The 288,358-nt window shown below is 41.8% G+C and overlaps 3 protein-coding genes and 1 long non-coding RNA gene across 14 annotated transcripts; 2 read left to right on the top strand and 2 right to left on the bottom strand.

The window, feature by feature from the left end:
* Positions 1–2,086: 2,086 nt before the first annotated feature.
* On the top strand, positions 2,087–20,530 carry PPP1R36 (protein phosphatase 1 regulatory subunit 36). Of its 4 annotated transcripts, none has more exons than XM_057416116.1 (10): positions 2,087–2,292; positions 6,320–6,378; positions 7,782–7,862; positions 8,542–8,663; positions 8,785–8,851; positions 9,765–9,863; positions 13,621–13,752; positions 18,326–18,365; positions 19,627–19,823; positions 19,911–20,530. In XM_057416116.1, exons 1-10 carry the CDS (start codon positions 2,290–2,292, stop codon positions 20,101–20,103), a joined length of 993 nt encoding a protein of 330 aa, XP_057272099.1. In that variant the 5' UTR covers positions 2,087–2,289; the 3' UTR covers positions 20,104–20,530. The 4 variants fall into 4 exon arrangements, with proteins under 4 accessions (XP_057272099.1, XP_057272100.1, XP_057272098.1 ...); XM_057416117.1 differs by having other exon boundaries at positions 7,782–7,845; XM_057416115.1 differs by lacking the exon at positions 2,087–2,292 and adding an exon at positions 4,953–5,025.
* Positions 20,531–33,295: 12,765 nt separating this feature from the next.
* On the bottom strand, positions 33,296–36,712 carry LOC130602876 (uncharacterized). The gene is made up of 3 exons (XR_008973004.1): positions 36,636–36,712; positions 36,030–36,180; positions 33,296–33,488 (listed from the first exon to the last, which is right to left on the bottom strand). It is a non-coding gene; the product is annotated as an uncharacterized LOC130602876 (long non-coding RNA).
* An 8,119-nt stretch (positions 36,713–44,831) lies between these two features.
* Positions 44,832–218,952, top strand: BRF1 (BRF1 RNA polymerase III transcription initiation factor subunit). 6 transcript variants are annotated; one of them, XM_057416144.1, is made up of 18 exons: positions 44,832–45,044; positions 59,137–59,217; positions 89,143–89,316; positions 115,333–115,364; positions 124,531–124,603; positions 133,023–133,172; positions 134,761–134,854; positions 145,487–145,613; positions 147,184–147,223; positions 147,313–147,405; positions 148,091–148,369; positions 173,121–173,182; positions 175,279–175,360; positions 175,457–175,512; positions 177,349–177,605; positions 212,251–212,302; positions 215,809–215,977; positions 218,203–218,952. In XM_057416144.1, exons 1-18 carry the CDS (start codon positions 44,858–44,860, stop codon positions 218,238–218,240), a joined length of 2,046 nt encoding a protein of 681 aa, XP_057272127.1. In that variant the 5' UTR covers positions 44,832–44,857; the 3' UTR covers positions 218,241–218,952. The 6 variants fall into 6 exon arrangements, with proteins under 6 accessions (XP_057272127.1, XP_057272126.1, XP_057272129.1 ...); XM_057416143.1 differs by lacking the exon at positions 115,333–115,364 and having other exon boundaries at positions 89,143–89,414; XM_057416146.1 differs by lacking the exon at positions 59,137–59,217.
* On the bottom strand, positions 126,488–129,433 carry BTBD6 (BTB domain containing 6). Of its 3 annotated transcripts, XM_057416151.1 has the most exons (5): positions 129,332–129,433; positions 128,788–129,079; positions 128,501–128,591; positions 128,115–128,233; positions 126,488–127,879 (listed from the first exon to the last, which is right to left on the bottom strand). In XM_057416151.1, the coding sequence occupies exons 2-5, from the start codon at positions 128,988–128,990 to the stop codon at positions 126,847–126,849; spliced, it is 1,446 nt and encodes a 481-aa protein (XP_057272134.1). In that variant the 5' UTR covers positions 128,991–129,079; positions 129,332–129,433; the 3' UTR covers positions 126,488–126,846. The 3 variants fall into 3 exon arrangements, with proteins under 3 accessions (XP_057272134.1, XP_057272133.1, XP_057272135.1); XM_057416150.1 differs by lacking the exon at positions 129,332–129,433 and having other exon boundaries at positions 128,788–129,257; XM_057416152.1 differs by lacking the exons at positions 128,501–128,591; positions 129,332–129,433 and having other exon boundaries at positions 128,788–128,937.
* Positions 218,953–288,358: the final 69,406 nt, after the last annotated feature.

A 288,358-nucleotide genomic window follows, 5' to 3' on the forward strand; every position in this document is an offset into this window, starting at 1 on the left:
TGGACCAAGCAGCGTAAAGTCATTCTTGCTTATGCTTAGGTAGCAGTTAGCAGCACCTGTACCCTTTCTGTTGGAGCAGTTCAAAATTTTGCTGCTCCAAATGATTGCAGGTCAGCAGTTAAAAATCTATTTTTAATAAGATTGAAGAACAAAAAGACTTCTAGCAGTGCCAATGCTATCTGTTTCAGGCAGCACTCTAGATAAAAATATGGATTTAGGGTCTTGGTTGTCTTGCTATTCACTGGCAAGCATAATGAAATATTTTTAAGTCAGTCCCTGTACGAGCTGTTGCATGGTTGAACTGACACTCTAGCAATCATATCATAGCTGAACACAGCATTAGTTTTTTTTCCAGGCTGTATCTAAAAATGTAAGCTTATTTCTATCAAAACCACATTTATCTCTCATTTGGCAGAATCCTTTTCCTGCTGCAGATCTCATTCACAACATGTTTGCAAATGTACCAACACAGTCTGGTTAAAGAGAACTGATGATAGTACGTCCTTAGTCCTATCCCCAGCACTGCAGGTGGAGGCTAACTAAACTAAAAATTCTAATAAGCCAATAAGTCCTGTAACAAATTAAAACTAAAACTGAAGAAGTTCCCTGCAAAAGCTACCTTCAAAACTTATAGAGTTGAATAGAGATCTTGCCTATAGTACTTCTATATTAAATTTTCACTTGTTTTCCTAATTCTGTAGCATGTAGATGGTTATTATATCCTACAGCAGAACTAGAAAATAGGCTATGACGCTTTTGTTAAGCTCCATAGATTTCTGAGTGCCTCAGAATACAGAATCAAAATAAAAGTTTTGAAAATACCTACTGAGTATGAGGTACATTTCAATATTTCGGCTTTCCTATTAGAGGCATGTTAATAGCAAAAGGCTGATTACTGGGGGCACAAGGCAAATGCCTAGCTGTATGAAAACAGCTGACAACTGCTAATGTTCAGTAATCTCATTTGATAAAACAATGCAGAGGGAGTAATTGCATGAGGATTTCAGTAAAAGAATGTGCAGCTGGTTTTTCTGGCTTTCCAAAAGCAGCCTGCATTCCCATAAGCAGTGCTAGGCAATCACTGCCTCCTGATTTCTCTTAGACGTGGGCTCAGTAGCTATTGCTGCCTTTGCGTATCAAACACCTTTAGCCAGTTTGTGGCTGTGGATGTAGCCACCACTGAACGCGGCAGATAGCCAGGCCACAGGGCTCTGAATCTGCGGCAAGGCTAGTGCTGGTGCCTCAGGAAGTCAGGATGTGAGAAGGACACAGTATCTCTCCAGGACTTACAGTGTAGCTGTCCAACTACCCTTTGCTGTGTGTGGTCCAAGGAATGGGACTGAAATGCAGCAGTGCTGGCATGTGAAAACAGTGCAAATTGTTGAAACCAAGAAATTTTGAGCTTCAATTTTGCACAAATCTGAAGTGGAAAAACATACCAGTGTTCACAGTATCATGCCTTAGGACATTATTTATTCCATTCATATAGCATGATCCTGTTCCTAATGAGCAGGCAGAAGTACTTGGCAGGTAAATGGCGTAGTCATGGACTAAGAATTAGTTACTGTGAAATTGAATTCTGCACTTGTGTTTCTAATACAAACAGTAGTGTGCACACAGAGTCTAATATGCTGAGAGAAACCAGGCCTGTCATTTAACTGACCCTGGGAAAAGAGGAGGAAATTAATGCGGTGGGTATGGAAGGCAGACCTGACACAGCAAGAAGAAATAAGAGGCAGAAAAGAAGTGAATGGCTGGATGGTGAGTCAGTGATAATTTTGTTGAGTTTATTCATGTGTTTATTTTCTGGGTGTGATATCCAACTGAAACATCAGATATACTTGAAGAATGGATATATTCACATACTGTTGAGTGTTCCCAGCTACTGGGATGCACATGGACACACAAACATGGCAACATGAAAAGAAGCCTATTACAGCTGCAAGGTCAGTTGTTCAGAATTATGACCATCAGAGCAAGCTGATTTCTTGCTTGCTTTGTGCTTGTGCTTTAGAACCCAGTTTTTAATTATGCAGTAACAGTTGCTTTTTATTTTTCTTCTTCTGTAGAAAGAAACAGTGCACACAATGGGCAGCGTGTGCTCAAAGAAAGTAATACTTCCCAGTACAATTTACACTCTCTTTTCTGTGTGCTTTCCAGCCTTGGCTCTGGAGAAGAATTATCGCTTAGGAGGTTGCCTGTGGAGGTCATCACCATTACATCTCAAGTGCTTCACAATATTATCAATTCAGTTTTCAGCCCTGAGATGTGCATAATTCCCACAGAAAGATGGTGATAAAACTAATCAGCAAAAGCCAGATGCCACGTGTCTATTGCATGGTCTTCCCTGGAGACGACAAGGAGCTTTTTTTTTCAGACAGCTTAGTATTAAATGGTTTTTAAGGCTGTTCAAAGCGGAGTTCCCATTGGCTTCTGTCACAGTTATGGATACCGAGTCCTGCATTTCAGAATTCCACAAAGCCAAGCCATTTGCTCAGAAAGAAAAGAGCATTCAAATGATGGTCATTAGGGTTGAATGCAGGTTGGAGTGATTTGCCTGGCATTCTGTGACTGAAGCCCATGTGGAAATCAGTTTCCCATGTAGCCTTCAACTGCTTCAACTTTTATACCTTAATTCCAATTCTAATCTTCTGGCTCACTCCTTTTACAGCTTCCAACTCTTGCAACAGCTGAAGCAGGGATCCAACAGACACTAATCTCCTTTGCCACACAATGCCAAGCTTCTAATTCTTTTTCAAGACTGATAGCCATTTGGGCAGTCAGCATGGGTGGGATGCTTGATGCTTCCCTCTGCAGCCTTAGCTCATGAAATACTTGGGCTGAACTGTTCTCCTCCAGCAGACACTTGGTGAAGGGTAGTACAGTGCTGCTTCTGAGTATCCCAAGTCTCCTGCCCTGGTAATTCAGTCTTGGGTTTCCACCTGAAACTGTGGCCTATCCTGGTCCATGTGCTGGGCCAGAGCCAATTCTGTCCCACTCTCCATAAATCCCTGCTGGATTTATCTTAGTTTTCCCCTAGTTCATCTGTCTTCTGCCCTGATTCCCAGGCCTTCCCTGCCTGCCTAGTCTGCTCTGTCTTTAGCAATCAGCCCCAGCCTTTTCCTTCACAGTTGTTCTCCCTGTAGGTAGTTCTGAGTCTTAGTTTCTCCCTATCTTTAGTCTGGGCTTTTTGTGACAATTTTCTCCCAACATTAGTAGAGGTGGAGGGTTGTCTCCCCTGCCTCCTGTGCTGTGAATGTTAGCAGGTAGCCCAAGTTATCTGCAACTCTGCCTTTACTTTTGCCAGTCCTTTTGGCATGACTTCTGCTGGAGCCAAGATGGGATAATGGTCTCCTGAGGCTGATGACAGCCCTACTCTATGCAAATGAGTCAACAAGCTACCAGTTCCATATCTCCCCATTTACCCTGGTGGGGAGCCTATTTCTATAGTGCTGCCGGCTGCCATGGGTGAGATCTGAGGTCGTTTCTAAACCTGCTTCTCTCATCCTCTTAAATATGTAACTTGGCTGCCAAGTCATGGATACGTACTTGGCAGCCTGTAATAGCAACTGGAAACAAAACATACCCAATACAACTGGCAGAAAAAAAAAAAAGAAAGAAAAGAAAGAGATGAGATGAGATGGCTGTAGAGGACAGAGCCAGAGCTGAATTTTCAGGCTGATCTGAGATTTTTGCTTATCTATCCATGGGCTGACTATATTTGCATGAATAAACCTTTAAAGAGTACCTATAGGAGAATAGTTGCAGTGTTTGGAGGGCTGTGGAAATGGGGGTAAGTTAGGGACAAGTTATTTTAAAACAATGTTCTTTCCCCATTTGTTTTTCCATGTGATCATGAACATCTCAGAAACTATTGCAAAAATTAATGCCAACTTTAAGAGCCAAAAGCACAGGATATGTTCCTTCTGTCTTACTGAACTGATTTATCTGAAAGTCTTAGGTCAGGTATTTTCATCTCTTGAAAGTATATACTGGCCTAGTGCAGCTATACTAACAAAATTTTCTTAGATTATGACTGGTTTTCGCCTTATAGCTGACCACATGTACTGAAAAGTGTGGTCCTCCCCCTGTCCCCTTGTCTTTACCTGTATGTCCGCTGGCCCTTCTTTGACTCCACCATGAACTGATGTAAAATGCTAACTCAGCAGAAAGCTTCTTATTTATTTTTGCTGGATTACTATTTTTGACAGTGTAGGGAGCCGCATTGCTGTGGGGACAGAGAAGATAAAGAGTCAACAAAAGATAAATGTTGTAAAAATTGATGGGAGGGAGCAAAAATGCCTCTTCTGTCAACAACTAGCTATTAGGTGGCTTAGCTGTAATGTGAAGCCTCACCCTTCGTGGGGACTTCTACTGGCAAAAAGTGCTTTTGTTCCTATAACTTGTACCAATTTTGGGTACGATGTAAGCAGTACCAGTTATATTTAACACTGACCCACTGTGAATGACTAGTATGAGAGATTCTCTGCTTGCAAAAGCAAGTGCTTCCCAATGGGCAACTTGAGCTGGTTGCTTGTGTTGGGACCTAGGTCATGTCATAGACTTGAGATGCTGTAGATATACTTTTGAATCTTGTAAAGTCTGAAACTAAAGTATGTTTAACATTCAGAGTGCTGTACAGACACCAATGCCCATAGCAGAGGGGCCAGGCACAGCTGCCTTCACTGCTGCTCGTCCTGGGCCAGTAACCAGGAAAACCTCTGCACCTCCCACCCCTCAAAAACACCGTGAGCCCAGTGAGTGGCTGTGGAGATGCTATTGCATGGAAAGTGCTTAATTTGCCTGTTTGGACTAAAATGTTACCCAAGGAAGCTGCTTAGCAGAGCTGGGAGGGAGCAAAACACGCAGACTGTGAGTCCCAGCCAACAGAGCAGGCTGAAGGGGGACTTGTGTGTTGGGATCTGTGATTCCTAGGGGACAGGAGGCTGTCACCAGGATACCGCCAGAAACAGTGCCTGCCTTGCCCCTTGCTCTGGTGTCTCCCAGCCAAGCACCATGTTACCTGTGAGTCTCCCCACCTTTCCCAGCTCCTTCTTGTTGCTGCCGTTCATGTTTGCCTTTGCAGCAGATCCTGGGGCACATGGGAGGGCTGCATGGGGTGGGCAGGGCACGGACCTGTCCCACTGCTCCAGCCAGGGAGCACAGCAGTTGGGGACAGTCATTCAGCCATTTGTAATAGTGAGAAGCAGCTGAGCTGTATTTTGAAGACACAGGAGTGGTATTTTCTCCTTCCTGTGATGTGCTGGTAGGCCTTGCTATGCTGTGCTACCACCTTTTCTGTTTTTCTTTCGTGGTTCGTAATCCCTTGTGTGTAACATAAAAGTACAGCACCTGCACGCCCCTGTTCATCCAAGAGTTGTAAACCAGTATTTAGAGAGCTGGAACTGAAGGCTAGAACAGACAAGTTGAAATAACCACTTTTTGTCAAAGGATTAGAGCCATAGTTTCCTAATATTCATCTCTGTGGTCTAACCATTACATGGGCTGCTGGCTGCGGAGGTGAAATTATTCTGGTGTCCCATATCCGGCACTCTACTACCAAATTAGATTGAGCAAGAATTGTGAGAGCCTTGTGGCTGGCTGGCTGAATGGTACCTGGCAGAAAGACTTAGAAAGCCTTAAAGCTTCACTAAATTCAAATTTGTGGGCAGGAGGATTTCAGCAATAAGAGTAATTTTGCTTTAAAGGTGACCTGCAAATAGTAGTTAAGGGTTTGCAAGTCTCTCATGTTAATTAAGAAAGGACTAAAACCTCTTATTTATTTCCAGGGGATTTTTTAAATGGATATTTTTAAAAAAACATACGGATACTCTAAAATGCTGTTACAAGTCGTTTTGTCCAGTGTCCCCTGAACCATCTATCTCGTGTTTCTTTAAACTTCTCAGAATATCAGGAAAATGCATAACATATTCCTTTCTCCTGACACTTAGTCTCTACAATTACATAAATGTTATTAAATAAAAGCAACAATTAGTTTTTCAGTGAGTGTCTCCATTTGATTTCTCAGGCTTTATTGATTCACTGGCAATCAAAGGACTGATGTTCGATAGCAAACTGTCAATTATTTATTCATAACTTGAAAGACATAAAAAGGGACAGATACATGTTTTCCTTTCTTTCACTGTCAACCTTTAATCTTAGAGAACTTCTGTGCAGATAACTCTTAAACAACATCTGGGTGAAAAGCAAACTGAAGAAAGACAGAAATTGGCCCATACGCACAGTGCTTGAATGATAAACACCTTGCTGGGCTGAGAACTTGAGCATAGATTTATGACATGTACTGTTTTTCTTGCAGACAGTAAGACCAGGTGTGTGGTACTGGAAAGATGATACTAACACCCTTGAATTTGCAAGGTAAGAAAGATGTTTATTTTCAAATTATGCAGGTTTAGGCCTTGATACAGCAGTTCCAAGTAAGGTAAAATCAGTGTCTAATATTTTTTTTTACTTGAACATTGACTACAGGACAAATTCTTGCTTTTTCTTTTCTTTTCCTTTTCTTTTCTTTTCTTTTCTTTTCTTTTCTTTTCTTTTCTTTTCTTTTCTTTTCTTTTCTTTTCTTTTCTTTTCTTTTCTTTTCTTTTCTTTTCTTTTCTTTTCTTTTCTTTTCTTTTCTTTTCTTTTCTTTTCTTTTCTTTTCTTTTCTTTTCTTCTTTTTTCTTTCTCTTTTCTTTCTCTTTTCTTCTCTTTTTAATTGAGACTGGAGCTCCTTAACTGATGATGCTCTGTGGCATCATCTTAACAGAGAAAACCAGAAATAAACATTTACTTCATACTGCTTTCAAGCCAAGGTCACTACAGGGGAATGGCTAAAAGTATGTGGCAAGTCCTACCATGTGTCAGAATCATGCACAAGACACCGGAATAGCAGTGCTGGATGTGAGGGCCAGATGCCACCCTGGGTGTCTATGTGTGAAGGTCCACAGACTGATGTTTTCTTTTGCCGGTGTTACATTTGACCCTGTGCAATGGTGAGAGCATCAGAGTACTGCAGGCCTTTCGGGAAACCACAGCTCTACAGGGACCAAACTCCATGTAACTGTACTTTGAATGTCTGTGGCAACTGTGCATTAAGACTTTTTCAGGCCATTTAGACCACTGGGGCAGAAAGACCCCAACACTTGAACCATCTCCCTCCTGCTCTCTTCTCAAGTGCAGGGCAGGGAGCATGGTGTATCATGGCTATGGTGGGTCAGTCATGCACTGCCTGCTGCTGCCGCCTGCCCTGCTGGGCATTTTCCAGACCTTTGTCATGGTGGAACCAGGCTGCTCACCTCTCTATTGGTCATACACTACTGCAGGCTCCTCTCATGGTCTGTGTCTCAGCAGCTCTGGCCAGCTTCTCTGTTGGGCTTGGGAACGCTGCTGACTCTGCCCAGTAGCTCTCCAGGGAGAGGTGTGAGCTCCCTGGTGACCTCTGCCTGTCTCTGCCCTCAAAGATCCCAAATAAAAGCCCTGGAATGGAGCAGTTTATGTGTAAAATCTTCCTAAAGCCACTCGGGACATTGCTTGAGGAGTTCTCATGACAGAGTGCATATGGTAGCAGGAGATAGAGCAGGAAGACCCAGGGAAACCCCATTACTCTTGCTTCTGTATTTTTGAAAGCAGTGTCTCATCCTGACCTCACCACAACCCAGATGTTTTCTTAGTGTCAGAGGCCAGAGTAGATATAGCTTTGTATCATAGGATGTTGACCTCTTTGTACTGCTGCTAGTAATTTAAACTCATACTAATCATGCTCATACTCTATATTCCAGCTCCAGTCCAGCAGCTGAGAAAAACCTTAAAGAAGGAAAAAATACTCTCTTTCAGGAAATACGTGTAAGGACGTTAAAGAGGTATTTCAATTTCACTAGCCTGGCTCAAAATGAAACAAGATCATTTGGGTGGGAATATTTTTATTCATTGTCTTAGGATCATGCCTGAACAAAGCACATGAAGCAGGAAACAGCTGTCATTTCAACAGGGTGGATGAGTGGTCTGAACATAAAGACAGAGCCAGACATGCCTGATGTTGAATGCTAGCTCAGGCACTAGCCTGGTATGACTTTGGTAAAGTCATTCAGCATCTTTGTTGCTGTTTCCAGATCACTTAGAATGAGGTAATAATTCTCATCTACTCTAAAGAGTATTGTGAGGTAATTAATTCATCTCTGTGAGGCACTTCAAAGATTATTATTATTAATATTAATTTTATAAATTCACAACACAGTGACTTTCATCCATTGCTTAAAACCTCTTTGATCTAAATAATATAGTTGCAATTTATTATATTAGCAACTAAAAGAGCAACTTCAGAAGCAACCTTAGAGGTGAAATGTCCTATTTTTCTCCACATCCCCAGCCTGTTTTGTGGTAATAATAGCTGAAAGTTAGTTCAGAATACCTGCCAAACACATTTCGCTGCCTGTCCCTTTGAAACTAAGTGCAATGAAGACAGTACATGCCAAGGAGATAATATTCTCAAACTGGAATTAACACTGTGTCCTTAAATGTTATATATTGGTCAACCACCAGCGTCTTCCAAGATGATTGCAGTTCAAAGCTCCCTGAAAGAAAGCTGGCTGACAAAGAAGGAAAATTGCATATGATATCCCAGTGGGTACAACATGAATATGTGACGTTAGATGACGTCAAATGTGAGTAATTGCTGGTATTTTGTATCAGCAAGGCATCGCCCATACAAGTTAGGGTGCTATTTCTACTAACACTAGCAATTTTTTTGAGGAAGTATTGCTTTTCTCCTGTGTATGTTTTCAGATGCTGCTTTGCTTATGAAAGACACACATGAGTCACATCACACGTTGGCACTTGAAGTAGTTATGGGGTATGTTATTTAGAGTTTGTTTTGAGAATCGTTTGTGTGTGGATGGTAGGGGAGGGAGCAGGGTGTATGAGAAGTAGAATGTGAAATATCGGAGGTTTAAAATCTCATCTGGAAGGTTCAGTGGAAAACAATACCAAATGCATGTTGTCCTTGACATGTGCAGAGAAATAATCCTATCACCTGTTTGAAAGTCTTCCACTCTGTTACCTAAGAGAAGCCAAGAACTTGGGCCTAAATATCCCAAGACTATTATCCATTTTACTCTAAGTTAAATTCCATGTTAGCCAGCACATCTGCAATATTGTGTGCACCAGGAGTGCTAACATGACTGGGAGTCTGGGCTTTCTTCCTGTCCTGCTGCTGTTCATGTAAGAGCTTCAGGGCTCATTATTTGCTACTGTCACTTATCAGCATCACTTCTCTACAGGCTATAAGCAAGGAGGCAGCAGGTGGAGCATTATTTCTCAAAGGCATATTCCTGTCATCACCAGGGCCATACAGTGGCTACATTATCATTGACTTAGGAATGCATCTCTAGACCTTGTTGATCCTTAGTCATACTGTCCTTTCAGACGGGGAGAGGAGTCTGAGTTGTATCCCTCTTCCTTTGAAAATGAATGCCACTCTTTCAGTATGTTTAGTGCAGAAAACATTCTTCTTGGAAGTATGTCTGGTAATATCCAATTGAATCCATTCTTTATCATGTTTATTGGACTCTTAGTAATTCTCTAAAAGCCTTCAAAATCTTAGTTTGAGGTGTAGTGCTGGCTACGAATACATCTCAGCCACATAGCTAATATTCGGTATTATGCAGGCCCTTGAGCAGAGACTTTGTTCTTTTTCATAATGGTCTGGTAGTGTCAATATCTGTAAATCTGAAGACTTCACAGTGACCTTTCTACCTCTCATTTAGGAATGAGAAACTAGATGATTTCCTCATGGCCCTGCTCTTCTACATATCTTTTTACCTGGAAAAAATTGCCCTGGAAAAGAAATACAGATCCTTGACTTTGTGAGTACAAGACTTTAGGGGTGTAAGTACACAGAGCTTGCCCCAGCAAATTTGGAATCACAGGGCAGTCTTTCATGTCAGAATCAGTGGGAATGTGTGTGTGAACGAGGACTGCTTGCTGTACTGGCCTAGTATATCAAATAGTACAGAGAAAAAGCCCTTGGTCTCACCGTTTAGGTGTCCCATACTCTCCAAGACATAGGTTCCTCTGACTATGTAGAGGCAGATTTTCTGGAAGGGTTGGAACCCCACTTTGCCCCAGCTTTGCCCTGAGCAGCATGCACTGTTGTTCACATGGCATGGCATCACCGTAATCTCCCTTTCAAGATGGTGGCAGGATCCAGTGCTTGTTGCAACAGGGTCACCAAATAATGTAGCTTCTCAAGGTAATGCTGCAAAAATGAATAAATCATTAATGCTACCACCAACGTTAAATCTGTGTGAGTGCCCTGGATCAAATTACCATCCCTAAATGACATTTCCCAGTATTAACATTAGCATCCAGTCATTTCTTCTTGCAATACAAAGCAGCAAATAGTCACACCTGAGTCTGCTGGGTGTTAATTTGTGCTTTGGGTCACATCACTTTAATACTTCATTTCTAAATACTTTGCAAAGCAGGTTCAGGTGACTCTTGGGTGCTAGAAACATGTTATAACATGAGGAATACATGCTAGGAAAGCAGCTCCCAAGTAAGGGTGTATGACCACACTTGCTACCTTGCAGAATGGAAAGGGAATAGTTTAGGAGCTGCTGTGTTAGAGGGTTATATGCCATGGGAGAAAGCATTACAGAATTACAAACCATGATTGTAAGAAACTTCAGTGAGTTTCTGGAGTCTGTAACAGTCTCTGGGAATTGATTTTCTTAAAACACTTAATGATTGCTTGCTTCACAATTCAGGAAGCTTTGATATAAAGAGTGGCTGATTTATCTGTATTGAAGAAAACACTGTTGGAGGATTGCTGGCCTTAAGGAATTGATTTGCTCTACATCCATAGATGCAGACAGGTGTTTCTTTCATTGTGCAATGAGTAATTCATAAATAAAACCATCAGCATAGTTTCACACACAAACATCATAGATTCAGTTGAAGTGCTCTGGGGTGCAATTTGCAAAATGATACCCTTGCTCTTAGCTGGTAGAAGACAAGGAGGCCACTCCATGGGTCATGACTCCTCAATATGGATTGTATCATCTACTGGTGTGGCAAATACAAAACCAGGCTGAAACAAAGAGAAGTTTGGACCTGTTGCAATGTTTCTTGGATCAAGAGGGCTCTGGTTAGTAGGTATCAGCTATAAGCAGTGCCAGGAGAGACTTTTCAGTGTGTTCTGCCATGCAGTGCTCCCAGAGTGAGTCTGCCTTTTGGTGGGAAACATGTACTTACTCTCCACTTCTACAATACTGTTTCATTTAAATTCATTACCTCCCCTGGAGGGAAGTGGCTTTCTTGTCAGGATTACCTGCATACTGTACTATGCTAACATCAGAAAAGCTTAAAGAAAAATACCATGCAGCAACAGGAATTCAGGATATTGATATACTGAAGTATAAATACAAGGAAGGAAAATAAAATGACAGAAGGCAGTTTCAGGTCCTATTTAATGTTGAAGTTCATCCTTAATTGTTTTAGCACCTTCACTGATTTGGTGTGAAGAGCTTTCTGGTACTTCCTCTCTTTTCCTGTTCAAGCAGGAAAAGAGATGCAATAACTTCCCATTTCCTCTGTAATCCACCTGGTCCAATTCTGCACTTGGTATGTGATATACTTCAAATCAAATGTAGCAAGGACTTTCACCTCCTGTGGAGTAAACATCTGGAATGATCTTCCACTAGAAGCAGTGGGGGCAGACAAGAAAACTACTTTGTTTCTGAAGGTGGAGCTCCGTGAGCTTGTGAAAGGGATTTTATAATTACATAATAGAATCATAATGACATAAAATTACACTGGTGATAAGAATCCTTGGGTTTGTGATATGCTGATGTACTTGTGAGCATGTGAAAAAAATCGCATAGCCATTTGGTTTCCTGTAACTATCCCACATAAATCCCATGTTCAGGGCTGTTGTGAGTGGCCTACTCTAGAGGAAAACTCCCTCCCCCTTCCTTCAAGATATAATTTATATTTATAAATTTTATAGAAGCTTTCTTGCTTTCCTATATAGAATAGCCTGTGTGCCAGAAGTAGAGACAGACTGCAGGCAAGACCTGCTGGTACCATTTCATGTTTCTCATTAGTGATACCTATAATTTGCTCCTAGTTAACTGACAGACAGATTACTTGGAGACAGGCTTGGTGACCCACCTAGTCTTTTATCAGCCTCATGTTCCTGTATGACAGACACATCCAATGGCTTTGCAGTTCTCGAGCTACTCTTCTTGTAGACCCTGTGCAATACAGAAAACAGCACTGGTTATTCTTGCTCCTAGTTGGTGTGTTTTGGGATTCCTGCCATTTGGGCTTCCTGACTCAGCTGTTGGGTCTACTTTTGTCCACAGAGAGCCAGGCCTGTTAGCCTGAGTTAGCCTGAGTTCCTCAACTGTCTTGATCCTAGCCCACATTGCCTCAAGACAACATCTAAGACCATCCTAGCTTCAGAAGTCATTGCTTCTGTGTGTTGAACTTTCTTTGGAAGAGAAAGTATTGAAAGGGGCTCCTATCAGGATGAATCTGGACATCTTTGACTTCTTGTGACTTTGTCTTTCGTTGATGCCATGTTGATTCTTTGTAAATCCAAGCCTGAGACTTTCCTGGCTTTTTCTAGATTCAGGAAGATCTTGTAACTAACTTCAAAAATAACCAACCAGTTTTCCAAAGCAGTGGGCATGAGGCATTCTCACACTGCAGACAGCTTGGGAGTATTCACCTCTGAAATAGTGACTCTAAGAACAAAAACTTGCCAGCGGTGGATGAGACATGAACGGAACAAGGGCTATTATTTCTGTCCTGCATTTTTTTTCCCTTTTATTTTCTGTTTCTGCTTCCAACCCTTTCATGTATTTTGGGGAAAATCTGTTGAAGTTTATTAGCAATTATCCTTCAGAAGCCCAGAGTAATTGTCCTAATTTATTAAAGATGGATTGTGTAGGAAGTTTTACAGCTGGAGGCCATCAGTGATAGGACAGATAAAACCAACTCTCCTGAGTGTGAAAGGAGGCTGGTAAGTTTTAGGCTAGCAGCACTCCCAGGCACCACCAGACACTCAGGTGGATTACAGGGGAAGCAGAGGAAATAGAAAGCTCTTTCGTTTAGCATTCCTTAGTGTTTGATCTGAATTGGTTTAAAATACAGGCTTGTGGTGGCAGCCGTTCCTGTTTAGAGGCAGTCCCAAAAGCATTTCGTGTGTGTTTTTGAAGAGGAGTGAGTGCAGTCTCTGAATGAGCCAGACCAACTGCTCCAGGCCACCCAGCGGCAGAGCCTGTGCCTGGGGATATCTAAATGCACCTCCAGGACTTTTATGCAGGCTGCAGAAAGGGTTCGTAAGCTATGCAGGATCAAAGATGGTCTGTGGGTATGCAGCTTATAGGTTGTGTGGAGTAAGAGAGACTGTCTTGTGGCCCCACCAGCATTGCCAAGCTGCGCTGGAAGCATCTGAACCCATGCTTGCTACAGTGGGGTCTCTTCACAGTGGTATCATGCAGCATGTTGGTCTATGTGCATGAAAACGAAGGCTCAGAACAGACACTCTTTCTGGCAGCCCTTCTGTCCAGAGCACCTTCTCTGAACACTTTTTTCCCTTTTTGTTTTCAACAGGACTATGATATCTTTTGAGAAGACAGAAATGGACAATGTGTTGGAGAAGTTAGCAATGTCCAGGATTCACCTTGCCAAGGCGTACTGTAACCTTATCCTTGGACGACGCGTGGCACAGCAGTCTAGCAGAAAGTAAGCCAGTCCCTTCTGGGGACTTTGTCAAGGGCCACAGCAGCCCAGAGCCAAGGCCTCTGTTGATTGATACAAGTAAATGCCCAGGGTAATAAATGTCTTGTAAGCCAAGGAGTCACAGAGGACTAAAGGACCATGGGGCAGAGAAGTGTCCTGATCTCCCTGCAGCTCTATCTCATCCTATAACCAACACCAAGAGTGTCCACAATGAGTTGCAGCAGAGCTTTGCATACCAGACTGGAAAGCTCTCCCTGATAGGCAGAAGCCTTGCTAGGTATATAGAGCAGGAAACTTTAATAGGTTCAATGTGAAAGTCAGCAGGGCAAAAATCGGTGCCAGCCCTGGATCTTACCCCTGCCACTTCCTCTTAACTAAATCTTGACAGCAAATTACTATGTTTCTGCTGGTTGCCACTGATCCCTGCCTGAATTCCCTTTTATGCCAAGTGTGAGACTTACTAGGCTGCCAAGACTAGCCTAGTAAGTGATGGAGACCATGTTCCTGAAGAGTAGTAAGTGAAGGAATTAGAGACAAGAAGAGCTTGTGCTTGGGCATTGGAAGTGTAGGTCTTCTTAGTGGGGAAGACAGTGCATGGCTTTTTCAGAATGATGGAGACCAGCTTCTCTTTAGATGCAATGGTTCCAACAGTGAACTGATAAGGGAGAGAAACCCACAGAGAGAATGAAACAGAAACTGAAGAAGGCCAGATTGGATAGGAGGGTGTTTAAAAAGGCAGACAAAACAATGGAATGATGAGCACAAGAAAAGGGGAGTTTTAAAAGGACATGAAAGTGTTATGGTTTAGCCCTGGCTGGCAGCTAAGCACCACAAAAAATGGTTATTGGAAGGAGAATGTAACGACAGAGCGATCACGTGCTGTGCTAGTGTTGTGGAGTCCTTTGTCAGCCATCTATGTTCCTGCACAATGTTTCCTTTCCCTGGCAGTAAAAAGGAGCTGGCAGTCACCACCCAGAACCCCAGTCCCATGGGATCTTCTTAGAGCAGTTTCAGGCAGACTTTTTCTGTTGGTTGGTGTGAAACTGCTGCCAGTCCCCAGAGGAGTCAGAGACACCTTCACCTGCCTTCCTATCACATAGCCCTGGGCAACCTTGCTCCTGGCTGGGATGGGAGAACCTGGGCTTCCTTCTAATCAAGAGGACAAGGTAACCTGTGAAATGATGGAGTCAAAGGGGAGCTGAAATTGCTGTCCCAACAGGGCTTTCATTTTAGTGTGCCCCAGCCCACAAAGTGCTGGGCCCTGAGAATTAAGGATGTGTTCCCTTGCATCCTGGCACATCAGCATTTCACCAGGCACTCCTGGGAGCAGCCTTCTTTGCCAGATCCTTGTTCCCAGGTTCCTGTTGAGCAAAAACATCCTCTCAACTTTCTCACTTGTTGGACTGGGAGGATTTCATTGTTTCTGTTGGGTGGCCCTAATGTCTGCAGTTGGAGGAACTTACTGCAGAAAATAACTTGAATCCAGGAACTGGGAGCAGCTGGATAAAACAGCCTGTTGTATACCCAGCTAGTTAGCTCTGTTGCCTCTTCACTCACTCTTACTGCCTGCTGGGTGGGAATGTGCAGGATTGAGGCAAGCAAGGTGTCCAGTAGCAATAAAAATACCAGCATGGGAGTGAGAGCAGAGAGCTGAAACAATTGTATTCTTTAATATTTCCATCACAGGGGGGTTAGAGGTTGGCAGTGGGTTGGGATGTCGGTGTCCAGGCTGTGAAAACACAAAGGCTATAAAAGAGCTGTGTCTTAAAGCCTTGATGATGTAAGGTGCTGCATAAAGAGAGACCTCACTGAGTTACTCATAACAGGGTGGCGGTAGCTGACTACAGCTGACTTCAGAGTTAGGCTAATGCTGAGTGTGTTATAATATAGGGCACTTCCCATACCATACTGCAATTACATAAATACAATCTTTTCCAGGCTGACTCAGTTTAGCCTTAAATGTTATCTGGATCCTCCCAGACCATTATATGAACTGCCAAATACAAAAGCTAAAGGACAGAACTGATTAGCACTCTCAAAGATGGTTAGGAATTTTTTGAGCACACATGTTTTTGGATGGGAAAGGTCCTTCATCAAAATGGAAACTGTCAGAAAGTTTAGTTTTGATAGTTTTTTTTTTAACCTGAAAAAAGTTTAGATTAAATAGCTGAGAAATTATTGATAATGTGCCATCCCCAGTTTTGCTGTATTTTCTTATAACCCAACTATGGGTTCATGGTCTTGTTCAAGTTTTGCTTTTCGCTTTAATTCACCATGACAACATTTTAATGAAATCTTATGTTATGTTGGTAAACTGCTTTCCTTTCCAGATCTGCCAAATGTCCCTGTGTTCACATGGACAATTTTTAGTGTTCACACTACCAATTTTTCATGTAAGATTTTCTCTGGAATTTTAAAAAGGGAAGCTCAGGTGGAGAACATTTTCATCTTAACCATTTACATGATTTGTAAAATGCAACATTAGAATCCTATCTTCATACTATCCCAGACCTGTTATTTGTGTATGTTAGCATTAGTCCTTTTCTGCCTCCAGTGCTGAGGAAGGAATAGGTGTGTCTGGCTTTCTCCTTTCAAGTTGTTGGGGATTGTGCAACCTTTTCATGGTGCCAGTTTCCTTATGGGCATTTGTTATAATGGGAAAAATACAGAATGTCCCCAAAGCTGCATGTATCGATGGAGCAAACACTGAGCCAGCCCTTACTGATCCTTGAAGCTGGCTTGATCCATGAGCAGCTGGAGTCACAGCAGTGGTGGAGGGAGATGTTCAACGGCACAGGAAGCATTTCTTCCCCGTGTGCCCCTATGCACATCTTGTAGATGTCTGAATCCACTATCACCTTGCATCCAAACACCATCTTACTGCACTGTTTGCTCTTGGCTGTTCTGCCCTCTTCTTTTATGCATGAACTCATCCCACCCCGTTCACAGCTCTGAGAAATCAATATGACCATATCACTAGTAATATGATGCTTTTTGCTCATTCTTTCAAGTCCTGTCCTGAAGCTTGTTGCAAGTTAGATGTTTTCCTGACCCTTTCTGTATTTTCCTAGGTAATAAGCAACTGTGCCCTAGACATGGGATGTGCCTCCTAGTTCTACACTTACTTTAGGAAACTTTGCTTCAAGCAGGTCTCTTAGCTTAATACCTCACCCCAGGGAAGAAAGCACTGGGAGAAAGAAGGGTGGAGACCCCTGGCCTTATTTGACTCTAATTATTAGCATTATTTTCTGTTGCTGACCTCTACATTTAACCCTCTACTAAGCTAAGGACTGGTTGTAAGACAGTGCACAAGCTGTGTAATGTTAAAAGGTGAAGTTGGGTCTCACATTTAGGTGTAAGAAGCTGGAGTCACTTTAGATTTCTCTGCTCTAGTACTCTGAAGACAGAATAATGTGCTTTACCAGAATTCATAAGGAATCAAAAGCATTCCGAGTTGTGGGAGTTGTGCTTTGGAAAACAGCCATTGCAGAGTCAAGCTTCTTTTCCCTTGCACAGTATGTGAAGTGTCAGTGGGATTATGGCTGGTGGGAGCCAGGTAGAGAGATACATGGTCTTCTTTATCAAAAAATCAGTAAGTAAAGCTGAGAAGATGATAAATATTGCTATGGTGCTGAAAGGTAGTATCTTCATTGTCTGCTCTGTATTGGTGTTTCTGGTGTGATGGCAGCTGGGGGTGCCCTGGATGTGTGGAACACTTAACTTTACCAGTAAGATAAGGGACATGACAGGAGTCAAGATCATGAGAGCTGATGTGGAGACAGGCTTTCCTGTGCATCTAGCAGCACCAAGCCAGATCTGTGGGGAATCTGTAGGCTATCAGGGAAAATTTGCTTTCATTTCCTTGTGGGTGAGTTGTGCCATCTCCAAGAGAATGGAGAGGCTGCTGGGATGTGTGTGTCATTCTCTGCTTTAATGGCTGTTACCATAATGAACAGTCATTTGGCTTTGTGTGAGAATCCCTGAGCTCAAGTGAGTGGTGAGAGCATCTCTCAGGCTTCCACTGGGCAAATTGCTGCTTCTATAACAAAGGCCCTTTGTCATTCTTGGGCATGTTTTATATTTCTTCTTGGAGATACATCAGGCATCTCCTTCCTAGTTTTCATGTTTAATGACCAACATTGGCCTGGCTTTGTGCCCTCGGTAACTCTGCTTGTTGCTCTTCCAGTGATGTCAGTAAGAGTTTTTTAATTGACTTCAGTAGGAACTGGATTAGATCAGCACTGACCACTTTAGAGAGGCCCATGAAAAGAGCTCAGTCTAGATAGCATAGAAGTGGGGAGCCTTGCACACTCATCACATCCAGCTTTGTTCTCAGATTTAATTAACTGAGCCATACAACATTTTGCATTTTCTCCTTCTGAGGCAATGCAGAAGTCTTGCCTTTCTCTTGGACAGTGGGTCTCTACACGTTCGTAACAAGGATCTACCAGCAACAACTTTATTGCTCTGGTGAAATGCTAGCTTGGCATAGCCCCATGAGTCATATTCAATGCTCTGTTTAGAGAACTGAAAAGACGATGGCTGCTATTAATTTTGTGCTCGTTCACTGCCTTAGGGAAAAACCATCATTGCAGAAAGATCGGAGCTACTTTGAGGTAAGAAAGACACAAAGATAAACAGCGAGTGTGACTCAGTGTCAGCCCAGAGCATGTCCCTCCCTTGCATATCCAAATGCTCCTTTCCTTTTTGGTACCCCCAGTAGAGGATCTTGTAGGTCAGAAGCCCTTGAATAAAAGTTTACCTCTAGGGCCTACATGCCCCTATAAAATACCATCTTTTTGCCCTTCAGCCCAAGCCTTTTCTCCTTGGAGCCTTCAGCCAGGGAGTTTCATTCCTTTTGTGGCTTTTGTACCCCAGGCAGTTCCCACCATAGCCTGAGGTCCCTCTGGGAAGTCTGGTGTATGGATTTTTTCTCATTGTTGGCCTCATAGTTTTATCTCTGTAGGTAAGAAATTTTACAGCCTTCTTTTATTTCCATTGCCCTTGGTGACATATCTAGATGCCAGTAAGCTATTCTAGCCTGCAAAATACAGCTCCATCAGCCACTTATGAGACTCACAGCAAATTAATACAAAACAGCTGGACCCAAGTTAAACTTTGTACTTCATGAACTTGGAAGCCTTTCTTTGAAAGAGGGGAACTCTGGATTCAATTCCAAGTGTACACAGCAATCCCAGCAATGCCATCTTTTCAAGAGCAGACTTAGTAGAGATACTGAGAGTTGAACCAGCTTATGCCAGGGATCACAAATGTTAAATAGGAGGGAAAAGATAGATTCTGTTTTTTTTTTAATCAGTAAGCAGACATGTGAAGGTGAGATGCGATGAGTTCATATTTGCTAGTAATATTTTCTGTGATCACAATGCTGTCATTCAGGGTGGGGATCATCTTGTCTACCTGCAGCTGCCCAAACAAGTCCAGTCAGACAGTTGCCTTGACAGCCATTGCAGAAAAGAGAAGCTCAGCCAGCAGGTGAATTATTGCCTCTAGAGACAGATGTGTGTGATAGGAGTCCACACAGAATGACTCATCCCATCAGTGTCTTTCCATTGATTGTTGAGGGAACTGGGTGGTGATCTCAGGTTATTGCCTTAGTCTTCTAGCAGCAAAACTAAGCCAAATTGGTCAGAGTTGGGCAAGACTAAATCCATTTGAACTAACTCTGTTTCTAGCCTCATCTGTCTGCATACCCTTAAAAAAAACAGTCCTTTCAAATCTTCACTGATGCAAGCATGGTAAAGGTTGATGTCAAATGGTTGCTGGAATTTTAGTGGAGTCATGCCCAGCTGTACTCTGGGATGCAGTGGGACTCTGGGCCATTTCCCAGTGACAAAGGGGTCTGTGTTTTCTGCTTAGGGCTTGCACAACTTCAGCAGCTATGTGACTTGGCTTGTGTTCAGATGTAAGCACTTCCAAGTGATTCGGGAAGAAATTGGCAGGCTTCTTTTCTCTGATGTGTTCAATCCTGCCTTAAGAGGCAAGAAGAATATTGAGCTGCAGAAACGAGGAGATGGAACTGCTGATGCAAATACTGCACAATTGCTGTATCCAAGGTACACATCTGGCAATGTGGTGAGTCCTTAGGGAACCTGACCTGTCAGAATACACTGAACTAACACCTGCATTTGTTTTCTTTCAAGAAAAGACCGTGACAAGCATCCTTCCATAAGCACCATGATACAGCAGTGCTCACCAGTGCTGAGCACGCTGCTGCCCTTACCAAAGGACAGTGCTCAATACTTCTTCCCAAACCAGGACTGTAAGGGTAGGGACTCTCAACCTCACACGTGTGGTGACCTGCCAGACTTCTCTGAAGTGTTTGCTAACAAGTAAGGGGCTACTTCTCTGCATAAACAGATTTGGTAGTGCTATGAGGAAGGATGTCAAACAGCTAGCTCTTCCTCACCAGGAGAGGGGCCATTGGTCTGAGGACTTGGTCTATACAGGAGTTACAGAGGAACAGGAGTGTGAGTCCTGAGAGACCTGAGCAAGCCTGAAACTTGCAGAGGTAGCACATTGCTTAGCTGATGGCAAAGCAGCTACCATCCATTGTAGTGCTTTGTTAAAACTCAGAAGTTTCATGGGGAAAGGAAACAGGCCTTAACATAAATTTGATCAGAAATTAATCAAAGCCTCACAAAATCAAAATAGGATGTTTATTTTTTTCCTTCTTATGATATTCCCATTTTATATTTCTTCTTGACTTTTAGTTTTTAATAGTGTTCTGATCAGACATTACTGATGCACTTTATTAAAAAAAAGTGATTTTACTACATTGTATTTTTCAAATATAATTTGGATTGTAATAGATAACCTTTTATTCTGATATAATCTAAAAAATAACCTTTTATTCTGATATAATCTAAACCTTTCAAGCCTGGGCAGGCTATCTGAGAGGAAATCCATTACCCATCCAGCTATGGTTAACAATAATATCACTACAGGGCTTTTTAATGTAATAACTAATGTAAACAGGACCACTGTAAATCAGTTTTGCTCCATTGTAGTGTATGTAAAGCTTCGTGTAAGACTTTCCCTCATAAGTCTTCTTTCTCTGCCTGGAAATTAGAATTTGAGAATTGCCTTAATTTGCCTGGATCTTCAGAGTTCTGGCAATCTAATGAATGCTACAGCTCTGTGCATGCAAAACCTTTGGATGTATCTACAACACACAACCAGCGAGTCTGGTACTTCTTGAGAGTGTGAAATTTGCTACAATTCACATGTCATTGTTCTATGCATGCTTTGGAAGCTAGGTGCATCCTGAGCATCTTGGCTTTATAATTTACGCACAGAGTCATGTAATCTGTATGCAACGGGGCCAAACTTCTCTTGGATGTATGCAATTTGTATTGTGCACATGTAAACTCCAGACAGAAACATGATATAAGGTACTGAGGGTATAAGCATGGTGATCTGTTTTTAACCTGTGGCAGAGGAGATATTCTCTGCTAAAGGAAGCAAGGTTCCTTGCTGGTTTACCTAAGGAACATGGCAGATCTGTTCCCCTTTCTCCTATTTTCTTTTCCTTCAATGTGTCAAGCAGATTAACATGATGTTTTCTCACAGGGTGGGCATCATTGGAGCTCATTGTAGTGAGTTAAAATCTCTCCTAAGCACATCTGAGGAGAAAAAGGAAGAAGAGGAGGTTGAGCAGGAGGAAACACAAGGAAGAAAAAGCAGTGACCTCAGTCTGCCACCTCTGGGAAGCCCCCAAAACAGGCTCAGTACTCAGAGCACTGTGCTCTGAAGAGCAGTGGCAGAAGGTGACTGTAATCAGAGCAACCAGCAGACGTGATATTTGTGTTGAGTGACATGGTTTAAAGTTGCTAAATAAATCACTTGGAAATTGCAGATTAAGAAGCCTAACACATTTGTCAGAGGTGGGATAGTTCAGCACACAAGGGTGACTGGAAACCTGGACTGTAATTCCTGGTTCTGTCACTAACAATTCCACCTTCATCTTAATGCCTTCATTGCACCATTTCAGAGATTATTTTACTGACTTATTTTGGGAAGTGCTTTAACACCTGCAAATGGATATGATTATTGATTTTAATGTCAACTCTCTATTTCTAAAGGGTTAGCAAAGCAACCAGGAGATGTGACTTACTGCTGTGTAAAAGTTCCTGAAATTTTGCTTTTGAAGGAAGTTACTTTCTTGAATAAGAATTCTTATTCTATTATTCTTATCTATTCTATTATTCTAGCTATCTTACCTTCTTAATCTATTTCTATCATCTCTCATTTTGTTCTTGGATATATGACTCATTGTGAAATAAGTATAGCAAAAGGAAATTCTGTTACTTAAAGTATCTACCAACTTTTCATTTAAGTTTGTATTTTAAATTATGTATATTTTTTTTATTATTGATTTCACATTATTGGGAAAGCAGATTTTAGATGTTCAAACTTAAAATACGCAGTTGGGATGTTAGTATCTTGAAACAAAATTAATTCATGGCAAGAAATGGTATCATTTTACCTGTAAGACTATCTGTACATGATGATCATTAGCATCAGGAGGAAAATTTAGGATGAAATCCTGATTTTGTCATAGTTAATAAGAATCAATGAAAAAATAATGGATGATTAAACAGTGAAAGAAAACCAGAGAGGAAATATTTCCAGCATTGTTAAGGGAAGAAATTTGACACGTCAGTGATGGTTTGGAAGTTTTTCAGCCAAATATATCTATGCTGGATAAAAATAATACAGTTTTCCCCTGCAATGTATGGTTCAGTTTTTAAAAGGATGGAATTTTGCAGCACAATTGTGATGAGAAATTTACTTCTGGAGTAACCAGTGGTCCAGGGACTAGATCACTTATATAGCAGGGCCCTGCACTGCCTTGTTGAGATAGACACTTGAACTGCAGATTCACAGCTGTTATTTAGTCTCTTCACTTAGACTGGCACGTTATATTAATGCTCAGTAGCACTGTGGCCTAGGCTTATTTTCCATGTGTTGGGTGAGTCCTTTTACCATTTGATGAGGCTGTTGTGGCCTACAGTTTCTCTCTCAAGCTTTTCACTAGAAATGTTCTGGTAAAGAGAAAAATATTTAAAATAACCTCTTGGACATTTTTGGGGACGGAAAACACATATTCTCTCCCAAAGGGGAGACATGGTGCTTTCATTGCAGGTTTTCTGAGAGCTGCGCCAAAACCTGCACAACTGTTTTTACCAGCTTAGCCAAACTTGCGTGTTTGGCCAAGTATGGATAGTGCATACTTGGCCAAACATGCAAGAGGCAGTTGTGGTATCATTGCCCTGCAACAGCATAGTTTCCCTACTGAATGATGCAGCAAGATGTTGGTTAATACCTGGAGCTGAGGGAGGGTGCAGCACAGCTTCCTTCTCTTGGTCTCGGGAGAAACATTTTAGTTCCTACCTGAGGAGACTTCTATATGCTAAAGGATGGCTACAGCTTTGTCTCTCTAGCTGTGACACTGGGCCCTCTCTGATCTGTGTATTGACATCCCAGTACACCAGTCCTTGCAAAAGCACCTTGCTTTCTCATGGCAAGCAAGCAGGCATTGTATGGGGCTTTAGAAAGAGTATGTGGGAATGTGTCCTTTGCCACACCAGTCCTGCAGGGAAATGGAGGCTGTGGTATGTGCTAATAACTGGGATTTGTGAACAGTCCCTGCGGCCTGGGGCAGAGTTTTCACAGAGTTGCACACTTGGCCTGTGGTGGGCCCAGGATAACAGGAAAGACCAAAGGGGAGTGCATGCACTCACGTAGGCAGCAAAGCTCTTGGGTGCAAAGAAGTTTTCTGTTCACTGTCAGTTGCCTACAAGGTCTGTGTCACTGCAGAGAGGAGGAAGCGTTGAGCAGCCACTGGCATTGCTCAGAAGCAGTCAATGAGCTACTCAGACCGAGAGATGATGTTTTCCCCTCTCCAGATTCAGGGCAGGTTCCTCAGGTTCCTCAAGGGAAGCAGCCCAATGGAGCTACTTTCTCATCATGAAACAGTGAGCAATAAGTGCTTTTGGCATGCTGTTTTCCTTGGATAAAAGGCAGCTCTGGACCAGGCATGGTCTCAGTTACTTCTGTCTGCACCCAGAACACTCTGTATGTCTCACTCTGCAGCAGTTACCTAGTAAAATCTGATGGCCCTAGCAAGCCATAGTTTAAAATACTGTTATTGTCAGCCAAGCCCTCAGCCATGGCTTCGGGTCTAAGTTTTCTGTGGTAATCTAACAACAACCTTGAACTTTCCAGAAAGGATTGAGAAATATCTGGAAGTTCAGATCTTTTAGTCAGCAGAGTCCTTTGCCGGGCTGCCTTCTCAGCATTGAGTGTCTACTTCTGAGGCAATGTACGTCTAACACAGAGAACCCATGCTTGTTTAAGCATGTAAGAAAGACCTGGCAGCCTCTCACACATGACAGTGAGTCACCCTTCCAGCAGGAGAGAGTGAGTCAGAAAGGGCAGTTAACAAGCTTTATTTATCAGTCTCCTGTTATTTGGCCCAGGAGAATTTTACCCTGAAAAACCCACCCTTGATAATGACAGGCAGAGCTCAGACTTGTGTCATACCACTGCTGGCTTTTTTCCCATAGGCTTTGCGTACCATTTTGTATCAGGAAATTACGGCAGGCTGGCCATTTCCATGAATTTTTATTTTTAAAGGGATTCTGAACATGCCAGCTATATTGGAATAGCTCGCCTGAGCTAGGATTACCATAATGCCTCTCAGTGATGGAAAGAACCTGGAGTGTTCTATGCAGCAGCTTTTATGGAGTTCCCATTTGGTTTCTTCTAGGGTTGCTTTGCTCAGAGCCTTAATTGAACACTGCTAGCATGGCCTAGTGTCTTGGCTGGCTTTTGATTGTGTTTCTGCCACTCATAAGCTCCACATAGGGTGTGTCAGGCTTTCCACTGTAAGTGTCTATTTTCAGAAGTTCTGTTGCTCCTGTAGAAATCCATGCCAGGCAGAAAGCTGGCAGGAACCATCGCAACTCAGAAATGGAAAAAGAAACTGAGAAAACAATGATCTGCCTGATGATTAAGGAAAATCTGCCCTTGGAAATTTCAGGCTTTGTAGTTGGGAGAGAGATGGCAGTGCAACAAGAGAAGCCATCTAGATGTGGGGTGGCCATAATGTGTAGTTGGGTGTCTTGAGGTATGGAAAGAAGCAAAGTACGCTCAAGCCCATTCTACTCATGTTGCAGACAGCTTTGGAGCAGTGACCTATAAAGGCAGCACCCATGTAGTAGCAGGACTACAGGGCTCAGCAAGTTCTCTGTGAGCCAGCATGGCAGGACCTGGAGGTCTTGCAGGTTCTTTGTCTCTGATGCCTTCAGTTCAAGACCTGTTCTTCTTGTCCCGTTAGGGGCCAGTGCCTGATATACATGGAAAACCAAGGCAGTCTGAGCCTGCCCATTTTTCTGGTCAAGACAGGCTAAAAGCAGCATTTGACCAGCAAAAACTAGGTTTTGTCCATTTCTGCTTGGACTCACACAGTCACCTTAGTAGTGTTAAGCTCCAGGGGACTAACACTCCTATATGTATTCAGGAATGTAGTGATAGGACAAGGGGTAACGGGTTAAAACTTGAACAGGGGAAATTTAGATTAGATATAAGGAGAAAATTCTTTCCTGTTAGGGTGGTGAGGCACTAGAATAGGTTGCCCAGGGAGGTTGTGAATGCTCCATCCCTGTCAGTGTTCAAGACCAGGTTGGACAAGGCCTTGGGTGATATGGTTTAGTGTGAGGTGTCCCTGCCCATGGCAGGGGGGTTGAAACTAGACGATCTTAAGGTCCTTTCCAACCTTAACTGTTCTAGGATTCTGTGATTCTATGAATGTGGCTCTTTGTACTAATAGCCAAATGGGGACTCACTGGGTGCTGCTGTGGTGAAAAAGATGTCACCATGTATCCTGATCCTGCTAATGTCCCCTCTCTGCCTGGGGGGATATAGTTTTTAGTCTGTTTTCTTTCCCCTCTCAGACAAAACCTTGACAGAGTTCTGAAGATGCTCCTTATTGCTCCTGTTTGTTCTGTGGCTTGTCTCCTTTGCTTTGTCAAAGCCAAATCTGCAACTAATGACCAACCATCCCTCCAGCCAGGAAGGACCAACAGCAGCTCCTTTGCACAGACAGCTGCCACCATCTCCTCACTTGCTCCACACCTGGCCACGGGTGTGTTGCTTGTGATGCTTTTTTACCTGCAGGTGTGCTGGGAGAAAGCAAGCTGCAGTCAAACTGGAAATGGGACCAGGCAGTGATTTGCAGCAGGAAGAGGCTGTCAGTCTGGATTTCCTTAAGCAAGGCTTCAGATGTCGATGGTATGTGCTCCTGCTCTGGCTGGGACTAAGGCCTTCTTCATCTTGTAAACAAACTGCACTGGAAGCACCGTGTACCAGTTATAGCTGCTGTGGCTCAGACTAAGTTGTAAATGTTTGCAGTGAGATTTTTACAGCCTGAAGCAAATAAACCGAACCACAGTTCACAGAAATAAAGATTTTCTTACCCTGCTTCTTCCTCCATGTGAGAGAGAGGATTTAAAGGTTCAAAGAACAGGCTGTAAGTGTACTGCCACCTGTTACAGCCTTTCTGTTTGGAAAAGACTGATTTTATAAATGTAGTGTATTTCTCCCTGTGATCTTGTTTATTTACAGAAGGGAAGATGAGCCTTTTTCCCTTTCCTTTAATACAGTAGAAACAAAGACAAACTAGTTTCTGGACACACATTCCCAAGTCTGCTCAAAAGGGTCCCGCTTTATGTGGCTCCTTGCTTTTCACTCTCCTGTACCAATGCAGCACAAGCACATAAACCATGACCATGTCTGGGCAAGCAGGAAAGTCCCTTACTTTGTAAAGTCTTGCCATGGAAGCTAGGTCTTTGAAAGAGGGATTCCACTGTTCATCTGTCTTTCCTATATTAGAAAAGGACAGTTTTTCTTTCTACTGAGTCTGGAAGAGTATGCACATGTTTCTGAGTATGATGGGATGTGTGGGGATTGTGGATTAAAGGCTTGCCCCAAGGCTGTTATTAGCATTTTTCCAGTGTAATAATCAAGAGAACAAGGTGCATCATCTAATTTAGGTCTTCACAAAAAGTCATCTCAAGACAGTGCCCAGATCTCTATATTGATTGGATCGGGAGACACAGTATTGCAGACCTGGCTAGGCAGGGGTTTGACCCACCCATTGCTCCTTTGTACTTCGAAGCTGTAAGAGCTCTAACAGCTGAAGTGCTGTGATGGATGAATACATGTTTTTTAGAAGGAGGAAGGTGAGATGTGCAAGAGATGTTATGCTCTGCACAGAGAGAAACAGCCCAGATGCCTGGAGTTCTGGTCAGGAGCTGGTCAGAGGGAAGGCCAACACAGTTGTGGTAGGCGTCTGCTACAGGTCATCTGGTCAAGAGGACAAAATAGATGAAACCTTCTCTAGAAAAGTAGAAGAAGTGTCAGTGTCTCAAGCCCTCACATTTACAGGACATACGAACTGACCTGAAATCTGCTGGGCAGGAAACACAGTAGGGCACAAGCAACCCAGGCTTCTGGAGCGCATCAGGGACAATTTCTTGACACAGGTGCTGTACAGACTGAGTAGGGAGATGCTCTGGTTGATTTGCTACTTGCAAACAAAAAGTGGTTTGGATTGTGATGGTCAGTGGCAGCCTTGGAGAGATCAAGAGGTGGTAGAATTTAAGATCATGAGAAAGCAGAAAGAGGTGAGTAGAACAGTGACCTTGGATTCAGGAGAGCAGACTTTGGCTTGTTCAGGGAACTGGGAAGCAGCTTCCCTTGGGATATTGCTGTGAAGAGTAAAAGGACATGGAGTTAGATGATTCTCAAGGACCATTTCCCCAAAGCCCAAGAATGGTCCATACTGTTTTGCAGGAGGCTAAGCAGGCAGTGCATGAGGCCAGCTTTGGTGTACAGAGAACTTCTGACTGAACTCAAAACCTAAGCAGAAAACATGTAATAGGGGGAAGCAGGGACAGCCAATCAAGGAGCACTGTAGAACTACACAGGCATGCAGGAATGTGATTAAGAAAGCTAAAGCTGGGCTTAATCTGCTAATTGGTGATAATGTCAAGAGCTATAGGAAGGGCTTCTACAGGTACATTAGTAGCAAAAGGAAGACCACGAAAATACAGGTGCACTGCTGAACAGGGCAGATGATCTAATGATGAAGGACACACAAAAGTCTGAGGTTCTCAGCATTTTATTCGCCTCAGTCTTTCCTGGTAGAATCTGTTCCCAGGCATCCATGTGTAATAGCAGAGTTTGGAAGAGAGATGTACTACCCACAGCTGAAGAGGGTGATGCTGGGATCACTTAAGTAAACTGGACATATACAACCCATGGGACCAGATGGGATGCAGTCCAGCTAGGCAAAAGAAGAAAAGTCTTCATAGTGAGGGCTGTCAGGCATTAGAACAAGTCTCCCCCAAAGTGCGTGCAATTTCTATTCTTGAAGGCATTCAAACCCCAGTTAGGTGAGGCCTTGATACACCTTCTGTTCCATTAAGCATAAGACTGGATGAGAGTCCTGCAGAAGTCCTTTCCAACCTAATTATTTTTCTATGATTCTCAGTAAGCATCTGAATACAAACAAGATCCCCTGGAAATATGTGCCTTATATTGTGCAACATGGAATGTAGCATGGCCTAAATGCCACACAGAACCCAACTGGCCTGTGAGACATAGAAATCTAAAGAAGAGGGTAATAATGGTGGTACAGGGATTGCAGCTGCCCGAAAGGTCTCTAACCTGTGATTGTGAGGATTAGCTGGGTTAAAACAATGCTTTCTGCTACTTTATTCTAATCTGTCACCCTTTAGGTATGTTGTAGGTGCTCCAGGGCTTCCCGTCCTGAACCTCCTAGTGCTCAAGGTGTTGGTGTCACACTCTCCAAAGACTTCATGAGTCCCTATCAGATAGCTCTCCAAGAGTCCTGGGTAGGCTGAGGCCTCTCTGAGACTGTGTTAACATCAATGTGAGCAGCTGTGGCAGCTGATAGCGATGGATCTGTTCTTGTTTCACCCAGGTGGCAGAGGTTACAATAGCAGTAGAGTGCAGTGAAGGTCTTACCTTCACAGATTAGTGACCAGCAGACAAGGTCTGCGAGATCTCTGCGCACATATTCAGGTTGCTAGGATGGGCCAGCACCTATGATACTGCATCTTCACAGCTCTTGGTACCTAACCTAGGAGCTTGTACCATACATACCCTCAGTGCACAGTGCAAACGTACCCCAAGAAGATCTTGGTGTTCTTATTATGCTTTTACTTTGTGTCTGAATGGCTGCTGCTTCAGATGTTGCAAAGCTGCTCATTCAGCAGGTTCACACCCACAGAAAGGCTACCATAAGTACTTCAGGTTTAATTTAGGTTTAATCAGTGTTTTGGACATTCTTAAATTCACCACTGCTTCAGAAGGCCTGTCTTGGAGACTGCTTAATCCTCTGGAGACTTCCGGTTGGAAGCACGCACAGATATTCACATTAAAATAATAGGTTTCTGTGCAATTCTGAGTGTTCATTTCCAAACAGGGCTTGATTGCTGTGTTACTGTCCACTTGTCATGGGTAGAACTCTATTCTTTTTTAGTTTTAGACCTTTTCAACACAGTCTTCCTGCCTGACTATTGTGACTAGAATACCACTCAGGAGGGGACGTTCTCTTCAAAGAAAGGAAAACTGATATAGAACACTGAGGAGAAGGATGGTAGCAAAGCAGAGAAGTCAGGTAAAAATGCAGGAATATACCCTTAATAGTAAGAGTTATCTACTGCTTAAATGGGCTTACATGTAATGCAGCTAGCACTGCAAGACAAGAATGGTGTCTGGACTTTTTATTTATTTTATTTTTTTTTTTAGCAAAGATCACTGAAAGATTCCTTTCAAAATACACATCACTGTACCCAGCAGAGCAAAACAAATTGGCTCTGAGTTTTGGATTTCTCCATAATTTAAAACAGAATAAGCAAAGAAAAAAGGAAGCAGTGGAACAGTAACTCTGTAGTGTAAAAGAACAGAATTCAAAAGTGGTAAGAGGACATTTACAAACACCGTTATCAATGCCCAAACATTGCTCTACCTTTCCAATGAGTCCTGGATGCGAGTCTGTCAGTTACACTGAAGATCAGAAACTTATCCCCATATTGTATTTTGACGGATATTTTTCTGTGGTTTCATATTCTCATTTGAGGTATTGTCCAAGCCAAGCTCATCCCTGATGAATTAATATCAATGGAGTCACATGCCAGAAGTGTGTCTCCGTCAGCATCCATTAATCTAGGATCAAATTAGTATTTAATTGGTCCAATTTACAGAACTGACCCCTGGCTCTCACACAAGCAACCCAATGCAACAAAATATGGGCATTTCAGAGCTGTCACATCCTTCTCTCCCCTCGCCTTCCCAAGCACCCACAGGCCTTCTCACCCAAATCAGTGAGATACATTCAGGTAAAATATGCCATTTGGCTCAACCTAAATCTTTCCATCATGCTTCTGCTTTTCAGTGAGATCAGCCATCTGTATGTTTTTGTTCGTTTACATCATCCATAAACCTCATCTGGGGGCACAGAGTATGGCTGAAACCCCCAGATTGGGCCCTGCATTAGGGAGCTGTTGCAGAGGCCCTGTGGCTGCAAGGGAGGGGGAGAGAGAGAAGAGTCCATATAGGTGCTGGTATTTTGCCTGAGATCTTCATAGCTCTGAGAACACCAGCAGATTTTGGAGACACAGTGTGCTTACAAGTAGGTCCCAGTTTCTCAGTGTCACCATCTTGGAGGGACAAAGAGGAGCCCCATTGCTTTTGAAGACATATGGGGAAGCCTTTGAAGTCTTCAAGGGAAGACAAGGACCCTGGCTGGGAACGGCAGGTAGATGGCAGCCAGTGGAAGGTACTTTCAGTGCACAGCATGAAGTTATTTTGGTCTCATGAAATGCAGTACCTTTGCTATTTATCCTTGAGTGTCTTTTACTAGCACTGTGTTTTTTTTTATACTCACACAACTATAGCACCCACTGTAGCAACATCAATAATACTCAATGCAATTGCATTTGTAGTGGTGAGCAGGAGCTGGCCCCCATCAGTGGTAGACTGTTCAGTGATGACGGCAGTGTATCACAGAAAACTCAGTGATTCTTCATTGCTCTCACATGGAAAAGGAGCAGAAAGAGTAAAATGGAGCTCAAAAAGGCAATTTGAAAAGGCATCCCCATAAAGGCTTAGTGGTTTTGTCAAGGCAATTAAAAATATTTTACAAGTAATGCAGTAGGTTTATAGGAAATATGGAGATCTATGAATGTCAAGAGCTTCTCATCCTTATGAGGCAAAGCTGTTAGTACTGTACTTCTTAGAGTTGCTTCCTGAGGTATCCTGTGCTTAGCAAATTCTTCAGATGGTATTCTAGTTTGGCAAAAGGGAAATTGTGTCCAACAACATGCCATCTTACTCTTTTCAGGAAAGAGGTGATACAGGGAGAGAGCAGATGCAACATACTCAGTTAATATCTACATAAAAGAAATGAGCTGGGCTTTTGGCTGATCTCTGAAAAAGGAAGTTCAATTTGTTCGAGCAGGGCATTTTAATGGTTTTTAAAAATCCTACTTGATAATATTATGCAATAAACAAGGCACACATAGCATCTGGACTTGCATTCTCTGTTAGTAATTGTGCCTGCCTATTCAGAGAGAAACAAATTCTCTGGCACCAACAAGAGTGATACTTCAGGACTTTGTGAGGATTAGGCCTTGGTTCCCTGTGCTGACATTCTTTCTAAAGGTCAGTTAGCCTTTCCCGTGTCGCCTGTCAAACTCACTGACACTGAGCCCCTTTCCTTTGCTAAAGATGATTCAAGTCTTGGAATATGCTCTTGACTAATGAGCTATTTTGGTTTCAGAGCCAGCTGTTTCTCTGGTGCAAATCGGTGTAGCTCTGACTTGAAGTAAAAGGAGATGACTTCGGCTTTGACAACCCCAGCTGCTTTGCCAGCGTATCTGTTTTGGCAAACCCTCCTAACAGAAACACAGCTTATATCCAAAAGAGAGTGCTTTGAGCAGTAGGTCTGATTCCAGGTCCCTGCACGAAGGGATGCTGTGTGGCAGAAGTTGCTTGGCTGATGGTATGAGGCTTTAGCTGTCATTGCTATGAACATGATTCTTTCGCAATCACAATGGAAAAAGCTAGTCGGACAAATCCATTGAGTGTGTGCCAGGCATGAAGACCTGGCTGTATATTTAAATGCCCCCTACTGTCATTTTTAGTCTGCTTGCTGAAAGATCTGTGGGCTTCTCTGTTCATCAGTAACTCCCTGATGTGAGGTCTCTTGAAAACTTCCCCTTCTCTCGATCTGCCTTCCTCCCAGGCAGGTCTTTCCTCCCTACAGTGCTGATGTCTTTGACAGCTCAACAGCCATGCCTGTCCCACCAGATCACCACCATGCCATCTGCATGGAAGAAGCCTCTCCTTCTGCCCCAAGCTTGCCAAACCTGTGCTTTGCTTGTTTCTTGAATCCAGTCACATTCATCTTTGAGTGGATTCTTCCACCTCATCCTTCCCTTCCTTCATGGTCAAAGAAATGTTTCTCTCAGTCTATGTCTGTGTGTAACAACATGTGAGAGGTGGCCAAAAAAGGGTTACTGTATCTCCATTATATAGCTAGATAACTTGGGGCCAGCAATATCTCATGGGTAGCCCAAGGTCATAAAGAAAGTTTGTGTTAGAGCCTGCAATTCAATCCAGTTTTCCTGAATCCCAGACCCTTATCTTAGTCATTAGAGCACTCACAACAGCTCTTTTCTATACTTCTCCTTGCATGTACTAATCAATGTTTTTCCTTCTGTATTTAACAACTTCTGACATGAACTCTTTTTTGTGTACTCATATGCAGTCTGACAAAAACATGTTTTCCCTCTACTGAAGCAATGGAAGCATGTACTTCTGATGACATCTTGGCTTCTTCAGCTAACAGATCCTTAATTATTGAAATCAGCATTGAAACAAGTCCATTCCCATGACATCTGCTGATAAACTGGGATCATGAATATAAAATCCAGGCTTTTTACATCAGTCTGAACATACCAGACATTCTCTAGGTTAGTATTTGGATAAAGCTATCACAGGCAGTTTATGGGGCAAGAGTAGATTTTATACATATGACATATCCTAGTTTTAGCATAGGAATATCTGAAGCATCTATTGGTGACTCATTTGGTGAAATACTGTATCTTGAAGCAAGGAAACCATCTTGCTGATTGTGTTTCTGTGCTTTCTAGTATGTGTCATGGAAAAAATTGGCTGCCATGCCAGACTTTGCCTCTGAGGAAGGTCATATTCCTTTAGCATCTGTTGATTAACACAATACCTGAAACTCCCTTCCTTACTTTTAATTATTAAGCATGATTGAAATCTCTGTGGGTATTTCTAATAGTTGCTGGAATGCTGAGATAGTAGGTATTTACCTGTTCTGGCCTGCTGGGCTGGAAGAACCCAGCAGTAATCATTCTTTTACATTAAGATTCCCATTCTGATGAAGCTTACCCCAGAAGACTCCACAGTTGGAGGGTGCTATATCTGCTAACAGCCTGATGAATGCTGTGCTGCTCTTCCAGACCTCCTTCAGGGTTGGCTAGTTCTTGTCATTTGGGTCTCTCAGGCACCTTTTCTAGCACAAGTAGGATTATGTGACAGTGAAGGGCCAAAGTGACAGTGTTGTGGACAGTGGGAGAGTCTGATGGATCATGGTCCTGTGGTAAATAGCAGGTTGAAAACAATGTATGAGATACTTAGTGGAATTGGATGAGTGAATGGTACCTCCCTAGCCTGGCTTTCTCTCTGGGACTCGCAGGATTTCAGCAATGCTGTTCAAGGTTCATCTGGATTTTAAGAGAATTGGAACCCAGGCCAATGCTGTTTGTGTTACCACTGACTGAAAAATGGCTTAGAGGGAACCTAAATCAGCAAGTTAGAATTTTATTTCTGGACTGGAAAAAGAACATTTGCCTTGTGATTTCCCAGATCAAACTTTGTGTGGACATCGCTCAATTTTTCTTCATTATTCCTATAATATAGCTGTGGGATTTACTCTTTGAAAAAAACTCACAAAACCAAACCCAAACAAAAACCTTTCAGCTCTGTTATTCAGAGGAAAATTTGTTAGCAGGATATATGCACTTTTTACATTAGAATGTTTATTAGTTGCTCATTCATTCCTTAAACTATGACAGGAAGTTTTCTCTTTCTCATCTTTCCTAACCTTGTTCTGCCTGGGAAAGCTGATAAAAATCTCACTTTTAATCTGCAATTTCTCATCCTGTTTTCAGCAGACATGATGGTTGCAAATGAAAGGTGACCACAGAGGGAGTGTCTAAATTGTCATTGCTGTACAGGCTGATGATTCTTAGTCATAGTATATATTGGGAAAGGCTCTTCATAATTTTATATGCCATAAAAATAGTTTGGTTTTGCTCTGAGCCCACTAAACTGCTGTTTCAGCTGGATATTTGTTGCAGCTTGTTTCATTACAAAATGTTTGGTCATCTGGATAGTATTTCTGTAGCACGGATGAGAAGTCACAGTAGTAGCTCTAAAGCTTTATTAGGAAAAAAGTTCTACTGTTACTGCTTAGCATGGGATAGACTGTGAAGGAAGGACAGGATATTTGTTAGAAATGCCAACACTATGATTTTATTATCTTTTGGACATAATTTCTATTCAATGGAATTTCACCTTTCAGTAGGGGCTCTATATATGTAAAATATCATAGGCAAACCATGAACACCCTCTTCTAGCTTTTTCTTCCAAAGGAAATCATATGGTAGTTAAGCTTAACATTTTCTGAAATGCTGAATGCATGTGGGTGTGGAATTGAACATGCTTAGAGGCCTCTGAAATACTTCTACTAACAACCTGCAGTGTTGACAACATTGTTGTTTACTGTACTCATTTCAAAAACAATGGTTTTGTGTCATTCTCAGCAATATGCTACAAGCATAACTAACTCATGTAATGAAAACTGGTTCAAAAAGGGACTGAAGACCTCATTGTTCAGTGGAATACATAACCTGCTGACTGTTCTGTTCAATTTGGGCTTCAGACTGTAAACTCCTGGGTCAGGTTTTTTATAATCTTGGTGTGAGCTGACTGATTGAAGCACAGACAATGGAAGGGCAAGCCAAAGGCTCCAGATCTTACTGGCATATTGTTATATCAGACTTCCAATTTTAATTTACTGAAAAAAATACATGTTTATCTCATGAGATAGGGAAGAACAGCTAAAAATTGTGATTTTAATGGTGACAGGTGACAGGGGACAGGTGACAGTCTGAATCTGCAGTGCCTTGAAACAGAGGGCTAATAGATGTGAACCGACTTACCCTCTCAGGGTGGTGCTGATTTCCAGACCTGTCCTTCACTCAGACCATCAGTGGTGCAGCTCCTGGTTTCCATTTAAGAGGGTGCACTGTAAAATACAGAAGAGAGAAAAAGCAGAGATTGACATGGCCAAGGTGACAGCATTCCCCCTTTGCACTAATGATGTGGCCTTTTTTTATGAAGAGATGTTGGCAAGCTTTAGTCCTTTAGGGACGGATGCTAGTTTCCTTCAGGAGGTGTGAAAGAGACTTTCTATCTTGAGGTGAGAGCAGGGAAGGAAAGGCGTGGCATGCACAGCACTAGAATTTTTCTCCTGAACTTTTTTTTAAATAAAATAAAAATAAATGAATGATGCACTCACTGATACCTAAACTGATTATAAATGTCTCATGTTGAAAACTGTGGCAGATTCACCCTTTTGAAAACTTCACATTTAAACAAAATATTTAAATTGTTTGAGTGATTTTCTTTTCTTTTGTAATTTAGGCTAACTCAAATTACTGGCATGAAACAGCTTGATTTACTCCAAGCATTTTTTATGGCTGCCCTCAAAAAAATGTTAGTCATCTAATTTATTCCAACTAATTCAAACTAGGAAATCTGCCAAATTCTTGAAAATTCTCCAGGGACAGGAAAGGATTATACTGTGACTTTGCTAGTGTTGTTTCTATTTAACCTGTTTCTATTTAGCTTTGAGAAGTGAACAAAAACTTGCAGTACTAACTGATGGTTTCTTTAGCACTGGGTTAACTTGGGCATACTTGTACTGGGACTCCCTCAGAAGAAAAGCTGGCAATGACACACAGCTCATTGAAAGGACAATTCTTTGATGTCTTTTACGAGACGAACAGGAGGGAACTAGCCTCACCCACAGGCCAGCCCTTACTTACTCAAGCTGCTTTGCTCTACCATACCTTTTCCTGGTGTTAAGGGGTTGTATAAGGAGGACACTGTGTTCCTTTCTCTGCTTCCAGCCTTTCTTCTGTCCTGGCAAAGGCAGAGGGTTATGTCTGGCTGCAGCAATGTTCCCTTTTATCTCCACGGCTTTCAGTTTGAAAGGGGTCCCTGATGGCCAAAGGAGTTGTGACATTATCATACATGAATACCCACTTCTGAGTCTATGTTGACACACAGACGTTTCGTGGTCTTAAATAACACTTGACTGGCATATTCTTCTTTGATGCTAGCGCAGTCATTCTGATTATGGCAGACTTCTGCCTATGAAATGCCATTAAAGAGTATGGGACCATTAATACCACCTGGTGACAGCAGGATTTTAAATATCTTGTTCTAATGTAGCTAGGGAACTCTTGTTTAAGAGACTATCTTTTCTCCTAATCCTCTTTATGACATGTTAGGTATAATTTGTAAATGGCCAACACTATCTTAAGTACTTTACATACTATACAGCATTATTTTTTAACTGCAATGAATTTAGCTTGATGCTAAGTGGATAATCCACCATTGTGCAACTGCTTTTCAAAACTTATTATTCCAAAGTAAAGGAGACTCATACTTACTTTTTTGAATGGCTTCTACAGCTTCCCACTCACTGGTCTGAATTTCTGGCTTACAGTTCCAAATTTTGAAAAAAAAAAGTGGGAACTGTCAGCAAGATGTGTGTTCTGCATTTAAGCGTGCAGATCCATACAGTGTAATGTCCCTGTTTTCTTCCTTTGCATGTGAACATTAACATTTACTGAAAGCCTCATCTTCAGTCTATATAGAAAATGTGTTTGTTCCTAAGTATCCACACATCAAGCATGCACATAAAAATGGCACTTGTAATGAGGCATTTTCTCATTTCAGTTCAATTCTAGGTACACAGACTGTTGCCTAAATAGGCAGCTAGCTGACTGTTTTTCTGATGGTGACTAGTTCGTTAATGTTTGAACCAACCAGAGAGGTGCAGACAAAAGGAGTTGTGTTTTCACAGGAATATTGTCCTCTGCTTACATCCCCAAGTGATGGAAGGCTTTAGTTATTTGGTGCAGAATATAACCAATGCTTAATTAAAAAAGGTTTCCTCTTAAATGACTTTCCTGAACAGATTATTTTTGTGTCCATTGCATTACTTATCTGGAGGAAGAATTGCTCTTGTGAAGTGATTTCGATTGAGAGAAGCTGTAAAGCAGGCGTAAAAAATCCTAACTGACATGAAAGAAGTGTGAAGGGAACAACTATTCACCACTCCTTATAGCCCAAGAACTCAGAATTGCCAACTGAAATGTTCAGGCCATTTTAAATCTTTTTCACTTGCTACCCAACTGAATTGTGATATACCCCAAACCACTGGGTGTTGTGGATCTTGAAAGCATACACAGATCAAAAACTAGACAAAAAGTCTGCTAGTGTGTATGAGCCTTCAGCTTATGAAATCCTTAAGTTGCAGATTTCTAGAAACTAGGAAGGCATATCTATTTTTACCTTGCTTACGTCCTTCCTAAAAGCACTCGCTGATCAGCCACGCATCTTCAAGTGGTGTGCTGGCTGGGGGAGGTGCTCAGAACAGAATAGCTGTTCAGAGGTCCCAGGGATTTGCTGATGAGAGACTTCCCCGACTGGCGGTGGTTTCTGCATCTTTGTATTCGATATCCTTGGACTTTCTTGGTGGATTTTCTAACCTACAGTGTGTGTGCTTGCTGCTGTCCTCACATTAAGAATCGTACCAGGCACAGATCCTGGCAAGGTATGTGGGAAGGCCATGGGGTCTCTGCCACTTACTCAGAAATCGAGGCTCAGCTGCCAAGTGCTGTCTCTGAACAGCAAGGATAAGGTCGTTTGCTAAGCAGGTTTACTACATGGTTTAATAGATGCCAAGACCTTTTCTTCTAAGAATGTTCCTCCCAAAGCTTTTTAAGTGACCATTTATTGATGAACGTCATGAAAGTAATGCCAGGAAATAATTAGCCTAATCTGCGGGAACATTGCAGCTCCTGTACGATTTCCTTTTCCTTGGGTGCCCCCTCGTGTTCATCACTAGTGTTGCCAAATTCATTTGGACTGGCGCAGAAAGAAAAAGCAGTATCCACTTGCTATTACCTTATAGGGCTAATCCATTTCGAAATCCTTCGTTTCTCCCTCTATCTAGTATCCCTACGACTTCATCTCCAAAGGATCCGTGTGCAAATTTTCAGGTTGAATGCATAGTTTATGCCTTTTCTTGGACAGTGCAAAACCAAAGGCGGCTTCCCCTGCTTGTGTTTTGTCCCAAGCTATGTGCATTTTCAAACTTCTTGAGAGATTTTATCAATGCTCTTAAGACTTGATTTTAAGAGGAGCAATTCCAGCTGAAATGCTAGAGAGCTGAGGATGCTCTCAGCAGTTGATCAAACCAAGGGATTAAACTTTAGGCCTCTAGCTGAAAATATTTCCCACATGGGCTGGAGCATTGGGAGGCTCTGTAACCAGATGCTTTTGATATGACCAAAAAGCCAGAGAGTCTCTGGCTTTTCTGTCACATGACACTTAAGCATCTGCTTCAAAACATTATATTTATAGAAGAGGATCATCTCTTGTGAAAGTAAGGTAATGTGTCATCAGCTTGCTCTAGTACATTCCCTGCTGTGATGTTCAGCATTTGTGGGAGCAGAGTGGGATTCCCTCACATGCCAGAATGGGATTTGTACAAGCCATCTGCATTCTTCTGAATGTTGTATAAGCAGTGGAAAAAAGAAAAAAAAAAAAATCTAGTTTTGAAGCAAATGAGAACAGTTCCTCTCTTTGAAACCTCAACAACTGGATGTCAAACATGCACACACACGGGTGGCTTATATTTGGGGTTTCTGCAGGCACAGCAGGAAGGAAATTGGTTGGTGTGGGCTAACAGACATCCTGATTCATCACTTTTTGTCACAGTAATGAGAATAGAAGGTATAAAATATGAGAACAGGTGAAATGGCAAACAGATCCTTTCCTCCCTTTAATAAAAAAAGGCAAATTACTGCAGGGAATGGGGTTTAGTCAATACAATTTTTTAATTGATCAGCTCTTACTCTCAGGCTTCAGACAATTTATGAACGATTATTATTTTGTTAACCTTAGTGAACTGAGTTGCACCTTATTCATTCAGAACACTGAATATTATTGGTGAAAAAAAGTTTAAACCCTCTTGCAAACAGAAAGAACAAAGATCTCACAGAGGCAGAAAATGACTTAACGTTTTGGCTGGTAGAAAATGATCCTACAGAATGTTTGAAATATTTAAAGGGTATTGTAGAAGAAAGCTTGCATGAGTGGGAGGCAAAAGACTTCAGTCTTCAGGACTGGAAACCCATTTTTTGTCATCAGCACTAATCTCACCTTATACGAAGATAAAAATTAAAACACACTCCCTTCTTCAGTACGGCATTAAATGAGCTTTTTGGCACAACAGCTGTGTCAAACTCTCACTAGGGCCCTCTGCTGCTCACAGAGTGAAAAACTCCAAACTTGTTTGGGACTCCCAGAAAAGACTTAGAATGCTTAAAACAAGCAAAACACCAATAATCTTGCAAGGGACGTAAAACTTAAGTCCTCAAGGATCAGGACTACATTAGTCTTTACCGATGTGGGCTAAGAAGAGGCTTTTTAATGAGCAGGTATTTTCAAACTGATTGCTGCAGGATATCTTACATTCATGCTGGCTGCTGGCAGGGGCATGGTATGCAAGGCTGCAGCTTATCTGCGTTGACAGTTGTTAATTAAAAACTTCTGATATTCAAGGGACTTTGCTGAGAAAGAAAATGTATTTATTTCATGAGTTTTCTCCTCTTATTGCTAAAAATATTTTTATCAGGGATATAATTTTCCTCTGGTATTATCCACACAGTGTCTAATTTTGTGAGATCACTTGGCTGCTGTGGCACTCAGTACCTTACCAGCAGCAAGCGAAACTTTAGGAAGGAAACAAACTCCAGAAGCAGAATGAATCTGAGAAACCAAAAGTTCCTATTTTTCACAAATACATCTCTGAGAACAGAAGAGAAAGGACAGTTAAGAAAGCAGCCCAACAGGGTATATAGTGACACGATCTCCATTATGATGTTATTTTCCTTTTGCAGAATCCCAGAACCTGAACATTTTTAGGCATGTGACATAATTTCATGGCTAGGAGATGCTCAGCTTTCTGGATGGACCAATACAGCTTTAGTATGTACCCCAACATGCCTCTAAATGTGCTACAGCAAATGAATTTTATGATATGATAGGCATCACAGAAACATGGTGGGATGGCTCCTATGGCTGGAGTGTTGGAATGGAAGGTCACAGGCTCTTTAGAAAAGACAGGCCTGGCAGGCGGGGAGGGGGAGTTGCTATTTATGTTAGGGATAGGCTGGAGAGTATGGAACTCTGTCTGGGGACAGTTGAGCAGTTAACAGAGAGTTTGTGGGTCAGGGTTAAAGGGAGAACAGCGATGAGAGACATTACTGTGGGGATCTGTTACAGACCGCCTGATCAAGGAGAACCTGCGGATGAAGCACTCTATAGACAGATAGGAACAGCCTCATGGTCACAGGCCCTTGTTCTCATGGGGGACTTCAGCTACCCTGATATATGTTGGAGGGACGGTACGGCCCGGCACAAGCAATCCAGGAGGTTCCTCGATTGTGTGGAAGACAACTTCCTTCTGCAAGTGATAGAGGAGCTGACAAGGAGAGGTGCCATGCTTGACCTCATGCTCGCCAACACGGAAGGGCTCGTTGGAAATGTGACACTCCAGGGCAGCCTTGGATGCAGCAATCATGAGATGGTCGAGTTCGAGATCCTCAGGACAGTGAGAAGAGCGTGCAGCAAGCTCACTGCCCTGGGCTTCAAGAGAGCAGACTCTGGCCTCTTCAGGAACCTGCTTCGGAAGGTTCCATGGGATATAGCCCTAGAGGGCAGGGGGGGCCCAAGATTCTTGGCTGATATTCAAGCATCACCTGCTACAAGCTCAGGAGTGTCGCATCCCAACCAGAAGGAAGTGCATCAGGAGGGCCAGGAGACCTCCTTGGATGGATAAGGAGCTGCTGAGGAAAATTTGAAGGAAAAAAGAGGCTTATAAAAAGTGGAAGCAGGGACAGGCAGCCTGGGAAGAATACAGAGATGTTGTCTGGGAAGCTAGGGACCAGGTTAGGAAAGCTAAGGCCCAGTTAGAATTAAACTTGGCCAGGAATGTGAAAGATAGCAGGAAGGGATTCTATAGCTAAATTGCAAATAAAAGACAGACTAGGGACAACGTGGGCCCCCTCAGGAAGCTATCAGGAGAACTGGCTACCCTGTATTTGGAGAAGGCTGAGGTTCTTAATGACTTCTTTGCCTCAGTCTTCACTGGCAAAGGCTCTGACCACACCATCCAAGACTTGGAAGGCAGATGCAGGGACTGTGAAAATGAAGACCTTGGGCCCACTGTAGGAGAGGATCTGGTTCGAGACCGTCTTAAGAACCTGAACATGCACAAGTCCATGGGACCTGATGAAATCCATGGGACCTGATGAAATCCATTTGCGGGTCCTGAAGGAGCTGGTGAATGAAGTTGCTAAGCCGCTGGCCATCATATTTGAAAAATCATGGCAGTCAGGTGAAGTTCCCGATGACTGGAAAAAGGGAAATATAACCCCCATTTTCAAGAAGGGGAAAATGGATGACCCAGGGAATTACAGACCAGTCAGTCTCACCCCTGTGCCTGGCAAAATCTTGGAGCAGATTCTCCTGGAAGGCATGCTAAGGCACATGAAAATCAACAAGGTGCTTGGTGACAGCCAGCATGGCTTCACTAAGGGGAAATCCTGCCTGACCAATTTGGTGGCCTTCTATGATGGGGCTACAGAACTGATGGACAGGGGTAGAGCAGTTGACGTCATCTACCTGGACTTGTGTAAAGCGTTCAACACTGTCCCACACGACATCCTTGTCTCTAAATTGGAGAGACATCAATTTGATGGATGGACCACTCGGTGGATAAAGAACTGGCTGGATGGCCGCACACAAAGAGTTGTGGTCAATGGCTCAATGTCCGGCTGGAGACCAGTAACGAGTGGTGTCCCTCAGGGATCGGTGTTGGGACGGGTCTTGTTCAACATCTTTGTCGCTGACATGGACAGTGGGATTGAGTGTGCCCTCAGCAAGTTTGCTGATGACACCAAGCTGTGTGGTTCGGTTGATAATGCTGGAAGAAAGGAATGCCATCCAGAGGGACCTTGACACGCTTGTGAGGTGGGCTGATGCCAACCCCATGAAGTTTAACCATGCCAAGTGTAAGTCCTATACCTGGGTCGGAGCAATCCCAGGAACAGCTACAGCCTGGGCAGAGAAGAAATTCAGAGCAGCCCTGCAGAGGACTTGGGGGTGTTGGTTGATGAGAAAATGAACATGAGCCAGCTTCAGTGTGCGCTCGCAGCCCAGAAAGCCAACCATATCCTGGGCTGCATCAAAAGGAGCGTGACCAGTAGGTCGAAGGAGGTGATCCTGCCCCTCTACTCTGCTCTCATGAGACCTCACCTGGAGTATTGTGTGCAGTTCTGGTGTCCTCAACATAAAAAGGACATGGAACTGTTGGAACAAGTCCAGAGGAGGGCCACGAGGATGATCAGGGGACTGGAGCACCTCCTGTATGAAGACAGGCTTAGAAAGTTGCGGCTCTTCAGCCTGGAGAAGAGAAGGCTGCGTGGAGACCTCATAGCAGCCTTCCAGTATCTGAAGGGAGCTATAGGGGTGCTGGGGATGGACTATTCATTAGGGACAGTAGTGATAGGACAAGGTATAATGGGTTAAAACTTAAACAGGGGAAGTTTAGATTGGATATAAGGAGGGAGTTCTTTACTGTAAGGGTGGTGAGGCACTGGAATAGGTTGCCCAAGGAAGTTGTGAGTGCTCCATCCCTGGTGGAGTTGAAGGCCTGGTTGGACAGACCCTTGGGTGACACGGTTTAGTGTGAGGTGTCCCTGCCCATGGCAGGGGGGTTGGAACTGGATGATCTTAAGGTCCTTTCCAACCCTAACTATTGTATGATTCTATGATTTTGTACCATGTATCTGGTCAGTTGTAGAGGTCTGTATGTGCTGCTTGGCTGCATCTGAGTTATTTGGTGGGAGACAGATGCTGACAGTGGTGAGTTTCAGAGACTCACAAAATGGTTTGTATGAAAGTTTTTGTTTCTGCATTAATTAACTTGTGTATTTCGAACACCAACAGATGAAAGTCTATGCAAACATCCAGCTACAACACTTTTTCTGCTCAGTTTCCTTCCTATCTGCGGCATGGCGTGCTAATTTATTACATATGGGTTAAGTGCTAAAGTGAGCAGTAACCTTGGATGAAAATTTCAGTTTTTTGATTCAGGAACAAATAACTCAAAAGGTTACAAAGCATCAGACTAATACTACAACATCGGCATGCAGATCTAGAAGTGCTTTACTGAAAGAGATTCATTATGCCTCACAAAACCTCTCACCCATGTATTACAGAATGATTGATGAAAGTTGATGAATTAATCATTTTTTGAAGCATAACAAATGTTATACTTTTGAAATGCAAGTTCAGAGCGCTATAGCCCCAACTTTACTTTCAGGGAACAAAGGAACTGGCATACGGAAGATGAGAACACGAAGCCCACATTTTTCACCGTATGCCATGCATTTTTGCACAACTTTTAATCACTATAGGCTTTACAGGGTGTCAAAAATAATGTACCACTCAGCCACAGTGCAAGTTTCATTTGTTAGCAATACTCTTTTCCCCCACAGATCAAATCCACCTATACTGGGAGGAACGACAAAGATTGGTAGAAAAGGAAGTGTTATCACCCTTGGTTTAGCATATAGAAACCATGGCATGAATTTAATAACGTACATAACGTTAGGCAAGAAGCTGATAGTTTAATGAACGAATTCTGGTAAAAAAATTGGAGTATCATGTTCTGTCATAAGCACAAGACACATCACTTAGCCTGAAACACCGTGGGCCCCATTTTCCATTTTGCCGAGCTGTGAAGACCGAATTGTGTGCCCTGGTGCCAGTAGATACTCACCACTGGCAGCACAGCCGTTTAGAACGAAGAATACAAATACAACGATCCTCCTGAGAGCGGGGCCGCAGCGGCTCCTCAGGAAGAACCTCCAGAGCCATCCATGGTTTCTTTCCCCAAGATCTGACTCGCAGAGCGCCTTCCCTCCCCCTCAGCCAGTCCTCAAGAGCTCAGCGATGCCCTTACAGGCCCCAGCGCCCGGGCCGCAGGAGGCGGTTCGGTAACAGCCATGCCTGCCCCAAGGGGAAAGGAAGGGCCTAACGGGCCGGACCTCCCCGTGAGTCCTCTAATCGCTCCGAGCCTTTTGACTCCCGGTGCGGTGCCGAGTCTCGCCTCGTTCACCGGACTGCTCCCATCAGTTACGTTCAGACTGCGGGAACGCAGACACAGTCTGCAGTCGTTCAGCGGGAGATGGAGAAGGGAACTCCAAAGCCCACGGAGAAGCCGCCCTCCACACGCTAGAAGCATTACCCCCCCCCCCCCCAAACACACACAACCAGCCAACCCACCCACCTCTCCCCCACCGGAGGTGAAGGCGGGGCTGCTCAGACGGGTGGGGAGCGGCAGACGAAGTCTCGCGAGAGCGGGCGACGGCTGCCGCCGCCGCGCTCCTCCCCCTGCCGGTCCCGGAGTGTGAGGCCTTCGCCGGGGCCGGGTTACCGCGCGTCGTGCCGGCCGGGCGGTGGTAGCGGCGGGGAGGCGCCGCTCGTAGCGGCGCGGCCGGGGTCCGGCCTCGGCCTAGAGGCGCTGGGCAATATGCCGGGCGGCCGGGTGTGCGCCGCCTGCGGCTGCTCAGAGATCGAGGTGGACGCGGCGCGCGGGGATGCTGTGTGCACGGGCTGCGGCTCGGTGCTGGAGGACAACATCATCGTCTCCGAGGTGCAGTTCGTGGAGAACAGCGGCGGCGGCTCCTCCGCCGTGGGACAGTTCGTGTCGCTGGACGGTGAGAGCCGGGGGGGCGGGGTGGGGCGCACGTGCACCGGGCAGGGGGGTGTGAGGCTTGCGCGTGGGGAGAGGCTGCTGGGAGAGGGTAGAGGGCAGTGTATGTAGGGAGGATGTTGGGGATAGGGGAGAGAGTGGTGGGGGACGGGACAGTGCATGAGGGAGACGGATGCTGTAAGGGGTATGAAGGACAGGGACAGTGCATGAGGGAGAGTGATGCTGTAAGGGGTATGAAGGACAGGGACAGTGCATGAGGGAGAGTGATGCTGTAAGGGGTATGAAGGACAGGGACAGTGCAGCGGGGTGAGGGTGCTGTCGGCTATTGGGGGCAGGGACAAGGCACGAGGGTGCTGAGCCGGAGGGTGAGGCTATGGGGATGGTGCATGGGGTAAGGTGCTGAGGGGTAAGGATAGTGCATAGAGAAAAAGGTGCTGTGTAAAGGGATTGGTGCATGGGGGATAGAGTGTTGTGCAAAAGTGTGGGGGGGACAAGAGTATTGTGCAAAGGAGTGTCAAGGATGGTGGAACTAAGTTCCTTTAAGGGACCCTTTCCCTTCTGTGCATGTGGGATAGTGCTGCACGAAGTGGAAATAGGACAGTCAGTGCATGGGGAGGACAGTGTGCTGTGCAAGATGAGGCAGGAACTGGGTTGGGAGGAGTCTGGGATGACTGAGGAAAAAGATGGGAGAGATGCTTTAGGTGATGGGAGGAGGTGCATGAGGGACTGGAGCTCTGCCTGCTTTGGGGGGGGGGGGGGGTATATGAGAGAAGGCTTTGGGCTCTGTATGGAGAGACTGGGGAGATACATGAAATTATTTGGAGTAGAGGCCAGGAGAGTTGGGTAGAGGGAGTATGTGGAAGCACAGGGGTGGGGTGGTGGAGAAGGAGGCTGGAAGGGTCAAGAGGCATCTTCTGTAAATAGGTAGGTAGGGGTGTTTGTGTGAATGCCCTGGAGGATAAGGCCTGTGTGCCTGGAAGAAGGCCATGTGAAGTGGGCATTGGGTTTGGAAGGGGAGAGAAGGAAAACTGATGTGGGCACTGTATATAAGGAGAAAGAAGCATAAAGAAGAAACGGGAAGGAACTTAGCAGTGAAACAAGGGGGACTGATGGATTGTATGGCTGTGGTGAAGACAGAAGAGTTGTGATGGGGAGGGCAGCACTAGATTTTGGAGTTCAGGAGTTTATTGTAGACTAGGCTTTGTCTGATGCTATTTGTGTCTTCCAACTCAAGGTGCTGGTATTATTTTATTTTATTTTTATAGCTTATGAGCAGCTCTTGTAGCCTCCACATCACCACAGGAAAAGTGAAGGGTACTTTTTTAAGGGCTTGTACTGCTTTTTACCTCCCACCCAAAACTACGCAGGACAGATGGCGTGCAAGCTAGAGTACATTTTGGGATGCCTTTACCCTACAAAAAAAAAAAAATAAAAGGAAAAGAGAGAGCTGCACCATACTCTGGCTTTTTCTTCTTCTAGATGAATTGCATGGTACTTTCCTAAGTTCCTTTAAGGAACCCTTTCCCTTCTGTGCAAGTCCTGAGATGCTGCTGTTGGCTAATATTTTTTTTTATGGATAGTGCAGTAATTCTTGGATTTTGTATAGCTAGATAGTTGCCTTACTATACAAAAAAAACAATTCTAGCACCCACGGAGACAGATAAGCTCAGTGGGGATAGGTGGGTGAGTAAAAGTGGAAATGGGAGCACACTCTAGCATGCTTATACTGGCTTTATCTGGCTGCACAAGGTGTGGTTGCAGGGACTTCACCATGTGTGAAAATCTTCCTACTCTGATTTTCTAGCAAGTCCCCATTTGCATTAATGTATGTATTTTGGTGAAGTGTTGTTTGTGGAAACAATAGAGCAGGACTTTCGAAACAACACTTTGTAAATTTACTAAGTTACTGCAAGGGCTAGTGCAGGTACTGTTTCACAGTAAACATTTTAAGGAAGTTTGGATATGGGTTGTTTGTGGTGGTATAATTCTTTATGTTTGAAAACAGATGCTTCTGTTGTGAATATTTTTTTTTTGCTTGACTTGAACTGAGTGATGCAAGCCAGTTTGAAAAGATGTATTTGTGCTGTGATAACAGTGTCTTCATGATCTGTGCTTGTCCATTATGCTTGTATGACACTGATTTAAGTCCTTGGGAATGGGGAGAAAAGTCTTTTCTTGTGTAAGCAAGGTAGAGTTTGTATCTCTGAATGTTGTGCTGGGTAGAGAATTTCTGACAGAATTTATATTGTCAAAAAACATGTACTCGCTGAAAGCATTTTCTGGTAAGCCATAGTTTTCAGTGACTTCTGATTGTGTAAGCAGGTTCCCATCAAAGTTAACTCTTTTTAACATCTTTTCCTGTCCTCTGTTAGCTCTTCAGGTCTATGGCTCTGAGGGATCCCCTGTGTATGAAATACCTTGGGCTCAGGTTCCTCAGACTGCAGTCTGGTGATCACAGGCAGCCCTAATGTGTGGAGCGTTTGCAGTGTCAGAGGTGCTCAGGCTACTGTTTCTGAGACCATGGCTGTTGGTCAGTAGGGCTGTGTGACTTGGAGACTTTTGTCTAGGTTTTGCAAAGTATGAGGGCTGTCAGGTTCTCTGTTGCACAGGTGGGAGTTGAATAGGAGTCTTGGTGTTTGTGGAGTTCAGAGCCCCTGGATGTGCAACAAGATTCCCAAACCCTCCCAAGATACACGAGGGCTTCTGTTTGTGTGTTTATATATGTCAAATAGTTATAGATCCCTTTCTTCATAATTTAATCTTCATAAAGAAGCAAAAGAGAATGGAAAGCACTGAAGTCAACTGTTACTGACTTCTCTTTGGTACATCTAGCGAAATATTTTATTTTCCCAAGCAGCTTGTTAAGGATGCAGAATCTTGCATTTGTTTGCTGAAGGAGGAAGAAAGTCCTGCGCTTTTCTATTTTAATACAAAGTTGCCTGTCTAGGGCATGCCAAGTCCTTGCTAGTAAGCCCAGCAACCCCACTATAAACCATGGGAAATCCCTTCTTTTGTTCCTTCAGGGCTGGAGGAAGGTGTAAGGTCACAGTTAAGTGTTCCCAGGCAGTATTTACATTTAGTTGTCAATGTATCTAGCGTAGGGAGCCACAGTCTCACCACTGATGCCTTTCATTCAGAAGTTTGGTATAGCCAGTGTTTTCCAGAGCAGGTGTGTGAGTCTGTTTCTTTCCATTGTTTTGACAGGTCTAACAGCTGAGCATTGGTGTGCTGAGAAAGCATGGCTTGTGCTTGAAACTGAGTGAGAGGCTTAGCTTTGCTGATGCATGAAAGTCTGAGGAAATGCAGGCTAGTTCAGTCTGTTGGGCAGAGGGTAGAAGCAGTGAAGGACGGAACAGGAGGCTGTAGAGGTAAATTTGGGTGAAGTATTTTTTTGGCAAAGTGGCATGCCTTGCAGATCTGTTGGAGCCTTCTAAAGAAGTCAGTAAGTGGACAAAGCAGACTGTTGGATTTGTGAAGGGAGGTCAGCAAGATCCTTCACAAGAAGCTTGTGAAGAATCTGGGCTGTTGTGGATAAGGGAAAGTCCTTACAGAGCAGAGTAACTACTCAAATTATAAGAAAATAGAATAGGAATAAATAATAAGCCTTCTTCAGGAGTAGCCAGTGAAAGCTCCATATAGTCAGGGCTGATGATCTGCAAAACAGGTGAATGGTGAGTTAATGAGGTTTGCTGGTAGTATGATTTGGGGTAGTGAATCATAGAATAGGTAGGGTTGGAAAGGACCTTAAGATCATCTGTAGATGTAGAAGGACCTGTTGCTTTTAGTATCTGAGTAGTAGGGTAGCAGATGAGATTAAGTGTGGCAGTGAGAGTTAGGATTGTTCCTTTCTTCCACATGTGGGATGGCAGCATCTGGTCTGGCTAGTACAGTTAGGGAAGGAGGTCACTAGGTCTTAATGGCTAGCTCTGTAAAAATGTTTAGCTCAATGTTCATTCACAGTACAAAAATGCAGAGCAGGAAAGAGAATATTAGAAGTTATCAGAAAAAGAATATGACAGCATATGCATACACTATTACATATCCACAGCACTATCTGCAACTTTAATACTGTGTGCAGTTCTGATGTGTTTTTGTCTTGTGTCTCCTCAAGAAAACCTCTAACACAACTGGAAAAGACACACCAAGGAAGATGGGGTGATTAAGAGGAGGGCTTTGTGAATAGCTTGTGTTAGAATGAATGAATAGATTCAGATGATTGAATGGGAACATAGTAGAGGTCTGTAAATACCGCAGAATAACATGGTAAGGATGAGCTATTGTTCAGTATCACATAATGAAAAAACTAGGGAGTGCTGAGAAATCTAGCAGGTAGCTTATTTTGAAAGTAGCAAGTAGGAGGTTCAGAAGTGTTAGGTTCTTGTGTGTTTGTTCGTTTTTTTTTTTCATAAAAGACATTTTATGAAATGTCACCACAATCTTAAGCTGTAGGTGTTAAAAGTTTGTACCAGTCAGAAGATGGTTGGACAAGCAGAATAAAAATGTGTCATGGCCCCTAAAAATAAAAAAAAAAGCTGGTATTTCTGGGTCAGGAAATTCTTGAGCCACAGATCTCTAGGCTCTAGGAGATAATGAGAGAACTGTTGTAACAAGCTTTCCTCCTGTGTGTAGTGTTCACTTGTAGTCATATATGTTAATGGACTTTACTGTTCAGAGGTAGCACACTGGACTAGACAGCTTTCTGATCTGACCTGGCACAGCTGTTCTTGAGTCTTTGGGGGTGATCATGTTAATTGAGCTCTGCAAAGATGCTTTTGAGGGTTTTGACCCTTCTTTTAAAACTGGTCCAAGACTCAGGGAGCTATGGTTTTACAGCATAAACTGTAGGTGTCCTTAGGTATTAATACTGCTTTTTTGGTGGTTTGTTTGTTTGAGGGTTTGTTGTTTTGTGGTTTTTTGTTTGCCTTCTTTTTCTTTTTTTTTTTTTAATTTTGTTTGTGTTTTGGAAAGTTGTGACCAGAACAGTCCTCTGACTTTGACAGTTATGTAGATACATTCTCTCTTGAAAATGCTTGGTTAATTCTTCTGTTCTTGTGAGAAGTAGATGGTAGAGATGTTTACAATTTTGAGAGTCTGTGATAATTCGTCCATAAATCCAGACTGCAAGGCAAAGATTTATTTAGAGTAAGGTTTATGAAGTTGCATATGCAGTACTTTGTAATAAGGACCATGAAATCTTTCTTGGTGGTACTTGGGGCATAAAAAAGGAGATGGTGTACTTTATATAAGTACACAAAATGAGAGCTAAGCCATCCCAGGCCTCATGAGACCCTCTTTAGACATGGGCATAATCTGTTTGTCTCAGCGTAGTAACACCAGTGCTTTTCATTGTCATGGTCTTGATGGAAATGGAGGGATACATTTGCAAGATACCCTAATCCCACAATTCCCTTTAATGCTGTCTGTCTCCGGGAGTGGCAAGTAATCTCTTGTGAGGTACCTGTCACTTTGCTGGGTCATAAGATGGTAAATTCACTAGCCAGGGAATACACTCTTCATGCTCTAGAAGGGGGCTACTGTTTATCTTTCTGTTGATTTTCTGAGAGGGAAGTTCTCACAAAGCACAAGTTAGCAGATGCTTTGATAGGCCTTATTACAGTTAGTTGTAATTGTTAATTCTGTTGCAAGTGGTTGCAGTCCGGTAAGAATCCAGTCTCAAGACTTAACTCTAGCTGTGTTTTCTTGAAGCTTGTGAAGGCCAGATGTTGAAATTGAGTTTCTTTCTGAGCTTGGCTGATTTGATGCCGGGTAAATCGGGTCCTAGTGGAAAAGGGTTGCTGTGCACATTTGAGCTCCAAGGACCTCTGTTAATTGCACAGAAAGTGTTCGAGGTATGTGCTTTTCCTAGTTGAGTCTTGTTTTAAAGAATAACTGGCCACCTTGTAATTGATAGCCTGTTCAGAGTGTCTCAAACTGGCCAAAACAGGTTGTTCTCTGTGATTTGTTGTCAAATTTGGAGAGAGTTTGAATTAAAATTCCTCTTTCTGCAATTGGAATGAATGCATCTTTCTTTTTTTCTTCATACCAAAGTTCTTAACAGACTCCTCTATTGGTCATAAGATTTAAATGCATACCAGCATGAAATACAGCAGTGCAGAGTTTAAGAGTGAGCTAGGTTTCTCCCTCTCCATTATACTGTAATTGCATCCTGGAAGACAGAGCTCCGCAGAGCCCCTCACCGGCCTGCACTGTTTTGATGGCTGGTGCTTTTGTAGAATGTCAAGTTGTGTGGCATGTTTGAAGGTGGCGAGTTCTCTGATCACTCTTCCAGTGTGTCTAGGAGGGAGTCCCCTGTCTTGTGGTAGTTAGTGGGAGAAAATGTTTTCAGAGTTTTTTTCCCTAAGGCTGACAGGAGTAAAAAAACAAGTACAAACAGAGACTGAAAGGAAGAAAGCTGAACATTGATAGTCCAGATCTCTCTTTGGGGTTAAAGAAGCTTTGAAAGTGGAGTCCAGGGCTTCTGTCACTCATCAAAGGAGAAGAGAACAGTCCTGCCTGAGAAAGCTGATGTGCAGGTAGTGCAGCAGCAAGCTGGAAGACAAAACTGAGAAACTGCAGAATGAGAAAAGGGCACTGCAAAGCAGACTGAGCTTGTGATCCTGAAACACTCAGTATCTGGGGAAACTTGGCCTCTTTTGTTCCAGAAATTGCCTTTAAATGCTTGGTAGTAAGTAGAGAAAACCAGCATCCAATGAGTTTCTTGGGCATAAACCATGAATCAGCCCAAAAACCTGTCCTTTAGAAGTGTTTGTGATCTTTGTCTGCAGTTGGGTGGCAGGAGGACTGCCTGCTTTGCCAGCCATTGCTGGCCCTTGCTGTCCACAACCTGCTTCCCCCCTGCCCAGGAAGCCCCTGTGGACATCCACCCTTGCCCCAGTGACTCCACAGCAGGGCTGGTCTCCAGCTTCCCACAGCCCTGCTTAGCCAGGTCCTTGTCCTGCCTGGCTTCAGCCCATGCCTGTGACCTTGCCTGGCCATCCCAGTGCTGTGTCTTGTTTCCCGTTGCTGGGCCTGATCCTGATCCCCACATGTAAGCTGATGTCCTGCTTGGCCTCAGGCCATCTCTGGACTCAGAGGTGCCTGGTGCCCTGGGCTGTGGCTGCCCCGGGCTGTGGCTGCCCCTGCCCTCCTACAGAGTTCAGAGTCACATCTCTAGTGAGAATTTAGATCAGAATTGTTTTTCAGAAGTTTTTAGCTAGCTCTTACTTAGTGGATGTCTTCCCCAACAAGCTGCCTGCTTCCACAAAATAGAAAGAAACCTTGTAGTTTTGAGACCTCTGTCTCCCTCGAGTTTTTCTCAAAGTGGGCAGAGTGAGGAGAGGGGCAGGCACTGCTGCAGTGTGTGCACTTGTCCCAGGGAAAACAGCATAAAAAGGAGGTTAGCATAGTGAAATGCAGCCTCCATCGTCTGAGGCAACAGGACTGTGGGATGGAAAAGATGAGTTCTTGGAGCTAGGGGCATTATCAGCTCCAAATAAGACTTACAGGACACTTCATCCTCAAATACACATCACAGCTTCAGTAGGAGTGTTACGGAGTGCTTATAGCCTGGTCACTGAAGTAGGATTCTTGCACTGCAGGACATACCCTGCCTTTGGGGTCTGAGGTCAGTGAACATCATTGATATCTCTGTGTGAGACAGGTTTAATGTTTTGTGGTTGATTGCTTGGAATTTCTATTTCTTTTGGGGGCTTTTTGATTAAAAAAAAAGGTAATGTAACAAACTAAGTTAAAAATGTATAATCTTTTCGTTAAATTCTAAGCTGGCATTTACAAGAACAGGTGTGAATTAGTCTTTTAACTTATGCTTACTTAGTGTCTAAGCCAGGATGGTGACAAATAGAAGTGGGAGGCTGCAGTGGACTTTGACAGCATTAGTGCAATTTCAGCACCAAGTCAGGATCATGTATAGCTCTTGAACAGCATAAGTACATTAAGACTCTCCATCTCCAAATGTACATGAGTTTGCAGGATACTGATTTGAGATTGGTAGGAAGAATGTTGCCTGTGAAAAGAGATCTGCTTACTTTTGTTCATAGGGAGAATGGAAAGTTATGAACTAGTAGCCCTTAACACACCAATGAGTGTTAGAACTTCTAGTGAGAAGGCTGCACAACATTTGTCAGTAGGCTGTTTCAGATATTAGAATATTAAGGAAGTTTCTTCCTGCTGATATGATTTTTTTGTTGCAAGTGAATTATAAGCAACTTACTACAGTGACCTATTTGCACTGCTATAAACAATGAATGTGTACTCCTGCTCTGAAGTGTCCCTTGATAAATCTAATGTATCTTATTAGTGAAGCTGTGGTATGCTCAGTTTTCCAGGTATGCTTATGGAAGCTTGCCAGAATATTTTGTATATGCTGTGTAAATCTTGAAAGCTTTTTTTTGCTTGTTTTTACATTGAGTGTGAGTTACATGACCTCAAGTGTGGAACTTGACTGAGTTTGCCTTGATCTAAGTATTTCAGTCTTACTGGGGTTTGTGGAAATGGGAAGTTATGGTCTGCAAACTGGAAAGAGGAGGACCAGATACAGGGAGGAAAAAGCTTAGTAAAATTTAAGCTAAGATTACTAGCTTTTCATCTCCAATGTCTGTTTCCCTCTAGAGCTTTGTACAATGTACCTTTCACAGTCAGTGCTAGCGAAACAGTTGGTGAAGATGAACTCTGTGTTTGTATCTCTTTCTGTGGTTCTTGTGTAGCCAGTTGTTATGTACAATAAAGGATTCTCCTGTATTTTTGAATATTAAAGTGGAAGGAGTAGGGTTTTTGTTTTTAATTGGTAGTTGGTAATTGCCTTCCATTACCTTCAAAGGGGGCTACAAGAAATCTTGTGAGGGACTTTTTACAAGGCCAGGTTAGATGGGGCTTTGAGCAACCTGGTCTAGTGGAAGGTGTCCTTTCCCATGGCAGAGGGGTTGGAGCTAGATCATCTTTTAAGGTCAGTTCCAATCCTAACTACATTATGCTCTATGAATTGGTTTCCATGTATAATATGTTAATAGACCAAATCCTGATATCAAATATTTTTTTATAGTGCAGCTTTGAACAATCCTGAAGTGTGTTCCACCAGTAATACATACACTAAACTTGAAATTAAAACGCTGGGTAGTGAAAAATGAAAATAATGGTAATATTGGCAAATTTCTTCTTACTTGTGGTTCAGATTTCTAGAATGACACTAATTCATGTTAATTTTTAGTTATGTAGAGTGGTCATGATATAATTTGTAACAGTGAAGGAAGTATGGATATGCTGGATTTACAGACCTTTTGTGGGAAATCCTGGACTGTTTACTTGTTTTACTTTGTGCTAGTTTTTCTCCTTACAAAACTAATTTATAATCGTATTGTGTTGGGAAGGAAGAGGGGAAATTTGCATCTATTTCATGCAAAAAAAAAAAAAATGTTTTAGTGAAATAAACGGAATCGATTTTTGCTTCTTTTCTGTGATCCTCCAGGTGGCAATCTTGCATCAGAGTTAAGTGCATAGCGTTTTTTTCTGGCCTTGAGTCTTACATGCTGTCCTTGTGGTGTCAACAAATTCCTGCTTGAAGTGCTGCAGTATGCTGCTGTCAGTTGTGAAAATGCAGAATTGTGTGCGTAACTTGGATGTGAACGGTTGGATGTCACTTTCATAGACTTGTGCAGTCCTAAACTCAGGCATGGTGGATGCAACAGTATATTTATCTCTTTGATTGGTAGTTATGAAAATAAGCCCATAGGTAGCTAGCTATGATGGAGTAGATTAAAAGTTTGCCTATGTAAATTTATTCAGCAGTACAATTTCAGCAGGCTGTAGTGTGTGCAGATCTGTTAGTGTCCCTGTAAAAATGGCTGAGAATTATTTCAGTTGCAGACTTTGGTAGTTTTGTGTGTTAAAAAAACTTTAATTACATCATTTTGCTATTGTAGGCATGAGTTGAAATGGCACATTAACTTATTCTCCTTTTGACTTTTATGATCTAACTTAAGTAGGAAGCTCATTCGTGTTTTATATTAGATTATTTAGTCTACCCTGATTATGAAACCGTTGATGTGATGCAAGTGTGCAGTATCAGACCCAGATTTTATGCTGGAACTGTAAATATGTGGGTTTTAAATTGAAGGGTTTTCTCCTGCCTTCTCCTGAAGAAAGAGCTGGTGTTTTTTGGTTTTAATTTCATAGGGAAGGATTGTGTTAGAACTGGTCCTATCAAATAGCAGATATGCTTCATTTCAGGTTACAAGCTGCTTCATTCCCTGTCTTCACTTGTTCATTTATCTAGAGGAAACGAAATCCATAATGCTGGGACTGAATCTGTTTCTTTTCCAGGTGTTGAATCTGAAACTCAGCATGTCACTAGCTCTCAGGAAAGTGCCCTTTAAGCTGCAGATGCCCGAGTGGCTGCTCTTTGCCCCCTCATTATGGAGGGATAAGTGTTGTTCCTGCTATCTGTTGTCTTCTTGTTGCTGTTGAAGGTTGTCACAGACTTCAAGTTTTGCTTGCTCCTTTTACTGCTTGAGGAACATTTTTGTAGAGAAGCAGGTGATGTGACTTCTTACTTCATTAGTGAGTCAGTGGAGCACCAGGTACAGCTGAGGTGCCTCGGTCTGACCCAGACTGTGCTGCAAGGAGCAGATGTGGGGATGCTTGAAGGGACAGTTACAGTAGTTTAGCACTTGAGTAATGTGTGGTTATGGGCTGGCTCTGGACCCGTGTAAGCTTTGACTGAGTATCACCAAGTTTCCACGTACATGATCTGATCTCTTATTTTGGTGTGTTGGGGCACACTGGGAGGACCACAGAATATTCAGTAGCTGTGTGTTTGTGCTGTTAACACATCTCTCCGCACGTTCTGTTGTCCAAAATTTCATGTAATTATCCAAAGCTAACTTAGAAGCCAAGACTTCAGTTTTGTAAAGCTGAGAGTCTTGAGTTAGTTTCTAAAAATAGTCAGCAGATGACAGTGTACCTTGGGAGGCACCACCTCATGAAGGAGGATATTTGGGTTGGCTTAGGGAAATGTTAGTGTAAGTGTTGAGGATTTGGCAGGCAGCACTTGAAGACACCAAACACTTCTCGGATATATTTTTGTAGATCTTGAAAGCTGAATGTGAAAAACCCAAAGCCTGTTTATTTCACATTTGAAGTTGTAGAGGGAAAAACGGAAAAGGTCAAGAAATGTAAAAATTTCACTTAAGCTGGGATGTTAATTTGGTTGTGCCTAGCGATTGCTGTTCCTTTCCTTTGTACTTTTAAATTATGGGCTTTGTAGGGATTTTTGTTTTTATATGAAATTGATGACTTCACAGGGTTTTGGAATAGTTTTTTTTTTTTTTTTATTACCCAGCTGAACAGTTACATTAATGAGTTTGGTTTGCGTTCTGCCTCTGAAGATTAATGCTGGTGGTAGGACTTCATAGTCAGTGGCAGCAGTAGTTTGCAGTTCTGAGCGTAAGAGCTCAACATACCAGTTTTCTGTCAGTTTTCAAAGCCAAATGCTAATTAAAGAGAGAGTTTTTCCAGTTAACTCACTGAGAAATGGGTATGTCAATTCTGATAGCAAAATTTGCCTTTTGGATAGCTCCACTGTATCTGCTGCAGACTCCGTAGCTTGGAGAGAAATCACTTTTATGTAACTTTTGTGTACAATGTTGTATCTTGATGTCTAATGAAAAGAATCTTAATAAAAACGCTGAAATGTCAGCTTAATTTTATGTTGTTTGTATTCAGTCTGGATTTTTGCTTCTGAGTATGTTAAATTATTTTGTTAATAGTATTGTTTTCCGCCACTGCAGGATTGTTTTTGCAAGCTTTTTAGTAATAACAGGGAAACTTGTGAAAGAGTATCAGGGCTTTTGGCAATGATAGTCCAACAGAGTTCCATATTTTTGTGTTTTCAAAGATAGATGGGGCTGAAAAGTGGAGCCTTTGTGCAAAGGAGGGGGCAACGGTGCTTTTGACTCCAGTGCTGGATGAGCCTGCTACCTCCAGCCTGCCCTGCTGTGTGTTTCTGCTCTTGTCCTGCAGTTTATGGCCTCCTCTGCTGTACTGATGCTTGAGTGTGTGCTCTCCGGCTGCAACTCAGATAAGTGAGGTAGCCTGTGATAAAGCAGATCTTAATGAAAAAATGAAGGTAGGAGGCAGAGTTTCAGGAAGTTAGATTTGCTACTGAAGAAAAGCAGCATAAAACTATTGCCGCTATTGATATATATATATATATATATATTCCCTCCCTCCTCGCCTCTCCCAGGTAAACCATTCTTATTAAATTTATACCAAAAATGTAATGTATGCTAGGGTAGTTTGGTAACCTCTCTCTGTTTTGCATCATTGCTTGGTTTGTTTTGGAGCATTTGTGGAAATAAGAGATGTACCTATAAGAATGGCAAGGAGACATTGCTGTCTGTAAATGCTGTATCTAAGTAACCAGTGAGTAGGTTGCTATTGAGTGTTCTTCATTTCTAACTGGAATGTTGAGCTGAAGTACTTAAGCTGTGGGGAATTTATGGGAGAGTTTTTCATGATTGTTTATTGAAAGGATATGTTAATGAAATGAAGTTGGTTTCTGTTGTGGATAGCGCTAGAAACCCAATTTAAAAGTTGTATGGAAAATTACGCTTTGAAGGCTGATAGACACTAATACTGCAGGAATACTAGCTTTTCTGTTTGTGTTTTTTTCTGTTAATTTGTTTTTTTTTCCCCTCAACATGGGTGTGCATTAAATGCAGCTGAGAGGAGACTAAGAGAGTCCAGTAGGAGTGAACAATTTAGGTCACAGTTTCTCATCACTTGTACCTGTGTCCTGGTCTTCACTGGGATGGGCTTAATTTTCTTCCTAGTAGCTGGTGCAGTGCTGTGTTTTCAGCTTTAATCTGAGAACAGTGCTGATAACACGCCGATGTTTTAGTTGTTGCTAAGTAATGCTTACCCTGGTCAAGGACTTCTCAATCCTCTCATGCTCTGCAGTGAGGAGAGAGGCACAAGCAGCCGTAAGGGAGCAGAGACAGGAAACCTGACCCAAATTAGCCAAAGGGACACTTTCCTGCGTGATTCTATCCCAACGACATTCTAGTGTGTTTTAGAGAACTGGTAAAAGGTAAGAAAACATAGCTACAAGAAACTGAGAAAAACTGTAGATAGGCATCATAGGCAACAAGATGACTTTTCTCCTGATTCTGAAGAGCAGACTACTTGAATTAAGTAGAAGTCTAACTACGAACAAATTGCTTTTTTTCAGTCCTTTGCAATTTAGCATTTTAGTCTCACTTGCTGTTAAGCCGATACATTCAGATATCCTGCCTGAGGTAGCCTGACTGTTTTTTAAAAAAACCCTTTCTGCTTTAGTGTGAGACTGTTTCTGTCCTTGGTAGTTTAATTCCCTGTTCTATGGGCTTGGTTTGTATGAGTAGTTCCATTGACTCTTAGCAAACTCTGCATTCAGGCTTCTCAGCATTGGCAGGGATGCAAAAGCCATCATCTAGTTGATGCTGATTTGCAACCTGGATTTATTTAATTTCCGACCTCTCAAGATGTAGAAGTAGCAGTTCCATACTTGTGTTTTATGTAGCCTAAGTATTGCTGTGGGTGTGCCTAATGTTGGTCTGAAGTGTTATGCCTGTAGTATCCAGCACAGTCGTCATTGAATGCTAAATGCTTATGTTCCATAGTGCCAGTAATGTTAATTTTAATATTAAAATTATGTATTGAACAGTCTTCAGACAAAAAAATATGAACTAAGCAATTGTTTCATCATTTATTTCGAGAAGTATTTTACAATATTGATTTTCATGTTCTGGCTACAACAGAGATTGTGACATTTTTGTACTTTATTTTGGAGCTGAGATTGGGAGGGTTTGTGGAGCCATGTAAATCTTAAGGTATCCCAAGGAAGAAATAAATTGCACAGGATTATTGTATTCATTGTTGTAAGCCCTTCAAGCACTTCTGTTGCCCTTATTAATGTAATTTGGCATGTTGTAAATTACACAGGTACTGGCTGTAGTGGCACAGTAAGTTTTCTTTTAATATTTTAATTCAGTTATCGCATTTGACATATCTGGGTTGTTTTGGTGTCTTTTTTTTCCTAATAGGTGCAGGCAAAACACCAACTTTAGGAGGAGGATTCCATGCCAATCTGGGGAAGGAGTCACGAGCACAAACTCTACAGAATGGTATGTGCAAGCTTAGTTGTGTTGGTATGATTTGTTTTTATTAATATGGTTCATTACAATAATTTTTTCGGTTTGAATGTGACCTCAAAACCTTGGCAGGTCACTTTTTACTCATTAGACAAGTGTGCCTTGTGCTGATTTTACAGTGTGCTCTCATTTGGTTGTTATGCCTGATTTATGAGGTCAGGTAGCTGGCTGACAAAGGGTAATGGCACCTGATAATACTATTGTAGTTTAAAAGGGCTTTTTCAAGGTTGGCATGCCCATTGCAACTTTTTATTTTAAGTGATTGTAGCTTTGTATTTTATCAGAGTTCTGGTAAAGCTTTATGCATGTTTATTTTTAAGTATACTTGTTCAAATGCTTTTGTTTATATGCGGTATAAGTGTGAGATAATGCATATATTATGTATATGTGCACAGTTGGTGGTAATTGTGCTTAGTATGTGACTGTTGAACAGAGCAGGGGAAAAAATGGAAAAAAGATTGTAGTGTTCATAAGATATTTAAACATTCTCATTATATTTTAATTGCTATCTACAGAATCTACACTCTTAAAGTGAGTGAATAAAACCAGCTTTTACTCCAGAAAGAGAATGTTCTTTGAGTTGCTGTTACTCATATTAATGGACAAGAGTTGTCTTTTTTTTTGCTAATTAATACTCTTGTCTCATGACTCTTGGGTATGACAGCTGATGGACTATCATATCAAACACTTGGAAGCTGACATAGTTAACCAAGGGACATAGATGGATTTTATTAATATGGTACTCTTTTTGGGGGTGGGTTATTTTAGGTAAAGGTATTTTCCTAAATTAAAATCTTATACTTGGAACTCAAACACCGCCTGCATAGGTATGCAAAAGATAAGACTGATCTGATCCTGTATCTCCATAGGTATAGAAAGGTTAAGATTGATCCATGTTGTTGAAATGTATCCAGACTGCTTTACTCAGCATTATTCACTGGATTTATATGCAGAATGTTATTCAGCTGTTTGTACTGAACAGTGTTGAGCTCTGCTTGCTTGGCAGAGTAAAGCTTGCACTTTCTGTGAGCTAGTTTCAGTGTCAGGTCCAAAGTTGCTAACTTCCAAGTTTTAAAAATGCCTATATAAAGTGTAACCTGTATAAGGTATTCTAGTGGGTTTATTCCACTTCTTGTCTTTGGATGAAGGCATTTTAATAAAAATTTTTTTAATCAATAATTTTATGTGGGCATTTAAGAAGTAAATTGGCCTGTGGTACGTATGGACTGCTCAGTTCCTTGTCTTTAATTGTAGAAAAGTAAAATGTTGAGGGGAGAAAATGCTATCCCATTGCTTCTTGGAGTGCTTGAATCCTTCTAAAGCCCTTTCATTTATGCTGAAAGGTAATCACAAAGATATTGCAGGTGTTTTTCCGGAATCTGAACATGACTTCTTTCTTGGGTGAGTGTTTGCTGGCAAATATGTCTGAGCATCTTCCTTCCCCACAGCTTTTCTGAGTGGGACCCCCAGTCATACACAGTAATTCTGACTTGGCTAAAGTCTGTCAGCATCAAATACAAGAAATGATGGTTGCTTAAAATCAAATTTAAATGAAATTAGCTCCCAAATAGTTTTGAGAAACAGGAAAACAATTTGGTTTTCACATATACCTGTCTGAGGCTCTCCACCTGTTTTTTTGTGGCTGTCCTTTATAGATGAAAAAAAAATTTGGTCTTTGATTTTGTAGCCAACTTTGTAGCCAATTTGTCATGCTGCCGGTCTGTCTCTGGGAAAATTATTTCCAATAAGCTAAGTGATGTTCTTGCTCAGTCCCAGGCATTGAAAGCAGCAGATGGTATTTCAGGTAGAGCAATTGGTGTTTGAATGTCTTTTCTTTCTGCTGCTATATAATGAGATAGTTGTCTGCTGCATTTAATCACAGTTTTGGTTTTACATTGTTTTAATTGTAAATTGAGCTATGGCAGTGAACTTAGAAAATCTCACCTGTCACTGTGGGCCAGTGATCATGGCCTGTTTTTTTTCGTGAAATTATGTTAATATCCGTTGTGTTTAGACATGAAAGTGTGGCAAAGTAAATGAACTTACAGTATATATTTTAAAGAGAAAGTATGGGTTGTTCATTGAGTGAAACTGAGGTGCATTGATAGTTGATTGTTTTAAAAATGAAGTTATCCTCGGAGCACCATGCTATCTGATCAGAAAAAATGCTGAGCTGCTTATTTATTTATTTGCTGATACTACTACGTTTGCATTTCTGAAGTTAACTGAGTTGCAAATGAACTGCTGAAATTAGCATCCCGTTGGGATGCCAGTGCAGCACAGCTTGCTAGAACTGTTCAGGAGACCTGTTCCTGCAGCTTGCTGGTGGCTCTTGCATCAAGGCTGCATGCTACCTTCACTTCTGTAAGGGCATGATTTTCCCCCATGTAGTGCTCTGTATGGGCTGTTGCTGCAGGGAAGAGCCAGGCTCTGGAAAGCAGGAATGGGTGGTAGATACACTTCATCCCCAGTGTATTCAAAAGCAGCTGAGAGCGTGTGTGTGGTCTGGGAATGCTGGCAGGTCTTGCACTGTGCCTGATCTGCTTGCCAGCAACCTGCAGGCTTGACATGATGTGAGGAAAAGTCCAGCAACGGAGCAGGGACTTCCTGGGTTTATTTTAAAGAAAAAAAACCCTCTCCCCCTGCTTTCCCTTTCCTCCCCCGTGTAGTTTGGGCCAAATTCTTCCTTGCTGTAATGCCTTTTTCAGGGGAGGTGAAAAGGAGGTGATCTGGGCTCACTGTCTTATTTAATCACTAGCAAAGCAGCTGGGGTTGGCTGAATGCATGATGGTGCTATTTTTGGGGGCTTTTAATGAAAGGATGTTCAGATTTAGATGAAAACCAGTTTTTCATTAGAATTCCTAAGGTAATTGTACCTTTTTTTTTTCCTTCCATTCTAAAGTGAAGAAATGCAGAAATGAAATCTCTCAACAACTGCTCAACAGTTCTGGACTCTTCTACAAAATCATTATTTTGTGCATCAGTGTGCGTGTATTTTCTGTGTGTGCATGTATGCTCTAAACAAATCCATGGACAAACCCTCAAGGTTTTATAGCTTCCAGCTTTGTGTAAGAATGTCCAATACACAGAACTAGTCTCCCTTAGCGCACATGCCTTTGCTGTGTTTTTCCTTGCTGTTTGTAATATGGTGTTGCATGGCAGTTCATAGTCTTGGTCTTCGTTTGCTTAACCAGCTGATGTTCATGGGTGTTCACTTGGGAACTGGCTGCTTATAAAAGCTTGAATCTTGTTTACACTTGCTAAAATATTCATGCAGGAAAGACTAATTCTGTTGTATTTGTTCATAATCGGTTTGATTTTCAGCATGCAGTACTGTGCTAATTGAGAGTGCTAAGCTTCAGAAGTTCAACAAGCTCAGGTCCACAAGATGCATTGTATTTGTTCACATAGAGCTCATTTTTGTAGCAGAAATCTGTGCACCATCTTGATGTGCAACCACTGGAGGTTGAAACATCTCTGAGATGAAGAGGTGTTTCAACTTTGTTTTAAAGGGTTTGACAAAATAGCCAAATGGTACTGGTTTTGTGAGAATTATGAATAAGATACTACCTCAGAGAGAGAATGCTTTGGCAAGACTTCTTCCTCTATTTGTCTCTTCAAATTGTTACAGTATTGCTCAACTTCTATGGTTACTTACAGGGCTGAAATGCAGAGTTCTGTCTCTTTAAATCTCATTTTACAGCTCTGGGATGCATTACATAATCTCTCTAAATAGCTGGTTTATTCTTGTTTCCTTGCAGGCAATCTGCTCTCACTATATCCATGTCAGAGTCATCGTTACAAGGGAGTTGTTCTTGACTTGGAGCTATTGAAAGCGTCAGAGTCTTCAGTGGCCAAAAACAAAAGGGAGCGGGGAAGGAAGGTCAATGGCATGATTATAACTTGAAAGCTACAGTTGCAGATACTCAGATTTGGTTTAAACTAAGTTTGAAGATTGCAGCTGCATCTGGCTTAATCCTATTTCTGAACTCTTGTGCTGTGTTTTCAATAATTTCTTTAAATGAATGTGTTTTCCCTTAGTCCTTCTAAATACCAAAACATAGCTAACAGTATTTTAATGCTAAATGAGAAGACATTTCTGAAGGTGTTCTCTAAAGCATTTTTGACTGCTTACATTTAAACTGCTTGCTTAATTCTTTAACCTTCATGGTCATCACTGATTTCATAGCTGGTTTATTACAGGTGATCATAGTGGCAGAACTATACAGCATGAGTTAGACTAGGAAAGCATATTATACATGTGAAGAACAGGAATATACAAAGAAGAGGAACAGAGGAACTGTTTTACAAAACAATAAGGAACTACTTTACAAAACTAAAACAAGGGAGGAGAGTATAGTAGAATCCTAGAATAATGTAGATTGGAAGGGAGCTCTGGACGTCCACAAAATGGTGGCTTTGAAGTTGCATTAAGCTGCTCAGGGCCTAGTGCACCTGAGCTTTGTGTGTCCCTAAGGAAGAATATGACACAATCTCCCTGGACAACCTGTTCTGTAATGCTTGACCACCCTCATTGTGAAGAATTTTTTCCTTATATCTAGTCAGAACTTATGAAATGTGACTCTTGCTTCTTGTCCATTTGCTGTGCATCTCTGACGATTTTGGCTTGATCTTCCTTCTAACCTTCCACTGAGTAGCTGAAGACACCAGTGAGATCTCCCCTGTTGCTTTCTCATCTTAAGACTGAGCAAATTCAGCTCTCAGCCTCACGCCATGTGCTTCAGTCTCCAGTCTCCTAATCATTTTAGCATCTCTCTGCTGGACTTGCTCCAGTATGTCAGTGTCTTGTCTTGTGCAGAGGAGACCTGCACTGGACAAAGTATAGCCTCACAAATGCTGAAAAGGGGGTAATAAGCGCTTCCCTCAACCTGCTGGCTACATTCTTAATAATGCTGGCTACATTCCTAATAATGCAACTCCAGGATGTGGTTAGCCTTCATCACTGCAGTTGGGTGCTGCTGTGTCATGTCCATCTTTCTTTCCATGAGATATCTAGATCCTTTTCTGCAAAGCTACTCCCTAGCCAAACAGTCCCCTGCTGCAGTTCTTCCATCCCAGGTGCAAAAAAAAAAAAAGTTGCATTTGCCTTGTTGAACTTCATGAGGCCTCTGCCAGCTCATTTCTACAGTATCTTAAAATACCTCTGAATAGTGGCTTTGCCCATTAATGTATTGACCAGTGTCCTGATGTAATGTTGTCTGCAGGCTGGGAAAGGGAACCTCCTGTCCCATTGTCCACGTTGTTAATAGAAGCATTGGACGTTATTAACTTCGGTTTCAGTCCCACTTGTAAATCTGATTGAAGTGCTGACCACTACCCTTGGAATCTAGCCAGTTTTTAACTGAACTAGCAGTTCACTTATCTAGTCTATATCTCCTCAATTTGGCTGCCAGGGAGAATGATGAAATGGAATGAGGGGAAGAGCACAAGTTACTGTTTACCTTGACTGCAGTGTGGCTTTTATTGCAGTCAGGCATGATCTGCCCTTATTAAATCTGCGCTGGTAGTTCCCAGTAACCTTCTTTCTTTTTTGTGTCTGGAAAATGATTTCCGGGTAGATTTGTTCTGTAGCTTTCCAACAGGGTAAGCCAGCTCACCTCCAGTGTCCTACTTTCCCCCTGAAAGACAAGCCTGATGCTTCCTGTCTTCTAGTCAAAGAGAACATTCACAACCTGCCTGGATATGTTCCTGTGTAACCTGCTCAAGGTGGCCCTGCCTTGGCAGGGGATGTTGGACTTACACTATCTCCAGAGGTCCGTTCCAACCGTAATGATTCTGTGATCTGTCCTTCCTACAACTTTTTAAAGATGGCAAAGATGCCTCTTACCTTACTCCCAGCTCTCTTAGCATGCTCAGATGTACCCCAGCCAGTCCAATTGACTTGTGGATGTAGATTCTGAAGTGTTTGGTCTTTCTCTACCATAGGTAATGCTTCATTTCTTCAAAACTCACATAGAGCGAGCTGTGAGACCTGAAAACAGACATTGCAATGGAAGACCAAGAGGATTCATGAGCTGCTGTAAAGCCAAGCTGCCACACTTCCTGCCTGCTCAACTTCCTGCACATCCTGCACAGTATGGAGTGCTCTTTTGCTTTGGGGAGACTGTACTTGAAGACTGACTGGTCTTCGTGGCCCCTTTGGCCTTCATGGCAGTACCTCAAGGGGTCCTGTTTACCTCTTCTCTGAGCAAACTGAAGCCTGCCCTCTGAAATCCAGGCTTGTAATTATGCTACCCATTTTCCTTGCACTCCTCAAGATCTGAAGCTTTATTATCTCAGGGTTTTTTGTAACTAAGCCTGCCATCAAACTGTAAATTATCCACCACTTCTTCCTTTCTAGAGAATGGTGGATGTATTACAGTGCTGCTCCTACTTGAACTGTTCTGAATGTGCTCTAGAAGTCCATTGCTTGTGCCCCACTATGATTCCCTTGCAGCAGATGCCAGTGTGCTTACAGCTCACCATGAGTACCAGGACATCTTCCATTTGTTTAAAGAAGGCTTTATCTTCAAGATCAGGTGGTCTGTAGCAGATGCTCTAGACAGTGTTTCCTTTGGCTTCACATCTCATCCAGACTCATTAACTCTTTATTGGCCCATCATTTATTTTTCAGCAGAGCTTCACACATTCAGACTGTTCCTGTGTGTAAAACGAGTCCTCTGTCACCTTCCCTGTCTTTTTTGTGGACCTGTAAAGCATCCATCTCATGACTCCAGCCATGTGAGCTGTTTCACCGTATCTGTCATCCCACCCTGAATTTGTAGTTTTGCAGCTGTGCATAGACTTTGAATTATTCCACGTTGTTTCCTTTGCTGGATGTAGTCTTTTCTTTGATTCTTTATTCTGGATCAGCTCCTATCTCTGGCTTCAGTTTCAATAATGAAATTTCTAGTCTCATCATTTTTGCTTTCATTTCTGTTGGGGTAAAAGCTAGTCCTTATCTCCACCTTCAGTGGAGTGCAAAACCCATGGGATTTTCTCTTGTCTTTGAACCATTGCTTGAAGTTCTCTTTTTCTGGTTTTGTCTTGTATTCTCCTAAATTTCTTTACTCACTGAAGCTTTGAAAGACTTCCTCTTCTAGCTAGACCACTGCTTCAGTTTTATTCTCTTTGATCTGCCTAGTGTCTTCTCCTTTGAGTCCTTTGTTATCATTAACAACTTCTGTCTCATTTGTTTCCTTGATCTTTCCGTTTCTTGTATTAACTTTATCTCTCTTTGAAGGAGGATAAAGGGCATCTTCCACTTTATATTTAGGATAATTTTACATGGTTTTTACCTGAGGGTGTGTTTTGTTGGAGGTCGTTTGTTGTTTCAGGTGTATCTTTTTCTTCATCAACATGCCTCTTCCATCTAGTCCCATGACATGGCTTGAGCTTGGGTGGCTCATCATCCTGAAGTCCTTTCAGGGTCTCTGCATAGAGGCAGACAGATTTAGGGTGTGATTCATTTAATCCGAAAGGAAGTTAAATGACTCATTCTCTAAAGTCTATGTTTCTCTTCACTCACTGAAGGGAAGTCTAGATTGACTAAACTCAGATGCTTGTCTCTGAAGGTAAGTGACAAATTACTGAATTAGCTTGGCCAGAACTGAACTACTGAATTGCATCTTACTGCTCTGTCCTTTTTCATGTTAACAAGTTCAAGCTTCCTCCAGTTGTGGTCACTCACAGCTTACCTTCCTTCCTCTTGTCTTACAGCACAGCATCTCTCCTGGTTGGAGTACTTGAGCTTTGCTGGTCTTCCTTATTCTGTTCCTGCTTTTGCTTAGCCAGAAAAGGGAAAAACTAGAAAAGACATTTCTAAATTTTCTTAGACCTGTTGGTTCAGTCTGTATGTGGACTCTCAGTTGTTACTTTTAATTTTGAAGATTGTCCTTGAAGTTGATTGAATAAAAAAAAAAAAAAATTAAAGTCTTTATCAAATGAGTTAGGAGAACTTCTGTTGTCTTAACTAATAACAGACAATATTTGTGTGTTCAGCTGCTTTGTTGACAGTCAGGCCTGTTTGTGACTCTGGAGCTGAGGGTGTCTTTCATGATGCCTTTGCTCTGTCTCTTAGTTTATTAGTTGAATGTAGGCAAGAAACCTGTTGTGTCAGGAAAGCATAAAACTCTGCTTCATTTTGACAAACCAGAAGAAATGCCTTCTAAAGTTCTGCATGCTTGTGAAATCTGTTGCTTGGATACTGAAGTTTTGCCCTCTGGTATCTTGAAATTTCTCCCTGTTAACTTTGACAATTTCTGTGTGATGGAGTACGATTTTATATATATATATTTCTATATATATATATCTATCTGTCTCACGTTTGCGGAATTCACTGATGGAGATTTATCTCCCTACAGCCTTGTCTAGGTAATTGGAACCTGTCATTTCTCTTGAGAGCAATCCTTTACTTAACGACAGTTTACCTAGTGGGCTAATGTTTTTTAAAACATTCACTTTTTATAGTACCATTCACAAGGAGATGAAGTTGGATATTAATAGATCTATTTTCCTTCTTGTACAGTGTGGCAGAAAATAGGTAACTGCCTTTCTCCCCCCCCCCCCCCCCCTTTCTAGTAATGTCTATAAAATCTGTTCTGGTAATCTGACTCTTCTAACAAGCTGCTGAATTAAACCGTTTTAGCTTTGGAACGTTGTTAGACAAGCTTAAAATACACTCCAGGTAACATAGCTCTGGTTTAAGTTCCATGTAGCTGCTGCTGTCTTTTTGATCATGCCACTTCTATGGCATAAGACTGATTTTTTTAAACATCCAGACATGAGTTTTGAAGTGTTTGTGTCATTTCATAGGCACTGTGGTTCAAAACCTGAGAGGGAGAATGTTGTTGCTTTTTAATGCTCTGTTCTCTGATAGTGCCTAGTTCCTTTTTCATGTGTTGAAAGTGCCTTCTTGTCTTGCTCTATGAAATAAATTGGAGAGCTGATGATGTGACAGTGCAGGGAAGCATTCCCTAAGCCTGAGGTTTTGCAAGTGTGATTTGCTGGTGGAGCTATCGCAGTTTTTTTTGAAGACAGCTTTTCTTAAGTAATGGCCACAGCATTAAACTTCTGGACCTTCTGTAGGACTGACAAATGACAAAGAAATCCGTGCCTGTCTATGCTGGTTTTTGTAAGGAAGACTGATTCAGTTGCTTGTGTTTTTGCAGACACACGTGTACTCATTTTACCTGCACTTCGCAGCTGGATACGAGTTAGCTATGATCCCAAGCTACTTTCATCTAGTTGTGGCTGATGGTCTTGGAGGAGCCGACATGTATGTGTTGGTGTGGGATACAGGTGGCATCAGCTTAAGTGTGTCTGTGGAAGGATGTGCAAGCGTGTTATATTCCTGTTGTAGGGCTGTAACAGCACCTGCTCGGTCACATCTGGCACAGTGTCTGTCATAGGCATCTAGTGATGGCTGAGGGAGCAATATCAGAACAGCACAAGCAGTGATGCTTCTCCACCACATTACCTCTCATTCGTTATGCAGAAGTGAAGTGTATGTGTAGCTTTGATTTTTCCTTATTGCCTTCCCAGTTGTGTCATGTGTCCTCCCAGGTGGACAGCCACTGCTGTTGTATATGGTATTCAAAAGTCAGTTGGGCAAAGACTTTGGCTTCTGCTCAGTGCCATTGCAACACCAGCCTTTCTCAAGCAAATACAGTACACTGGTGTAAGACTCAAATGTAAATGTAGGTATTAAATACAACTTAATAGAAACTACAGGGTTCTGTACCAAGTATGAAATGTGTGTTCAGTGGGAGGGTCCTTTGTCCAGTTCAGGAACACCAGCAATTTTATCAGCAGACTAACGTATGTAAACTCTCTGCTCAAAGAAAGAAACTAACAAAAAACTTAAACCCAAACCTTAGTCCTAGCCTGAACCAGAACAACTCTTTGCACACATGTAAGTTATTTTTAACCTGGATGATTGCTGTACTGGGGCTTGCTGCAAGTGCAGTAGATAGTTGTGTTTGCCCAGAGAGCTGATGTGCTGTAGTGTACAAGGAGGAATGAGCTGTTGTGTAAAAAGTTAGCAGCTCCTTCCAGTGATATTGCCATCAGAGGCCTTCATCTTGTAGAGCCGCAGCTCTGGAGTGCAGTTCATGATAAGCATCTCTGACAGCAAAGTCAGTTTTATCCTGGCTTGCCCATCTCTCATCTGCCCTTTCCCATTCCCTTCATTCAAATACGGCTTTTCCTTGGCTTGGGCTATGTGTTTGTTTCCTGGGACAGTGAAAACATCTGGGTTTCACAAGCAGTATTAAAAAAAAAAAAAAATGAACCAACCCTTTTTAAAATTTTCCTATTTCCTTTTGATCATTTCACTCCTCCACATGCCACCACCGAGTGGAGGAGGGAATGGATGACGCAGAGATGAGCAGGAGCCTCTCAAACTGGCTTTGCAGCAGGAGAGACTGAACACAGGACTGCCTTGTGAGCTTCTCTCTCACTTTTTAGTTTTTTTTTTTTAAATGTGTATTTATAGCCCACTGTCCTGTTATGTTCAGTCCTGCACAGTTAGAGAGAAGGAAGGTGTTTTCTGTTCTTTTGGCTTGACTTAATATGAGTGGGAAGCTTTTTAGAAATGTTCTGTTCATTGACTGCTGCTAGCAGATGGATGCTCTCTGCTTGAAGTGCTTCAGGCCGTTATATCTTCCGTTTTCTCCCCCTTCCTCCTCCCAGCACACAGCCTGGGGTGTGCAGGCTGTGCTAATTTAGTCACAACTTAAAAAGGAGTGATGAAAAAGAAATGCTCAACTCTAATAGAATTCATGTTGCTCCTGATGTCTTTAGGGAGTACTTTTTCATTTCAGGATCCCTTAGGATTTTTCCAGCGATGTGTGTTAGATGTTCTGTGATTCTTTGCTGGAACAGCAGTAAAATTCTTGATGCATTAGGACTAAAATGCTTATTCTGTTTATATATAACTCCATTCAGAATATACAGCATACATGACATCCAGTTTGAATTTTCCAGTGATTTTAATTACCTAGGCTTGGCTGTTTCTGAGGTGGTCTTTCTATCTGTATGAGCTTTAAACCAAACCTTTAAGCATACAGTTCATCAACCTAGGATGTTAAAACATTTGAACCAGTTACTGAATTTTACTAAACTAGCTGTTGCTATCTTGAGCTTTCACCACTTACTGATGGACGTTGGCTGATGCTAGCTCTGAGGAGTTTGATTTGTTTTTTAACAGAATCACATGTTGCTATTTATTGGTAAGAATCACATGTATTTTTAACGGGGAAAAATTGCCAAATTATACACAACCAGAATTAAAATCTGTTCTTGTTCTTCTATGCTGATTACTGTGCGTTAACTTGGTGGGTGTCTTAACAATGTTTTAAAGCTAAGATCACCAGGTGGTGCTGTTACACACTGCTTAAAACACTTTGAAAATAAGTTTAAATTCTGCCATTGTCATAGTTACTCAACTGTAATTTCATGGGAGGAGCAGTGAGGAAGAGAATTTCTTTCTCTAATCATGTCTTTAAAGTAGAGATTTTTCTGAAGATTTTGGGTTGCTGTTCTGCTAGCTGCTCAGAGTGAAATTTGCCACACATAGTTTATGACCACCTCTGTAAAAATGGTGTACAGGATAATTTAAGAGGTTGGATAGTGGGTTTGTGGGACCATGTCTGGGCCATAGCCTGTGTGATTCTTTCTTGGGTGATGAGGTTACAAAGGTTTGCATTAAGTAATGAAAGAAGATAACGTTCAGGTATGGCGTGTTTTATCAAATGTGGAAGGTTGAAGAGCGATCTCTCTTCATAAGCTGAACATAACCTACTTCATGAATGATATTTAATTTAACCTTCTGAGTTTTGAAGGGCAAGGACTCCAGCCTGCTCTGGAAGAAGGCTCTTTACAAAAACAATCTGGGTTCCTAATACACAGTTTTCTTTAAATGTCTTCAGTAAACGTAGTGCTCTTCCTCTTATTTAGAACAAACTTCAGGTCTTGCATACAAAGTAATCTTTTTCCTCAACATTTGTACAGTAATTGGAGTTGTAAAGAAAAGCTACTTTTTTAATAAGGCTTTGCAGAACTGGCTATTTATGGATAAATTGTGGAATCGGAAATCAAGAGTTTAAAGTTGTGAATTATTTAGATGAAGATATTCCTCCCCTTATCCTCCCTTGTGTACTCAAAATAATTGAATCATGTTGGATAACGAAGACATCTAAGTACCAGTCTGCTTAGACCAAACCTAAGTACCATCAACCATGTAGATAGAAAAGAAGGAAGTTTAAGTAATAGCTGGAGGAGGGAAGACTTGTCAAATGCATACCTCTCCTGAAGGCATTATTGTTACTTCCTACATTGAAAATGTAATACTTGAAAAATTGATTGAATTGTTTCCTACTTTGTTTTCTAATAGAAATTAAAAGTAAATTATTCTAAGTAGAGACAGAAGTACAGTGCGGTCTCCTCAAACCCAGGCTGCAGTGTGGGTGAGGACTACTAGCAATGTGGCAAAGAGTTGCTTTCAGCATGCTTAAGCCCTTTTTTGAGCTATGCTGTTTAGACCTACTCTGGATGTCAGTAGGAGCTGTGTTTGCTTGGCATTATTGTTTGTGATCCCAAGTATGTACCTAGAAGTCTGGCTTTACTCGCGTAGATTTAAAGCCTTCATGCTGTTACAACAAAGCTGTTCCAAACAAACACAGTATAAATCAAGTGAAAAGGTAATTTATTGCTTAGGTGTTTAAAGTCAGTTCAGAGGATTCCTGCATTTTCAACCAACAGAGGCTTAAGTTTTAACCATAGAAAAATCAAGCAACATACATCTTGCTTCAAAGAAAGGTCATTAGCACTGAATGCAAAAAGCAAGTGGCTGATTATATTCAAATGTGTGACTTCCTAAGAAGTTACATTATGCTAATGAGCATATAAATGATTGTTTAATAAAATCAATTAGGAATGGGATTTTTAGAAGAAAGCTGTATATTCTTCCTTTTTGTGCTCTGAAATGACACAGTTGATAAGTAGTGCTTTTGAGCAGTGTATTATGAAATGTCTAATATCAAGAAAGCAGTTTAGGATCATAGTTCCAGTTTCTGGGGGGTTATACTCAGAGCTGGGTTCATGTATAAGAATTAGACATGCATGTTCTCCTGTATTATTGTCATTCATTAGAGAGAATATATATGAATAGTACTTACATTGTACCTTAGAAGATGCTATTTCTTTTATAAATCAGTATTCAGGGAAAGCATTCCATGCATTTTTATGGCAGGAATCATAAACTTACTATTGCTACAAATTGAGCTGTATAATGCTCAGTAATTTGCACTTTGCTTTGTAGTCTGTTTAGGATGGATTTGTAAGAATGGATTGCTCTCCAGACACTGATTGTTAGGTTTGGTCTGAGGGTATTGTGTGTTTTTTTTTTTTCTAGCAGTATAGGACATACTGAATCTGAAGGTTGCTTGTTTCCTGCCCTTGCTATAAGACACAGCCATCTTTAATGTTCTTCCTTTTGAGAAAGTATCACATTACCTTGCCTGAAAGGAAGATACAAACATTGCAGTTTCCAGCCCACACTATAATGGGGTGGCATGGGTGCTAAAGCATGGGTGGTTATCCTTAGTAGTCATCCTGGTACTTATTTTCAGGGTATTGCAAAGCCATTTGATGCTGAAAGACATTTCTGGTTCCTTCGGGCCTGTGTGTATACATGGAAACTTAGATGCATAGAAATTCTTTCACATGAAAAAAAGATAACTGTCTTAATTCAGGTTAGGTTATTAATGTCTTTGCTCTTGGCATATGTATACTGCATGCTTTGAGGGACTGCATGGACAGTGGTAAACTTCTGGTTCCAAACTCTTTGTAGCATCTTAGACAAATAGAGGAGTTGCATGTTACTGATGAACTGCTTTTAAGGCTTGCTGCTGTACTTCTTGCCAGTATGTGTGTCACTTCTCCTTGCTCTGGCTGATGCCTGTAGAAAGGAGTCTGCTTTTTTTTCTTTTCCTGGGATTGTGTCTCAGCACAAAATCTGAAGAGCACTGGGGGCTGGTGCAAGGGATTAGTACAGGGATGGGTAGGATAGGTTGGATTTCCCCTTCCAACTCTGGTAACTCCATCTGCTGATATTTTACCTGATTTGTTACGAAGAAGTAAATTTGTTCTAATCACTAAAAAATTATTAAAAATACTCTCACAAAATAAAAATAGGTACAGTTGCTGCTGTACAGCTGCTCCAGTTGTATCTCGTCTTCAGGGTGAGGGCTTTGTGTCTTCTCTCCTGCTTCTTACCCTAGGTTTGCTGTGGAGTGAAGAGAGGAAAGCAGACTTTATCTGAAAAAGCCCCAAATCAGTAATAGTTCTCAGTTACAGAGGAGTGAATGATAAACTACCAGCCTCCGTTTTAGATGTAAGATGAATCTTCAGTATTTGCTAATCCAAATTCATCCTCATTTCTGAAGGTGAGCATAGCTATCTTCTTGTTAGCAAATCAGCATCTGTAAATAAGCTAGACTATCGGGGTTGGCTTATTATTGAGCCCCATGCAGCTTGCCAAATCCAAGCAGGTGTTATGTTTGCTTACTTCCCTGGCTGTGAAAGCTCTATGAGTTCAGGGAAATAGCTAGAAATAAAATTATTGAATGTCAGCTGGAATCTTGTGATTTCATAGTAGTACTAATGTGGGTGAATAGCTTTGCAAACACAGTCGCTTTCTACCTAATAAAAATATATTTCTGTATCTAAAGGGTTTTTTCTTTTGGAAGGTAGGAGATGGGGAATTAATCCAACATTTTTTAGCTGCATGACATTTGTGGCTTTAAGCCTAAACACAAGGAGAATAATTTACAAGAATGCTTAGTGATGCTATGGAAAAATGTGTATCTTGAGATTATTCAAAATCATCTCAGAGTAGATTTAGAAACTATGGTTCCTAACATGCAGTGGAAGGGGGAAAAAAATACTGCTTCTGGTGCAAGCTGAATTGGTCCTTGAGCATGTCAAGAAAGAATACCACTTCTGAAGTGATTTTTGGAACAAGTCCAGGGTACTTGTGAGGTGATGTTTGTTGTCTGAGTGGTCTCTGTTATTCCAGCTGGCCCTATAGTAAAGATTAACTCTTGCTTGCTGCCAGCTTCTTTCTTGTGAGCAAATGGGTATCTGTAGCTTTGGTAAAAATAAAGTTGTTAAACATCCTGTGGATCATAAATGTATTTGTCTCTTTCCGTTCTTGGTCCATCATGAGTCTACCATGCTTTGATGGCAGATGGTCTCCTCAGAGGTCTTTTGCACCTTATTTCACATCCTGGAGAACTGGGAATAGAAAGAATGTCCTTTTTGAAGGATTACGTTGGCACTCACATGCTCTTTTTTCCATTAACTAGACAATATTCCTACTGTAAGTGTGGATAGTTTTGTTTCCCTTTAACTCTGTTCTTTACATTTTGATCTGACATGTACAAAAAATTTCATTCTGAGATGATTGCTGTGTTTGATACCAGCTTTAAGAAGAAAAGGTGTTGATCAAGGTCTTTGAGACAGAGAAAAAAAGCTTTGAGGTTGCTTTGGATCCCTGAGAAACATTGATTTGTCATGCCAGGAAAGTCAAGTTGTGGTATTACAGTGACACTGAATGTTGAATACCAAATATAATCCTAAGAAAATTTAGATAAAGATGAGCATAAAGGAGTGTAAATGATGACATGGAAACAAAAAATCAAGTTCTTCAAAGAGTATGTTCGGAGTGCTTTGTCTCCTCTGCATCTCGCAGCAGAAGTAAAAGACTGCCACCTGTCTCTGTGGTTCAGTAGGGAGAATTGTGTGTGGTTTTCAGTCTCCTCCAGACACACTCACTCACTGTTAAGAAGAAGGATCCTTATGTTAGATACCCATTCCTGATTTAGCCTGTAGAAAGCATAAGAGGGAGACAATAACAGCCACTTGGAGGAAAATGTTGTTGGAGTGCTATGATTTCAAAACGATTAGAGGTGCAGTTTCCAGAAGCTAAAACCACACTTTATTTGGGGCCCTCAGAAATGTTTGGTTTTGCCGAGTTCAGTTTCTCATCTGTAGAAGCATGGCTTTCAATAGGAGTAAAATTCTTATGGTAATTAAAACTGGATTAAATGAAGTGGCACCTATGGTTCTTGATAATGTAATAGAATGATGTTTGACTATACAGAAATCATAATTACAATGTGTCCTGTTGCTGGTGTAGCTGCCAGGGTCATGGATATGTAGATGTAAGGTTATCTTGCACAAAACTATGTAGAACTTCACCTGCCTGTCTGCTTTTCCTAACACTCTAGAGTAAAGTACAAAAGGTAGGAAGAAGGGGGGGAGGGAAGGCCAGATTATAATTGTTTTGCAGAGAAAAAGTGTGGTCCTTGAAGTTGATTAATGTTGCAGTAGAACTTCAGGGGCCTTCAGTGAGGAACTGCTTGTAGCATAAACAGGTCTGAGGCAGGCAGTTGATTGAAATGTTTGTTTATTCTTGTGGGATCTTAAAAGAGGTCAGTAAATAGAATTTATTCTGTCAACTCTACTGAAGTGATTTGTTAGTTAGGTTTGAGATCATGCTGATGTGAAGCGATTCCTTAGGACAGCTTCCTTGATTGCAGGTCCAGAGACAAATTGAGTAACAGTGAAAACTCATATTAATGTTTACATCACCTTCCTAATTGAAACTTTGAGGCAGGTAGTGTTTTATAGCCAATTTATTTAAAAACAGTTTTTTCCAAACACTGGCACTACTCAGAAAAATGCTGTATAGTTGGGACCTGTCTGTAGTCAAACTTGAGCAATGTTAAATTCGGATAGCTCATTCTCAAACTGGTGTAAGAACTATTCCTGGGTATGTTGCAGTCAATACTTTTCCTTGTGGTGAAAATCAGCATCTACCCTGTAGGAGCAGTGACTGCATCAGAGGAGAAGAATGCATGTCTCCTTGAATGAGATCTGTTAGGTTGCTGCACAGCTATCATCACATAAATCCACTGATTTCTGTTTAAGTCTTTAGTCAGTATCTTCTCTGCTAGCTATTTCTCACCATGCCGTATTACCTAGGGGAAAATGAATTAAGTCTTGCATCTAGTCTTGGATATGTATGTTTAATGGATGATCTCGCATCCTATCTTGGAGCCAAACTGCACAGGAAAAAACCTGTTGTAATTGATCTTTTAGGTTTAGCGCATAAAGAACAGAAAAATGTAATTGTGCTTACCCAGAGTTTTCTTTAGCTAAGCAGTGGCATACCGGGGGCAAGTAGTGGATGATCTAGAAGAGCAAAGGAAGTTGGTATCTAAAGATTTGATTATGAAAAAAAATCTCAGACTTTGTTACATGAAAAAGTATTGAGGGGTTTTTGTGGTGTGTGTTGTTAATACAGTGTGTAATTTGGAAAAATGAGAGTGGTGACTCTACTGAGAGGCAGGAGCTTGTGTAGGTAGATCTTGGCTGTACTGGTCAGGCTGGTCTGTCTGATTGACATTGGGTCTGTATTGTTCTGCTGCCAAACTGTGAGCAGGCTGAAGGCTGTTGTACTGAGTCAGCAGGGATGGCTATTTAGGGAGGAAAAGGTGGGGGATTTTTTCCCCTGTTCTGTAAACTCAGAATACAGAACGATTCTGTCATGCAAAAATGGCCTCTCTCTTAAGCTTACAGTTTTGCAAAAGGACAAGAACTTACTTTAAACTAGTAAATCATTTTAGCCCATTTTACTCATATGGGATCACTCCATGTCATGCATTTTTCTTGTGTTTTGACCTCCCTGGACTCATATGTTCCAAGCAGTGGGAGTTTCCACCAGTTCCCCTGGGAAAGTATTTCTAGCTCCACTGACTTTTGTTGTAAATTCCCATTAACATCATGCTTACATTTTCCTTTAATGTCATGTTATTAGTCCTCAGGCATGGATTCACACATATCTATTTATGGCTTAAACTTCTATTATCGTCCAGAAATCTTGTGATCTTCTGCTCTTCTAACAGATCATGCTTTGTAATTTGGTGAGGGCTATAAATTAAATCTCAGGGTCTTTAAACACCCACCACCTATCTCTCCACAGTACTTCCATCCTTAATTCTACGGTGATCATGGTTCCTGAGGTTCTGTTCAAAGTCTAGTGGGAATTTCCTCTTCCCAGAACAGTGGCTGATGATGTCCCATACGTAAAGGGTAGTTTTATATAAATGGATCACAAACATACAAATAGAAAATATTTGACATATTTGAATAGTATCTGAGAGCCACACTGACTCTGTAGAAATGCATAAATGGCATTGTAATTTTAATTCTTTACTGGAACAGTCTGTACGTCTGACTTACATAAATGTTATTGTTTAAAAGAAATATAAGGCTGTTCCTGAAATATGTGCAGTCTCTCTTTAAACATAAATCTCCTTTCAACTCCAAGCAAAAGTAGATAGCACAAGAGTATGGCTTGATAAATAGCATCACTGATTCACTATGTTGTTTAGCTGAGATTTGTGGCAACCTTCACTTACGTTTAGTTTAAAAAAAGAAGGGAATGTAAAGGTGAGGCTGAAGTGCTGTCCGTAACTTCTTCCGTCATCTATGGGCAGTGCACAGATAAAATTATCAGGGGCAGTTGTAATCTGATCTGATCTAAATAGGCCTTTTGTAGTGGTAAAGAAGAGCAGCCCCCTCAGATTCATATTCCCTACTTGTTATTTGTAGGTGACAGACTCGGCTGTCAGGGACAAACTAAGGACAAAATTTCATTCTTTAGCTGCAGCCTGGATAAAGATTGATGCTTTCTTACCTAACTGCCAGGATTCTTAACCCTTCTGTATAAAGGAAGAAGTATTTGGCTGCTCTTGTGAGCTTCATATAAAAATACCTTAAATAAGTATTAACCTAATACAATCTTTCTTGCTTTTGTAAAGGCTCTGTGCCTTTCCCAGCTTGATTTCACTTCTCTCGTTCTGCTTCCACTTTTAGATCATGTTTTATCTCTTATCCCTTTGATATCTATAATAACTACTTCTTCTTCACCCACCCTCAACTACTTCTTTCTACATCCTTTTTCCCTTGATGCCTTCTCCCCATATTTCCATTTTTTGAGATTTAAGAAGTTTGCCAATTAGTTGATATTCATGAAATTTTTACTTCAGGAATGACTGTGCCATACATCATCTTTGACTGCCAGTCGGGGAAGGTCTGGATGGTCAGAGAGAGCCCTTTGTTAGGTTTGCACACAGAATTGGGGGAGAAGAAAAGAACTGCCACACCCACCACCCCCCAGAATGCCCCCAAACCAACTAGCCACCAAAACCAAAAACTAAACCTCCTGAAACCCCACACACAATAAAAAGAAAAAAAGAAGAAAAAAATCATAAAACCCCAAAGCCCCCCAGAAGGCCCCCAAAACCCCACCCAAAACCAAACCACACAACAGAAAAAAAAAAACCATCCAGAGCCCTAAAGCAGCTTGAGGCTCACAGGCTTTTTTAATCCTGAGGACGCAGCAGCAACCTAAGAAGAGGTTGGGAACAGAGTGTGTGGTAGTCTCTGTCAGTAAGGTCTTTCCTGCCTACACAGCTGGATAATGGAGAGTGGAAATAACTTGTATTAACAGTTGTATTTTGACAGAACAACTGGTGTGCAGAGGAGCAGGGCTGAGCTCTAGGGGAGGAAAATTGTTCTGCGTGTGTGTGAGGAAGAGTAAATTCTCAGACATGTTCTAAAAGGTAGGTATTAAGAGTATAAAGGTGGACAAGGAAAGGAGGGAAGGTTCATTGAAATATGCAGGAGCCTTTTGTCAGGAAGAGAGGCTAGACTGGCTTTTATAGCAGGGAAGGTGGATTAAACATGAAGATTTATTGTTTATTATTATTATTACTGCTATTATTATTAGTAGTAGTATTTAAACAATCTGTGTATGTGTGACCTTAGCTAAGAGTTGCGGCAGTGCAGCTGGGAAGTGGTAATTGTTCAGCTGTGGTGACTCAGTTACTCCTGTTCTTGTTCCTGCCCCATCTGCCTCAGTGGCAGTTCTAGCGGCCGGATACCTTCAGCTCCTGAGTATTTCTTGTCGGTGCAAAGCACCTTGATTCCCAGGGCTCCTCTCTGCTTCCGTAGTGTCTGCAGGACTCTGAAAAATGGTTCCTGTCAGTTTTCACTCTTCTTTGCCTTGCAGAAGCCCAGATCTGCAGGGAAGGCACTAGAACTTGCTGTCAGCGAGCAGATAACACTGCACTGATTTATATGCTGTTCACATCTGTAAAGTTTTCCATTGCAGCAATGGATCCTTTTGTGTTTAGTCTTCATTTTTGTATTATGTTAAAGATTTTGATAACTTTTACCAATAGGCAGCAATTTATTTTCTCTTATATTTTGCTGTATTCTTGAATTTTTCTAGCTGTGTAGATTGATGACAGTTGCTTATTAGTTAAATGCTTTTTGCTTTGTAGATACGAAACAACTTCTGATCTCTCTCATAATGGTAGAATTATGGGGTTTTAAAACGAAATGATTTTTTTCAAAACTGTCAGATTATGTCATGAGCAAATTTTTGGTTTTTATATATTGCAGCAATGTAGAAATGGTTTTGGATGTTTGAAGGTAGTGCTTGGATCAGCAGTAATGCTGTGTGACAGGAGTAACAATTGGTAATTGATAAGTGTGAGGAAGAAGCTTTACATGTATATAGATATAGAAAACCTCTCAGAATAACTGTCACTTAAAATGTAATTTAAAAAAAAATAATCATTGTCCAAACAAATCAGGGGAAGATTAAAGGAAAGCCTAACTGACGGTGCTTTCAGAAGGAAGTCTTGCATGCTCAAAAGCTACCACTACCTGAAAGTTCTTGTCTTAAGTTTTTCTTTCTAATTCCCCTAATGTCATATAGGTAAGGGTTATGTTACGTTTATCATACATGTGCTCACAGTTCTTGCCAGTAGTGCAGTCTTCCAGCTGTTTTGACTTTGAAACAGCTGCAAATCTTCTGTGAGTATAAAATTCAATTGACGAAACTTTTGGATATAATAAACTCCGTAGCTGTTGCTTCCAAAATTAATCTTAAATGATGTGAAGCATTCTAATATGCAAACAACTAATGAACATGTTATCGCAAATAAAATATAAACAAATGCTGAGTCAGACTGTGGTGTAAGCTCACTTACATGAGATGAGTGGTGAAGGCTGAAAGCAGTACCAGAGAGGCAGGGGGAAGCATAGGGGTAGTGTGTACTTTTCTCTTTGACCCATTTAGGCTGCACTCTCACATTTGCTTTAAGTCAATCCACGTGTAAGTTGCTGCTGACAGCATTTCTCCTCACATTCAGCTGCTGTTAGGGCTTGGGAGGATGCTTGTTGAGTTATATGAGTGGACTGGTTCTAATGAAAACTTAACTTTTTGTTGTTTGGGCTGATATTCTGCAGAGCAAGTTCCCTCATCTGTTTCAGCATGTGGCCACGTAAATATTGTGCTGGAGGTGGGAACGCTGTCTGCAGCAACGGCTGGGCTTTAACTTGACTTGAACTAGTCATGATCCAGTACTTTCAGGTGCTGGTGAATCAATAGACTGGTGTTTTGGTATGAGTGTTTTTTGGTGGTAGTTTTCAGTTTTGTTTTTTTTTTTTTTTAATGTTAGCTTTGGCTATGATTTTCCAGCTTGACATCAGAAGTGAAGTTCAGTGAGGTCTTTATGAGCAAGAAGTTCTTTATCTGTGTTAAAAAAAACCAAAAACATTAAGTGGGGGTAAGAAACAAACAAACAACTGTCTTAAGGATAGTGGGGCAAGATAAGATTAGCAGCAGGTTAGGTGCAGCCCTGCCTCACGCTTCTAGGCTAATGTTGCTGAAGTTGAGGTAGCAGTTAGATTGATAATGGGAATGAAATGGCAGCCGTAGAAGTGCCACCTGTGAGAGAAACAGAATTCCAGGTACTGAAGGCACAGAAAGTCAGAGGAACTGCTTATGATGACAGATTTTTCAGCATGGGTAAGGCAAATTAATTCAAATGGCCAGCTGCTGTATATGCAGAGAGGCTGTCCATGTGGGAATGGTATCCTATAATCGAGGAACGGGAAAAGTGTTTGAGGAGGACGGTTGGGGAAGTTACATGGTTGCTCTGCAGGCCAGCTTTGGCATTAATGGAATACAAGGGCCAATTTTGAGGGAATTAATACTTAAAGAAGTACAGTTAAGTGCTGGGAAGAGAAGTTAGAAGTAGGTTTTCTAGGTGAAAATAGCTTAGTATCAAAAGTGGTTGGAGTAGTGTCCACTATCTGAATTTTTAAGCTATTACTCCTAAAGATGTGTGCTAGTTCTCTTTAGCTGACTGAATGAACATTTGACATGCAACAGAAGGGCTTTACTGGGAGGGATGGGGAGCTGCACCTGGTAGTTGGGGTCCTCTCAGGAGAGGCAAAATGGAGATGGCTTGGCTGCTTGTCAGCAGGCAGAGAAATAGAATACAGGTCTCTTCACTGAGACAGGCTGGTTCTGGCCCTAAGAAGATAAAGTGGGGACATCAATCCTTCAGTAAACAGGTTCAGATTAAGTCTTTTTATTTCATGAGGTTATTTTTAACAAGGTTCAGTATATTGGTTTGGTTTTCTGTGCATCCCTACCAACAGTTGTGCTGGCACAGCTGGTGGAATATCACAGGGAAAGCGCCAAGAACTGTTCTACTCTGGTGAGATAACAGGATCAGAGCGTACCCTTAGGCAGTCCAGGTGACAGAGGCATGGGGATGCATCACTTCAGAGGGTGGCTGAGCTCACACGGACTTGAGATTCCGCAACCCTGGGACCGACACTGGTGGGTTCTCCTGGGCATAAATGTGGGTCTGGGGACATGGGGTGCAACCACAGTAACATGGTGACAAAGTGCGCATCTGGGCCTAGGCTGAAGTCAGGCAGAGCATGGGAGTGAGGCCAGCATGTTCATCACTTGGCTCATCGGCAATTAGGTGTTCCTGGGAATAACTCTTAGCTATCCTTAATAAAACTGAAGTTGTTGTTGTGCTGGGTCAGCGCTGCTGTAATGTCCTACTGTGCTGCTACATTTACTGTTCATTGGCCTTTTTCATTACAGGCTCAGAGAGATAAAGCTGCTTCTCACTCATGGTATTGTGCACGTTACTGGAAATGCTCAGTGTGATCGCTGCAGCCATTGCCTCCGTTTCCTCGCTGCCTCTGCCATTGTTTGGGCTTTAAATGTTTTCTTGTTTTTGATCATGGGACTCTACCCTTGATTAGGTTTCTGGGACCAGCCTTCCTAAGAGTACCCTACTGATACTCTTGAACTTTCACTGTTGTGGCTTTGTTTGTTTGTTTTACTTATTTGTAATACAAATAGCATGGAAGCCTGGCATGAAGCAAAGAGCAGGAAGTTCATTCAGGCTTTGAGATGGACTTGCTGAAATTGAAAGATATGACAAAACATGCAGGGGATGCCCACACATAAAAACTGCTCTTTTTTTCCCTTTTTCAGGAGCTCTTTTGGGGAACCTTTTCAAAGAAGGAATAGGCGTGAAAACCCAAATGCAGAATAAAATCTGCACATACAATTCAGTTGGTAAAGTAATTCAAATTCTGGAAATGAGTACCCAAGCAAAACCCATTCAAAAGCTTCTTTAATAGAAGCTGGTGTTTGTTACCATAAGTCTTTTTTTGAAAAAAAAAAAAAAGAAAAAAGAGGATTAGTGCTGTTAACATGACTCCACTGCCAGGTCCAAGTCGTACTAGTTTCCAGGGCCCCTAGAGGAAATTGCAGAAAAGGGGAGGGGGAATCTATATGCCTGAATTTTGTTGATGTGGTTTGATATCATAGTAACAATTAATTTAAGTTCTGGCTGTATATTGCCTGTTATTTCCCGGGAAACTGATGCTTCATATGGAAAAGTACTACTTTGAAATAGCAGTGTTACAGTCTCTGTCAGTCTGAGGGGAAGGATGCAGATGAGCAAGCAACAGCCAGAGAAGAGTAATATATAGCTGTAGCTGCTTGACATTACTGACTTTTAAGGGATCCAAAAAAAGGTGTGATTCCTCTTGAATAGAGGAAGAGAACAAGATGTTTCTGTAGTACTGAGATCATAAAAGAAAGAAAATTGCTTGTAAAGAATGGGTCTGATTTTTTCCCCTTATCTGTATTTTGCTGCTATTATAACTTTAGCTGCAGTTTTGCTATTAACTGGCTCTTGTGTAAGCATTTAATATTTCCAAGATTTCTTGCAAATCTATTTTTATGGTGGTGATTTTTTACCATACAAAACGAATTTTGTTTTGTAATAACCACTGTTTCCTCCACCAAAAGAATAGAGATTTTCTGTAGTAGAATTCAGTGGTCCTATCTGAACTTGTCAGTTCAGGTCTAATATGCCAGCTCAAAGCACTGAGGTTGGCGTTGGTTGAGAAGATGATGTTATTTCTTTCAGTGTGCTGGAAGTAAATGAGTAAAACCACTTTTTAGTAGGCTTGGAACTAAAATGTGAAAAGGACCTTTTGTTTTTACATGCAGATTCAGGAGCGTGATAAACTTTACTACTTGGTAGCCTGGGAACTTGATTTTTGTCTTTCTTAAAGTGCAACCTTTTTTTTTTTTTTACCTCTCTTCCCCTGTATCCCCCTGCCTTGCCCTCCACCCTGCTGGCATTATAAGCCTTTGGGAAATAAATGGGAACTGTCTGGTATGTGTCCTCTATGTCATAAAATTTCTGTAGTTTCTGGACTTATTTTGCTCTTTAAAGAAGAATTGTTCTATTCTTTTGCTGGTGAGGGAAGGTTTTTTGTAACCTTGTTTATGAGTTCGTGCTGCTTTTTTTAGAAAGACGCTGTTCCTTGTCCATTTCCCTAAGATACCTAGACACTGCTTTAATGCCATCACTAAATTTCAAGGGCAACATGAAGTGTAAACATTGACCTTAAAGGCTGTATTGCCTTTGGTTTAAAAAAAGAATCCTAGGATCTGTCAAAAAACCTGTAGGGCCCAAAAGAGGCAACTCCTATTGCAAGTTACTAATAAAGGATGTGCCTACTAAGAGACTTGTTTTTACCCCTGTGTATTTTGTCTTATATCTTGTACTCTTGCCTAGCAGTTTAGAAAACAATACATACTTATTTCTGACTGTTCCGTAGGATGGTATTTCTTTACTGAGATAATAGCTGCAAGTTTTTAGAATAGTGTTCCACTCAAACTTTTTTTAAATAACTAAACATTTTACTGGATAAAATGGGTGAGAAAGTCAGGAAGCTGTTGTCTTGAGTTTTGTTTTATAATGCAGAGTGCAGCAGGGTTTAAAGGTGTGGCAGTTCTTCTCTATCCACTGGAGCAGTTCAATTAGCTCGAGTTTGTAGCACTGCAATGTAACCTGGTGAATACAGAGCTGAGCAGATTGCTAATAAATTGCATTGTAATGTTGGATATTCCCACTGTTTTGGCTGAGATCAGAAGGTATCCTTGCAGATAGCTGGACCAGCTCACTGCCCACTGGGACCGTATGGTAAGACTGGCATAAAGGGCATTAGCCAGCCAGTAGGGCTAATTGAAGCCACACTGGCAGTCTTGAGCAAATGATAGAAGCTGTCAGGAGATGAACAGCAAATGGAAGGTTATAAAATGCCACCCAGTTAGCGAGGAGCAGTGGGAGTATGTTCAAGGGCTGATAGGCATAATGCAGTACTGTAGATTTGCTGGAGCGAATTGCTCATCTTCCTAGCCCTGTGCTTGCAGCTCCTCCACAGCTCCTCCCTGCACTGACCACATCACTGGAGGAGCAGTAACTCATGTAAGAAGGTGTCTGAATGCTTAGCAAGTTTTGCGGCTACGACTGCACAGTCATGAGGGCTTTTCATGTTGAGGACTGGCAATATGAATAGGTATTTGGTCTCTACTCATATTTATCTTTGTCAACAGTGTCTGGAACGTTGGATAGAGAATTTTTATTTTGATCAGTTATTTTCTTATGCCCAGTTTCTCTAGGTATGAGCATCTGCTCTTAAGATATCAACAGATTAAATTGCTGTATTTATAGTTAAAATATTACGAAGATGTAGTTTTCATCTCTGTAAATGTCATTGGTGAGATTGGCAGAAAAGATTGGAAGTCACAAAATTAAGTTTGGCTCTTATCTGACTGTGATGAAGGCACTGTACAGCAGTTTGGTACTGTACTGCAGAACTGGGGCAAGAGCCATTTAGCTGATACCTGTCTTTTCTTGGAGTTACTTTTTTGAATGGAGATGCTTCTTGAATCTGTGAAGGGACTACATGGTATTTTGTATTCCTGCAGAAAAATCTAGAAGCACGATTGCTGGTACTAACTTTTCCAGTTTTTTTTTTGTGTTGCCTAAGATACCAGAAAAATAGAATTTTGCATTTGTGTTAAATCAAGGGGTGTTGGGGAGCAACAAAGCTTTTGATCTATCTTTGGTAAATGGGAGACTGGTTACAGAATATAAATATTTATCTCAGATGATGCTATAAGCAGTACATTTCTTTTTCACATGTAACAGATAAGGACAAACCCAAGTTAGTCATCAAGATGCACATAATTTCTAAGGCACTTCTTGTCCTGTGTAAAGCTGTTCATTTTGGGGATCAATGGCAGTGTAACAGTGGTCTAATTTTTCCACAAGCTGCATGACTGACATAATGCTACAAAGCAGCTTGAGGGAGTACTAGCACACAGAATTAAAGCCTTCTCTGGTCTGCTGGAGGTAGAGTAAGACCATCAAAGAAATACGTTTACTAAGTGGACAAGTACCCAATGACTGGCTACGCCTAAAGTAATTGCATTTTAAGAATATTGATGCTGGATGGAGAGCTCACCCCTCCTTCTTCTAGTATGTTCTTTGTTTCTCAAGTGCCTTCTGAGGTTTGGAGTCCTGAATGAGAGTGGTGTTCCTGGGAGAAGGATTACCTCGTAACAGGAATGGGCCAGGGGAGTGCTGGGAGAGAAGTCTCATGGTTGCTTGTCCTGTTCTTGCTCTGCATCTCCATTCATATGGGCTGTACTCTGGTGTGTGCCCTGGACCACATCAGCTGCTGTCATGGCATGGGAGGCTTCCTCATTGCCTTTTCTTTCTTGGTGTCCTGCACAATGCTGGTCCTGCAGAGCCAGGTGGGCCCTGCATACCACCATTCCACCATTAGCACAAGAAGCATTCAGGAGTGAATGTGGCTCTTCCTTGGCATTGCAGCCCCTGTCGCCTTCATGATTTTACAAAAGTTTTACTTAAAAGCAAAATTCAGCTGACACTTAAAGCCACTGAAATTGTTACCAGCTGCCTTTGTGACTTTGAGGACACTGAACTGCAACAACTTACCTAAAGGGAATGCTGTGCCGTTGCTGCTGCAGTGATTCCAGTCTGGATCTCCCTGCAGCTGAGGGAGGTTCACAGCCATGGGCATGTCTATCTCTCTTTTTTTTTTTTTTTTTTAATTATTTTTCAATGGTTTTATGTCTGCATGTAGTGCCCAAAATCTCTACAGATGATGGTTCTTTGTGTCTTCATCTCAGCAGCCACACATGGCAAATGCAACCAGATAAAAAAGAAAGCTCAGGTGATAAGAAGAGGCAGATTTCCATAGCCTTGCTGATCCATGCTGGCCTCTAGAGTGGACTTGTTTTGGGAGGGGTTGATCAGGGAAGCTGCTTTGCTGCCACTGCAGAAATGAGTTGTAATACTCAATTCCAAGTACATTTATGTTTTTTTTCCCCACAGATGAGTACAAATCCATTCTTTCTCGGGGACATAAAATTGTGATCCCCCTTCAGTGCACAGGTTGTAGAGTGTTGTCGTGGTTTAAACCCAGTCAGGTAACTTGTTCACTCACTCCCCCCCTTCTTTCCCTCCCCCTACTCCCGGCGGGACAGAGAGGAGAATAGAAAAGAATGCAACTCCCACGGGTTGAGATAAGAACAGTTTAGTAACTAAGGTATAACACAAATCACTGCTGCTACCACCAATAATAACAATGATAAAGGAAATAACAAGGGAAGAGAATACATCATCTCACCACCAGCCAACTGATAACTTGCCCCCCCCCCCAAGCCCGACCAAACTCCGACCCATACCTCCTCCAACCCTGCAGTCTCCCAGCCCTTCCGGCTAACTCCCAGTTACCTCCTGGGCATGACGTGCTGTGGTATGGAATACCTCTTTGGTCAGTTTGGGTCAGGTGTCCTGTCTCTGCTTCCTCCCGCCTTCCCCTCCTCCCTGGCAGAGCATGAGGCTCACAAAGTCCTTGGCCAAACCAAAACATCCTTGTTATTAGCTCTGTTCCCGAGCCAAAAGTCAAAACACTGCACTGCACCAGCTACCATGAAGGATTAAAATGACTGCTACTGCTCAACCCAGGACAAGTGTGAAATAAAAATCAGGAGAGGGCAAGTGCTAGTTAGTAGCTTAGTTTTGGGAAGGTGTGGTAATTGTATTTGAGGCTGGTGTGTACCAGCCCAGGACCTGTTGATAGCAGTGGAAAAACCATTCACATAACAGGCTTTGAATTCCTCTTAAGTAGCTTATTGTATGTACACCTCCTGTGGAAGGTGATGTATCCTTCCTCTGTGGTTACTTCTTCATCCGAATGTGTTATACCTGGTTGACCACTGTGCCTTAAAGGAGATCTCATTGATGAGGACACTAATTGCCACATAGGCAGGAAGAGGAAGCTGTTGCTTTGTGGCAGCTTCTGTTTGGCTGGAGTCTTGCTGACCCTGGCTGAATGTCTGAAATCACTTTTTATTAAAGCTGAATTGAAACAGCATCTTTGGCAGAAAGCTGCTCAGAGGTGAAGCATTTTTACTGTGGTGTTAGTGATGATGATGTAGGGATTTGCGTAAATTAAGATGTCTGTGCAGGTGCCAATGTTGATCTGGTAAGCATTGTGTGGTCACCATCACTTTCTGTGAGTGGTGGTGGCTGAGGTGCAGGGCAGGTATTGTGCGTCCTTCAGTAAAGCTACTCAAGACATCTCTGAAGGGAACAGATGAACGCTTCCTGTAAATACACGTACTGGAAACATCTGCCCAGCACATTGAATTAAAGGATTTTTCTTGATGTGCCATCTGACCCCGTATGCTGACGAGCTCCAGCACTCTGTTTTCCTCATGACTTCCCCCAGCTTTTTCTTAAGCTGTCTTTTCGGTGCACTCTGCTGAAGCTGTGAGGATGCACTGGACCTCATTTCCCGCATCTGTCCCAGCAGCTGTACCACTTCCTGCCATGAATCATCCAAAACACACTCTTTTTATTGTTTCATTTAAGGGTGAAGGCACATTTGTTTTTTTGAAGCCGCAGTCTAATCTCGGCAGTCTGGCAGCCAAGCCTGAAATGAAGGCCTGGGTGCGATAGGCTTCAGAGGAAGTACCTTCCATCAGTGGTGATAACGGGCAAACTGCAGGCAGATCTCCTTTCCTTGTGGGCTTTGGTTGTGCCTAGAAGAACTGCAGACTTCATATCTTCTTGGAGAGCTGCAGCAAAATGTTTCCTCTGCATGTCAGTGTCAAGCACGCCATGAGCTCCTGCTTTCAGTTCGGTCTTGTTTTCAGCTATACTGATGTACTGCTAACCAGTGCGAATTGTCAATTGATGTTAAGGGAAGGGGGCATCATCTTTTGTCTAGATCCTTTCTGGGGCTGGTGTTTGTAACCTTGTTTTCCAGGGCTCATTGATTGCACGTATTTCAATTCTAGCAGTCTAAAACGAGGCATTTATTTGTCCTCAGTAGTTGAGGACTATAGTATCTGAAGCTTGACAGCTTATTGTATTTCACACAGAGATGAAATCCAAAATATGCCCCTTCAATTTTGTCTTTAAAAAAATCTCAAAAAAATCCACCTTACAAAAAAACCCCAAACAAACAAAACAACCCTAAAGCACATTAAGTTGTTAAGCCTCTTGTTTGTTTGTTTTGTTTCCTTATTAATTTTTCTAGGGAAACGTCAAATTCACCACTTGGGAAACCAGCTTCAACTCAATCAACATTGTCTGGATACAGCTTTTAATTTTTTCAAGATGGCTGTGAGCAAACACCTAACCCGGGGGAGGAAGATGACCCATGTAATTGCTGCATGTCTCTACCTGGTGTGTAGGACAGAAGGAACTCCTCGTATCCTTTCACATTTAAAAAATAAAAATAAATTTAATAAAGACATACTTTCAGCAAGTCGACTCTCCCAGTTAAACCTGGTTTCAGAATTTGAAAAGGTAAGTGATTAGGAGGGAACTTTTTCACTGTTGGCTTTATATGATGAATTAAGTAGGAGTTCAAGTAAAATTTGTTCCTCTCTAAATATACAATATTGATATTTACAAGGAGCTATAAATGTCACTGTACTTCCCATCAGTAACTCTGAAGTTCTTTTTTTTCTCAACGTTTTTATCTCGTATAAAGTTGTACTTTTCCTGTGCTTTGCTTGGGATTACTTGTTTGTGGTGTAAATTTATTTTGTTTTTCTCATTTAAAAACAAATGAATATTAACCCCAAGCCTCTTGCAGTATCAGCATTAAAGAACAGGTTGAAATTCCAGTAGGTTTTTCCATCAAGATACTTGGATTTCCTTCTTTTAATGTTTATGGGAAGGTCAGTATCACTCCCATTTTAGTTTTGGGGGAAAGGCATTTGATAAATTCTGAAGTTTGCTCAGAGATCATTCACGAAATCACGTGGCTGGAGGTGGGATTGTACACAAGCCAGAATTGCAAGTGAGTACTTCTTGCTCTACGTCATCCCTAATTTTGTTTTGTAGAACTTATTTTAAAGTATTTAAAGTATTTTTAAATATTTAAAGCTTACATGGGTTGTAATGACCATGCAAATTTATTTGTTTTACATATTTATAATTCTTTTATGTTGTGTTTCAGTTGCTGGAATTTAGAGTTTGTTATCAAATAATTACTTATGTGTTTACTTATTTTCTACTTTAAAGCGATATGTGCGTATCATCAGTATTCTGTTTGATTTGTTGCTTTCTCTTGATTGCTCTTTTCACTTTTTTAGCCGTTTGAGCTTAGCTTCCCTTTTAAGACTGAAATTTATTTTTTTTATTTCCAGAAACTACACTCAGTATTCTAAAACTAGTGCTTTCTGGTAGTGTTGTGGTCATTGCATTTGCCTGACTAGAAAAATAGTTTTGCAGGAATAATGGAATTAAAAGGAAGGCCTGACTATTACACTGGTCTTTTCTAATGTAAAGTTTCTGTGTCAACAGTAGAACTCTCATTGCCATAAATACAGTGTTGATTTAAAAGCATTACCAGTATTTTTTTATACCCATGTAAAAGTTTAAAAGTAATACATTTACAGTCATTATTTGATACTACTGAATGATAGCTCAGTCATAATATGCAGACCCATTTTTCCCCCCTGGTAGTGATGATAAAACATTCGAAGCACTATCAGCTGTAAGAGACAATCAGGTGCATTGCAGTATAGCAGCCATCAGTAACCAAAGGGGGCTAAACTTTTCTAGCCAACAAATGGAAAGTTGTTTGCTTGTTTTCCAACCTTCTTTAAAGTACTTCAGCATCTGTCTCACTTATGTGCGAGATGTACTGGTCTGGTTGACACTTCATAAATACCTAAATTATTTTCCCAACTTCTTTTGTTAAGTGGAGATAATATTGCATGTGATACTTTACTGCTATTGTTTCATGTGGAGTATGAGTCATACTGCTGTTGTCTTTCTATATCAGTATCACAAAATACTCCTGCTTCATTTGCATTGTTACTGTGCTGCCTGGGAATCAAGAAGTAGTACTGAAGTGAATGACTGTGTCTCAGTTTTCTTAGTGTTGACTTTTATTTTTTAATCCATTAGATAAGAATTTAATTGTTACCTTTTGGAGAGTGAGTTCAGCTGCTTGTTGTGTTCTGCTGGTTGGTGTGTTTTTTGCTTTGGTAGCGTGGCTTTTTTTTTCCTTGTTTTTTTCTGGTTTGGGTTTTCTTAGTATTTAAAGTCTAGTGTAGTTTAAAGAACAAACCCCAAATAAATTATGGATTATGAACATTGAAATACAAGTTCCTTTTCTGGAATCTTTTCATTAAAAACTTGGGAACCTGAGGTGCATATTGATGACCTTTGAAATTGAAATATGTTCAAGCCTCCATAGATTATGATCACCATTATTGGTGTGTTATGTTTGTGTCCAGCCTAGAGCTGGCAATATGGAATTGTGCTACAGGAAGCAGGGATGTTCCCAGGGCCTTTGGTCCAGAGCATGTGTAGAAGACACCCATGTGACAAGATGCTTTAGCAAGAATGAAGATGCACATTCCGGGTAATGAGCTTGTAGTTGGTTTTGATCTTCTGGAGAAGCCAGCAGAGTATGGCATGCAGTGAAGAGAAACACACTATATAATGTACTGTACAAAGGACATACAGTATTTGTAACACTTCAAGATTTATATACAGTGCTTAAGTAGATTTACTCAGTTCAAAGCGTTCATTGCCGTTGTGTTGCTTATAGAACTCTTTCATGAAGCAATTTGTGAGAAATTTAGAACGGGAAGTTAAAGACTGAAGACTGGTGAATATATTTTAGATATATTGGAAGTAGTGAAGGACAGCATCCTCCTTGGAGGCAGACAGAATCTTGGTTTTGGGTGGCCCAAATGAACAGTGGAGTGTTTTGGGAGCCATAGAGGTCACAAACATTATCTAGGAACAGGTTGTCTCTGAAGTTGTTTCTTAAAGAATATGTTAGAATATGTTAGAAGGAGCAAAGTATGTATGTGGCTTGTGGAGGTATAGTAGGATGCAATCAGGGGCTGAAGTCGCAAGAAGTGTTGTGTTCTCTCCAGTGGCAGAACCAAAGGAGTGGGAAGCGTTTGGAGAGAGAAGACAGGATTTAGTTGTCTGCAAGTTCAGTCTGAGGGAGTAGAATGTATTTATCTGACATGGATATCTGCTTATTCTTCTTTTCTTTTCATAATGTATGTGTCACCAGCCAGCCTTTGTGCAAATGTTGAGGAAAACTGTAGCCAAGTCTACTGGTGCAGTCTGAATTATGCCTGAATAAACCTTAGCTTGAAATAGGAAAGCACTGAGTTCTCCTTATGCGTTGTTTAATTAATGCAAAAATGCAAAGTATTTCAGTAACACACATTTTTTAATCTGAAGAAAAAAGTTCTAGAACTGAAAGAGAACGTAAAAGTTTACTTGACTAAAATACAAGCTTTTATTTATAGTTCTTTAGAAAGTTTAATATGTTGTTTGAGATCTGAATTGATTTTACACCAGATTATGGTTTTTATTAGCTTATTTGACACAAAACCCTACAATGCACTAACTTTGACATAACTTTTAATTTGACCTGCTTATATTACTTGCCAGTGTTAATGTTTTAGAGGGAAGATGGCTCGCTAGCTATTAGCTGAATTTGGGAGGTGTTTCATCCTTTTAATGAGCTAGCTATGAAAACTTTAATTTATTATTCTCTTTATAAAATGTGTCTATATTATCAGTGTCAGAAGTAAAGGTATAATGCCAAAAATACATCTGAAGGAGATGGTGATTTTTAAATCCTCAGGTTTGATGGAACCAGTTGTCCCCCTCCCAGGGGCTGAGCGATGCTGTGTTGCCAGTGACATCTGCCTTCAGCTGGCACTGCCAGCGCTCTGGGCATTTTAGACTCTGGCTCTTAATTTGTTTCTTGGAACAGTAACAGTCTTCAGTTGTTTCTCTTTAATGTTTTGAACAGCTTTTCCACCCCTACATATGTTTGAATGGAAACAAAGGGCTCTTTAGCTGGTCCTGCCGTTCCTGGGAGTGAGAACTTGGGAAGAGCTGGGCAGGGTGTTTGAGTGACTTACAGGCTTGGCTGTAGCCCATGCCTGCCCTGGGGTCACTCAGGAACAATTTGAGCCTGGCTGTTATTTTGCAGGTGGGCTATCAGTTTGTTTTAATTAAAGCACATTTCAGTCTGTTTATCTTTTTATTGTATACAACTGTTAAAAAAACCTGTACAGCTCTCCACTATTTTGTTTGTAATATTTTCCAGTGCTATCACCTGGAGGGTTTTTTTAATGGCAACATTTTCCATGGTAGATGTCTCTTATCCCACATACATGCACCTTTTTTATTTTATTTATTTATTCTTTTCCTTTGAAGCTCTCTGGAAAATGCACCCTTAGTTGTAAATCAAATCCTGTCTTGTTAAAGCATAGTAAATAAAACCTTTTCCACATGAGAAGAGTCCTCACAAAGTTCTCTCAGTGTAAATATCCCACTGTTTGCCTCTGGAGGTAAATTCAGGGCAGGTTTTTCCCCTTCAAGTACTGCTGATCAGTCTCAGTGCCAGGGAGCTCACAGAGTCCTTCCCACTGCCCAGGGATGGGGCAGCCTCCTGAGTTTGTGGATGCCCAAGTTATTCAGGTGGTCTTCAGTGGTTTTGTGTGTAGTGAGAGGAAACAGATGAGGCCTCCTTGGGTCAATCCAAGGCAGCTGAGTGAGGTCTCTCTTCTCAGTTGTTTGCAGAAGAGCCTTTCTGCTAAATGTCTAAGCAAAATAACCTCTTGAATTTGAGTGTTGAGAGCAGTGATGCTTTAGTGTCTTTTATACGTAAGCATAAGGCGCTTTTCCTCCCCTGGTTCCCCTGCCCTGTGAACCTCCCTTTTGTTTGAGGGAAGATCATGGAGGCATTACAGGATCCCAGCAGGCAAGAAGGATTTGAAAAAAAAAAAGGGCATCTCCTCACTGAATGGGGCAGTACTTTGTTATTTCCTATTTGTCTGCAGTACTTGTACTTTATTGCCAAGCTATTTGAATGCCTTCTGGTTTAATGTGTTTATTTTCATGTCACAGTAAAGGAAGTTGAGAGTATTTATCTTCATTTCCAGGTGCAGAACTGAAGCTAAGTTTGACACATTCAAAGTTACCCGGAAAATCTGTGATGGAGTAAGAAACTGCGCTCTTTAATGCTAGATTAGGCAGCAGCGACCCAGCCTTTCTGCCTTGCTGGGCTTTGCAAGAAAAGTTCAGCTAATTTCCTCTTGCACATTAACAGGCTCTGTCAGCTTCCATACTGTCCTGGGAAGCTTTGTATAACTACGCCATGAGAGCCTTTGATGGATACCTTCTTTGTTTCCCTACTAACACTTCAAAGTCTATCTTTGCAAGGAAAAAGGCAAGGCTTCCTTTTTTATTATAAATGAAAAATTAGGTCTCCAGCAATCTTCTGACCTCTACTAGAACTTCCTGGAGCCAGCAGGCCCTAGTGTTCCCAATGAAAAAGTTAACTTTTGAAATCAGGCTTAATTAGAGCTCTAGTTAGGGAAGTTAAGAATACCAGTTTCTATTTCTCTTTGGTTAAGGACTTTTTTTATAGTAACTGACCTTTTGCTTAAATATATGCATTCAAATTGTGGTTTGTTCAAGTGTTGAGTGTGACCAGAACATAAGACATTAAAAAAGGATTTTAAATTGCTCAGTTAAAGTATGTATATCTACAAAAGAAAATAACTTCATTTCACTTCTTTGTTTTGTTTTGGATTTGTGTGTGTAGTAAATTTTACCAAGCTTTTACATGTTACTTCATAAAAAGTTTAATCCAATCAAATATCTTTAATTGGAAAGGACCTATAGCGATCATCTAGTCCAACTGCCTGAACACTTCGGGGCTGGCCAAAAGTCAAAGAAAGCATGCTATTAAGGGCATTGTCCAAACACTGACAGGCTTGGGGCATCAACCACCTCTCTATGAAGCCTGTTCAGTGTTTAACCACCCTCTCAGTAGAAATGCTTCCTAAGAAAGCATTTGCTTGGACTCGAAGTCTTGCAAAAGCCTGTCCGCTTCATTGCAAAATGAAGTTTTAAAATTGGTGTGCTTTTGCATGGATGTATTTTAGCTGGAAGAGTTTCAACCTGTTAATGAAAACTTGCTGTCTTAAATAGGGTGTGGCTGTTGTTGCCCTCTTTCCAAATAGCTCACGTGTTTGGTAATAATACTTGGCTTGTGTGATTCTTCTCCTGTAGTACCAAATAGGAATAATGTTGCAAATGGAGGGAGGAGGGCAGCCAGACACAGCAATAGAAATTTAATTTCTCACCTTAATTTCTCCCTGTCACCCTCTCCTCCAGTCAGGGTTGAGACTGTTGAATTTCAGCAGCAGGGCTCATGACCTGAAGCCTGCATATCCAGTCCTCTTTTCCACAGGGTGAAGACGAATCACATGATTTTTTCCTTTGCAGTACTACCTCATGCTTTTTTTTCCATAGAAAGAGATATGTATAAAGCAAGTAGGTTGCTGAGGAAATGAGGTGTTTCCACTCCAGCTGTATTGCGGAAGAGCCCTGTGTTTCTCTAGGTCCTGTGTCATATCTGTCAGATCACTGTGGATGCCTTTGAAGTATCTACAGTATAGTGCTGGATACCTGGATTTTTCCACTTGTGTCTGGTGGTTTGCAGGGTCTTTAGAGAGAATTCGTTCTTGAAAACAAAATAACTTGAAGCCTTTCAAACTGGTGTATGATGGCCCAGCACCTGGGGCACAGGGCTAGGGAGATGGTTAATGGCCCTCAGGTTCTCCTCTTGTTCCTTGGGGATGAAAAACATAAACCTTACTTGTTCATGACTCAGATGTGGCAGGAAAATACTGTGTGGCTGCTGACTAGCATTATCCCACAGGGTGCCCTCTTGCTGCAAGTTGTTGAAGCTTTCCCCAGGGAGACCATAATTTTTATGTGGATATTCTGTAGTTGAGTGATTTTCTTTGTTCCTTTAAGATTCTGAAAATATAAAAGGGAAAGGAGCTTTACATTATGGTGTGTGTCAACTCAGCATCTTACTGTTTAAATGCTTGTGCTAAATACCCTTATAGATGCTGCAGGGAGGGAGGGGGAAAGCTGCTGCAAGTGCAGTAGTGATAATTGACCCACTTAAGAGAGCCGCTCTAATTTTGCGTGTTACAGCATCCTGGAAATTCAGATAAGAATGTTGATCTCTCCAGCTAATAGGATTTCTAAATATATCATCCATAAGAAGCAGGAGGACTGTAATTTTGTGCGTGTGTGTTCGGGCTAGTATTTTGTTTAAGAATTGTTCACTCTGAAAATCTGCTTTTCTGTTAACTTGTTACTAACTCAGGATAAAATAGCATTTGACCTCTGGTGCTGGCAAGGAGAGATGTGATCCTGCTCCCTTGAATTTGCTGATGAAATTCTCACCAGCTTTTGAGTAGAGGAGTGACCAGCTTTTTCCTCTTGGGAAGACGCTACCCAGCAGGTGCCTCAAATTGTCAACTCTTTGATAATGTAGCGTTAAACAAAGTATTTGCAGAGACAGAGGGGGACAGGGTCACAGGGTGGCCTATCAAGATTACAGATTTTGGCTGGTTTTGATCGCTCTGCTTGTTTCCTCGTTTAAGGGAAATTTTGAGCAGAAAAGGTCAAGATAATCCTCTTCTGAAATGCGATTTCAGAAATACTTTATCGCTTTACAGAACAGTGTTTCAAGTCTCTTCAGGCAGTTCTTAAAGCACATAGATGTTTACAACTGCTGAAAACCATGGGGTTTGCATTCAATAGAGCTGTTGCACCTAGATCGTTTTTAATTTTGGAGATCCTTTGTCCTTGCCCATCATACCTTTGTGTTGGAACAAAACTGGACATCACGGTCTGGCTTTGAGAGGACGGGATAGGCTTTATAGGCTTCTGGATTAGGTCCACTGAAGCCTTTGTTGCTGCAGGCTTGAATTACATTATGGGCAGGTAGAAGTGTTTACTGTTTGTCAGTTCTGTTCTCCATCACCCTGTTGGGCCTTCTTTAATGCAGAAAGAGCATCTGAGACAGATTTTTAATGCATGTAAGTGTCTGTTATTGCATGCATTAAGTAAAATAATTAATAAAATTAATTGCACAGTCTGTCCTCTTAGTTTCCAGTTTGTGGTTTCTGAACTGATGGGACATTCTCATGGTAAAGGTGAAAAAAAGGAAAGAAACAGGAGAGCTACAATGGCATCAGTGATACTGGATTTAGAAATACGAAGGGCAGCCCTCGCTTACCAGCAGCACTGACAGGAGGCGATGCTCTGAAGAATGGTGGCAGAGACATGAGAACTAATAAGGGGAACAAAGGCACAATAAGTTCTGCGTGATGGATGAGGGGAGGGAAATGTGATGGCAGAGAGGCCTGCTTCCAGTGAAATATAAATACAAAGGAGGGACGATAAGGAAGGGGATCACACCTCTTATGTCTTTGACCTTCAGTGATCCTTGCATGCTTGTGAAAATAAATATTTAACAATCTTCTTAAAGCTCGTTTAAAAGAGGAAATAATTAGGTTGGCTCTCTGCTTAATTCAGAAGTTTATCTTTGCATCTAAATTTTGGTGCTTATGTCAGCAAAACCAGCATTATAACTGAGTGGTGTTTTGACCTGATGGGAGCCAAGATGTTGCGAACACCAGCTAAATGAAAAACAGTGTGGTACAGCTGGTCATTGTGTAGCACAGTCTTGCTTTTGTCAGAGGATATGCTGGATGTGGTGTGGGATGTGGAGGAGACGCTTCCCCTTCCTTCCCTGCATGCCCACCCCTCCCTTAAGAAAAGAGAAAAAAAAAGAAGAAAAAAGGAAAAAGCATTACCTGATGGTTTGTTTAAATAAATCCTGAGAGCAAATATGATCAATTATCGCTGATGTTTTTGATCCAGTCACTAAAAAATATTCCTGCTTGTAGCAGTCGCTAATGTTGTCTGCATTTTAATATTTTAGAAGTCAATTAGAAAATTAAATGCTCTCCTTCATTAAAATAATTTTGAAGATTGTGTATTTGCTTTTTAATGCAGTAAGAATGCTGCCTTAGAAGACAAATTCACATTATTAGTTTAATTAAGATCAGTAATGCAAAATAGGGTGAATAAAAGCCATTGCATTAGACCTATAAGCACTTCCTGTGCTTGCTATCTGCAAATGTTATTTTAGCTTCAGGTCTTCTAAAGCTGTGTCTGCTTTCATCATATTCTGAAGTCTCTTATGCAGCTTTTTTTGTCTTGTAGTTTTTGATGTCATAAGAACAAAGTGAAGGTATATCAGAGGAACAATATTACCTTTCAAATTTATTTTGGAAAAACAGGATTCATTCTCATACCTGGCATGTCCTCATACCTTGGAAGTGGTCTTGATAATGATTTCTTATTTCCTAATAAAGTATAAGGCCTTTAAAAATTGGTGAAAGTACTTCTCAAGAGCTGTCTTGTTTCTTCAGATGTTTGTTTCTAGGATTTTGGCTTCATGATACAGTCTTCATAGGGAATCTTCATACTGGAAATGCTTCTCAGTGAAAGGTCTTCAGTATTTTGTAATCTTGTGCCAAGTAAAATTGTGAGCTGAGCCTCTTCTAACCTTTTCACTGTAAGCCTGTCTTCATGGCAAGTCCATGTCCTTCCTTGAAGGCAAAAGAAAATGTCTTTTAACTCCCAGACTGGCTCAGTGTTGTTGTAAGTACAAATGATATAATAGTCACATGGTGGTATGTCTGCTGTTTTTCCCCTTTGAGAGAGAGAGAAAATAATCTTTCCATCTTACTCAGTTTCAGAAGTCTGGGAAAATAGCAGCCCTAAATAAGACCCAAACCAACCAAAATTTTGATTTCTTCCAGAGCTTTGCTTTTGAAGACAAATGTTCCCTATGCCTTCTTTATTTTGACTTGCTAATTGGAAATAAGATGTTGATGATAACGTGTGCTTTGAAGCTTGTGTATTATGTATTTTATTTAGATTTAATCCTTTAAACATTTGACAATAAAACATAAATTGTGGAGCTCTCATCTTTAGATCAGCTGTAAGTGAAACATTTAAGTTTTCAACATCCTTCAAGTTCAGGAAAAACAGTAGTCTCAGTGATGTTTTGACTACATGTGTTGGTAAAGTGCTATGAGATTTGCTAATTATTATTTTTAAATGGAGATATATAAATGTTTCTTCAATGAAGGAGCAGCTTGTCTGCAAAAAAAAAAAGTCTTAACAGGGAATAGAAATTGTGCTCTTCAGATTCCTTTTCTATTGGTAAGTCGGAAGGAATGGCAAACAATGTATTTTATGTTATATATGAACTACGCATGATGGAAAGCAAATTTTGAAAGGGGTACTATATGGACTGGAAGAAAAAAAAAAGCCTTCTAGTATGAACAAAAAATTTTGTCTCTAATCCTTTTAATATTAAGAGAAAATTGTGCAGTAAAAATGCATATTCAGCAACATGATATGTACTAACTGAAATGTGAAAGTCTTTATTACATAAAAATCAGAACTCCACATACTGCCTTTGTCTTACTGTCAGAAGAAGTTCTCAACTTATCTGTTTTACATTTTTTTTTCTTCTATAATTGATCCTTTTAAGTTTTTACTATGCTTGTAGAGAGACTTCCGGCCTTGCACTTTCCAAGGGGAGATAAAGTTGTTATCATTTCAGGTACTGTAATGTTTGGCACGATTCTAGAGCAAACAAAAAGCTGGTGTTTCAAGTTAGACTGGAGAAAATGTCACAGTTTACCTGACCTTGCTAGTACCTGTGAAAGCACCACTGCATCCTTGCTTTGCAGGGATTTTGTCCTCTTTGAGCCAACTTGATTTAGAACTACACTTGTTTGTTTGTTTCCCCTCCCTAATGAAGCCATGGCTTCAGGGTAATGAAGTTCTGCCTATTCAGCTCCAAAGGTTGTAGGATTATAGATGCTTTCCTGCCACTTTTCCTGTTGGGTGAAAGAGCTGGGTTGTCTGAATTAAGAATACTTATTTTGAAATTTGCCACTGAAATCACTTTTGGGCCATCCTCAGTCTCCAGAGAAAGGAGGAAACAAATGTAAAATAATGTAAGTCATAACTGAAGAAGTCTTCGTTTAAAGAGACATCTGGAGGTTTCAGCTGTTGTGTCTCGGTACCTGAAATCAGAGAATGCTGTATTCTGTGTTTATCTGGAATTGAAAGTTTGGTTTTCCCACATGAGTGCTGCTAATTTGTGCAGAATCTAAGTTGAATTTTCTTTTTTGTATAAAAAGTTCTGGTCCTTAAAGGATCAGTCTTCTAGAGAATGCAACAGATGGACTGCATCTGTGCTCCTGTCTCTGAGGGACTCCCAAATCACTGCATTCTTGTCACATCTGGAGGACTCAGTTCATTGCCAATAATTATTTCCAGCATATTCAGATTCTAGTTTTTAAGTTGGAAAATATTTTTGTCAATGTTCAGTTTAATATTTATTATCTTTCACTTAGACGCTAAGCTCTTACTGTCGCAGAGGAAAGCAACTCAAGCATTGGTTGCTCTTGTACTCATTCCTCAGTCTTTGAACTGGTGGCTTCAAGTGTCTCAGCTGTTTCTCATAGTCATTCAATGATGAAACAAGAGAATGCTTCAGTCCTTGTTTTTTGCTGATAATGTTGGCAGCCCTCCCAGCAGAGCTGTGAACTGGTCACTTTCCTCCTGTTGCAACTGGAAAAGTTGGGAGCACAACTGGGAGCCAGGAATGCTGGCTGAGAGGTAGCATCCAAAATATGAGGACAACATCAAAAAAAAAAAAAGCTGGGGGATGGAAAGGGGAGAAGTATCTTGACAGAAGTGTTTCATCCCAGCAATCAGTCATCCCTACTGACAGGTTCTAGGATCGAAGAGAAGAGAATACAGAGCATTTTCTAGCAGCTCTCTAGCAGTCAAAGAAGATGTCGTACTTACAGGGAAATGTTTATATAGGCAGTGTATCTGAAGGTGCTGAAATACTCGGGAAGCAATCCAGAAAGCCTGTGCCCTATGTAGGATTGTAGAATAAATTAGGTTGGAAGTACTTTGTCCAGTTCCCTGCTGACCTGCTCAGTAGGTTGCTGAAGCCCTACTCTGGTTGAGTGTTGGTTGTCTTTGGCAACAGACACATACTCTCTCTGGGTTTTACTACCTTCAAAGCAAAGATTTTATTGTTTTTTTTTCCCCTAATACTAGGTTTTCTCTTGCTGCAGCTTGCATGTGTTGCCTTTTGTTCTGTTTGTGTTGTGTGTCTGGGAAGGATTTAGCTCCATATTCTCTATACCTGCTCATTAGGTAAAGACAGCATTAGATCTCCCCTAAAGCATCTCTTCTCCAGGCAGAACAAGCCCAGCTCTCTCAGCTTTTCCTTATATATCACATGCTCCAGCCCCTCAACTACCTCAGTGGCCCTCCACTGCAGCCATTCAGAGTGTATACTTAAGTGTACTTAAAAACCTAGACTTGCACACGGCTTTCCAGATGCAGCCTCGCAGGTAGTGAATAGAGGGGAATAACCACTTCTGCTGCTGGCTGCATTTCTGCTAACACAGCTCAGTACATGTTTGCAAGAGCATGCTGCTGACCCCTGCTTGACCTGTCCGTGGGACTTCCAGCTACTTTTGTACAACTGTTCCTTAACTGATCATTCCCACCTGTACTTGTAGCAAGGGGTTACTCTCTCAGGTGTGAGACTTGAGGAAGTTCAAAGACAGATGCAGCTTCTGTTAGCCCGGTTCTCCAACTTCCTGAGATGCCTCTGAGTGGCAGCCTCACCTTCTGATTTATCGACTGCTCCCCTAGCTTAGTGTCATCTACACACTTGCCTAGGGTGGCTTCTGCCTTGCTGTCTCATTTCTGATTGAGACAGCATTGTCCCTGAGGGATTCCTGCAGTAACTGTCTCCTTGTTGAACTTTGTACTGTTAATCACAGCCCTTTAAACTTGGCAGTCTAGCCAATTTTATGCTTACCTCCTAGACAGCAGGCCAGACCATTATGTCTCAACAATTTGGCTTTAAGGACACCATGGCACACCATAGCTTCAGCTTTGCTAAAGTCAAGATAAGCAGCAGTCACCACAGCACCAGTTTCCCCTGATCCTGTGTTAGTTCAGGTGCCATGTAAAGCTCTGATAGGTGAGGTAACACGTTACTCAGAGGTGCAGCTGAACTGCCCATTTGGCAGTTTAACTGTTTAGCCAGTGCCCTGTAAAAATTTCTCTTTGCTCAGAGTCCAGAGCAGTGAGTCTTCTGATGGGTGATACAGTGACAGGTGTTCATTGATTATCTTTTTTCTATATATAGGGTGGTGGGTGGTTTTGTGTGGGTTATTTTGGGTTGGGGTTTGTTTTTTTTTTTTTTATTTTGTTCTGTGGGGTTTTTTCTCTATTTTTCCCCTGTGGCTGGTGACTAAAGCCTCTTCCTGACTTGTGAAAAACCCAGATTCACTTCTGTAAGGGGAGTTAAAAGCAGACAGGGTAATCGGGACTGAACCCCGCCTGTTCTCTTTTTGAAGCTCTTGTTGCTGTGCAGTCTGAAATGCAAGTATTGTAGGGCCGGGAGAAGAGCAAACAAATGGAAGCTTTTGTAGGTGACTTGCCAGGCTTTGGGGGGGATGTATACCTAGTTCAGCTTTTTTCTCAGGTTATTTCTGTTTCTTTTTTTTTTTTTCTTAATATATTTTATATATATCATATATGGTTATATTGTTCTAGTATGTACAGTTCTGGCAGCAGAACTGTAACTCCAGTTTCTTTCCTCCTAGCTGAAAGTCCTGGTGATGGAAGTGTAGAATTTACACCTTTTTATAAGGAAGATCAGTATTACAATGCCCATCTTCTTGTCATAGAAACTGAGGCACTGGAGGGAAGGAAAATAACTCGCTCATGAAGGCAGTAGTATGATGTAGATATGTTTGTGTCCCATGTGCATCTAATGCTGCCTCCCACAGTGCAGGAGTCTTGTTCTACATCCTAGTCTCCTATTTGATTTTGTCAAGGCCCTGGAATATTCCAAGTATATTGGCTAAACCCCTTTGAGTTCTCAGTTACAATTGTGAAGAGGAGCACGTTCTGCAGGCTCACTAGCTCTGGTAGCGTACTGAGCTTGCTATCGGAATCCTAGGCTGAATTTATAAATCTCAGTGGTGGGAACAGAGTTATCATCTTTCTTGACAGCTTTGCAAATACGACACCATCAGTGAGCAGCTGTAAACACAAGACCCACAATAGCATTCTCAGTGGCTGTTCAGAGCAGAGCTGTATTTTAGGAGCTTGCCGTCAGTGCATTGCAGAACGTTACTTGAAATTACGCTGCTAGGTTACAATAGAACTACTGCAAGCCTTGTGTGATATAAGTCTAAAGAGATCTTTCCCAGCATATCACGGGCAGCTTTTATTTTCCCAGAGGCAGATGATATGTATGTCGTTACTGATTTATTTTTTTTTTCTTCTTTCTCTCATGAAGAATTCCAGCAGCTGAGATAAGTTTACAGCTTCTTAAAAACTGATAATGAAGCAGTCTTTGTGCTGTAAGAGAGATGTGAGATTAAGTGCTTGCCATTGCTACAGCATTCAAAAGAAGATAATACAGGGATAAAAGTTTAAAATGACACTTCAGGAAAATATTCCTCATTCTCCATCTTGATTAAATCCGTTTAATGAAGGTTGTTAACTTTTAAGAATGTGAGAAATGCAATTTGCAAGTAAATTAACTTCAGTGATGCCGTGCAACATTGTCTTCAGATGCTTTGGGAGTTCCTACTTAAGTAAAGGAAATACTGACAGTAACGCCAACAGAATTGCAGAATCCCTGACAAGTGAAGAATTGCAGCAGATTGCTTACCAAACACCTGAGTTTTCAGTAAGAGATCAGTGTGTGAATTCTGACCCCTTCCTACCCTCCTTTTCCCTCTCATGCCTCACCCCATTAAAGGGCTTTCCTTTTGCTTCTTAAGAATTCCCTGATAAAGATGAGTAACCAGTAAACAAGTTGATGCTTGCTTTATAATTTTAACAATGAAAAGTGGTAAGTGTATTTACAGCATGCTTTTAGAGCAAATTGATGCAAAATTGAATTAAATATTAAGCCGAATAAAGGATTTTAAAGTTGTTTTAACAGCTTCTTAGCTACGTGTTTTGGATAATAGAAGCATGAAAATTAGGACTGGCATACTTGAAAGGACTCAATCTGTGATATGCATTGCATTCTTTTTATTATAAGGAGCTCAGGATGTAACTTAGCTCTTAAGCCCTTTTGCATATTTTGCATGAGGGGACAAATTTTATGTTGGTTTGCATATAATAAACTCACTAGTTACAGCAGGATGTTGCATTAGGATGGGGTATAGCTTGGGTCTTTCAAAGGCAAGGAAATGGTCTGAAAAACAGTTGTTGACTGTAATGTTAGTTACCTACTGGGACATTACAGCTGAAATACATTTGAAAGCTTGTTTCTCTGACCCTGTGGAGAGACTTGAGACCCCCAGAGTTAGATGTGTATTATGACGATAAGGTAATCGGAAGATTTCACAGCATTTTACCAAGAATGGGGAAACTTTAAAACATTGTGAAGAGTGATTAAATGTTTTTTGTGTGGCACTGGCAAAAATGGAAACAGAAGCCTAGTGTCCTAAGGCACAGCCTGGAGTCCCTCTGGGCTGTGCTTTTCAATTTCTTGGGAAAAACGGATTCTCAAAGGGAAGCATGTATTTCCCAGCCTTTCATATAGATAAAATACAGCCACAGGCATTTGATACACTTTGTGTTTTCCCTGCTCAATAGATCATCTCAAAGATTTATTCTTGTAATGGAACTCTGAAAAGTTAGCTACCTTCAAATCTGAGATATGTCATCTCTCTTTCATAACATTAGACTCCTCCCTCCACCTGCTGTATTATACTTGTTCAAGGACCAAATTTAATCTTTTTCTAAGGGCAATTCTTTCCAAAACATAAATTTGTTTTAAATTGAAAGTACAGTATGTTATGCCCTTGAAAGGGAATGTGTCATGTTGAGAATTGTATCCATTTCAAAGTATGATGCATCACTTGTCTCTAGCCCTGAAAGGTTTTTAAAATTGGTGTTTGATATTTTTAAAGTTTAAAAAGCTATTGCAGTTCTTTTTTCTTTTTATTGTCTTTTTTTTTTTTTTTTAAATTCTTCCTGAGTCTTGTTCACTTGGGCTCTCGGGGATTAAAGGTATTTTCTCGCCCTGCCAGTGACAGCTAAGGGTAATACCTCTTTTGAGCATGGCTGTGAAGTGGAAGTGAAGACATGACTGCATATTGTGTCATGTCCACAGGTTGGTAAATTCAAACATGCTAACTCAGTTGCTTCTCTTACCATATCCCAAGATACCTGGAAAGCTGTCCAAGGAGGTAATGGACCTCCCATACTACTAAATAACTAGTCTCTAGTTATCTAGTCCGTACTGCTAAATAAACCTCCCTTGAACAGTCTTGCAGTGGTACTCTAACGCATAGCCTGTGCAAGATGCATTGTTCTACCTTTCGTAAAATGCTTTATTAACTCATAACAATACAATAATAACTCATTTGGGATAAGTTCCTATTTATGTATCATAAAACAGGCCCAGGTTAGAAAATGCAACTCTTTAATAACAATAAAATTCTGTATACCTTTTTGCTGGTATGATGTATGTAGGTTTCTTCTGCAGTGAACATGTAGACATCCTTTTTTTATGTTTAGAGTAGGCATTTCTTAAAGTAAAAGCATAGGTTTTTTCCTATGCAGGAATTTTCTGTGCAGTGAATGCAGTACAGCAGTTTAGCTCCATGTTTTCCTATTAATTTATTGGGAATGACTAAACTTGGCTGCTTTGAGGAGTTCAACCAGTGTAAAAGTGGTGTGCTGTCCTGACTTCCAAGCACTGCTGATGAACTAGTTCAAAGCACCCACTTTTCAGATCCATGTTGTGCTTAAGCTTGCCAGTTACTGTAGTGCCTTTAATCAAACTTGCTTTGATTACTACAAGACTAGCAATTAACAGTTTGGTAGCATTTGTGGAAGCGTTGCTCACCCCTCGCCCCAGGAGAGAGCCAGCTACATCCATAAATCCATTACACCCAGTATTTTCCTACAGAGTGCTGTAGGTGTGAGGGTGATTGGGAATGTAGAGAACTTTCCCGCCTGCAGAGGTGAGGTTTTCTCATCGACAGGAATTAGGGAACAGATACTCATGTAGTGCCTGCTGTCTGAAGGCAAGGGCTCTCCTGTGCATGGTGGTAACCAGGTCAAGGTAAAAAGAGGTTTCTACAGTTATGTGCCTTAGGCATCTGATACAGAGGGCTTTATTCTGTCATTGTGTAATGTGACATATGCTGATATGAATCTCTTAAAGGCCTTTGAGAAGGTGAAATTTAACACATCTGATTATTGTACTTCCTGCTAAAGGCCTCAGAATAGCAGGGATGAAATTCATTTTCTTTGTTTTTCTCAAAACAAAGGCTCTGGTGTCGAACTTTCTAATGAGTGGCACTGTTTTACATGTAAGATACTAGATAATGCCTGTGCATGGATAAATCAAGTTCACTGATACTGGCAGGAAAGCAGCATCTGAGTTTCTCTGTGAATTCTTGCCATGTCCCAGTGCTGGGTACAGTAGCTGCTGTGCTCCCATCCCAGCAAAGGTCTGTTGAGAGAATTCTCCAAGGAGCACTTAATACCAGTGCATTAGCATCAAAGCAGAGATGTAGAGCTTACCTTCTATCATGGAAAAATGTAAAACATTCTGTATCTACAGAATTTGGTTTTGTTCTGGTTTAGTTGAGCACTATAATGCTACTTTTTGGAAGGATAGCTGGGTGTTTACTGTGGGTAAACCAGAGCTGTACTGTAATGAAGTTTCACACAGGAACCATGTATGTACTTAAAACAAGGAAGGTGTTACCAGTTTTATAAGATTTTGGCTTACTATAAAGCAGTTATTCTGCAGGCTTTGGTCCTTATTTATTTATTTTAAGGTTTCTCTTTCAGATAAGGTAGGTCTTTGTGTTTGGAAATAAACTAGGGAGAACTCTGCAAACAGTGTTACTTTAAAGAGGAATTTGAGAAGGTGGGATGAGTGACAGATTGTCTCAGGCTCTAGTTTTGATGAATGCTTTAAGCCAGTATGAGCTGGCATGGCTTCAGAAAGAAGTTGTCTTGCTTTGTCCTTGCCTGCTCAGTCCTCCCTCAGCCCATCCTTGCCTTCTATCAACCCAGGTGTTTGTGCAGTTGCATGTGAAGTGGGGAGTTAATCCAGTTGAAAATGGGGACATAAAAAAAGAAAAGGAAAAAAAAAAATAGTTTAGAATTTAGACAGTTCCCTAGGCTGGTTTGCTACATTGCTGTATAAATAGCAGCCCAAGAGTGGGGCTAGTAATGGGCAGGAATCAAGCCAATTCAGGGCTGAGGTTATTCTGGTTTATTTGTTTTGTATGGGTTTTTTGTTGTTGTTTTGTTGTTGTTTTGGTTGGTGGTGTGTTTTGTATTCCCTCCCCCCCCCCCCCCTTTGGATTTTTCTGAAAAGCAGAGTGCCAGGCTCATGACAGTGCTGGTTTTCCTTTGCCACCTGTAAGACGGCAGTGATTTTTCTCTGCTTCTGGTTTCTCTCTCTAATCAGCTGCTTCACATTTCCAAATGCGTGTGGTGCTGCCGTGCTGAATACCTAGTTGTCATCTCAGAATAGTTTTTGCAGATTTGTACCTCTGAGTTTTGTGAAACTTTTCTTTCACTGTTGGTACAAGTCAGAACACTTGCAGACTTTATATGTAGGGAAAAGAGAGAACTGAACTACTTCACATTTACTTAAATCTTTACTGTTGGTGTCCTCCTTTACACCTGCACTTTTTTTCATTCCCAGTTTGATATGAAATGGTCATTCTGGGCAAATTTTTGGACTGTGCAATTTCATACCTGTTTGTGTTTGAACTCTTCAGACACGGGATGTTTTCTGCAGTGATTTTACTATTTACTCTGGTTTCTTTTTCCTTTGCAGCTTGAGCTTTGCTCCTTTCCTGGTGCCTCTCTCCCCATTCTTGTCTGCCAGCCCTGCTCTTCTTTTAAGTTCTTCCTTAAACCTTGCTTCTCCTAGCAACCTCTTGTGTTCCCTCACCAGTGCTTGTTCAGGGGAGGGGAGGGGGTCTCTCATTCTTGTTTGGAGACTTTTGTTGTTTGAACATAGCCAACTGTTATTTAGACATGGTCACATCATCCTGGTTGAAGATTAACCTTATGTCTCAAAACTTTTAAATTAATATTTACATTTTCATTCTATGCTTAAATTTTTCTTTTCCCAAAGCAAATATGCTAACTAGATTATTCTTTCAGTAGCTTAGTACAAATATTCTTTGCGTATTTGATCCATCTTGATATACTGAATAATTCGAGTTAAGTGTACAAGCATTTTGGGAAGAAAAAGATGTTGTGTTTTTTTTACTTTTCTTGTGTTCTGCTGTGTTAAATTTACATGCGAGTATGTAAAAACTCTGCAATATCCCATACAGCAGATTATTTACTTGAAGTCAGTAACACTAGGAGTACAGACTAGCCCCAGTCCTTTGAAGATTGTACTCTCTAAGGGCAGCATTTTCAGAAGTGCTGAGCACTTGCTGCGTATTCAGCTATATTCAGCTGGCATGCTTTTGAAAATGTACCTCTAAATGGGAATGCCTCTGAACGCAATTATGAAGAAAAGCTACAGCATTAATTTAGTAAAGGCTGAACTGTATGTGCACTGGGGAGTCTGAAGGCTAATGTAGCTTTCAGGGTTGGATCCATCCTGTCTAACTGGCTATGGCGCCAGTCAACAGCCCAGGTGCCCTAGACTACAGTGTACAATCACTGGAGATAGAGGAGAAGAGAACTCGGATCAAAGGCTAATTCAGACCTTAGGTGAACCAAAACACTGCATTTCTAGCCCTTTCAGTTAATGCCATGAAATCAGGCAGGCTGAATGCAGCCCAGAATGCCTGTCTCATTTTTAACAATCTGCCTAAGTGGTTGTATGATGCTGAATGCCCCATCCCTGGCAGTGTTCAAGGCCAGGCTGGATGAGGTTTGGAGCATCCTGGTCTAGCGGGAGGTGTCCCTGCCCGTGGCAGGGGGGTTGGAACTAGATTATCTTTAAGGTCCCTTCCAACCCAAACCATTCTATGACTCTATGCATTACTGCTGAAAACTCTGTCTTAAGTATGAAGATTGTGACAGTGCACGTGCTGAAAGGGAACTCCAAGAGAAACATCCTGATTTACCTGGGGAAGGAGTGTGGCACTGCCTTTTGTCCCTAGCTGGGGATTTTAGAATACAGAATATAGAAAAATGCAGTTTAAGGAAAAGCTTTAGGCATGCAGCTGTGTGCAAAAGAGGATGGACCAAAATGCGTTTGTTTTTTTTTTTACTTAATCATGCATTAATGTACATATAAATGAAGACAGCTTTTTATAAAATTGACATTTGTGCTTACCAGTTCGGTTTGTTAAATGCTGGGTTTTGTTTATATACACGAGCGTGGCTTGTGCTATGTGGACTGTGTACAGACAAAATTGCAAACTTAAGAGACTTTGGCTCTGTAGGATTTCAGCCTCAAGGCAAAGCTTTTGTTAGAGGTATCAGAAATGAGTTTTCTACAAAAGAGTTGGTTTTGGTTTTTATTTTCTAATCATTTTAGTTCAGTGTTGCTGGGAAGAGATTTACTTTAAACAATTAGTGCTGTCAGTTTTAGTTAATTGCTAATTAAAATGGTTTGTAAGTTTGTAAAGCAGCAGAGAGATAATCGTAATAAGTCATAATCAGAAGTCACTTGGTGTATGAAAATATGGAAAGGGACATTTGTGAATTGCGTGTTGATCTGCAAGGGGAAAAACTGGGTTCAGGGTCAGTCAAATGCTGTCACTAGTTTTTCACCCTGATATCACTCCACTTCTATGTCCACCCTCCCTTTTGTCTTACCTCTGTGTGTTTGTTACTGTAAGTGCTTCTGGGAAATTTCCATCTCTTACGTAGCTTATACAGAACCCTAATGTTGAAATTGCAATTATTTTGTTTCATTTAGGACTTGAAGAACAATTGTTTTAATACACAGAAATTAGTTTTACTTTTCAGTCAGCTTTCCTCTTAAGCTTTGCTTTCTTGTTTGCAGCCAGCTGGTTTGCTGTTGTTGAGTACAGAGTGTGACTTTATGCTTAAATATTTTATATATTTAATTGCTCTGCTTTTTGTGTTAAATCAGAAAGCATTTTTGCTTCAACTGTAAAAAGGTGACGCTTCATTAGTGGACAGCATGGCTCTTAAGAGTGTGCAGTCAAGACTCCTTGTCATTACTCCTCTTTCTGGTGTATGGCTGATTTTGTAGTAAGTTTGTAAAAATAAGTAAAAAGAAAAAAAAACAAACCCAAAACAAATCATACCAAAAACATTTTGAGGCTGAGGAAAACTAACTGATATAAATACTAGACTGTCTTCTCAGTGCTGCTTACATGTGCCTGTATTTCCCAGATAGGGCATGCTATGTGGTGGAAGAATTCTGACACAGTAGCATGAAATAATATTTGAAGGCTTCCTGAGAGTTGTAAATTATCAGACATTTAAATCAGGATTTATATATTTATTTATTAGGAGGGGGAATGACTCTGTTGTAAATGACAGTTGTTATTTTAAAAGCATCTTTCACAATTTACTCCTGCATCTCTATATTTGCAAATATACTGGCAAATATATTTGCAAATGGCAGTTTTGCCTCCTGCTAAATGTTAATACTGAAAACCAAGGGGATTTTGCTTCATATAAGTACTTTAGGGCTGCTGGAATATGTAAAATGTAGGTCTGTGTGAAATACAAATGCACACTTGTTTTGGTATTTTGGGATTTAAGTTTCTGATACTATTCATTTCATCATGAACATTTGTTTCTTCTGTTGCTGAGAATGAGACCATTGTGGTGATTCATGGTGCTCTCACATTATCCACAGATTACCAGATTATAAAGGCAGAAAGGGAGTGTTCTGGCCACTCAGTCTGACCTTTTGCATCACGTTGGTCAAAGGATTGCCTTGAATTAAATCTTTTGAAGTAAAACCTTTAGACTCCTCTCATTTTGATTTAAAAGTTTATAGTGATGGACAGTCATTGCTTGATGGACAGTTGTTGCTTACCTTGGTGAAATCAGCTTAAAGAATGAACAGCAAAGGAAAAGCAGTTGAAACTGCTCATGCCTTTTCTTTTTTTTTTTTTTAATTGGGCACATTTATGTCTCCTTGTGTTTATGTCCTGTTATTTTGTATGTGTATATCTATAATATCAGTAGGTTTCTATCCCTTTGAGAGAACTTTTCCATGTGCTAGCAATCTCTCTACGTGAAGTTATCACTGTTTTCTTTCAGCCTCAAAGAAAACATTTATTTTATGATTGTATAATTTTTGAATACATATTAGGTATTATCTGCTGGTTTCAGCTGTTGTTGTATGTTCTCCTGAACTGTTCCAACTCTGAAAAAGAGTTTGAAAACAACTGCCTGTTTTTAAAACTACTTCCTGCTGATAATTGTGCTCACAATATTCACAGTAAAGGCCAACCCATTGCTACTGCATGACTCAAATTTCCCCTTTGCTTTTGCTTTGCTGTAGCCGCTACATGCCTAATCAGGGGGAGAGATTGCTGGAGGCTATCTTAAATAAAGTCCAGAAATGCCACATTTTTAATGTGACCTTTGCTTACAATTTCAGTGGACACTTGAACTAATTTCTCTAAGAAGCAAAGCAAATGTATGTTAAAACACGTATAGTGTAGCACTAAATTGCCTCAGAGTTGCCTGAACCCTGGCAAGTGAATTTCCCAGCTTCTTAGCTCTAATCTCATGTCATTGTAAATGCATACAATACTCTCTGTTTCTTGTGGCTTGGACAAAGAGGTGCTTTTTCTTACAGTAATAAAGCCTGAGCATTTGTAATGTGTTAAGTTTAGGTCTTCCACTAAAGTATTTTTAATGGTTTGAGGAGGATGGAGAATTCTTTGGTATGCAGATTTTGTGGCTGTAACTGAAATGCCTAGGTTAGAAAAGTAGTTCTCTGGCTCACCTAAGATCTGAGTTAGCATTTGGCAGTGATGTTCTTTCTAACTCATTCTCTGTCTCCAGTGATAGCAGATAGACCTTAGGATGACTCAGCTGCTCAGTCTGGTGCCCCAACAACCTCTGAGCTCCTTCTGGTGTGTGTGGTGGTTTTTCTTTTTTTCCCCCCCCCCCCCCCCCCCCCCCGTGATGAAATCTATCAGATGTGTGTGATCATTTTAGTTTATCTCAGTGGTGAAGGTATCCCAGGGTAGGCATAGATTAACCTGACAATTCAGGTCAGTAGAATCTAGGAACATTTTCAGACCTAGAGTATTTCTGTAGTCCACTCTTGTGAGACCACATCCACAGTACTGTGTTCAGCAAAAGGGACGTGGACCTCATGGAACAAGTCCAGAGTTGACTGCAAAGATGGTCAGAGAGCTGGAGCATTCCTGTTACAGAGACAGGCTGAGAGAGTTGGGCTTGTTCAGCCTGGAGTAGAGAAGGCTCTTGGGAGACCTTAGGGCAGCTTCCAGTACCTAAAGGGACTGACAAGAAAGCTGGTGGGAGACTTTTTACAAATGTAGTGATAGGACAAGGTAGAAGGGCTTTAAGCTGAAAGAGGGGAGATTTAGATCAGAAACTAGGAAGTTCTTTACTGTGAGGATGGTGAGACATTGGAACAGGTTGCCCAGAGAAGCTGTGGATGCTCCATCCCTGGCAGTGTTCAAGGACAGGTTGGATGGGTCTTTGATCAGCCTGGTGTGGTGGAAGGTGTCCCTGCCCATGGCAGGGGGATGGAACAAGATGATCTTTAAGATCCCTCCAAACCCAAGTCATTCTGTTATGTCTCAAGCATAAAATTGGTATGGTAGATGTTTTTTTTCCCTAGCATTTCCCTAGCATTTTTTTTTTTCCTAGCATTTTTTTCCTGGCATAGGAGACTCATAATACTTTATGTTCTTAAATGAAGTTTAATAAGAGTATTCTATCTTGATGCAGTTAATTGTTTGGTGTTTTTTTTTTTTTGTTATCATTGGGTCTTTCTTAGGCTGGTTTGTATCATGAGCATTGTAAGTCACACAAGGTGTTGGCTTGTTCTTTGAGACCATGGTTTCACATGGACAACTTGTGTAGTAAATGCAGTAGGTGCTGGCAGGAGTTTTTGGGGAGCTGAACTGTTAGCTTTGTTTGATGAGCTGACAATTATTATGGTTTCTTGGCAACTGGGTTGTTAAAGTTTTTCCATTTTTCTCTTTTCTAGCTACTTTGACAAAAAAGTTGCATAAAATTCAATATTGCTGTGCGTAAATTTAAGCTGTATATTTTACAGATTGATTTTGTTAACAATTTCCTTACTGCCTTAAAATTTAAGATTAATGTCTTGCATAATACTATCTATAATAGATTTTGGATTTTTTCAGAGACATGTTGAGTTTTCAGCTAAATAAATACCCAGCTATGCTTTGTCTTTGTAATGCTAAAATTGGCTTTCACCAAATAACAACATAAGGTATTGGATATTATAACAAATTTTGAGTTCTAAATTCATACAATTTCAAATGCAAAGTAAGGATAGAAATGCTCAAGGATAAAAATTCTTAACAAGGCAAATGTTTATGTATAAACTGATTACATTATCTGAATTATTCTTCCATGGCTAATAATACTTAGAAGAAAGTGTGCTTTATTACTCTGGCATACTTCAAGAACATCATACGCTAATACTTGCATTACCATGATGTACCAAACTATACTGACGTCCCTGTATTTTTTTAATACTGGATTTCGCAACACAGTGTTACATACACAAATGCACACACACCCCCACATACATATTTTATTTGCCTGTCTCACTCTCCTTCTCTCACACTTTATCTTGACACTCCTTTTATTGGTAAAACCGGAACCATTTACAATATGTAAACCACACCTGAGTAGCTGATAGGAGATCCAGCATGTGTTCCTTACCTTGACTGCAGTGAGAAGACTACCTTTGCACCTTAAGCTTAATGGTTCTTGCTTTTTTTCTTTCTAGATATTGTCAAGATGTTTTTATCAGTGTGCTTGCTTTCAGCAATCTAATGGAAACCTGTAGTGGTTTTGGCTTGGTTTTAGCTATTATGAGTGTCCTGGGTTCAGCAGTAGCAGTCATTTTTCTCCTTCTTGGTAGCTGGTGCAGTGCAGTGTTTTGACTTTCAGCTTGGGAACAGAGCTGATAGCGATGTTTTGGTTTGGCCAAGGACTTTGTGAGCCTCATGCTCTGCCAGGGAGGAGGGGAAGGCGGGAGGAAGCAGAGACAGGACACCTGACCCAAACTGACCAAAGAGGTATTCCATACCACAGCACGTCATGCCCAGGAGGTAACTGGGAGTTAGCCGGAAGGGCTGGGAGACTGCAGGGTTGGAGGAGGTATCGGTCGGTGCTTGGTCGGGCTGAGGGGGGCAAGTTATCGGTCGGCTGGTGCTGAGGTGTTGTATTCTCTTCCCTTGTTATTTCCTTTATCATTATTATCACTGGTGGTAGCAGCAGTGATTTGTGTTATACCTTAGTTACTAAACTGTTCTTATCTCAACCTGTGGGAGTTGCATTCTTTTCGATTCTCCTCTCTGTCCCTCCGGGAGCAGGGGGAGGGCAAGAAAGGGGGGGTAGTGAGCGAACGAATTACCTGACTGGGTTTAAACCACTACAATGAGTTCCAAGGGTGCCTATAACGAGTAGTAGATGGTGACCTAATATTTTTTCAGTAGTGTAGGATATGATGGATGGAGTGAAAACTCATAGGTAACAGCTGATTTGCTTGGTCAGAGAAGTGAGTGGCCAAAGCTGCATTCTTTTCCCAGTTCTTTGACAGGTCCTCTTCTATGAGGACAACAGAAACTTACTGCAGGTTTCTTATGTTGCTCTTCTATCTGTTTTTCTGGGATTCTGTGCTCCTAAGGTGGCATAGGAGACTTATAATACTTTATGTTCTTAAGTGAAGTGCAGTAAGAGTATTCTATCTTGATGCAGGTATTTGGTTTATTGTTATCATTGGGTCTTTCTTGAGCTGCCTTGTGTGGTGAGCATTTTAAGTCGCACAAGGTGTTGGCTTGTTCTTTGAGACCATCACTTCACATGGACAGCTTGTGTAGTAAATGCAGCAGGTGCTGGCAGAATTTTTTTGGGGGCTGAACTGTTAACTGGGTGCTGTCTGTTAGCAGAAGTGGTGCATCAAAGTACCTAGTCCGTATTTGATTTGACAGTTAAGCCTGGGTTTATTGCTTCCTTTTTGGGGTTGCTAATGAAATTAAGAAACAGTGTCACATTCAACAAGCATGTATATTCCTTGACTTCCTCACAGACATGTTACTTGACCTCAGTGACCTTCTTCAGGTAAGTTGTTTTTTTTTTAATTACTATTTGAAACTTTTGAATTGTTAAAGATCGATTGCAAGCCAAGAGCTGTCAGTGTGGGCTGTTGGGGATGTTTTAATTTCTCTCTAAAAATTCTGACTTGGAAAATCACTGGGTTTATAAATCTGAGTAATTGTTCAGTAAAATTAAATGTTAATTTATTTTTTTTTCCCTTGAATGCTACATATAATGCATTGAGAGTTAGTATGATCCTTTCATCAGGATTCAGAGCCACTGCAATGGCAGAGTCAGATGCTACACAATTTTAAAAGAACAGTTGTTGAAAACAGAAATAGCTTTTTTGGTAGGTAATACTGTCTAAATGGATTAGTGCACTACAGAGACGTGGTTTATAAAATTTATTTTGAGAGAAAGGCGTACTTGCTCTGTATGTGGAATTAGAAAGCTCTAATGACATATGCTCTTATGCTCATTCTCCATGTTACAACTGTTTTACATACAATGTGAGTAGGTTAGTTGCATCTATTTTTGTCTTCCCAGCTGTCTTGGTAAATGGCATCCCTGTAAAGACTATTTATTACTTGAAGCAATCTGCTGGAATTGCAATAATCAAATGAATCTTTAATTCCTAAAAAAAAGAGTAACTTTTTTCTCTCTTTTAAACTGTTACTGAATTATTTTGATTACTTATAACCAAATAATGCATGTGTAGAATGGGAGGTTTATTTCCTTCTAAACACTGGTGATTTTTCATGGTGATTGTTACGAAATAGAGTGATGACAGTAATATGAAGAATAGTCACACAATGTGAAGAAGAGTCAGTATTGTATCTGTAAAAGAAAAAAGTATTGTCAGCAAGCACAGACAAGAAAGATTGAACAATTTGTCTTTCCCCCTCAGTATATGCCAGCTGGAAAAGGTGGGGAGTTGGGGATTGTGAGGATCAGAACGTTAAAGAGGGGTAACTGGAGAGATGGGAGAGACAGGAATAGATCAATAGTAGGGAAAGAGGAAAAATGCAAAATTTCAGTATCATTATCTGTATTTATGTATTTAACTGTGTGAAGACTTAAGATGTGCTCTGCTTTATAGCTTCTTTAAGGTGAATCTGAGCAAACAGGAATGTTAAATGTCATTCTTAACTTTAGCTAGCCAGAAATTCACTTTGAAGAACTTAGAAATGAGTTTTCAGGTCCTAGCTTCATTTCTCCTCCACCTGGAGTTTGTTTACTCCTTCCCCACTCCTTATCCCCTCCCTTCTCCCTCCCCCCAACAAAAAAACAAACAACAAATACAACTGGAAAAAAAAAACAACGAACCCACCCCCTCAAATAAAAATTCCCCAAATCAAAACACACCAAAAACCCAAGAAGCCCCACAGCTCCCAAAAACCCCCCAAGCAACCACCCCCCACAAGCCAAACCAAAATGTTCTGCCCTCCTTCTCTCTCCCCCAAAAAACACCAAACAAAAAAACTCAACAAAAACTTGGTGGCAAGATGTTTATGGCCCAGGCAAAAAGCATCAGTAGATTCTGCTTTAGATCAGCCTTTGCCCACAGATTTTGTGCCTAAATAAAGAAAAGCAATTACCTCATTAGATTGTACTGTACTACCTTGAAGTGCCTCTTTTTTTCAAGGGCAGCTTTCCTATCCTGAAGTTGGGATATGCATGGCATTAGAGGAAAACAAGGGTTGTTAGCAGTAGTAGTAGTAATGGCAGTGGTATTATCTTTCCAAAACATTTAACTTGCTCACTCATCTGTACAAAATGGGGCAGAGTGGTCCAGGGAACTGTTGTTCTTGCTGAAGTGAGAGAGTTGTCAATTTTGGAAAAAGTCACATCTGAAAGTCTAAGCAATGAGCTACAGCTGAGCTTCACTCACTAACTCTTGCTTAGATGCTAATAGCAGATTTTGAGATTCTTTCTTTAGCATTTTCTGCTTGATGCAGCTCGGTTGTGTGACAGGTGATGGGACCTGCAGGGCTGCTAATCATCTGACTGCAGGGATTTTTGGAAGAGAGTTACCAAATGAAACATCCTTACCAAGTGTCATTATGGAGTGAGTTACAGAACACCTTGAAATAGGTTTCAGTTCATTTGAGGGTGGAAAAACAAGTGGAACAACCTTTTGTGCATTGCTTCATCTAAAAGCAAAACGAGAAGTAAGTTTTGTAACTCTAGCTACCAGCAAAAAAGATAAATGAAAGCACATGGAAAAGACCGTTCATTGCTTCCTTCTGCCATCTTGCAGCTGGAAGCAGTATTAGCAATGCCATTCTGCATCCCACTTGATGACACCCTCCACATCAGTGACCTTCAAGCAGTGTCTTGCAAGCCCTAGGAGGGTTAACACCCTTTGTGGATCACAACATAAGAAAGGTGGTAGCTAAAAGTAAGAGTGATATGAAGAAGACTTGAATCTGCTGTAACCTGTAACTCATGGTTTGTTTAATGACCTAATATATTTATGTTCTTTATCTCTTGTTGAACTGTTTAGCTTTTTAAAAACAAACAAAAAATCCCAAAACAAAACCGTAAGACTGGCCTCTCAAGCTCTGGTCTCTACTACTTGCCCAGCCTCTCTTTCTGTCTTCACTGAGTTGCTTTGGGATTTGGTCCCCCATTCCCCATAAAAGAATAAAAAAAAGTTGCCCCTTGTAGTTTAATACTTTTAGAATAGTATTATACTGCTAAAACTCAGAACAGAGGAGACTAATTTTCACTGTTTAATGGCAGTCTGTTTAAGAAGTCATGTCAGTTTTTCTCTTATGCTGATGACTGAGATGTGGGAGTTTGTCTTGTTCCACTGAAGAACTGCTACATTTCATAATAGTTTTTGTAGCTTCAAAATTACTGTCATCTTGGAAAAAGCCAAATGTTGTTGCCTTTTTTTAATTGTAAAGGCAGTTTCCTTGGTACTTTTTCTCCCATTTTATCCTCAGGTGAAGTATATCCTATGTCTTGGAAACCTGTTGGAAGTGTTGTCAGATTCAGTATGCTTCTGGTACTTTTAAAGTATTATCTGAAAATGTCCAGATCACTGCTCCAAATCAGGCTCCTTCCTTGTGCAGATCAGCCATGCTGCATGTTGATTGAGTTGGAAGGGTGATCAGTCATCAGTCTCTGACAGGGAAAGTATTTGATTAATATTTTCAGATACTGCATTTTACTTGCAAATATAGTCTTTAGAGAGGTCTGTAATCAGGCCTTTGGTTTGCTTTTTTGTTAGTCCAATCTAAGCAACAGGCCTTGCCTATTTAGGAGACCTGAGAAGCTTGTCTAGTCTTGGCCCAACTTTTGAACAGTTTAGGGTTGGTCATCTGTTTGAGCACCTCATTCCTTGCACCTGGAGAAGTATTTGGCTAAGGTTTTGATCTTGCTGTGGTGAAATGCTGCCCTTCTCATCCTCAGAAATGGCAGGTTTTTTTTAGACTCTTGTCATCTCCAGGGTCATGGTCTTTGCAATGTGGTCACAAAAGACTTTGGGAGAAGTGTTTGCAGTGCTCTGATCTCCAGTTAGCCTAGTAGAATATAATTTTTAGTGTGCCTTTGGTGTGTCCTACTGTTAAATAAGGCTAATACTTAGAAGATGTTAAGCAGAGCCAGGTTTTTTACAGGAGTCTGCAGCAGGAGGATTAGCAGCAACAATAATAATTAATTAAAATGAGATGTTTTGACTTGATACCATGAAAAGGTTTTTCACCATGAGGACGGCCAAGTTTTGAAACAGGTTGCTCAGAGCAGTTCTGAAGTCTCTGTCAATCAAAAGTTTTCAAGATTCTGAGGAACCTCGTCTGTTCTTGTAGCTGACCCTGCTCTGAGCAGGAGGTTGGGGTTGGAGACCTGCTGAGATCCATTCCAGCTTGAACTGTGCTACAGTTCTAGATAAAGGAAGAGACTACACAGGAAGAAAAAATCAGTAACCAATACTTGCTTGGTCTAGTCCTCTGCTGGTCTCTCTTCCACTTCAACACACAGTTCTCATTCCCTATTTCTTTACCTTCAATTTGTTTAGTCAAGTAACAATGGTTTCTTGTCCAGAAGGATTTTTATTGTGAGATTTTGGACACTTTATTTTTTTTTTTCCAAAGGCAGCGTTGGCTTACCTGATTCTTCTATCCTTGTTGTAAATTACTCCAACTTTCTTGCATATGTGTTATGATAATGGTCTATTGTACTGCTGTGGTGGTGGAGGAAGAATTCTAGGACTACCCCGTATGTGATTAGCAAAAGTAGATTGTCCCTGCAGAGTCCTCAGGCTGAAGGCAACACTTTAAAGCATAGCATGAGAGGAAGCTGCTTAATTTTGATTTGTGTCTCTTTGAACTGCAGTCTCACAAGCTGAGTTTGGTACGTGTTTGTAGTCTTGTGTATTGTCTTTTGAGGTTAAAAGAATGTTCTGGTTGCAATATGTATTAAAAAAAAGTTTCAGTTTGTGTGCAGAAGGGTAAAATAGAGTATTTTTTAAGACTACATTCATTTGCTTTAGTTTTTAATACCCTTTGTTAATTTAAAGTTATTATCATGTTGACTTCATTTGCCTTTATTGCCCCTATGCAAATTACTGTGTTGATTGAGTTAATTTAAACAACCTGGTTGGGACCTTCAGGCATTACTATACTAGAAATGTTAATAATGAATCAAATAACCACAGGTGCCTCTTTCCCCAGCAACAGACACTCTCCTTAAAAACTCATTTGCTTTTCATGCTTGCTTAATTATTTAGGCAAGCAGCCATGGATGTTTCACAGTGTGAATTCTCATCGTGTTCCAACTGCCCAGTCTTTGTCTTTCTAAAAGAAAGAATACCTTAACCATCATCACCATTTGTAACATGTTCCCAGAATGCCACACCATGGTCTTGAAAGGCCTTTTTGGAAATTGGTTGTAGTGAAAAGAGTCTTGATTTATAAATTTATGGAACTTAGGGTGAAGCAAAAACTTTCCTTCAATGATGGCAGCTTTATTTTCTGCTACTATCCACAAGATAAAGTGACCTAGGAACTGTATGAATAGGAGATTCCCTGTTTCCCAAAGAGAGTTTAAAATTGTGGAAGGTGTTAGCCTGATGAACAGCTGAAATCCTGTGTTGGTGGAAACAAATAATTTGTTGTTGCTTCTAAAAGTGGAAGTATATTGGAATTTGTGAACACATCAGACATGATGTGAAAGCAAGAAGAAATTATGGAAGGGTAAAAGTCCTTATAAAATTGTCCCTTTGAAATCAGCATCTGATGACTGACAGATGTGAAATGAAAAGACACTGTCTCCAAAAAATACTGTGAAGGGCAAAGGGTATAACAAGTGGAAGAATCTTTCTGTAAAGATGTAACTGAATAATTGGATGCCATTCCTTCTCCAAATGCATGTTTTAACTAATATACAGTCTTCTATAATAAGAGCAGAAACTAACTATTGGTAAAGGATAGCATCTTTGAGAATCTTAAGTTCTCCTGTAAAAACTTCAGAGTAAAAACAGTTGTTTTCTTTTTGCAGTGCCTTGGTGAGCAAAGTTTTGTCAGAAAGATGTCTTCCTGCTGAAGCATCTCAGTTTTTGTTGGGATTTTTTGTTTTGTTCTGAGTTTTGTTTTTCTTAAAAAAAAGAAAATCAGCAATTCAGTGTCAGGTCCATATGTTTATACACTTTGTTAAATGTGAACAGAATGTAAAATAATGCAGTAAAAACTATCAGGGTATGCAGATACTTCAAAATATCCCCTCTGACAGAGGTTGCCGCCACTCTTGTATTAGCTGTTGATGCTTGAACCTAGTGGTTGCATCAAGTTTAGGAAATTTTAATATCTGATTAAAATATTGCAGTCAAAAAGTGCAAGTCTTATGAATGCCTATAAAAAGAATTGTAACACTGACAGTTTTGACTGGGCAGAGTTGGGATACACTGTTTTTCAGCATGATTCTTTTAAATTAAGAGGGCAAACAGGCCGAAGTTGATGTGGTAAGCTTTAAAGCTGCACCAATTCAAGCCTAAGCCAGACACATCTTTTTAGAAGGGCATTTTTGTTTATTCATCATTCTAAGGACTTATATAAAATTAAGGCTTATGAATGCAAAATGTCATATGGTTCTAAATTTGGAGTGTTAAGCTTTTGATGGATTGTAATATATGAATTTTTATAAGAAGTTCTTAATGAAGAAAGAACTAGAAATTAAAGTAGGCCTCTAAATTAATTCTCTCAATTTTCTAAGCTTAATGAAGTGCAAAAAAACCCATACAAATGATGAGAGTAAAGAAAGACTCTGTCTATGAGCCTATTATATATGATATCTCATCTGTCACAGGATGTTCACAGGATGTGTGTGTGCAGAAGTAATAGTTGAAATTAGTGACAGTAGCATAAAATTTTAGTGAAAGGGCCTTCTTCCACTAAACCCAGAAGATCTTAAATATCATGTTTCAGCAGTTCAGTGGCATTACAGATTTCTGGATGAGCTTTATGCCATCTTTAATTTTCCATTTATGAGAAATGCCCCAGAACCTGTGACTACCTGGTAACTTTTTAAGATGAGAAGTGTATTGTTCAAGAGGGCCTTAAGTTTCTTTTCCTACTGATTTATCAGGAAAACTGGAAGCAATTAAATATTCCTGATTCTTTTCGTGACTTTACCTTGGCATCAAAAACACATGTTTCATGAGGAAAACAATACAGAGTATATAATCCACTGTACATTATGCTTTCTTTCTAAACTGGTAGTAATCAGAAACTGCAAAGAAATTCACTTATGATTAAAAGAAAAAAAAATTCCCTGATGTACCATTTCTATTTGAATTTATTACTTTGTGTAAATGTGCTGCCTACACCTTGAAGTTGGTCATAAAACACTGATGATGGGGGTGAAGTGGAAAAGCAGGTTAGATTTAAGTACATCTCAAATAGACCATGGATCCGGAGACTTTTAGTTAGGCCAAGGAGAGGAAGATAAACTGTGATTGAGCAATTTTATTATGCATTTGTCTTTGCTTTACATTTAATTTGGCACCCACTTTGATTGCTAGAACTTAATTTTAAAGCCCTGCTACTTTATGCCTCTTCATATTTATTTGTTCTTTGAAGATCGCATTTATGGAAAGTTTGCTTGGAAGGAGTTTCTTAGAGAGTGGGATGGTTTGATGGGGGGACACATCAAATATTTAGAAGTTGTGACAAAAAGCCATAAAGATAAATACTTGTCTGAATTTCAGGGTGGTTTTTTTCCTAGACTAAAATGAAAGAACTTGATGAGTTTGAAGCCTCTGATGGAAACATCATACGTAGTTGTCTCCACTGAAGTAACTTTATTGATTTGTGCAGAGAAATCATCCTTGCAGAACAAGATCTAAGTGATGAGGTTTAAGATTTACAGTTACTTGGTTGGCAAACTTAGAAGGCTGAAGCTACAGCCAAGCCCCCATTCTTTATGTTAATAATTTTTAGACAAAAGGTCAAAAAAAGCCATTCCAATCTTGCAATGAATCTAGAGCATCTACAGCCAACTGGAACACTGCGGATGCTTTCTTGTAGTAATGTCTGTTCTGTCTCTGTGGCTTATGGAAAGTCACATACTCTCAAACTGCTATGTGAATTGCCGATTCAGTAGGTGCTTTTTTGTCAGTATAAAAATTCCGTGACTTATTTCCAAAGAAATATTATTCTTATGCAGAGGGTATATTTTGTTCACTTCTTTCTCATAGAATAGTATTCCTGTGTGGTCCGGTATTTCAGGGAAAAAGAGGACAGTAAAATTTGAGAATATACTTTTGTATCTTCTAGGCCAGTCCAATCATTGGTCAGACACAGCATGAAAGATAGATATCCAACACCTTCCACTTAATATGAAATGAATTACCATTGCATTGTGTACACTTGAATGCACAGTCACTTTCAGGATACATGATTATTCTGAGGATGTCTTTGAAGTTCTCATTTTTAATTTTTTTTTAAATTCGAGGAAAAATTTACATTAAGAACATTTCAGATTTTGACGTGCTAGGTGAAAATGTGTCAGTATTTTTTGTTTTGTTTATATATATATATATATGCATTTTTGCTATCTTAGTAGAAGCATCTATAAACCTGGAAGGAAAGTTTGGTTTTAAAGAGTTGTTGGTAAAGCTCTTGTGAAACTGAAAGAGAATATACACAGTAACAGGATATTTTTATTTACATAGGCTTCTACCATAATCAGCAACTTAGCTATGTAATTGACTGCTTAGTAAACACCTTCACTATCCTGGCATAGGAAAGAGAGGGACAGTTGTGTCACATAAAAGCAACAGAGTATATAGTAGCCTTAAAATATAAAAATATATGTATTTGGAGTGTAGAAGAATGGAATGTTTTATGCTAACCTTGACCTTTACATATGCCCTGGGGGGAGCAAGGTGATCCCGGAGCTTCGTGGGAACATTTTGGGGCTTATTAGAAACTGAAGTATATCCTGCCTTTCCTGCTGACCACAAAACTAGTGAAAGAAAACTTCCTCAGACTTTTAAAATACAAATGTATTTGCCTATGTTATTAATTGCACATCAGAGTATAAAGAGCAACTCCTCCCCTCTATTTATGTCCTCCTGAGTGCCACAGTGAAGGAGGGATTCAGGGCTCTGTCCCTGGCTCCTCAGCAGGTTTGCTGTGGCTTAGGGTTTTTCTGAATTTATCTTTTTTTAATGTAGGGTAATATGGGGCAATGTCCAGAGAGTGAGAAATGACAAATAACCCCTGGGGCATCTAGCACCACTCCTTGCTTTGCTGGAAAAGTTTGGTGTGTGCTTGTGCAATACTTAATTATCCCATTTCACATGACCACGCAGAGCTGAAATTTGTAATAACTTGTGAGTATTTGCTCAGGTTTTGTTATAAGACAAATGACACTTTATATACACTGATGTTATGTTAAAGTCTGCTCAATGTCACAATGTTAGGTAACAACTGAAAAATTGTCCAAGTACTACAGAGCAACAGAACTCACTGAAGAGCATGAAGAACAGCTTCTTTTCATTTTTTCAATATAAACTTCTGCTTTTATTTACAATGCTAATTTGTGCAGCCTTTGACAAGTACCAAGTGTTATTTTATATCTATGAATATCATTTGTATTACTTCAGTTGAACTTCTTAAAAGAAGGTTTGTTTAAGAATGTGGTTTAATATTTAAATAATGGGGTTTTTTTGTCTTTTAAATAGGTGAATGTCTATGTGCTGGGCAAAACTTTCCTTCTGTTGGCCAGAGAACTCTGCATAAACGCTCCAGCTATAGGTATTTTTTTTGAGTTGACTTTTGAGTATTTGGGTGTGGGTTTTGCATGGTTATGTGACAAGAGTGCGTATGTGTGTGTATAGATAGACATAGTACTGTGTGCCAAATGCAAAAGTGGTACCTTTAAAAGTGAAGCTGGAATCAATCGATGCAGAAGAGCTTTGCTGACTATGGGAGCCTGTTCTCCTTTATGTAAGAGTTTTGGGAGCTAGATGCTGTTTTCTTTTAAAAACAATTTTGTTGCTTTTTCCAAACTATGCTAAGACGGGGCTCATGTATAACAAACTTGTGTATGTTTGCAAGCTCACACAGGCCTGTCACACTTTGGTTCTACAGAGATGCAGTGTTTGATGAATATTTGCCAAACTCACTATTTGTCCATCACCTGTAGCTGAGTTGTTCAGAGCTTGAAATACAGTTGGGTCAATGGAAAAGAAGCAACTTTTTCCAAGCATGTGAATAATTAGTAACTCATCACTGAAATTGTAACAGTGATAGGAAGGTGGGTTCTAACATGTCAAAAGGGCAAAAAAGCTATTGTCTAGGGAGTTAATGTCAATTCCAGTTAAAAGACTGTTTATAGAGAGGTCTTGTGACTGCTACCACCTCTGTGCAGAAATTTTATTTCTGTATCTTTACCCACTCCTACTCCCACACTCCTTAATCTATACTGAGAGCATCAGATGCCTCTGTATACAATACACATACTCCCCCCTTCAGATGTACTCAGCTAGGCACCTAACTGCCTGCCTTTGCAGCAAGAGAACCCGCAGCTCACATACTGAGCACTGTCATAACAGCATCCAGATAGAATGTGGCAGTGCACAGCTATCAGCTGTAGTGGTGTGCTGACTTCATTTGCACAGCTTGATATTTGGTGAAAAGTTGTTATTTTCAATAATTCACTTGCCTTATTTGTTATTACTGTTTTTTTAAGACAGAATGGGCAGAATTTGTGTTGTGGCTTAGTTTCAAGGTCTAAATTAATGCAGCTTAGGAAAAGGCAAACAGAAAACCCTTCTCAGTTAAATGTAGAGGTACTCGTCACACATGGAAAAATGCTGGTTTAGACTGCTGCTTTAATATTCTTTCCAAGGTCCTCATGATGCAAGAAATTTGTAAAAAACCTGTACTTTTAACTGGCTCATCAGTAATGATTGTCAGATACTTGAAAAAAAAACACCTACTTTTATCACTCCTTAAAAAAAATTAAGGGTATTAGCTATAAAATTACCAATAGTGCTTAAGACTGCTTTAAGAAAAATAAAAATGGGAGGGAGGCAAAGATCCAGCAGCTTTTGTTCTTATTAGTAATTTTGAGTGAACTTAAAGGCTGTATTTCAAGTGTTTCTCTAATGTCTGCTCCTAAATGTGAGGATGGGATGTATATTTAGATAAGGGGTGCCAGTATTGCAGCTTTGGGCTAAATCAGTGATAATGCCTGTAACTGAGTTAAGCCTTCTCTTGACTCTGGCCATTCAATTGGGGTGCAGTTGGACAGGTGCAAGTGTCAGTGTTACTGTTTGCTGGACAGGCTGGAGGTTAATGCAGATGGTGCATGTGGATGGGTATTAGAGATCTTAAATATAACCACAGGATGATTTTGATTGATTATATTCAGGGTTTGCCTGGCTTCAGCTTAGGCAACACGAAGGAACCCCTGAGCTTCCACAGATGTCAGCTCCCTTTTACGTGAAGGAAATTAAAGGCTACTGATGGATAGTCTCAGTTACCAGGCAAGGAAACCCTTGTATCTGCAGTGATAGCTAATGCCCTATATAGCTGCACAGAGGGGATACATTACAGTATCATCACCCGTTAGCTGTACTGTAGAGGAATTAACAGACACAAGCTAGAAGATGAGCAGTGATCAAATACACAGGATTTAGGGCAAGTAAAAATGTTTTATATTTCACAGATTCATAAACTGCTCTAGTTTAGAACATTCTATTTAATTACAGCTGCAGTCTGCACATTAGTTATCTATATACAAAATAAATGCACAGTACGTGCAAAATTTAACATTTCTCTGCTTGTTGCAGTCTTAATTATCAAGTCAAATAGCTTATGAATAAATAAAATAAGATTAAATTCAAGAGCATTCCTTCACTTATTTGTATAGGCTGATGTAGCAGATAGGTAAGTAGCATAACATTCCATACTGCTGCAGAGTTTGTAGTAAAACAGAGAAATCCCTTAATGTGCATCATTGCAGTACTGGAATACAATCAAGGTGAAATGCATCATGCATAGAAAATGAGCTCAGGTATTTGTCCTCCTTGTACTCCAGTACCATTAGTACTGTCCGAGGAGCACTGGAACTGGAACGTCACTTTCCCGCACTGCACTTCAGTCATTCCCTCTTGCCCAAAGTAACTGAGTTCATTACCATCCAGAATAGCACTTACGTTATAAAAGGTATCTTGCTCAACCTGCACAGGGTGTTCAAACCACACAGAGAAAGTGTTACTGGAGCCATCAGAGGTAAACTTTGTCAGATTTTGAGCAAGGACAACTCCTAAGCGCTTCAGTTCAATTTTGACACTGTATTCAGCTTTGCCACAGCTCGATCCATACAATCCCAGTCCTGCTATAAATATCCGTTTGTCTACGGCAAACTGAATACTGTCACATCGCCCTCGGTACCTCCACTGATTGCTGCGGTATGCAGAGGACTGAAACCGATGGCATCGCTGAGGTACCAGTCCTTTTCTTTTTGTCAGCGGAAACTCTAGTTTGGGTTTATTTGCAGCTGTGTACCACAGGAATATGTTGTGAGTTTCCTCAAGGGTGAGGATGTCAGACTGGGCAGCTCCATTAGCAAACTCTTCCAAAGTCATGGTTGGGATCCGCACCAGGTACAAAGCTTTCCCTAATACATTCCTCTTGTTACGTGGTGTAACTGGCAGCCCTTGCCTTTTGCATTCAGCCTCTGCCCAGTTGAGAACAGCCTCGAAAACTACTACTTCCTTGGTGTTGAGTGCCTCCCGGGTTACAATGATCTCTAGTGTTTGTTGATCTATCTCACAGAAGCCCTCTGACTTCAGTGCCATTTCTGCTTGAGCATCAATCACTTCCCAGCAGCGCTGGGTCAGCTCCGGCTCCTCAAAGAGCCTGCTCTGAGACAGCAGGACACAAGCGTTCTTTGCTTCTAAACTGGTCTCCAGAAAATTGACGCAAGCCTTTGCTAGGGCTGGCACAATGTACTTCTTGGCAGCATACAACGTAGCCAGAACTGTGTCAGCTTCCAGGTCTATTTCATCACTATACATATATCTAGATGGGAGAAAAAAAAAAGTACTTTCTTAGGGAAAAAATAAATATTTATATAGGCCATTAAAGATTGATCTCTTGTCATCTTTGCTGGCAGTGAATCTGATATACAGTATTTGTCAGCACATTAAGTAAACAGTAATAAGTGCATATTGCACAATGCCAATTAGGAGATGCATATTTTATAAGCTACTTTGATTCTGTCCGTGTAATTAGTAGACTTGTAGTGGCCACTTACTTTAATAGGATTAGAAAGGCTGCAGGTTCCACATCTGGTATATGGATTTCGGATTTGACCTCTGCGAGATCACCATAAAACATAGCGTAGAAGACAGAGCTACCAACTGCCAAAACGTACTGGAAAACAGAGAGAAGCCTCAGTAGTATGTATCAGCAATAGCTGAGCATGCTGGCTTGCAGTTAAGAGCTACACTGAGGGAAAGTTGAAAGCTACAGTGGAGGCAGAAGACTGCCTTAGACTGTGCCTTTTAATTGCAGTGAATTACTTCTAGTATTAGACAAGAACTGCAATTAGGAAAAAAAAAAAAGTGGGACTAGTTGTAAGGCGGGAGAGAAGGCAATATGCACAGCAGTATTAAAAAGCCAAAAATTATCTGCACAAACCTTATGGGCAGGAACTTTCTTGGATGCCCCTGGTGGGCCCACGATGAAGTGAACGTCAGCCATGAGTTCGTTATTAAACATAAGCGCGTTCCTGCAAGCGAGGGGAAGGGGGAGAAGCCCCGTTAGCGGCGGGCAACCCCTGACCTGGTTGCCCCAGCCCCGCTGGCGCGCAGCAGCCCAGCCTCCCGCGGGCCCAGCCCAGCCCTCGCTCCTGGCCTCGGCGCAGGTGCACGGGGCCGGGCCGCACTCCCGCCCGGCCGTCGAGCTCCGGCGGGCCTGGCCCTTACCTCTCCCGCAGTGTGGGGTGGAAGGACTGCCAGTTGGCGCTCTCCAAGTTGTTGTTGTTGAGGTTTTGGAGCTGGGGCGGCGGGGGCGGCTGGGCGCTCTGCTGGAGCTGCAGGGCGTTCTTCTTGCTGTTGGCAGCGGTGGCGGCGGCGTTACTGTTTGCGATATTGGTGTTGGTGCTGGCAGGGTAAAGTTCTGCAGCCATCTTCTTCTTCAGGGACAGGGGCACTATCTCATAGCATCCTGGCACCTTGCCGTTTGACCTCACACTCTTTTTGGACTTCTTTAAGGTCTCTGGAAGCAGAAGAAAAAAAGTCAAACACTTCATGATCCTGCCATTGAGGCAACCATGGGGCAGTGGCATGAGCAAGAGAACTAACAAATCCCAAATACGAGTCCCACTATCTGGATATTTTGTATGCTTCTAGATGCGCGGTGGCTTTTGGTGGTTTTGGTGTTTTGTATGCGCGCTCTGCGATTACAAGCCCGACGCGCTTTTCCGAGGGGAAAGGGATGCCGCTGTGTCGGATCGGTGCCAGCGCTCACCTTAGCTTCCAGAGGAGTCCCAGCCTCCGCGGCTCCGCTGCGCTGGCGGGGGGGGGGGGGCTGGCAGGCACTTCCTTCCACCGGGGAAAGCGGAGATTAAAAACAACAACAGAAAATCCTAAATCCAGCAGCAGCCCAGCTCCACAGATCCAACCGAGAAAGCCGAGGCGGCGGGTCAGTAGCCACAGTCAATCCACAAATTCTCCTAGTGCAGCAGCCCGGCGAGGGTGAAGCGCAACCAGCCGCCCGATCCCCGCTGCCAGCGACCGCGCTCCGCTCCGTCCTTCCCCGCCCGGCGGGGGCACATCCGCGGCGGCTGGGCCGGGCCGAGGCGGCAGCTCTCTGCAGTCCCGCTGCCGGGCGGCCCCAGAGCCGCTCGCACCAACTTTCCTCCTCCTGCTCTGCGGGCGGCAGCCGCCGCCACACGGCGCTGCTCCTCCGCGCTACCCCCGCCTTCGTCGGGGGCGCTGCTGCCCGCGGGGCGCCCCGGCTGCTCCGCGACAGGCGGGCGGCGCTGCCCTCGGCGTTCCCCTCGCAGAAGCAACAGCGGGATGCGGCGGGGCTTGGCTTGGCTCTGCCGGGCCCTGCCTCCGCCTCCCGCCCTAATAGGCATCCTCCGCGGTGCGCGTCATGCGCTGAGGCGCGCGGAGGCTCTCCGGCTGGTCACGGTGGAAGCTCCGCCGCCGGCTGCCCCCGGTCCCGGTCCCGTTACCGCAGGGGGAGCGAGCACTGGGCAGGGGCGCCGGGGACCGGCCCAGGGGCCCCCGCAGCGGGGCTGGTGGAGACGGGCGCGCACAGCCCTTCCTGGCCGGCCCGGGCGGGGGCGCCGCCGCGCCGCTCACCGCCCGGCACCGCTCACCGCCCGGCTCCGCTCCGCCGTGCTGGCCGCCGGGGTCGGCGGGTGCGGGCGCAGGGGGCACGGCCGAGGCGGACTTTTGGAGTCGAGGAAGTTGCAGCATGTTTTTCCTCCCCTTCTCTCGTAGCCCAGGAGCCGCCGTGCCCCGGTTGCGCGGGGTCTCCCGAGCCGGGTTCTCGCTCGCCTGCCTGGGGTCTTCAGTGGGGACCGGCTATCTGTCTGCCTGGTACCGTGGGTTGACCTGCAGCCAGGCACGGCTCCGGCTCCTGTCCCCGGCAGTGCTGTCCTGGCTACCTGTTTGGGGGAGGAAGTAATTCTTTTAAATAGTTTCCGTGGGTTTTTTCTATGTTCCTTTTAACGACTGTGTTATATCTAGGTGCTTCCAAAAGCCTGTTCCTGGTCATGAGTGGGATAGGGAGAAATAGGGAAGTCTTCAGAAAAGTAGATGCTCCTGTCTTAAAAAATATCCTATTTTTCTTGCTGTCTGCTTCACGGCCCCCATAGCCCCCATTCAGGAAAGCAAGATGGTTCTGCCGCATTTGGAGAACTTGCTGGCTCCTGCACAAGGGTTTCAGTCCCAGGAGTCTGCTGGGAGCGTTCCCACTGGACAAGAGGAACGTTTTTCACAGTGAGAACAATCAGCCATTGGAATAATCTCCCCAGGGAAGTGGTGGATTCCCCAGTGTTGGACACTTTAAAGATTCAGCTGGGCAGGGTGCTGGGACATGTAGTTTAGGTCACATTTTGGCTAGAAAGGTTGATCCTTGAAGTTCCTTCCAACCTGGTATTCTGTGATTCTGTGATTCAAAGGAGATTCCCCTGGGATTATTGTGCTGCTTTAGTACCTGTGGGAGGAATCAAGGTGTTAAAGAGTTTTACAACTTCTAAATAATTGGGGTTTTTAATGTTTGCATCCATATGGGACATGCTTATGTTAATCTTGGCCCTGAATTTAGTATATTAATATTAGTTTTTAGTTATCTGTGGCCTCTTTAAGGCTTTTCACTTAAAACCCACCCACGTATTCATTTTCTGACTTTGGTAGCTTCAGAATTTAAATTAATGATGTGCAGTGTTTTGTCAGATGACCTGTGGGCATGAATGCCAGTAGAAACATCTGAGCAGCTACAAAGTGAATGTGTAAATGCTCCCGAAACTCAGCTCGGAAGAGAAAGTTGTGAATTGCCTTGTGCTGGATGAGCTGAAGTTGGGTCTGTTGGGATAAAAGGAAATGGAAAAGCAAAGTAAGCACCACTCTGTAGCATCACATGTGTTTCTGTTGTGTTTTTGCGAAGAGCAAAGTTTAAGTGTTTGTTGAATACCAGGCTATAATTTCTGAAATGTTTTTTGTTGTATTTTGGAGTTGATCATTTCTGTTGAGTACAGTTTTATGAAATCATTCTTGGAAATACAGAGCAACTGCCCGTAATGTCACGGGGATCAGTTAATCTTGTGTAAACCTCTGATTTTTAGGGTCACATTTAGGAGCTGACTGCTCTCTGGCGTTTCTTCAGTTTTGAAGGAGATGTGTTTGGAAGTTCTTGCGTGATAAGTGCTTTCATTTAAATGTTTCTGTGGGGCTGACAGGCATAATCACCTACTGTGTGATCATGGTAATTATGGATAGCAACAGGGCATCATTGTTATAACTTGGTGCTAAATGAAACTGCTTTGATTAATTGTAAATTGTAAGATTGTTCCAGTGTTTCGAGATGAATTTTCATCTTTATCAGTTTAAGTGCTCACATTGGGAATCAGCAAAGGAAATTGAGTTGAGACTAATAGTTAACAATTTACCATACATCATGGATTCTTGGTCAAGTGATAAAAGGCTGTCAGGAAATGAGAAATTGATACCTTAAATAAGAGTAAACGTGTTAAGTGTAGATTTTACAAGATTGTTTGATAAATTCTAAATTGGTTTAGGCAAAGCACAATCACTACTGACATATTTCAGTTAGTTTGAAGCCGATAACACCAACACTTGAAATAAGTTTGTACATCTGGAGGCAGATTCATGACCTATGTAAATTGTTATAGCGCTGTTGTGGTTAATTGGGTTCCAGCAGTTTATGCTGGTGGAGAGTAGTATCTGTAATAAACAGTGTTTTGTATTGTTGCAATATGAATCTTGAGAAGGAGCTGGAATTAACTTTGAAGATGTAAGTAGACTTCTATTAGGGATGTGGGATTTTAAGCAAACATTTTTTTCAAAGCTTAGTTTGTAGTTAGGCATGAGATGGGATGTGCAAGTTACCTGATTTGTTACTTTGCAGGAGATGTTAGAAGTCTGGGGTCTAAGTCATGCCCTTATTGTGCAAAAGCTTTTCTAAATGCTTATCTTTGTGTGTAATTTCACTGACACCAGTAACTGGTCATTGAACCCTGAAAAGGGTGTAAGAAAAACCTCGTGCAGTGCTTTAAAGGTGTCTTGTCTATAAAGCAAGAAAGGATTTTGGTTTAGCTTAACTATAACGGTGCGTCTAAAGCTTAGTGATCGGAGGATCTAGCCCAGCAGCACAGTCTGTGTTGTTGCTGAGACGTGAAGCAAGACAACTACAACAGCCTTGCTTGAATACTGTGTTTCCTAAAGCAAAGGTTAGGATTAGAAATAGAATCATAGAATGGTTTGGGTTGGAAGGAATCTTGAATATCATCCAGTTCCAATCCCCCTGCTATAGGCAGGGACACCTTCCACTAGAGCAGGTTGCTCCTAGCCTCATCCAACCTGGCCTTTAACATTGCCAGGAATGGGGCAGCCACAGCTTCTCTGGGCACCCTGTTCCAGTGCCCCGTCACCTTCACAGTGAAGAATTATATTACTTTCTGTTGCAGATCCATGTTTATATATTCCTCGTTTTGCACACATGCTTGAGTTTGGAGATAAGAACCATGAGGTGTCCATGACGGCTCTCAGGCTGTTGCAGAGAATGAAGAGGGACTGGATGCACACCGGCCGCCGGCCCTCCGGGCTCTGCGGAGCAGGTATGTCAGACACAGTGTATTGCTTCCCTCTCGTGGGTTGAATGGGAGAGCCTGGGGATTGGAAACAGATGAGGACTTTCTCACTTCCTTGGTGATGCTGTGTTCTCTGGAGTTTGTGCTGTCAGGCATCTACAGATTATATATGTCTTTAGTGAAACAGTTTCTGAAACTCAGACTTTATTTTTGCCCTTGCTCTTACATTACTTGCTCAGATCCTTTGTATCTTACATTTTGGAATTTTAGCCTCTTTTCTGGTGCTCTTCTCTACTCTCTAGAAGCTCTAGCTGCTAAAAGTGGGCCCTTTTTTATCAGCTAAAATGACACCCTTAGTGCGAGCCCTTTGATTTGTGTCTTTACACAGAGTCTTATGCAAGAAATGCCCTCTTTGACCTGTTCTGTGAAATTATTTTCCTCTCCTTCTTCATTTTTTTCCAGGATCCATTGCTGTCATGATGCTTACTTAAAACCTACCAGTTTGGGAGGGCTAGGTTAAAAGTTAGTACCAGCCAGCGAGGTCGAAATAATGATGGGTGTAGACAGTCACAGAGTTCACATATAGGCTTTATTTTATTTGAAAGATCTTACGTGTGCATGCTGGAATGAGAAATAGCACTCAAACCTTAGGGAACCCAGGACTATGGCAATCTTCTTGATTTCTAGCCTCTTTTTGTTAATAGCACTTGCTTATTGCACATTGCTAAAAATTTTAGTATAGACCATGGGAGACAGGCCTGGTCTTTAATTCACTGCAGAGACTGTATCTACACAAGCAAGTAATTTGATTCAGTAGATACAGGTCAATAGATTGAAGCAGGTGGTGCCAAGTCCCCTACTGCATATACTCAGTTCACATGGTGTACTGTGGACTGGATGGCTGGGTTTAGTTTGGTCCTCTGTCCTAAATATCTGTGCCACACATTGTTTGGAGGGCCAGTCCTTCAGCCCCTGATGTTCCCATTAAGAACTGCAGCACTTGAAACACCTACCTGTTGTGGAGCTCCGGTTTAGTTTCTTCTGAAAGGAAGCACTTTTGCATGCTTGAAAGTGTTCTGCACACTGAGCCACTGCATGATGAGTGAGGGGGGTGATTCAAAACAGAGCTAGTGCTCTAAACACACTAACATCAGTGCAGCCAGCACTAGTTACCTAGCTCTATGGAGGGTCTTGCAGGAGGACAGTTGAGCCCTAGCAATGTAGTGGCAGTGGTGACAGTGATGAGGATAACAGCTTAAGTAGACTCAGTGTTTTGCTGGAGATCTTGTTATTCAGGAATAGTAAATTCTGCTAAAAAGATGGGAACCTTCAAAATATGGGATCAATGAAATTTTCTTGAGCTGTAATTTAAGTAGGTGACCATTGTTTCCCAAATGTTAAAGCACAGAATTTTTCAGGGAGCAATTTGCAGTCAGCTTAATATTACTGAGTAGGAAGCAAAGTTTGTAAAGTCAAGTCAATCACCTGTATTCAGGGACACAGCTGAGCATAAGCATTTACAGTCAAGGTGAAGTTATAGCTACCTGCCTGTTTTCTGCTTTTCCTCAGGAAATTTTCTGCTTTATGATACTGACTTTCCCTGCTTATTCTCTAGCTCTGCTAGTGGCAGCAAGGATGCATGATTTCCGACGTACTGTTAAAGAGGTCATCAGGGTGGTCAAGGTTTGTGAGTCTACATTAAGAAAAAGGTCAGTGCAGTTTTATTGCTTTTATCTTTCATTTATAGTACTGAAAAGTGTGTAGTCTAAAATGAACATATATCAGAGAAAACCAGGTTCTCTATCTTTTCAGAAGCACCAAGAATATAATAAGTACAACATGATTTTGCTGGTCATTTTTAAGTACTTATATCTGTCTCTTATGTAGGGCCTCAGATACTTAGCAGAGATGGCAAGGAGCACTGTGTCCATTTAACAGGTGAAGAGTTGAAGGCAAAAAAAGTTGGGTCAGAAATGTTAACAGCATTGTCATGTCCTTGGAAGAAATAATTGATTGATTCTCAAAGCTGAGGGAGTACTGTGGGAATTTTTTCTCTTTTTTACTTCATAAAGAAGATTTTACTTCATAAATCCAGAGTCCAGTGCTGGGAAGTCTTGTCCTTTAGGTGTTACTGAACAGAACTTTTCAAAATATTTTGCTGAAGTATTAATTTTTGATAGTTTTGCACTGGTAATAAACAGAAGACATTGCAGTGAGTTTAAGTTCACTGAAGGGGTCTGAAATGGAATTATCAGCAGAATGTGAGCCTGAAAATGGAATTTCCGGGGTATCTTTGGCTGGGTTGTTTGTTTGTTTTCAGAGATGTAGTAGTATTTTCCATATTCTGATGAAGTAAACAGTCACCCAGATTCCCTCATTTTAGCTCTGAAAAGTTGCAATATTTTCTTTCCCCATAGTGTGAGTAGAAACCAACCTAACTGAAATATTCTAAAGTTTGTTCCTCCAAGGCCGGTTTTTAGAAAGCTCCCTTTGTGTCTCTCTTTCTTTCCATGTCATGGAGACTAGCTTAAGCATATCCAGCTGAGTCAGATGCCTGTTAATAATATTCACTTCTTAATTGTGAAAAACATTTTTGCCCCATATCTTCATTTGTGTATTGGGAATGGTGGTATTTCCCTACCATGCGTGGGTGTTACAGGGAAAAATTTTAAGTGTTAGAACTGCCTCAGGATACGACAAGCATAAGGATGGCGCAGTACAAATGCCAGTTTTTTTCTCTGGCCTACAGGTCATGTGTTTCAGTGTACAATTTGTATGATTAATGATTTATGCACCCACAATCTACTTCAAGATGATTTGGTTAAATAGCTGGAGTTTGTTCTTACTAAAACCATAAGCATAATAAATTAGAGTTGGAAGGAAAATTAATTTGAGCAATTGTTTCAAGCGAAGAAATCTTACTTCAAAATTCATGCTTTGAAATATTTACTCAAGTCACACATGTCAACCAAAATGACAGTGTTATTTACTTTGACAGGGTAAACGTGACAGCTGAATTATTTTCAGGCAGCTATAATTGCAACTATTTATCATGAATCTATAAATTTGATTGATGTTTTTCAAATAAGAGCACGTTATATAGTATTTAACGAAGGCAAATAAAAAAAAAATACCTTTGAATAACTCTTCCTGCACTCCAGGTTTTTTCCTCTTCTTTCAAGAATTCCTCTCAAAATGCCATTGAGTAGAAGTGGTTTAAATTAATAAGAGCTTTTTTCACATTTTTAAAGATTTATTTGCTTCTCATTTTGATGTACAGTTTTATTTCCTTTTAATTATTACTACAGTTACTCCTGTTTGGAAAGAGCTACTTGTGCTTTGTGTGTTGTGAAAGTGTTGAGTGTAATTGGGTGAATGCTTATTAATGGATGATGTTGAATGCTGAGTTCACTGCTGATGACTTTGTCCTGACAGCTCTTGAAGTGAAACCAAATTGGAGTCCAGATAATGCTGCAACTTCAGCCCACAGGTTCTGCAGTATGGTTTGATTTAGCTTCCAGCTGGCTACATGGCTCCTGGGGAAGCACAGACCTTTGGAAACTGGATTTGGTTCTGGTGCTAATGGACTTCCATAGAAGGAACCTACAAGGCAAGGGACAGCACTACTGTGATGTGCTCCTTCTGCCCTTTAGAGGCAGCCCAGCAGACTTGGGGACAGGGCTGTGTTTATCCATGGCTTGCCTGAGGATGCAGGAGCGATGCTTTTTAAGAAAGCTCTGTCTGGCTTCCCGTTTTGGGAAGATCCTCAGCAAGGGGTGGCAGCCCATCCCAAGGAAGGGCACTGTTCCTGATCCTGTGCAGTGCCATTGTTTGACTGTGTAAAAAGGGATTATTTCACCCTGTTGCCCATCAGCCGGAGAGTGCCAAGGCCTGCGTGGCTGTAGTGTGTTGCCTCTTCTGCTACTGAGTACCAGAGGAGTAGCTCTTAGGAGGAGGTTCACAAAAATGTGACATACCTTCAGGTCATAAAAATGAGTGACCTGATCATAAAAAGAATCTGTTTTGGAAGGAAAAAGAAACAAAGCATGACCTATGGACCCATCCTGTCACTCATCTTTGAATCATGAGTTCTTAATTTAACCATCTGTTTGATTTTTAAAAAGTGCGTGTTTGTTTATTAAAAACATGTTGTGGGTTTTGGTAGGATCTTGGTAAGAAAACTTTGTACTTGCTTCACAGGGCCTTCTTGCTGTATATTTTGAAGCACACAATTAAAATGTAAAGATTGTTGCTGTTGTTGAAAGTGAATGTATTAAATATTAATAAATGCACTGATAGTTCTATCTCATTTTTCAGTCTAATTGAAATGAGATTAACTTATATATCACTGTATACATTCAAAGTACTGTATAAATATTAACTAATTAGCCAAATTGTTATTTTATGTGTCATCATCTGTGGCTATAGCAGAAATTAACTTTTAATAATCCCAACCCTATTATTTAGTTTAATCTTCACATTTGTGCCTGTGTTCAATGCACCTGTGTTCACTGCTGCCTTTTTAACCTTTACATTCTCTACCCCTTCATCTGTTTATTCACCTGTTGCACACTTTCTCTGCATACAAATTCTGTCTTACCTGCAGTAAGAACAATTTTTGTGATATTTGTCCATTGTGCATTATCTAAGAGTGTTTGATATCTTAGGCGCTTCTTCAATAGAAATAAAAGAAAATTGGCTTATCTTTGTTAACACTTGCATTTTAGTTCTTTTGCTTACTCTCTTTATCTTTAAATTGAGCTGCTTTTTACATTAAAAAAAAATACTTATTTTCAGTTCCATAAAGTACTCTCTGTTAAAAAACCTATTTGTGGTAAACTTCAGACGAAGTGAAGCTTCAATTAGTAGGAATTGGAATGAAAGGCCAGAATGGGTTTAAAGGGTTCATTTTTGAGGTGAATATTTTTTCTCACAGCTAAATAGCATTTTTGGAGCAGGAAGACAAGACTTGTTGCGTAGCAATGCCATTTACCCCTTGGATATGCTGTGGGGACCTTCATAAATGGAGTCCTTTGCTCATATCGTTGGGACTCTTTCAAAGACTGCTTAGGTATTTTTTCTGGAAAAATTAAAGAATCATGCAAAGACGAATGTATTACCTGCAGCTTTTCTTATTTTCTGCAATATATAGCTCACATAAACTTCATGTCCGAGCTCCCAGTGAAATCTCGAGCTGGGTGTGAGTGCAGCCAAAGGAAGGAGCACATCAACACTGAATGACAGGATCAAATGTACCCCGATGAAGTTTGTCATGATACCAAACTGAGTGGGGAAGTAGGTGCTTTGGAAGGGGGAGCCACCCTGCAGGAAGACCTTCTTTTGCTGGAAGAGTGGGCTTACAAGAACCTGATGAAGTTCAACAAGGACAGGCGTAAGGTCTTGCGCCTGGGTAAGCGCAATCCAAGAGTGCAGCACAGGCTGGGGAGCAGCTCTGTGGAAAGGGACCTCGGGGTCATGGTGGATCACAGTGTGAGTGAACAGTGTTTTGCTGTTGCAGAGAAAGTCAACAGAATGCTGGGTTGCATCAACAAGGCATCACCATCAAAGGTAAAGAAGTCATTATCCTGCTCTATTCAGCAGTTGTGAGTCCACACCTGGAATACTGTTTTGGTCCCTGCTGTACAAAAAAGATGTGGACAGGCTGGAGAGTGTCCAGAGAAGGGCCACAGAGATGACCAAAGGACTGGGAATCCATGTGATGAAAAGAGATGAAAAGAAGGCTTGGGAAACCTTATCACCATGTTCCAGTGTTTAAAGGGTGGCTATAAAGAAGATTGAGACTTTTTTTACAAGGGGTCGCATGGAAAGGACCCCAGGGGTAATGGGCACAAAGTACTCCCAGCAAGGTTCCCATTGGATGCAAGAGGAAAATTTTTCACAATGAGAACAATCAGCCATTGGAATCATCTTCCCAGGGAGCGGTAGATTCCCCAGTGTTGGACACTTTCAAGACTCGACAGGGTGCTTGGAAATTTAGGTCACGCTTTGTCAAGAAAAGTTGGACCAGATGATCCTTGAGGTCCCTTCCAACATAGTATTCTATGAGTCAGGGTGGGAAGAGGTGACAGGGGCATGTGTAACTGCCAGGTGGCTGTGAGGTTATGTTTTCCAAAATACGGAAGCCATATCAACGGAAGGGAAGGGTGTGAAGAACTCTTGTGTTCATCTGTGATCCAAGTAAAGCTGTGCTAAAATCCTGTGAAAGGTATATGATGAATAAATGAGAGTTATTTACCTGAGGTATGTGAGCATGGAGAAGGGTGGAGGATGCTCAGTATGTGAGAGCTGTAACTACTCTTGGCTGAAGTGTCATATGAAGCTTTCAGAGAACTGGGAAGGTTACTTCATGTGAAGGAGTTGGTGGTGTGTCTGCTCTGATCTCAGCTTGGCAGCCGTGGAGGTCCCTTGCTGGCTGCTGTTGTGGTAAACTAAGAAAGTAAATAGAGGAATATTTTATCAGTTAAATAATTTCAAGTGGCTTAGGTGACTTCTAGAAATCTTTCTAGTATGGTGATTAAAATACAGCTTGATCCACGCAGGTTGGCATTGCATACCTTTGTAAGTTGGATTGTCTGGTTTAGTGAAAAAGGTTTTATTTTTGAGGAATCCAATTTCATAGGCAATGTTCGTTCTTATAAATCTGGCTTCTATACAACTAGAAAGCTAAGACATTAATTAGATACCTAAAATATTTTCATACTTCATACTTAAAATGTCATTTTAGAATTAGTGTCTTACTTTTGAAACAATAATCAGCACTAACTTAGGCTTAAGATTTTGTAAGCAACTTTCTCTGTGTTTGACTTCCTTCATCTGAGCAGCTGTTAAGAAATTAAGCAGTACGCTATTTCTGTTTTCTGGGAGATCATAAAGTGTTTTTGACAGACCACGGTGGAGGAACCCTGCTAATGAAACAAAATTTTAAGGAATGCTCAAGCATTTTGTTGCATTAGCATGGTGTGAGCACTTGAATTGGGGCAGGGGGGAACCACCAAAAAAAGTCAAGAACAGAAAATTCCAGGGGACTTAGACTGGCGGACTTCTGGGATGGCAGGGAGATCTGTTGGTGGGATCATTGGTGGGCTGAGCATGAGCACAAGCGATAACCTGACTTAACCATGTGTAATCACTTGCAGAATAAGGGCTTAAAATTTATGCTAATTAATTTGTGACAATTTGAAATCTCTGTTTTGGTGTAAGCAAGTAAAACCAACTAATTCTAAAGGGTGCCTTTGCTTAGTACAATAAATCTTCCAGTGTGCCCATTTTTTAGTACTTAGAAGAGTGACTGAGATTTGCCAGCAAATGAGCACCATAGATTATTAGTCACCAAGTTAATTTGCAGCAAATGACTGTGTATGCTCTTAGTCCATTGCAAAAAGAGATGAAACGCATTAATATAGTACACCATGGAAGCTGTTTAAGTGAAAATACTTCTCTTTACAGTTGCATCGGGCCAGGAACACAGGCAGACTAATTTAGCACAGCCCGGGTGATAAGTTGTAAATTGTAAAACCACACTAACTGGCTCACCTCTGATTTTTTTCCTTAGCTTTAGCAGTGAGATACTCATTCATGCAGGCTTTAAAAATACCCTTTATATTGCTGGAAGTACGTCTAAAAGTATATATGTACAATTATTACATATAAGGAGGTTACACTTCTGTTTATTTACATATTAGAAAACATTTTTTATGTCATGTAGGAAGCATTTAATAACAGTTTTTGATACATGTTCTAAGTATCACTTTCAGGGTATGTGCTTACATGCTTCCCTAGGTAGTTCATGAGTAAACATTGTATGGCTTGGAAGAAGGTGGGAGAGGAGGGTGATGCGATAGACTGGTAAATCTGTAGTTTAAGAAACAGCAATGGTCTGCCACATCAGTGCAAGTTCTGAACTTCAGTCCTGTGAGTGAGTGCAAATGTTTAGAGTGATGGGCAGCATTAGACACAGTGGGAATGTACTGCAATATTTTGGTACTTCATTAAGACATAAATCCTGCACTTTTCCAGAGTTTCCAAGTGTTGGAGTTGTCAAATCAGCTGATCTATTACTAGAATATTTGTAATTGATATGGCAGTTAAGATCATGTGCATAACATGTAACTTATTACTTAGGGTTTAGATTATATTCTTAATGTGGGAAAAATCAGGGGAACTTAATTACCACCACCAGCTTATCTTGCAGTTAAGTTTTTTCATGTATTCCTGCTATCAATGTGCCAATATTCAGCTTAATACTTTTTTTAATCCATTAATAAAATATTTTTAATACTTTTAAAAAGACCTCTTTCAGCAGGTAACTTAAAGGCTGACTGCTCAGTCTAAATTTCACGTTCACTCTTTAAAAAAACAGTTGTCTCTGAAGTTATAATTTGTTTGCCCTTCTCTACAGAGGTCCAGCACAAGATACCTCTGCTTTATGCTGCCTGCTTTCTAGAGCTAGATGCTGATTGTGTATACATAGGAGGATGCTGTGGCTTTTCCTAAATGGTCTTCTTAGAAGTCCCTCTTGGACTTTGAACTTGGATTCCAGAAGCGTTTGTGAGTTGGGCTCCAGAAGACCTTGTTCTTCTACGTGCTTTGTCACGTCCCACTGCTGCAGAATTTCAATTAAAACATTAAACCCGAGCAGCTAGCTGCACACAGGAGTCTTTTTTATTCCCTTGGCTGTAGACTGGATTCATAAGTCTTCACTGGATGGTATCCCTGAAACAAAACCAAGTAAAAAAACCATTGCTCGGAACTTCAAAATGACTGACCCATTTTCCCTTATTGGGAGCTAAATTAAGTGTGAACAGAATCCCTTTACTGTTTTGTACACAAAAGTGCTTTATCAGATGGTGAGGTGTGGTTTTGTCCATAAACGGATGAAATAAAAGCCGTGGAAATTTTTCTTTATTAAAAAAATAAAGGGTTGGGGTTAGGGGCAGATGACATCAAGCTCTGGAAAAACTTTTCTCCCAAAGGAATTTGCTTGAAAGAGTTTGCTGTGAGAAACTGTAAGAGGAGGGTTTATACTGGAAGCTGAATTTTAGCCTGAGCTGTAGCAGTTGTTCTGCTTTGACTATAAATAGAAAATACTTGTCTGCCAAATTTCAACTTTTAGAGCCCTTTTGAATTTGTGCCAAGGATGTAATATCTTAATTTGGGTATCTGTTTATTTTCCTCCTTCTGTGCAAAACTTGAAATGGCAACTCTTACTAGATTTTTTTAGATCAACAAAAGTGCAAAGCAAGTATCATTTTGGGGGGGGGGGGGTTGGGGGACGACTTGAAAAATAGCCCATAGCTATTTTTTTCATGAGGGCACTCCCTCGCCTGTGAAATTATTGTGTTTATAATTGAGGTTGCGTCGGTTTTTCTTAGCTGCTGAACTACTACTACCTTGTTTTGTGCGGTGTAGACTGCTGCGTGCATCAGTTTGTTGTCTTGGTGGCATGTGTCCAAACACTGCATAAAGTTAAAGAAATGTTTTAAAATGCATAGACAGAATATCAGCCAATGTAAAATGTTGAGGCAGGCAAGTGGTTGGCAAACACAGGTATTTATTTATATCAAGTTAAAGGAGAAAAAGGAGTGAACAGCTCGTTTTCCCACAGAGCTGTGATCCTGACTCAGGGATGGTCTTTCATTTCTGGAGCATGGTTTGAGCTTTGTGGGTAAGACCAGTGAGAAGTGAATAAATAATGTGCTGCTCTAAATGTGAGCTTGCCACTGGCCTGTGCGTACAGCATTACGCTGGCAGCCCTCACCGTGGGCATGCAGCCCTCACCCCCGTTTGGCTTGGCTGAGGACTGAGGAAGAAGCGGGCATGGGCATGGGCATGGGCACAGGACTGAATACTTGTGGCCAGGGTGGATGGTTGAACTGTGCTGTGCTGTTGGTTTGAGCTCCCTGGAAGCACCACTAGCAAACATGACATAGCTGTGCCTGTCCTGGTGAGGATGCTCTGAAGGCCTTGGGAGAGACTTGTGCTGCTGGTTTAGCTCAGGGCTGAAGCTGGTCCTTGAGTTGCAGATCATACTAGCTACCTGCACGTTGGCTCACATGTGGGATAACGAACGTCTGATGGGTGCAGAGTATGTGACATGAGCCACACGACACAGTGGGCAAGGATAGGGGCAGACAGAGCCTCGGGTCCATCACGTCTTTGAGGAGACGTGCATGGGGTTAGGTGCTGAACCCCAGGCATGGTCATCTTGTCCCCAGCCTTGCTTCATGAGCAACTGGTTTTGCTGCTAGTTCCACATGTCTGGGTTGTGCCATTTTGGCTGGATTCGGAGTCTGGCTGCTCATCTCAGACTCAATAAGCGTGGGATAAACAAACTGGGTGACTTTGCCAAAGTGCATGTTGGCTTTTTACAGTGGGAGGAGAATAATACTGTAACGAGGCGAGGCTGGGTGGGAGGAAAAGTCTTGCTGAGCTACGTGTGATTGCATGATTCATACCAGGGAGAGATGGTTGACCTGTAGTTTAATGATGGTGACTGAGAAGATGCATGCTCCTAAAGTAATACATAGGTTTGGCATTAAGTAAATCCTGAATTAAAATAACAGTGCCCTAGCCAGGTTTTCCTTCTAGACTGATAGATGAGGCTCCCTCCTGGAAGGTGGGTAATGCACGCTGGAAGCCCGTTAACACTGGGAAGAATTTCTAGTCTGTTAGTTAAAAGCTGGGTGCTGCTGCCACGAACAGCATCCTCTTCTCCTTTCCAGTTTGATCTGAAAGAGGAGGAGGGAGCTGGTCCCTGGTACTCTGAGAGAAGGATTTGGGCTGTCAGTCACTCTCAAATGCATGGCTAATTGGGGCTTTGTGGAGATGCCTGAACTCCAAAAGTGAGACTAGGTTTCAGAGGCTTTCTTCTCAGCAGTGCTAATTCTGGTTGGCATAGCCATGAGTGGGCGCAGTGTGCTGTTTGTTGTTGGTTTTACATAGAGGTGCCTGTGTCTCCTTGTGTGTTTTGTGGGCCTGTAGCCTGTGCTCTGGGAACAGGGTGGTTCCAGGAAAAGTGTCCTGAAGTTACAGCATGCCTGCATCCCTTTGCAGGGAGATGTCTTGCCTTACTCCTCAGTTTACAAAAAAGGGAATAAAGGTACTGATGAGGATACAAGGAGAGAGTGTGGCCCTGGGCTCTTGAGTTTGTCCCTAGAGTTGTTTGGAGGCTAGATTTCTGTCCTAGAGAAAGTTTCTTCTTTGGAAGGAGCTTTGTTTGCAATTAGAGGTAGAGGAGAAAACCGTGACCGCATTTTGCAGGGGGAGAAATGCTGGAAGGTCCTGTGATGGAAGTACTGAATCACCCTTTTCAGTTTCCTAGCTTTGCAGATGGAAGCTGTTGTCAGCTTTGCTTCCTCTGGAAGATGGGAATATTTCAGTGAAGCAGCTGCAGACCAATCATTGCTGTTTTCCCATGGAAAATGTTGATATTATTAAAAGGGCACTTTCTGTCAGAACAGCATTCTGCCAGATATTTCCTGATCTGGCTTTGTGCTTAACCTTTTGTTTCACTTTCTCCATCTGTAAAATGGATGTGTTCATTGTTAACCACCTGTATAAAATGCTGGAATTTGTGGATGAAGTTATGACAATGTGACCTCATTTAAGATTCTGTTCCTTTGAAAGACTCAACTGCTTTCATGGCAATTCCCTGTGGAGCTAGTCCTCTCTCTCCCATAGGTAGGAACTTTTAACATGTGAACATTAAATAAATGCAAAGTGTATTATTGTAAACTATACACATTCATCTGTTCTATTTGTGCTATGTGCGAATGATCCCTTTATTTTACTACTGCTTCTGTGTGTCCTGGGAAGGTTAATTCTTGTCCCTCTTCTAGTCTGCTGAAGATACGTTACCTTAACATTTGCTTAGCATAAATTACTCATGCTAACATACAAGCAGTAATTTTTAGCATACTCCTAAACTATGATGGCAGATATTTTAGTTTGTGAATCTGTTTCATTGTTGCTGTTGATAACAAAAGCAGCAAGATAGGAGAAATGAGCTGCATTTCTTGTCTTGGTTTTGTCAGTCTATGCTTAATTGACCATAGGGGTTGCAGTATTTCTGACCAGTCTTAGTCAAAAAAAAAGTGTGTAACATACTGTTAATAAATCAAAAGCTAATTTGTGATATGAAAAGAGACTTTTGTTGCAGCAGATGAAACAAGTAGTATCACTTCAGTTTTAATGTAGTCTGTATTTGAGCCAGAGTTTCTCAGGATGACATGTTTATTCTGTAACTTAGCAGTTTAACAAATTTTATTGCTTTTAAAAGTGTTCATAAAGTTGTCATAGTAATGTGTTGTATGCTTTGGTAGGTTGACAGAGTTTGAAGATACACCAACAAGTCAGTTAACCATAGATGAGTTTATGAAGATTGACTTGGAAGGAGAATGTGATCCTCCTTCATTTACAGCTGGTCAAAAAAAACTGAAGATACAGCAGGTGAATTCTGAACCGGATGCTCTCTCCTCTCTTCTACCTCTCTCCTCTCTTCTACATATGTATATTCCTTTTTGAATCAGTATATTCTAATTCCTAACCGACCAGCCTTTGATAAGGCTTAGTTACATATATTTTGAGGTTCTTGAGAGAAGGGTTAGCGTTAGTGCATATGAGACCTATTAACTAAAAGCTTTTTTTTGTTTTACTGACAAAGGGACAGCTTCCAGTTTATATATATATACGCATATATATATGAAAGTTTTTCTCCTGTATAATTTTTGCTTACTCCTCCAGGGAGGCACGCTCTTTCAGATTTGTAGCTTCAGATGTACCTTTAAATATCCCCTGATGAGGGATCGAAATATGCCTGCTGTCTTAGCCAGCTGCTGTGGGAAGTACAGAGTCACTGCTCTTGTTAGTCAGATCAGGATATCTGGGTGGCCGAGTAAATGAGCGCCAGCTGAGCTTCTGTGTTGTGCAGCTACCAGTGTTTGGTGCTTAGCCCATGACTACTATACTTACTTTAGGTGAGGGCTCAGCACACTGCCCAGATGCTCCCCCATTTGCAAGCTGATGCAGTTACACTAAGCACCGTTGCCTCCTTGTGCTTGCATTCCTGCTGTATGTTTCCCTTCTTGTGCTTTGACCTTCTACCAAACCACCAAATCTTTTCATCCTCACAAAACAGGAGGCTCTCATGTGACAAGTTCAGGTGAGCTAGTGGTGTGGAGGTCTTGAGTAGCTGTCCTAATACTCATTATAATATCCACCTAATACCCTAATGTCCATTTCGCTTTTATATACTGAATGCACCTTCTACCCTGGTTAGCAAGGATTGGGGTTGCAAAAGAATAAGATTTGTAATTGGATCAGAAACTGTGGGAGAAGTGCCATTACATATAACTTCTTTTTTTAAAACACATATGAAGACAATAACCCAATTACTTTAATGAGGCTGCTGGGTTTTTCTGTGGTACAACACCTGCTTCCACAGATAAGTTCTCATGTGGCTTAATTTCTTTACAAAGCATGAACTAACGCTGGCACCAGAGGAGAAGATTTTACTACAATCATACCCTGTTCTTACATTTATTTTTTTTTTTAGGGTTTTTGTTTTTACTTTCCATATATGCCATCATTTAAAGGTCTGTAGGTCTGTTTATGATGTTCTGAAGAGTCTGCTAGTTGCTGTAGGTCTTCACTGTGCCATTGCCTGTGTGCTGTGTCTAGCCTGGGCACTGCGATTTCAGTGCTGTCCTTGCACTTGCTTACATCTATAGGCACAGTCATAGATCTGGCTGCTGAAGAATGGGGCCTTTTATTTCAGTTTGCCAGAGTGAAGGTTCCTTTTGAAGTATAAAGATGGGTGAGATGACATTTGAAATCGGTCGGTATTTTGAAACTTGTCTGTCTTACCTCTTCAATACCACAAAGTAATTTGAGTTGAGGTTCAAAACCTGCATATTGCTTTTAAAATACCCTACCATTCTCTGTCTCTATATAGAGTTTACAAACAGTACAAACGTGTGGGGGCTTATAGTAATTTCATGTTTGTTTATTTTCATTTCAGCTTGAGAAGGCACTATCAAAAAAGCTGGAGGATTTTGAAGGTATAAGTTGTATTTGGTGTAACATATCACTCATTTATTCAAAATTACATCAGTGATTGCTGAGTTTTATTTTTATTTCAACACCACAGGTGAAATATCAAGCTATCAAGATGAAATAGAGATTGAATTAGAAAGCAGTAGACCAAAAGCAAAAGGTGTATTTGCAAATTACACTAGAGATGGTAAGTCCATAAAGTCTTGTGACTGCTAAGTAGTAATGGGTTCAGATCCTGCAGGCAGTCTTAAATGTATGAACTTTATTATGATAAATGTGATCATATATATGCTTGCGTAGTACAAGTTTTCTACTGCATTGGGGTTCTCTCTGCCAGTCAGCTGGTTCATTTATTGGTTTTCAAAGCAGCTTCATTGTTCATTGCAATGACAATTCATTAGTGATTTCAGTCGGTTTTTTTCTTAGTGCAGTATAAGCTTGGCCCTGGCATCTGAAAATGTTCCTTTTCATCACTGAGAGTGCAGTGGACCAATACTGGGACGCTTCTGTCACTGAACCCCCAGTTGACTAAGTGATACGGAAGGGCTTTGTGCGGGTTGAACTGGCTATTGCTCATTTGTAATTATACCAGTAAGTGGCCGGCTTCTCTCCCAAAGCCCTTTTACCTGCCATAATTTGATAACACAGTACTTCTATTTTAAATGATGACTATATTCACAAAAATAATAGCCAAGGTAATGAATCTGAAGAGTATCTGAAAACTCCATGTATTCATACATTGTACAAAAATATTGTGTATTTCTTTTATAGATTTTCTCTAAAAGTTTTTATTCTTTATGTGAGCACTTCCCTTTATTTTCTGTAACAGATGGTATGATCTGTTGATTTGTTTGTTTTTCTTTTCCTTACAGATTCTATAGAAGATAATACCTCTAGTACTCTTGCAGAGGAGGAGGCTGAAGATGAGGAACTAGAAGCAGCTGCTAATCACTTAAACAAGGACTTCTATAATGAACTTCATGAGAATGATAGAGTAAGAAAAAATGAAGATGAGAAATGCACAAATGGAAATGAAATTCTTGTAAGACCACCTGCACTGGAATCCTTGCTTGGCCCACTCCCCACTGCAGCTAGTCTTGGCATAACAGAGTCTATAAAAGAGTGCATATCCACTAAGGACCGAGAACCTGGTGAGTAGAAGATTAGCTCAGAGTGGAAACCGGACACACACAGCCAGTTGTGGGTTTGTTGTGTAACTTCCGTGTATCTTGATGGTTACTGTGGGAGCAATTCTGTGAATCACTGTGACATCGAGGAACGGGAGCTGTGAGAATGGGTGTGACCAGTGTTCTTGATTGTTGGTGTTGGTCATTGACATCTGCTCCTCAGGAAACTGCAGGAACATCTGGAATGCTTAATTATTTTCTGAAGCCTGAGAATGTGTATCTCTTATACAAGTAGATTTGCAGTTATATAATAGCTGGTGGGCATATTTCAAGCTGTGCAGTCTCAATTAAGAAATTGAAGGAAGCAGATTCCTGTAAATATGAATGGAAATTAAAACCCAAGTATAAGAATTTTAGATCAAGGCAGACATTCTCAGAAGACATTTTACTGGAGTCAAACATGATGCAGTCTGTCTCGCTGATTGAGAAACTTTGCAAATGGCAAGTATTTAAAACGCTTGTAAGAGAAGAGAACTGTTTGTATGCTTTTTTGGTGTGTGTTATGCTGGGTTTGCTCCATTTTTCTTAAAAAACCCAGATCTATCTGTATCATTGCTCTGAGTGTTACAGTGGTAGCAGGACTGATCAGCTAAGGAAGACAATTTTGCCAGAGCCATTAAAGCAGACACTACTGCAAACAGCCAGGCAGGTTTGTGTTCTTTTTCTCTTGTGTGCTTGAGCTGTATGGAGATGGCATTTTTTATAATTACTTTTGCATCTTAATGACTTTGAGAATGGAACATACTTAAAAGACATTTTATTCTTTTCTTTATCACAGTTAGTTTTTCCATCATAAGGCACACCTGTGTGTGTCTGTTTTGTCAGCTTACTTGGGGATCAATGCAGCAGAATGTTTTGTTATCCAGACTGTTCTGATGTGAATTTCTGTTCAACAGCACCTACTTCTAATAAGGTACTCCCTGCCTCAGTAAATGAACTGAATGCATTCAGATTCTTATGAAGTTAGTGTTCACATTCCAGAAACTTTGCAGGATGATCTTTGCAGGAGACCTCCTTGGATGGATAAGGAGCTCCTGAGGAATATTCACATGAAAAAAGAGGCTTATAATAAGTGGAAGCAAGGACAGGTGGCATGGGAAGAGTACAGGGATGTTGTCCGGGAAGCTAGGGACCAGGTTAGGAAAGCTAAGGCCCAGTTAGAATTAAACTTAGCTAGAGGTATTAAAGATAACGGGAAGGGATTCTACAGGTAGATAGCAAATAAAAAACAGACTAGGGAGAATGTAGGCCCCCTCAGGAAGCTCTCGGAAGAACTGGCTACCCAGGATTTGGAGAAGGCTGAGGTTCTGAATGACTTCTTTGCCTCGGTCTTCACTGGCAAAGGCTCTGACCAAACAACCCAAGTCTTGGAATGCTGATGTAGGGACTGTGGGAATGAAGACCTTGGACCCACTGTAGGAAAGGATGTAGGGCCATGAGGATGATCAGGGGACTGGAGCACCTCTCGTATGAAGATAGGCTGAGGAAGTTGGGGCTGTTCAGCCTGGAGAAGAGAAGGCTGCGTGGAGACCTCATAGCAGCCTTCCAGTGTCTGAAGGGGGGCTATAGGGATGCTGGAGAGGGACTCTTCATTAGGGACTGTATTGATATGACAAGGGGTAACAGGTTAAAACTTAAACAGGGAAAGTTTAGATTGGATATAAAAAGGAAATTCTTTCCTGTTAGGGTGGTGAGGCACTGGAATGGGTTGCCCAGGGAAGTTGTGAATGCTCCATCCCTGGCAATGTTCAAGACCTGGTTGGACGAGGCCTTGGGTGAGATGGTTTAGTGTGAGGTGTTCCTGCCTGCGGCAGGAGGGGTTGGAGCTAGATGATCTTAAGGTCCTTTCCAACCCTAACCATTCTATGATTCTATGGTTCTCTGATTCTATGATTCTGTGATTCTATGATTGCATGTTTATATTTTGTATGAACGAAATCTTACAGAAACAGATGAATGGTTTTGGTTTTGGATTAATTATGATTAGGAAAGTGGGTAGCTCATGGCTCATCTTTTTCCTGGAAATCAGCAGTTCATGTCAAAGTGAGGTCAGTAATGGCTAGAAGCTCTTGTTGTCTGGCTAACCAATGACCTGTGAAAGTGAGTTTCCAGTGATGGATGTTTCTCAGCTGGCATTGCTATTAACCATTTTAATGGACAGGCTGAGGACCATGTTTAAAGATGAAACTTAGCTGGTATAGCCAGGTATGTTCCTCTGAGTTGGGCTGAAGCAGGTGGGCAGGAGAGTGCATGGCTGCTCACGCTATGGCTTGTCTCTGTTTGCTGTTTGTTTTCTTTCAGAAGTGGAGGGTGTGCCAAATGAACTGAATTTCAAAACCAAATCAGTTTCAGTATGTTCCTTCTCTTTTAATCAGTGCAGGTGTTTGAACAAGTACTTATTTTGTTAACATGTTGTGAAGCTGATATGCTGAGTTAATGTTTTGGTTTTGTTTTGATGGTAGATCCCGCCCCAAACTTTTCCCCTCCCTCTTTTTTTTCCCCCGCCATTGACTCTGCTGATTCCTTCTAATTATATAGGAGTTTCATGTTAAGTCAGATTCACTTTAGTTATGTCTCTACTGTGGGGTAGTCATGCTGGGGTGCAATTTCCAGTGTCCGAGCCCTTGCCTCGTGGTGCCTGTGTGGTGTGGGTGCATCACAGTATGTCTCCACTGAGGACCTGGTTTCCTTTGAGAAGGCATCTGGGTTCGGGAGCAGTAATGGAACCTCAGTGTGTTTTGAATGGTTGGGAACCAGGTCTAGCAGACAGGCTGGGAGTACACCAGGCTCGCAGCTGGTATATTATTACACAGAGTAAAGAAAACCTCTTGTTAAGATGCCTCCGTCACCTTTGGAGTTTAGCTCTGAACCACAATGAAAACCAGTGTAGATCTTTCAGTCACTTCAGGCAACAATGTCTTGAATTCTGCCTCATAGCTCTGGGAAATCTGGGAAAAGCTTGTACCTGGAGATAGTTATCTTCTTCTATCAGGTCAACTTGTGTAGTTGTAAAAATCAGTTTCCAGGTTTCTTCCAAATCTTCTTCAAGTCTAAAAAAGAAATGGCAGTTTTTAAAACTACATACAGGATGAGGGAGGTTGCTCAGAGTTTGAGATGGCACCATTTTAGATCATTTTGAAACATAAGTAGTTGGGACCTGTAGGAGGAGGAAAAGATCATAAAATTTTCTGCATTTATCCTGTGTATTTGAATTTGGTTTAATGCAATTTATATTGTGAATCTCATCTGGCCATAGGTTTGCTAGGGTATTTCTTATTCCAACACCTAAGTCCATTGGAGATGGGAGAGAGTCATCATAACACTGTACACTTAAGGGGATATTTTGGTCCTTCTCCACAGCTGTTTAAGTCATAAACCAGGAGCCTTTCTCTTCCCTCAGCCCTCTCCAGCCCTGAGTCATCCTCCACTGTGTGGACCATCTACGTCAGGTTCGGCTGGAGACTTTGGGCAGGAAGATTTTGTATCTCCTGTTGGGCTTCAAGCAGTGTTGGGTGGATGCATTATGTCCAGTCAGTGCAGTGGTTGCAAGTAGCATGCCTGGTTCTGCGTGGTGAGGATTCCCAGCAAACCCTCATGGCAATACGCCGTGTGTTGAGCAGGTGGCTGTTAAATAGGACCTCTGCAAGCAGGTGCAGTATGTGCAATGTTTGGCCTCCTTAAATGCAAGGTATCTCCTCTCCTCTCTGTAATGATTTCTCTTCCTCAAAACCTCTGCTCTAGGTACCTTATGTAAAGTCTTTTCTTTTGGCTTTTGCATGTGGTAATTCAGTTTATAATAGCTTACATCAGCTACTTTGGAAATCTTGAACCTTTGTGCTGCAGTGGCTGCAGCAGCAGCAGAATGTTTCTCACAAACTGCTTATGCAGATAAGACTGAGATTCAGAGCCCAAGTATTAAGAAAATTTAGTGTATTTTTGGTCCACTTACAATTGGTGTTTGAGCAGTGTGAGCTTGTCTATATGAATGTTTTATGTAAAACATAGTATTTTAGCAAATTTACATTACAAAGAGAGCCTGTAAGGTACCAGATTAATGAGTCTGAGGCAGTAAAGTGCTTAGAATAAACACTACATTTGACTGGTGTTTTTCCTACAAAGTGTCTTAATTTGCAGAGATATTTAAGCTGCAGTCTGTTTCAGTCTTTGCAAACTGCTTCTTTCTTAATGATAAAAGTGCTTTATAGTGAGATCTCAGTTTTAGAGATGGAGACAGGTACATTTGTCTGTCCATTTTCTTGGCCATGCTGTATCCCAACATCTTCTTCATGATCTATGTGCTCTTTCTGATTCTGCAGTTCCTCGAAACAGGCCACTGTTTCCTTTAGGAATTTGCCACAGTCAAATATCATGACTTTGTCCTCAAGAAATAACATTCTTTGGTGTAAAATTTCCCATTTGCAGGTTTTTTTTTAATGTTCCTTTTATGCCACTTCAATTAATTTATCATCTTTCTTGGTGTTTCTGTGCTTCTGATGGTTGCTGGCTTTCACCCTATCCTTCCCATGTCATGCTGCTAAGCTGTACACTGCCAGTTCATCTCTTCTTGAAACATAAAGCAGAAGTCATAAACTTAAACTTTAGAAGTATATTTTGAACAGAGCTAAAAGTGAAAAAGGTCTGATAATAACAGAGATAATCTTGTGAGGCTGCACCTCGAATACTGTGTTCAGTTCTGGGCCACTCACTACAAGAGACATTGAGGTACTGGAGTGGGTCCAGGAAAGGGCAACAGAGCTGGTGAAGGGCCTAAACCCAAGTCTTATGAAGAACGGCTGAGGGAACTGGGGTTTTTTAGTTTGGAGAAGAGAAGGCTTGGGGGGAACCTTATAGCTTTCTACAATTTCCTGAAAAGGATGTTGTAGAGAGGTGGGGGTCAGTCTCTTTTCCCAGGTAACAAGCGATAGGACAAAAGGTAATGGCCTCAAGCTGCACCAAATAGGTTTAGCTTGGATATTGGGAACAATATCTTCACCAAAGGGGTGCTCAGGCATTGGAACTGGCTGCCCAGGAAAGTGGTGGAATCACCATCCTTGAGTGTTCAAAAACCGTGTAGATGAGGCCTTCAGTGACATGGTTTAGTGGTGGTCTTGGCAGTCCTGGGGTAATGGTTGGACTTGATGAGCTTAAAGGTGTTTTCCAACCTAGCTGATTCTATGATTCTGTAAAGGTAGAATATAGGGTGAGAGTTACCGACTTATATAACTTCCCCTTTGTAATCTCTGTAGTATTTGAGACCTGATTTTGGGGTTTGGTTTGCTTGGATTTTTTTTTAGTTTTTGTTTTGAATCAAAATTCACATACAGTCGTTTAGGGCAGTAGTTTCAAATAAAGTATGTGAAGTGGCTGGTAACTTGCTCCTGCCCGTCCTCATGAAAGTAAACAGCTCTTTGCAGTGAGAAATCGCTGTGCATGTACCATCTTGTGCTTGGTTAGGCACCCAGCTAACTGCATTCACTGCTAATTTCATAAAGAATACGTAAGAAAGGTTTTGTGCTTGTTCACAATTAATAGTTTGCTCATTTCTTGCTCCTTGTATTTATGCCTCCATTACTGCTGCAAGTATAATCTGACATTGGCTGAGGTTGAGAGATGCTGCCATTGATTTTTGTGGATGTTAAAGACCCCAGGCAGGCAGTGTTCATTGATTGAATAGTTGTCGTCCCCTTGTAGCAGTGCTTTTCAACTCATTACTGAACGAGAATGTGAAAAGTGTCTGAAGATGAAGTTACATGAGACAGGGATGGGATCATCCTCCAGGGTCTTACTCTTCCTCTGAATTTCATCCCCCACAGCTGCCAGCTTCCACTTTGTACTTCATCCTGGCTTTGAGGCTTGCCTGATCCCTCTGTGACTCATCTCAGCTCCCTCACCCATGGGGGAAAATCTTATGTGTAAATGATACCTCCTTTTTCTTGGCAGCAGCAAGTGACCAGTGCTGGCAAGACTGGGGGCATGGAAGTTTGCAGAAATGTGACATTTCCAGCAAGGTTTGAGCTGCTGTAGAAGGATGTTTAAGGGTCCACAGGCTTAAAATGGTTGGAAAATGCCAGGGAGAGTTGACCACTCCATTCGGTATCCCAGCTCGGATTGCTGCATGGCGGAGGGCAGGCTTACTGCTGTTGCCATCAACAGATGGGTATTGACCCCCTCTGTGTACTGGCTGCTTCTTCTGGCATCCGTCTCTCTTCCTCAGATTTTATCGTAGTACATCCGTGCCAACTGCTTGGAAATATAAAAATATATATGTGCATGTAAAAGTGTACAAAAAGATACAATCCATAATTAGAACATTATGAAGCCCTATTACATCATAATTACTGCATACATGAGAAATAAAGCTGCTAAGTTTAGTGTTAATTGTGTTACATATGCAAAGTACACTTGGTCATCAGTGCAAGCATGTATGTCCCCATTCTGCTTGCTCTTCTTTTGTCTCTGACTTCATTGCTGCTGTTGCTTTGGTAGTTTTAAGCCCCACCTGTGGAAATGACATGCTTGGTGCCACCTTCTTTGTGTGATGCCTTCCAATCAGTGTGAGGGTTTCACCTTTTTCTGTGTGCTGTTTGCTCATTGAGAAATATTTTCCGTGGCAGGACTAGCTGTTTCCCAATTTTGAGATCTAAGCAATAAAAATCTTGGTACAAACTAATCTTTCCAACCTTGCCTCTATGTTTGGCAGTCTTGATAGACTGTACCCCTGATTGAGCCTTCATTATGCTGTTAATGAGATGTGAAGAGCTTGCTGCAGCCAGCATGGTAATAGAGGACCACCAGCTGCTTTGAATGCAGTTTTTTGATATCTGAAGTCTTGGGTATGAATTACAAATGACATGATTTTCTTCCTTGACTATGTATGTTACTCATGAGTATTGTATGTGCATGTGCTACTCCAAAATCTGTGTACACGTTTTTTTATGCAGGATCTTTGCATTTCATTAAAGGATAGGAATGATATAAATTCATTCCATATTCATGCCATGAGTAACTAGGAAGGTTATGGGATGAAAACTAATCATACAGTTGGCTGAAAGATTTCCAAACAGATCTGGAGAGGAGTTTTGGCAAGAAACCTGCAGCTTATTAGAGCCATCAGGGAGATAAACTTGAGTGAAAGCATAAGCTGAATCACATGAATGCATTTTTAGAACATTTGTTTTTCAGAACTTTCCAAAGGATTGGTTTATCAATACAGACACTGCTTATAGGAAAATATGTGTTGTTTCTCTCAGAAGTCTTGGCCAAAAAGAACTGCCCCAGAGTAATGCGTGCGGTAGTCAGGAGAAGGTACTGGAGAGTGGGGTTCGGGTTCCTCAGCCAAATGGAGCAGATCTTTCTTGGCTGTGTCCCCTGTGAATGAATGCCTTTAGCCCCTGGCTGCCCAGTGTGGCTGTCCTGTTACCCTGACTGTTTCAGAGAAGGAAGTCTTTCTGCCCTTCTTCTCCTTCTCCTTTTTGTTCTCCTTCTTCTCCTTTTTGTTCTCCTTCTTCTCCTTTTTGTCCTTCTCCTTCTCTTTTCTTACTTTCAGTTTCATAAAATTCTGGTCTGGACTGGGATATGTTTTGCAATCTTGAAAGCTTTTCTAGGCTTCGATTTTCCTTTTTTGCCTGACTCATGCCTCATTCCAACAGCTGAGTAGGCAGTGTGCAACGTATCTTTTCTGTCTTGAATTCCTCCAATAAAAGTGTATGGAAACTCAGCTTTATTTTCAATTTGAGTAAAAGTCTCACATTGCTCTTTGAGGCTAATCAACCACTTAAGGCCTCATCCTCCTTTGCCTGAGGAGAAAAGGCAAAAAAGCTGCTTTCTCCTCTTTTGATGCTTCAGCTGGCTGTTGGCTCTTTGGAGAAGGAGGTGGCAGTAGGGCTGGGTCTCTGGTTCAGAGAGGTGGCTGAGAGAAGAGGTTGAACATGCGGAACAGGGGCTCTGGTGTGTCATTCTGCATATTGATAATTGAAATGTGTGCTGCAGCATTGATACTGCTTTTTGATGGAGCAAGGAGAAGCAATCAGCTCCAGCATGTTTTTATGCATTATTTTCCCTTGTATTGAGGGGAAATCCAGGTCTGCTGCCTGCTGTACTTAGGCTTAGGCTTAAAGAGGTGGAAATGTCTGGGAGCATGGTGTGGGCAAGCTGGGAGAAGAGGAGAAGTTCAGATTGAGCTTTAGAAGTGGTCCTTTTCCTGTAGGTAAACAGCAGAATTATGAAAACAGTTGTTCCTCAAATACGAAGGGAGGGTTGTATTTCATGGTTGACTTAGACACCTCAGCATTTGTAGGTGCCAGTCTAAGGTTTTCTTTCTGTTTGGGATTCTTTTCAAGGTTTTCTTCTGTGTGCACTCTCTAGCATCTAAAAAAATGGTGGTCCTCTGTGTGGGAGATACACAGGAAACCTGGTTAAAAAACCTGAATGACTCTCTTGTAGTATAAGAAGTATATGATACTTCCTTTTCTGCACCTGCCAGAATTTGAGCCCATTAATCCTCACTGTTATTTGGTTAGGTGGCCAGTTTGCAGAAGAAATGGACATTCCTGCCCTACTCTTCTGCCAAAAAGGAAGGAAGTCTTTCACCAAAAGACTCAACTGAAAGCTGAAATTGTTCATTAGAGAGTTGTGGAAAATTAAATACGTGGAGGCTGCAGAGAGGATGTTAAGTTTGCAATTTGCATGGAAAGCTAACTGCTCAGGAGGATATTATTTGAGCAATTCATCACAGTATCTGAAATGTCAGGAGCGGAGGCCTGGGTTCAGTTCAAGGAGTCTTCATGGTCTCAGTAGTTACTGAGAATAAAGACTTATTAACCTAGGTCAAGGAGCCACATAGCATGCCCTTGGAAAGAGGAAATACAGTGCAGAGAGATTTTGCAAGGCTTAGCTACTTTGGGTTTAATATGATGGATAATAAATCCATGTGCAGTGCTGTAGTGGATTTTGACCACTTCGTATTTGTCTTGCATCTTCTGAAAAATCTAAAATAATCCTCCCTTTAGTACTTTATTCTTTTTATGGCACAGGTTCAGGTGTAAAGGCAGTGCTGCAAACTGAAAATACACCCTTTGAGTGGAGTGCCAATTCTGTAAAGTCTTAATATGTTTGTGTAGCAGTTTGTTGTTTTGTTTTTATTCAGTAGTTTGAATTCAGTTTGAAAAATTAATTCCTGTATCCTCTTAAGGATTAACATCATCACACCCCTACACACTTTATCTGTTTTGTTTGTGGGTCTGAAATCTGCAGGACTGTCATAGTAGTCAAGATGCATGGGCTGCACTGTGCCTTGATAGATGGCCCTTGTAATTAAGGATTTGAGATAAGGCACTACAGACTGTTGATGAAAACAATCATGAGTTTAGCCTTGTATAATTGTAGTGTGGCATTTTTAGTTTGCTGAATGCTTTCCTAACTAAAATGAATGTATTATCCAATAGAGGAATAATGTTGACACTGTTGGCAATTAAAAACAATTTTGGAAACTGAATTTTACTATTTCTGATTGCTTTTGAAATAATTTGTTTTTCAATGTTACTTTAGGATTGGTTAATTTATTAACTCTCTTTTCTGGTGCGACAATGGGATAATTGCTGTTTATCTTTTATCCTGTAAGCAATTACAATCAAAGCAGCCAAATATAGTCTACTTTGACCTGGAATCAGAGTGACCTGTCAACATGAGGCTACTGTAGTCTTCAGCTTTATAATTTAATTTTTTTTCATATGTACTCACTAGAATGCATTCAGTAGGGCTGAAAAAACTGTGTTTAGAGTTTTCAGTGTCATTAATTGCAGTGGTGCAAAGCTGTAGAAACTGGCAGATAAGAACAACTTTGGGTTGGTTATTAATAACAAAAATAGTGATTTTTTTATCTAGGATTGCATGGACTGTGTTGGGTCAGTGTCTCAAGCAGTCAGAGGAGGAGATGCAGGCAAGCTGTGTGTGGGGGTACCTGCAGATTAGTGGGAAATTGCAGTGAGTTGACCCTAGGGATTTTTTGCAGGCAAATTTTACTGAAAGGAAGCAGAAAATACTTTCTTTTTAAAGTCAGAAGTTTAAGGTCGGGCTCAGCTTTCATATAGAAATGTATGTGTACACCTAAGACTGTAGAAGTTGTTTTCTGTGACAAAAGACCTGGACATTTACAACTGTGTAGTAGAAATAAGGGAATGAGTATGAAATGGGAGAGAGTAAATAATGCTGTAAAGTAGTACATGCAAAGAAATCTGGAGCAAGAAACAATCTTGAGATAGGTATAAATGCAGAAACCAGAAGTAAACAGCTGTACAGTGGGTGAAAGGATACCGTTTTTCAGCAAATTTGTTAGTTAAATCCCACATTTGATTTAGTTACAGTGGGGAGACCACCATGTGCTCACAAATGGGAAGGAAGTGAAACAGTTCTCTGTGACCAAATCATTAAGACTTATATAGGAATAAGGCAAATGACTGATTTTTGGAAGTTATGCTTAATGGTCCTTACTAATTTCCTGCTAAAGATTAATTCCTGCAAATCTACATTGAAGTCATGTGTTGAGATGCAGCAACATCCATATCAACATGAAATTGTGTCACTGGTGGTGGTATTGTATGCTGACAGTGTTTTTCATTTAATAAAACATACTTCAGTGAGAAGTTGCTTTTCCATAAAGTCTCTCTTTTGCATGTCAAAGCCATAGTTTTTGGAATGCTCAGTAGGAGCACTGCTTTCCATGCTGATACTGTGTCTCATGGCTTTGTAGCTGCTGTAGAACTAGCATGAAGCTCTTGTTCTTCCTCAAGAGCAAAGGTAAAAGCCCAGGTTTATACTTCACTATGTGAATGTGAATATGCAGGTGTGTTGGGGTGTGATACTGTGGATGCTACTGGTTGAGGTTAAGTGCTTGCCTCACTGTCTCATTCCCCTCCTATCTGCTGGCATTAGTACACATGTAGTTGCCTCCCTCATCTGGGTCTGTCAAAAATGTCACAGGCTCATGCAGCCATTTTTAATAAGAGTCATTTTGGCAGATGCATGCTAAGCAATGATGCCTTGGCTGGTACAGCAGCAGGCAGGAGCAGGGCAGTACATGCTGTGGAGGGAAGGGGCATGGGGCTGAGTCTCGGGGGGCAGAAACCAGCTCCCCCAGTTCAGCTGGGGTTGGAGGAGCACTTTGCACCATGTCTTTGTGGCAGCAAAGAACATGTATTTGGATGCGGAGAGCAGCATTTGCACTTGCACTGAGGTATCAGTGCTGGACAGGTTTAATGATCCATCAGTGAATTGGAGTGGACAATTTCAGAGATGCTGTTGCCCAGAATCATTTTATATGCAGGGTCTTTGTAGAGGGAGTAAGGTTGATGCTTGAGTTCAGCTCCAGAAATGCAACACTTAGAAATCTGGGAGCAATGAAGGAGTTTGATTTAACAAGGTGGAGAGGGAATTCAAAAAGGCATTTTGAATTCTCTCCTCAAAACCCCTTCTTTTAAATTTAAAGTTTACTGCTTTATCTTGATTTTCAGAAAGCTTGCATGAAACTTTCTTGCCTGAGAGCTTGATAGAAACTCTTGAAGTACTTTGACTGAAACAGAAAATTTAATAGTGAGGCATTTTGAACATGGAACGATGTTTGTGGGCGACTAATTTAAACAGGTACTAATATGAAACAGTATTGTACTTGAAAGAATACAGTTGGTGTACACACAAAGTGGGTAGAATATCACTGGGAGCAATAAAATTGAGAGATTCTTCATTGTGCTTTCATTGCAAACAATTTTTGTGGTAAGGCCTGTGAAGCAATTGAAATGCGGAGAGCTGGCACATCACTAGATTGATAATTCCTCCTGCTCCTTACAACTTATTCTCAGTACAGATGTCCCCAATTCTTTTCTTTCTATGACATTAAAGTTTCTTGTTTGCTTCAATTTCATGCCTGCCTCAAACGTAGCATTTTTTTAAATTGTCCCTCCAATTTATTTTTCTTCTTAGAAGTTTAGATCAGATGAAATTTAACTGCTGTTTCTTATCCTAAGGTTTATGCTTAAACTTCTAACGAGCTTGTTTTTAAGAACAGTCTTCCTTGAGAGAGCACTTGGCTGATCCATCAATAATTATGTAGTAATAAAGCAACTGTGTAAAAATGGCACCTACATGCCAAACCGATTGGTTTGCAGAGGCACTGACAAAGATGTGTGTTTATTACATTTTACTACTTTTGGTTCTACAGATGCAATACAGCTCATTTTATTTTTGGCGTAAGCACCACGCAGAGTAATTTCCAATTGTGGAATGTTTATGATAATAAGGATGTATAACTCGGGAGAGCCCAGATGACTTTCAAATACCAGCATGAGTTTGCAGTGCTGGTGGTTTAGGAAAGAAAAAAAAAAAAAATGAGCATTTTTTTATTTTATTTCTTTGCTTAACAAATTTTTTAAGCAATCGCTGGGGCAAAACACACAGGGAACCCTACAGTGTCATGTAGTTACTCTTCTGAATTAATTGCTGTTTTATTAGTTGTTGATTCCCCAAGATTTGGCAAGCTTCCTCATTCTCCTTGCTGCATCCAAAGATTTCTACTTTTAATTTTACTACAATATGGAGGAAAATACAGTGTCTAAAACTAACACAAAAGCCTGAAGTTGTTATTTTTGTTTCCTTCCTTTTTTTTTTTTCTTTAAGTGCCAGTACAGTTAAGGCTGTGATTGAGATGACTTTGTGTTGTTCAAGTCTGTTCTCTTCTTTTGGGCAAAACGTGGCATAACTTAATCAGTAAGTTTTTATGGCCAGTAGATGCACAATCATTTTGGTCAGTCAAACTGGTTGATTGCAGGGTCACCACAGGGATGATATTGTAGCACCTGAAAATCACCTTGAAGATTAAACTTTTGTGGATGCCTCCAGCATGGCCTCCTGGTACTCCTTGTTGGGTTTCCTCAGGGTGATGTTTGTGGGTACGGGTAACTTGGCACAGCCACACTGGCTGCCTGTCAGCAGCGTCCTATCTGTAAGATGCTTTAATTGATGTGCAAAGCTTCTCTTGGCAAAGGCCAAAAGTCATGGATTCTCTGCTGTTGCTGACAGAGTGACTTGGCCTTATCTTGGGTCTGTTGTGCCCAGTTCAGAGTGAGGGGTGCGGTTAGTCCTGCTCCCAGGAGACTCTCGTGGCATAGCTCCATCTTCACCCCCTTCGTCCCTGGAGCAATGGTAAAGTTGAGATCCATGTGCGTGGCTTCTCTCAGCAGGAGGTGAGAAGCTCTTCTGCAGACCGATTTGCTGCCACAGCCTTCAGTTCTTTGTGGCAACTTATAGCTACGTCAGCAACCACTTTCAGCTCAGATCATTCATTTCAGTTGGCAGTCATCGACAATAATGTTCCTTTGCTTGGCTTTATTTTAGCATTTCAAGATTTTTATGTTGGTTTTGATGGCTTGAAGGGAATTGTGTGGGAGTGTTTTGTCTGGACTTTAGTATTGTCTGCCTTATCTTGCTAGTAAGATTCAAAATCTTATTCAGGAGACAAGGTTTTTGTCTGTGAACCTTGCTGGCTCTTCCCTCATCAGTCCCTTCTGTCAGCCCATTATCCCAGGCTTATTTCACTGCACAGTTAATGATGCTTAAGTCTGCTGTGGAAAGGGTTTACCTAGTTAAAGCTAACATAAACAACAAACTATCCTAGTCTTATCAAAAGAAGTAAAAGGAATAAAGAAATAAAATATAAATAAATAAATATCTATTCCATAGGAAAGGACAGTAGGTCTGAATTTGAAATGATGATCTGGTGGGTTGGGTTTCATTTTGTAATGAAATAGGAAAAAGTTATCCAGAGCTTAGTTTCAGAAGCTAACTTTGGTTTAGTTACTTCAAAATAAACTTCACTGATTTCGGAGAAATCAACATTGTATGTAATGCTGAGTATATTTAAATGAATTGGTACATAAAATGCACATCCCTCTCTCCAAATGGGCTGCGGACATGTAGTCGTGTTTTTGAGGACTGGTGTCATAATACAGTATGTTATGATGAACTTAGATTAAGCCTCATGGGAAAGCATCATGATTCAGTTAATTAAAGAACAACAATTTTGATACTATGCCATATGCTGTAAAATAAAATGAGTACATTGCAGAAAGAGCCCTGAATCCTTTTTGTCTGTGTGGAGGCTTAGCCATGATTTATGACTTTCTTCTTGCCTCTGTGTTACTGTGTTAAATAGAGGCCTAATATATTTAAATAAAGAATTAATTACATTTGGATGTGGGACTTCATCTCTTCCAGTGCTCTCTTTGAAACGTGTTACCTATCTGCCTGGTTCTTGAGACTTACTAAAATCTGTCCAAAGTCTTTCTTTGCTCTGCATCTAATCAGCATTTAAACAGGGTCCTTTGTGTGCCTGTAACCTGGAGAAGACTGTCAGGTTAGTGAGAAACTGTAAAGTCAGCAATATGTAACCTATCTAAAATGACATATTAAATATAGTTCTGTTACTGTATAAACTTTATATACAAGTCAGATGTTGAGATTAATCAGAATGACAGGTTGTACAAGCATATGGCTGGCCTTTCTGATAGCCATTAGCTTGAAAGGCCGGCTTTGAAACCGGCTCCATTATTTATAGGTGAATCATGCTGCTGGGTTTTGTCAGGAAAAGGTTATTTCTCCAGCTCCACTGAAACCTCCTGTGCACAGAAGTGCCTTTTTCCACCATTCCTGGAGAATAAGACAAATTATTCTCCAGAAACTTCTCCACAACTTTCTTCTTTTGGAAAGTTGTGGTGTTGGAGGGCATTCCAACACTGTAATGATGGATCTCAAGCATATGGAGTACACATGCTAATTACACTATGCTTACAGTTCAGTTTATCCAAATGCCAAGGCATTGGGGCCTCAGAGCTGCTGCAGGCAAAATGTTAAGATCCTTCACCACTGTCTACTGTGCATCTGGGAAGAGGTTCACTGCAGTCCCTAAAACATCTGGGGAGAGGAGGAGGGAACACATGTACGTTCCCTAGAGGAGTTTATTGTGCTGTCTGCAGCAAGGTTGTGCTGCAGTTTGGGCCAGATGGCCAAGTGAGCTTGCCATACTCCACTGAAACCTCAAGCCTGTATTTTGACTGCAGAGATCTTTAGATGCTTCATGCAGTTGCCTAAATGGACACAAAACTGCCTTGGTCCCTGGGGCAGGGCTCCTATGAGAGCTCTGTTGGTGTCTAGAGCAAGTACTTTGCCGCTTACCTGTTTCTCAGCCATTATGCATGTTCAGAGACAAAAAGGCAGCACTTCATCCAACAAGAAACAGCACAACCTCTGTGATTTCTATTTAAAAGCATGGTCTGTGCTGGCTGTGGCCATCTGTTTTGTAATGGGCTCTTAACACAGATCTGTGTTTCTGTAGCTGCTGCCTTTTAAGAATTCAAACCCATGTCCCCTACTTCCAGGTTTGTAAACCTCTGGTCCAGATCACTGAACTAGAGGCAGGATCTTATGTGTGTGATCTCTCTCTGCTCCATGCCTCTGATAGTCCTGTTGGCATAAAACACTGCTTGATAGGTGCTCTGAATCCAGCCCCCATCCACTACAGAGCCTTTCTCCTTTGGGCTAGGTTCCTACCTAACTGCTTCATTTACAAAGCTTTTGCTTTCTGCAGGGTAGCTTTTGCTCTTGCCTGTTACTCTACTAGAGTAATAATAAATAATAATGATAATAAAGCTCCTTTTTTTCTCCCCATCTCTGTAATTCCCTGCTTGCTATTTCTCATTAGCAGTGAAGGAAGAAAGAAGCTGGGTAACAAAATGAGAAATTTCTTACCTGATAATTTTCTGTCAGTTAACAGCTTCTCACCATTCAGCCCACCTGGACAGTGTGGTAAATGGCCAGGATGCAAATTGATTAATCTTTTTTCCTCCAAATAAAGACTCGGGTTGTGTAGTTTCATACCCTATATTATGGTGTTGTCTTAATGCTAATAATTCCTTGCTGAAGCTTTTCCATAGCCCAGGTGGCTTCTGGTGGGTGGTGCTGAGCTTGTTGCCAGATCTACTGTAGACCAGCTCTGAAGCTCAAGTAGGAGGCAGAAGTTAGCCCACCTTTGCTGAGAGACAGTAAGGGCAATCAGAAGAAAACTGTAACTGAAAAGTTCAATGCATTCCTCTTTCTCACTCATCTGGGTGAGTTACTTTGCTGGGCCATTTTTAACTGGAGCAGCTCTTTGGTCCGGACCACACTACTGGAGCAAGAGGAAGACCGTTTCTTTAATGGGAGAGCTGACATAGGCCAGGTGAGGGTGGAATTGAATCTGTGGCCTTCAGTGCTGGCCTGTGTGCCTGTTCCAGGGGTGGGAGTGCAGGGGAAGTGTGGTGACCGATGTGGCGAGAGATAGGTTGAGTTAGGCTGGGCTGTAGTTTGTACTTCATTATGGTGGTTCAACCACTTGTACTTCTGCTAAAGGAAAATTGCTCTAAGTTTTGGGCAATTTGAACCAACCGTGACTTTTCAGTGATGTCCTAGGAAAATAAGTTAGCTTTGCTTTTGAGTTCCAGTCGCTCAAATTAGCCTTTAAGTGCTGTATTGTGAGTCTCCTTTAATCTTTCCTCTGACTTTGTAGCTTAAGAACTGTGTGTGTATATATGGCTGTATACACTTAAAGATTTTTTCCTGGTAGGACAGAAGTGGATTTTTGATTTGAAAATACATAGATAAAAATAATCCAGGCAAAATTCTATGGTTAACTCTAAAATTGTCTGTAGCGCAGAACTCGCCATCTAGTCTTATCTGGTGCAAGGAGGGCGGCATGTTACAATGTAGATGTACTTCTCATTAAAACATATGTCCTTCTTCTGGGGTTGCTGAGCACTGGCCAGGCAAGGATCCTGGGCTAACAGGGACAGACAGCAGAGCATTTAGCGCCCACAGCAAGACCTGGCTACTTAACCAGTGAGCTGCAGTTGCAGAAATGATGCTTCAGCACTTAAACATGAAACCAGCTGTTCCCTTTATGGCTGGCTCGGGTGTAAAGTGCTCTTGCTGTTTTACATAGTGGTCTGGCACCATGGGAGAGGCGAGCTGGAGACGGATCTGAGCCCAGCTACCTTTGCTGTCGGCTCTCCAGGGCTTTGTACAGCCCTCACCCTTTGCAAGAGATACGGCGGTGCTTTGTGGGGTTTGGAGAGCGGAACTGATTAAGATGCTGGTCAGTTCTTCTCCCTGGCCTCTCCCTTTATATAAACTGTTACTGTTGGATACCTCTGCAGAATCAAAAAAAATGCAGAAAATACAGGCCAGAAGGCACCAAAAAGAAGGAAAGGTGGGGGAAGGGAAATGAGAGAAAAGATGCCAAGCACAACATAAAAAGCAAAGGAGGAAAATGTATCAGGGAATTGGTGATCATAAGGAAAAGAGCAGTAAGTAGGGGAAATCTGTCCTTACAGTGTCCATTTTAAAAACTTGTGTGTCCATAACTTCACAAGCAGTGAAGGGTAAATATGTGGATGAGCACTGAGATGTGTGTTGCACATTTGGCGGGGGTGCTGTGATTGGTTTTGGCCTTATTGATGCAGAAATAACAAGGTGGAGAAGACTTGTGTCTGTGCATGGGAGCTCTTGCCATCTCTGGGCTTTGGAGCCAGAAAATGTCACTTGTGGTTGCTAATTAGTTGTGTTTCTGGGTGAGCATTTGTCAAGTTGATCATTGATGGTTATTGGTTTCATCATAAAAAACATTTTTTTTCATATTGTTTGGGCAGCCGTCCTGTGAGCACTTGGTCACAGCAACAGGGTAGTGAGATTACAAAAGAATGATGAGTTGCGTGAAGTAGGTTATATAAAGGATACTCTTTTTCGCTCTTTTTCACTCTTTTTGAAAGTGCTGCTGGGGACATGAGCGTTATTCCAAAAAAGGAACATCTGCTGCTGGTTTTGAGGACAGTGTCATAATGTTCTTTAGTCCAAACCCTTAACTTCCAGCTGTATTTATTTCAGGAGGTTGAAAGGATTTTTTTCTTAAGGGCTTTTTATATTGCTATATAGTTCCATAAGCATGAACTTACCTTTTCAAAGAAAAATCTTCAGAATCAGAAAGGCATTGTTTATTGCTGCATTATTTTTGCACTGCCTGCTTTAAAAAAGCATATATTGTGTGGAGGATTTCTGGAAAGAATGGAGTGATTGTTTTTCTGACGAACTAGCCTCCAAGTTAACAAGTTTCCATGTCTGTTAGACTAGTGGCTTAACCTTTAACTGGATATAAACTATGTGGATGTGGTTTGGTTAGATCATCCGTGGACTGTGAGGTGAAACAATAGCGTTTCTTTCAGTGTGATATGCTGCCAGAAAAGCAGCAGGGTTGTTGGGTTGGTTTTTTTTCCCCCCTTAAATTGAAATTTAATTTCTAAGAAATGTGTTTAGTATCTAATAAAAGTTCTGTGAGCAATGACTGCAGGAAAAGCTTTTTTCATCATTCATTCCCATATATCATTAAGCACACAAATTTGAAATTCTGTTCCTGTGATGGGATAATTGTTCTGTGACCGCTGTACGAAGGCAGCTTATGTGGGATGTCAGTCAGCTGCTGCAGGACAGATGTTGCACCTGGAGCTTGAATCTCAGTTTGAGCAAATAGAAATGTAAGCACTTAATAAAGATAGGTTTGTAGTTATGCGCCAGGCTAAGGCCAGGACTTGAAGGAAAAGCTCTTTCTGCCTAGAGGGATGTAGATGAGTCCAGTCAGTAAGTGCAAACCAGCTGGGGATGGTCCTAGCTTTTGTGCCTCTTTGCTGTGTGAGAAGATCCTCTTTTCGGCACATAGGAGCAAAAAAAGAGCTAATGAGCTCTTGTACCTGCTTTTGTACAGGCTTCCCTTGCACTGCTGCTCTCTCAGGCTTGTGATAGTAGGTTATGTAGCAGATATGTGAAATTCCTTTGCTTTTATTAGATTGTGTCTTTTCCCTCTTCGCTCATCGGTTGCACCCTTTGGGTTTTGCCTCTACACTCCTTATAGCCCAGCGTGAGGAGCTGGCTGGTGGGCACTTCGCACTGCCTGGAGTGTGTGTCCTGCGGCTTCCAGGCAGCCCAGTGCTGGTGGCGATGCCTCCTGCCATCCCTCCATGTCAGGAACAAATGTTTCTGGGAAGAAGGGGCCTCAGCCTGTGTGGCGCAGTGTGTTTACTTTCTCTGAAAGAGCTAGCAGCCTGGAAACTTGGCTCTGGCTGGAGAGGACCCCTTAACCTTACCTTGGCAGAAGGAAATAATAAAGTGAGAATCCTAATTTATCTTTATGCTGTATGCATGGCCTCGTGTGCTCCGTGTGCTGTCAGACCTGAATCCTGGTGTTGAATTGGCACTATGAAGAAATAGGTTGTAATTTTCAAGGTGGCTTCAGGTACAATAAAACGAAAACTGTTTTCACTTAAATACAAGTGTACATACCATGCATTCTGTGACCTTACCTTGTCAGTAAGTGCAATTAAGTTTGCCTTGTCCTAATGTTTTGTTTTTGTGGCATGCTTCTGTTATGATGGCACATGATGACATTGCCGAAGGTGACTGTGAGGAACTGGAGCCCTTGGCAGCCACAGGGTGCATACTGTGGTATGGGAGCATGGTGGGGAAGGCTGGGATTACACTCAGAGGTGCTTTATCTGGAGCAGGAGATTGGAAAGTTTAAAACTGCCAAGATAACCTCCTAGCCCCTTATGACTAATACTGGCAGCATACTCTGCTCGTCATCGCCATGGACTCTTGCATACACCTTGGTGCATGGCTGGTTCATTCGCACGCCCATCGATCCTTGTATGCCGCACTTCATGCCACACTGCTGCTGCTGCTGCTGCTACTGCAGCATTTTCACATCCATTTCTCTTCTGTACCTGATTGCTACTGCACTTTGTCTGCCCTGTGCTGCTGCCGCTCCCCTCCTGGTTACCTGCATGTAATGACTGTTCTCTTCATGCCCCTCAGTAAATCAGTTATCTTCCCCTCCAGATGGGTTCTTGTCCCCTCTGATCAGCTAATCAATTATATCGTGGCACGGTTGTGCAGTGCCTTTTTGACGCTAAGCTACAGCCTTCGCTTCATGTTCCTTGCAGCTCCCAAAGTGGCAGTGGCACCACTCAACAGATTTAGCTGCAAAAGTGTTTCTTCCCTGTCAGGTTCCTCGATGATCTGTGGGAACTTTCTGTGGCTCCTGTCAGTTTTAATCCCTCCCTGGAGAGCAATAATCAATCCCAGTATTTCTGATGCCCCAGGCTTAGGTCGTTTTTTTTGTTGGTTAAGGATTTTTGTTAGTGAAAAAACCCCTCCCAATTATTTTCATGTTTTGTTGTGATCTCAACCCAAAGTGTTTCTTAAATGCTGTAAGTGCTTAGCATCTGCTGGTGTGCTGAATAGGTGGAAGGGTTCTTTGTTTAAACTCTTCGGCTCTTTGACTGCTACACAACAGTGTGAAGGAGAGTGTATTTGCTCCGTGGGACCAGAGCATCAAGTGCCTTCTATTATATCTGCTCCAGAGAATTTCCTGGGAAGTGTTCAGCCTCCATTTCTGTCTGTAAGGAAATCCTCTTATCTGGGCAGAGCAATAAATAGTGCTGCCTCCTGTAATAGAAACAGAAAAACACATTCTTCATGTTGCTGTTTTTAAAAATGTGGGGTTTAAAATATTATGGCTGGAATGATTCTTCTGTAATAAATTCACATAATAGCGTGCGATGTATACATTTAAGTAGCTGAACAGAGGTAAAGAGAGGGGGAGATGGTGTGTTGAAAGAGGGTTTAGCATGCATTTAGTAATGACAACAGTAAATAATCCTACAGGTTTACAAACCTAATCCCTAGTGTCTGATTGTAGCCCCTGTGTCTACCAGAGTCGGTTGGAAAGACGTTAAAAGGCTGTAAAGAAAGGGCTTTTGGGGGGGGTTTATTTGTAAATATTGGGGGAGCTCACTGGGTGAATGATAGTTTCAAGTGGCATGAACGTAGTTGATTTGAGACCTCGATGGAAAGCTGTGGAAGTGCCTGTCGTGGTGCGCTTTGCCATGGAGATGTTAGGTGAGGATGTAGTAGGCTGCTGTTCGCTGCCTTGCTCTGCACTCTTCCCAATAATACTTCCCTTTAAGAGTTGGCTTGGGGGGGTGTTTTAACACCCAGCTTACTTCTTCCTGTGCCCTGCAGTAAAGCGGTTGTTTTTCTTAGCAGAAGAAATCCATGTCTAAGAGCCATTCCACGTGACGCTGCTGCTTTTATAAATAAGCTTTTAAGAGGTTGGACCAGATGTTGGCCACATCTGTGGTTTTATTTCATCAAACATTTTATTCCGGCTCTTTTATTAAAAGAAAAAATGATCATTTAGAAATTGTTTTGAAAAGTTTAGCAGCTGGGAAGATCTTTCTGGTATACAAAAAAAGCAAGGGGTTTACTTTCTGTGTGCTGGAGTGAGCCGTGTAACATCAAGCAGACAGGTATTTACAGCTGGGAGGTCTACTCCTGTTGGAAATTATTGCCATGGAAATTTTCACATCAAAATGGATGTATTCCGTTTTGAATTGGCATTCTGCAACAAAACACACTTTTTTTTCTCAGTGAAAGCATTAAACTAGGGATTCTGAAAAGCCCCTTGCATTTAATGAATACCTATTGCCTTGGCAGGAAAAAGGACAACTTGCGGGCAGAGGGATATCCTGCAATTACTCCCTCTACTGCTGTTATGGGGTCTAAGAAGTCCTTATTCCATATAACTTGCTTCTGGATTCTTCACTGCAATTTAACAGTTGGAGAATGAGCTTTCCATCCCCATTGCTAATTGATCCAATGAGAAAAACTGGCACCTAATTAAGTAACAACTTATATTTAAAATGACATGTGAAATTGTCCATGGTGCCTGAAATTACATCATTTTCACTCTGGCATATTAGGGCTGTATAAGTGAACAGGCACCTACTGTACCATGACAAACTAAATTTTAAATCTCTGATCCAAAAATATAGCAGGGTGCAGAAGGAGTGAGGTGTTTAATGATGAATAAAAGCAGTTGCAGCTTGATTTCAGTAGGTTTTTTTAATTGTTCTTAAGATGCTGTGGCAGTTTTTACAACAAATAATTTTGGGATGCAATTTTGTGTAAAGTTGAGCGGTGATGTGTATTTCTGTTACCACTTCCAATTTTTGATTTTCTAGCCTAGAATTTTCAGTAGTTACTGGTGATTTTTGAGGATGGCTCCCTTTTTCTGTGTCCACAATTCCAAGTCTGTGTAGATACTCAATATTTAAATTTGTCTGGTGCAGTGAATACGGAAAAAGAAAAGAACCCTTTATTTGCTCAGATAAACCAAATTGAAAATTGGGGGTGTTTTTTTTACCCAAAAACTTTGAGGAAACAAAAGGTAGATAACACAAAGAAGGGGGAGGTTGTCCTCCCTTCTGTCCTACAATTTGGTGGTTAAAGCACTTTACCCAGAATATGGGAAACGCTGTGCAAGACCCATTTCTGCACAAATAGCTTAAGACCTAGGAGACAGGTTATTCTGGCCTGGGCACACTCTTGCACTCTGCTGTTGAGCTATTTTAGTTTGTGTAATGAAGCATTTCTTGGACCCAGGTAGGCAGTCTCCTGGGAAGGTGTGTTGGACATTAGACGACAGCATTTACTCCTTTTCTTGGTGAATATTTAAGCATTTTGCTTACTGGAAGTTTCTATTTCTGTTCCAGCAGAAGATACATTGTAGTGCAGAATACGCTGGTCTTCCAGGGGTGATACAGCATACAGTGATTCCTCTCTATGCTTTGCTAAAAAATTCCAGTGAGTTGTATTAAAGAGGTGGCAAATCGCTGGGACCTATTGTGTCACCTTGCTTTTCCTCTCCAGTCTTGAGCTAGGGTGTGCTTTGCCACGTCCTTGGGTCGCATCCCTGCCTCACTGGCAGGGTGCCTGCAGGAGGAGCTGGTGGTCCTGGTGCAGAAAGTTCTGCCTTTACATCACTGTACAGAGATCAGACCAGAATTAAAGCAAATGTACTGAATATATATAGTAGTTATAAAATCTTTCATACTTTTAAAGTATTTTGGGGGCAGAAAGGTTGTAAAATAGATCTGGTGCCTGGGACTAAAACACAGTTAATTTTTAAACGTGACAGCAATAAGAAATGTTCCTTAAGGCATATTAAGTCATATTAACATCATATTATCTGAACTGGTGGAATTGATATTATGAAACAATATCAGAAAAAAATCAAATCATGGTGTTACACTCTTCCTTGTGACAGGAATGAGTAAAACCCATTTCACATATGACTTAGCATGGAAAGTTCAAAACTTTCTGTTGGTTGTTTAAAGTGGTTTTTGAAAAGACATCTGATACTGATAAAGGTCTGAGTTGAGCAGAACCATCTCAAGAAGCACAGCCTATATTCCTAACCAGGTGTTTTGGTTGGATTCCTGACCCTGTGATTCCATGTACTTTAGGCAACTGGTTTAAATGCCCGAGTTTTGCAAAGAAAAGCATCATTTGTGTCTTCGGGGAATACTCATAATTCCTACCTTTGCTTGTCTTCCGCCGTTTGGTTGCCATAACCTGATGCTGGATCAAAGAGCTGCAGCTGCCTTCCTCTGCCACTGATCCAGAGCTGTACTGCTCAGAACCTCTGCTCCTTGGGAAAGTACCAGACTGGGCAATCAAACCATTCTTGGTTTGTGGAGAGCAGGAACTGTGAAGATGCCATGCTGTTCTGCACCATTTTGGTTTGAATTTGTTATTGCAGATTGTTGAAATGGTATTTGTTTATTTTTTCTGCAAGTAAACTGGTCAGGTCATCTCTTGTCTAGTCATGATTAGACGTAATGGAGGAGACCAAGAAAATTGCTTCATTCCCAAGCATAAATCTGAGTGAATAATTTGTTTTCTTCTCTACCTGGACTACTTTAATACTGTATTACTGTTGTATGTTAAGGTGATGTGGAAAATCAGGTTTTGCTGCTGTATACTGTGCCAGTCCCAAATTAGGCCTAAGTTCTGCATTGTTAATGCTTTTTAATGCACAGAATATTTAAAAAATTGTTTTTAAGATGTCTTAATAAATGCAAAACTAGAAAAAAGACAGTGAAAATGTAATTACAGAAAGTAATTATTGTTTCACATTTATCTAGACCTTTCCGTAGCTTTTAAAAGTTATTTTAAAATTTGGAAATGTTTTAATAATTTCCATTTTACAGATAGAAAAACTAATACACATCTTTTTACAGAACTGGTGTGAGCTAAGTGGTTCAAATGGTGATAGATCAGAATTAAGACAAAAACCATGGTATGACTGTTGGCATGATGTTATTTGCTGGTTCATGCTGCTTCCTTGAAAACAGAAAATACTTTCTAAGTCAGAATTTACAGATAAATTGTTGACTTATAGGCTCAGACAGATGAAAGAAAAACAGTCATCTTTTTAAGATGGTTTCCCCAGCTACCTGCTGAACATTTGTGCCTGTAAATTAAAATGGGGTAAAAAGGCAAGTTGAAGTGTCTGACGGATCTTTAGTACTAAAGAAGAATATGCCGATTCCTGAATTTTAAATGGATTTGTGTGTGCCTGTACCCCAGACTGAAAATACTCATCAGCAAATTAAAACTCCTGAATTAATGCAGAAGGATGCAAATATCTGAAGGGCAACCGTTAAGTGTTACTTCACCACAGAACTTGAATTGTGATAGATTTTGAACAAACATCTGCCTGATTAAAATGTGTTCTTTCCTATAGGTGAGAATACAGGAGATGGTGAATTAGATCTGAGCGGGATCGACGACAATGAAATAGATCGGGTAAGGTGCGCTCTTACTGTAGGTGTCTCTGGAGCTGGATATTCCAGAAAGACAAAATGATTTTTACCTGGTTTATCTTCTACCCTCACTGTCTCTTCACTCTGATCTATGGGGAGGTTCCAGTGATTTCAGTGGTCTGAGATCAAAACTAATGTTCACACAAGCCTGTGATGTTTGTGTTCCTTGCCAAAGTTATGTTTTAGAATATCCTTTATTCTGAAGAAGGACTTTTAGAAGTCTTTGGTGGAGCTCTAAATTAATTATTTAATTAAGATATCTATTCAGTACAGAAGGCTGCTATGGAAACCAAACTGTAAGACCAGGGTGTACAGCTTCTGTGTTCTTTTAAAGATTTCTGTAACATTTTCTGGTTTTATTATTATGTGTGTGGCAGCAAAAGATACCCTTTACCTCATAGCCTGAATATAACAGACAGATGTGTGGGAAATGGCTTGTTGAAGGCCGCAGAACAGGTCACTGCTTGAACATGCGACAAAGTCCGGCTCTCCTGACTCAGCCTATTGCCCTCTCCAGCTGCCACCCTGTTTTTAAAGTGTAATTTGGACAGATAATGCCAAAAAACTCATTTTGGGGTACAAAGTCATTGACAGCGATGATGTTGCATAGGGGTTACTGGTCTGCAGAACATTGTTGGCAGTGGGTGAATGCTCAGCTTGACTTCAGTTGTGAAGCAGGTTTTGCTAGGCTGGGTGTAGGAAGAGTCTTGTAAATTGAGCAGATATGGTATGGAGGAAGTGGGGAGGCTGAAGGTTTTCAGTATTGCTGGTCCCTAATTTAAACAATCATAGGGGAAGAGCAAGCACATGTTTTCCTCCTCCCAGGGTCTGTGATGAGCCGTAACTGATTTTAAGACCTCATGTTCATTTCTGTGGCAATAGACTGTAATATTGTGAACGTGAGATTATAGACTCTAAAAGCTTAAGAAGGATGAATAACTGTGCTAAGAGAAAGTGAGTTTTACTATTGTGGCTTCTAATAGAAGCAGATGAAAGAATGAAAATATCGGTCTGATAAACCAGGACTTTGCATAGCTGTTTACTTGCCTCACTTGTCCTCAGAGGAAAGATTCCTCCCTATATTAGCTTCATTTGACTGGAGATATTTTTCTCATAAAATCCTACATGTACATTTTACTTTGGAGAATATCTCATGTTCAAACCCATAAGATTGAGAAATCTCAAATTGTTTTGCAGGTCTCGGGTCTGCTGCTTAAAAATAAAGTCAGGTTCATGAAGAATGACCCAATTTGTCTTCTCCGTTCTGCAGAAGTTCTTCACTGCCAGACAGCATTGGCTATAGAGAACTTGTTTCACACAGTTGTGCTAAATGCTAGGTTTAGTTTTGCAGTTAAGCAATTGGGAGGAGATCTGTCTGCCAGCCTGCCTGCTACTTACCTGTTTATTTAATTCTGTAATTCATCTGAGTAAGCCTAGATGAGTTTTACAGCTCTGTACATACTAATGAGGTTACCAAGACTAAGTGAAGTTAACTGTAAAAAGCCTAGGTGCAGTTACTGAACCCAACGCTCTAAAATCTAGGGGACTAAATCTACAGCAATCTAAGCAGGTTTCATTCACACAGATGTGCCCATTGCACTAATAACCTCAATAACTGTGCCTAAACCTTCACAGAAACCTATCCAGAAGACACATGTTTCTGTTTTGGTGGCACAGGGCAATGGTTCCCATACTGTTTTGAATTACAGACCACCATCAACACACAGAATTACTTGCAGACGACCACATTGTCATGGTGCCCTCTAAAGTCATCTGAAAAAAATCATAAACTTGGGATCATTTTGGGTTATTACAGATCATGTACAATGACTCCTGGATGGTTTTCAGTCACCCCATCATACTTTGGAAACCAAGAACTGGTTTTTGAACACATGTTGTTTTCGCCAGTTTTAGAATTTACTAGAAATGCTCTGTGATTGTCACATCTCAGCCGTGTTTTATTAATGTATTTTTAAAAACAGAATGTGAATTGACCTTGCCAGTGGTTTTTCAGCTGAGTTTTGCTTTACGGTTTTCAAGTTTATTTCTGAAAGTAGATAAACTTGTTTTGTCTTTTAGTATATACTTAACGAAACAGAAGCTCAGATAAAAGCAGAGCTATGGATGAAAGAAAATGCAGATTATTTGAAGGAACAAAAAGGTAAGTATTAGGACTGAAATTCTCCTTTTGGCTAGTATTACTGAAATACGCAGTCTACATAATCTTCATACTGGTTACCCTTTTGTCATCTTTCAGAAAAGGAAGCAAGAATAGCAAAAGAAAAAGAACTTGGGATTTATAAGGAACACAAGGTATTAAACTGTGTGCTGATTGTGTCTGTTTGGTAATGTCCTGGAAATTCATTACAATTGCTGATCAACTCCATGTAGGATATATGGGCATATTGGTACAGGTCACCACTAAATGAGCAAAAGCTATTGTGTATCTACCTGTAATTGAATTATGAGGCTATAATTTTTCAGGTGGTGAGTAAAACTAATGCCCAAACTCTTATTTTAAATTACTATTATGAGGAAATTCTGTGCATGGCAAAGTCAGAGCTAGCTCTTTGCATTTGTGATTGCTGTCCTAATTGCTTGCTTATTTAAATACAGGTTTTAAGACATGCCTAATTTTTTTTAACATGTGCATGGGGATTTTGTTTGTACTTGCCATAACTTCAGTAGTTTTCTTTGCTCTTACAATAATGATTTCTTTATGAAAAACTGAACAGATCCTTGTTCCAGTCACTTGAAGAAGTATTTTCTTCTACCTTTCATAAAGAATGCGACAGTTATGTTAACAAATGGCATGTCCTGTCTCCATGTTTAGCAGTTTAAAGCAGCCTAATTGGCTGTATATTCACAATTTACAGCATTAGTTTTTTGTGTAACTGAGCAAGTGACAAGTCAAATCTTCCACATGCAACTAAAATCCTTGTTATTTCTTAGTGCATATATCCTCTTCTTTTTTTCCTGACTAATGCAAAAGACAGAGTTTCCTACTTCCCCTAGGTATTTCGACAATAAAAACAAAACCAGACAATGAAACACTGTTTTATGCTTCAGAGTTTCTCATTCATCCTGTGCTGACGCAAACATGGCAGTCTACCAGCAGTTTTCAAAGTTGTATAACTTGTTGACACCACCAAGTAACCCAAACACCCACTTTTTTGTTCGGACAACACAGGAGTTTTTCCTAAACTCTGTATTGTTTCTGACAGCTTGAGTAGAGCTTGATTAATATAGTGCTTTCCAATTGTAAGGTAGCACTTGACCCACGTAGGTAAACAGAGGGGCTATTATCCATTAAAAAATAAATCTCCTGCAGAACTTGGTGTTAAAACCTGCCTTTGAAAAGGAAATGCCAAATGGAAACAGAGGTTCTGGGCTTTTTTTCATAACTACCCAGGGGTAGTAGTTATGGGACGTGGGTAGAAATGTTCTCTTGTGTCATTTCTCTGTTGTCTGGCTCTGCACATCATCAACCTTCACAGCACAAGGCTGGGCTTGGGCTTGTAGCATTTGCCTGGGAAGGGCAGTTGCAGGTTACGTTGCTGCTGTGTGTGTGTGTCTGCAGCCTCCTGCTTTCTGTCCGTCGGTGTTAATGCCAGTCCACACATAGAAAGCTGCTGGTAATATTCTTGTCCTTTTTCAATGTGGAGGGGGAGTTGAGTAGATGCTCTTCCAGGCCATATTCAGACTTGATATAAAAATACTAAGTTTTGCAGTTTTGATACAGAGTTGTCAGTGTTTAGGGGAATCATGACCCAGCTGGACTGTAATGGAAATTTTAGCAAGGCAGTTTCTTTATTTTCACACTGGGTGATGCTACAGGGTCCCTGTTCCTTTTTTTTGTGTGCCTGAGAAATGGCCCATGTTTCTTCTCTGGCAGTGTGACACATACTAAGTAAAGAATTTGTAATAAACTGTGGGCATTTGGCAAAAAGCAAACACTTATCTCTTGGAATAAAAAGACCTCTTGGTGCCATTGAGTGGCTGGAGAGGGAGCACTGGCTTAGCCGGGCTGCATTGCCTGCACCCCCGAATCAGCAGCAGCTGAGCCAGGGCTGCTGAACTGCAGCTTGCCCTTCTGCTTCATGGAAACTTTGTTTGTATTTACATCACTAATTTTATATTTTAATTAAGCCAAAGAAATCTGCAAAGAAGCGGGAGCCAATTCAAGCCAGCACAGCAGGAGAGGCAATTGAAAAGATGTTAGAACAGAAGAAAATCTCAAGTAAAATTAATTATAATGTGCTAAGGGACCTGAACAGCAAAGGAAGTAACGCACCAAAGAAGGAGGATGACAGCACTGATGACAGCACCAACACCAAGAAGCTGTCAAGAAGAAAATCTATTGCCAGTAGGAATATAGCCAACCCTGTAAACAGTGTGGGAAAAAGGTACTGCAATTGTTGATTTATATCTCTGTCTGTGAGACTCTGTGTATCTTTCTGAGACAGACAATGTAGGGACTGAAACATTTGTTTGAGGCTAAAATAATGTCAGGGCTCTGTTTTTATTTATTTTACCTGCAGTGTCGTGGCAGCACTTTATTTATAGTTCATGTATCAAAGGTCTGCTTTGGTGTGAGTTAATCATCCTGAAGCCAACAAAAAAGAATCAATGGAAATTCATAAATGTGAATCTTTCAGCTAGGGACACATTTTCTTCGTGCGGTCCTGACATTTGCTGTCCTTCCTTTCTGAATTGTCTGTATCAGCTGACACAATACTAAATGTTCAAAAGCTTTGGCTTTTTGCTTGATTTGAAAAATACAGTTTCCATCTGTTTTGACAGCTAGCTGCTTTGATTAGCTTTTATTTTAGTTTTATTCCAAACTTTTGTTGTTAATTGATGACACAAATATAAAGCTTTACAGTAAATACTCTTGTCGGTTTTCTGGTCTGCGTTTGCAAATGTTTTATAGTGTGGTGAAAGCTCCTATTTAAATGAGTAAAATTCTTGACTTGCTGGGCTGATTTGTAGCGTGCTATGAAGTGTATAAGGAGATTGATGTGTCCTATCTGCAATATTTATCTATTTTATTTGTCTTCCATTTATGAAATTATGTTGGATGATCATTTAAATTGTGTCTATGTGTAGTAATTTCTTACTTAGATGTTACTTATTTATTTACATGCTGCATAAAAGACATAGTTTTTTGCTTCCAGAAGTATAGGCCAAACAGCACAAGGAAACTTAGGAATTTAATTCTGAAATATAAGACAATGTCTTTGCACTGTAGTTCAGATGTAGGCATGTGTTGCAACTGGCTAAACAGGGAGGGCAGGCAGCCAGCCACAAGGTGCAAGAAATCATCTACTACTGCAAGGACAGGAGTCTTTGAATATTTGAAAACATGAAGCTGGGAGGGATAGTATGTGCCTCCCTCTGAGAAGCTAAGCATAATAAGGATGACTAAGCCTAACCCCTTATTTTGACCTCGTGTGGCAGCGAGGCCAGAGCATGGTCAGCCAAAATTGAAGACCACATCACTTGTCCCAGTGTTGCTGGGATACAGGTTTTTGCAGAGTACCAAACATATTTTCTTTCTTTTCTGTGCCTTCTTTATTCTGTATTTTACCAAGATGGCGTCATCCTTGTTCAACTTCTCACAGCTTTGCCTTCCAGTTCTTCTTTAGAGCTGTGTAAGTTGCTACTTAAGGTGATGTCTAACAACTCAAGCATGTAAATTTTCCACTGGTGAAGGAAAGTGAAGATGCATTGAGGATTAACTAAAAGCTTTTAGCCTGTGCTTTAAGCAGTCATATTTTGGTATTTCTAGTAAAACATGGATGATTTCAGTCCATGGACATGTACTGAAAGCATGGACATTTCAGTTGTCTGAAATGCAGTGCTGCAATGGGCGATTGGGTCTGGTTAGGATCCTGGTTGCGTTTCAGAGCTCACTGGTAAGAGCCACGCTCAAGCTGCTTCGCTACTTCTGAACCCTGTCACTCCTGAGGTTTGCAGAAATGTTGGGAACTCGCAACTCCTGTTGAAGTCAGCATGTTAAACTCTTAACAGGTGTTAAACTCTTTGGAAAATCATGCCGTAAATATTAAATTTAATAGTGGTACAACTTGAAAAGGTTTCTAAATAAACAGAAATCTGTATTTTCCAAAAGCAGCTAATAAAACATGGTTATTTTTCCTCTTGAGAGCCTAAAGTACATCCTTAAGATGCGTAACAGAGTTTCCTGATGCTGATTAGCAGATCTCAGATACAAAGAGTTTTGCATCAGAACACTTCAGAGAGAGGACTGGGGGTACATGCAGATATGTGAGTTAAGGTTTTGCATTCCCCAAGTAGGCAGTGTGCTTGCTTAAATAATATCAAGGACTTGGCAAACCATTACTTGGGGTTTGTTTTTTTTTTCCTTACAATTAGAGATTTATGACATACTTTTGATTTTTTTTTGCTAGTAGTCTAAATGCCATGCCTTTTAAATGGCATGCATAAATTTCTGTGTTCTGCATTATTCTTATATGCCACACATTCATTGCCTTTGTTCAGCATTGTTCCTCTGAGAGGTGAATGGCTAAATACTTTTCCAGTGATACAAAAATCATGGTAATTTATATGCAATTAATAATAATAAAACCCCTGAACATTGCTCATTAGAAAATGAGTGAAGCACATAATGTATCTTTATCCAGGAGGCATTTGCAGAGATCGTACAAACATTTTGGTTTGTAGTGATGTATAGTCCTGTGTGTTTATCTTTTTATGTCTTAAACATTTAGTAAGCTGCATTTGACAGCAGTAGCTCCTTGAATAACCATGCTTTGATCTGGTCCTTTAGTTCATCTGAGTAATAGATTTTAAAGAGCTACTGAGTTAGCCCTAAACTTAATTAGAAGGTACCAGTACCAAGTAACAGGGAACTTCACAGGCTAGGAACAGAATACTCATTCTTGGTGATTAAAGCAGCACTCCTGTAAAGGTATAAAACTAGGAAAGTAAATTTATTTATTTTTTAATAAATTAATATCTTTTATTACCTTCCTTTTGCAAGCCAAAATTTTATATACTTCACCAGGTTTGGACTGACAATGCAGACAAATTTGTTATTTGTTTAGATGTAGCACCCGGGACATAGGAAGTTGATCTTCATCTCCATTTTTCTAATTGCCCCTTGTTATAAAATACACTAGGATGCTATTTACTTATAGAGAGTTTCAGATTATCTCTAAAAAAAATTGCAATCCTCAGTCAGACATGGTATAATCTGTTTTTTCTTTTTTTAACATGGGATAAAATAGCAGTTACAGTGTTAATCAGTTAAATATTGGAAAAGCTTTTGTTTACTGATGTGATAATAATAAGCAAATTTTACAGTCTTGTAAAAAGTTGTTGATTTGCAAAGAGTTGGAATGCTAGGTATGGTCCCAGGAGTGTGCTTAAACTGGATATTCTTTCAGTTGGTGGTCCTTTTAATGTCGCTTTATTGCTACCATAATTTCTTAATGGTTACTTGGATTCCAAGATAATATAGTTTATCATGTTACTTCATGTAATATCCTAATTTTGTAATCTTGGAAATGTTTGGTATTTTCTGAAATTTTGTAAGGAAGGTACTTTCAAAGAATTATTCCAAAGATCATGTGGATTTCTCCTTCTTAGACAGACATTATATGCATCAGTATGTTCAGAAGCAAACTGGATTTTTGAACAGGTTTCTTTACCACGAATGCTGTGCAACTTTTTGAGTTTTAGCAAAAGATGCTTTTCTCAGACCCATCTCCCAGAATTATACTTGGGTTTTACTTATTGTATCTGTCAAGATGGTAGAAGACTAGTAATGACAATGTAAGTCATTTTAGGAACTTTTATATTGTGCAAATGTGTTTTATTACATTTCTTAATGCATTTTTGTTCCAGTGGGTATCATGATTGGTGCTTCATATGCAAAAGCTGTTTCATTCTCTGTGCGTTCAAGATGTTGCATAGTGGATGTTACCATAATAGATGTTGCAACTTTAATTTCAATTACCAGTTGCTGAGTTTATCTTCACTAATGTCTTCTATGCATCTGAAGCATAAGAATAATATGTTGAACTTCTACAAAAGAACGATTACCACTTCAAGCTACTTAAAACCTGAACTCCAGTTAGAGCTCTGCATATGTTGCAGCTCTTCAAGTCCAGTACAGAGGGTTTTTTTTTAGGACTGGAAGCTTTTGGTTAGAAGCTTAATAATTTATTTTATATATTTACTTGAGCTGAAGCTTACAGCATTACTTGTGACGTGAAATGTGTTGAACCAAGAAAATGTGGGAACAAGAAAGCTTTCAAGTCACTACTTTTTAAAAATTTGAAGCCTATTTATTGCTATGTGCTTGAAATTGGTAATGATATCAGAAAAGACAGGATATATTATCAGGGGAGTAAATGTGTCAGGTTAATCTCCTGAAGAATTTGCCTTGTAAGAAATGCAGCAGGACTGCGAAGCACGGCTGAATCCATTGTAATGAAACAGGGTTGTTCTGAATGGAAGCATATGAATATTATAATAGAAAACCAAATCATGCCTGCTATGAAAATGACAAAAGCCCTTGGTAGGCATCTCAGATTTTATTAGATTTGGAAATTCACCTCCAAATTTTATCCACAGTCTCAGTTGTTTTTACTGACTACCCATTTTGCTAGTACACATTGGCACACGGCTCCACCTTTGCTTTGGAGCCATGGGATCCGCAAACAATGTGTTTGCAGTACCAGGGACTTGTTCTGCTGCTCAAGTTCCTGCCCTAAGATGCACACTTTCAATTAGCATCTCTGGCTGCATTTTTGTTGGCTTTTTAGTGGGTGTCATGACCCCAGAAAAATCCCCTTTATTATGACAGAGAACGTATGTAATACTTTTCTACAGTATTCAGTGTATCATTTAACATGATAAATTACTTGGTACTTTCTTGGTTCTAATGGGAATCATGTTCCCCCAGGGGGTAAAATATGGGTAGAAGTATAATTTAGGTACTTTGGATGAGCCTGATGATCCCATGCTGCAGAGGGAGCCTGGGGAGATGGAGTTGGCTCCCCCCTGCAAGGCAGTGGGAGAACTACCCCAGTGCTCCCCAGCTCTGACCCTCATCTACAGCTGGCCCTTTCTGGTGTCCAGGATGGAAATACTGCACTGTATGGTGGAAGTTTGTTTTGAGCTCATTGTCTTTGCCAGATTATTTTTGGTAACACTGTGGGAAGAAGGGGGCATAGGGTTCTGTTTCTCACACCCAGCCTGAAAACTTTCTCTTCACTTGTTGATACTGCAGATGTCCAGCAGAATCTCTATTTCTTTCTCCTAGGGAAGGAGGAGGGAAGAAGCCCCAAACTAGCTTTACCCTCACATGCAGGATCAATGATTGTGATAAGCCCTTTACTTGTAGTTTTAGGGTTTAGGCAGGTGGAAGTGTTTGCTGAGTGCCATGCCACGTCCCGGCTGGGTGTTCCTGACTCAGCTGCAAGTCCATATGTCCTGAGTGCTTACTCTGCATTGGCCATGGCTTATAATTAAGTTTTATAAATCCAAAGCAAACAGGGTTTTTGTCACATACAATATTTTTAGTTTGTTTTACATTGTGAGACTGCTGCTTGTGGACAGGAGGAGTGTGAGCTTATGTGTTCTAGATTACTTAGATCAATCCAGAACAGTGTGAAACAAAGTTCAGCTCGAATAACCCAAGGAATTCCTGGGTATACAAAAAACTTTTATTCAGTTAGACCCAGGTGATTATAAAGGTTAAAACACGCTCAATTCACCGTGTCAGGAAGGGCATTGTTGTTTCAGAACCTTTTTTCACTAGGAAAAATGACATTCTGGTAATGGTTTAGAAATTTGGAAATTGGTATCTTAAAAGTTCATTGACTGTAACTGATGCAGTGCCAGCTGGTCAGTGTCTACAGTCAGTCCTATGTGCTAGCAATTCAAAATGAAGCAGAGTTTCTAAAGAGGGACAGATCCCCATGTTTGGCAGATGCAAAGCTTTTGAGAGAGAGAGTCTTTTCTGTGCTAACTTTGGTGTTATGCATTCTCTGTACAAATTGGCCCTTTGAGATGGGATCTGAAGAGTATTTTAATATCCTTAAATTTTCCACCATATATTTTTATTTTTCAGAATTGCCTTCAGCTCTTTGTCTCCTTTACCTTTGATATCCTGTTTTTCTTTCTTTGCTTTGAAGTCTGTTACATGGTTTGGAGTTTATGTGTATTTATTCAAAGTGAAATACTAAATTTTATTTCTTGTCTTGTGCTGCTTCAGGCCTTCATTTATATGTGACTAAAGTGCTAATACCAATTTCCCAACTGGAATAAAATTCCTTACAGAAGATACTGGGAGTATTTTTGAGGTGGTAGTTAGGAGTTCCTTCTATGCTTAATTACTATTTAGTTGATATTTTTGGTGTTTCCTCTGGAAGAAGTCTCATTTTGGCTATGGGATTAACTAGAATGTATTTCCTGGGTATGAATTTATGTATATGTGGTGGAAGCCTTCCTGTTGGGTGTGTGTAGAGTCAGCTTTTGGTTTGAATGTTATGTATGTGGTAAGTAAACTCTCTAACCACTTTGAATAACTGTTCTCTTATGTGATCTGTTCTTTGAGAATTTTTTTGAGTGTAATTTTATGTATGTTTGTGCTTTGCTGTGTTACATAATCATTTAAATCAAAGGTTAATCAAAATGATTAGTCATTTTGAACAGGAAAACGGTGACATTTGATAAGTACCTCCACTTAAAATAAATCTTACCAGTATTTTCCAGTCTTGTAACTTTCAGAGGGACAAGCTTATACAAATTATGTTTAGTATTTTATTTACAAAAAGCAAAGCCAAGAAAAAATGAATTCAAGACTTCCAAGGTTCTGCTTTTCAAGTCATGCATCTCCTTATTAAAGTTAGCTGCATGGGGGAGAGCTTTACGAATGACCTTGAAAGGAGCTGACACATGCATTTACTTGTTCACAGTTGATTTGAGGAGTTGATCTAGTAAAGCCTGTAGTAATGTTGTAACCTGGCTAATGCTGCGGGTTACTGCTGTTCATATGAGCTAAGAAGCCTTTTGTATTAAGGAGATAAATCAGAAGCAAGAACTGGAAAGAAACATATCTGAGCCAACATGTTTTAAAATGAATGTGTGTTTTTAACTTCTGAATACTAAAATGTGATGACCAGCATCCTTTTCTTTTTCATTAAGTGAGGAAAACTGCATTGCTTGTGTGTGTAGCACCATGCTCCTGAGAAGAGAGAGTTAAGCAAATGCTACCTGGGGCGAGAAACTGGGGAGGCAGGAACCAGAACACTGTCCAGGAATGGTGAGCAGGGTTATCCCTTTAGCCTCAAATTCACTTCTCGTGACACAGAGATAAGACAGAATGGGGGGGCAGGGGGAAGAAAAGAAAAAATGAAGAAAAGAAAAAGCAGTTCCCAACCCATCCTGCTGGAAGCTGGCAGGTGTTTGTCAAGATTTGATGTTTATTCTGATTACTCTTTTTGGTTTTGAAGATCAGTTCCCCCTGATTCCAACGATAGCATATTTCTTTCACATCTGACAGGCTTGGTACCCCTGAAAACATTAAACTCTGAAACATGTATGAATATTGTTTTGTGTGGCTCTGCTCTGCACTGTTAAGAAAGGAGCTCCATTCGGCGTAGCTTGAATCCCCAGCCTGCAGGGTACGCATGCAGTTGTGCTGCTGCTACTGCAGGAACTGCTTCTGCCACTGACACCGAAGTCATTTCAGCAGTTACTCCAGCAGCTCTGTGCTTTTCTGTTGTGCAGCTTTGGTTTGTTAGGGCAAGGTTACAAAAAAGGACATTTTTTCATCCTTCATCCCTCAGTCCTTTCCTTCCTTCCGCAGGACGTGAGTTAAGGAATCATTTTCCCCTTTTATGACTGTTCTGCAAATGAGTTAAGAGAAATGAAGCTAAAGGTTTTCTAGCTTTATATATTTTTAAAATGGAGTATTTTTCATAAGAATCCCAGTTTTGGATTTTTTAGGTTTTTCCTAAGAATCCCAGATTTAAATTTGTTAGGTTTTGAGTACTAGAACTGGGTTTTGAATACTGGAATAAAATGCCAACATTTCAGTATGGCAGTTAACCCATCTGTATTTTCACTCTGTAAAGTATAATTGGAGAAAAATGCCTCTGGAATATCTTAATGATAGGAGAAATACTGTAAAGAAGCCTTCCCTGTGTGAACTGTACCAATTCATGTAAGTTCAGTGATGCTGCAAATCACCTCTAGGTGTGCATCATTCATTAAGGACATTCAGATTTTACAGTGCAGGCATTTAATGTTGTCAAATTTTGGTTTATAGTAAGGGTAAGAGAACATGGTCTGCTGGGACTGCAGAGGAGCATTCCTGAACTGTCATTTATTTGGACTTACGAGAACCTTTGCAAAATATATATAAAAAAACCCCTTCAAGATTGGTTGAGGACACATTCAGGCTTGTGTGACTGTTTCAGCAATAACAAGCCCCTGCCAAATCCAGTACTTGGTTCCATTTACCCCAAATGATTAGAATGCCTTCAATTTAAAACTAAAAAGGCATTGATCTGGCTCAACCTCATGGCCCAGACCCAGGTCAAGTCTCCTTATTTTTACAGCAGCCTTCTTGTTTGTTTAATATAAATTGGATATTGCTTTTCTGCCTCCCACTCAAGAAAATAATCTCCTTGTCGGATTCCAGGGGAGGTCAGCTGGGCAGTGCAAAAATGCAGAGGGTATTTTTGTGACTGTCTGAAATAATTCTGTCTTGCGTTTTAAGACCAAATAGGAACAATTTTAGCCCAGAAGATAATTTTGTGTGACAGTTGGATTGTGAGCGCCTTGTTTATCTATGTTCTCATTTTCAGGTTGGTTACAAGGAAATACTCTGCAAGCTTTTTTGTTCCAAATTACACTCAGTGGGTCTAATGGGAGATTTCATATAAATATGTATGCACGGTCTCTTCAACTTTAATAGTGTGATAGCAAAAATAGTTATATGTGATGTGGAGGGTGAGGGGAGTGGGAAGAAACAAAGAGATTGTGGAAGTGTTATGGCTCTTATTATCAAACCCTAGAGGTGCATGTCCTGCTGTCACAGCTGAGAGTGCTTCAGTGCTGTGAAATACTCGTCCTCAGTTTGTATATTTTTCTGATTTATTTCCTTTGTTTTTTGTTTGTTGTTTTTTTTTTTGTTATGGGTGGAAAATGGTTTGTTTCTGAATTCATTTTCCTTTGGCCCTAGTCCTAGCAGGGTCTGTCTGCTTGTTGATCTTTACAGTATATATCTGCTCATTTTTTTAGTATAAACCAAGGGAAGCGTATGTCTGATGTGTTTTAGAGTTGCAAATGAAGTTGAGTCTGTAGCCAATGTTTGTTAAATGTTGAAGGAAGAGGAACAAAACAAACAAAACGTTTTTCTCACTGCAATATGGCGTACATTATTTTACCAAGACTAATACCCAAACTAGGAGAGCAGTCACGTGAAGCTTCTTGTTTCTAAATGTTTGCACGCATTGCCAGACCAGATAGCTGGTAGTCATTATGTGGTTATGACTGCAGTTCTTTCGCTGTAGCTGGGTAAAGCATCAGAGAGTTATAGCAGTTTGTTGCAAAAATTGAGGTGTTATTTGTTCATGTAATATTTAACAGCATCTACATAATTAGTTTGAAATTGGCCAGTGTGCTGTAACTTAGTCATTTATGTAAGTGCTGTTCCATTAGCCAGTGATGCTTCTGGTGTGTTGACTGAGTTCATTTTTACCTTACTGCGATTGTTACAAAATATAGGATGAAACAAACTGATATAACATCTAAAGGTGGTTTTGGAAGATGCATGCAGCAAACTGAACTTTCTCTTATGTTAGTTTCCAATTTATAGTGAGTCAGAAATTTTTGCCCAGGATTTTCCCTTTCCTCCAGTGCAACACAATGACAGACTGAACAAACCCATTGCTCTGTTTAGGGTATGGGAAACTTAGCCACCTGCTCTAGAGCAGCCCATCTCCTTCTCTTCTCTCATACATTCCCATTTGTTGTGACCCGGAAGGAATGGAGGAAACCACCAACTTTTACATACATTTTCCTTTTCCCCCACATTTTACACTTGAATAGAAACATGTGCTGCTATAGAGGTCATACCGGAAGATACAGAGTAGAGTCTAGACCTCAGTACCTGCAATCCATCACCCAAGTGATGGCAACTCTCACCCTGAGTGCATCGGGGTCTTCAAGGCATCCCTTGGCTCAGCAGCTGTCCAAAACTAAATAATTTGAAATCTTTCCGTGCAAGCAGGACTGTGGTAGCTGGCAGGGGAAGGATAGAGTGAGGCTGTTGCAGCCCACAGCATTACTTCGTGTGGTAGATTTGAAAACTGTATTGATACTCAGGGTTGTGTGTAACCTTGCTGAACTGAAGTGCTGGAAGATGCTTGGACATGGAGATCACTCTCAGGCCCCATACTGAATAGAAGTATTGGGCATGTATTTAATAGTTGGTTGTCTCTTTATTCAGAAACTAGTTTAGATATGGTATTTATGTGAAAGAAATATATAATACTTTACAGCTTAGTGTTCTTTTAATCTGAATGTTTTGAGATCTGAAGTATGAAGGGCATGCATACAGATTTGGAAGTGGAATGGAATGGCTGGCATATTTATTTTGTAAAGTTGTCTTTGCCTGTCTAAAGTGGTGACATGGTAATTTTAATGGAAAAATGGCTTTGCACACTTCTGTACAGATTTTATCATGCAGCAATGAAGAAACAAAATAATTTGTAATCCCAACTGAAACTGTTGTTGCTGAAGTTGAGTAAGACAATCATCAGGTTAAAGGTGTTTTTGAATCAATCAGTCATCTGATGAATTAATAACAGAGAGTCAACAGTGAATCGAATTATTAGACGAAGAGGAGCAAGACAGAAGTCAGGGTGGTTTGAAACATACAACTGATTATTACAAGGCAGCATCGCCTGCTGGCCAGCTCCTGGAGGCAGAAACAGGCTCTTCTAGTTGGGGCTTTAGTAAGTCAATTTAAGGGTTAATTCTGTGCCTAAAGGTGCTACTTAATTGATGGTGGTTTAAGACACTTAAGTTTTTTTTCTGCCAGATGACCTGTGCAATATTGGCTTGAAAAATTGATATGAAAATATAGCACATTTTAAACATGTTTGCACTTTTTCATTCCTTTTGAAATATTACTGAGGACAAAAAAGTATGTGAACAGAGTAGAGGGAAGGTGAACTCCTTTTTGTAGGTTGTTCGTGGAACAAAGTGGGTAGGAGAGGAGCTTGGATTGCTCATATCACTGATGGATGCCTACTGAAGGCTTTCTCTAGATGTTCCTACGTCAGGCTGTACCTTCTGCGGTCTTTACTCCTCCCCCTCTTCCTCTCCTGGACAGTGTCCAGGAGATAAGGATCATCAATGACTTTCAGTGGAAAAAAACTACCTTTTGCTGACGTGTTCATTCTTGATACTGCCTCTGTCACACCTCTTCATATCCTCTAAACTCATTGGTGAAATAAGAGTTTTCTTTGCCTACAGCCTGGTCCAGTCCAAATGTGATTTTGACCTTTGGGCAATCTGGAATATAAAAAATTACTGTCAGATTTTATATAACTTATTTTAGTTTTAACATATACTTAAAAAACATAAGTGAGAAGCTTGCTGAAAAAGCTTCAGTCTCATCATGGGAAAAGTTCCAAGTACATATACCTTATATTTTCTTAAATCCTTGTAGAACTAGAACTACTTTTTATCCATGCATCCATATTTTCATTTTCCTGCTATTTCTTAAAATACCCTTGTTCCTTTTCATCCACAAAACATTGGGGTAATAAAGGAATTTGGTTTAACTAGATTCCATACATTGATCTTATGTGGCTAAGGTAGACTGTATCATGCATTTCATAAAAAATAAACCTAAATACTGCTTCATCAACTCTAAAAGCATGAAATGACGATACATAATTCTGTTCTATTAAAAAATCCCAAACCAACTGAAAGCAAAAGAGGGAGGGGAACCAGGAAAAGAAAAAAGACAAAGAAAGGGCTGATTAAGGATTTAAAGCCACTGAGGTTTGGTTTCGGGTTTTTTTTTGCAACCAGTGAGCTGAGTCCAGTGTAAAGTGTGGTATGTGTAAGCCATAAGAAATCATAAATCCTATATAATGCAAAGTAAGTTACTAGCAAGTGAATGACTTGCTATAGATGTCTTGGTTGGAAGGGAAAAGTTTCCATAAAAATAAACCTCATCCCGCTGACCTTTGCCGACCCTAGCTGTCTCTCTCTTAATCTAACCTGAAGTTATCGGAAAAACCCTTATCATCAAAAGGAACTGTAGACGCCATTGTCTCCAAGAGTCCCATTGTGTTTAGGAGTGATTTATCAGGAAGCAGCAGCCTGCTCCTGCTCCGGAGCCTTCACCCGCTGGCACCAACAATGCAGCTGTGGCTGTGGGTCAGGCTGGCAGCCTCAAACTCTGCCTTGGAAGAACAATGTACAGCTCCCAACCTGATGGATGGGAAACCTGACTCTGGGGTTCATTTGCCCAAACTCGTTTGGAAGATTTGCTGATTTTTCTGAATCAACGTTTTTCAAGTGCTTCCTGTATTTTATACAGGAGCGGATAAGTAACTTATTTTGTTCAATGACAAAAAACATGAATGTAATTAAATCACATCAAAAGTTTGTCTTTCAGCACATTGTAATTTTCAGGTTCTGGATTTTTTTAATATATATATTTTATATATGTGTGTGTATATATATAAATGCAAGTTTTGCAGAAAAAGTTCTTTAAATAGCTGTTGGAGGGAAGTGTGTGTTTTATGCATTGATTTCTCTCAACAGGAGAATTGAAAGAGACCATTTCTAAGATCTGATGATTACTAGGCTGTAGTTTTCTGTTAGTTTTGGGTTGCAATTTAAAACTACTCTTTAAAACATAAGGAGGTCTTGAATTATGAAACAGTAGGAAATCCTGAGATCCAAGGCACTGAGTGGGAATAGTATATATTCCTTATTTTGTTGCTACTTCAGTAGCCCACAGGTATTAAGCACTGCATTATATCAACTTTTTGGTGAAGATGACACTAAAAAATTCAAGTTAATGGTTCAGCATTTGCTGATAGGATTTGCAACTCAGGGAAGTCCACATTTAAGATGTTTTTTGCAGAGTGCTTGTGAGAGGCAGGCCACAGTGACAGATGGATTTTTGTCTGAATTACTTACCATCTCTTTTCAATTTCAGTATCTGCTGATTTCATTTTAAAACCCATTTTAAAGCAAATGAAATAGCTAAGATTTTTCTAGCATAGTAATTGAGACCTTTAATACCCTACCTCCCTACAGACCACAGTTTTAAGAGCTGATGTTTGTGATACTGTTGCCTGTGCTGGTCAGGTTGCTGGGCATACTTTACAGGAGACACAGTGGGCCTAAGGGTACCTGTATTAGACCCTGCTTACATGTAATGTTAAAGGTTGATCAAGATTTTGAGGCTTTTATTGGAAGACTTATATTTTACTAAAGCACTCTGAACAGTGGAGCTCCTCTTGCCTATGAACTGTGCTCCACATCACAGCTCCAGAGATATCTGGCCAGCTTCCAGTTTAAATTCACTTAATAGGGCAAATCTGAAATGATTTAAACTCTCCCAATTTACCAAATTCAGTGACCAAACTCAATAACCAAAAGGTCAAAGCCAGGAGCTGTAGAAGCACTAATATTCAAGAGAGTTTTTAAAGAGGAATTTAAATGCAGCTGCTTTAAAAACGTCATTAAGATGAAATAGGAAATGCTATAGGTAAGTGATTTCAATCACCCATGTCTTTTGTTAATGGATCACCTTGGGATTTTCTGTACTGTAGCGTACCTAGGGCTGGATTTTGACATGGGTGGATTTGGGTTCAGCTGTCAGATGGTGGGGCAATGTGTATTTTGGTATGTATGCAGGCATCACAAGGAATTGTGAGACTCTGTCCCTAACGAGGCAGGTGATTGACTGAATGGATGTTCTCATGCTTTGTGCAGGCTTTTGGAAAGAAATGGTAAAACAATTTACTTAAGAACATCTGAATTTTTGCCACCTTGCACTACAGCCTGATAAGTTACTAAACATGCTGTCTATCACTGCAGGTATTTTCCTTTCTTTTCTTTTGTGAGACATTTTTTAGGATGAACATCACCCTTGTGTTTAATGATCTTGCTTTTCTTCAGCTGTTATCAAGTGTATCTCAGTGTTATTTATTATCTTTCTGTCTCACTTAGGCTTTTAGGTACTGTTTTGACTTCTCAAAATCTAGAAAAAGAACCTTTCATTTTGGATGAAAAGGAAAAATAGCTGTATTGTTCTTTTCCCTAGGGGGAAAAAGAAATAGGAAAATGGAGAAAAAAAAAATCAAAAACATTGAAAGGTGCTCACTGATTCAACTGTAGGGAACATTCGTGTATCTGCCATTTGGTCTCCTGAAGACCAATACTATGAGCCTAATCTATGATGCTGCAGCAGTCTGTAATAATTCTAACGTATTATCTTTCAGAGTGTTATTGCTAGAATAAAAATTGCTGGTTTTAAATTTTGAAGATCTTGGGATACTCATCCTGGCATTCATTATTTCATAAAATGGATCAACAGCATTCTCTGTGTGCACACACAGTTCGATACTCTTTCAAAATGGTATTGAAGGGTTATCATGCTGTTCCAGTGACCCTGTCCATGGTTATGCTAGATGGATGGCAAAAAAAAACCAAGAGAAAACAAGAACAGAGCAAAAAACCAAGCTTCATATCAGATGCTCAGCATTACAAAGGTGTCAAGGTGTCGTCTCTCTTAGTTGGTGATAAAGGGAGGGCAAAGGAGTGTCTGTTTCAGCATGATTTTGCTCAGTGAGAGTTGCAAAAACAGCTTAAAAGTTTTTGCATTGACTTGTGATCTTTACATACTGGGAGGTTGTAATTTGGTGAGGAAGGAGAAGCATCTTCAGTTATGTATTTATTGCTGTACTGAAAGACAAGTTACTGAGTTTGGATTAATTATAATTTCCTGCATCTCCATAAGTGGATTCAAAATGACTTGTTGGCAGTTGTGCTGTAATAACTTTTGTCATTTATTCTTTTTTTTCTTCCAAGCAACTGAAGGCCATATTGCCACTAAATTGGGAAAGTATTAGATTTCCTTAGCCTAATTGTAGAGTCTTGGTTTTGCAATTGTATTGTGAAACAATGGTGGACAACAGTGAAAGCAAAAAGACACAATTCTTACTGAGGCCAAATTTGGAAGCCCCTCTTAAAAACGTGGTTGTAAAGCAACCTTTACCATGCGCAGTGGAAGTAGTGAAGTCTAGTTTTCTACCAGTTGCCATTGTTTTTCCCTTGATTTATGCTTTTCCTCCCCTGGAGCAAGAGCCTCAGCTCTCCTCTGTGAGACTTTGCTGCAAGCAGAGGTGGATTTTCCGGTGTGAGCACATAGCTGTCAGCCAGTTCATAACCAGTGTGGGACATGGTCAACTCTTTTGGGTCTCCTCTTCCTACTTCTAATTTTCACAAAGGGAATAGGAATTTGGTAATTTTGTGACTTTTACCTCATTCGGATTTTGTGGTCCCCACGTTTGGAGGGGTTGGAGTGGAGTGAGAAATAGGTGGACTGTCAGCATGTCGCATAGTTATCCTTTTATAATTACTTTTCCATGCACTCAAGAGTGCACCTTGCGTGTGTAGACAAAGACTCGAAAATAAGGAGTGATTTTCTATTACGTAGTGGCTGATTTAATAAGAATTTTGGAACTTTTGGTGATGGGGTTTTTGGTTTTGGTTTGCTGTTTGTTTGGTTTTGGGGTTTTTCTCTCAACTGAGCCACTATTTAAATGTCTTCTAATATTTAGTGACTGTTGCTCTTTTGAGCAATTTTCAGGGTGAATCCAAAATCACAGTATTGCTAGGTAAAGAAAAATCTTTAACCCTCAAAAATGCCTACTACAGAGTTGCCCAGTATCAGCAATGAGTACATGGGTGTTACCAACTTTGCATGTAGCAAACGAAAGGGAGTTTCTCGTAACACGTGTTGCTTATTGATGACACAGTTGCCTGTGATTGATTAAAAGTGGCAGATTTGTTTTGGCTTCAACTCTTTCTATTAGCATTCCTATTGACCATCTGGCAGTGAAAACCTCACGAGATAGAAGAGGACCTTGTTAAAAAAATCACAAGTTTTCTTGGGGCCTTTTTTCTGCAGGTATCCTGATGAGCCAGGAAGTTGTCACTTTCAGTAACAGTTCTTGTCCCATGAAAGGGTTGAGTCTGATGCTCCATCAGCACGTGACTTACTTTTAATGGGTTTTAATTATTGCCTTGATTGCAGCAAGCAGTTAATGGCTATGCAAGTATCATTTTGTGGTCTTTATAGTTCTTCCATACCATTCAGCTGATGATAAGAATGAGAAGGAGCCTGTTGCTGTTGAAGTGGGAGGAACAGAGCAAATGGCTCTTTTCAAAATGGCGCCTACAGAAAACTAGAAGTTTCCCTCAATTACTTGCTTATTAAAATGTCTTATCGTAATCAAAATTATTTGACTATGCTTAAGATGCCCTAATCAAAATAATTTAAAGATAATGTACCAGGGAGAGATGCTTAAGGGGCAAAAAATGAATTTTAAATGGACTGTGATATTCCAAAGTGTGGAGCTCTTTATATGTCCATTAAGTGGTAAATATATGCACTGCTATGAGATAAATGTGGAGCTAGCATACAATGGGTGATGAATCCTCAGGGCATTTAGTGGAGCTTCTGCAACTGTACAATGCATTACATCACAATCTGAAGTGCAGCAGCTGCTCTGGCCCTTCTGTCCCCTGATGAGTAATAGTGTATCAGGGCTGTCTTTGGTAAACAGCTTTATGGGGCTTTTCTGCTGCAGTGTTTGGCACTTGAAATTATAGTGCTGTCTCTGGCTTCCCACCTGCAGCATCCCCTGCTCCCCGGAAATGCTGTATTTCAAAATAAAGGCATGAAATCTTGTGGTTAGGACCCCTTGCATCTAGATTTTATAGGGGGCATTGTAAAGATTAATGTTATCTATGTATTGCAGAAAAGGTGAATTATGGACAGAGGAAACATAGTCTGTATGCGTTTCCCTACCTCTGCAGAGTTTGCTTAAAACAATGCTTTTAAGTCTTTGTTTAACATACATTTTTGAGGGGGGAAAGTTTGAAAGAAATGTTTCAGAGTGTGATAGATTTCTGCCCAGGATCTCCAGAGCTTGACCTTGGTGTCTGTAAATATTTTAAACTGTTCCATTGATATTTCAAGCTTGTGGCTTGTTGAGGTGTAATGCACAAGGGACTTCTTCCTAAATGGGCTCCTCATTGCACTCAGACTCACACAAACATTGCAGCAAGTGGAGATGTTAAAAAATATGCACAAAGGTCAAAGTAACAGGTTTTACTAGGAGATTACTGGCAGTAGTTCTCTTGAAGAGTAATCTCCTAACAATTTATTCTCAATTTTGTATTCAATTTTGGAAATTGTGTTGAGGCAGCATTAAGATTACATAGATGGTAGTTACTTGTGCAGTATTTAGAAAGGAGATGAATCCCTTCTGGTTTTATTTTGCATCCTTAGTAATGTTTATGCTGGGGGAGTATGCAATTTCTGAAAATGAAATGTTTTTGGACAGTTAGCAGGGATTATCTGGAACACGTACACAATGTATAGTGTAATTAATTTGCAGGTCGCCTATGTTATCCTTTTTCTGATCTGAAGTAAGATAATATTGGAGTAAAAATGGGGAGGAAATTTATTCAGCCACTTGAAGGCATTTTGTGGAGGATTAAGATTTGTTTGGGTTTAAGTGTTTCTCAAAAAGTGCTTCTCTTGTCCGCTGATTTAACTGTGCCATCACATCTGTGAAAGATCATTATCATATTCTTTTATACAGGCACGTGTCAAAGCGTTACTCACATCCAACCATCTGTAGACTATTTGATACAAATGCTTCAAAAAACGGAGCTAATAGACAGGGCACCATCCTTGTATCGGAAAGTTTCTTCAATTTCCTCACCTGTATTTTTTTTTTTTTTGTCCTACTTATTACGTTTTCTTTCAGAAACAATGCCTTTTAGCTGCTCCTGTACCGGGTTTTGGGTAACTGGCCAGACTTACACACAGCACCATCTCAGTGCACTCTTATAGATCCCTGCCCAGTTGTCTGCTTGAACACCATCTGTTCCTGGCAGGAGTTACCTTCAAATACCTAACAAAACAGGTCATGGGAAAAACCAAACTCTTCCAGGAGCTAACGGTGTTAACATACACCGCTCCTCTAACACCGCTAGCATTTTCCTCATAGCACTTCAGGAAACTGTCTGTCCAGGAAGATTCTCTTACCCCAAGAGTTTTCCTTTTGAGTACCATGTCTGCCCAGGCAGACAGCAAGGAGGGTGCTAACTTGCAAGAAGATGTTTTGTGGAAAGCTTGAACAATGTGTAAAATTCAGTCCTACTTCATAATGAGATGGAGAGCAGTGCTAATGAAATCTGCAGGAGACAATAAAGTGAGTCATACAGCAAAGAAGACCAAAAAGGGCCGTGCAAAGCACTGCCACTAAGAAAAAAAATATAACTGAGAGCAGGAAATAAAAAAGAGCATCTTGGAAAAAATCCAGGCTAATGCATCCAAAGAAATATAATCTGAAATGCAGACATACATGGGAGCAGAAGCTGTAAAAGCCATAAGGCTGAAAGAGATAGAGAGATAGTGGACTGCAAATTAGATATGAGGCTCTACAAAAGAACCAATTTGGGCCACGCAGTGGAGAAGCAGCACATGACAGATTAGAGAGGCATTAGGCCTGTCTTGGAGAACCATTTGCTTCTGTGGAGGAGAGAATTGTAGTCATTAGGGTGGTTTCAGCAAGAAACAAAATAGTGATGATCTGGAGGAAACACTGAAATGCTATCTATAGCATAGTAGAGTTGAAGCATTTGGAGCATAGATGAGGGAAACAGCAGCATATGGCATGGCAGAACTGAGGAAAAGGCTAATTTCAGCAGAACAGCAGGAGGGAAGTCTCAGTGGCGGTAAGGGTGAGTGCCATGTTTGGAGACAGCAGTCAAAATACAGGTTGAGGGCCAAATACTGAAGTGACATAAGAAGATCTTTGTCTGGTTTTGGAGCTGTGTCTGATAGATTAAGTCTGAATTTCTTCCTTAAGGCACTCACAGAAGCAGAAAGCAATAAATGGTGATGGTGGAGCATTTACTTACTTCTGTGGGCCCTCTGTAGATGAAGGTGAGCGTAAACTGTGTCAAAGCAGAGGATAATGCATGTCCTGGTCACTAATGGGTGACAGAGGAGGATGTCAGGCTGGCCCGGTTTCATCTCCCTACATAGGATCCTCTGACTTCCCCCCCCAGCTAATAATACAAGTAGAAGTGCAGAAGGGTTTGGAAACATCTTGACCTCTCTGCCTTTGCTTCTGTTGACCCTGCTGAAGTGGGTTTAGTCCTAAAGAAAAAAATCTTCAGTTAATTATTTCCCCACTCAGGTTGCCTTTCTCAGACATTTTACCATTCTAAATCAGAACAATCACGTTGAGGTTTGGGGGTGGGGAGGGGGGTGTTGGGGGGGGAGGGTGTTTTGTTCTATTTTTTTCTCTTTTTTTTTAGTGTAGCAAGCAGAAGGGGAAACTACAGTCTTAATTTTCTGTGATCCTGGATGCAGGTCAGATATCCATGTCGAAAAGGTTATATGAAAGCAGGTTACTTGGTATTTTTGGAAATGGTCCAGCTTGCTGCTTAGTAGGACTGCATTTGGCAGAGCCTGATTATTCACACTCTTTTTTTCTAATATTAGCATTAATTCCCTTATAGCAGTATTACAAAGTTGCTTATTTCTCAGTCCTTTTAAATGTGGGAGCCTGTCTGTAAGCACAGCAGACAGCTTATCAGCTCAGCAGCCACTGCAGCTTGCCAACATCGTATGTTTAATAAATGCTTGCAAGTCAGCCTTGAGAGTTTACGGTCCTTGGCTTGTGTTTCTTCCACTCTGTGTTTCACTGCACTGTTTAAATGAAGAGTATTAAAAGCCCTGCTAGATTTAGAGAGAAGAGAGAACCTGTGAATACGCAAGCCCTGCTTCCTCCCACAAAATATGCATCTCCCAGCTGGCAAGAGCTGGAGCCAGCTGAGGTGTGAGGGGGTCTGTATTTTGGGAGGCTCTGCACACATACCTCTAATACTGGTTCTGTGAGTGCAGAGTGAGCCCAGATTTAATTTATGACTTTGTTAGAGAAATAGGGAGTAAAATAACCTCCAAACCAGCACTTTTAATAGCTCAGGGTGTTGTGTTTTGTTTGGCCTTTTTTTCTCCTTTCAAATGCTTTTGTTTTATTATATCTGACACCAGTCAAGGAGAGAGGAGGCTCTTTAACCTTAATGCAAATAAAACAGTAGCGCTTTAGAAAAAAAAAAAAATGTTCACTGTGTACCTCTAGGCTGCTGGTTCTGACAGACCACAGGATTTAAAAATAAAATTACTCATTAGTTGTGTTTTTTTCTTAATCTGTTCAGATCTCTCAATCAGTTTGAAGCCTGATTTTTGCTTAGGAGGGGTAAAAAATTACCTATAGCAACAAATCCATCTGTCTGTCATGCTGTTTATCTGTCTATCTGTCTATCCCCTAAAGACCTGAAAATGTTGGTTTTTATTTGTGTACTGCTGCTGAAAATCAATTGTGACATTTTCTGTTTAGGCTGCTAAAGGTTTTGGCAGATAGAACATGGATTTTGTCTTTTGATGATGAATTTAATTCAGCACTTATTGCAAAGTCCTCAAGTGTTTAAACGTGTGGTGATAGGCAACTAAAACTCCTGCTGTGCTAAACTCTACCAGGTCTCTTCAGTAGTTCTGCTATTCAGAAAGAATTGGGACTTTTTTCATCTGTTTTTAATAAACGTGAGGCTTGCATGCTATTTATGTCAGAACTGAAGCCAACTTTGTGTTGCAGTTTGACATGTAGAGTCTAACTTTTTAGCTTTTGCTCCTAAAGACACCTACGGAACTTAGGATGTTATTATCCATTAAAAAAGGTGGGGGTCTTGCACATCATCTTATCTAAACTGTGATGTTGAAATGTGTACATGAAAGGAAAACAAAAGCTGGTCTGCAAAAATGCTGGGCATGTGAGAGGGTACACACCTGCACTTGCTTAGTGGCCAAGGTAGATACCAGCATTTGGGAGCAATTGCCTTTGGCTTGGTCTGTCTTGCTGTTGACAAAGCTGGGGAGAGAGTCTGATGGGGTCTCCTTTGAATATTGCAAAATGAGAGGAGGACAGAGCCGCGCTCAGTGGGTCAGGTGTCAGCATCAGGCTGGTATCTCCTGCATCATCTCGGAGAAATTGTTTAGGTGATGTCTTACGGGGAAGGGTTCGGTGGTCCCAACCTCCTAAGCCTGTGCCCTGAGCTTCCTGGGAGATGTAGCACACCGTAGGCGTGATTTTGTTTCTGCATTAAATACTGTCAGCTGTTCATAGGGCCCATGGAGGTATCGCAGGGATCAGTGTATGGCAGATGAGGAAAGGCTGTTCCAATACGATTTTGCTAAACACGCTTGTTGTGCCGCCAGGAGGACTGATGGGCCAGGAGTCCAGGGTGCAACCAGAGGGACAGCACTCTCTCAATGACTTCCCTGTATCTCTTTTGTCGAGAGATGAGAGAAATCTGCTTCAGGGCTCTCTGCATGGTGCTGCCATTTGGTAAAAATGCCACATCACTCGTATGCTGTTTCTGGAGTGTATTTTTCACTTTTGTGAGATGGATGGGGAATTCAAATGTTCAGACAGCTTGCATGGACATCAGAATTCAGTGGGAAGATGCAGAGGCAGTAAATAAGTTCAGCATTGGATGGATCAACTTTTGCCAGTGTTGGCAACTGTTTTTAACACCGTGTGTTTGTGGTAGAAGCATGTGTTTTGTATATGAGGTTTCTGTGTTTTTCTTGTTCATCTTTTAAGATTTTCAAATAAGTATTAACACTCAGAAGCCCAGAGGTAACAAGAACCTTAGAAGAGCTTCAGCTGTAATCTTCCCATTGAAGCCAGTCATAAGACTTCTGAACGAATATATTCTTGTTCTAAAAGAAAGACTGAAAATTCATATCAAAGGGTCATAAATCACTACCAACTTAATTTCCAGATGTAAGTTTGTCATGCATTTGTTTAAATTTGATTCAGTTCCTTTAAGACAGTTTACTCTGAAAAGCTTTTTACATAAAAACATGCACAGTGAAAAGTGTTTACATTACAATATGGCACATTGTATTAAAAAAATACTTTCTACATCTATTTATTTGCTGTAACATTTGCTAACTAACTGAGCAAAGTAACACAGGGATCTGTAGTGTCATGCTAAAACCCCAAGTGTTAGGTTGCCAAGTATTGATGTTCTCACAACACTTTGTAGACAAAAAAAAACTAAGGCAAACTGGAATGATGCTGTGGTGCTGATAAAGGAAATGCTGTGTATGGAGATTTAAACAGCTGAAAGGCAGACATGTATTACAAGTGAGTTTGTGCCGACTGTTGTCTCATGGGACCAAGCACTTCTTAGGCATTTGCTGCATATTTTCACCAAGTACAGAATATAGGAAATCTAAACTTAATGCATTCAAGACTAATGTTTCTTTAAAAAAGGGGGTGTCACTGTTTTTTTTTCAATTAGAGTTTTTTCCTTTAACTGATGCTTCGAAAATGCCTTTACAGAGCAAAATGAGCATGGTGATGAAAAAGAACATAAGCAAACTTGCTTGTTAGACTTAGTGAAAGCTAAGTTGATCATCGATACAAATCTGCATTATTTTCCTAGCGTGGCATTTGGTAACAACTTTCCTTGGTGCGCTTTTGTTTCAGTTGACATTTGCTTGAATGGCCAAGTAAGTTGGCAAATTTTGTGCTACTGGTCTTTGAAGTTGTGACTTCAGCCCAAACAGCCTTCTCTTTGTGTACAGCAGGGAGCCCCTTTGGAGAGGGATGCATGCAGCACAAAGCCTAGAAAGGGTCCGTACATACCAAATCTCACAATAATTCTTAGCACTTAGCTTTAAGTAGCTCAGGTCATGCAGGAATATTGGTTTATTTTCTGTGACTTTTTAATACAAGGAGTTAAAGTTCAAAATTTAAAAAAAAGCATGTTAAACTCAAATTACAGGTTTTTTATTGATCTTCAAACATAGGTTAATATTTAGAAGGATTTAAACTACAGTGGGAATGTACTCTCTCTGTTTGATACAATTGTTATTTCATGGCAGGGTTCAAGTGCAAGGTCTCCTGGATACAGAGGAAGAAGTAGGGATTTACTTGAGATGGGTAGTGTTTGTTTCATGTTTTACTCCTTCTTACTAGAATTGTACTAAAATCTATTGTATGTCAAAAATTGCCTCCAGAACTTCACAGAATACAGTGACAAAATATGAATAATAGGGTGGAAAGGAGGAACTTTGTATAAATAAGGCAGTGTATAAGTATCTGTTTATTGTAGTATTTGCATGTTTCATGGTCAGTTGAACTCTTTTTACTATTCACAGCCCATATCTTAATAACTGTGCTAGGAATGTAGCTTGCCCAGCATGTATATTACTCCTTCTCAGATGGCCTATTTCATCTGTAGCCGTACATGTCCAAGGGAGCAGCACAGTGCTGAAAGGCAACTGCAACTGTTAGAGCATTTTATTATTGCTGTGTACACAAAGTTGAGGTTGTGGATGAGCAGTTTTCAGATGGAGCCTTGTAGCTACAGTAATTTTCTTTTTAATGCATCTTCTGTAGCTGCAGTGAAGAGGAGGAAAGGACATTGTTCAGCTGTAGGAATCACTTTTCGGCTTTTACACTGACCTTTCTCAGATGCTGCATTTTTGATGGCCAAAGACCTAAGCACTGGGGGCCACAATTTCTTGAAAGGGACAGGTAAAAAAAATGAGGTGTAGTAAAGGATTTTTAAGCAGGTTTTGCCACATCATTTTTGCTGTGATTTGCTTTGACAAGAGAGGACAAATGCCCATATATAGAAGTTTAGTCCATCTGAATGTGTAAGATTGGGGTCCACCTTCCATCCATCCAGGTGAAGACTTGGTGAAGAGGAGGCATCAGGAGCCGTCTTCCCAGCTGAACTCAGCTGCTTCTTGCTGTCCCTCAGATCTGCCGGCTAAACCTGCTTTCGCAAGTGCCCTTTAACAAACTTCAGAAACTCCAGCAATTTCAAAAGGTAATAGTCAGCAAAGGTTTCTTTGCTAACTTGTTTTGCTCCTTATTTTGACTGAGCCAAATTAGGGGCTGGTGGCCCAAGCAGAGCTGTCCCGTTCACCAGCCCTGTGCAGCTGACTGCAAGCAGCATGGGCTTCACCTGGAGAGGTTTTCAAATAGATCCAGTTAAACCAGCTTGAGAGGCACCTCCTCTGCAGTTTGAATGAGGTTTCTATTGGCTAACTTGTGTCTGTTAACACTAGTATTAAACTGTACTAAAACAAACCACTATTAAATAAGTCTGCTTTACATGTAGGATCCCCTCCAATAGCTAGCCTAACTTAGTTACAGACGTGTAATGTGGAGCTTACACAAGACATTGGAGAAGATGGTGCTGTCTGCTCCCCACATCAAAAGTAGCGTCCTGCTTTTTTGGAAGGAGTTGAATATATTGTACGCAGATTTTAAACCAGCAATTAATTTTGGTTTTCGTCTTAACATTTCCACTTGGAATTTTCTTTCTGTCAAAAATGTGGCTGAATTTTTACACTCATCTATTTACATGTACCAAATGCATTGTGAAGGAGATAGGCTTTTTATAACATGAAGTGCTTCTGCCGCTCAGTTCAGTGATTCATTAGCACGTAACAGTATGTGCAAGCAAGCAGCTATAGTGTGTAGCAATGCATCTTTTAAACTTGTGTCGTATTTGATGGTAAATAGCCATTTTCCAAATGATTTGTACTGGTTTTGCACTGTATTATCCATGCTTACTGACAAACAAGTAGAGACTGCCATGCAAGCAGCTTCCAAGGTTGGAATAAAAGGGTACAGTTTACTTTCTTATGTCAGTAGAGTTTAAATCCAAAGGTGTGAGAGAGCTTTATGAACTTGCAGTTTTACAGGAACTTTGACTTGGAGAGATATTCTTCCAGTAGAGGATCCTGTTGGATTTTGGGGATGGGATGTGGGATCAACTTCATTTTAACTTTGAGAAAGGCTGTACCAGATGAATGTTCACAGTGTGATGACATCTGGCTGATTAATGCACGGATCCAGTTTGATCTTGCATGTTTCTGAAATGGTGCAGTTTCATCCCTCTACCATGTTCTCTGTTCCCTTTGGTACGGCATCTCCTGGTGAGATGAGGACAGGTATCGACAGCGTACTTGTAAGCAGGAGGGAAGCTAGATGCAGGCACACAGGGCATCACAGTATCAGTGGCAGCAAAGCTCGGCATACGAGCAAGGTATGGCACAGCTGCGGAGGAAGACCTGACAGGCCGGTCCTACAGGCTTCATTAAGGAGCCCAGTTTACACAAGACAGAAAGTACTGGGATGGTTACACAGCAATCATATGCCAGCCTGACTTCAGCCATCAGCAGAGCATCACTATGATTGTTAGCTAAGCATTTCCATAATGTGTGTCTCTACAAGTTGTAATTATAACCAAGCCTGCCCCTAGCTAATTACAACCTTGCTTAGAAGTATAGTTTATGTAAAGGTTTTAAAACTTTATATGGGGAAAATATACATCCACAGGCATAATAAGAATGACGCCTTATTTTCAAAATTAAATTTATAGGCTTTGGTGTCTGTTTCTTCCTCCCTTCGCAGTTTTGCACAGGCCTTTTTGTTGCATCCTCATCCAGAGCTTTTGCCAGAAATATTGCCCAGTTTTCGCCAACATCAAGCTAATGATTTTTGAGTTTCCTTCTTAGTGTTTTGTTCTCATTTCTGAGAGACTAAACCAGATGTTAAGATGTCTTTGCCTTGTGTTTTGAGAACACTGATAAATAATACTTAGATCTCTCACAAAAAGAGGATAAGTCTTGAAAGCAGTGAAGCTTTTTGTTGAACGCTTCGCTACAAGTTCTACAAAAATAGTGATCCATGTTTGGAGACTTGCTGTGTATTTGCTTAGATGGTGCTGCACCTGTACATCTTCAACTTGGAATAAAGTGATACTAGCAGCATAACCTCACACCCTGAAGCAGCAGTACGGGCAAGCCTTGGTGATGGGACAGCTTGTGAATGTGACACACTTTTGCAAGTTGGGCAAGTGTGACTGTGGGTCAAACATGGCATTACCCGCAACTACGTGGCTGTTGTAGCACCATATTCCATGCACCGTGCCAGCCAAGGCCACTCTCTGGGATGGCTTTGGGTAACTATGACAAAGACAAGACCAGATAGTACTGACATGGTTGCCAGTGCCTTTTGAAGGTGTTCTCTTTGGATTTTCTTATTTACTTGTTATCTTCCGTTCCCTGCTTCCAAGTGCTGCTCTCTCAGGAATGAATGGTGTCTTAAAAGGAAAGGGAACACAGTGGAGCCTGCAGTGCTTGTGCATTTGGCTTTTGACACCTTTGGTACAAGGAGATACTCACATAGCCTCCATCACTACTGCTGTTTGGGAATAAAAAAGTGGGGTGTATAACCCTCATGTATGGTTAAGGAAAGAGAAATCATTAGATGACTCCTGCAGCTGATGAATTCCTTCTCCTTGCTTCTGTCTAGCCATTTTTGAGTTTGGTATTTATCTGGATTATTCAGGTCAGATCAGATTTAGGTCAGTTGTGATGGATTTTTTCCAAATCCAGTTCCCTTGATTCCTACTGTAAACGCTTACCAGATGACACAATGTGAAGCTGGAACAGACTAGAGCTGTGTGATGACTGAATAAAATCTCAGTGGGAACCACTTCCATGTTCCTCAGATCAGTTTCTCATGTCGTAAATTCTGTATCCAAAATTGTATCAAATACTTTTCTGACAAGAGTGAGGGTTTTTTCCTAACGGACAAATCCCAGCAGAGCTATTTTTAAGAAGCCTCTCTCTTGTATTTGCACTCACATGCCTGTTACTCAGACCTACACTGAAGAACAAATAGAAGTAAAAACTTCCCAGTGTCCTCACCAGTGCTTTTTGACCCACCCCACCCTGTTTGGTCTCATCTGACGTCCTCCACTGCATTTCTTTAGTATTTTTTCTTGGGAAGAGTTGCTGTAATGTTAACCACCATTAAAGACTTCTCCACAAAGGAATAATCTGGATTTATTTGGTTATATGCTTTTCTTTGCAGACTGTTTCACTGCTTTGTTCTGCTTGATCCTCTCCTGTCCAGGAGGGATGGGGAGGAGTGATCTGAGTGACATCCTCATGCTAAGTGCCATGCTATATGCTGACACCATAAGAAATTCCACCTCAGCATGAGGAAGAAGTGCTTTACGTTGAGGGTTGCAGAGCACAGGCTGCCCAGGAGGGTCATGGAGTCTCCCTCTCTGGAGACTAGATGATCTCCAGAGGTCCCTTCCAACCCTAACAGTTCTGTGATTCTGTGGCAGAGAGATGCTGAGGTAGCAAGCGCCTGGGCAGTGCATTGTGGTGTCCTTTGGCTTGGGAGGAGGAGGCCAGTCTGTTCTTGAACACAAATCCAGGCACAGGAAAAGCTGCTTGAGTTGGTGTTTTTTAGTTTTAGATTTAGAGCTGTGTTCTTACAGTGTTAGTTCGTAATTAGAAAAAGCCCCGAACTTCTTACTAGACCTTCTCCTGTTACAGCCTCTATTCATTTCCTGATAGGGTAAAGGGGAGCCTTGACACTAGACTTCCCTGTCCTGGTTTACGTATTGCTATGTATCAATCTCTTCTGCAGGAAATCAGATGAGACCTGTGCTTTCAGTTTTAAAGTTCTGGTGTACATGGTGCACAGGAGAGAGCCAGTTCTACCACAATTGTCTCCTTGCTGGCTGCAAAAGCCACATTAAATCATTATTCTACCATTCAGCTGCTTGATTAGACGTTCTGTGCATACCTCGAAATATGTGATGTTTTAAAGCTAGATTTGCTATTTAAATAAGAGGTTTGCCTTAATTGGCTGTTACAAATTACAAGCAAGAAGGAATGATTTATTGCTTATAATTAGAAATGAGTTATGAAGGGGAATGTTGGTAATCATAAAATAAAGCTTGGAATACATTGATTTCCAGATGGCTGGCAGTGAAATTGCTCTTTAATGTATCATAGACCAGACACAAGGAAAAATAAAGTGTTATCCATGTTTATTCCTTGATGGATTACTTGTAAGAATCTATAGTTTCCTGAATTTTGGATTATTAGTTTGCCTGCATAAACAGATGAGGGAAGCTTAATTTGCACAGTGATATGTGCTATCCTAGGTGGTGGAAGAGGTGAGTTACTGTTTTGCCTAGCATGATTTTTGTCCTTGTAATGTCAACGGGGAAGATCTAACGATAAATCTGGCATCACCTTTGGGTATAACAATCTCAGTGGATTGTTTTCAGAGACTGCAGGTTACTGAGATGTTTTTCTTTTCATCTTTTTCCTCATTAGCTGTTTTTATGAGGTTGAGATTGATCAAAACACCTGTCCAAAAGCAAATATCTTTAATCTGCCTTGCTTGAGTCTAGAAAAATATATTTGCACCAGAAACAGATGGCGGTGCTACTGCTGAGAACTTTTCAATAGCAGAATCCTTCTGTTGAGATGATAGTGTGTTCATTTAACATTTTAAATTTCATTTCTGTTACTGTAGTTCCAAGCATGATTTAGAAATTATTTAATTTGCCTTATCTGCTAATAATGGTGCTTTCTGCCATAACAGATGCATTCTGCGCTGTTACCATTTGAAAGACTGCCTCCTACAAGATAGACATACTTGGATTGTCGCCACATGAGTTGTCTCACACCTGTGTTTTAAAAGTGACGCTTCTATTAGACTTGCTTAACTGAGACCATCATGATTACTTATTTACCTTCGTTGAAATGATTCATAGCTTCCTTATTTTAAGTAGCTTTTCCCAGCAAGGTGCAGATTTACCTTGCTGCCATTATTTCATCTGGAAAAATTTTCATAGTGAAAGGAATAGCATATTTTCAGCTAATATTTTCCTGACCTGTGGAGAGATGATCTCATCAGTATCTTTATTGACAAACCCAGGAAGAAGGTGTGTCAACCAGAAATATTAGATCAGTCAGCCTTTCTTGTCCTGGAGCAATTGTAATTTCCCATGGTCTGCAGCAATTTCCTTTAGAAGCAGATATGTGCAGAGATTGTTTTGGAGCTGCTGCAGTAGCATAATTTCATTTGGTCCCAATAAGGTGGCCTCAGATGTCATTCTATTAATTTTTGCTGTTGAAAATGTTTTGGTTTAGGCCATAGAAAGAACAGCAAGTTGCTATTTGATAGAATTTGACTGAAGAATGAGTGCTGCAGCTATGCAGAAAAATACTGCCTGCTCTCAGTCTGGATATTGAAGACTGATATCATGGCCTCTGTCCCTCTCTGAAATAGCTGTTTAGTTCACGTTATGATAACAAAGTTCCTGCTTTTCAAAAGCATATCAATGACTGACGTAGATGCTTAGTTCCTCGCTGATAAATATCTCCTTTAGTGAATGATGGAGATTCTTACTTTTTGCCAGTTTATTCCTGTAGTTCTGGTCCCTAGATTCTTAAGCCTGGGCATTTGCTAGAAGAGGCCAATCTCATTAGCACTGAAGATATACTCGGCGCTGTTGTCTGATGCTGCACTGATGAAAGTGAAACTCCTCTGATCCATCATGAAAGAGGACTGAGTGGGAATCAGAAGTGGGACCAATTTCTCATTTCACTGTAGGTTTTGTTGTCATTTCAGCTTTGCTTTTCTTCTGCTTCAAATAGCTCTTTTTGTGGCATTGCTTGCTCAGAAACGGGCAGAAAACGCTGGCTGTGTTGGTGGAGTTTACACTGCTGTGTTGGAGCAGAGTTAGAAGTAGGTGGCTCAAGCACTGCTCAATGCATCCGAGTCTTGCTGGCCAGGAGTCTGGTAGCATCTAGCAGGGTTCGGACCCTGCCTGCTGCTCCATCAGTCACATTTGTGCAGTTGGCAGCACTGGGGTTAGCCAGCTCCAGGAGACCTCTCTGTGTGAGCTGAGCCCATTGCAATGTGGACAGGCCCTTCATCTGGTCTTTTGCCATTGGTTGGGGTCTCTGTGGCCTTGTCACTGGGGAATGTGATTCAGGGAAAAAAGGTGTGATTTGGGGTTTCAAGATGTGAGCATCAGAGATGCTTTGTTTTGCTTTGCAGCTTGAAGTTGTCTGTGGTTGTATCTGGACTTCTTCTGGTGCGCCACAGTGCACTCTTACACCCTAGCCCCTGTCCTCAAGACATCGTGCAGCCATTCGTTGGTGTCACAACCAGCCATGGTCTTGGCCATGAGCCTCAGTTTCCTGGGGAGGGAATGTCTCTTGTGAGCACCCGGCTCTCAGCCAGAAGCAGGTGTAGAAGGCAGTGGGATCCCCAAAAAGCTCTGGGGTCGCGGTCATGACTGCAGTCTCTGTTTTGCTCTGTGGAAAAGAGCAGTGGTCCGAGGCCAGGAGGGTCACCCCTTTGTCCTGACTTTATGGCAGAAAGGTGGGTTGGTATCTCCTGATGTTGCGTTTCCAACAAGAGCATTAAATCCTTGCAGGGAGGTAATTCCCAGCTTTCCGGTAAGGATAACATTGACGGTACCTAATTAAAGGGTACTTTTAGCCTAGATAAACATTTATATTCATTTCCTTCTTACGCAGATGTCTGGTAAACTGACCTCCTGAGGCAAAACCATCTGGCCTCAGGTGGGAGGAGGATCTCAGCCAGCCTGGAGAACCTGACTGGGCTCTGTTCACTCATTTCTCAATAGCTTTTTCTGTCACAGAAGTGACATACGTATGAAAGGCCTGTGGTATGAATGTTCAGGTTTTATGGGCAGTTGTCTTAAACGACCTGCATAATTACACTGCTGGCTTGTGACTATAGGCTCCGTTGTATCTCTGCTTTCCATCACGTATTCTGGGATCATCCATGTATAAAATTAGTATGGGCAGTAAGCAGCAGTAAGATGTTCCCTACTTGGATGGATTAAATTAAAATTCAGTAAGAAACAGAGCTTTGAGCGAGTTTCCAAATTACTTGCAGGATTGCACTGAAGAGATTGTTATGGTATCATAAACCTTTTTGGTGGGTGAGCAGCCTAATGCAAGTGAGATGGTTTTGTTACCTCACAGTGCTCTTTCTATTTTATGTACTATGCTGTGTAATCTTCTGTTATTAAATAATAAGCAAAATAAAAACACTTGTTTGTCACAGCAAGCATGTTCTTCAGAGAATTTGCTTGCCTTGAAAGTTTAGTCTGTGTGATCTGCCCTGTCAGGTGCTATTATATTAAATCTTCTTTTAAATTGTTAAGCTGGAGGACAAACCTAGACGTTATCATGCACACCTCAGCTGAGAGCGGGGCGAATTCAGCAGGGAGCAGCCTCTGATGCCATGTACAATGCCATTAGTTTTTGTCGTGAGCATGTCAAGATTATCTGCTTCCAGTGGTACGTGTGTTGGCTGACATGAGCATTTGTAGAGCTGCATAATTTTTGAAGTAGTTTGAAATGTGGATATAACACTTGGAGCTGTGTGAAATCTTTTCTTTCCCCTTTTACGGATCATATTGCTCTTCAGAATGTTTCTTGTTCTGTTACTGCCTCGCATGAGGTATTGTATTAACCTGCAAAATTAATTTGCAAATGAAAGTGCCCTGAACTAGAAATCATCATAGTGAACAACTGCTGAAACACTTGGGAAGACCATTTGCAACATTGCATTTTCAATAGAGACTGTTGGTGCTTTAGCATATATGGGATCATATCTTAATGCAGGATGTTATTGTTATTTATGGAACTTGGCAACCCCGAGTTAAAACTGGACTGTGATGGGCAGGATTTTTCACTTACAGTGTGTGTGTGTTCATTTGTACTTTCGTAGCCTTTTACAGATGAGGTTTTCATGCACATTGAAAGTTGGACAAGATACTTCAGTTACTTGTTTTTTTCAAGGTGCTTTCTTGATCATTAATACTCAGGCCTACCCCAGCCTCAAAAGCAGTCATGTTCTTCCATGAAGACACTTATTTCCACCCTCTGTGGTGCAGCCAGACAGCAGAAGGAGCCCATATCTGTAGCCATGGCAGCCAGTAATTTATTGCTCCATATGGCTGGTGTGGTAGCAGCTGCTTTGGTTTAAGGAGGTCAGGGCATCTGGGCATTTAAGAAGCAAAACAAAACCCCACTGTTTTGTACATAATAATGGGATTCTCCATAGGTGTAAGGAGAGCCAAAGATGAGAAATTAACTTGTCTTTTTGTACATTTATAACTTTTAGGACATTTTAATCAAAGACATTATTTCAGAGGGAGGGAAGTTTTTGTGTCTCCTTAAGATGGTTTTACCTTTTTTTCCAGTTTTCATTGCTACCATTTGTAGGTAGGACATAGTACCATGAGCACAGCGAGCTGAGACGTTGCGAGTGACTCCTTTGGATCTACCATGCAGCAGATGTTGAACAGCCAGAGAAAGAGGAGAATCCAACCCACTGCTTCAGGATGCATTCGATACTATGCTGAGAGAGAAATTGTATTGCCCAAATGAAATGGCAGCACTATATTTCTAGTGGTAGAGATGTGTGTTTTGTGAGAAATTATCATGGAACAGAAATACAGGTTTAGTTTCAGTTTGGCTGTGAGAGTCAGTTGCTGCTGAAAAATGGTATAGAAAAGCTCTTGGATTTAGCGCTAAGGTGTGCAAATAGGCTTTTCATAAGCATGAATCTTTTTATTTTCATTAGGGCACGGTTTTAATTAAAACAAAACTGGAATGTTTACTCTTTGCTTCCTATAGCTGTGATTGTTTTCTTCACTCTGTGAGCACGTGTATAATTTGCTCTAAAAGAAATGTCAGCAGTTTCTGATTACCTTGTGAGTCTTACTCAACAGCTTGATTTTAATTGGGGGGAGGAAGGATTTCAGGGTGCTCCAGGGAGGTCTAATGTCTTTTGGTAGTAGGAGGAAATAGGTGCTATCTTTGGTACAGTGTTAATTGCAATAATCACTACTACTGGTTTAAAATAAAAGTCCTTCATTACTTACCCCTGGTAGGGTGGATTTTTTTCTGTCAGGTCAATAAAATCCAACCTGTTTGGTAATTAGCATCCCTCAGCTACATAACCTTTTGACATTGCTGCATCTGAGTGCTTGTAAGCATCCGAACAGGGTGACTTTTGGAAAACAATGATTGACTATAGATAGGATGGCTCGAATTTTAGGAAATTTTTATAAGGAAGTATTTTGCATTATGAGGGTGGTGAAACACTGGAACAGGTTGCCCAGAGAGGTGGCAGATATCCTTTATCCTGGGAACATTCAAGATCAGGTTGAACAGGGCTGTGAGCAACCTGATCGAGTTGAATATGTCCCTGCTTATTGCAGCAGGGTTGGAACTAGATGACCTTTAAAGGTTCCTTCCACCCAAGTTGTTTTGTGATTCTGTGAAAACACTACAATGCGGGTTAAGTAAAGGAAAGAGGCCAGGCACATAGGGAGCACTGTGTCCATGCCCTCAGATGCATTCTCTCTTAAGCTCAGAATTCCACCAGGATTTGTAAGTAAGAGATAGTTTATGTGGGTCAAGAGTATTTCTTTCTTTAAATTTTTTATAATTATGAAATATGACAAGAAGTATCTGTAGCAGAAAAATGTGCTCTGTATCATTCAGAGGTACAGCTCCTGAAGCATTCCTGTGGATTCTTTTTGTTTAGATCTACTGTAAGGAGGCATCTTGGACTACTTTGTTTGCTGAAATGCCTTTTGGGTCTTGGCAAAACATTTCAGAGATGACCAGTTTCTGAACTTTTTTGGAGCTTAGACAATATCTTGTGTTTTAATACTGTCTTCTCCATCAGAGATAATGATGTGAGTCTCCCCTGCTTATTCTTTGGGGTTTTGTTTCCTCCTGCTGATTATTTGAAGTAGATAAGAAGGAAGACAACCAGTAACTGTGTGTGAAGAGGGAGGAATGACTAATAGAAAAATGAGAGGAAAGATACTGTTTATCATAAAAGACTCTACCTCTGGAGACATAAATTGATATTCATTAAGTTGTTTGCCTAGACTTAGTTAAAAGACATACTTGAAAAGCTGTCTGAACAGTGTTTCAGTAGAAAGCAAGTCATTCTCTTCATGACTAGATACATATAGATGAAGAGAAAAGACCAGAAAGCAGCACTAAATGATGGATTGAGAGCAGCCTTCATGGCAGTAAGGAGACAACAGGTTATGAAATGTTTTTCAGAAAGAACAATATTTAACACTTAGCTGTAAAGTAATACTGATCTGTCTTTCCTCCCCGTATATGCAGGTTTTTTTCATATGCAACATTTTTCAAAATGTTTATGTTGAGGTTTTGTCATTTCTCATACAAAGTATGCAGGTTGCCCTTCATTTTAATGGTGATTTCTGTAGCCGGAAGTATAATTTTGCCTGTGATTATTTTGATACCCTGGATGTATAATCTTATTGGGTATCCTGTATATATCATCAATCACAGGGAAACAGTTGCAGAGTGGTGCCGGGCATTTCAGAATGTAGTTTGCTTTTACCATGGCTGTGTTCTTCCAAAAAAATCAGTTGTCTTTTGACTTTTGTAACATGACATCTATTTCAAAGACCTTCAGGATGGGCTCAGGCTGCAGTTTGAGATGAGATTTCGCTACTGTGCTTGTTGACTGGCATCTTTTCTTATTATCTGGAACTGGGGCAGATGCTTACAAGGGAATGTGTGTATTAATTATTGTGGAATCTGTGGCTATCCACTCTTTATATCTTTAAAAAAGTAATTGCACAACATAAAACTGGCAAAGTGCTTTCACTGTCTGGAGAGTGAATACTCTGTCAAACTCTTGTGCATGTTATAACTTTTCTGATGTTCACCATTTTGTATTTCCTTGTTTGCAGATTAAGACCCTTGATTTCAACACAGCTCGCTAAAAAGGCTGCCACTGAAGAGGTAAGTAGAGTCCAGCACTTCTAGTATAGCAGTTGGAGTCTGGAAATTCTCACAACCTAGCTCTGGTTATGTGCTACATAAGGGCAAAAGAAGTGAGTCTTGCTTCTCTGATCAGACTGGGAGCTGGTTACTGCAAACACTGCAAGCTAAGGTTGCCTGTTTTCTAACCAAGATACGCCCTTTCTTACCCGTCAGTAACATTAGCACAGCCTCATAATACCTGGTTAGACAGTGAAAAAACCTCACTGCAAGCATCTAAAAAGGTATATATCAAACCGGCGAGTAGGAAAGGGCAGAGCTCGTGCCTGTTTCTCAGCACTTAGATGGTCCCCGCAGAGAAGGGGGATGATGCAAAACATCGCTTCTGTTCAGCCGGCGACGGCCCAAGGGAAGGGCTGGGCTTCTGTAGGAGGCCAGTGAGGAAACACAAAGTGACAGCTTACAGCATGGCTTACTCCTTGGCTGGTTTGTTTGTTTAGTTTGAAAATATAATAGTGCCATAGAAAAGTTAGAGCTAGTAACTGGCCGCCACCAGAAACCCTCTATGGATGGCTTTGTGCACTTGCATTTTCTCCTGAAGAGATCTTGATTATTATCAGTCATAGTGGTAACTGCTTTCTTTCACTATTATTTTGACACTGTACAGAGTAGACATAAGCATTTTGTGTATGATAAAATAACTGTCTACTCTGTATCTAAAATTCTGCTCCTAATAAAACAAAGATATTTCTCCTACTTTTTCCCCATGAACATGTGACACTGACACCCTTTTGAAAGTGAACCAGTTACCTTGGGGAGTTTAACATGCTTTGCCAGTGGTCCATCCATCCGTAAATATATGTGCAAACCTCAAGTCCAGGATGTCTGGAAGTGAATTCAGGAAGTTCTGTTTAAAGGCATTATTTGACTGCCTTATTTTTGAAATTACTAAAACCCATTGATTTTCAGAAGCGGTTTGATATCCTGCCTGGGGAAATACATTTTCACTTCTTATGCTATGCTCATTAGAAAACTCTGCACATTTTCAGAAGTATAGCTGTCTGGAAGTGGACATGATAATTAGAAGAAGGTCACATTTTAATTAGCATGGTGCAATTTTAAAAAATAATGACTCAATTGTAGCTCCTTTATATTCACCCACTTTTTCAGAGCAGATGGATACTTTTAAGCGTATAAATTGATACATATTATGATGCTGATTCGTCTCAAACTGTTGTGTCTATTTTTGTTTATACTGAAAACCTAGATAAGACTCAATTTGATCACTCTAGAGACAAAAGCAGCGGTAGGAAATATAAAATAAACTGGAGGGAAGTGCCTCTAAATAATATGATTAATTTGAGCATTAAAAAATCATGAAAACCTGTCTTTGAGTGGTCTGAATGTCTAAATACTTGATTTTCTATTAAAATTAATGGGTGTCTTTTGCCCTATTAATGAGCTATTGGAACAAACCCTTAGGTGACTTTGAAAAACTTGGGCAGATTCTTTAGGTTGACTGTCATGGTATACGACACATTCAGGTACTGCTTTGATGTTTGAATAATTAGACTATCAAATTTCTGGTACAGGGATTTTCTCTTGTGGTGTGCCTCTGAAGTGCCTGGAGTTACAGGGATTCTGGGAGTTACTGCATCCTGAGTAAATACATTTATTTATAAATAAATAAAAATACATTAAAAACACCAAATCAGAGCTTACTGCTAATGGAACTGCAGAAGATGCAGCAGTACGCAGTTCCATACTGTAATTTAAAGCCTAAAGTACTGTAGGACTATTCTTGTGGTGGGGACCAGAGGAGTTGGGGTTTCCTGATCTCCTTTGGACCACTGATTCTGAGGAGCACCTCACCACTGTTCTTCCCAAGGAAGCAGTCCTGGTCATCTCCTTCCTTCCTAGTAGAGGAGATGACTCTCAGTGCTGGTAACTGCTGAGTAGTGACAGGTATGTTAAGTATTCTCTTCTCAAAATTACGTACATGACGAAACAGTGTTAATGGTTAATCTTCAGTTTCCTTCAAGTTGCCATTAATGGGGTGTTCTTTTGGGTCACAGTCTGTAGTGTAGTGTCCAAGTACAGAACAGTTGTGAAAAGTACAGTGTTACAAAGCTGATGGAGATGAAGAATCACAGAATCATAGAATACCAGCTTGGAAGGGACCTCAAGGATGATCTGGTTCAACTTTTCCTGAAAAAGCATGCCCTAAGCTAAATGTCCCAGCACCCTGTCCAGTTGAGTCTTGAAAGTGTCCAACACTGAGGAATCCAGCACTTCCCGGGGGAGATTATTGCAATGGCTGATGGTTCTCATCGTGAAAAATTTTCCTCGTGTTCAACGGGAATCTTCCTGGGAGTAACCTGTGCCCATTACCCCTCGTCTTTTCTATGTGACTCCTTGTAAAAAGGGAGTCTCCATCTTCTTTGTAGCCACCCTTTAAATACTGGAACATGGTGATAAGGTCTCCCTTGAGCCTTTTCTCAAGGCTGAACAAGCTTAGCTCCTTTATCCTTTCCTGACATGGTTTCCCAGTCCTTTGATCATCTTTGTGGTCCTTCTCTGTCTACAATTTTGTTTGTATAGCAGGGACCAAAGCTCCTGTGGTAATTCTTCCCTGGATGAGAGAGGGAGATACAGCCCTAGAGTGAGCCCACTGTAGAAGTGAGAACTTCAGGGACCAGAGCCTGGGCTGTACTGGGGCAGACTGTGTTGCTGCTTCGTGCCCCATTCCCAGATCTGTCATTAATGAACCAGAGCCAATATTACTTTCTCCTAGTTCACCTCTGATTCCTTGCAGTCTTGCCTCTTTTCACCCTCCCTGCTGTGTCCTGCCTAACCTTGGAACAGCTAACTGGGCAGGTACACATACCAAATGGGTCCCGTTAATAATCAATTCCCAAGTTAGTCTTTGGAGATCATGATTCTGATGAATTTCATAGGTAATGTTCCTGGTGCTGGTGTGTATTATCAATCTAGTGCTCTGCCATGATGTTAAGTGCTGTTTGTTCCATATCTCATTGTGACTTGAAATAAAACCAACCCAAGAGCTGTCAAAACCAATACGTACCGTTTTTTTTTCTCTGATTTGAAGGGTACATTTTTGCTATCATTAAAGTATCAGTAATATTGTTATTGTGTGATAGGCCTGATGTGAGTCAAGCACAATGAGGAAAAGGTTGTAAGTTTTTACCTAGAGCTCTACTGAGGAGCCTTCACTCCCAGATTTCTCCTTACCTTGTGCTTGCAAGAGGATCCTAGTTCTGCTGTTACCGTCTCTGAATATTTCGGTTACCTGGCTATGAATTCTGTGAAAACTGGATTTTTGTGCCTGACTTTCATTTAGGCAACGTTTCTTTGAGCAAGTTCCATGTCTGCTAGAACAGCTAAGCCTCTAGCACTGTACATGGGCTTCCAGGTCTCCTGTCCTATCATTTGGAAGCTGCCAAAGTTTTATACAAATACTGAACAAAAGGAAGGGCTGCTCTACTGTCCCTTTCCCTTTTTTGCAGGTGACTTTTCCAAGTGCACAAGCAGAAGCCCCTGGCTTAGAAAAAGCAGCAGCTGTGCTAGTGGAGAGTGGCCCAGTAGCTTACAACCCTGATGAAGAGGTGGAAGAGGAAGAAATAGAAGATGATGATGATCACTGCATGAGTGCCTTGCAGTTAATGGGAGGAAATGGTAAACTGCTGCCTAAATTATCATCTACTGATGCTGTGGGGTTTGTTGTTTCAGAGCTGAGGACAGACAGGTTTTCCCTGCTTGTCCCTGTTCTCTGGCATCTCATCCTGTGCAGAGCTATGGACACATTTCCAGCATTGCCCATTCCTGTGGGAAAGCCTGGAGTCACCTTTGTCCAAAACCTGACCTTCTTAGAGACTGTTCCTGAGAAAACTTTGCTTCTTGAGCTTTAAGCTAAGAGGATTTCTCAGAAACAAACTGATGTTATACACATTTTTCTGAAGTAGGTTTATTAACATGGATCTGAGGATTTATGGGATCAGTGACCCTTCCATTAGCAGTGCTTGGCGCTCGTTGCCTCCCAAGCGATGCTGTCATGCTCCTGCCTCCTTCCTCAGCTAGGGCTGCAGCAACATCCAGTTGTCCCTGAGCCCTGGGTACATGGCTGTCCAGCTCAAAACAGAATGAATGGTCCCACTCCACTTCTGGGGAAAGTGTTAGGAGGAAGTAGTTCTTCACCAAGTACAGAAGTCACATTGATAGCATATGACGTGCTGTATGGTACACAGATGTGTGCTAATTTCTTTGGGTTACCCAAAAAAGCCACTCATTTAATTTAGGTTTCTTTGGTGGCAGGAAAAAGCAGGGTTTTTTCCTAACCGGACACATCCACATTTATACTTTATTAAAAACTTCCCTATAGGAACTTAAGCTTTGAAAATACACAAAAATATTTTTTTAAGTGAGAGCTGCCAATTATGGGTTGTGAAAAACAAGATGAGAGTAAGTTTCCTACTGAAATGTTATTTATTGCAAAAATCTTTCCAGTGCTATAAATTTTGTGTTCATGGACAATATGTATACATTTCACGAGAGTGTCTGTTGCTTTTAAATTGATTTCTCTACTGGAAAATAGTTGCTGAACTGTAGGAAAAACAGTTTGTTGCCTGCATTTATTATTAGAATAATGTTCCCAAGAAAAGGCACCAGTGTGGGGGAGGGTGGGTCCATGTTTATTAATAACCCCCCCGCAAAAATAGAATAAAGGTCACTGAGCTTTTTTTTCTTTGTAAATGTTACTATCTTTAAACCATTCTGAGAACATTCCACTGCTCCCTGTCTGGTCTGGACAACAGCTGAAAAGTCAGAGTTAAAAAACAATAAAAATGAAAAGAAAAAGAAAGGAATATTCCCAACATTGAGACACAGGTGTGCAGAGCTATCAGCAAAACAAATAGCTCCTTTCTAAGTGCTTTCATCATAGATTTTAGACCTGTCTGCCTGGAATAACTGCAGGATTTACAGACGGTGAACTTCACCCATTCTACTCAAATTATTACAAATTACATTTAACTCTGCTTCTGAGCATTTGCTTCCCTCTTTGGATGAGATGTTGGTTGCACTGTATTGATTTTGGAATATAAAGGTTAACTTTAATGAATACTCATATGTAATGGCTATCCACAGGTTAGACTGTGCAACAGAAAATACCTGATTCGCTGCCTTCAGAATCATAGCACACAGAAGGCAAATTGGTGCGTTAGAAACACACAGTCTTACCTTCTGACACACACATCACACAGTCTCTGCACTCAGCATTGTTTAAGAAAACAAAACTGGATAAAAAAAATCTAGGCAAAATTTTAAGCTGCTCCTCTAGGAGTAAGTAGATACTGGAGATCTGAGTCAGATGCGCTGGTCAGGATTTGTGGCACGCCTCCTTTGGTGTTGATGGGAACTCTGAGCTATCTCTGAACCCTTGCAGTTTCAGCTTATGAATTCATGAATAATGTAAACAAGTCAGCTTTTTTCTTGGTGGCTATGTCTAGTGAGGACCGTGCCTACTTGTAAATGTATGCTGCCGCTTATCAGCCACCGTGTTCCAAATTACTTGTGACAATCAGGCTTGATCAGCTTAACCTCCAAATTAAACCAAATATTTCATTTGTCCATGTGTCAAGTATTCCTAAATGAGGCCCCAGTGACAAGTCAGAAGAGATATTTGTACATACATGCTTACAAATAACTTTATTTCATTGAGGGAAGTACATGCACAAACTTTATTTAGCCCTAAGAAAATAACATGATTTTTTTTAAATGCTTGCTTAAGACAAAACTTACCATCTAGTTAAACAGTGGAAAAACAACCTGAAAGTAGCAATACTTCTGTTGTATCTAGCTGGAATATTGTATCTTTTATATGCCTTTGTCTTTGTATATTTCAGATTATGGCTGTGATGTGGATGATGATGATGGCTATTAGTTCCATTTACTTCCAAAGGACATGGACTATGTCTTGTTCCCAGCAAATCTTCAGTCTTCAAACTGTATGAGTTTAATTAGGTTTCTCTATATGAAAGAAGCTTTCTATGGTCAGCAAATGTAATCGAACAATCCTTACTTTTGTAAGTGAATTTTAGGTTGCCATTGACTCTGGTCAGTTTACCTTGACCTGTAACCCAGCAACAGTGTTTGGGTTTGTACTTGAATTTTTCTTTATGTGGTGGATCATAGTTTCAGAATGAAGGGATTAATGTTTCCAGAGAACAAAAGAAAAAAGCCAAAACAGACTGCGTATAAAGCATGTGTGGCTGAAAGCAACACATCTCTTATTTATGTGACTGTGCTTTTAGGCATGCTGTTGAAGGGGAGCAGATTGAAGGACAGATAGGACGGGTAAAAAGGAGAAGTGTGCCTGTTGATTATTTCAGTACAGTAGCATTAGTTGTTTCATAATGCTGCAACTGAAAGAAAGAAAACATTTCCAGCGTGTATTGTGAACATGACCCTGTTATTGTATACAAGCTTCCTTACCCAAGTCTATCAGAAAGTAATGACAAGTTATATGTTTGCGATGCAGTATTGTTTCTTTGAAATTAAGTAAATACTTCTTTGTACTAATCAAGTAATAGATTTCTTAAAAGGACGACAATAGGAGACAATGTTGGCAGTGAAGAATCATTTTCCACTGTCCCATGTGGGAGGAGGGAGAAGACCTGCGTGAGGCAAGAAGTGTAGAGGGCAGGCAGGCAACAATGCTATGCTCACATGCCTTTGCTGGGCATTCCTAGCAACAGCCAGGTCTTCTTGTGGCTGGTATTGCTGCAGGACAGTCACTCTGACCATTTCTATGTAGCTATTCTTGTCCAACTGAGTTGGAATGGCGGTCTGCTCCCCGGAGCTGCCTGTCTCTAAAACTGGCTGAAGGAAAGAGAAAGCTGATCTTTTTAATAAATAAGCTAGCATCTGCTTTGGCCCAATTTAATTTAATTAATTTATTTCACTTTCTCTGGGTAAATTAAAGGTCACCATGCAGCAATCTGACTTTCATGGCTCAAATCCCACCCTGGAACAGTCGCTGCTACTTGAGTAATGCAGTAATGGAGCAGTAATGCTCCAGCCCTGTGCTCCCCAAAATGGCAACAGGCAGGTCCTTCTCTTTCAGATCCATCAGCTCTCCCAGTGCAGTTAGACTGGGGATCAGGGACGGAGCCCTTATTGTCAGATCCCACCCTGTTGTCTCTGACTTGCCCTTTCCTGGCACTGCTCGGTCCGAGGCTCTTGGCTCGGTGGGGGTTGCACTGCACTCTGGATCACAGTATTGATGACTGCAGCTGCGGTACCCAAAATGTTTTCATCTCTTTCCCTTGTCTAGTGACAGTCATAAAAAACTTTAGCACTGCAGGCTGGTCTTACACCAGGTAAAGATGGATATTTGTCTTACCAATGTGGTTTCTCTTAAGCTGTCTCTCCTGGTCAAGTCGTCTTTCCTACCCTTTTTGAGGAGTGTTCATCACTAAAGCACCATCCATCCTCATGCTGCAGAGGGTGAATCATGGGAGGAAGAGAAGCTGCCTTAGGAAGAAGCTCTGTAGCTATTATCAGCCAGAGTGATGATGCTGCTCATACCTGTGGTCATCAGCAAAGAGGGGGGAAGGGCCAAAAGGCCTTCCATACTTCTCCATCTCAGTAGCATGCATAAGAGGGATCATGTAGATCATGTAAGTAGAGCGAGTGCTCTTTTTAGGAGCGGACTTGATATTATTTGCCTGGTAAATGTAGTTTTTTGGGTAGGTTGTATCTGATAGGTATTTTTGAGCCCTGTATAGGAGTATTTCCAGAATAACTTCTTAAAAGCAGAATTCAGTAACGCAAATGATGTAATGAAGCTAATGGGAAGAAGAGCTTTTCCGAACCAGATGCCAGTTGCTTAGTTTGCAGCACTTCAGTGGAAAGAAGATATTCCATATAACTCTTAGAGGAAAAGCTGGTATTTTCCCAAAAGCCTATAGATTTTTTTCTGATACTTTATAAATACTGCACAAAAAATAATATTGAGGGTATAAACCTTTCTACCTCTCTTTTATCTACACCACAAATTAAAAATCATGCTATAAGCAGATTTTTAAAAGTAGTTTGTTTTATCAAAGTTTGTGCTCTGCAAGTCTTCGGAACAGTTGACTTTGAGCATTTGGGTTTGGATTATTCTGCCAATAGCATTACAACAAATACCCATAGTCTCAGTATATTCTCAAAGCTGGGTTTTATTCCAAGGTACACATTATTCTCTATGCAGGAAATAAACATGCATAAATAAACATGTGTATCACAGTATCACAGTATGTTAGAGATTGGAAGTGACCTTGAGAGATCATCTAGTCTCTTGAACTGAGGGGCCCAGAACTGGACACAATATTCCAGATGGGGTCTCACCAGGGCAGAGTAGAGGGGAAGGAGGACCTCTCTCGACCTACTAACCACCGCCCTTCTAATACACCCCAGGATGCCATTGGCCTTCTTAGCCACAAGGGCACAGTGTTGGCTCATGGTCATCCTGTCGTCCACTAGGACCCCCAGGTCCCTCTCCCCTACACTGCTCTCTAACAGGTCATTCCCCAACCTATACTGGAACCTGGGGTTGTTCCTGCCCAGATGCAGGACTCTACACTTTCCCTTGTTATATTTCATCAAGTTCCTCCCTGCCCAACTCTCCAGCCTGTCCAGGTCTCGCTGGATGGCAGCACAGCCTTCTGGCGTGTCAGCCACTCCTCCCAGCTTAGTGTCATCAGCAAACTTGCTGATAGTACACTCAATTCCCTCATCTAAATCATTGATGAATATATTAAATAATACCGGTCCCAGTACTGACCCTTGAGGCACTCCACTAGTTACAGGCCTCCAACTAGACTCAGCCCCATAGACTACAACTCTCTGGCTTCTCTCCTTCAGCCAGTTCACAGTCCACCTCACTACCTGATCATCCAGTCCACACTTCCTCATTTTAGCCGTGAGGATGCTGTGGGAGACTGTGTCGAATGCTTTGCTGAGGTCAAGGTAGACCACATCCACCGCTCTGAGACCACATCCACCGCTCTGATGTGTATGACTCATGGAGGTCCAGTGCTATTCTCAAATGCAAGATGTTGGCTCTTAAAGGAACCACCACAATAAATTCTTTATTGCTGAGGGTCTTTCCTCCTGTCTTCCGTGTAGATTTTCATCGGTTTGTTCCCTCTAAAGGATGCTAACCCTGCTGCCAGTGTGGTGATGTTATGTGCAGGAGCCCAGAGTCCACCCAAATAGCTGCTGCTAGGAGATTATAATTGCAGTAGCACGCTGCGTTTCTAAGAACATAGTTTCTTGCACTGGAAGTAGAGGATTGCAGGTTTTGAATGGTCTCATCTGATTTGATTAGGAACGGCTATCATATGGTCTGCTAGAAGCCACTTGGAGAGCAGAAAAAAAAAGACCTACAATTCCATAGCATCTCAGTATTGCTGGCATGGTTTCTGTACAGGAGTTCTAAAGGAAAAGCCATGGTAATCACACAGGCAGACTTCACTCCGAGTATTGTAAAGCTTCTTAAGCGATAGTGGTTATGTACATTTTTAATTTATTGGTGACTTACCAGGATTTTTATAATGTTCATTCCTTCTTGATTTAACTAAGCTCAGGAAATGTATACAGATTAGAACACGCTAGTTTCTGTTTTTATAACTAGTCATTAAAATGTAAAAAGATTAACACTGCATTAACTCTGTTTACTACTGTTGAGGTATCTGGACAATTTTGTTGCATATAAGTAAGCCTAAATTCACTTGGAGTAATTTGGACCCTGCTTTTCTCAGGATTCTGATTATAATGAAGAGAGCTTATAAGGCTTCAACATCTGTTGTTCCTAGATCTTTGTATTTGAACTCACACAAGCTATATATCATTGGGTTTGTTGCATAAAGCATGTCTGTTGCTGCAAGTCACTTTGTTTTTGACAGGCAAAGCCCTCCAGCAGTTGCATTCAGCTTGTCTGCCATGCAATCTTTTCACATTCTTGCATGGTGGGAGTCAAAAAAAATGACAAAAATAAGGAAAATAATGGGATTCTTCAGTGTGGTGAGTGCATTTTCAGTGTCTTAATCATCTATGACATTTCCTTAAAATCACTGTGTTCGGTACAGCAACTTTTAAATGTTGCCAGACAGCCTTGTCTTGAGGATTAAACATGTTTGTTGAAAAAGTTCTTGCCATCCTGATGGCTTATTTGTATTCTTTGGATTGCATTGAAACTCCAGCCGCAGATGTGTACAGTTAATGTAGAATTTGCCTAATAAATATTCTGTTTCTTAATTTTACGTTGCATTCTTGCATTTGGTTCAGGTACTGCCAAGGAAATTAAACCTGTTTGATGTAAACATCTGTATTGTCCTTACACAACCACAATATGAGCCATGTTAAGCTTTTTTACTGTAATATATTTGCTGTAAGTAAACAAATAAACCCCTGCAGAATCCATCCTTTATGATGCTCTCCTTCTAAGTTCTGATTTTTCTATCTTCATTGTTATGAACATTTGTTTGTGATTGCTGCATGGTTGGCTTATAGTGGCCAGAATTTATAATTTGGAGGTTTCTTTCATCTGTAAAATGGAAGACATGTCTAATCAGGCAAGTGTTTTTTACAAGATATTGTTCCACTGATAAATGTAGATACCTTCTGTAAACTGCATAACATTAACAAGTCTTTTCCACTGAGCTATATAATTAACTAACTGTGGGAACAATATATAGTGTGTGTGTTTTGTGGAACTCTTCCAGTGCTTGTTTCTGAAAGTTGTGATATCTTGATAAATAAGGTGTGTGCCGAGTTAAAAATCATGTTATTTTATCAGCATCTGGTCGACACAGTTTGGAGGCCAAAATCCGCATCTACCATTTGTGCACATGAGTGTTTGTTCTTTGTACCTGCTTTGATTCCTGCACATGCACTGGGAGCTCACCAGGGGAGAGTCCACACACATACCAGTACAATCGAAGTAGGATTCATGGGTTGACACAGGGTAGAATATAGCTAAAGCAGATGGCTTCAGAACTTTAGCCGTGATTTTCAAGCAAACTAACACCAGGCCACTGGTAAATACTGCTTGATACTGCTGTGTGCTGCATTAAATCAGTAGGGTCTACCGTAAGCTCTGAGGTTTCCAACAGCAAATCAGTGCGATGTGAATCATTGTGTTTTCTTTTTGGACCACCAGGCACTACAAGAAAGACTGAAAAGATTTTGCTGCCTGCAGTAAGATGAAGGATCTTTCCAGTTGTTCATCTTCCCTGTACATTTTATCCTTTTTCAGAGGAGCTGGCTGCACTACATTAATAAAATGCCATCTAAAACACTTTCGGCCAATGTTCTTGGCACTCATGCAAGTGTAGGCTCCCCTAGCCACTTGGCAAGCAAAAGGTCTCTATCAACCCTTGTAGAGCTGCCCAGCTTAGACCCTAAGTGTTGTCACTGCTTGTGGATATAATACCAGTTTGAAAGGGGCTACATCTCAGATGACAGATGATAGTCCATCAATTAGGAGATTACATCTGTCCCAGTCTGCTGCACACATCAGTGGGGACAAGCAGCTATATTGATACCACTGTGCAGAGAGGTAGTTTGGGGGTCCCAAGGGCTGTGTTCAGCCCACGGATCAGTCCCATCCATTAATCCACCTTGACTACTACAGCATGTATGATGCTCAGAAGGAGATAAGCAATTGAGGCCATCTGTGACACCTCAAGTCAAGGTCAGAAATAGGCAGGATAAAGACAAAGCTATTACAGGACTTAGATCAGGTTTGGAAGGAAGGCTATGGCTCTTCCAGTGTCATTGCAAGCCTACTTTCCCAGCCAAGCTTAGCTATCATTAAATTCTTGGGTAGATCTTAGATTGCTTGGAGCATAGGCTACCTTGCCATCCAAGGAAATGTTTTGAGAGACTTGGGATGTGTGTGTCTACTTTTAAGTTACTCCCTCTACTGCAATAAATTGCAAGGACCTTGCTGGTGATTGCAGCTTTCCTTCTGCAAGGAAGTGAGCGCTGAGCTCAGAGTGCAGAGTGCTCAGCGCTCAGCAGGAGTAAGCAATCACTACTGAAGAGCAGAGATGTTAAGTGAGACAAAAAGAGGAGGAAAGCAGCACAGGCAGGGAATTGTGGTGAAACTTGGAGCATGCAAGCATCGGTTGCTCCAGATGTCAGAGACAGGGATGTCCCTCACCAGAGGTGGAGAAGCAAGTAGCAAACACAGTGGAGGAGACCTGGGCTGGTAAGCTGTGATCTGAAATTCCTCCTCATTTCACTGTGAGACAAGTCTCTGTGTTTCCTAATACTGCAAAGTGTGTGTGTTTGTGTGTGTGTGAAACTGTATCACATGGCTCCCCATGACATCCCTTACTCTTCACTCTTAACTGCTCACATGGGCATGGTGCCTGACTTGCTCTCCAGCTAGTGACTATAGCTCACTCACTGCCAGATCCTGCCCAGCAATGACTCAGAAGGCAAAAGGACTGGGACACAGTAGCTCCTGTTCCTGGAAAGAGAGCAAGCAGTTCTGGTACTTGGAGGTTTCACCCATGCCTTTGCTCTGAGTCTGCTTTGCTGTCTCTGATGATCTCACGTCTTGTACAATTTCTTATGGGTAGCTGAAGGAAATGAATATGGAAGCTGAGGGAATCTAGAACCACCAAGGACTTTTGGCAAACTGGCATGGGGCTGCTAAGTCCCCCTTACACGTAGACCCTTACTGCGTATGTTGTCTGCCCTTCTCTGTAACCTGCAATCATTGGTATTTTTGGAAGAGATGGGTGTTGTGAAATAGTTTCTGGAAGTGCTGCTCTCACTTATATCAGGCACTGTTGCAGATACTGTGAGATCAGTGCAGAAAGCACCAATGTCGCAGCCACAGCAGCATCCAGGACCAGCAAGAAGGAAGTAATGAAGAGAGTCCTTGTATCTGAGGGTGCAACATGTGAGAAAGGACCGAGCTGGGAGCATGGCACAGTCTGGTCTAATTGGAAAGTAGGAGTAACAACTACTTCCCAACCGACGCTGGAGGAGAGCTTTAGGGACAGGAGTGGGTTTTGCTTCTGGATGGCAGCTCATCAAAACCTTGGGTTGCATCCTTGGATGGTGCAGCCATCAGTGCTTTGTGAGACTCAGTCCCATGCCAGAGTCACCCTTATGGGTGGGTGGAAGTCAAACTCGTGGTCACCCCATCTGCCAGCAAAACCAGAAAATGTCTCTAGAGGAAGCAAAGTTACCTGCTGGAATCTCTGCAGTCTGTAATGAATATTTAAGGTGTGAAAAGCTAACAAAATGGAATGGAGTCAGACATGAAAGTGAAATCTGCCTTTTTAAACCTGACAGTGATGTGAGCAAGGACACAGTGTCTGGGAGCAGTCTGACGAAAAATGTAGAGGCATTTAGGAATTACGGTATTTGTACGAGAAATATTCAAAGGGCTGAGGTCTTCAGTCTCTTTAGTTAGTCAAGGAAGTGAACATTATTGGCTTTCCATTCAAGAGCAGCAGATTGTTGCTGTTCTGTCTTTTTAAATACATGTCCTGTTTTCCCCTTAGTGTATTTCATTATAAAATACAATATTAAAGCTTTAAAAAGTCTTTATTAGCTAGCAGATGGTTTTGCAAGTCATTTTAATGAGATAAAGAAAACTTTAATGGCAGACATTTAAACTTGTGCTTAGACAGACTATTGCCTTTGAAAAAATCTTGGGAATGTTTTCTCCTTGTTTTTGGTGGAGCTTGGCACCAGATTATGTACTAGGAAATAGAAGAGGGTGATTTATGCCGACTGGTTCCTCTCAAGGGTGGTTTTACATCAGTGTAACATTGTCAAGTTCCACAGTCACGCCGTGATTTACAGAGGTGCAAAGGGAGAGGGAAATGTCATTAACTTGCTGCAGTTCAGGAGAAATACTGCATTTGTCGTGTACTTGCCTCATTCCATTGCTGCAGTAAAATTTTTTGGGAAGCTTACAGGCAGCCCTTGCAGGCAGGACAGCAGTGTGCCAACTCCTTGTGGACATCCTTTATGGATATCGGCATCAGCAGCATGTGAGGATAAGAAAAAGGAGATGGGAGAGACCCTGCCTTATGAATCTTGGCTTCCTTCTTCCACCTTTGCTAAATCTCCTGAGGTACAAAATGCTTGTGTTGAAAGCAGGTACGAACATGATTGTCAAAAAAACCTTTTCAGGTCTCAGTGGTTCTTCCATGCCTTTATTTCTCTCTTGAGCAACCAATGCCATGTTGTTTGGAGGTGTGAGCTGTCTCATAAGGAGTATACTCATATCTGGAACACCCAATCCGTGACAGGGGGTTTCTGTCCCTTTAAAAATGTGAGCTTTTGTTTGTGTTTTTTTTTTATGTGAGTGGTTTGCTGACTTTCAGACCTGCTTCCTCTGAGGGTTTGTTTTGGCTGTGCAGGGTCTTGGCCTCGTGGGAGCAGGGAGTGGGGAGTGTGTAGTGATTCATCTGCACAGCCAGAGGATTGACTGTCCCTGCATATATTAAGAGATGAATCATGCTTCACAAAAGCAATAAAAGATGCTTACTAAATGAGTAATTGCCTGGCTACCTTCTTAGCTGTCCAGCCCTTTGTTCCTCCCGTGGCTGGACTGCTGACCCTGTCACACCTGGCCAAGCTTCAGAGTCAGCTTTTTGCACTGTTGGAGACCTTTGTCCTTCTAGTTTTTCTAGACCTAGCTGATCTAATCTCAGAAGCTATTCTTTCAGATTTGGAAAAGCCTTGCAGCTATGTGTGCTATACAGGTCATTAAGAAAAGCCTTCCCCTTTCTTTCCGGATTGAACACGTAGGATCACCTAAACACCAGTGAGAAGTAACATGCTGTAAGATACCTGGGACCTATAGTGATGGACTTGTTAACAATGACCTCACCGATGTATAGGAGGGAAAATAAGGAATTTTGCTAGGACATTCGCACTCAGCAGAGGAGAATTTCTCTACTTGTGAGCCCTGAGAACCCTAACAGTTGCTTGGAAAAGCTCTGTGAGCTCCCAAGAGTTGACATGGTTTCCTTCTTCTAACAGCAGTGCATTTCCCTGCCCCACTGCTCAGGGGGAGCTTAGGAAGGAGATTGTGATCAACTGCCCTTCAGGATCCCCACAACAAAGGTACCTCTGTATCAAGGGAAGTACCAGCTCTTCATTTTCTCCTCTGCTTTGCAATACTAATATTAATTAGCAAATAGGGGGCATCTGTTGTAATTTTGTCTATGATTCTATGATCTTCACTTGGTGACACACTGGGCTGCCTGTTTCTCTCCGCTGAACATAAAGGAGCTCCTGGTGAGTTGTTGGGACAGTGTCTGCCTTGTAGTCAGCAAGAGTGAGGTGCGGAAATCCCATTCTCACCTCTTTCAGCCTTAGTTTAAGGTCCTGATCCTTCTAAAGAGCAAGATGCTTGAGTACCTCCCGTCTGCTATTAACCAGCTACCACTTGCCACAAAACAAAAGAGCTTTTTTTAAGTTGCACCATAAATATCTTAGATTAATAATTTGTTTATTTGCCACTTTGCAAGAGGCAGGAGGAGCATTTATGAGGCTGCTAAGCAGCGCTTATTGCAGCTAAATTTGGCATTTAAAACATGCTTATGCGACAGGCATCACAAAAACTTCACGGAATGAAGAGAATTCAGAATGTCTGAAGCACGTGTAGGATTAACTGCAGCTGGCCTGTTTGCCCTGCACATTAATTGCTGCTGCTGCTAGCTTCCTTCTCTCATTTCCCACACTGCACTTCTATTACTTAAGTTGTGTCATGTCCTGATGCATGATCATGTTTAATTTGGACTCCATCAATGAAATCTGAAGTTCATGTAGGCCACATCTTAAATGCTATGGACATTCTCCTGTCCCTGGCCCACTGCTGTGGTGCCTGTGTCTGTGTTGTGGCATGGATTCATCAGAACAACCCCAGAGTGCTCTGATCCCTCCAGAAGTGAGTGCTCTATCTGCTTCTGGATCTCTTTTGATCCAGAGTCATGGTGACTGTGAACTTTCTCTACCCCTAAAGCTAAAGTACAAGTCTCTTCGCAGGAAAGCACCTGGGTTACAGTGTCATATGGACCTGGAGATGAAATTCCTGCCCACTACTGTCCCTGAAATCTGTCTGTGCTCTGGCAGCACTGGCATCCACTATAGGGATCACCAGCACTGGTCCCTGATGTTTCACTGAAGGTCAGGACTTGAAGGGTAGAAATGGGAAGGCAGGAGCTCATTAGGGCCCAGGGCTGGCTGCCCTCAAACCCCCACTCAATAGATACACATGGGCATCCATCTAGATGTTTGTGCCAACCACATGTGTTGGAGAAATGCTGCATGGGGAAGGTCATGTGTAAATAAAGTTTCACCTAAAGGATCTCATTGTTTCCAGACACTCCAGTGAGATGGAGAAGGGAAAGGTGAATTTGTGCCCTTCCCTGTGGCAGGGAGTCATTAAGTAGCTAGGCAGATGCATGAAGCTGTAGGAGACACTGGCATCTGAAAATCTCCTTGTTTTAGTAAGCAAAACAAATGTTTTCCTTTAGTAAGGAAACCGAATGAAAGGAATTCAATTTCTCACAAAACAACTCTCTGGAAGAGCTGTATATCTGATGGTGAGTAGTTTGAGCTGCTGTGTCTGCAGACAGCAGAGGTAGGAGTGATGTCCTGGGATGAGGTAGGTGGGTGCACCTGGAGGAGCCCTGGCTGTGGCTGCAGGGATAGCATCCAAGTTAACCAGAGGCATGGAAGTCTGCAGGGATGTATCCCAGACCTTTGATTCATACAGGAGCTATCATCATCTTGTGCTTTGCTTGCACATGTCTGCTGAGGTTTCAGATATTTCCCTGTTGTCTATGACTGCTCAATACTGCTCATTTTTGTAGGGAAAAAACAGGACTGTTTTCTGAGGACAGACAAATGGCCCCATCCAAGTTGTACAGTGTGTTAATATTTAATTTAAAGTTCATATGTGCATTTGTTCATGAACACATGTTACAGCCTTGTCAAGACTGTCATGTGGGTCTCCCTTGACATGCAGCCCTGCACTTTGTGCACACAACCAATGACTACTTCCAGCACCCCGTGTCCTCACTCCTTTTCTCTCCACATCTTCATGTGGGGAACATTTTTGCCTTTGCTTCCCTCTGGCTATTTTAAATACAATATGCAGCATGCCAGGATTGATCCTGGGGCTCACCACTGGTGCTGCAAATTCGGGGCTGTGGATATCCTGCTATGGGAGAAGAGCCCCAATTTGCCAGGAAAGCTGGGCTCGGGAGGTGGCCAGGCAGGGATGCAGGAGTCCAGGAACACTGCCTGCTGCTGGGTATGAGGGTGTGCAGCATGGCAGTGTGGCTAAACTTGGGTTGCTATGGGCTGCATTTCTGAATGGGCAGGTTTTATACGCTTCTTAATACTAAACTCAGGACTGTGGCGAAGCTGTGGTAGAAATTCCCATGAGAATTAGTGCAGCATCAGAATGGGAGTGTCTTAAAGCTCCTTTCACTGTTTTCCAGAGCACTGGAAAAGGTTGATATGTCAGCCTTAAACTGGAATTTCCTGTAATTTGTCAGTTTTCACAATTCTACAATTATTAAAATGAGAAATTTCTCTTTTTTTTTTTTTTTCTTCCCCTCCCTTTCCATTTGCTGGATGTCATGAATCAGAAAGTGGCTGGAACAGTTACCTTCCTCTGATGTAATTTGATTCTCTCTCTTCCCCCACTTAGTATTTGATGAGAGACCTTTGTATTTTCATGCTTTAATACAATCTGGCACGTAATTACAAATGACTCATAGATAATCTTGGTCATGGAGCTCTCTGAAATTAGATGATAATTTAGCCTGGAATTTCTGTAGAAAGAGCAAAGGAAAAGACAATTATAATTATTCTAATCAAGATATCTTTTTCTTTGCCTGGGGTATTGCTCTGTGAACTGCCAGAAGTCTGAAAGTATTTAGACCATTTCTGCTGCTCTCTGTTTCCCAGGCGAACACCACTGATCACTGTGTAGCTTCATCACCGTGAAATTCCCCTAAGCGCTGCTGACAGAGAGGAGAAGAAGAAACGTGTGGGGGAGAACCACAGGGCTGCGTGCTGGTGGGGTGTGAGCGGAGCAGCCACGGACAGGCAGTGAGTTTGGGAGCTTTGTGCAAACCCACAGGGCTTCACAAGAGGTGGGAACCCTGCGCAGCAGCAGCAGGACATTTTGCGGTATCCAGCACCAATTTCCACGCAGCAGATAGAGACGTTGCAGCTGGCAGAAAGGGCTGAGTGTGCTCCTATGTGCACCGCTGTATCTGTGCGTTTTCCTTTCCTTGATGTAGGTTTGGATGCTTCCAGTCATGCACTGGGCTGTGGGGACAGTGCCACCTTGCACCACGGAAATCACATCCTTGTCCTCACATTTACAGAAGGGATGTCTGGCCCCAAGAGAGAGGTCACCATGAGGTACGGCCCTGAAGGGGAAGGAGCTGGTTGTGTGAAGCTGTCCCTGGCTTGGTGCATGTGGCTACCAGATCTCATGTCCTGGTCAATCCTATAATGTGGATGGAAATACGAGCAGATGGGTAGGAAAATAGAGAATTTATCTTGGGAGAGACTTGGAAGTGTGTGGCTTGTCTCACCCAGCAAAGGCAAAGAGGGGATCTGAGTTGAATCTATAAATACCTCAAAGGGGCAAGCACCAGGAAAAGGAAAAAGCAAAGGGAACAAGGTTGTACAAGAATAAATTAACTGTGAAGTAATCTAGGCTAAAAACTCTGAGATTTGTTGGTATTCTGGGGAGGTTTTCCTGGGTTTCTGTTCTGTTTATTTGGGAAAGGGAGATAAAGGCTGCTCCTTTCATCCCAGAGATTGAGTGTGAAATGTAATGACCAACCAGGTCCCCACCAACATTGCTGTCCTGCTGGCAATTGCTTCTGGCAGCAATGTACAATGAATGTGCTTATGAATGTTCCTGAGCCCTGCCCTGTCCCCATGATGGGCAGCATCCTCCTTCCCATCCCACCTCCAGGACTGTCTGTGGCTGGCTTCTGGCAGTGGCTTGAGTAGATTCAAGGACTGGTGATGAAAAATCTCTCCTGGTAAGAAACCAAGAGGCATTAGGCCAATATAAAAGTCAATTAAACTGAACAGGAAAATGTCATGGGAACAGGGATGGGGTTGTGCTGATTTGCATGATCACTCTTGGCATTTAATTGAATAAAATGGTTTTCAATCTCTGGCGGGTGCAGGTTTCTCAGCCAGCTTCCCTCATGTGCAGCAGCATCTGGCCACCATGGGACCTGCCACACCAGGCAAGTGGGACCTGAGATGCCTCCAGCCCTCTGGGAGTGGAAGGTTTCTGGCACACAGATCTCTTACTGCAACTACCCCATAGGTTATACGTTAGCTTTACTTTGGATGCCAGCCTGATGGAGGGGCCAGGGCTGGCGAGGTGATCTCTGAATGCAATAAGCATGTCTCCCTCCCCTGGTTCCATAGGTGCCAACTGCCTCTTGCACACATGAAGCTATGTGTTAACAGCTGAAATCTCACCTCAGGTTTTTTCCCCTGCACCTTTATAGCTCTTGGCTTTTCCCCTGACAGCTCTGTTCCCAGCTACCACTTCTGAGCACACATCATATTGCAGTGTCACACCAATCACCTGGTGAATAGACCCAATGATGGGGTCTGGGCAAAAGTCTCCTTAAAAAGAACTTTGCCGGTTTTGGATTTGTTTGGTTTTGAAGTAAAAGAAATCTCCCTTGCTTACCTACCTATCACTGCATTCCCAGCATGGTTCATGCTGGATGCGGTGGCAGCAGAGCTGGCAAGCAAAGGTAAGAGGAGATGTTGTGGCCAGACAGTCAAGAGTGCTGATGTGCTGCGAAAGCCACTTGGTGGCTGGGGAAGGTGATAACATTTAGTTAATTCTGTTTGCCAAGCCACCATCTGGTTTTGTAGACATGTCCCCAGCTTCAGCTCAAACCCTGCCAGCAGCTATGTCCCAGCCAGTGCTCTCCCACCCCATGCTGCTGCAGGCTCTGTGAGGGACGAGGGCAAAGGCAGTTTGCTACCCTGAAGAAAGCAGGAGTTTCCCAACTTGCACTAAGGGCCTCCACCCTTAGTGGGGTTGTCTGCCTTCCCCAGGAACTCACATCTGCAGGTTCTTGGGGATAAGCCCTCCCATCCCCAGCCTTGAGGCGCTGGGGTAGCATTTTCCCACTGTGCTGGTTCAGTCTGTGCTCACAGAGCTGTTAAGTGTGAACGTTAACTGTTGGTGTAGGATTATGCAGGCAGCGCTGACATCCTGATGCAGCTCATCCCTTCACTCCCCAGGAAAGCAGCCAGCAGAAGCTCAGATAGCCAGGGGATGCCTTTTATCCTTCTTTTGCTATGATGCTGTTCTGCCAGCAAGTGGGACGTACTGACCTCAGGGTGGGCCAGCACAGAAGCTAAAGGAAGCAAAACAGTGGCAGGTTTGATATTTCCCTTCTGTATTAGCTAACTGCATACAGAGGGCAGGCCAGGAGGCTGGGAGTGTGATCAGCTCCACTGTATGGATGAGCTGCAGCTCCAGGGCTGTGAATGAGCTGGGGTCACTGCAGGATACTGCTCTGCTGTGGGGTGGTTTGCAGCACACCTGAGTACAGCGAGGCAAAGTGCTGACAGAGCTGCTGGGCAATGCTTCTGTGTATGTAATGCAAAATAAACACCTTGTGGGAGGAGCAAAACACTACAGGGCTGTGGGGCTCCTTGGGGCTGTAGGTCAAGGTTCCCACAAAGCTCAAGGAGTTGTTTGGGTTTTTTTTGTGCAGTTTTGAACAGAAGCAGGTGAAAGCATCTTGTTCCTCAATGCCCAAGCCCTAGACAGCAGTACAGTAGGGGTACCGTTGATACCACGTCAGCTTTTGAGCATAGGGGGTGCATGGAGGAGCGCTAACTGTGCTGTGGGGAGGAGAAGAACAGGCAAAGCTGGAAACCTTGGTCTCCGTCTTACTCTCCTGGTCTTTGCTGAACTGTGCTGGTGTGGGTATGTGAACAAACCCTCCCTGAGCAATACCATGATAAGCTGCTTTGCTGGAAGGCAGCTCCTGAGAGGAGGCCCTGCTCTGCCAGGGGTTTCTCGGTGCCGCCCTTCTTCCCAAAGCCTGTCAGAGTTGGGGTTTGAAATGCTATACAAGTAGCAGGAGACTAAAGTCTCTGATAGATGTAAAACCAGTAAGATCAGAGAAAAATGAGATTGGATTCAGAGCATCTGCTGGGAAACAGGTTCTTTGCAATAAACCGAAATGCTCTTAGCACTTGATGTTTGTGCACTACAATGAAAACATCTCTGGTACAGTAGGTTTATTTTAACTACATAGGACAGAACCTGTCAAATGCATGCACAGACCCTGATTTGATCTAGTTCATTTTCATGTGTTTTTTTCTTTTCCTTGGCAGCTCTTGTAGGGCTTGTTGAGGCTGATTTACTTGCGCTGTTTGGAAGGTGGGCTTTATGGAAAGCCACTGCCTCTGATCCTCACGTGGAGATGCATTATCTGAGCTCAGACAGGATGGAAGAATAAGCAGGGCAATGATGGATGTTTAGATTTGCCAGCTGAGCTAAAACACTGAAGGGAAAAAAAACGCATCTCTAAACATTTTGCTTGATTTAAATCCAGATATCTAATTTCACTTCAGATAAACTGTATTTTGTAATATTTATTCTTCACATACACTTAAATGTAAGTCACATTTAATGTACATTTGCTCTAACATTTATAGTTAAGGGCTGTATATAAACTTTTAAAATACTGCTTCAAAAGGAAAAGTTAATGTAAAATAAAAGAAAATAATTTTGTAATCAAGCTTCCCCTTGTTAGACAATCCTTTGGGCTCTTTTTGCTTTGACCAGCCTGACATGGATTTGTAAACTCTTTGGGTCCATCTAAATCTGCATTTTCAATTGCATTAGCGCTGAACAAAGAGATCTCCTCGCTGCATTTGAGAAAGCTGCTCTGCTTGCTCTGCCCCCAACACAATCACCTGCCCCTGCTCCTCTCCTGCTCCTTTTCTTGGCTGAGAAGTGTCTGCATCACTCCTCATTGTCCAGTGGCAATTTCAGAGAGTAGAATAAGAAAGCACCATTCTGTATTGATACACTTGGTGTTTTAGGGCCGGGGCCTTATGGAGCTCCCTCTTCCTGGTTGTGTTCCTATCTCTGCAGGGATAGTTTCTGCCTTTCCTCCTGCTGATTTCTAAAGGAGAAAATTAATAGGCATGAAGCCAACAGCTTTATAGAGGTGGGACTTCGTGACAGAAAGGGACTTTCATGGTGCTGTGAAAGGAAAATTATTTCTATACAATTTAACATGAATCAATTTCTCTTGAAGATTTTAAAAACCCCAAAACAACGCAACGCCTCCTGAGGAGCAAAAAGAAAATGTGTTTGCTTTTAGCACTGTGGTGATTGTGCTGCTTGGTAGTGGATGCTAGAGACTGTCGTCATCTTTGCTCAGACATTATTTCCAGCCCAGCAAGGATAGCAGGGCTGGAAATAACTCACACCCTTGTTGGTGGAGGTACCTGAGCAGGAACAAGATTAACAGGACTTCGGCAGACATGGCTGAGGTAGGTGTAAGGCCCACTTGGACCCAGAGAAGCTGCCCTGTACTTGTGTCATTTGGTTTGAGATGCTTTCTAGAGCACTAGGTGCCACAGAAATGTGGTAAGGGGGGACTGGGGGTAGATGGTCATCTGTTTCCTCTTTGTCTGAAATGAAAGAGGAAGAATCAGCTTCTTGGTGCTTGTCCCATGTGTAAACCTTTTCTCTGTGGCACCTCAGAAAAATGTACAGAGAGGTGCATCTGCTCAGCTCACCATTAGGCATGGATCTGGGAGTGAAGTTTAGAGGCTTCTTGGCAGGAGCAACGTTTTGCAACACAATTGGGTCATTATGGACCCAGTTCCATAATGTTCAGTGGGCAAATCCACCAGGTGTCCACCTTGCTCAGCCCTTCTGATGTTACCTTCAGAAGCCTGTGATTTATCAGCTTTTCCTATGAAAAACCTACCCAGAACATTTCAAGCCAGGAATGAGAAAGTGATTGCTCATAGATATGTATCTAAATTGCTGAACTGGTACCAACCAAATAACAAATGTGAATTTGACAAATGTTCCTACCGCAGGCAGAAGCCACAATGCTTTGAGGAGCAGAATAACTCAGCCAGCAGGTATCCAACTGCAAAATTAATGTTTGATTCTTGATTCCATATTTATTTTGAGGCATCACCTTCATTTTGCTTTCACCTTCTAAGGGATGCTTGGGTACAGAGGACCTGACTCTCATTCAGCACACAAAACCGTAACAGCCTCTTGTAGCATCATCTGTGGACCTCAGGAAGCACCACAATGGCACATGGTCCTTGGACCCAGGACCAGCTGCTAAGGGATGAATCTGAGAGAGAAGAGATCACAGCTGGGCAGATACAGTGTGTTCCCAGAACACACAGAAAGATTTTCTTTTAAATTTGATTTATGATAAGTGGAGAAAGGGTGGGACTTCCCAAAGCAGCTAAGGGAATTAGGTGCCTGATTCCCATTGATTTCCCTCTGACAGAGATTAATGTACTGTTTTCCACTTTGCGATGTGCCCAGATGCTTTGGCAGGGGAGGATAATATATCAATCAGTGAGTAATATGTCTGCTTGCTAACTTCAGTGAATGGTAGAAGGGTATTTTACATTAGGCTCTGAATCAGGCTTTTGGCTGCTTATCATATTTTGGGTTGTGTTGTGTTGGTTGTTTTTCTTTCTGGTGATTGCAAGATGTTTTTGCAGGGGTTTATGGGATACTGCACCAACAGCGAGTAAGGCTGAGCTGTGGAGTGGTGGGGTTTTTTCCATAGGGTGAGGTAGAAACAGGTTTTAGAGAGGGGAAAACTCTGTCTCGTTTTCATTCTCTAAAATTCGCAAGCAAATGCAGGAAGAATAATTTGAGTAAATGATCTTTCCAACCACCTTAGGGGTTTTGCTGAGGCTGCATTTGCATGACAGAGCTTTTTATTTTCCACCTTCTGATACTCAGCAGGAGAGGGACATTATTGTCACTAGAATATTCCTGATTCAGTGAAATTCGAGTGGGCTAATTAAACAATGTAAAAACCTTGCCAAAGCCCAACAGTTTTGTGTGAAAGGAAATGGCACAGCATTCTCTCTCTTTATTTAAGTGGGAGGAGAGAAAATATGTGAGTCTAATGAACTCTGTAAGTTCCCGTGGCTTATTCTGAGCAAAGCAACCTTTAGCACTATTTGCATTATTGATATCCCAGATGGGCAAACTGGCTGAAGCTTGACACCACATGGAAAAACTTTATTAACTTCTTCCTCCTGCCTTCTTGGGACTTCTCCTCAATCTTGGGGCGCAAACACCACTCCTTGGAAATGTGCTGGAAATGGTGAGCACTTTCTGTTTGTATTACTGTCATATTCTATTTGTATAAGGACTGGAAGTTTCAGCCTTGGAAGTCAATACCAGGCTCTCATTCATGACAGTTGATTTTGGATGAGGCACATATTGCTCCAAGTCTTTTCAGAGGGGGATGGGAACTTCCCTCTTGGCAGGAGGAAGAGCCAGGCCTCCACTCCCACCAGAGAGCCACCCTTTCACATTTTAGGGAAATTCAAAATGTTTGCGCACTCTTCGGTGCCTCTACTATGCTGCATCCCCTTCCCGTTTACCTCATGGGACCAGTGGTCTAACTGGGGTCCCTGGGGGCTCAACAGCTCTGCTGGGTCACATCTAGATGTGACAGAAACATGGATGTATCAGGGTCAGATCACCATGTCCTTCTCTGCCCTGGCAACAGCTGAGGGTTTTTTGAGTCCCTGAAGTGATCCACGTTAAAAATACCCTCCTTTGTTATATGCCCTTTTAACCACAGGTTAAAACCAAACCAATCCTGGGATTATTTCAGTGGTCCTGTTTGCAACCAGGGCTGTGGGGTCAGCTGGGAAAGAGGAACTTTGGAAACTAGATTTGCCACCAAAACTGGAGGCTCCTGACTCTTTACCCCCAGAGCTGTAGCAGAGCTGCCTCCTCAGCAAAGGAGGCACAGGGGGCCCAAAACACACCTTGTCTTGGGGACACACTTTGGTCTGCAACCTGAGGATGCTGCTATTCTCCTTGCCCATCCTTCATCTATCCATGTTTCCAGTGTGTGGTATCCCACAATGTGCTTATGGACTTGCGTTAAGCATCTAGGAACTCTGTTATGTCCAGGCAGGAGCTACAAGAGAAACCTCAAGTGCAGACTGGCAGATAACTAACAGGGATCCCAAGCTTTCCAGGAGCGGAGCTGTGGGAGGATTCCACCCCCTGGTGTGTGAGGTAGCCCTATGGAGAAATTATGTCTCCTGTTTTCCAGAGCTTTGGATTAAGAGCCCAACAAGGTAGATTTTCACTAGGAAGGTGTCTCATGGTTTGGTGTTTGTTTCTTTTATCTGTGTAACATCTGAGGTGTGGTGAGAGGAGATGCTCAAATTGCTTTGTGCCCAGGTTGCTGTTACAAGTTAGCGCCTAAGGCTGAACGTTTCTGAATGATTTCACCGCCCGGTCAGGACTGTTGATTCTGCTCCTTCAGGCGCTGGCAGCTTGGTGGATGTGTTCAGAATTGCTGGGCTTCCTTTAAAAGGCCTTTAATACATTGTCTGCCCTTGGCAGTGCTCTGAGAAAATTTCCAAATATTCCAAAAATTTCCAAATATTCCAAAATATTTGTCCCAAAATGTTGCTGGAGTAAGGGTTGCCCTTCTGGTTTCACTGTCCTGTGCAAAGCAATGCACCAGCCCAGCAGCTCCTCTGAGGTCCTCAGCTGCGAAGTGCATAGGTGTGTGCTTGTTTTCAAGTGAGCGAATAACATCGTTACAGCAATAAGTACAATCACTCGCTTGGCATTTGGTTTGTTTTATGCTCTGCTTTCAGTTAGGTTCTGATGTTTTATCAGCCTCGCTTTGTGCTTGCAAAGTTGTCTCTGTTCCTATGGCTGCTCCAAGACCCCATCCTCTATGTGGACATCCCTCTGGCCAGCTGGACATCCCTCCCTGTGTCACTCCCTGGTATCATCATGATCCCCTCCACTGGCACTGCTGCAGGAGTGTTTTGTGCAGCACTTGGGAAGGGTGAGCATTACCCCTGTTGTTCCCCAGCTCCAGTCAGAGGCCACATAATTCAGAGGCCGGAAAATGGATGATAGTGCAAATGGAATCAGGCGGGAGGGGATGAACTGAAGAGAAGAGTTACGAAAGCTGCAGCAGCTGCGAATTGAGCTGTGCATAGGAGCTTGCTGCCGTCCTGCTTCTAGCCTCCTGAAACTGGAAACAGCCCTGTGTTTTTGCATGCAAATGCACAGCAGACGGTACCCAGTACCCATTACTGCAGTCCCCTTCTTGGTGCTCAGCAGTGAATTCAGACGAACCTTTTCTGCCCCATGGCTGTGCTGGGAGGGGTGTGAAATCATGATGGCAGCTCTTCCACCTAAAAGGCTTCCACCACTTCTGTGGTGCTGCAAAGATCTACTGAGACACAGCTCCACCATGTCTCTTCCTTTCTTCCTGGGAGAAAGAGCAGAGTGTGGCCTGCACTGTCTCTGCCTTGGATTATGCTTGTCATGCTTGTGCACTGCGGTCTCTCATCAGGATCTCTGTGTAAGCCAAAATCTGCAGACCTCAAGAGCTCCTGGTACTTCCACAGCACCTTATACAGTGCTGTCAGATGGGGGAGAGGCCCCTGTGCTGGGCTGCATGGGGATGCATGTTCCCAGGTGAGCGCAGAGCAGCGGTCACTTGTGTGATGAGGATTCCTGCCAACCTCGGAGCAGGGCATGTGAGCCAGCTGTGTGCTATTTGTGCTTGAAGGATGACACTTCACAGGACTGGGACTGGCTCTTGGACACCACCAAACCATACCAAGGCACATGGGATGCCAGGGACCACCGCAGCTCTGGAGATGAGCTGCTGCAGTCACGAATGAGAGGTTTTATGTTGAGGAGGAATCATGAAATCCATAGGTTATCCTTCCATAGGTTACAGATGCTTCTTGGCATTCTATAGCACTGAAGACCAAAATGCAGGAGGAAAGGTACAGAGGAGGCTGAGAAGATCAGCAATGCCAAGCCACTGCAATAACAGCTTCTTGCATAACTTACCCTGGAAATCTGCCTGTGCTCCCACACCGCAGAGAGGGCAAGAAAGTCCATGCCAGTCTGATCACTTGACTCTGGTGACAGGTTTAAGTCCAACATACTTGGAGGCTAAAGGAAAACTTTATGTCCTAAAGCTGCCTTCTCTGCTGGGCTGGCTCTTGCCCTCCTATTTTGTGTGCTTTCTGCTTTCTATTTTTACCTTGTACACAGGTTTGCTGAGCAAGAGTGCCCTCAGTCACTCCTAATCAGCTGCCTCCCCAACCGTGTCTGGCTAAATAGAAACGTAACATAGGGCCCAAATTGTAGGAGAACTGAAAAACTTTGGTGACTAATCGCTGCAAAAGGGTGCATCACAGTCACCAGAGTCATTTCTGCTAAGCTCAGGCTAAAAAATCCCAGGACAGATGCTATTTATGTTGTAGAGCACTTGAGAGGCAGCACTGCAAGAAAGCAGATAGACAGAAATGAAGGTCAGCCCAGGCCTTTTAAACACTACATTACTTAAATGGCTTTTCCTGCCTCAGCTGTCTTGCTCTGAGATTAGCCCAGCTCCAAATGAGGAGGGTTTTTTTCCCCTGCTGCAGTAAATCACATGCATATTTCCGTGCTAGTTCTGAGGCTGGAAGATACAGAGTGATCCTATACCTTTGCAAACAATTGCTCAAACTGAATGCCTGTCTAGGAGATCCCTTCTAAAGCAGTTAAGTACAGCATATCCCCAAATTGCATCAACCCTTTGATCTGTTTGGTGTATAAAAAAAACCCAGCAGCTCAGTTTATAAATTGCTGTTAAGTCTGTAATTTTTTAGATACATAAAGCTGATGTGAACACACCCATGTCTGTAGCATAACCTTGGCTTCTCTGAATTTATGAGAAGCTTGGCAAAATTTGAATGATTGAGTTACTAAAATAACTTTCATTGTAATTAACATGCACTGCCTTTCCAGGTGCCGGGGAAATTGGATAATTGAAGTTCAGGTGATGGAGGTTGTACAGCTCTTTGTAAAAGCACAGAGTGTCCTCTGTACCTCTTTGAAGTGATCTCATTAAAATCAATAGAGCAGCATACTAAAACACTGTGTGGTTTATGTTTTGGGAATACTTCCGCTCTTCTGTCATGTTGGTTTTTTTTTCTGATAGACTGGCTGGAAAACTGGTCGAGTGCTTGCAAATGAGTGCTGGGTCATGCAGGATGCTGCATTCAGTGAGATCCAGAGATGCTGCAAAGATTCTCTCAAGTGTCTGTGCCTTTTGACACTTTGCAGGGACAAAAGCCAGGCTCTGCATTTTCAAAGCAAGTGTAAATCCAGATTTAGCACCCTATGGGTTACAGATTTAATCCAGTGTAACAGAGAGCAGCATGTGGCCCATACTTCAGAGCTATCAGTGGTTCTTGAGTAATAAAGCAGTGGCGCAGATCTGAATGCCTCAGAAACCATCTTTTCCTGACTATGACCCCACCCTGACAACTGCATGCTTCAAGAATGCCTGTGCCATGGATTAAAATTGCATTTACCAACATAGATGTTAACTCAGCACTTTCGTAGCGTTTGTAATTTGAGTGGCTTGTAAAGGCCTCTGTGTACCAAAATGAGTATGTCCTTGACCTATTGCTATTTAGGTAGGTTACCAGCTTACATATTTAATTATTTTTCCTGTGTTGCATTGAAGTCCTTTAAAACAGTCTGTCTGCCCTGTGAGCCATCGCTTGATCAGCTAAGTGAGGCACCTTAGAGCTCTTTGCTCCAGGCTCTCGGCAAACTCAGGAAAATATCTCTGCATCAGCTGCATTTGTTCCACACTTCGTAGCTTTAATTTGGAAACAAAATTTCTAACTCTTTTTAAAACATTTGAGACACTCCCCTGTGCCCAGCTTCTGCATCTCAGTAGGTTTAGATCAGGCATGAAGAAATTCTTTAGGACTGATGAAGCGCTGGCACTGGTTGCCCAGAGAAGCTGTGACTGTCCCATCCTTGGCAGGTTTCAAGGCCAGGTTGGATGGGTCTTGGAGCAACCTGCTCTAGTGGAAGATCCCTGCCCATGGCAGGAGGTTGGAACTGGATGAGCTTTTAAGGTCACTTCCAACCCAAACCGTTCTGTGATCCTGAGAGGAGCTGAGCAAGGCAGGAAGTACCAGTGTTCCTTTTCACCAGGTATCAGAGGAGTGAAAGATCTTTTTTGGGTCATAATAAAATAGGATGTCCATTTGACCACAAGGGAACCATGCAAATGCTGGATTCCTTTTTTTGTTAATTGACCAAAGTGGAAAGAGAGCTCAGGTTAGGTCAATTCAAACTAGATTATTATTTTTTTTTAAATATTTTTGCAAGGTGAAATACTAAGCAAAATGTTTTGTTTTACTGAGAACATAAGGTCTAACTGCTTGGATACTTAACTTTGTTATTTTTTCATTATGACGTTTGAAACAAAGCCATGTATTTCATGCCTGAATTTCCAAGAATTCCACTTCCCTCTTTTTTCAATTTTTTTTTTTTTTTTTTTAAATTTGGAACATACTCAAGAAGTCCATTCCAAGCTAATAAAATCTGGCCATCTTGAAAATTTCATTTTTAGTAAAATGTTTCACCTTAATACTTCTGGCTGGTTTTCCTACAGGGAGTACCCAATCTGATGACCCCAATCTTGTCTCTGGCACTGTGCCCCATGTGAAAGCTCTGGGTGAACTGACATATGTGTTGTCAAGCGTGACTTTGGCTTGAAGAGCAGCCCGTCCTTCAGGATGGTCTCCAGAGACAACTCAGGGCAGCTTCCCAGAGACCAGCAGTTTTCTGAGCAATAGAAGGACTAAAAACTGTTGTGAGGGACAAACTTTTAGGCTCTGATCTGCATAAGCATCCCAGTGGAAAGCCTGTGTGTTGCAGGCCATCCAAGCTGTAGCAGGGCATTTCATTGTGCCAGCCAAGTGTTGATTCAAGTCCAATTTAAAATAAATAACTAAAAGAACTTAAACCCTGGCTCAGAAAACAGTTATGAAGTTAATTCAACTCAGCCTTAGCTAGGACAGCACTTAAATGTGTTCCCAGCCTTAAGCGTGTACTGAAACTCACTTGAAGTGGACATAAGCATGCCCTTGAAAATGCTTATATGCTGTCCAGAGCTCAATTCATTGTTATCCAAAAGGTCCCTGGAACCTGTTGCCTCCTTGGGTAGAGAGAATGAGCCTAGTACAGTTTCCAGAAATGTAAAAACTATCATTAAATGCAATTGCAATAATTGGATTTATCTCATCTAAATATTCTTTGGTGTGAAATCTCCCGTCTGTATGTGGGTGAAAGGATTTCTTTCATCTTTGCATAAAACCCAAGAAACTAAAAAAGTGAGAAGGTATAAACATATCCTTCAGCTGCGAGTGTTGTACTGAATTGCCAATTCTTCTGCAGCTGAAGTGAAAAGATGTTGAATATTACTGTATTGTAGTGTACGCATTAGTAGAATATTATACAAAAACAGCGTTCACTGTTCTTCATTAAGCAGAGGCATATATGCATTTAAATAGGCACATCATGACTTGGGTTTATTGCACCAATATTTTATTTATTTATCGCAAGCTTATTTTTACTGCTGACAAATATTTTCTGTGTCGTTTGAAATTCAAAAGAAATAGTCACAAACAGTCATTAATGTTTAAAGTCACAGGTTATTATTTAGTGTAGTGCTAGTTATATTATACATTATGCATTAAATACTTTTCAGTGGTACACTTATTAAATACAAATTGAGGCAAACTAATCCCTCAGTGGGAACAGACCTGCCAAATAACTATTTTCTTTTTACTTTCAATCTGACATACAAATGAAGATCTTCTGGATTTCAAAGCTGGTGCTGTTTCTCCCTCCTCTCCCCCTGCTCTGTTTTCAGTGTAGATTTCCAGGACTATGGGGACTTGTTAAGGAAAGATCAAACATAATACATATATATGTATTAATGCAAGAAACAGATACATTTACCTCACTGGGGCATTGAGAATTAATTAGTTGCTGATTAGAAAGCAGTGGGAAATGAAAACCACCATCTAATCACTCAATACTGGTTTTCCTTTGAATCCGCAGCTGAAAATGAAGCCAGTCAGAGATGGTGTTGTGGGATATCTTTGCACTGCTCATGGTCTGGGCTGAGACAGGCAGCAGAAGGTGTCCGCATGGGTGTGCTCTGTACAGTTTGTCTGATTGAATTTGTGAAATAGCTTACTTAGACTGCTTAGATGTGAATACTTTTAGTGAATTCAGTTCATGCCTTGAGCCTCTGGCTGTGTTGCAGGCATCCCCAGATGAGCATGGTGATGGAGTGTCTTCTCCATGATAAGCCCATGGGGTCACTTGGTTTGGCTGAGTATGGGAACAGCCCAAAGACCCCACAGGCTGCTGGTGCACCTGGATCCTGGCCACAAAGGGAAGAGGGTAAGAGCAGAGTAACCATGAGCTAATGTTTCCCTGCAACAACCCCCACTCCATACCAATGTCCATCTCAGGGACCTTACAAGCCTGATGTGGTTTCTGTGTGTTTAACCATCCCCAAAAGATTTATTTCCTGTAGACCTGTTCATGCCTCCTTTGAAGCTGGATAAACCCTCAGTATCCCTGGGTTATGCTGCAAGAAGCTTTCAGAGGGTTTGTTTTTTTGTTTCTGGAAAACCCTCTTTTTTTTTGTTTGTTTTTAACATGCCATCCACTAGTTTCATGACACCTTGGTTTTGTGCTGTGGAAGGCAGTAAGACATCATCCCCTGCTCACCCTCTCCATATTACAGTTTACAGACCTTTATCGCATTTCCCCTGTCATTTCTCTCCCAATGTGAGAAGCAGGGCAAAGCCTGTTTAGCTGTTTCTTGTATGGGTTAATTTTCCTGAATATTCCTCTAAGGACAAGGCCCACTGAGCCAATGCCAAGGGATGGAGATCTTGGTAAAATGAAGTTAAAAACTGTGAATTTTTCTGCAATGCCTCTGGGAAGGGGAAAGCTCTTATCATGCTGGAAAGAGAAGGAGAGGCATCAGGAGATCGGCTTAGAATGGAGACTTTTGTCTCTAGCTCAGTGCGTTGAATTCCTGCTCCTGTGTGAATTTTTGTTTCTGAATGCTGTGGCAGGTATTAGTGTATTTGGACTGTAATTAGGAGGCAGGACAACCAGGGGCTTTATGTAAGTATCTTTTGTTATTTAAATCTTCTATATATAGTCAAAGCAAGTTCCTGAGCTGTGCTGGCTGCCCAGCTCATGTCTAACCTTGGTGAAACCCATTTAAATCATGGAGACTGAGTCGAGTCTCCCAGCTGTCACAGCCCCCTGCTAAAAAAGAAGTGGAAAAGCCCCTCTACCACCCTGGGACTGAGTTCAGAGAATGTGATTTGGGGTTTCCTGTAGATTGGAGGACAGGGTCAAAATGGGGGAGGTGGGTGTCGTGGGTGTCATGGGCGTCATGGGTGTCCAGTGCAGCACCTGCACACCCAGGCAATGAGTCTTAGACCATCTCTGAAGGCCACAGAATGCTGCAAAAGCTGAAAAAAATCAAAGAAATTAAGCAAGACACTTAAAGAAGGAAAAATAATAGTTTGTGATGGTTTTGTGGGATTAGAAACACTTTTTAGGCAGCCTTTAGCCCTTAATTCACTGCCAGTGCTCTCAGACATCAGACTTGAGTGTGAGCCGATAACAGGGCTTTGAGACACAGAGCACAAAGGGGTGCCTTCTGGTCCCTTCCTGCCCATAGGACTGAACTGAAACACAGGAATGTCACCATCAGCCCCTCAGAGCAGCTGTAGCTGAGCACAGTTTTCAGCCATTCCCTGCAGTGGTGGCCAGCCCTGGCCACAGCTTGGTTTCTTCTTGCCCATGCACTGAAAACACAACTCACTAAAAAGAAGTTTTGCAGAGCTGTGTTGAGACATGCTCTGAACTCCATTGGAATTCCTCGACATGACATTTTCCCTTCCCTTGGAGGCCCATAAAAGCATCCATCCACTCCTGCTACTGCAGGGGCTAAGGATCGCTGTGAGAGAGAGTGTACATGTGTGTGGCTCCAGGCACAGGCTGTCAGGGTACCCACATGCATGGGGCTCCATGAATTTTACTCAGGACCCTCTGAATACACATCTTGCAGCACGCAAGCAGCGATTCCCTGTATTGGTCTTTCTGCTTCAGCAGTATACAGATTGAGCGGTGACTAATTCCTTTTTTCTTAAAAGCCACAGTGCCTCAATCTCTCATTAAACAAGCAGAATTACTGCCTTCTACTTTCCTATAGATTTTGCTTTAGCCTCTTATCTGCTGTGCCTCCCACCCTGTCTGCTCCCCATCCGGGTGGCAAATAGCAGCAGACTTAAAGCAGATTACTGGGCACAATGCCGGCTGCTTGGGCTGGTGCACGCGAACCGCTTGCCACCAACTGCTGCCTTTAACAGTAAGTGAGGGACTGAGTCGTAGCAACCATTTTCTCACCGTAAAGGCTTCAGGTCTTAGGCTCATTTTATCCAGATCTTCTAGGGACTTAAGGTCTTGGGCTGCATGTAATTAAAAAGCCACAGGAGAGGACAAGCAAGTAAACAGATAGGCAGCAGCAGAGATCAACAGGGTGACTGCTGAGACAATCAAGATGAAAATAAGAAACAGTACTAAAAATAGCTCCAATTTTAGGATCCACAGGTTCCTCTGCAAGCTCTTGGAAACTGAAGGACATGATACTCCTGCAGGGAAGGTCTTAATCCATTAAAACTACTTCCAACTGTATAAAAACAGAGGCAAAAAGGCACTTCAATGTTTTTACCACCACCTCAGACCCCTGTAAGAGGAAAGGAGCTGGATGGTGAACAGCTTCTGCCAGACAATAGGATGAGATGCTGGGACGGCGTCCAGGAGAGGTAGGTTTGCTGGCCTGGCTCCTGATTAAAACATGACTGCTGATCACTCCATTGTCAGTGGGAGCAGCAGCACACCCGGCTGCCGCCTGTGATGGGCTGGGCAGTGGGGCAGCAAAGGCAGTGTGAGCTGGCACTGGCTCCTTTCCTGGGAGAGATTTCAGCAAGGTATGGATGGGGTGGTGGTTCCTCCCTGCAGGGCTGGCACCTGCCTGCTCTGCCTACAGCCTTGTTTGACCCAGCTGGGAGAGCCAAAATCTGGATGTCCATCTCATGGACAGAAACCATGAGAAAACAGCAACATTGCTAGTCAGAGAAGAGCCTGTTTACATCTTCGGTAGAGTGGATGAAAGCATCCAACTGACTGTTTATTTTAGCAAACATTTTATGGATTGTGAGGAATATCCATGAAAGGGTTATTTTTAATTTTTGTTCTTGTCCCTCTGTATCAGGGGAGAGTGCAAAGTCAGGGAGACCTTCCCAAGACCTGGTGTGGAGTGTCTGACGGGGTAATTATTCCAAGCTCTCTAAGAAACTCTCCTTCAGGTCTCAATCACAACACTTCAAAGAAAATAACCCACGGTACCTCTGGCTGCAGGGTGTCCATGTCTTGCTGTCTGACATTTGATGCAAAGGGGATTAATTCATTTCCATCCCTGGCAGTGTTGAGGACCAGGTTGGACAGAGTCTTGGGCAGCATGGTCTAGGGTGAGTCATCACTCCCCATGGCAGGGGGCCTGGAAATAGATGATCTTAACGTCCTTTCCAACCCTAACTATTCTATGATTCTGTGATTCTCCCACAACCAAGCTGAAATTCCCCAGGTACTAATCAGCAGTTTCACATTTTCAGCTTGAAGTGATTTGTGTGGAAGCCATAAGTTGCTAGGAAGCAGGGTGCATGAGAGATGTTCTCAGTCTTTCCAAAGAGAAAGTCATTTTGTATTTGCATTCCTTGACTGGTGACATTTAAGATGTTTGCTTCCAAATTTTAAGCTGTAGAAGGACTGGACCACCCTGTGCTTCAGCATTGACAGAAACAATATCTGGCTTTTGAGTATTTGTGTGTTGTCTTAAACCTGAACTTCCTTGCTGAGATACCTTCTTTCATGGAAATTAAATAACATACAGTTGCCCCTGTCTAAAAGGCTCATTACTATCTGTCAGTTCTGACCATTATATCCACTTAAAATACCACAGGGAGAGCTTATTGGGATTCTTCTGATATACTATTCCTCCAAAAGTCAATCAAAAACCAATCTAGTGCACTTAAAGCTTTTACTGCTTTGCTGAAGACAATCTCCCACTATCGGTTAATCTGCACCGTCTGCTCCGACAACACAATGATTTTTAAGGGCATGTGAGAAGAGATTGCCTACCTGTTTGTAAATGAGAATAATGGCTCACTTTCAGTGGGTTGTGGGTGTACGATCCGAGGTGACAAATGCAATTACTCTTCCTTCTCCAACTGGAGGGGGCAAAAAAAACAAGTGCGACATGCTTGTTTGGATTGTGTCATAAAACCAGCAGAGAGTTGCTTGGTGGGAGGAAATCATCAGTGGGATCATTGGTTGGGGAGCTGAAAGGCAGGCAATGGAGCTGAGTTATTTCCCTGAGGTGCCCCTCCAGTGTGGAGGGGAAAGGTTTGTTTTCAGAGCAGCTAAAAGTCCCAAAGGGTCCTGAGGCCCTGTGCATCACTTTGCTCTGCAGTACAGGCAGAGCAATGGGAAAACAGAGGCACAGCTGTGCTGCAGGGTTTATGAACAGCTATAGTGTGCAAGAGCAGGGAGGCTCTCCTAGCAGGCTGAGTGTAATGCTTCCTGAAGGTGGAGGGATGGATGGAAAGATGGATAGGCACAGCATGGTCCCGTCAGAATGACAGAGTATTAAAAAAATACTCTGCATCCCTAAAGAGGGGTCTGTGTACTCCTAGAACACTTCTCAGGGCAGAGCAGCATCATCGCCACCACTAAGATTGGGAAACTGAGGCACAAAACACTTCAGCAATTAGCACAAATAGTTTACAGTAAACCAAAGGACAGAGCAGAGGTATTCTTGCTCCCTGTCCTGCTTTAAAAAAGAGTTTCTCATTGCTTCCTCAATTTAAAAGTACATATAATTTCTACATTTTTCAAGGCATGAAGTGTCTCTGAGGGTTGTTGTACTGGAAGTTAGTGTCAGTCTGGCTTCCAGATGACACAGAAAGCCTTCACACATGCTCCCACCATCCATAACCCAGGTACTCACTGCACTGCTGGTGCTCTCAAACACCTTGATAGGCCCACTGCCTTTGAAAAGAGGCAGCCTATGGTCTGTGCCCTTTCCTTTCTTATCCTCTCGTAAAGCCAGGGTCCTGCTTCTGTGCTGAAACTCCCAATTCAAGTGTCAATTTATGCATATTTCATGCATAATTGATGTATCCTTTGCACAGTTGTACCAGGCATCTGAACAGAAGACAGATTTCTCCAAATATAGAGACAGAGGAGTGCAGTGGTGGGGCTTAGGACAACCTAAACTTTGGTCTACTATGGATATAATAGTAGTGTATTTTTTTGGTTGTTAGGAGTAGTGGCCTTCACAAACTCCCTGGGGCTCCTTGGGGTTCAGGTATGCACCTCCCTGCTGTACTCCATGCCAGACAGTTTTCCTGATCAGGCTGGACAATGAAAGACGCTTCTTTCTTTCTGAACACTGTTATGATAATTTTCATGCCATGTTGTTCATTTACCCACTTGTGCTTTCTCCAGAGTTGTTTTCAGTAATATTTCTGTGTCAGTCTGAAAATTAGGCTGCTTGTTTCTCTAATTCCATTCTGGACATACTCTTGTAAAACCTTGTACATCGTATTACCAAAAAATGATATTTATGTGTAATACTTTTGTGATATTTATGTGTAATACAATACTGGAAACTCAAGAAAGAGATCATTGTACCACAGATGGTTAAATGAGAAATGTGGTTCCTACTTTTAATAACATCTTTCAGCCCTTGTAGAAATTTGCACTTACAGGCTTGTTCTCTGGGATGCACCATTGCAGCAGTCCTAACAGCAATTGCAGGTGAACAGATGCAGCTCAGTCTGCACTTGCAGTTCATCGCTGGGGCTCTGTTGCTTTCAGCAGAGAAAATGGAGCTATGGTGTTTCCTCCCTTCCTTCCCAGCCTGGAGGAGTCCATTTCTAAAGCTAGCAAAGGGGGAAATACAGTCACTCTTGTCCTGCTGTTTACTCAAAAGCAGAGGCTTTCTAAGCTTGTGTTTTTTGCATGTCCCTGCACAAACACAGCACCTGACAGCATGGCAGAGCTTGATGTATTTATCCTCAGCTCCCTGGAATACAAAGCAGTGTGTTCCCCTCTTCTCCCTCTGTTTTATACATGAGGAGTGGAGTAGAGATGCTAAAGCTCAACCTGACTGTCTTACCACAGCCATCAAAAAAAGCCAGTACAGGAAGGAAAATGTCACCAAATATTTCCCTTCCATGAAGAGGAGCTGAGTGACATTGGCCAATGGGGCCACCTGGGCACCAGGGAGGCTCCGGCTGGGTCTGGGGAGAGCATCTCCATGCCTGGGCAGCCCCATGCTCCTGAGGCAGGGAGGTTTCCCCCAGCCCAAACCTGGAGTTCATGTCCCCATTGCTCCCATCCCGGTTCCTCCATCTGGGATAGATAATGACCTCATTACCTCATTTCTATCATCTTAAGCACATGCTGCAGAGGAAAGTGATCCCACCGCTCTGTGCATGACATGCTGAAGTACAGATTCTATAAATGCTTAACTAGGCTTAACTGGGTGGTTACATGTTGAGTTTGAACTGCTAAGGCCTGCATTCACAATTGAAAATTCAAATAGTGTAAAAACTGTAAAGTGACTCGTAAAATGACTAACATGACATCTATATAGACTTCAGAAGACATTTTCTACCCTTTTCATACCCAATCATAGATTAATTCATCAGCTTGATAAAATAAAAAGTAACTAATACGTTTCCATCATGTATCTCCTTGCAGTCAGAACGATAAAATATTCAAAGAGAGGTGGCTTGGAAACATGAATTTGATGAAGATGATTTAAAAAGAAAGAAACTTTAATTAAAATCTAGAAAGGTCATTGAGTCCTACCATCAGATAATGGTGAAATTCTAAAACAGATGGCAAATGTCCCTGAGAAGAAGAGGAGCAGTGGTCTGGAAAAAAAGAAAGAAATACTGTTAACAAAGTAAAACCCAACTTAGCACAGGCTTTGCCCTAGCAGCCTGGAGAGCAGGGAGAAGTAGTCAACAATTTGGACTTGCAGAACTAGACTATTTGACTGCTATCAAAAATATATTTATATTTATATTTATATGGAGAATAACATTGTATTTAGGTTTGTCTCAGCCATTTCACTGATTTCTTTTTTCAGGTGCATCGTGCTAGAGGAAGACCCTCTGGGGGGGGTTTCAGAGAGTAAATTTGAGTTGACTTGAATCCTTGAGGCAAGCTAAAGTTGAGGACCAACTGACCCTGCTATTCCTGGGTAATTGTCCAGAGCTGAAACTTGGAGTCAAAAGTCCTGTTGCCAGCAGGCATCTGTGTGTCTTAATCCCACTGGCTGAATGAGCTGTATGTGCTTGGGAAGGGCTGTGAACTACATTACAGTGTGGTCATCCCAGGGTTAGACCCCCATTGCATTAGACCCCAGCTGTAAACATACGGAGAGCATTTCTGTTCTCTTGCTATGACCATTCAATCTAGTTACAACTGGAAATGCCAACAGTAAAGATGCAGTGGCAGAAGTTTTAAATCAAGCTGACAATCTGACTGCATTTTTTGGTGGACCTGCTCTGTTTCCTCGCCTAGCCTGCCATGTTGTTGGCAATAGAGATGAGAATAGAGACCACCAGCACCATTCTGCAGTGGTATCAACACATGCAGCTATGATAGGACGCACCTCAGAAAAGATACACAGACCTAGAAATGCTGCAGAGATAAGGGGAGGTTTGGAGTGGCTTCCTTGTGACATGCCTCTGACTAGAAAGGGGTCTTCAGCCTGAGTGAGGGTTTGAACGACAGAGGCATCAGCTGTTTTCCAAGCATAGAGTACTTAAAACATCAACAGCAGATGAATAAAGAATAATTCATCATTCGGTCACTCTTTTCTCTCTAATTCTGTAGAAAACACTATGGGACTTTACTAGATGAGTGCAGGTTCAAAGTAAAACACGGGAGGTAGTTTGGCACATGGGCTCATAACTTCACTGTAACTCATCACTAGGCATTTTCAAAAAGGATGAATAAAAACTTGGAATTGGAATAGAGTCTACTGCAGTTTCTTAACATCAAAACCTCCAGTTTTGGCTCAGAATGTTTTCAAATTGAAAAACTTGGGAGCTAGGAAAGCTTTCTGATGAGGTTTTACTATACACTTGTCCTATCCTCCTGCTCTTCCCTATATTCTGCTGTTGGTTGGCTGACTTTGGAGACAGGCCATCAGGTGTAATAGACTCATAGTATAACCCAGAAAGTTATTATTATAATCTTGTTATGTTTTCAGCTAGGTTAAAGCTACCCATGTCCCCACTTCTGTGATTCCTCTCTGACCCCAAGGCCTTAATGCTGGCCACAAATCATAGGAGCAGACTAGAAGGAACTGCAGGAGCTCATCTGTCAACTCTCTCGGCCCTTGGCAGTGTCACTTCAGCCTAACTCGTTCCTGGCAGATGTATCTCTCTATCCTGAGAAATCAGGACCATCTCTCCAAGGGCTCTCATTAGTGGTGGCTGTCTTGAGCTTTAGAGTTTCATACTGTTAGGTCTAAACCCATCATTTGATAGCCTTCATCCACTCTCTTAATTATTTCCCTCAGGGGGCATGAAGACCAGGACATGACACTTCCAACTACCTTATAGGCAGAAAACTTTACTTTTTTGGAAAACCATGGTCAGCAACACGAATAGGAAAATGAAGCAGATGAGAAAGCCATGAGGTCACAGTGAATGCGTAATTTTTGTTCCAAGAAGCAGAGATGCCCAGCTTGCCCCATGGCTTAGCTGTTGTCTTCCATGACGTAGGACTATGTGAACTGCTGTAATGCAATATTAGTGTGGAGGGATTGTGTAGCATCTGTGGGAACATGGTGCTATGAAGGTCCTATATCATTTTTGTCTGTTCTTCAGGAAAACAAGATTAAAAAACAAACAAACAAAACCCAACCAAAAACAAACCAAAAAACCTCAGAAACCCTGGAGTATTTTTAGTTGCCTTATCCACGTCATTTTGATTACTGTCCTGTTCAGTGTGGGCTGTTACATGCTGCTTCCCCAGAAATACCGCTGCTGCTCACAGAACATTGTTCAGGTCTCAGTGTTGGAGAAGTCCAGGCTCACGGTTGCTCGTACAACCCTAATTCACCATGATCTTACCTTCACTTACCCTGTCACAGTCTATTTTTTCCACTAAAGCCTGTCTCAGTTAATGCAGTGAAGTGATGGTCCTCACTTACTGAACAGCTATTGGAGACACTTTGCTTCTTATTGTTCAACGCACAGCCCCAGGCATGAGCTATTGTGTTCTCTTTAAGTTCTTTCGGGTTTTCTTTGTGCCCATTGATGACAGGTAAGTGACTGCAGGGCTGAAGTGATATTAAGAACAAAGGTTTGCAAGAAGGCTGAGTACCTGCCTGCAGTGTATCTGATTTGTCAGAGTGCCTCACCTCTTGCAGCGCTGGACAGGTCCTGTGGCACTAAGGAGGGTTCAGCCCTCATCACCAACAGACCTCTGAGAACTGAGCCATGCTGAGCCTGTTGTAAGTGGTGGGAGAGGAAAGTGGGTGGATCACACTGTGATTCACAGGTAAAACTAATGGATTCCTCTTCTCTTCCCAGCCTTTATGCACCTTTCTAATCTTGCAGACAGATAAGGCAGTAAATGCTCTCCTTTGCTGCCTGGCATTGACTCACACCTCATGCACATTCATTATAGTTCCTGTTGTGGAAGAAATGTCAAGTGGCTACGTAATGAAACATGCCAACAAAAAATATATATACCAAGTGACTTTCCAGGGTATCATGCTTCACAAACCAAACAAGAGGGTACTTTGAAGGAATATCATTGATTTCAGCAGAGGATGGGTTTCTCTTACAATCTGAGTCAGCCTTGATGCTGTTGACTCTCAAATGGCATCCTTGGCATCTGTCTCAGGCTCTCAACAGGAATATGTGATTTGATGTGATGGTTTCAGACATTTAAATAACAGATTCTTGTCTTATGGTGTAGATAAAACCAGGTGAAGACAGGCAAAACTAAGCTGTGACACATGCTATCTAGCAGGGTGGGCTGAGGAAGATAAACCAGGTTCTGCCCATAGCAGACATCCACAGCGCTTCTCTGGCTGGTGTAGGGCTGGCGGAACAGCGTGGTGGTAGTCCCTGAGCAGCCACACTTCTCAGGGATTATTTTAATACTTAAACGCATTAACAAAGACAACAAGCAGTTTTCAAGGCTATCATGGAATGGAAACTGACAGATGAGCCCATGCAGGAGTCCTGCTAACTGTGGCTGAATGGACAGCACAAGTAGTTACGCATACCTCCACCACTACAATGAAATTGGTCTGTGATCCTCAGGTGGGGTCTGGTTCATAAAATGGTTTTGAAAGGTCAACAGTCAAGTTCTGACCCAGCACCCACTCTCCTCTTCAGTCATCTCTGTGCTTCAATACTGCCCTTTTATCAAAGACCAAGCTAATTTTAATGTGCAGTGTTTTATTTTCATAGCTCATGTATGAATGATCAAAGGTTGGCTAATAGGGCTGCTCTTTTGCCTAATATCTTCAGCATCACTTCATCGAGTTGAGATATTAAAGGCAGATGACAGCATAGACCAGACTCTCTTGGTTATCTTTCAGGCACACATTGGATGAACTGAGGCATACAGAAACCAGCTCCAACTGCTTCTTTATTTTCTCTTTTTGAAGGAAAATCCTGCACCCAGGGAACAGGGATCTAACACACCACAGTTTGAACATTTTTTCTGTTTGTTTTATATAGCAATTAGTTTCTCTTTGTCTTTTATCATATCTACTGCGTTTTCCAGAAAGTTTCTTTGATTTGCAGTCATTACTTATTCTAAAGGAAATAATTTCCTTTTGCCTATTTAAATCGATTAATGTGTTTAAACATATTCTCCTCCTGCCAAAGGCAGTATAAAAGAAGGGCTTTGGCAGTGGTGTCCTTGGGGCCACTCACTGTTTTCATGTACATACCCAAGTTTACGCAGTTTCCCTCCATCACTTAGAACATTCCATCATCAGATATGGGGTGATTTAGGTATACTTCTTTGCAAAAAAGAAATTTGAGGGCTCTTGCTTAATTGAAGGCAGTAATTTTAACCCATGGATAATGCTCTTAAAGCAAAGCAAAATAGAACTTAAATTATTGAAATCTAAACCCAAACTCTAATTTCAGAATCAGAGCTAAGGAGCATGTGAGCATGTGCGTGAAATGTTGAGATTTCCAGGAATTAAAGTTGTAAATGAACACATTTTTCAAACTGACCCCCTTCATCTGATGGGAGGAACGGAAACATTATAATCTGTGTATTTCTGAGCACTCCAAGTGGTGTTTCAGGTTTTAAAAGTTTAAACCCATTGTTTCACTGTAAATGAACAACAAATGCTGTTTATGGTAGACAGCCAAAGAAATTATAGGTGGAGGCCCTTTGCAGGTGTTCACACCTGCAGCAGGTTTCTCACTGGTGTTCAAGTGATTAATCTCCAGCAGAGCAGAAGAATGACACAGTATTTCTTTCGGATGGGGGTAGGTCACTCCCCACAAAGGTCATTTGCATTCTAAAGTGACTGGTTTCAGCTGGGTCTGGTCTCAGTCGAGAGGCATTTGTGGGCATTAGCATATGTGCAAGATTTGAGACAGAGTTGAGCAGGTAGTTAGCACGCTGAAGTGACTAAGTATGCAGAAACACTTCATGCTGAGAGCTGTATAGCACCTGCCCAGGTAGGAAAGATCAGCTTATCGTTTAGTAGGTGAATGATTTGCTAACGGCTTGAAAGCGCAGGAGCTAATTGCACCTGTGTATTTGCATTTCCAAGGAGAGGAGAGCTCTCCTTAGCCCAGAGGGAAAAAGGGTGAAATTGCCTCCTGTTGGAGGGCCATCAATGTACCCTTGACTCAAAACTGAAGGGAGCCTTGAGTTTAAGGAGGCGAAGCAACAGGCTATACGAATCCCAGTTCCTTCCCACCCCCTTGTGAATGCAAACTGAGAATGCAGAAAGGGCATTCTCTGAGTAATCCCCTGGTGAGGTAAGTATCTCAGACTGTTGATTTGCCACGGGGGAGGAAGTTTCCTATTGGTTTTGACCTTGCAACAACCATATGAAATGCCCTTTTATTTCCTTTCTGTGATGGATGTCCTTATAAGCCTTTGAAATGTTACTGTCCCCTTTGGAATGATTTGGGTTTTTATTGTGTTAGGTCTTAGTTAAACCTGGCTTGTGTTAAGTGTGATTTCAAAGTGATGGCCTAAAAGCTGGGTATTCATTTCTATGGTGTGGTGAGCTCTCATGCTGTGCATGAATCCAGTCTGGCAGTGCTCTGAACTCAACACAGTTTGAGAAGCATGCAGGTGAGATTTTAGGCAGCAGGAGCCTAAGGGGCTCGAAGAAGCCTGTAACAGGGGTACCAGAGCAAAGGGGCTGAGATCAACCGTTGTCACACACACACACACACACACACACACACGCACACACACAAAGTGTATGCCCAATACATATCAAGTAAACATGTTTATGTCCAGAAGCAGTATAGTATATTGCCAAAAGAAGCACTGCATTTATATCTGGCTATATGGGCTGTATAGTTATGTCATTCAATGTATTTATCACCAGCTGGATGTGATAGATAACCATATAAGTACATCTTGTTTATTAACTCATACTTATGGTATAAGGCCATATAATAACAATGTATTCATAGCCACATAAAATCTCTCCTTATCAGCTCATTATCTCACTTCCTATCTCAGCAGAAAATGTCTTCTCTCTTACTGAACCTTGGCTCATGCTTCTTATTTAGACGAGCGATTCTGCTCCTTTAGCTTCCCAGATGTGATGTGGGGATAGAGCTTGTACAAAAATGCTCGGCATAAGATCACAAAAAACAAGTCTGGGAGTATCTTTGTAAAGTTATGTTGTTGATTCCCTGGCTATAAACAAGGACTGGCAACATCTGTGTTGTACTTATGGAGCAGTTGTCAGGGTAGTAATGGAATTTCCACAAGAGGAGGAGAGCAGAGCTAGCCAGGATGCATCCCACCAGCCTGAGGTGGGAGCAGGACAACAGCAAGCCCAGGGCAGCAAGCACATCTGTACCTGCAACTGCAAGACAGCAGGGTTAAAGAGTGGATAGCAATCCGTTTTTATTTTTGCTCTTTATTTTGGTCTCTCCTTGCTTCTGGTAGTGCCCAGGGTGCCTGAAGGGCAACTTGTCTACACCTGTACATGGAGATGTACTGAAGTGTTACTTTTTTCTGTCGCAATAGCAAGTCAAGAAAGTGCAAACACTGAAGACCGTGGGAGAGCAGAATTTATGTATCTCACAGTAACCTTTTAATATCAGTTTCTGTTTTGAAGCCCTTTCTGAAGTTGACGCTAATATCCCTATTTTGTAGTGGGGAAACTGAGGCACGAGAGCTTGCTGAGGTTTTGGGTCAGGTCCAATAACAGGATTAGAATTAAGTTTTCTGAGTCAGTGTGGTACCAAATAAACAGCATACAGAATAGCTTATTCCGATTCTTTGGTCTACATGATTACCTGTAACCCTAGTGCTTTAGGACAGATGATGCTATCACTACCTCATAGTAAAGAGATATTAATTGCAAAGGCTTTCTCAGGTTCATTTTGGTCTGAACCCGTACTTGGGAGCATCCAAGCCAGACATAATCAATAATTTGCTCCTCCTAAACAAATCACCATTAAAATCTTTTCATCTTGTTTTTTTCCCATGAGGAGTTGTGGATGTTCAGTATATCACCTAAAAAAGCTGTTCTAAAGCATTTTCAGGTAATTTAATCCCTTCCCCCCATCTTTAACCTGCTTTCCTAATGGAATGAGGCATATACAGTTGCAGGAGCTATCCACCCTTGACCTTTAATAAGGGTGAGCCCCCCACTTGATTACAAGTGCAGTTGTCAGAGCGATAGAGATCTCAAAGATACTCTGTTCTTGTGAGTGTTGCGAAACTGGAAGCAGGAGGAAGCCTTGGGGGACCATCATCAGAAACTGCAGCATGACCTTCCTGGGTGTGGGAAGAGTTGGATGGTAGATAGGAAAGCACCTGAAGTACTGTGGATGTGGATGTGGATGGGTTATAGGGGGTAAAGAGGTATACGGTGGGATGGCTCCTATGACTGGAGTGCTGGAATGGAAGGTTACAGGCTCTTTAGGAAAGAGGTCCAGCAAACAGCTAGGGGGAGTTGCTCTTTATGTTAGGGATAGGCTGGAGAGTATGGAACTCTGGGGACAGGTGAGCAGTTAACAGAGAGTTTGTGGGTCAGGGTTAAAGGGAGAACAGCGATGGGAGACATTACTGTGGGGATCTGTTACAGACCGCCTGATCAAGGAGAACCTGCGGATGAAGCACTCTATAGACAGATAGAAACAGCTTCATGGTCACAGGCCCTTGTTCTCATGGGGGACTTCAACCACCCTGACATCTGTTGGAAGGAGGGTACGGCCCGGCACAAGCAATCCAGGAGGTTCCTCAATTGTGTGGAAGACAACTTCCTTCTGCAAGTGATAGAGGAGCTGACAAGGAGAGGTGCCATGCTTGACCTCATGCTCACCAACACGGAAGGGCTCGTTGGAAATGTGACACTCCAGGGCAGCCTTGGATGCAGCAATCATGAGATGGTCGAGTTTGAGATCCTCAGGACAGTGAGAAGAGCGTGCAGCAAGCTCACTGCCCTGGGCTTCAAGAGAGCAGACTCTGGCCTCTTCAGGAACCTGCTTAGGAAGGTTCCATGGGATATAGCCCTAGAGGGCAGAGTGGCCCAAGACTCTTGGCTGATATTCAAGGATCACCTGCTACAAGCTCAGGAGTGTTGCATCCCAGCTAGAAGGAAGTGCAGCAGGAGGGCCAGGAGACCTCCTTGGGTGGATAAGGAGCTCCTGAGGAAAATTTGAAGGAAAAAAGAGGCTTGTAAAAGGTGGAAGCAGGGACAGGCGGCCTGGGAAGAATACAGAGATGTTGTCCAGGAAGCTAGGGACCAGGTTAGGAAAGCTAAGGCCCAGTTAGAATTAAACTTGTCCAGGAATGTGAAAGATAGCAGGAAGGGATTCTATAGCTAAATTGCAAATAAAAGACAGATGAGGGGCAACATGGGCCCTCTCAGGAAGCTCTTGGGAGAACTGGCTACCCAGGATTTGGAGAAGGCTGAGGTTCTGAATGACTGCTTTGCCTCAGTCTTCACTGGGAAAGGCTCTGACCACACCACCCAAGTCTTGGAAGGCAGATGCAGGGACTGCGAGAATGAAGACCTTGGGCCCGCTGTAGGAGAGGATCTGGTTCAAGACCATCTGAAGAACCTGAACGTGCACAGGTCCATGGGACCTGATGAGATCCATTTGTGGGTCCTGAAGGAGCTGGTGAATGAAGTTGCTAAGCCGCTGGCCATCATATTTGAGAAATCACGGCAGTCAGGTGAAGTTGCCAATGACTGGAAAAAGGGAAATATAACCCCCATTTTCAAGAAGGGGAAAATGGATGACATGGGGAATTACAGACCAGTCAGTCTCCCCTCTGTACCTGGCAAAATCTTGGAGCAGATTCTCCTGGCAGGCATGCTAAGGCACATGAAAATCAACAGGGTGCTTGGTGACAGCCAGCATGGCTTCACTAAGGGGAAATCCTGCCTGACCAATTTGGTGGCCTTCTATGATGGGGCTACAGAACTGATGGACAGGGGTAGAGCAGTTGATGTCATCTACCTGGACTTGTGCAAGTGTTCGACACTGTCCCACACGACATCCTTGTCTCTAAATTGGAGCGATATCAATTTGATGGATGGACCACTCGGTGGATAAAGAACTGGCTGGATGGCTGCACACAAAGAGTTGTGGTCAATGGCTCAATGTCCGGCTGGAGACCAGTAACGAGTGGTGTCCCTCAGGGATTGGTGTTGGGACGGGTCTTGTTCAACATCTTCATCACTGACATGGACAGTGGGATTGAGTGTGCCCTCAGCAAGTTTGCCGATGACACCAAGCTGTGTGGTTCGGTTGATACGCTGGAGGGAAGGAATGCCATCCAGAGGGACCTTGACACACTTGTGAGGTGGGCTGATGCCAGCCTCATGAGGTTTAACCATGACAAGTGCAAGGTCCTACACCTGGGTCAGAGCAATCCCAGGCACAGCTACAGGTTGGGCAGAGAAGAGATTCAGAGCAGCCCTGCAGAGAAGGACTTGGGGGTGTTGGTTGATGAGAAAATGAACATGAGCCGGCTTCAGTGTGCGCTCGCAGCCTAGAAAGCCAACTGTATCCTGGCCTGTGTCAAAAGGAGCGTGACCAGCAGGTCGAAGGAGGTGATCCTGCCCCTCTACTCTGCTCTTGTGAGACCTCACCTGGAGTATTGTGTACAGTTCTGGTGTCCTTAACATAAAAAGGACTTGGAACAAGTCCAGAGGAGGGCCACGAGGATGATCAGGGGACTGGAGCACCTCCTGTATGAAGACAGGCTGAGGAAGTTGGGGCTGTTCAGGCTGGAGAAGAGAAGGCTGTGTGGAGACCTCATAGCAGCCTTCCAGTATCTGAAGGGGGCCTATAAGAATGCTGGGGAGGGACTCTTCATTAGGGACTGTAGTGGTAGGACAAGGGGTAACGGGTTAAAACTTAAGAAGGGGAAGTTTAGATTGCATATAAGGAAGAAGTTCTTTACTGTGAGGGTGGTGAGGCACTGGAATGGGTTGCCCAAGGAAGCTGTGAATGTTCCATCCCTGGCAGTGGTCAAGGCCAGGCTGGACAAACCCTTGGGTGACATGGTTTAGTGTGAGGTGCCTCTGCCCATGGCAGGGGGCATGGAACTAGGTGATCTTAAGGTCCTTTCCAACCCTAACTATTCTATGATTCTATTCCATACCAAAATCCAGGGCGCATGAGAAAACTAACCACCAGTAGTTCTGTGTTGCAGAATGACTCTAAGAGCAGGACCATAGAGTTCTGGAGGACTGTGCAAGCAAGGCAGGGGGTGGCCCCCACAGGTGGCCGGAGACCGGACCTGGGAGGAGAATGTGGAGGAAGCTGTGGGGGGCTAACCAATGCTGTTGTGCCAAGAAGGAGTGGCTGAATACCACTCCTATATATGTGTGAACTGCGTCACAAATAAAGTAGAAGTTGCTTATCACCCATATTGGGTTGGCCTGTCTGCTTCTCCTCGCCGCTTACAGTTCTGCTCTCTTGCACTACTTTGTTCCCTCTCTAAACTCTCCTGAAAACCTCATTAGGAATCATTTAATCCAGTTGTCTGAGGAAGGGGTTTGGGAATGTGAAAAAAACCTTCCGAAGCCTACTTGACGCTTCTTTCTGTCTTACTGAGGCTTTGCTATCTTGGAGGGATGTGGATGAGGATAAAAAACTGAATGCTCTAGGCACTCACGATTTTCTTTCTCAGTGATGTCATGTCTCTTCCATGATGCAAATCACTTGGACTTTGCTGGCTTCAATAGAGCTGTGCTAGCTTGCTCTGGGTGAGGAGGCCTTCCATCTTCAGCCCGGATACTGGCTGTTAATTCATTTGCTTGTCCAGGACTGATTGCATCTCCTGTGAAGGGGCCAGCTGGTGAAGTGAGAAAACCTGACACACACACCTCTACAAGGAGTCAAGGTCCCAAATGAGATGCTCTGGTTTGCAAATATCTCTTGTCCCACCTTACTTTCAGCAACATTCTTTCCTGTGGGACACTGAAGTACAGCTAACCCTTGGCACATGCAGGTTATTCACTCCTGAATGGGGATATAGACAATTGCTTGTGGATCACAGAGTGGTTTGGTTTTGTTTTAAAAATGGGAGGAGCACCAAGAAAAGCCTCTTGGGCAGACTCACAGTCCTGGGCTGTTCCTGGAGCGGCGTAAGGCACCTGCTGTCTTGCGCTAACGAAAGCCCTAGTTAAGCTTGGAAAGAGCACGGTTGCAGCTGAGATGGCCTGGGCCCATGATGACATGTGAGAAAACTTGCAGGACATCCTGTGGTTGCTACAGCACGTGTGTAGTGCACTGCTTGGTGTTAAGAAGCTGGTGGGTCCGGAGAGAAGCTGATATGTCTGCTCAGCAAAGCGGCTGTGCTCTTAAATGACTGGTAAAGCAGTGAGGTGCTGCTTGAATTACACCAACTTGGCTTCCCAGTTTTGCCTTCTTTTCTTTTCCTCCACACCCTCCCCCCCCCCCTCAGTGCACTTCCAACACATGAAAGTCCAGTAAGTGACACTCAGTGACACCCAGCTGCTATCAACAATTTTAATATGGAATTTTCTGAGGGAGAACCCCTCAAAAAACCTCCTTCCAAGTTCATTTGCTGACAACTGCAGCCTGTTTGAAAATTGCTTGCACTCTGTTAATTGGTCTGCCAGACCTGTTCATTTGTTAATTTGATGCCCTTAGGTAACTAGCACATCTCTGCTGCAGACAGAATAAAGCAGGATCTGAGGATGCTGGTTTTGAATTTTTCTTCGGATACTTTGAAAGCACCTGACGCAGAGCAAGGCTGCCGTGTTCCTGCCAGGGGGAACCATCCTCTGGGGTGGTGGGACACTGTAGAGGCACCCTAGGCTGGGTGGTATAAAACATAGACTCTGGGGTGATAGGGATAGGCTGAATGAATACATTTGCTAGGTTAAACGAATAGCTCCACCTTAAAGCAATTGTTGCAATTACTTAAACTGGCCTAGAGTTGGCCGGTTTTGATTTGTAAAGTGAAAGTCAAAAGATGATTAAGGGTTAAATGAGTCCTTTATTTGACCAAAATGAGTCCTATAAATAAAAGAGAAAGTTTGGACCTACAGAACAGATACAAATACCTGCCATGACCCTCTACTGTCTGTTATAAGAACATTTCCTTGGATAAGGGCTCAGGTTCTCAATCATTGACCTTCCAGGAGGGTGCATTGGATATGGGCTGCTTTCCAGTTCTTCTGCTGTTTACGTGGAACATGAACTCGCAAAGGGGAGAAGAGGCAGTGTCTCTCTTCTCAGTCTAGTGAGGCCAAGCTCAGGAGGGAAGCACAGATCATAGTACGTGGGGATACCCCACTGTGCTCGCCCCGGATATGCCCTATAGCTGGATGGTTAGGCTATTTTTGGAGGAGAAAGACCTTGAATTCAACTGGGATGGGATTTGAACTGAGATTAATGCCTGAGATGCTGCAACAGAAGAGACATCAGCTGTGCCTCTCAATCTGTGAAAGATGCCAAATGCCCTGAAACTATTTGTGCATGTGAGAGTACTCAATGAGTGCAACCCAAACTGTTTCAGATTGGCTGAAACAGGATCCTTTAGCAGCTTCACTGTATGCTTTACAAAAATTGCTCTTCCCTGTATCAGGTCTGCCTCCTCCAGCCTGTTGCACCATGGTGTCAAGCAGAAATGCAGCCTGTCTGTAAACTGGGGTTACTGATTGATGGTATCTCTGTGTAGCCATAATTTCTTTGGTGTGGAGAAGGAAAACTATAGTAATTAATTTTTCACTGGCACTCAGCCAATGCACCATGCTGCTGGGTCCTGCCAGTAAACGGCTCACCTTCAGCTCCCTGTGCTGCCCAGAGTCTATGGAGAATTTGTGTCGTAGTCAGAGCCAAAGGTCAGCCTGGACTTTTTCCCCCTCTGTCCAGCAACTCTGTCTTGCTCTGGTATTAGTCCCTTACCTCTGTGCTCTACAAACAGACCTAGGACCAAGTACTGTGTTGATCATCCCATGGGGCTGCTCACCAGCCCACTTGTATCTTTCACTTTTATCGTTCATCATCAGCCTTCCCTTGTCTCGTTCATCTCAAAAAGACCAGGAACACCTCAGATTCAAAACTTACTACCTTAAAAGCCCCTGTTATTTTCCAGAGAGTATGTTTGAACCCTGCAGTTCACTGCTATGCATATGAACTGCTGCCTGTACTCCATTGCAACAGGAGCAAAGTATGAGATGAAAGGATGCATCCAGGCGCAGGAGTGCAAACCTCTCCTCATTCAACTTGGTGAAGGGCCTCACTGAAGGCAGATTGAGAAGAAAAGGGTGTCTTGTGACCAAGACCAATGGTAACAACCTCAAAATCCAGCTTTAGAGCAGTTTTGCTGCTTTTAAACTAGGTAGAAAAATTATCCCTGCTGTTACAGTTCATTCTCTGTTCCTGGCTTTCATTGGCTGAAATTTGCTATCTAACACTGGTGCTTTTTTTTGCCTCATGCACCTAAGAAAACACTATTGTGTGTGTGATCCAGGTGTTGGGCACAATGACTGAAGCAGATCCCAGGGAGCACTATGCCAGGGTGGAATGTGAAGGAAACACTCGATCCTACCTTGGACCTGCCTTTGTGTCAGGGCTAAGTCCAGATCCGTGTTCAGAAAGCTGGGAGTGGGGAACCAGTCAAGAACGCTTGAGGAGGACCTGGCGTTGAAGTGGATAACCTGTGTTTTGGTGATGTTGAAGGAAAACAAGCAAAAGCCCATGTAATTCTCCCCAGCCTGGAGCTTTCACCATCCCAGCTATGTTAGTCACAAATCACACCTCATTGCACCCGACAGTGGCAGCTAGGCTGGAAAAAGCTTGTCATCTTGACCCAGCGTCAGGAGCCGAAGGATTTAGCAGGTTCTTCCTTGCTGTGTTTTGAGAATTTCTTAAGAAAACATTTTCCTTCTGTGGGTGATTTCACAAGTCACTGAAAAAAGCAGCTGTTGGTGGTTCACGGTTCAGATTTCCCTGAGAAGTGTAAAGTCTCAGCTGGACACCATGATGATAGATTTTATAGATTTTTCCCCCTCCACATCCACCCAGGCAGCTAAACCTAACAGTAAGCTACAGTGCGTTTCTCTGTGTTTAACTTCTCCTTGAGATAATCCATTTGCCTCTGTTCTTTGAAAACTTACTGAATAAGCCACTTGTTTCACACTGGTGGGGAAATAACAGTTTGGGGGCCCCTTTTGTGCCTGTCTTATGTATAACAGAAGCGTGGAGTTTTATGAAGTCTAATAAATACCCAGCTCTGCCAGATGTTAGCTTTCCTCCCTTCCCGCCCTCACCCCTTTTTCTTCCTACTAGAAAAGAGGTCAGAATTTGAGTTCCAGACTTGCTGACTGCAAATAAAATGGGACTGTTTCTAAGAGATATGTTGTGACAGTGTAAATTATCACATTTTAGGTGATGTTAAATATAGAAATGCCACTTAAGAGGGGATGCATTTTGTTCGATGCCTGATATTTCTCTCATCAAGACATTCTTGTGAGATGGTGTCTGTTTATTATCTTCCCATCTTTTTACTCTATTATTCTACTCTGCTGACAAGGGTTAATGAAGAAGTTACAGACTTTTCTGTATTTCATGGTAATTGATGGATGGGTACAGGTCATTGCATAGCTCATGGGTGCTGACTCCAAATTAGTATGTGGTAGAGAAATTCCCACTGGGAAGATTTGCCACTTCCTTCCCAGGATAAACCTCTGGGTTAAATGAAATGAGCAGAGGTAGGTGAAAGATACAAAAGAGAACATGTTAATACACAGTCTTAAGGCCAGAGCCAAGGATGAGGGGCTGGAGCAGAGAGTCCACAGGAGGCACACTGAGAGGCTAAAGAGATGGACCCAGCACAGTGATGTGATACAGCCCAAATCAGGAAAACCACAGTGAGGAAGAAAAACATTTCCATTAGGATGGAACAGACAAAATCCACTGGAGTGAATGCTTTTGAATTCTGTTCAGTTATTTTGGCTAAGCCTAGCTCATTGATGGCTCTATTACCTTCCCTCATTGGAAAAGCATGTGCTTGGTCTCATTTATAAAATTAGAAGTGCCATATTCTTTATGGTGTATGCTCTCTGCTGCTTCTCAAGAATGGTAATTGCATGGAAACTTGTATGGCTTATACCTAAAGGAATCTTAATTTTAATACATACAAAATTACATCTATTTAAGCCTCATTTAGTTAGAAGCAGTGCAGTTTTCCATCAAATGCCTCTCCAAACAGAAGCTGGTTTTGCACTTAAAGTGGATTCTCAGTTGTAACTTTATCTTCCCCACCTTGGTCTCAGCCCCATTAAACTTAATCACCATCATATACTATTACCCGTTCAGTTAATGAAAAATAGTTTTCTCCAAAGGTAAAGTGTTATAATTAAGAGGCCTGTATAGGCACAATAGCTTTTGTGCCTTCAACCTTTTTTCATTTAAAAAATTGGTTCATTCTGTGCAGAGCAAAAGGCCATTTGCCTTATGAGACAAAACAATTCTGCTCAGACAATGGGAAAAATAATCACGTAGGGTTACTTGGCCACAGCTAAAATTTTGCAACAGGTTCTTGTCCCTGCCATGGATCACCAGACAGATATGATAAAACTCCTAAGTAGGCCAGTGTTGCCCAATAAGTTAACAGCACTGTTGCTTTTGTTCAGAATGATACCAGCCTGCTTTTAAAGCAGTAATGAGACTTATGCACAATAGGGCATGTTTTCCAGTCAAAGCGCCTTGACTGTGGAGGAGAATAGATCCATCCATCCACCCACAGCACTTGTGGGCATAGCAACAGTTCAGAGAGGTGATGTTTCAGGCCCAACTGAGCTAAAGTGAAATAATTTATTTGGATATTCACATTATCAATTTGTTTTGTCATTTGTTTTTTCTTATGCAGTGAATTCATCTTGTATCCTCTTCCTAAATTAAAAAAGTCCTGCATGGAAAATTCCTGAGCCATGCTAATAAAAATCCATTCTTGTGTATGTTCTTATGATGCACATCCAGCTATATAAATATAGATGATTTGTAGCTATACACAAATAAAGCGGGATTTTCAAAAGCAGTCTAACTACTCCCAGCCTAAATTACTTGGACTAAAAGCAGGGAGAGTTTATAATTAAATTCACTGGGAGCTGTGCTAGTCCCCTGCTGAGTGCTTTTAAACATTCCTCTCCTTAGACTCTACTGGGAGAGAAATATACTGTATTTATAGACATCTTGTTTCAATATAAACATGTCATACTGTAAATCTCAGACACAGAGATGGGCTCAAGCTGAAAAATTCAAATCCAATTTTCTGATGTTCTCTATTTCAGATGAGCTCCATTCAGGGATTCAGGTTTGAGGATCAGGGACCAGCTTCTCATTTAAGTTCGGCTTCCTCCTTCACGTTTGGAGAGGGTTGGCTCTTGGACTCTATTGCACAGAGCTCCTGTTATACTGTGTATGCTGAATTAGCTTGTGATTTCTCTCAACTCCAAGGTGCTTTCCCAAGTGAAATGCCCTTTGTGTTTCAGCAGGTTCCCAATAACCTTGCCCCCTCTCAGTGACGATTATGCATCTCCTCTATAATGGGAGCAATGTGTCTTTTGTTTCACATTTCTGTTCTGTGTGTCCCTGTGTCTTTCCTTCCATGCCCTGTGGCTAATAATAGAACAGCAACAACAAAAATAGCATCGCCTTTATTATTAGCATCAGACAAGTTTCTTGCTGGGAACCAATATCGGTCTGTGAAATGGGCCATGTGCTGCAGGATAGGGCACTTCTGCCTTCTTGGGCTCCCCAGATGGGAAGCAGAGGTTGGAGAAATACAAAGCAACACCCAATGGAGTTTGGCTAATTTGGGAAATGGCAGCAGCTATTGGTGTTTTGACAATCCCAAGGTTGTTTAAGCAGCACATCCAGGGGGAGAAAGGAGAGGAAAAGAAAATGTTTCCATAACGACTGACACGTGAACGCTGTTAACGTTCCTGTGAGGTGCCGGCATGTGTTCACGGCACACACATCTCCTAAAAAGGTGTGCACGCTCTGCAGATGTTTTCTTGGAGTGGGAGATGTCCTAATAAGCAGGTACATTGTTCCACATGTTTAATCATGAACGGCAGTGAATGGCTGCTTCAATTCTCCTGACCCTTTTTTCTTCCATCTTGACTTTTTCTTTTCCTAGCCTGTCACAAATGAAGAATGATTATTAACAGAAATAAAAAAGAAAAAGAAATATAAAAAGAAAGTAGGAAGATCATGCTTGAAGGAGAAGGGGGACTTGGGGAACATAAAGGAGAGTGGAAGTGTGTTATGTAGTATTTGTTTTCGCTGCTGCCATTTTATTGCTTTTCTGGGAGCCCTGCCAGAAAAATGGCGAGTAGCACTTTAATTAAAGAAGGCTCTGTGTGCACTCCAGCTGTTCCTCATGTGACCAGCCTGTCTATCGGTAAAGTAAAGGACGCTCCCGCCAGCTCACCCAGATCAATGCTAACCTAATTCCTGACCACACACTGTCAAGCATTCGTGCAAACCTGCAGCATTTAGGGCACTGTCTGCAAGCCAGACACTTGGTGCCCCGTCCTGCTCCTGGTATCCTCATGTATCTGGAGGCAGAATCTGGCAGCGGGATTGCCGGGGGTGCATGAGGACATGGAGGGAGGTGGGACTTCACGTAAGACATTTTCTCTGCCTATGGCAATATTCATTACCCATGAACAGAACGTGCTGCCTTGAAGGAATGGCATTTTGGTGTTGGTGGTGAAAGTCTGGGCCTCCACTAAAGTTACTGTGAAAGCAGAAACTGTCTGTGAATGAATATGACTAATTTGTCAGCATTAATCTAGGTCTGAGATGCCCTAGGCTCACGGAAGGCCAGTGCACTGTGTTGTTTTTCTTTGTTTGTTTTTTCCTGGCTTTGGAGAAAACCGAATTCCAACAGAAAGGAAGAGGCCAGCTATGCGAATGCACCTGAGCTGAAAATCCAGCTGTGTGCCTGGGAAGTGCTTCATGGATTCATCAGCAATGTAAAAAAAATACTAATAAAGTAAAGCTGCATAAAGGGATGGAAATTTACGTAATGACCCTATGAGAAAACTACCTGGCATCTTGTAGCTTATACATATTAAAACCACGTTTCTTGTGAAACTGTCCTCTGAAGCTAGTTTCTTGTGGAGGAAAATATTTACTGGGGTGATGTAGGCTATATAGTCCCTTAAGACAATAGATTGAACCAAGTTTTTGTTTATACTGCAGGGCCCCTTTGCAGCCCTCTGCCAAAGTGAAGGGCACAAAGATGAATGTGATGTTGTTTGTGCCCACTGTAAGGCTATTCTCCAGTGCCAGGCAGGCGTAAAGGGGCCTCTCTGTAAGTGAGCGTGTCATAAACCCCTGTGTAATAAAACTCTGTGCTTTTGTTGCAGCAGTTCAATGACATTACTGCCATCTCGAATGTCACTTCTGACGTACTAATTTAGGTGCTACATGAAATGTCCAAGTGTAACCTAAAGTGTCCCATGGCTGAAGCATTTTATTGTACTTTCAAACACTTCACCTACAGTAACATGAAGCCGCTTCCTCCCACAGCAGTACAGAGCTGAGCTGCCTGTATTGACCTGTGTGAGACCTTTTTTGGGAGCTTTCCAACCCTTTTCCTTTCATAGCTTGAGAACTGTTCCTTCTGTCCCCCTGCACACCTAGGTTTATTCACATGGTTTACAGCAGTGGAGATGAATTGACGTAATACACTGAGGAAATTCAAGACTGAGCTATTATATTTCTGAAAAGAAACTTTGGAGTACTGGGAACAGGCTGGTCTTCCCCCTTCCAGAAAAAGGAGAAAAGGAGGCAAAACCTGGTAGAGGGGCGATATTATCTGGATGTGGCAGAAAGGAAGAGATTTGGATGGAGTCTTGGTGTGCAGATGGGAGATTAGAGCTCTACCTTGCATGCTTTGTCTAGCCTTAATGTGATTGCAGAAGGCCTCACTGTAGCTCAGCAGTTGTTGATGCATGTCAGTAACATTTAGAAAAGGGTCGTCCCAGTCCTTTCTGGTGGAGAAGCTGTGTTGCCAGCTGGGGATAGTTTCTGAGCAGTAGCTGGAGGCTCTGAAGACTTTTGTGCAATGTTTCCATTGTGTGTTTCCTGTTTACCATGAAGCCAAAGTGATGCTCTGGGCCCTCTCTTTGCATGCTCACCAAGTTGTCATTGTCAGATTTTTGGGTTCCATCTAATATAGCAGTGTGTTTTCTTCAGATACAGAAATGACCATGTGCGTGCTGCATGTATGGTGTTAAATGCTGCTGCATGCCTTGCTGGTAGTGGCCCAGAGTCTGACCGTGGCCATCTCCTCTGCTTCTGAGCTGGCTGCACACTATTCTCCTGGCTGGAAATCCAAGGAGCACAGGACCTTTTTTTTTTTTTTCCACTCAAATGCCAGTTCCCTTTCAGTGACACCATCTATTCATTTGCACCTCGTCTTAATTCTCTGAAGTGATTTATCTGTTTTCTGCAGTCCAGTTTCTCTTTGGGTGATGCTGTCACGGGAGTCTTTAATTTTTCTGGTGCTTCCTTTCCACTCAATACCAGATTGTTTTTTCCATCAATGCAAGTTTCTTTTACAAGAAAACTCATAAATTATTTCCCCTTTCCCTAGGACTTTATATTTTTTTTTTGCTTGCTAGGCAGTTTACCTTCTCTTCACATACATCTGAGAACACTTTCTTTGTCCTAGCTGTTTTGAAGTACAGGCTCAGGAGTAACAACAACTTCATGAGCTAAAAATGATCTGGGCAGAGTTGGTGCTTATATAGGAGGCCCTTTGCTGTTCTTTGCATCAGATGCTGGGGAATAACATGACAAAGATTCTCCTCTTGTACAATGACAGAGGCTCCTTATTAGGAGAACTATTTCAAAAATGTACCTGGAGATGGCATTCATACTGCCCTGATTTACTACTTACACTTCTCACAATATTTTTTCCCTTCTGCAACTTGGATACCCCTCTCCCAGTTATAGGCAGGCTGTGTCTTTTGATAATGTTTATTTATTTATGTTACAAGTGTTTGTTGATTTGCTGGAGCCATCGGTTGCCAGTATGCTGGCCACCCTAAAGGTCACAGCTTTTACTGTCATTCAGTTGTGGTCTAGCAGGCACCCTTGACCTTATCTTTACATAATTGTTATTGGCAGTAGATCTGCTCTTGGTGTCTGTCTGCCTCTGCTGAGTGAATTTGTCTCTCGATGGTCCTCCTTTGATGCCCTGACATCTAGTCAGGAGCAGCTGAGGGTTTTTCTTGGTCTAAGCCCTGCTCTTGTAATCCTTGTGGGCTTTGCCTGCTCCTGTGCAGTTATTAACAGCTCTACCTCCATTCTGTCCCCACTTGTATGTAATTTGTGTGCTGTGTGGTTCCTACCACAAGCTGGGCTGCTATTTTTTTCTTTTCTGCTTTTGCTTTTCTTTTTTTTGCTATATTTTTACTTTTTGCTGTTTCTTCACAGGTTATTTGATGAACAGATGCAAACATATCCATCTAAGCACAGCAGTCTCTAGCTAGTCTCTGAAGGGAGCTATAAGGATGCTGGGGAGGAACTCTTCATTAGGGACTGTAGTGACAGGACAAGGGGTAACGGGTTAAAACTTAGAAGGGGAAGTTTAGATTGGATATACAGAAGAAGTTCTTTCCTGTTAGGGTGGTGAGGCACTGGAATGGGTTGCCCAAGGAAGTTGTGAACGCTCTATCCCTGGTGGTGTTAAAGGCCAGGTTGGACAGAGCCTTGGGCGACATGGTTTAGTGTGAGGTGTCCCTGCCCATGGCAGGGGGGTTGGAACTAGATGATCTTAAGGTCCTTTCCAACCCTAAGTATTCTATGATTCTACGATTCTATTTATTATAGCTGGCTGCTCGGCTTGGAACTCTCTTAACTCTTTTTCCTTTATTTTCTGTTAGTCTATGGCAAACCCTGCACAGGAAACACAACTTAAGATTTTGGACTTGTAAATCTATTTTCTGTGCCTGGATGGTTTTCTGGTGGAAACATGGGTTTTGTAGGAAGTTGGATAAAAATGTTTCATTCCAAATAAAGGTCAGGATGTGGCCAAGGTATGTAGCCAGTCTGGTAGCTCCAACAATTTATGTCCTGCTCAAACATAACAATAATTTCTATACTTAGTGTCCCTCCAGGCTGATTGTGGCCATCATGTTTCATGTGCCTTGTGAAGAATGACAACGGAAAGGACCCAGGTATGTAAACCTGGATTAGTTTAGTATTGACAAACCTAGAAATGCTGCAGTTTAAGTTGATGTTCCAGCAGTGTGCAAACAGATGTGAGCTGAAACAGTCTCTGTCCTAGGCAAGGATACCAAGGGAAAGACTAACAAGAGAGTAAGTAATCTACAGTGTAGTCAGACATCTTGGACACATCAGGCTGGGACACAGAGGAGAGCTCTGCAGTGGCTAAGGGTGTGCTACAAGGTGAGTTACACATCATGGGCAAAGGGAGAGAGACAGTCCTTGGGACTGAGAAAGGGAGGGAAGAAGGGAATTCTGGGTGGGAGAAAAAAAACACCCCAAAACCCTGAGGTGACTCAAATTCAAATCTGCTTGGCTGGCTGATACCATTTAAAGCCTTTCCAGATAGGATTGTAGGTGTAGCTGTCCAAGGGCATGCCTGCATCAGATGAATGGAGCTCACCAGGTGACTCTGAGCAGGATGGTGTGGCTGCTCCAAACAGGGCTCTACAATGACACTATCCTGGTCCTGGAAAAGAGAATAGCTTGGTCACACTGAAGGCCTGGACCCAATCAACAGAGGAAATGTTCTGCCTAGTGCAGCTCTGCACTACTGCACCTACTAGTTTGTTCCCATGAGGAACAAGGAGCTCTTCATGGGGCTGTGCTCTACTGCACAGTGCAGTCTTAACACCCACTTTCACTGATTCTCCAGACCACCTCTTACTGTTGTGCATTCTACAGAGACCAAAATGGCAACATCTGATGATGAGTATATGCAGCAGGAACCAGCTGGGCTGACTGACTACATAAAACAGAAGGAGCAGCTACCTCTGGTCTTCCTGGGTCCAAAATAAGAGACAGCCACTAGCCAACCATGGCCTTGAACAGCTTGACAAAGTCAAAATCAGATCTAGTGCCAGCACTAAACAACATCTATTTAAACCTTGGTCTCTGCACAGTTCTGTGTGTATGTGCACATGCCTGACGTTATGGTGCTAACACTATGTGCATCATAAATATTAGTAATGCTGTTTTGGACACAGCCTAAAGTAGCTGATGAACTACTTCCTGCTCAGGAATGGTGGTGCTGCAAGTATGGTGAAGTGACTCATCAAATCCCACCTGTGGCACACCATCAAAGCCCATAAAATGTTACTATAGCTGTAGGGCAATAATACCTTTCTCAAGCAGGTCAAGGCAGCTGCTGGATTCCCATATAGAAACTGTCTTGGATACTTAGAAAGTGCTAATAGGATACAGGATCTTTTCCTGTCAGTACTTTGAGCTAAATGCAGATGTGTATGACCACAGTTTCTGCTGTGGGTACCAATGCTGATGCTTGTGGACTTGGAGAAGCTGCACTGGGACAAGAGCAGTGGGGAACAGTGGTATGCTCAGGCTGAATTGCTTTAGGGAGTGAATGGACCTGATAAAATAAAAGGCTCCTTAAGGCTTTTTTTGAAAACTGAAGTCCACTAGTCTGGATAGATGTATTATTACTGTTATCAGTTGTTTCTCTTAACACAGTCAGGATTCAGAGGCGCCAGCTGCTTTACTAACAAAGAACAAAACCTAGGCCCTGCCCTACCAAGTTTACTAACCCTAAATATAGGATTAGCAGCATCAGGCAGGTACAGATAGATGGAGCAGCACAAGGAAGCAGTGCTGTGATGCCAGCCAGTAGAGCAAGCTGTGGCGGCACCTTAGCAGAAGCTTATGAAGGATCCAGGTTTTTGGAGGTGTTGCGGCAAAGGGGAATCTGAAGGATCAGCTCAGCTCATGGAACAAGATGTGGAAAGCATCAGGGTGCCTGTCTGAAAGTGTGGCTGCGGAAAACTACATTGCAGGCTGAGCTCTTAGAGGTGGCCTCTTGGCCCACAGGTAATAGTAGGGAGAGGGGTGGAAAAGGAAAGGAAATTGCCTGTGTTGGAGTCAGTGCTCTGTGGGGGAACTTTTGGGGGACATACAGGTGTGAACTGTGAATGGTGGGTATTCTGCAGCAGCATTCAGAGGGGCTCTGAAGGGCTGAGGATTGTATCTGTGAGTAGCAGAAAAGATGATGCTGCAGTAACTGAGAAGCTGAGAATTTGGCCAGACTTTTTTCATGCAGAATGACAGAAAAGGCCACGTCTGAGTGGTGGTATTTGGACTGAACGTGGAAGGTTTAGCTTGGAGGTACTGATCCTGGTCTGTATCAGGGACTTGGTCTATGGTCACATCAAGGGACAGTGCAAGGCTTTGAGCATTTCTAGAGTCAGGATTGACCCAGAAGCCACTCACATGGAAAGGATGGCTGAGCTGGTGTCTGAGATGGGACTGGTCTTGGAGGCAGTGGGAGAAGGCAGCGCTGAAAGCAGAACCCACCAGGGTGCTCTCACTGGGGGAAAAGGGAGGCGAGGAGGATCTTCGGAGAGATTGTGAGGGAGGTATGAGAAACAGCATAGGAGAGTATCATGGAAGCCAAAAAAAAAAAAAAAAAGTCCTCAGGAAGGAGAGATGCGGGGAATGCAAGGAGGCTGGAGGTAGAAAGCTGGATCTGAGATTGTGAAGACAGTTGTCTGGAAACCAGGCAGTCTCTTTGGCCAGAAACTTTGGTTTCTGTACGTCTGCTTTTGATCTCACTATGAACATAAGTAAAATATTTCCAGTTTTCTGGCAAAGTGAATATCCCTAGACCATGCAGCTGCTCAGTGAAAGCAACTTTGTTATAGGGATGGTGGCCAACATTGCAATGACATTAAACAGCTGTTCGGGACCCTGCAGTCTTGCCTGCATTCATTACCTGCCTTTGTACTGGTCCCAGTTCTCGTTGCTGACCCACTGGAAACCTCTACCTTGCCCCGAGCTAAATGTGTATCAGGCTTGAGAAGCTTTGAGTAAAACAGTTCCTGTTCCAGGAGATTTGAATGTTTTGAAAAAAGCTTTTGTTTCATCCTGGGATTTCCAAGCAGCTCCAGCCATCGGTGACTTTGACATCTGTGATCTGAGCTGAGCACAAGGAGAAGATGCAGTATTTCTTTAGTTGGTGCCAGGCTATTGTGCTGGCTGATGCAAAGTTTTGGCAGCTAAGCCATAGCAGTGAAGGTCTGTGGTGTAGGACCCAGTTCTAACGGGAGTTTTAAGGCCTTAATCCTTTTTTTAAAAAAGAAAGCTCACCGAGATGGCAAAGAGTCAAATTATAGCACATAAACTCTGAGTGCTCCAGCAGGTTTTCTGTAGCAGCTGGATGAGGAATGAGCTGATGGGGACAGAGCAGGGGGAGTTCAAAGTGCAGTCCTTCTGATGATTTTTCACCATGCTCAACTGTCCCTGCTCTCCCTTGACGAGAAACCCAAACCGTGCTGCACACCCTCTCCTTGGCCACCTCCAATGGAGCTCCTGGTCTCCTTGTGCTGGGGTGCGAGGGAGAGGTGTTTCCACTTTGCATCCAGTGGGAAAGCAGGGACCAGGAACACAGACATATCAGACTGTAATACGATAACAGCTTTGCCCCCATCACACACTTCTACTGCTACTAATAGAGCAAGAGAGGGAAATTCCTCAGGCATACGGGATCTCTCAGCTGTGGAAGAAACCACCGTCCTGGTCTTCCCCACTTCTTTGTTCAAGTTAGTGGCGGAACCACTACTCCTAATACAGACCAATGCCATGAAGCTAACATGGAAAACAGAGAGGACACACTGTGTATATCAGATCCAGGTTTCCGAGGGAGACTGAAAGGGGAGGTCCTCAAAATGTCATCTCTCCGTTAGCACTGCCTGGTGTGGCTCTGTGGCCTGGGACCAGAGGGCATCTCCAGCTGAGCTTTGTCTCCCCAGCAGCAGGGAAATAACCTCCCAGATGCAAGGTGCACAGGCCATAGTGAGTGAGTTTATGAGCCTCTTTTCTGGCAGTCAAGAAACTTATTTTCACGGTTTTCAGATTTGGCTTTTGGAGGACAGGTACTACAGTGTTTTGGCAGAGAGGTGGGCTGCATAGTAGGGTTGGATGACATGGTTGTGTGATACCGTTCTCCTCCTCACTAAACCCACTGGCAGATGAATTTCCTGAACTAGTAAATTCATGTGAACACACATCTTTAAAGGTGACACAATTGTTTTTTGCTCCAGTGAGGTCTGAAGGCCCCAACTGAGGTCGGGTCCAGCCTCTACAATGCATTCTATGTACACACACAGCCGTGCTACAGCAAGCTGGGCTGGAGGAGGCTGGAGATAGCAGGGTCGTAACGTGAGTTGTTCGGTACATCAACTGGAGCCATGGCAGAAAGCAGTTGTCCCCAAGTGCCTCCATGTCCTCTGCTCACCCTGCACTGCTTCCTGTGCCCAGCTCTGACAGATGCAGATGTTCCAGTTATGTTCCAGTTTGATATACAAAAGCTTTGAGATTCTCTTCCTCCTGAGGTCAGTAGACACAGATGGCCATGTGAAGTTACATGGGAGGGTCTCTCCTTGCTGTAAAAACAATTTAATGAGATCCTTTTGTCATTTGCTAGGTTTTTGGTCTCATTAACATACTCAAGGGACTACTTTGGTGGGGTAGGGAGGTGTTAATATGCTGGGAAGTGAAGCAGGAAGTCTGGTCTGACATGGAGAGAGACCACTCATTTTGATGATCCCTGTTTTTCTGTATGATTGGTGCCCATGAAGATCCCTAGATTAGCCCATGTGGGGATAGGGGGCATGCTTTGAGGGGGAGACATTCTTCTGTGGGATTTTTGGCTGCAGCATCCCAAGAAGCAGTGCTGAATAAATGTGCCTGTCTGCATGAGCATCACTTTATTCACTTTTAAAACGTGCATCTCCTTGCCTTCCTAGCAAGGTATTGTAAGAGAAGAAAGGGCTGCCCCCAATTCCCCTTTTTTGCTTCTGCAAAATCTGTTCATGTACTCTCGTGCCGCACAAACTACTGCAGAAAAGACTTTCTTTCTCTCACTCTTTTTTTCCACTTTGTAATGAGAAGAACAATCTTTCATTGTTAGATTTTAAAATAATCCTCATCTGTCAGAGTCCAACTCCTACATCTAGCAGCACTGCCTGGACTGTGTAGCAGAAAACTGTGTTAAGGAGGTGATGCGTGTCTGACTGCCTGTTGCTTTTCCTCTGATTTTCCCAGGAACTGCTGTAAAGCAATTCCCCACTTCTGTGTAAGAACGGCAATCTAAAGGAAGGCTCCGGCCCCAAGGCCACTGAACAGTGTGCAGTCCCAAACTGGGGAAGATTTTGGACAAAGTCTTAAAGGAAAAGTCTTGGGAGGGATTTTCAGGGAGCAGTCTGCCGCCAAGGCGAGCGGCAGCAGCCCAAAGCCGGGGCTGTCCCTAGCCTTTTGTTCCTCCGGGTGGTCGGCTTCCTCCACCCGGTGCGTCACAAAGAGTCTTTGGGAACTGGCCCAAAACCGAGGAGTGGCAAAATGCAGTTTGTTCCCCTTCTTTAGTAAAAGGCATGTCTGGCTGCCAAGGGAAGTTTCCGTATCCTGCTGCCTTCTGTTCGTTGGAGCTCAGCTGGAACCTGCTGTGTTCCAGAGTCCTCGGGCTGTGACCAGAGTCTGGGAGTTTTGCTCCTTCCTTTGTACATGGGTAGAGAAGACAACGGTCAAGTGTTTTCAGTTTTTCTGATTGATGTGTGGTTATTACAAAGCTGGCTGCATGGGCCAGTTTCCTGACATGGGTTGGGTGTCTGGGGGACATTTGCTTTGCTTCTGCTGGGGCTGAGCTTATTCTGCAGACAGAGGGGCCTGATCGGAAACTTGGGGAAGATGATGAAAAGATGGCTGTGGGCTTGAGGGTGCCCTCCAAGAAAGACCCAGCTCCACTCAGGGAATGTGGGAGCTGCCTTGCTCAGAAAGCAAATTCAGTGCAGGGAAACCACTAACTCCTGAAGGGACTAGATGCAACTGTCTCCCTCAGTGCACTCCAGCTTGAATAAATTGTGAAGGTTGTCACCAAACAACCTTTCTATCAGGCAAGATGGGTTCTTTGGTCCAGGCCCTTTTTTGTGGTTAATCTTGTGGTGAAGAGGGAGTTTTGCCAACACACAGGGTGCAGCACTGGGACAAACCATAGTACAGGCTTTGTAAAAGGGAACTAAAGAAAAAGACTCCAGACACATGAGATCAAATTACAGTGTTTGTTGGAAATTACTGTCATGTGGAGAAACTTTGCACAGATTGGTGCAATTAGCTGATATTAAGATGGTGTTTAAGCTGTAAAAATCATCCATAATGGTGCGATGGGCAGAGGATTGCTAGGATGGAAACAGGAAACAGGCTGTCATTAAAATGAACAGGAGGTGTTTTAATTTGAGTTTATACAGTGTGATAATTTGGAGATAAAAGTTTCCTACTTTGGGAGAATTTGGGTCTTTACCTTTTGTTAATTTTCTGATATGACAGGGTCTCTGGTGTGATTTCATGTACTGGAACACTACAGACCAAGTGCTATCTTCTACAAACACACCTTTCAGGCCATACAGACAGGGTCTGAGTCCATTAAACTGCAGGCAGCTGCAGGCAGCTATCATACTGGGTCAGTCACAGATAGCACAAGCATACTTAATCTTGCATGTGTGCATAGTATGAAAATAGGAATAAGTGAAAACCTGCCATTTCTTTGACAGGAGTATCCTCCAATCTGGGAAGCACTCCTCTCGACAGCCACATTGCCTGCAGAAGAGACGCCACAGCATGCAGAGAAACTCTGAAATGTGTTATGTGTTTGATATGAAAAGCATGCAAGACTTTTTTTCCATTTTCTGGGGGAATTAATATAATAGAGCTGTCACCTTTCATCAGTCAAATTTGTGGCAGCTAAGCTCGGGGATGGTAGTGGAGAGGAGGGTGTGTGAAAGGTGTAGAGAGAGCTGGAATTTGCATTGTGGAGAGGAAGAGATTTATCTGTGCATCCTGGGGAGAAGCAAAGGGCTGTTCTTTGGGGTTTGCTTCTGTCGGAGACCCTGACAGATTCTGGGCTGGGCTGGGCTGAGCCCGCTGGAGTGGGCACAGAAAGAATCTGGGTGTGCAGCAGAAGCTGCTGCCGGAGGAAACTGAATCCTTTTTTCAGAGAGACTGTCAGGGTTATTTAGAGGAGGGTTTAAAATGTGCCACTATTTTTCCTGCAGTGAGGGATACCTCTCTACGAACTCCTCCAGGAGGACAGGCTATGCTGCTGAGTAGGAGGGAAACATTCCTGCCTGAGCTCACATCTGAGTATGTCAGAAACGCAATGGAGCTGACACAGTTCAGCAATCTAAGGGGCATTGTGGTGCATTTTACAACCTCTATATTCAGAATTTTATATTAAATATGTACACGTACAGTGTTGAGCACCCTCACATTTGATCTTACTTGCTACAGTCATAATTTTGCTAGATACCCCTGCTAGCTCAAGTCTTGGTCTTACCAGTACACAAGCACCTCCTGGGCAGAGATGAATACTGGAGGTCTCCCTACAAGGGGTCATACTGGTAAAAGACACATGGCAGCTCACCAGAGATTACATGTGCTCAGGTTCTGGCCATGACATTGGCAGTCCCAGCAGAGCATTTGGAGAGATCCTGTTGGGAATCTTGGACTTGGTTACTGTTCCGCTTGCCCCTGTGGAGCTCATAGCTCTGAGATACATTTATCTTGGGCAGATTTTATATTGGCTCAGCCTCAGCATCTCCGAGGCTCCTGGGGTAGAACTGCTACAGCTTGCTGGAGGCATAAACCTGGGCTCCTCATAATTGCTGCCCCAAAGTTTTTCAGCTGTGCTTGGCAATGTGTGTGGAAGCTGCCTGCAGTTCTCAGGATTCATCAAGCATCTTTTTGTCCCTTTATAAGAGCTTCTGACCTCAGAAGAACATGTGACTGACTGGAATTAAGAAGAAAATGGGGAGAGCCAGCGTACTGTTTTCTTCCTAATTTTCTGGGGGAGATCTGAAACATTGGGACATTCCTCCAGTGAATGACATTATTAACAAGAGGTGAATTCACCTCTTGATATCAGTGTATTCTTTGAGAAGAGGGAGCTGGGAACAACTCTATTAAAGCTGCACAACTGTAGATAGGGCTTAAGGCAGAGAACTGGATCTGCCCATCTGTAGGTGCCACAGGTTTCTGTCATCCCTGGGACGCATCCTGAGCTCCTTAGTTTTTTTTTTCTAGGAAAAAAATGCCAAGTCTTCAGTGTTTTCCAGAGGAGGTTGAACAGGGAGAATCAGAATGAGATTTGAGTGCAGACCTGGGGATCTGTCTTCTGTCTCCCAAGCACCTTGAGTGATGTGATTTGATGGAGAAAGGGTCTCTGTGTCAGCCTTAGGTAGGCTAAGTGGTTTCACCCAGCATGTGGTGCTGAAGAAAGGAGAGAGGTGGGAGATGAAGGTTTTAGTGTGGGGGTGACAGGATAGGGTGGTTTCACTTCAGGCAGGAAACCTGCTTTTGCCTTTCCACCCTTTTCCCCTCCTGCTTCACTTAATTATAGTATCTTAAACACTGCAAATTGCCTGGGACATGGGCTGGGTTTATGTGTGTTATGTGTATATGCAGCTGCACAGTGCCTGGCACACAAGGGCTCTGACTCCATCTGAAGCCCTTGGGCTCCCAAGGTGGATGACTGAGATGTCCTCCTTTGGTGTGTGGACTGTCATAATATCAGGAACTGCTTGTATCAGACAGAAAGTGCTACCTGTTTTTTTTGCTGTTGAATACCTTGGCCCTGCATTTTTGACTGTTCAATAACTTGAACAGTACAAAAATGAAGAATAAGAAGAGGCTTCCTATTCCTCACTCCCACAGCAAGGCACTGTGGGCAAAGCAGTGAGCACTGTAATAAGATAACTTCCCACCTCCAACCAACCACATTTGACTGAGTATTTGCTTGGCACTTGTGCACTAAACAAGAAAATGCTGTGGTTTGGAAGCTGCTTGTTTGAGCAAATCACCTTGTAAGAAAGGAGCAGCCACTGGGTCTGAGAGTGCAGCTGGGAATTCTCCTGATGGAAAGATTTCCTTGCTTTAGTGAAAAACATAAAATATGGGAAACCTTTTATTTGAAGCATATCACTATCCTATCCTTCCACCCCTTGTAATCTTCAGCTGAGATAACCAAAGTCTCTGGAGCTTACTGTGTTCAGGGTGACCTTCAGTAAACTAATGTTGTGACCTTAGCACTGTGCCTGAAACAGATCTCTCTGTGCCTGCCAATATAACCAGGAGTCTGTGATGCAGAGCAGAAGGTATAGCTTTTTGGTGGACCTGGCAGTTGGTTTGAAACCTCCTGTTCAGTTCAGATTTCAGTCTGACTCTGAATGTGTTTTTTGCCTGGCTACTAAATGGATAATGTGATTCAGTTTCTTATTTTGTCTGGTAGGCATTTTTATACAGCCCACATTTGCAAAGACTGCCTTTCTCATAGATTGGTTTTATCCTGCTATCTCATTACCACAGACATTGCAGGCCTGGTAGGTATTTTTTTTTGAGGATTGCATTAAAAAAAAAGGTATGTTACTCAGGACAGAGGACTGGCAGAACTCGTGACATAATTTGTATGGTTAAGGCAAAGCATTTGACGATCTCTTAGCTATTTAACCTGAAGAAAGTGTCAAGTCTGTCTTCCCACCGCTGCACATGATGTAAATGAAACACTGGGGGGAAAAAACAGCTAAAAAATCCACTCTTCTGCAGATGGCTAGTGTACATAAAGAGGATTTTGTATTATGTATTTGCATAAATAAAGGAAGACAGCATTGCTGGTAGGTACTACCTGGCTGGCATTTACATCTGTCAAGCCTAAATGAAAGCAGGGTGTTTATGAAGTAGAATGATTTAACATGCCAGTCTTCTTTCAGCTGTCATCTATTTCAGGAATTTCAAATCTTTCTAAATTAAGCTTATTCCGCCTTCTTGCCTGGCTCCAAGTGGGGAAAAAACTTTACTGGAATAAACAAATAATTCACTTAGTTAAATCATACTGGTGGTAGGGGGGGGAAGACAAAAGCAGAGCAGAGTAACTACTTTAACTCAATAAAATATTGACATGGATAAGTGAAAGAGGGAATGAAAGGGAGGGAGAACGTGATTATCCGACATCCCAAATATGCAGTGTAAACAAAACTTTTGTGGTGGGGGATGGCTATCGATCAGGTCTGTATGTCAGGATGGAGAGCAATTGCTCAGCCTGCTGGGAAGCCTCATTGCTCAGGTGATGGAAGAATATTTTGTATTTATCCAACAGCCTTGCTCTGAGCCAGGGAATTAGGTCCTGGTGTCAGTCTTGGACAAGGATGTTGGCAAATTATGCTCTCCTGGTCCTGAAAGAGTTTATTCTAATGGCTGATCCTGCATGGTGGAAGCCAGCGTGAGTACTGCTCTTACACATGTTTACTTTATCATAAGCTCCTTAGGGGGAATTGCAACTCCCATCCCATTGGAAAAATTCACATGACTATTCCAGATTTTCCCCTCTCACATCTAGTTCTTACCAATTTCCACTACTCTCCATTTGTTTTCTCCTTGTCTTCCTTCCTTTCTCCACCTTGTCCTGGATTAGATCTTCCTCCATGTCACATCTGGCTGGTGCTGGCACAAGTTCTTTCTCCAGGGAAGCTGGATGCACCTAGTAAGATAAATCCTGCTGCTAAAAGCTGTGGACAGTGAACATTAAGCAGCAATTAGTGCGACCTGAGCTCTTTGCTGTGGCACAATACCAGGAAACTGGATAGCATGCAATTCCCGTTGGTGGATTTATCACAGTCACTTGGTGTGGGCGAAGCTAGGATGAGAGCGGCTGTGGTGACTAATTGTACTTCCTCAAGGGCCTGGACTTTTCTTGGTCTTTCTCAATGCTAGACCTCTCTAAGGAACTGCTGATTGTTTCTCAGCAGCTCATCTGTCTGGCTTCCTGTCAGCCTGCTGAGCCATGAATCCCAAATGGGTGTTCAAGCACCCCAGACACCCAACAAGGCACTCTCCGGCACCAAAGTTCAGAGGACCTTGATTCACACTTGTGCATTGCGACCTGCTTTGTGGAGGCACAGGCCCCTGAAGCAGCAGAAGCAATGGATTTTAAACTTATTTCAATGAATATTAAAATTCAATGAATTTTAGTGTGAGGTGTCCCTGCCCATGGGAGGGGGGTTGGAACTAGATGACCTTAAGGACCTTTCCAACCCTAACTATTCTATGGTTCTGTGATTTTATGATTCTATGAATAGGTGAGAGAGAAACCGTGCCGGTTTAAATCTGAATCAGCTACGATTTCATTGCTGTGTGCCAGACTAGCAGCTGGAGAATGCTGAGGAGCATGTTGTTCTTTGATGTTTCCAAATGCGGTCCTGAGGGATTTCAGTGTAACCAAAATGTTTGAAGTGTTGGCCTCTTGCCACAGTTTGGGGTGAAGAATGTTTCTGAAAACCCTTGCAGCTCTATATGGAACTAGAGTGTGTTTTCCCATACAGCCCCAGGCAGGACTGAGACTGATGTACTGTGGAATTATCTTGCTGTCTTAACGGCACCTCTAATTCATAACCCCAGGGCAATAGCAAAATGCAAAGGAAGATTTTCAGGAGTTAAGTCTAACTGAAGATCCCATTTTTATTATCTGGGAGAAAAGGAATATCCAGTAGCTCACATTTCACATTCCTTAAGTGTAAAGTGATTTTTTATAAAGTGGAAGAGTGACGTAAGTTCAGTTTGTGTATATATACATTCTACTTCTGTTGCTTCTATACATGCAAAATGTCCCATGGAAAGGAATTAAGCTATTATTATTTATTTGTTTAAATAAGGCAGTAATGTGTCATCTCAGTTGAAGTGGCTGTAAGAGGTAAAATACAGAATGTAAGCCATTACATTAATTGTATATAGTATGTTTCTAATTCTGAAAGGAATTAGTGTCACAGCCAAGGGAGAAATAATTGTGGTGTTTTGTTGTTCTTCAGTGAAGATTCCAATATAAATTACCTATCTATTAGAAAATTGTGGGTTCTGAAACTCATTAAGTATTAGCAGAGAAAGGACCTTGTCATCTATTGGTGTTAGTGTGTCTTTAACTGGCAAGGCTCAGCAGAACCTTGTCCATGTACTTTATAAAGAAGCACTATGAATGGAGGGCTTTCCACCTCCCTCTCTTCACAGCTCCTTACTATGTTTTTCCTTCTCACCTTCCTTCTAACTCTATGCCTGCATTTGGCTTGCAAGCCACTGGAAATCTTTCAGCCAAGAAATGGGTTGAAGAGTCAGCCGTGCAATAGACAATTTGCCTCTTTGGCAATATCTAATTAATCCTTTTATTAGGCTTTACCACTAATTGCCATAGGTAAGGTCTGACCCTAATAAAATACATCCACTTTGGCATGGTGCCTTACAGTGCCACGACCCAGGTGACAGACTGGCCCACACTCTGGATGGAGTTATGTGAGCAGGAATTTGCCTTTGCACTGCTTCACTGGCCACCACTGCAGATGGCAGCCTGCAATGAGTAATGTAGCATGAAGCCTTCTTCCTGGATGTCTGGCCAGTTTGATTTGGGAACTGGCACTGTGCTGTGTTTACTCAGTGGGGCATCCCAGTCTTCAGGTGCATGATGTGCCACTGCAGCCTGCTGTTGATAAAAGGCTTGATACCCTCCTGTTAATGCTTCACACCAATGGTGCTTTTAAAAGATTATCTTGATGATAAAATGCGTGACCTTCATATCCAAGAGTTTCATAAGTGCCAGCTATGCCCTCCCATTAGATTATTATTACCGGTTATAACGTTGTGCTATAAATTGTATTATGGCTAGCTGTCGCACCGAGACAGAGCTATCACTTCTCCCCATCTCTCCATCTCACTGGGAGCCTGTTTCTTTTTGTGATCACTGAAAACCAGTTCACACCTTCACAGTTTTCTGCACTTCCCTCTGAATTTTGCTTCTCAGCATTTTTTGAGCTGGGTAGAGTGCTTCATCCTCCAAGGCAGCTTCAATTTTCATGATAAAAGCAACTGCTAGCCTTCTGTAGGTGGTGCCAGGTGCTTCTGGCCCATCAGCCAGATGTAAAGTGCTTTCCCTAATGCTGCAAAAAAAATGGGAGAGCATTCTTTAAACAAGGGTGGGCGGTGGGCGGAGGGAAGAGGGCAAACTGAAACAAGTGACTGTAAGAGTGCTTTTGCATTGCGAAGGGCCCTTGCATGCCAAACAGGAACCTCTTGTTTTTCCGGCCCCCATGTGCTTGAATTAGCTGATGCTAACCTCTCTTGCTGAGTTTTTAAAGCCTTGCCTGCTGAATCACCCAACCTCATCTCACTGTGCTTATAATGCAGCAGGGAGGGACAGTGCTGGGTTCAAGAGAGGCCCTGAAACTATAATGAAATGCTTCTGAACTAAGCAGGGTCTGTGTGCCAGGCAAGTTTGAAAAGCCCGCTTGCTGCTTATGTCATGGGCACATTTTGAAAGGACTGCCAGTATTTCTGTCCCGGGTGATCATCAATTTTTCCTTCCCTGGCTGTTCTGTACAGACTTCCGACTGTTTCTGGTGCTATTCACTTGTCTGCCAGAGCCTGCTTCAGCTGTTCTTTCTTGGATGGGTATGTCTGATTTGGTGGCTGCTGCAGCAGGCAGCACTGACTGCTGGCAGTGGTTGTATCCAGGTTACCCATCTTAATCACTGTGTTTGAAACTCTTCAAACTTTTCTGGGTGTGTGTTTCAGACAGCTTTGCCTGGGGCTTTGGAGCAGTCACAAGCTGTATGTTTTCAGCAGGCTCAGGAGGTGCTCAGTATCTCTCCTAAAGTTCTCAACAGCATGCAATGTTGGGCAATCTCATTACTCCTCTTCTGCCATCAGTGTTAGGTTGAAACCAGTAAGGTTCGCCCTTACCTTCAGAAATAGCACCTCAAATGGCTGTAGCAGGAAGAAAACACCTGTGCTAGGTCCAGCTGGCAGTTTATAGCCCAGGATTTGCCTTGGATATGTTATTTCCAGCAGAGGGTAAATCCTCTGGTCCTTATTCCATGCCAGTTGAACCCTTAGGTGTGATAAAAATAACAGATGCCTACAAGGCATCTTCTTACCTCTTCAGAAATACAGTCCTTTAGACAAAAAGGGAGGTGTCTGGACATTAATAGAATTGATGCACAGAGGGAGAAAAGCCTCCCAGAAAAGGCTTTTAAGTCCAGGGGCATGATTCTTCCAGTCCTACTCTGGATTAACCCTGTGTTGGTGGGTATACTGCAAACCAGGGGAGAGGAACCTGCTGTGGCCTTGCTTTGGACATAAGACTGGCAGGGTTTGTCCCAACTTCTATATCCCATATCTCTGCTGGCCTTTGCAAGCTCAGCTTTCTGGCCACATTTACAACTGAGCTTTATGAGTTTTCCGAATGATTTCTAGAGCTCTTTCTGATCAATATGCCGTAGTGGTCCCTCTCTGGAGGATATGTTCTGACATGATATTACCCTGCCATCCATTCTCTTCTCAGTTTATAGCTCTCCTTAATATTTAAATGGCTTTCTTGCTGCAGTGCTTGTGCCCCATTTACCCAAATAATCTATAACTCAATGACTTCTAAATCCACTTCACAAGTTGTTATATTCATTATAAATGAGTTGTAGTGCAACCTGCATCACAAGTAGATACTCTCATCTGAAAGTGTGTGCTGAGATCCAGCATAAGTAGCGAATATATTAAACCCATAAACCCCTCCAAGACATACCATACCATACAAAATGGGCTCTAACTACATGCTTTATTTCTATTTCTCCTTATCACTTATATTCACCAGCCACTCAATGAAAATGCGCTACACACGCCAGTCAGCTGTTCACACAGCCACAGCATCTTGTACAGCTCCTTAGAAGGTTTTGCAAGTGGCTGGCGCCTCCAGTAAGGCTCTTTGGAAATGACTGGTACTGCAGCTCTCTGAAATTAGTCGTGTGAGTCTAACAGCTTATACAGGAGGAGTGTTCCAGGCCCTGCAACACTAGAGGAACCAACATACCATCCTCAGCTTCAAGCCTGTGGCTGGCCTCCTTTGTCTTGCTGGCTTTTTTTTCAGAGTTGAAGATGCAGCTTGGTCTTAAGTGGCCATGGGTTCAGACATGCCTCTGCATCTTTGGGGACTTTATTATTGTCACAGTCAGCCTCATCTGCCCAAGGGCTTTGTCTGGTAGGATTTTAGCTACTTTTTAATCTCAAATCCCAGCTGATTGCTGTGCTAAAGCCAGTTTCACAACTGCTTCATTCACTCCCCAAACACTGTGTATCTGAGAATCCTGTGTAGATGTCACTCTTGAGATTTAACTTTCTTTTTAACTCTCCTCATATTTTATAATTTTAGCTCTTTCTTTCTTTTCTTTCTTTCTTTCTTTCTTTCTTTCTTTCTTTCTTTCTTTCTTTCTTTCTTTCTTTCTTTCTTTCTTTCTTTCTTTCTTTCTTTCTTTCTTTCTTTCTTTCTTTCTTTCTTTCTTTCTTTCTTTCTTTCTCTCTCTCTCTCTCTCTCTCTCTCTCTCTCTCTCTCTCTCTCTCTGTCATATTGCTATCAGAGAGAGATACAGATTTCTTTCTCTCTTTCTCTCTCTCTCTCCTTTCTCCACCACTCTCTCTCTCTCTCTCTCTCTCTCTCTCTCTCTCTCTCTTCTCTTTCTCTCTTTCTTTTTTAAATCTTTTTATCGCCATGGAGTAGTAGCTTTAAAAGGGAATAAAAAAAGGGGGGAAAAGGAAATCTGGAGTTTGGAAGAGACTCCCTACCCCATTCTGACAATGAATGTAGGAGAAATATTAGAACTTGGCAATATTCCTTTGCTTGTAAAAGTTGATAGATTGAGATTTGACTGGTTTGCCTTGGATTGAGTAGGAACGTTATTAGTGCATGAAATTCAATGAGCTCTAATGCTATTTAAAAAGCCTTAATGAGAAGGCTGCTTTTGTGTAAAATTCTATTGTTTTTTTTTTTTCTTCCTTTTCTGCTTTCTGTATTTGAAGAGCTCTAAAAATATTTTTAACAGCTAAGGAGGGAAATAGACTTTTGTCTGAAGGACCTGGGGGAGGAGGGAGTCGGGGGAAGGAGAGTGAATTGATTTGGTTGGTAGCTTTTACTGTATGTATGCATTCTCCTGTGAACCATTAAACTGGGGAGTTCACTTGGGCTACAGCTGGTGCTAATTGTGATCTGAGTTTACTGCCTGGCCTCCTTGTCTTTCCAATCAAGAATCATTGTCTTCCCTGTATGTTGAGATTTTTGTGTGACTTACAGGAAAGTATCAGCTTAAAGGACAAAGAACAGATGATCAGTTTTTACAGTGATTTCTTTTTTTATTGATCTTTTTATTGTGCGTAAGACCTGGTAAGGAATTGTACATTTTGGTTGGTTTTGGTGGGATATGTTTTCTGCGAAATTTAGAGTAAAGAAACCTTTCATTTATTTATTAAAAAAGAAAAAAAAGAAAAATCATGAGGTGAAAAAAAAATCTACACCAGTATATTCTTGTTTTTATCCAAATGGAAATATTTAGTTTGTTGAGCCAAACTGAAGCATCTTGTTCTGAATCAGCTTATTTTTAAATTGGGTCTCTCCATGTCTTAAAAGCATTGCCCACTGCACAGACCTGGCTCCTTGACTGTTATTTCTGCTTTGACTGGGCTTTGTGGTGCATCATGGAAGATGCATTCTGTGTATGAAGCCCAACCCACGTAAAAGATAAGATTGATGCACTCACAGACATCCGGTGGCAGTAGGTATCGAGGACCATAGGCTGGTGCAGTTACTGCCAAATAGCCTTGAAGCAAGCTGTTTCTGATGACATGTTCAAGTGAGATCTTTCATGGTTTAAATAATCTTTGAACCTAAATGCCGAAAAG

Source organism: Pezoporus wallicus, unplaced genomic scaffold, assembly GCF_028554395.1.
Source record: "Pezoporus wallicus isolate ANWC-B61680 ecotype Strahan unplaced genomic scaffold, APGP_CSIRO_Pwel_v1 scaffold_2146, whole genome shotgun sequence".
Classification (NCBI taxonomy): Eukaryota; Metazoa; Chordata; class Aves; order Psittaciformes; family Psittacidae; genus Pezoporus; species Pezoporus wallicus.

Bases quoted from the DNA above. Each gene is read 5' to 3' on its own strand.
- PPP1R36 (XM_057416115.1), top strand. The intron at 8,852-9,764 runs GTATGTTATTTA...CCTCTCATTTAG, and splicing joins GCACTTGAAGTAGTTATGGG to GAATGAGAAACTAGATGATT. The intron at 19,824-19,910 runs GTACACATCTGG...TTTTCTTTCAAG, and splicing joins GCACAATTGCTGTATCCAAG to AAAAGACCGTGACAAGCATC.
- BRF1 (XM_057416143.1), top strand. From the start codon at position 44,858: ATGCCGGGCGGCCGGGTGTGCGCCGCCTGCGGCTGCTCAGAGATCGAG. The intron at 145,614-147,183 runs GTGAATTCTGAA...TTTTCATTTCAG, and splicing joins AAAAACTGAAGATACAGCAG to CTTGAGAAGGCACTATCAAA. The intron at 147,406-148,090 runs GTAAGTCCATAA...TTTTCCTTACAG, and splicing joins TGCAAATTACACTAGAGATG to ATTCTATAGAAGATAATACC.
- BTBD6 (XM_057416150.1), bottom strand. From the start codon at position 129,149: ATGCCACTGCCCCATGGTTGCCTCAATGGCAGGATCATGAAGTGTTTG. The intron at 128,234-128,500 runs GTTTGTGCAGAT...TCTGTTTTCCAG, and splicing joins AGAAAGTTCCTGCCCATAAG to TACGTTTTGGCAGTTGGTAG. The intron at 127,880-128,114 runs GTAAGTGGCCAC...TCTCCCATCTAG, and splicing joins GCCTTTCTAATCCTATTAAA to ATATATGTATAGTGATGAAA.